Genomic DNA, 267,213 nt, shown 5'->3' on the forward strand with positions numbered 1-267,213 from the left:
TAACAAAACTAATTGTATCTGCTGAAAAATATTGGCAACTCTACTGGAAGGCTTAATCACTCCAGCCACTTCTAAAAGATTTACTGCATTTACCACATAACAGGAATCTGACACAATATTAAGGGGTTCTAAAAAGGTTTTTAAAACTTCTAAGACCACTAAACATTCTACCACTTGCGGTGAATTTTCATTATATTGTTTGGATACCACTTTACCATTAGCCACATAGGCACCTATGCCAGTTTTTGATCCATCAGTATATACCACAATCCCATTTTTAAGTGGGTTTCTTACTGTTATTTGTGGAAACACAACAGATTGATTTTGGGCAAACTGTAAGATTGGATGCTTTGGATAATGGTTATCTATTTTTCCTGAAAAGGAGGTAACTAAAACTGCCCAATCATTAGATGTGGCTGCCAAGGTTTGAACCTGTGCAGCGGTATAAGGTACAATTAAAAGATATGGACTTTGCCCAAAGTGGGTGATTGCTGCTTTTAGACCTTTAAGGGCAAGCTGTGCAATTGCATCAGGATACCAATCTATTATTTTAGCTGGGGATACGTTTGGATGGATCCACAACAATGGCCCATTCTGCCACAAAACTGCAGTTGGCAATTGTGCTGTCTTAAAGACACACAAACTGAAAGGCTGCGAATCCTCAATACGTTGTAATTGTGCATTCTGTAAGGCCTTTTCCACTTTTTGTAAGGCCTGGTTAGCAGCTAGAGTAAGAGTCCTAGGGGAGGAGATATGAGGATCTCCTTCTAAAATACTAAACAAAGGCCTTAACTCAGCGGAAGGAATCTTTAAAAAAGGTCTGAGCCAATTAATATCTCCCAACAGCTTTTGAAAATCATTTAAGGTATGGAGGTGATCTCTTCTTATCTAAACATGTAAATATTGATTTCTCTCAAAGGAGGAAATATGCGTGACATCCATCTGTCAGACCTGTAATGGCCTGACGCCACGAGGGTTTACCCCTACGTGAGTAGATAAAATTTGACAACAATCTAAAGGCATTATTAAGTAATCAGAATCACTTTCAGTAGAACCAATCCCTCTGGCAGCTCAAGGAATACCAGAAGAAGAAAAAACAGCCATGTAGGCTTGGCAAAATTATTATTAGTTGAGCTATTCTGTCCCTTTGTGATATAGAAAAGACAACTTGAGGACAAGAACAGAGAACCTGAAGTTCCCCTTTACAATTTTGATCTACAACTCCAGGGTAGACAATAAGACCTTGTAGGCTGCAAGAGCCTGCCTCTGTCATTATTGTCCAGTGGCTTCACCTGCTCGGGAGAGCGCCTTCCAGGCCCTAATAGCCTTTTCATTTGATTCAGAACTACTAAAAACTGGCTCCTTGAGCTCATCTAGTGATGAGTATAGGCTCCTTCTCTTAGAAGCCTCCGCTGATTGATCTTTTTTCTTTTCTTTTTCCTTCTCCTTCCTTCTAATCTCTCCCCAGGTATTCTTACCTGACCTAAACTTTTCCTCAGGTTCAAGACCCTTGGAAAGGCCTGTATACTTATTTTGTGTACCATATTTCCTCTTTGTTCCTACTCTCTCTCCCCGCTTTACTTCTGATAGCTTGTCCTGAATTTCCTCTAGAATTTTCAGCCCTATCTTAATCACTTGATAACATGTGAAAAGGAACAAAAGGGCTCCTAACACCAGAAAAAATTCAAGGCCAAATATACCTTGTAAAGCCATTTCCCACTTTACTTCTGATAGACTGTCTTGAATTTCGTTAGAAAGTTCAAGACCAGGCGTACCTTGTAAAGCTATTCCCCACTTTACTTCTGATAGACTGTCTTGAATTTCGTTAGAAAGTTCAAGGCCAGGCGTACCTCGTAAAGCTATACTTACTGGTATCCACCGTTCCCCAGCTGAAAAGTTCTGAATTCATACAGTTGAATCCTTCTTAACAGTCTGCTTTACGGGAACCTTTATTACCGCGACCCGCAGTTCTGGTTCTGGAATGAGGGATCTTCCTTGCGCCAGTCCCGAGTTTTTTCTCGTCCCGGATTTTCTCGTCCCGGAATTCGGCACCAATTGTTATTAGACGCGTTCTCACGACCGGCCAGGAAGAACACCACAGACCAGAATCTTCTGCGGCAAAACTTTATTCTTACATCTTCAGGAGCAAGCGTGTAAGAAGCAAGCGAGCAAGAAGCAAGAGAGAGAAAACGAAACCCCGTCCCTCTTAAGGAGCATTCTCCTTCGCCTCGGACGTGTCACTCCCTGATTGGCTGCAGCCCATCGGCCGAGTTGACGTCACGGGGAAGGCAGAGCACAAGTAGTCATAAGATACCCTTGGCACATGCGCAGATTATTTGTTTACCACTTAGAACACAGGATGTCAGCGCCATCTTGTAACGGCGAATGTGGGGGCGGCTCCCAACAGTACTCCTATACTTAGGATTACACACACACACACACACACACACACACACACACACACACAAAAGCACCCACAAGATGTGTGTATATTACAACAACTTAAGGAAAATATCATGACCTTGAAAGAAAGCAAGAAAGCAAGGTGAAGAGGCTCATGAGAGGATATGGAGGGAGGAAAGGGGGAGAAAACTGATGTAATTATGATTTCAAAATATAAACTAAATTACTTTTAAAAACCGTAAATGGTTCTACTATGAAGAATATTCATATTACATTTTTATACTGAACAAAAGATCTTTCTGTATCTTCAGTCTAACATGAATGTTCCTTTCAGAAAACAGGATATGGACATCAAACAAAGGAATGAACATAAAGGCTCTACCAGTGGCTCTCAGATAGTTCCTAGAGGAAAAATAACTAAGCCAATGTGTTCATCTAGCCCAAGATTATTTATTTATTCATTTTACCTAGAACTGGAATGATGTTTGCTTACCGTATCTCAGTGACTTCCTTCAGTTATCTACAACACACACGCACACACACACACACACACACACACACACATGCATGCACACACACACACATACTCGAACATTCTGGAGTGCCTGAATAAAATATACATAGACAGGCATTGTCTTTGTTAGTTTGTTGTTTTTTTTTTTTAACCAACTTTTTAACCTAAATAAAAAGCAACTGAATTGACTATTACCCTATCTTGAACATAAAACAGCTGACAATGTCTTTTTTTTTTTTTTTTAGTATTCTTCACTGTCTATTGATTTAGCTAGGTCTGTTTTTATCAATGATCCATTTAAATTCCAAAACCGAACTGGATATAACAACTGTTAACATTGATTGAAGACCTCTTCCGGTTGCATCTGCAGCACTCATTATTTGTGACCGTCCTAACAACTCAGCCGCTGGAAGTCATTATCATGGCCAGGTCAGAGAAGATTAGCACAGAGATTAGGTAAGCTCTCAAACCTGCCCTCAGTAAAACTGAGGATGACTCTGAAGCTCTCGCGGTTCTCACACCACCACAGTAAGTCAATGCCACCTGAGACCCTCCCTCGTCTCTCCCACCTCTGGATCTGCTCTGCACAAGTCCCCAGCCGTCTGCCTCATGTAGGGCCATCCTAATCTTGTGACTTTACCAGTTGACAATGTTGCAACTCCTTCGTATGAAAACACTCCCCCTTTACCCTTCTCAGCATCAAAACCCATCTGCACAGATCATTAATAAGTATGGTAGTCTAAATGAGAAGTCCTCCCCCCACCTCTCGCATAGCCACACATTTGAATATTTGGTGCCCAGGACATGGAACTGTTTGGGAAGGATTAGAAGGTGTGGCCTTGATGAAGAAGGTGTCAGACTTTAAGGTTTCAAAAGTCATCTGCCATTCCCTGTTAGCTCTCTCCATCTCCTACTTGTGGATCAAGATGTAAGCTCTCAACTACTGCTCTAGGGTCATGCCTACTGCTCTGCTCCTTGCCATGACAGTCACAAAATCTAACTCTCAGGAACTGTGAGCTCCAAATAAATTATTTATTTTATAAACTGCCTTGGTTATGGTGACTTATCACAGCAACAGAAAAGTAACTAAGACAGTAACAGACCAGGAAAAATCAAGAAATTCTCACAAGCTTAGTAAAGACATCCCAAAGAAGAAGAAGAAGAAGAAAAATCTAACCTCCAACCAAACTGCAGAGGACACTGCAGCCTGACACCACAGAACTGTGGCCCTGTGCTCATTAGAACACTGATCAACCAGGGGGCTCTGATATGTATGGCCCTTATTTGCATGGCCCTGATTTGCATGACCCTGATTTGTATGCCTTTAATTTGCATGGAAGGTACATAATCGGAAATTACACACAAGATGTTTGTGTTACCCCCCAGACCTGACAACCCTCAGTCACATGGTGCAAATTACATGTCAGGAAACTAACTCACGCTAATGGCACAAGTACTCCCCAAACCAAGACTACTTTCTATGTCAATGTCTCATGTTGCTATAGTATGCTGGAGAAACTTACCTTTCCCTAAGCAGTGAACTCTAGACATTCTTCAATCCTGTTTTCTACTTTTCTCTTTTCTCTTAGATTACTTTTCCGATTGCTTCCTGTGCCTGTCCAAATGTTGGAGGCCTGCAGAGATTTGTCCTAGCTACTTTTCCTGTTACTTATCCATTTTTTCACAGATTCAACAAAACTTTCTTGAACCACTACTATGAGTAAGCACTTATGTTTATGGCTCTGACTCTCCGCAAAGATACCAGCATTGAGCCATAACAGTAACGATGTAAGTACTTAGGAGAGAGATTGAAAAGAATTGACAGGATGCCTCAGCAGGGTGTGGCTGAGGTAAGTAAGGCACAACCTAGGATGGGGTGGCACAGGCTCCTTTTCCAGGGAATGCTTGAAAGATGCATGGGGGTTATCCATGGAAGAGAAAGAATTGTTCTGCCTGGTGTGTGTGTGTGTGTGTGTGTGTGTGAGAGAGAGAGAGAGAGAGAGAGAGAGAGAGAGAGAGAGAGAGAGACAGAGACAGAGACAGAAAGAGACAGAGACAGAGAAAGAGAGACAGAGAGAGACCCCAAGAAGCTAAAAGGAAGTCATTGCTGAGCTCAGGAAAAGGCCTGGCTAAGATAAGAAGCTCAAAAATCTAAAAAGAAAACCTCAGGGTGCCCAGCAGGCTGCAGAAGGATCGTCTGTCCTCAACAGTAGCAAAGACATTTACTGAAGGACAGGAAGTAGAGGGGTGACCTGATCTTGACTATGCTTTTACTGGAGTTATATCAGCTGAGGCAATGAATGTGCTGGGGATACAAGTGGAGAATCTAGATCATTCTTGCTCTGGCTTACTTCTGTAACCAATTGTTTAATTTTCTTTACTTTTATTATTGATGTTCTCTAACGCACCTGCCAATGTGACCTTTTTCTCTCCTTGATATTTTGCATGAGGGTTGGGTAATACGTGTTTATAGGATCATGTGCATGCATGTGTGGAAAAGTGTATGTGGAGGACAGGGATCAACGTCAGGTTTTCTATTACTTTTCTACATGTTATGCTAAGACACCATGGCCACGGCAACTTAGAAAAGTTTGTTGGAGGCTTACAGTTTTGGAGGGTTACAAACTGGGGACCAAGTGTTCAAATGTACCAGCCTATGGGGGCTACGCTCACTCAAACTACCAGGTGTTTCACTCTCCACAATACTTTTTAAGATGAGCTGTTCACTGAACCCAGAACTCCAAGGCAAATGGCCAGAAAGTTCCAGTGATCCCCCTGTTTCTGCCTTCCCTGCACTGGGAACACAGGAGTGTGCCATCTTGCCTGAATTTTCCCACGGGTGTTGGGGGAAGGGATCCAGATTCAAGCTCTCAGACTTGCTCAGCTCACACTTTACTGACAACGCCGTGCCCCATCCTCAGCATATCTAGAGATTCAAGAGTAACGTATAACTACATTTCGGGAACACTCTTGCATACCCACCTCTAACTCTCCACTGTGAGTAAGCACCTCTTCCCAGAAGTGAGTCTAGCTAGATTCTTTTTGCGTTTCTCAAGTCAGTGTACAAAACTAAACATGACATCCCAGGTGGGTGTGGACCATTTGTGTTTACAGGAGGAAGCTGTCTCATTTTACTTCCTATTGCTGTGATAAAACACAATGACCAAAAAACAAGCTGTGGAGAAAAAAGAGTCTGCTTGGCTTACAGGTTACAGGCCAGCATCAGGAGAAGACGAGGCAGGAACTGAAGCCGAGGTCACAAGGGGGACACTGTGATCTCTACCACCTTGCTCTTTATGGCTTACTCAGCCTGCTTCCTTTACTATTTGGGGCCCATGTGCCAAAGCTGGTACCACCCAAATGGGTTAGGCCCTCCCACATCAACCATTAATCAAGAAGATGCCCCCACAGGCTTGCCTACAAACAATCTAAATGAAGGCATTTTCTCCCCTGAGGCTCCCTCTTCCCAGATGCCCCTAGTGTGTGTCAAGTTAACAGGAAACTAACCAGCATGCTGTCCTAGATCCAAACCCGTCGTTCTAGTACTTAACACTAGCTGGTAGTGTTTTACTGAACCAACCATGGTAACTTTTGGTTGAATGGCTCCATATTTTGAAACCCCTGCATCAGTCTCCGTTGCTTAAACACAAGTCTAATATATAAAGTCCACAGCTGTTGCCAGCCTTGAAACAATGACTTGAGGAAGCTAGACTGCTGGCTGCCACAGGGGTGTGTAAAACTGCTGTTAAATAAGCCCACTGTCAGCCACTCTGCTGCGTCCAGCTGATCTTGTAATGGCTGTCCCTACATACTTGGAGCTGTGTGGCTGCAGGCTCAGAGGAGTCCTGAGAGCCCTCCTTCACTGTCCTGTCCCACACAACATACACCTCAACTTGCATTTCCAGACAGCCGTCAATCCCACACAAATAGTACAGGCCAGGGACATTTGGTAAGTAAATATGTGTTCGGTCAGAATTCATATCATGCATTCCCATCTGCCGTGAGTCTTCCGCTCCTGCTGGATTTCAGACGGCAGAAAGCAGTAGCCCAGTGCTGTGGTAGGATCGGCCAGCTGCTCTAATAGTTTCAGGACTTCCAATTCTCATGCCTCTCTGATGGAATGCAGCTTATTAAACCAATGGCATTTTCCCATGTGTGCGTGCGTGCGTGCGTGTGCGTGTGCGTGTGCGTGTGTGTTCAAATCTGGAGCCCGCACTAAGCTAAGTCCAGCCCAAGCCAGTGAAATATCTGCTGCCCCTGCTTCTTCTATTATTACAATATGAACCATCTAAGTGATTTCTAGAAAATAAAAAATGAAACACAGTACCGAGAGAAATTAAAAGAAAAACAATAACAAACTTAGCGGCACAGGTGAAGTTCTCGGTACTTCTGCCCCAGAGGAGAAAGTGGAGATGGCTATTAGCCCTGCAGACTCTGACAGATGCTTCGGGAAGAGCTTGGTCTATGGAGGTTTTAAGAAGCACTTTTATATTACTTTTTTTTTCATCCAAATTTTATATGAAAAAGTCACCTAAATTTTTAAATGGGGAAATAGATAACACTTCCCTCTGCGATTCTGAGGCGGTGTTCTCATTCTTTTTCTTTCATATCCTCAGACTTTCTGCCCAGTTTCTACTTGGCTGCTCTCAGTTCCCGGGGCTGTGAAATTTAATACCCTCTTAGGTGCCATATTATTCCCTCTCTTATCCCGTTGACTTATTATGCGTCCCCTTTACTACTGAATGGCTAAGGAATGACCAGCCCACAGGCTCCAAACTGGAACAAAGGAGAGTGTCAGAATCTATGGCAGGGACTGGTGAGGTAGCTCAGTTTGCAAAGTGCTTGCTGTGCACGCATAAGGACCCCAGTTCAATCCCCAGAACCCACATTAAAGAAAAAAATAATAATAAAGCTAGCACAGGGCTGTCAAGAATGCTCAGTGGACAATGAATGGTGCGTGCTGCCAATCCTTACAACCTGAGTCTGATACTCAGGCTCCACATGGTGAAAGGAGACAAGTGACCCCAAAGATTGTCCTCTGACCTCCACGTGTTTACAGTGACATGTGTGCCCCACTGTGGAGTGGCAAATAGCTGTAATAAGGTAAGGTTTTTTTTGTTTGGTTGGTTTTGTTTTTGTTTTTCAAGACAGGGTTTCTCTGTGTAGCCTTGGCTGTCCTGGAACTCATTTTGTAGACCAGGCTGGCCTTGAACTCAGAAATCTGCCTGCCTCTGCCTCCTAAATGCTGGGATTAAAGGTGTGCGCCACCACGCCCGGTAAGTTGTTTTATTCCAAGCATGGTAACATAGCACATGCTTGTAGACCCAGCATCAATGAGAGGGAGACAGGTGCATCTTTATGAGGTCAGTGGTCATACAACTTAGCCTGATAATCAGTGAGAGACCCTGTTTCAAAACCAAACAAAAACGGTGGCACCAGAACAGATGCAGGCACATGTACATAAATACTTATGTATGCACTCCTGTGTGCACGCGCACGCTCGCTCGCTCGCGCGCGCGCGCGCGAGCACACACACACACACACACACACACGCTCGCACACACACACACACACACACACACACACGCTCGCACACACACACGCTCGCACACACACACGCTCGCACGCACACACGCTCGCACACACACACGCTCGCACACACACACACACACACACAGGAACTCACCTTAGCCCCAGCACTCAGGAGGTAGACAGCTGGATCTCTGTGAGTTTGAAACCAGCTTGATCTACACAAGCAAGTTCCAGGCCAGCACAGTAGTGAGACACTGTTTCAAAAACAAAACAAAACAGAAAGCTATATGATGGTGGTGCTTGCCTGTAGTAATTATGGCCATCTATCTGCAGGTTGACAAACAACGGAATGTATATACTATTCTAAACCCAAAACGAATGCTTCCACTGCCTAGCAGACCTCTGGGCTCCACTGGTTCAACCCTATACATCCCCAAAATACATTCCTTGGTTTAGCTTTTGCCAGGTTGCTATCGAGATGGACTCCGGCAGCTTGTCCAGTAATACACAGCCACCATGTCTTGCCAGGGCTTGATAGCACATTTCTTTTCTAATACCAAATGGTATCTGCCTACATAGGCCACAGCTGTGCTCATTCATCCACTGACAGATGTCTTGGCTGTTTCCAATTTGGGACAATTATAAGCTGCTGAGACACCCACAAGCAGTTTTTTTGTTGTTGTTGTTGTTTTTTGTTTTGGTTTGGTTTGGTTTTTCAAGACAGTGTTTCTCTGTGTAGCCCTGGCTGTCCTGGAACTCACTTTGTAGACCAGGCTGGCCTCGAACTCAGAAATTCACCTGCCTCTGCCTCCCAAGTGCTGGGATTAAAGGTGTGTACCACCATGCCCGGCCACAAGCAGATTTTTTAATACATTTAATTTCTTTAAATATATATATATATTTACAGGGTAGCTCATTGCAGAGTATTTGTTTAGTCTTAGTTCAGTTCATAGCACTGAATAATAAAGTTACTCCCATAGATACTCAAGGATAATTATCAGCAACTATGTTATAGGCACCTATATTCAAAGGTCTGGGATACAGTCTCTCTCACAGTCCCTGCTAAAGCAGGAATTAACAAGTATGGGCCAGGGATCATACAGTAGCAGCCAGCAGCAGCCTCTCCTGAATGATGGGGTAGCTGGAGACATCCTTGTTTTCAGAGGCAAAGCCAAGCACGGCACCCCAGCAGCGGATCATTAAACATTTTCAATCGCAACACCTGTAAGTAACTATGCCCCAGGGTTGTTTTGTTTCTGGTTTCAGGGCACTATGCTCATTTTCCCACAATGGATATGTTTACCTAAGCTTCGGGGAAAGATTTGAGGTGATTTAGCTTGAAGTCAGCCTATGAGTGCAGAGAAATAACTTCTGTAGGCCTCAGAGAATTGTTACGAACAACCCTACTTTATAATCATGAATTCCTCTCTTCTCCATGAGGGACCTCTCCGTTTGGTACTCTGCTGAATCTGCAGGTCTCACTGGTCTGCCTGGGCCCTGGGAAGCGGGAAGTAAAACATCTCTGGGATCAAGAGAAGAGAGGGACTATACCAGAGGCCTGTGGAAACACGGAGGGAAACAGTCTTAAGTGATTACTGCTGAGAATAAGAGGTGGAAGCTTGCCCGGCAGTCTTAGGTCCAGGGACTCAAAATTGACCAGTTGTGATTCTTGTCCTTGGCGAGCAGCTGGAAATGCCCTGGGTTTCATCTGGCGAGCAGCTAGAAATGCAGAACGTGTTTGGGGGCTGGGGCTGGTTCCTGGTGTGATTTCTTCTTATCTTCTGTCCCAGCTAGAGCACACCTGCATGAAGGTTTGAGGTTGTGGCCCAGAGGCACATGTGGAGGCAAACTGGACTGGTCAGCTCATCTCTCCATGCCTACAAAAAGCTTCTGTAACTATCAACTAATGGCAACCCATTTCTGGACCATGCCTGCCAGGCATGATAGGAAATGTGCCGCCGCTTCCTATCTCTTAAACTCTCACCTGTAAACCTGCAATAAATTCCCTGCTCCTTACCTGTGAAATTCGTACCAGTTCAGACGATGAAGAATCAGGAATCCCTTGCCCATGGGGGCTTCAGTGGCTGTTAACTGTCCAGGACTCTGCCTATCTCAGGTGAGAAAAACGCTGTCCTTCTCAGGGGGCAACCTCACCATTTCTCCCTCATATCCTTACTCCCTCAGTTAACGCACATGTTTGTAGAAAGGCTAGAACTTCAGTAAAACCCATTCCCTGGCACTGTGCCATACAGCTTTTCATCTGTTCAGTACACACAAGGCTGAAGGTTTCCAATTGGATTTTATTTAGAACCAACCAGGAATAAAGATTATTTGTGGGCTACACATTTCTTAACTTTTAAGAGATATGGCTACTCAAGGTTAAAAACTTCCCTTGTGATAAATCCTTGCTCATCCTGTTTGAATTAAATTTAAAAAGAGAGAGAGCTCTAGGTGCTGGAGAGAGGCTCAGTGGGGTAAGAGAATGTGTTTTTGCAGAAGACCTGAGTTCAATTCCTGGTTCACAACTATCTGTAACCCCCATTCTAGGGGATCCAACAGCCTCTTCTAGCTTCTGAGGTGCATATACATATCTGAGGTGCACACACACACACACACACACACATATTCAAAACACTCATACACATAATTTTTTTAATTTAAAAAAAAGAGTACTACTGGGGCTGGAGAGATGGCTAAGAGCACTGACTGTTCTTCCAGAGGTCTTGAGTTCAGTTCCCAGCAACCACATTGTGGCTCAGAACCATCTGTAATGGGATATGATGCCCTGCTCACCCATTAAAATCAAGGCATAAAACTAAAACAATTCTTTATTTTTGTTCCAGTGAGCTCTCTGGCCTGTTACGTTTGTTTCCTTCTTGTTGATTTTACCCTTCTGGTTTTAAAAATCACCTTTGAGCTAGTCACTTATCTCAATTCATTTCAAAATACTTTGGTCTGGGTGAGTACAATCATACTTTCTATTCATGATCATGAAATAATATCATTTTACAACATAAAGCATGTATTTTTAATTATTTTGCTTGTGTGTTTGAGAGAGGGGTGGAGGGGTTGGGGGACGCCACCGAGTGCTTGTGGAGGACAGAAGGCAACTCCTCAGGTGCCAGTTCTCTCTTTCTACCTTCATGTGGATTCTGGGTACCAGAGTCAGGCTGGCAGCCTTGTGAAGCTGAGCCATCTCACCAGCCCCAATAAAATCTGTATTTTTTTTTTTAATTTAAGAGAATGGTGTTCTGCTATTATTATTAAAGTATCAGAATAGCATAGCACAGGCAGCATGTGTAGTATGAACGTTTTCTATTAGATTTAGTGTTCGTTACGTCTCTGCCCTCCCTCCTCCACTCTTCCTTTCTTTCTCTCCATTCTGTTTTATAGACAGTACACTTGCATGGTTGGTGCTGGCCTCTAAATCTGACGTTCAGGAGCTTCTGGAAACCCAGGTCTAGGCCCCGCTGTCTTCAGTGTCTGGGCCACACTGTTGAGAGTGCAGGTTTCTGGGGGAACTTCAGACTGTGGGGAGCCAGTGTTCCCCCTCTGATGCAGCGGACCCTTTAGACCCTTTTTATCTGACTTGTTTGCCAGGACTTCTTGGAGACTCGACTGCTGCTGATTCCTGCCTGCTGTCCAAATGCTGTCAGGGTGTTAAGAAGAAATCTCTGAAAGCTAACCTCCCGCTGAGCCCACGTGTGCGCCTCACAAAAGTCAATATTTTCAGCTTTCCCTCGGCCCCAGTGTGTTTAAAGGGCTTTCTAGTGTACATCCTTTGATTGTGGGTGAGTGTTCATAAGGAAAATGGCTTCCATCTTTTGTCTGCAGAGAGTGAAAAAGAAGCAGAGTCGCTCTAGTTTCGTCTTCACCGGATTCTTTCTTTAGATGAAGTTATTTTATCTAAAAATATTGTAAATGTAAGTACAAAAGAACTAGATTAGGGAATGTTAATGCAAAGTCAGATACACTTGCATTCATTAATATTAATAGCTTTTGTTCCTTCTGGGGGGTTATTTTATTGGATATATGTCAGTACTGGCCCAATGTACAGCAGAAAATGTGAATCAAATTTGAGCCATGCAGTTTATAACACTTTGTTGACACTTGGTTTGTTACTAGCGCTGCGTACCACACTAATGCCACGTGAAGACTGTGGATGACATACAGTTCTGTCCTTTCTGCTCAATATTTTTGCAAATTTAACACACTCTGAACATAAATATCTGTTTTTTTAATGACCTTTCTCCTAAGTCTTTCCCCACCTTGTTATATATGCATTGCACATGTGTTTTGTTTTAGTTCAGCTTTATGAGACAGGATTCTTCTCTAGCCCAGGCTTGCCACATCTCACTGTGTATCTGAGGTGACCTTGAACTCCTGATCCTCCCATCACTACCTCCCAAACCCTGGGATAATAGGTGTGGGATATCATATCTAGCTTCCCATCATTGCTGGCTGGCAGTACCTTGCGCACACCTTTAACCCTGGAACTCCAGAGGCAAAGGTGGCAGATCTGTGTGACTAGAAGGCCTACCTAGTTTACTCAGCAAATTTCAGACCAGCTAGAGCTAAATAATGAAACCTCTGAATCTGCCAAGAACCAGCCTCGGCTTGGAGAAGGGTTCTGAGGGAGGGGTGTCTGGAAGTGGCAAAAAGGAACCCTGGAAGTCAGACTGTGGGTTACAAGCTGATGGCCTATGTTCTGCTCAAGACAGCTTTCCAGACAGCTCTCTCTCCAGATAGCTCTCTCTCTCTCTCTCTCTCTCTCTCTCTCTCACACACACACACACACACACACACACACACACACAATTCCAAAAAACTCCCGGATAGCTCTTTTCTTGCAGACCAAAAGCCCTGTCTTTTATTTACATACCAATTCAGTCATTAACCCAGGTCCCCTTTTGATTATCCCATGAACCAGCATCCTATGACCCCAACCCCCTGATTCTTAGAAAGAGAGCAAACACATATTTCTTTTTAAAACTTTCTAAACTTCAAGGTTAAAATATCCACCCCTCACTGTATAGGGCAGCAAACACTATTAAAAAGAAAGAAAGGGAAAAAAAAAGTGTGTGTGTGTGGGGGGGGGGGGAAATCCCAGCCCTCCAGGTCATGGCCTTAGGTGAGTGAGGACCCTGGGAGGTGATTTGGCCCTGAGAGTAGAGGCCTCATAAATAGATGTCGTGTTTTTTATGAGTTGTTGGGGTTTTTATTTTTGGGATTTTGGGGGTGGGTTGTTGTGGGTTTTGCTATGTTTTGTTTTAATTGTATGTTATGTCTTTTTTTTTTTTTTTTTTTTTTTGAGTCAGGGTTTCTCTGTATAGCCCTGGCTGTCCTGGAACTCACTCTGTAGACCAGGCTGTCCTTGAACTCAGAAATCTGCCTGCCTCTGCCTCCTGGGATTAAAGGCGTGCACCACTGAGAATGTGCTTGTGTGACAGAATCCAGTAGAGGGCAACAGGTCTCCTGGAGTTATCAAGTGTCATTTGTGAAACAGAGACCAGCCTAGCCCAGACATCCAGTCTGTAGGCGCCTGTCCTTGGACTTCCAACCTATAGAACCTGAGAGACAAATTTCTACTGTTTACAAGCCACAGTTTATGGTCTTTTATTACTGCAGCCCTCATCAGAGTAAGAGACTGATGAATACATTCATTCATCCATTTGATTCTTGCTTGAATATCCCCAGGCCTGTGATGTTTAATCTTACCAACACGCTAAAGTTTAGAGCCACTGTTGAAACAAATCTCTGGGTGTTTCTGTGAAGAATTATCTAGATTATGAGGTATGAGGATCAGCCCTAAATATGGACAGCATCAGGCCACAGGCTAGGATGCCAGACTGAAAGAGACAGTCTCAGTGTCTCTCTCTCTCTCTCTCTCTCTCTCTCTCTCTCTCTCTCTCTCTCTCTCTCTCTCTCTGCTTCCTCCTGAGATAAAGTGTGACCAGCTACCTCACATGCTTGCCACCATGGCTTCCATGCCCAAATGGACTGTGCGCCTTTTACTGTGAGCCAAAGTAAACACCTCCTTCCTTAAGTTGCTTTTGTCTGGTATTTCTGTCAGAGCATCAAGACGAGCTACTGATGTGTACATAACTATGAAAGAATATCCAACTGGTTCCAGCCTCTGTGAGCGAGATTAGGGTCATATCAGCCAAAAATTATTAATTCTCTTTCTGACAGGTTATTCTTAATCTTTCCTTTTAAAACACACTTCAGGATTATAGGGTGTACTGGCTAGTTTTGTGTCAACTTGACACAGGCTGGAGTTATCACAAAGAAAGGAGCTTCAGTTGGGGAAATGCCTCCACGAGATCCAGCTGTAGGGCATTTTCTCAATTAGTGATCAAGGGAGGAGGTCCCCTTGTGGGTGGTGCCATCTCTTGGTTCTATAAGAGGGCAGGCTGAGCAAGCCAGGGGAAGCAAGCCAGTAAAGAACATCCCTCCATGGCCTTGCATCAGCTTCTGCTTTCCGACCTGCTTGAGTTCCAGTCCTGACTTCCTTTGGTGATGAACAGCAGTATGAAAGTGTAAGCTGAATAAACCCTTTCCTCCCCAACTTGCTTCTTGGTCATGATGTTTTGGACAGGAATAGAAACCCTGACTAAGACATAGGGAAAACACATAAATAGGGGAAAATATTCCCATAAGCCATTCATGGAGATCCACAATGTCTGCCACATGTCCTTCATTCTTTCTGATCTATCCTATATATTGCCATTTTTCAGTTGACTAAAAGCCCATTTTTCAAATGTGATTACAGGTTTGCCCATATGGGGCTAGCCGACTAGGCCAGCACTCTTTCTTTTTGGCTCAGGCTCACCAAGGGTTACTGAGGATGGCATAGGAAACTGTTAAAATGATGCTGGGGGGGCTGGTGAGATAGCTCAGTTGGTAAGAGCACCCGACTGTTCTTCCGAAGGTCTGAAGTTCAAATCCCAGCAACCACATGGTGGCTCACAACCATCCGTAATGAGATCTGACTCCCTCTTCTGGAGTGTCTGAAGACAGCTACAGTATACTTACATATAATAAAAAAAATAAATAAATCTTTAAAAAAAATGATGCTGGGAGTGAAACTCAAGTCCTCTGAGGGAAAGAGAGTGTATGTAGAGGGAGAAACTGTTTGACTGGAGTCCCTGGCTTCCTCCCCTCCCTGACGTGGTCCCTAAATTCCAGTTTTCTCTTCCTCTCCAACAATGGACCATTTGGAAAGCCTCGGAATAGAAAAAAATGGCAAAAACCTAGTCCCACATTCCTGACAGCTGTCCTAATCACCCCACCTCACCAGAAGTCACCAGCCACCCAAGCCCCTTACCCTAGATGACCATACCAGGGCATAAGCGTATGGCAGACATGTCATTTTCCTTCACCTACAATCTATTAAAAAAACCTTCTCCAGCCATAGTCTATTCTTGACATTTTCTTGTCTTGTCCTGAGCCTAGTGAACTTTCCCAGGAGCCCATTCCCAAATAAACCTACATTTTTTTTTTAAACTTCTTAATTTGGTTTGAATTGGCTTTTTTTTTTTTTTTTTTTTCTGGCAGAGAAAAACCTATTAGTAGTGATTCAACAAAAGATTCTGGGAGGCCCTTGCTTTGGACTAAGTTTGCACACCATGTCCATCCAGCAAAGCTGATCAAACCAAAGTGGAGTCAGTCATGCTGAGTGGCAGGGAATCTAAGTGAAAGGTTAGAGAACCCAAAGGGTCCCAACAGTAAGAGGAGATAAGATGCCGGTTCACCTAAGATAGCCAAATAAGGAAGTCTGAGAACCAAGCCATGGTTCTGATTCTGTGTTCCCTTCTCAGGAATCCTAGTCCTGCTCTTACTGCCTGTATAAAGTGAGAGCATACAGCCGAGGGGAGGGTTATTTAGATCGGAGGGAGAGTTCAGCCTGAGGCATCTGGAAAAGTCCACAGAAGGGAGAGAAAGCTCTCTATCGGACTTGGCCAGCAGGGTAGGTCAGGCCATGAGAGGAGTGGGCACTGGGAAGAAAGGTGGAAGAGAAGAGAGAAAAGCAAAAGAGAGGACAGAGGGTGGGGTAGGGAAAGGGGGAGGAGCAGGGGGAGGGGAGGGGGGAGAGAGAGAGGGTCAGTAGGACTAAGTACCAGCCTGAAATGGCGGGGTTATATAGGAATGAGAAGCTTGGGGAACTGAAGCCCAAGAGCTGGAGAAGTTTAGAGCAGGAGGTGGGTTGAGAAACGCTAAAAGGAGCCACAGGTACCACGTAAGCCTGGAGGCCAGCAGACACTGTGGTATGTTACTGGGCACCTTAAGCAGCCATTTTGTCTTGAGTTTCTCTTTGCACTGCCTAGTGAAAGCTCTCCCACTGTGTTAGTGAAGATGCTTCAATTCGTGAATTCCCATTAACAGCTCATCACTCGGAATTTGGCTTTTTAAAATTATATATATTATATATTTTAATATGTACATTTAAAATAATTTTGAAATATATATATATGTATATGTGTGTGTATATCTATATAAATTATCTTTTTTTTTTTTTTTTAAAGCCAAATTGCTGGGCCAGTCTGTAATCCTAGCTCTTGGGGAAGGCTGAGTCGGGAGAAGGGCTGAGTGTTGTGAGCTAGAAACCAAGGCCATCTCTCTAAACACCCAACCAGGAGCTAAGGAGATGGCTCAGTGGTTAAGAACATTTGCTCTAGCAGAGGACCCGAATTTGGTCCCTGGCTCCCTTATGGTGGCACATAACCATGTGTAATTGGATCTGACGCCCTCTAGTGACCTCCACTGGCACCAGGCACGCACGTGGTGCAAATATGTACAAGCAGGCAAAGTACTCACACGTGTAACAAATAAATACAAAACCCAAAACAACCTGTCTGTCCAAACCAGTTGGGTGGTTTTTTTGTTTTTGTTTTTAACGCCCGGCGCTTAAGGCGACGAAAGGATACTGTTATCTACAGAAGAGCAGGCACTCCCTGGCTTCCGTCCTCCCTAGGCGGCTCCGTCCTCCTCCCTCTCCCGGCAGCCCTTGCGCGGGGAGGCGGGCCCGCGTCCGACCCGCCCCCTCGCAGACTCGCGGGCGGGAGGTTTGAAGACCCAGAGGGCCCGCGGACGCTGCAGCAGTCCCGCTCGCGCTCCAGGGTGCAGGGCTGAGGCAGGGCCCACGGGTGGGTCCCCTCCCCGGTCACCGAGCGCTGCGCAACGAGGACGAGCGAACCCTGCGGGGACAAGCGACCGCGGCGCTGACCTGCGCCCTGAAGCCGCGGTGCGGCGGGCTGACTCCTGCCAGGTCGCCGGAGAGCTTCAGGGCCGCCCGTGAGCGATCAGGTCTCGGCTGTCGTGTGTCACTGAGCCGGGCGCTCTCGGCGAGGGAAGGGAACCCGGAGCCCTTGCGCACACACACACACACCCCTAAGCCTGACGCGGCGAGCCCAGGGGGCACGGCCTGCGCATGCGCACCCCTCTGCCTTCCTGCCGGCGCACGCTCGGTCCCGCAGCTTCAAGCTGGTCGGGTCATGGAGGCCTCGGGAGGCGTTGGGGGCGCCTTTCTGAAAGGTGAGGAGACACGCCCAGTAGGGAGGGGGCTGGGGTCTAGGCTCCCAGCGCCTGGTTGTCTTGCCTGGGCCGCCGGGATCGGCTCCCAGGCCAGGTCCCATCCCATCTCAGGGCTCCCTACGCCCGAGGTCCTCTCACATCCTAGGTTCCCTCACACCCGGAGTCCCCTCACTCAGGATCCCGACCACCTGTGTGGACACCCCACATACATTCACCCTGTGACCTTCATCGACCCCTATGTGTTCCCCAATCCCCCCACCCCACCCCGGTGCAGGCTGAGCCCTGGAGAGCTGGCGGGAGGATAGGCTCCTGTCTTAGCTTTCTGGGATCCTCTTGCCTCTATGGCCTCTGCAGTTGTGGGATCAGGAAAAGTAAGAATTTGGTAATAGTGTGATGGCCTCTGGAGGGTCCTACCTGAGTAGAGCTGCCTGACACTTGTGGAGCTCACCTTTTTTTTTGTTGTTGTTGTATTTTTGTCGTGCTAACACGTGCTCAGAACATGGGACCCTGGGTGAGGAGATTCCAAGTATAAATATATTTTATATATTTATATATTATATTTATTATAGCTATGTGTTTATTATATTTATATCATATATGTGTATATATATTTAAATTTTTATTTATTATTTTAGAAAGCAAGTTTGCCTCCAACTTGCTATGTAGCTGAGGCTGACTTATCTCTGTTTTTTAATTTGGTTTGGGGGTGTGGGGTGGGGGTGTGGGCTTGCTTGTGTAACAAAGTTTCTCTTGTGGCTCTAGCCTTCCTGGACCTGGAAACTCTGTCTCAGTCTGTAGACCAGGCTGACCTCAGAGATCTGCCTACCTCTGCCTCTCAAATACTGGTTTTAAAGGGATACACCACCACCACATGCTTTGGCGTAGAACTCTTGCCTCTACTTTATAATCACTATGTGCTAAGATACCCAACTTCATATAAATAATTTATTAGAACTGAACTGTATTAGCTTGACTATGCTATGGCCATAGAATCGTGTTATTGGAAGATAGTCTGGGCCAGAAAGCCTGGAATGATTACTATATCTGTTTCTTTACAGAAAGCATAATCCAGGATAATTATAAATCTTCCTGGATGAGGAAGATTTAAAATACTACCAAAATGGCAAGGATGATGTTTTGAATAGATTCGTAATAAGAAATCTTCACGTAATAGGAAACTTTCACTTTTTTTTCCCTAAAATAAACAGAACAAGAGAAGAATCTATTGTGGGAGGGGGTGTGCAATTCCTAGTGTGTGGTTCCTGCTAAGATCTTGCTTATTTTCAGATGTTGTGGCCTATGTTGAAGTATGGTCTTCCAAAGGGACAGAGAATTACTCAAGGACGTTTGCAAAGCAACTTGAGGATATGGGGGCAACGGTAAGAAATTAATATCAAAATGACTGATAACCTGGTGTTTTCTCGTTATGGGAGCTGTTCCTTAGAACACGAAGGACTTAGCAGTGGGTGAGTGGTAGGAGGCAGAACAAACCAACCAAATACAAGTTGGACAGCAGTGCTTACAGAGGAGATAGTCTTGGAGGCATTGTGTTAGGAGGAGTCTAGTGGGAGACTTGAGTCTGGCATTGGTTCAGTGAGGGCTGGTACTCGCAGTGGAGAGAGTAAAGATGCAGGAGAATGAGCAGGTTTCCAAGGGAAGATTGTGACCGTAGGCATATTGGAAACATCTCATAGGCATTTGATTACTCATGTCTGGAGCTTGAGGCAGTCAGATCTGTAGACTGATGTGGGGGTCAGCAGAGGATGGAACCTTACTCAGATCCTGAGGAGTCCTAAAGGAGGAGGAGGAGGAGTGTTTAAGGACCAGTGATGGCCTGACCACCAACCTGGGAACAAGAAAGGGAAAAAAAATTGTCAGGAGAATATCAAAAGCAAGTATGAAAGAATTTAAGAGGTGTGGATTCAGAACAGCAGAGCCTTAAGGAACGGTAAGATGTGCTTAAGGCTTGTCAGTTATGAGGCGATTGCTCTAGCTCACTTTCTTTTTAAAGGACAAAAGGGTTCAAGGTGAGTCTGAGATTCCTGACTTAGGAAGAAATGGAGATAGTAAACTCAGACTGCTCTGATAGGAAGCTATACTGGCTTGACACAAGCTGGAGTCATCACAGAGAAAGGAGTTTTGGGTGAGGAAATGCCTCCTTGAGATCCAGCTGTGAACGGAAGTCCAAGGATCTACCAGTGTTCAGTCCCACAAGACAAGCAGACAAAGAGAGTGAATCTTCCTTCTTCCAATGACCTTACCTAGGTCTCCAGCAGAAGGTGTGGCCCAGATTAAAGGTGTGTGCCACCAAGCCTTTAATCCCAGATGACCTTGAACTCAGAGATCTCCCTGTTTTAATCTGGAATTCATAAGCCACTATGCCTCAAGATCTCCATGCCAAGATCCAGGTCAGAAACTTGTATCTCCCAGCCTCCAGATTAGCATCACTGGTGAGCCTTCCAGTTCTGGATATAATCAGGTTGACAAGCAGGAAGCCACCGCAGACCCTTTGCTTGCTTACTGCCATTTGTGAGACTCCCTGACAGGCTGAGTGGATGAGCGAGAGACAGGATAACTCCTCACGTCAGGGTGGGGATTAGGGTGCAGTAAGGTGGTATTAGGGCAGTGCTGGCCTCCTCAAAATGAAACAGTCCGAAGTAAAACTGTGGTAAGACAGGGACTTTGTGTATACACATGCCTTTGTATACACAAAGGCATGTGTATACAGCATGCCTTGTTACACAAGCATGTGGCACACCAATTGGAGTTCGGGAGGGCCAACGTATAGGTCATGCCTCTGTCTAGACGCAGTTTGTGGCAGCTCAGTCCCAAGTGTGGGATTTTATCACATCCTCACCTAAGGCTTCTAGTAAGTATCCCACACCATTGTGAAAGACATCTCCAGGTGCCGCTTGTTGTCTGGTAACTTTGCTGAACACCTTGGGGAGAATGTCCCCGGTGCGCAGCTGGGCTCTTTTCTGGTGTCTTGAGAAAACCAGTTTACAAAAGTAACACCTGCGCATGCCTGAAACAGGTGCTCTACAGGGCTTTGAAACCTGTAATGAAACATGAGAGAAACCAGTTCACATCTGCTTTATACCCCTTTGGTGCAGAGATATGATTCCAGGCCTCACACACACTTAGACAAGTACGCTATCACTAAACTAGATTCCCGGACTCTTCTGTTTTTGAAAGGCAATTTAAAAACCGTGGGTGGAGAGCCAGAGAACCATGGCTTGTATGTGGAGGTCAGAAGACAACCTGAGCCATCTCCTACCATGCTGGGTCTTGACTGTTTTGAATTGTCTGATCTTACCACATGCCTTAATTAGGGTTTCATCGCTATGAATAAACACTATAACTAAGGCAACTGTTATAAAGACAAGCATTTAATTGGGGTTGACTTTCAGTTTCAGAGGTTCAGTCCATTATCATCATGGTGGGAAGCATCATGCAGGCAGACTTGGTACTGGAGGAGCCAAGAGTTCAACATCCTTTTTTTTTTTTTTTAAATTTTTTAAAAATCTTTTTATTATATATTTTCTTTATTTACATTTCAAATGTTATCCCCTTTCTTAGTTTTCCCTCCGAAAATCCCCATCCCTTTCCCCCTCCCCCTGCTCCTCAACCCACCCACTCCCATTCCTGGTCCTGGCATTTTCCTATTCTGAGGCATAGAGCCTTCATAGAGACCTAGGGCCTCTCCTCCCATTGATGACCAACTAGGCCATCCTCTGCTACATATACAGCTAAAGCCACAAGTTCCACAATGTGTTTTCTTTGATTGGTGGGTTAGTTCCAAGGAGCTCTGGGAGTACTGGTTAGTTCATATTGTTGTTCCTCCTATGGGGCTTCAGACCCCTTCAGCTCCTTGGATACTTTTTCTAGCTCCTTCATTGGAGACCTTGTGCTCCATCCAAGGAATGATTGTGAGCATCCACTTCTGTATTTGCCAGGCACTGGCAGAGTACATCAGGAGACAGGTATATTGGGCTCCTATCAGTAAGCTCTTGTTGGCATCTGCCATAGTGTCTGGGTTTGGTTGTCGTTTATGGGATGAATCCCCAAGTGGGGCAGTATCTGGATGGTTGTTCCTTCAGTCTCTGCTCCAAACTTTGTAACTCCTTCCATGGGTATTCCCCCCCCCCCCTCCCCGCCCCGTCTAAGAAGGATTCTGAGCTTCTGGGCTCAGAATCAGTGAGTGCATATCATGTGTGTTCTTTTGTGACTGGGTTTCCTCACTCAGGATGATATCCTCCAGATCCATCCATTTGTCTAAGAATTTCATAAATTCATTGTCTTTAATAGCTACGTAGTACTCCATTGTGTAAATGTACCACATTTTCTATATCTATCCCTCTGATGAGGGACATCTGGGTTCTTTGCAGCTTCTGGCTATTATAAATAAGACTGCTATGAACGTAGTGGAACATGTATCCTTATTACATGTTGGAGCATCTATTGGGTATATGTCCAGGAGTGGTATTGCTGGATCTTCAGGTAGAGCTATGTCCAATTTTCTGAGGAACCGCTAAAATGATTTCCAGAATGGTTGTACCAGCTTGAAATCCCACCAGCAATGGAGGAGTGTTCCTCTTTCTCCACATCCTCACCAGCATCTGCTGTCACCTGAGTTTTTGATCTCAGTCATTCTGGTTGGAGTGAGGTGGAATCTCAGGGTTTTTTTTGATTTGCATTTCCTGATGATTAAGGATGTTTAACATTTTTTTAAGTTCTTCTCAGCCATTCAGTATTCCTCGGTTGAGAATTCTTTGTTTAGCTCTGTACCCCATTTTTTAATAGGGTTGTTTGGTTTTCTGCAGTCCAACTTGTTGAGTTCTTTATATATATTGGATATTACCCTCATATCGGATTTAGGATTGGTAAAGATCTTTTCCCAATCTGTTGGTTTCCTTTTGGTCTTATTGACAGTGCCCTTTGCCTTACAGAAGCTTTGCAATTTTATGAGGTTCCATTTGTCAATTCTTTTGTTTTGTTTTGTTTTTTTTTTTGGTTTTGGTTTTTGTTTTTTGAGACAGGGTTTCTCTGTATAGCCCTGGCTGACCTGGAACTCACTTTGTAGACCAGGCTGGCCTCGAACTCGGAAATCCGCCTGCCTCTGCCTCCCGAGTGCTGGGATTAAAGGCGTGCGCCACCACACCTGGTTACGGTTCTTGATCTTACAGCACAAGCCATTGCTGTTCTGTTCAGGAATCTTTCCCCTGTGCCCTTATCTTCAAGGCTCTACCCCACTTTCTCCTCTATAAGCTTCAGTGTCTCTGGTTTTATGTGGAGTTCTTTGATCCACTTAGACTTGAGCTTTGTACAAGGACATAAGAATGAATCAATTCGCATTCTTCTACATGCTAACTGCCAGTTGAGCATGCTGTTGAAGATGCTGTCTTCTTTCCACTGGATGGTTTTAGCTCCTTTGTCAAAGATCAAGTGACCATAGGTATGTGGATTCATTTTTGGGTCTTCAATTCTGTTCCATTGATCTGTCTGTCACTGTACCAGTACCATGCAGTTTTTATCACAATTGCTCTGTAGTAAAACTTTAGGTTAGGCATGGTGATTCCACCAGGGGTTCTTTTATTGTTGAGAATAGTTTTTGCTATCCTTGGATATTTGTTATTCCAGATGAATTTGCCCTTTCAAAATTGCCCTTTCGAACTCGGTTAAGAATTGAGTTGGAATTTTGATGGGAATTGCATTAAATCTGGAGATTGCTTTCCGCAAGATGGCCATTTTGACTATATTAATCCTTCCAATCCATGAGAATGGAAGATCTTTCCATCTTCTGAGATCTTGGATTTCTTTCTTCAGAGACTTGATCATACAGATCTTTCACATCCTTAGTTAGAGTCACTCCAAGGTATTTTATATTATTTGTGACTATTGTGAAGGGTGTTGTTTCCCTAATTTCTTTCTTAGCCTGTTTATCCTTTGTGTAGAGAAAGGCCACTGATTTGTTTGAGTTAATTTTATATCCAGCTACTGCACTGAAGCTGTTTATCAGGTTTAGGAGTTCTCTGGTGAAATTTTTGGGGTCACTTATATATACTATCATATTATCTGCAAAAAGTGATATTTTGACTTCCTCCTTTCCAATTTGTATCCCCTTGATCTCCTTTTGTTAACTAATTGCTCTGGCTAGGACTTTAAGTACTATATTGAATAGGTAGGGAGAGAGTGGGCAGGCAGCCTTGTCTTGTCCCTGATTTTAGTGGGATTGCTTCAAGTTTCTCACCATTTACTTTGATATTGGCTACTGGTTTGCTGTAGATTGCTTTTATCATGTTTAGGCATGGGCCTTGAATTCCTGACCTTTCCAAGAAAGACTTTTATCATGAATGGGTGTTGGACTTTATCGAATGCTTTCTCATCATCTAATGAGATGATCATGTGGTTTTTGTCTTTGAGTTTGTTTATATAATGGATTATGTCGATGGATTTCCGTATATTGAACCATCCTTGCATCCATGGGATGAGGCCTACTTGATCATGATGAATGATTGTTTTGATGTGTTCTTGGATTTGGTTTGTGGGAATTTTATTAAGTATTTTTGCGTCAATGTTCATAAGGGAAATTGGTCTGAAGTTCTCTTTGCTGGTTCTTTGCGTGGTTTAGGTATCAGAGTAATTGTGGCTTCATAGAACGAATTGGGTAGAGTACCTTCTGTTTCTATTTTGTGGAATAATTTAAGGAGTATTGGAATTAGAACTTCTTTGAAGGCCTGATAGAACTCTGCACTAAACCAATCTGGTCCTGGGCCTTTTGGTTGGAAGACTCTTAATGATTGTTTCTATTTCTTTAGGGGATATGGGACTGTTTGGATGATTAATCTGATCCTAATTTAACTTTGGTACCTTGTATCTGTCTAGTAAGTTGTCCATTTCATCCAGGTTTTCCAGTTTTGTTGAGTATAGGCTTTTGTAGTAGGATCTGATGATTTTTTTTTTTGGATTTCCTCAGATTCTGTTGTTACATCTCCCTTTTTATTTCTGATTTTGTTAATTAGAATACTGTCCCTGTGCCCTCTAGTTAGTCTGGCTAAGGGTTTATCTATCTAGTTGATTTTCTCAAAGAACCAGCTCCTGGTTTGGTTGATTCTTTGTATAGTTCTTTTCGTTTCCACTTGGTTGATTTCACCCCTGAGTTTGATTATTTCCTGCCATCTACTCCTCTTGGGTGAATTTGCTTCCTTTTGTTCTAGAGCTTTTAGGTGTGTTGTTAAGCTGCTAGTGTATGTTCTCCCCAGTTTCTTTTTGGAGGCACTCAGAGCTATGAGTTTTCCTCTTAGGACTGCTTTCATTGTGTTACATAAGTTTGGGTATGGTGTGGCTTCATTTTTATTAAACTTTTAAGAAGTCTTCAATTTCTTTATTTCTTCCTAGATCAAGTTATCATTGATTAGAGTATTGTTCAGCTTCCACGTGTATGTGGACTTTCTATTATTTATGTTGTTATTGAATATCAGCCTTAGTCTGTGGTGATCTGATAGGGTGCATGGGATTATTTCAATCTTCTTTTATCTGTTGAGGCCTATTCGGTAACCGATTATATGGTCAGTTTTGGACAAGGTACCATGAGGTGCTGAGAAGAAGGTATATCCTTTTGTTTTAGGATGAAATGTTCTATAGGTATCTGTTAAATCCATTTGTTTCATAAGTTCTGTTGGTTTCACTGTGTCTCTGTTTAGTTTTTGTTTCCAGGATCTGTCCTGGAAAGTGGGTTGTTGAAGTCTCTCACTATTTATTGTATGAGCTGTAATGTGTACTTTGAGTTTTAGCAAAGTTTCTTTAATGAATGTGGATGCCTTTGCATTTGGAGCACAGATGTTCAGAATTGAGAGTTCATCTTGGTAAATTTTACCTTTGATGAGTCAGAAGTGTCCCTCCTTATCTTTCTTTGAGAACTTTAGGTTGAACGTTGATTTTTATTCGATATTAGAATGGCTACTCCAGCTTGTTTCTTCGGACCATTTGTTTGGAAAATTGTTTTCCAGCCTTTTACTCTAAGGTAGTGTCTGTCTTTGTCCCTGAGGTGGGTTTCCTGTATGTAGCAAAAAGTTGGGTCCTGTTTATGTAACCAGTCTGTTAGTCTATATCTTTTTATTGGGTAATTGAGTCCATTGATGATAAGAGATATTAAAGAATAGTGATTATTGCTTCCTGTTATTTTTGATGTTATTTTTATGTTTGTGTGGCTATCTTCTTTTGGGTTTATTGAGAGAAGATTACTTTCTTGCTTTTTCTAGGGGGTAGTTTCCCTCATTGTGTTGGTGATTTCTATCTATTATCCTTTGTAAGGCTGGATTTGTGGAAAATTATTGTATAAATCTGGTTTTGTCATGGAACATCTTGGTTTCTCCATCTCTGTTAATTGAGAGTTTTGCTGGGTATAGTAGCCTGGGCTGGCATTTGTGTTCTCTTAGGGTCTGTATGACATCTGCCCAGGATCTTCTGGCTTTCATAGTCTCTGGAGAGAAGTCTGGTGTAATTCTGATAGGTCTGCCTTTATATGTTACTTGACCTTTTCCTTTTACTGCTTTTAATATTCTTTCTTTGTTTAGTGCGTTAGGTGTTTTGATTATTATGTGACCAGAGGAATTTCTTTTCTGGTCCAAACCATTTGGAGTTCTGTGGGCTTCTTCTATGCTCGTGGGCATCTCTTTCTTTAGGTTAGGGAAGTTTTCTTCTATAATTTTTTTGAAGATATTTACTGACCCTTTAAATTGGAAATTGTCCTTCTCATCTATACCTATTATCCTTAGGTTTGGTTTTCTCATTGTGTCCTGGATTTCCTGGATGTTTTGGGTTAGGATCTTTTTGCATTTCACATTTTCTTTGACTGTTGTGTCCATGTTTTCTATGGTATCTTCTGTACCTGAGATTCTCTCTTCTATCTCTTGTATTCTGTTGGTTATGTGTGCATCAATGGCTCCTGACTTCTTTCCTAGGTTTTCTATTTCCAGAGTGGTGTCCCTTTGTGATTTCTTTATTGTTTCTACTTCCATTTTTAGATCCTAGATGGTTTTGTTCAATTCTTTCACCTGTTTGGATGAGTTTTCTTGCATTTCTTTAAGGGAGTTATTTATTTCTTTTTCTTTTTCTTTTTCTTTCTTTCTTTTTTTTGAGACAAGGTTTCTCTGTGTAGCCCTGGCTGTTCTGGAACTCACTCTGTAGACCAGGCTGGCCTCAAACTCGGAAATCCACCTGCCTCTGCCTCCCAAGTGCTGGGATCAAAGGCGTGCGCCACCACTGCCCGGCTATTTATTTCCTTCTTATATTCCTCCATCTCATCATGAGAAGTGACTTTAGATCCATATCTTGCTTTTCGTGTGTGATGGTTTATCCAGCGCTTGCTATGGTGGGAGAGTTCAGTTCTGATGATGCCAAGTGTATTGGCTAGTTTTGTGTCAATTTGACACAGCTGGAGTTATCACAGAGAAAGGAGCTTCAGTTGAGGAAATGCCTCCATGAAATACAACTGTTAGGTATTTTCTCAATTAGTGATCAAGATGGTCCCTTGTGGGTGGGACCATCTCTGAGCTGGTAGTCTTGGTTCTATAAGAGAGCAGGCTGAGCAAGCCAGGGGAAGCAAGCCAGTAAAGAACATCCCTCCATGGCCTCTGCATCAACTCCTGCTCCCTGACCTGCTTGAGTTCCAGTCCTGACTTCTTTCTGTGATGAAGAGCAATGTGGAAATGTAAGCTGAACAAACCCTTTCCTCCCCAACTTGCTTCTTGGTCATGACGTTTTGTCCAGGAATAGAAAGCCTGACTAAGATACCAAGTAACCTTGGTTTTTGTTGCTTCTGTTCTTATGCTTGCCTCCTGTCATCTGATTATCTCAAGTGCTCGATGCCCTCAATATATCTGATTGGAGCCTGTCCTTCTTGTAATCCTGCTTGAGTCAATATTTCTGATTGGAGCCTGTCCTTCCTCTAATCCCAGTTGAGTTAGAACTTCTCAGAGTCCAGCTTTCTCTGTAATCCTGTGATTCCAGGATTATGTGAACTTGAAATTTTGGGTTTGTCAGAGTAGTTGGCAGTCAAGCTTCCTCTGAGACCCTGAGATCCTGATGTGACCAAGCTCCTGGGGTCCTGGGATCTTAGAATCCTAAGATTCTGGGAGTGTTAGAGCACCTGGAAGTGGTACCTTCTCTGGGGACCTTGGGGCTTTCCACTGTGTTCAAAACCAAGGTAGACCAGCGCTGGCTGACCAGAAGGAACCCGAGTTGATGATAGGGCAGGGCTCCTGTGTCCCTGCTCCTGCTGGCCCCAGGCACTCCCAGTTGTATTAGAACAGATGTTGTGTTCCACTCACCAGTGATCATATGATCCTGGGCATGTTAGGGTGCCTGGTGCATGGAGAGTCTTCTGAGGACCGTGGAACCAACTGCCCAGTTCATACCCAAGGTGGCCTGGAGCCCAAGAGTTCTACATCTTGACCCTTAGGCAACTAGGAGGAGTGTCTGGATCACACTGGTCAAACATGAGCATATATATGAGACCTCAAAGACCTGCTTCCACAGTGACACACTTCCTCTAACAAAACTATGCCTCCTCCAGTAAGGTCACACCTCCTAATAGTGCCTTTCCTATGGCCCAAGCATTCAAATACAGGAGTCTATGAGGGCCAAACCTATTCAGACCACCACATCACATAAACATGTCATGTCAAAATACTGTTTTTAACTGTAATTAGATATGTGTTCTCTTTGATGTTTCTTTCCTTTGAATTATATTGTCTCTTTTTAATGTAGAGGGTTATTTATTTACTTAATGAGACAGGGTCTCATGTACTCAACCTGGTCTAGAGCTGGCTGTGTACAAGAAGATAGCCTTGAATGTATGATCCTCCTGTTCTTACCAAAGGACTAAGATTACAGGTACTTACAACCATTCCTAGTTTTTTTATGGTGCTGAGAATAAAGCCCAGTGCTTTGTGTGTGCTAGGCAAACAGTCTACCAACTGAGCTATGGCCACAACCCAACATAAGAAGTTTAAAAAAATTGTTTTTAAGGTTTTATTTATTCTTATGAGTTTTCATCTGTAAATAGGTAGTAGCTCCTCCTGTCAGTTCCTCTTTGCTCTCCTCAGGGTGCTCCCCCTGTTTGCTCTCTCCATTTCCCTTTGCACTGGAAGAACCCCGACTCAGTTCTATGCTTGGCAGCTTTGTTGTGGGGAGCAAAGGTGACTGGAGCACAAGCTTCCTGAGGAGAGGGGGTAAGGGTTACATGATCACTAATCCCCATTCTAACTGCAGCAGCTCTACTTGGTAGGGAGAGGTTGAAACAGGCTCTCACTGTGTAGTTCTAGCTGTCCTGGAAGCCTCCATGTAGACCAGGCTGACCTCAGACTCATGAAGGTCCTCCTGCTCCTGCTTCCCGAGGACGGTGTCTGGAATTAAAGTTGCATACCACCACACTATGCAGAAGCGGGTGTGTTTTTTCAAGCATCTTTCCACGTTCACCACAGTATTTTTCTGGTGTATTCCAAGAAGTGAAATTCTAATGTAAGGGTTTTTGATCATTTCATTTTGACAGATTTTAAATGGTCATCTTTTTAATAACTTTATTTAAGAAATTATGGGTAAATAACAGTAAGTATTTTGTTCTTTTCATTTTGTCCACAGGTTTCAAAAACCTTGAACAAGCAAGTGACCCATGTGATCTTCAAAGATGGATATCAGAGCACCTGGGACAAAGCCCAGAAGACCGGGGCGAAGCTGGTTTCCGTCCTCTGGGTTGAAAAGTAAGTAGTCACCGTGGAGACTGTGACAGCACTGTGTATGGTAGCACAGTGCTACGGAATGTTGTTGCTGTTAACAACATTCAGTAGACTTGCCGTGCAGGAACTTATTTTCTCATAGCTATGGAAGTTTCTTTTCATACATCATTGGCCTGAACGTGCCTATGCTCTCTTGACATTCCCTCTGTTTGTGTTTTTGTCCTCATTTCCCCTTAAATGGTCATGTCACTTCTTAAATATCCTCTCTCCAAATGCAGTGACTTTGAGGTTTGGGTAGGTCAGGGTACACAGTGTGGAGACTTGTGAGGGTGAAGTATGCCCATGTTGAGGTTTGTAACGTTGCTATGTATTGTAATGCTAAATTCTACACTGCAGGTCTGGGTCTTCTACGAGTGAATCCTCAGGTTTACCAGCTTCTGTGCAAACCTTGTTCCTAATAAAGATGCCTACAGCTTATAGCTGAGCAGAAGAGAGGTACTCGGGGCTTTGGTCTCAAACTTGGAGTCTTGAGGCAGGAGGATGCTTGAGGAACAGAGGAGAGAAGAGAGAGCAAGATGCCATGGGCGAGAACTGTCCATAAGGGCTAGCCAGTCTGAGTCAGAGCAGCCCAGGTAGAGCAGGGCAAGTTATAACTTGGGATTATTAATAGGCAAGTAGATACTAATAGCTTAGAGAGTAGATATCTGCCCAGTTCTAACGCTGTTAAGACTTATTATAAATATAAAAGTTTTATGCCTTTTCTTTGAGAACTAAATGATCCGAGGCGGAGTAAAAATGCCCAATTAATATTAATATTTACCACAAATGAATTGTGCTGGAAACTGAGGTTAGGGCGGAAGCTCATGGTGGCGGTGAGCTGTTGGATGTTCAGACCAGACCGGGATGATAGTGAGTAGTAATGACTGACTAGTTCAGGATTTTAAAAAGTCATGTGTGCATGTATATGTATAATTTTCTATATACATGGGTTGCTGAAAAAGGCTATGGTTCATTGTCTGACCTAGGCTGGAAACTGAGCCCAGAACTAGAAAGATGGTTTGGCCATTGGCTAAGTTGGAGAAGGCTTTAGAGACCTGGGGGTGGAAGCTAGAATGATACACATCAGAGTCAGGACTCTACTGAAATGTGCCAAATCCTATTTTGGATATTTCCTTAGACAATGCTCAGTGGAGGTGACAGGCAGGTGAGTGGGTAGACAAATTCAGGGGGAGATTGGCAACCAAGATATGGGAGCCATCTGTACTGGGGATCTGGAGCCTAGAGGATAACGAGTGTGCTACAAAGGGCATGGCTGGACAAGTGACCCAAGCCCTTGGAGGAGCCCAGAAGATAGTGAGTTGGATCCCAGACATTGAACGGTTGGAGATTGATTTTTGCTTTTGATTGTGATTGTGCCCTGATATTTTCCCTCTTGAAGGAAGAAACTGTTTTAGTGGAGCCCACAGTTAAGAGATTTTTAATTGTAAAAAGACTTTGGATTTTAAAAGAGATGGATATTTTAAAGAGATTGAAATTTTAAGAATATGTAAAGTTACATACTAGCAGTGAGCCTTGGTAAACAGGTGGAGGAGAAATAAAGTTGAGTGCTCCTGGGTCTGGAAGTCAGGCTAAGAAGGAATTGGGTTAGGGCACAAAGAATGAAGAATTTATATTTTGGAAAACACAGTTGAACTATCAGTATTCATAATATTTCTGACCTCAGATGTGTGTGGTCCTGTCCTCACTGGGAAAGTCTCCAGCTCAGTTGGCACAAGCAGGATGACTCAGTTGTGACACTGGGCTTTGGCTCAGATTCCACAGGTAGGAACTCAGTCCTTCAGGTCTGCTTTGACTTGAGATGGCAGTCATAAGTCCAGGCCTCTGCACTTCCGTTCCATCAGCTATAAACTGGGCTTCTATTACTCCCTCCTTGAGTTGATGGTTTGTTGGAATAGCTCAGTATTCAAGGAAGAACTTCTCCCCTCCCCTGGCCTTTTAGGGCTCCTAATCCTCCCCAGGTATGTTAGGTTGCTGTCCTCACTCCTCTAGTCTGGTGCCTGTCAGGAACAACTAAGTAGAAGAGCTGCACAGGGTGTTGGCCTGAAGCCCCATACCCTCTGCAGGGGCACTGCTTCTCTGGATTTATAAGATGTGAAGGCTCGTCAGCCAGCCTTGCTGGCTTATATGGGGTTGAATCTTCAGTGCTCACAGTTGGGGGATATGTGAGTGGGGTAGAAGTTTTAGCCTTGAATTCTCAGTTGATTCTTTGGGCTAGCTGAATTCCTGCCGTAAGTCAGCCACTGGCAGAAGCTCATCAAAACAGACCAGGATAAAGGATTAACACTGAGGAATCTTAGGGGAGAAAAGCTTCATTGCAGAAAGTGTGACAGTGGCCAGTTAGATCTCAGACTATAACATGCACGTCTGTTCTAGGCCACGTTTAGTTTTACACAGGATGCCTCAGGAAGTGTAACGCTGACACTTCCTCTCTCAGTGTCCCGTGGTCAGCCTCCTGCCCAAGACTGCTACATTCCTGCCAGGCTGTCCAGGAACCAGCACTCAAATGCTTTCTCATGCCTTACTATATTATATTCTTCACTGTTTTCATTTAGATTTCTCTTAGTTTTCTGAAATAGCAAGGTGACTCCTTTGTGCTGCATGATTCAGGAAACGCCCTATTCCAGAGTCCTTTACTGCTCAAGTTTCTCCTACTTTGGGTAGTTAGTTAAGGAGCTAGAATAGGGGGGATAGATGTGTTCTAGATGTTAAATACAAATCAAAGAGTGGCTCATGTAATCCCTGTCCTTGGGAGGCTACGGCAGGAGAAACACTGTGACTTCTGGGTTAGCATAAGATACAGAGTAAGACCTTGTTGAAGAACAAACAGCAAAGATTATAAAAAAAAAATTTAAACAGGCTCTAAAGAGAGGTTCTCTATGGTGTTTCTGAGTGACTGGAAGTGGAAGTTTTAGTGCTGGGAACTTCACACACGCATGGTTATCTCACATTCAGAATGCTAGCCACCATAAGTGTTCTCAGACTTGGAGATAATTTGCATCCGTTTATTAGATAATCATCTAAAATGTGTAAAGTCTGAAATCTAAAATGGTCAAATGTCCAGTTTTAAGGGCTGTGAATGTAGCTTGGTTGTGGAGTGTTTGCATGAAACCGTAAGCTAGTACATGAATGAACCAAGGGTGCGTATGCCCACCTGCAGGAGGAGCTGTAGGTTAAGTTCAGCCTTGGCTGCATAGGAAGTACAAAGCCAGCCTGCGATACACAAGACCCTGTGTGTTAGGGCGTTTGTGTATTGGTTTTCTTGTTAGCCCTGTCTCAAAGTGGAGAAGTAAAGAGAAGAAAAGAAGGAGTTTCAGGCTTCAGGTTCTTTCTTTCTTTTCCTTCCTTCCTTCCTTCCTTCCTTCCTTCCTTCCTTCCTTCCTCCCTCCCTCCCTCCCTCCCTCCCTCCCTCCCTCCCTCCCTTCCTTCCTTCCTTCCTTAAAAATATTTATTTATTTCTTTATTTTATGTATGTGAGTACACTGTAGCTGTACAGTTGGTTGTGAGCCTTCATGTGGTTGTTGGGGATTGAATTTTTAGGACCTCTGCTCGCTCCGGTCAACCACACTCGCTCCTCCGGTCCCTGTACGCTCTGGCCCAAAGATTTATTTATCATAATACATAAGTACACTGTAGCTGTCTTCAGACACACCAGAAGAGGGCATCATATTTCATTACAGGTGGTTGTGAGCCACCATGTGGTTGTTGGAATTTGAACTCAGGACGTTTGGAAGAGCAGTCAGTGCTCTTATCCACTGAGCCATCTCGCCAGCCCCAGAGTTTCAAAATAAGGCTGTTCAATCCTAAAATATTGAGCTGTAGTCATTGCATGTGTCTAATGACTCTTCCCACCTTTGTGTTGATATTATATGTATTATATCTACGTGTACCCTAACTTTTACAATATACTCATCATTTTTTTCCATTGGACAATTGCCTCTATGTTAAATATAGTTAGAAAGTGTCTCATTCACACGTGTAGATACAGATGCTATTCTTATTGATATTCATTCCTAAAGATCCAGGTTTCCTCCAATATTTTTCTTAATTTTTCATTAAATTTTTATATTCATTTATTACATATAGATATCATATCATAAATATAAATATTTTGTTATTTATTATTAACTGTTTAAACAATTTTTCACTGAGATAATAAAATCACACCTCACTCCCCGCCGCCTCCTGCCCCTGGCAGCTCTCAGTCTACCTTGTATAAGATAGGCAAGTACTCTAACCACAGGGCTACACTGAAGCCCACTTGTGAAGTTCTTCATTTGTTCTGGTGATAAGAATTTTATCATATATGTTATTCATAAACCTTGTTTTTCTCTCTTTATGCATTTTCTAATCACTTTTTTAGTTGTGTTTCTTTGACATAGAAACTTTTGTTTTTCTTTTGTTTCTTGTGCTTTAAATGTCACCTTTGAGAAACCATTGCCTCATCAAGAGCAAAAGCTTTCTATCTCTGCTTCCTTTTAAGGGTCTTGTTAGTTTATGTGGTGTACTTAACTCTGTCTATTCTGAGTGAGTGTTGTGTATGATAAGAGAGGATTCTACCTTTGCTTTTTTGCATATTGTAAGGTTGTTGCCCCAACACCACTGTTTGAAGAGATTGATGTTTTTGGAGCCATTGTTGAAAATTGGCTAGCATTATGGGCTTATATCCAGACTCTCAATTATACTTATTTGTACACAGAGGGGATGGGTGTGTGGGTATGCTTGCCACTGTTAATTTGTCTCGCTTTTGTTTTGTGTATTGGTTCTTCGTGAATTTCACATCATGTACCCCAGTCCCACTCATCTCCCGCTCCTCTCATACCCACCCTCCACCCTTGCCACTTCCTCCCCAACAGAGAAAAACCAAATCTTATTGTGGAAGCGGTAGTGTGTCACAGCATGTCCCATAGTACAGTCTATTGTTTGCACTTCTTTGCTTGCAAATATTCATTGCAAGGACTTGGTCTGGCACGAGGGAGGCCTCAGGCTTTTGCTACTCTGTCAGTACTGGAACCTCACTGGGACTCCCCTTGGATACCCTGTTGTTGCCCTGCCTTGTGGAGATCTGTGGTTTGGAATCAGTAGGACTAGTCCCTTCATGCACTAGTTGATGAGGTAGATGTTGGGGCGGGCCAATTCAAAGCCTTGGGTCATGGCCTGCCCACCAGTTCTCCCACTCACACGCCCTCAAGGCTAGCTTACCAGCATTACCAGCAACTCCCATCACACCAGGGCCAGCTATACGTCGATGTCCAGGTGAGGTACAGGCCTAACTATCTTGAGTGTTGTAGCCAATGAGAGACATGGCCAGTTCTCCTCTCATGACCCCAGGGCTGGCTCTCCTACCTGCCATAGATGACAAGGGACAAGGGAGTGGAGGAGGGCATCGTCCACACCACTGCCCAGCAGACAGGAGCCTGGACTGGCGCTCCATGCCTATCCCCTTGGGGCCGGCTCACCCGCAGCTACGTGCAGGGCTGTGCTGCCCAGTGAGGTGCAGGGCCTTCTCCTGAGTGCTGCGTGAGTGAGAGGCAGGGCCAACTCTCCCGCTCTGATGACCTTGGGGTCAGCTCTCTTGCCTGCTTTATTTGGCAAGGGGCATCTCTTCCTTACCTGTGTCACCACACTGCAGACAAGTGACAGGGCTAGCTCTTCTACATGTATGTCCTTGGGGTCAGTTCTCTCTCTCTCTCTCTCTCTCTCTCTCTCTCTCTCTTTCTCTCTCTCTCTCACACACACACACACACACACACACACACCAGGGTCAGCTCTACAGTGCTGCCCAGGTGAGATGCAGGGCCCACTCTCCTGAGTGCTGCGGCTAATGAGGGACTGAGGCAGCTCTCCTGTTCTTGTGACCTGGGGCTAGGTCTCCCACCTGTCTCAGGTGGTGAGGGGCGAAGCGGGAAGGAGGGTTTCCTCCCTCACCCATGCCACCACATGGAAGACAGTGGTAAGGGCAGCTCAACTGCAACGCCTACAAAGTGAGGGGCCAGTTCTGCACAGCCCTCAGACATAATATAGTCCAAAATGGCGTCCCAGACCTGGGATGTCCACCTGGCTTTAACAGACCCCTGCTGCTGCTGGGCCAAGGACTCAGATGTGGCCCCTGGTGGCAGCACAGACAAGGACCCCACGATGGTCCCAGAGTGTCACTAGCTACTCACGTCAGACTGTTCCTCACTACCCTCGAGTTTCTAGTTCTGCCTCTCTTCATTGTGACCACGTCCTTTTGCTTCTCTTTCTCTTCCATTTCTCCACTTGCTCCTCTTAGTGGTGGCCAGGGTCTCTGAGTGTCTGGAGTCATCTCAGGAGTGGTCTCAGGAGTGCTATGCCCCGCTTGTGCATCATGGCGCTGGGCAGGATTCAGCTCAGGCATGGTGTGTTCCCTAAGGCCCACATGGCACTGGACTGGGGGTCATCTTAGACTCATTCCTTACTAGGCCTGTCATCTTTGCAAGGGTCTTCAGTCTCGGGCTCACTCTACCCTGGCCCACAGTCTCTGGCACCAGACTGATAGGTGGTCATCTCAGACTTGCTTTTTTCCAGAAACGTTAGTCTGCTAATCATTCAGATGTTCACAGTTCAGAACACTGAGCATAGACATAGCCTCTCTCCTCAGTGCCACCTACTGATCCACATGTGACCCAGCCACACCTGCAATGTTTTTAGAGGCAAAATAATTGGCACTTTTAATTGGCTTATTGAGTTCAAGTGGCCAGATTTGGCTTGGGGCACAGGTTATGACCCCCAAGTTCAGGATTAAAGGCATGTACCATAGCCCCACTTTATGCTGTACTGTGTTCAATCCGGGGCTCTATACATTCTAGGTAAGTATTCTACCAATTAAGCCATCACCTCTGCCATATAAAGCATTATTTTATATTTATTAAACATCAGTGGAATGAGGCTGGAGCCATGACTCAATGTTAAGGGCACATGTTGTTCTTATAGAGGACCCAGGTTCAATTCCCAGCACCCGTATGGGAGCTGAAAACCATCCATAGCTCCAGTTTCAGGGGGTCATGGCCTCTTCTTACCTCTGTGGGTACTCTACACACATGGTGAACCTATATGCTCATACACATAAAAATAAATATGTGTAATAAAAATAAAATTTCAAAACTTATTTTTTAAAAATAAGACATATCTTTATGTAAAACATGTTAAATTGCTCTAGTATTATTTAAAGGTGTATACATGTTATTTAGAAGTAAAATCTATATGTAGACATAACAGAAATGCATAAAGGTGTTTTCATGTTTTGATATGATAGGTTTAGTAAGTGGTGTAAAAGATAAAGAAAATTGTGTGTCTCTGAGATGGCTCAGACTGTTAAGATACTTGACACCAAGCCTGATGGCCTGAATGTCATGACCAGAAGCCATTTGGTGGTGGAAAGCACAGATGCCTGCAAGTTGTCCTCAGATTTGCACACATGTAACATGAAATGAGCATACCCACAGAGCCACACACACACACACACACACACACACACACACACACACACACACACACAGAAATAGTAATAAAAATGAAACAAGGGTGAGGTTTCTCCTTTAACTGCTTAGGGTTACTCATCTTTTTTTAATTGGCAGTGGTCATGTGTGTGGCATCTAGGGTCACCAGATTTCCATTGTGTGGGGACTCAAGGCTTGAGACTATAAGTCTCTGATAAAAAGGCCCTTCTTTTAGAGAACAGAAAAATTTATATCTGAGAAAATAAACAATGAAGACAGAATAATTAGCCTGGCTCTCATCTCTCTGGTTTTCTGAAGAAAGTTAAAGTTTTAAAAAACTAGCACAAAAGCACTAAAATGTATCTTTTAGCTGTTGTCAGCCTGTTAAAGGAAGCTTTAAGACTGCTGCAGAGATAGGACCTAGGCCTGTGGAGGAGCATTCCTCAGGTGTCAGGACCTGTGAGGAGCAGTCCTCGGGGTCAGGTGGCTGGCAAGCAGGTGATGGCGACAGAGGAAGCCTGCAGTGGACATTCATCTCTTCAAAGTAGTTGGTGACCTAAGTAGTGATCAGCAGCAAGTATACTGCTTTAAGATTCTGCCTGTCTACCCTTCTTAAAGTCTCCCTGTGCTCTTAGTTTATGCACACTCTGGTTCATGCTGATCGTCCTCTTAGAAGAGGGGGCTGGATTGTAGGTGGTTTAGGCTTACAAAAGGTAAAAAAGCAATTTGGTGTCTAGTGTGGCATGAGGAGAATTGGTGCTGGCAATCTTTGGGTTATTATGTTATTTCCCCAAGTGCCTTCCCTTCCTTTGTATAGTTACATGGTCTTTTTTAGCACCTAGTTCAGTTACAGTCTCCTCCAAAAGGATTCTGAGAGCACAGTCTGTGTCCTGCAACAGTTCAGTCTCTTGAGCCAACCAGCCTGGGGAGACTGGTGGGCAACCAGTCTGCTTTGTTCTGACCCTCACTGGGTACAACGCGGTGTTCAGTACCTAAAACACAGGTCCCAATTCAGATACACTTGCGTTTTCTCTGTTCAGAGATCCCCTCAAATTCTCCTTCCTGTGTTCTTCCATGTATCTCAGAATATACCTGTTGGGATCACGTGCTAGCCCGCAGAATTTTCAGATATGTCTGTCCTTACCTGTTCAACCCACTCTGTCTAATGTGATAGATACATCTGTGTTGGAGAAGAATACGCTTGCTGCTTATATGACTCACTGACTGCTTTAGAGGGTGAAGGGCAACAGTTTGGTGGAGGTGAAGGAGTAACAGGGCTGGCCCAGCTGAGGACATGGGAAATGACAGGGGTCCAAGTGCCGCCTCCCTGGGCTCTGAAGTGGCTAGAGCTGGGTCTGTTGTCAGGGCTGCCTTGAAACATTTTTCCCTTAGCCACTAGATGGGGCACTAATGTTATGCATTTCTGAACTGTAGAAGTCTCTCTCATAGGAAGCAATTTCTGTTACTCATAGAGTGCTGGATAAATGTGAGGCTTTCTGCTATTAGTGCCGTTTGTTTTATCGCTGTTAATTATGTGTCTGTGTGGGTATGTGCACATGAGTTACCCAAGGAGGCCAGAACCATCATATCTCCTTGGAGTTGGATTTAAAGCTGGTCGTGACCTGCCTGACATACATTCCAGGAATTGAACTCAGTCCTCTGGAAAAACATTTAACTACTGAGCCTTCTCTTTAGCCTTGGGTTGTTTGTTTGTTTTTTGTTGCTTTTTGTTTTGTTTTGGGGTCTTTTTGCCTTGATTTTGAGACAAGGTCTCATATTATAGCCCGAGGCAACTTGCAACTCGCTATACAGATCATATTGGCCTGGAGCTCAAAGAGATCTACCTGCCTCTGCTTCCAACATGCTGAGATTAGAAATGTGTATAACCATGCCTAGCTCAGTATAAGTTTTTTTTTCTTAAAGATTTACTTATTTATTTTATGTATATGAGTTCTGTATCTGTCTTCAGACACATCAGAAGAGGGCATCTGATCCCATTACAGATGGTTGTGAGCCACCATGTGGGTGCTGAGAATTGAACTCAGAACCTCTGGAAGAGCAATCAGTGCTCTTAACCACTGAGCCATCTCTACAGCCCTCAGTGTGAGGTTTTATGGGTACTTCTTACCTGTTCGCCTGTGTGAACATGCAAGTTCCTTGCCTAAATATATGTTGCTGGCATCGTGTTTCCTTTCATGTGGGGACTAACACAATCCTGGATCTGAGCCTTTGTGTCCTGTCACTGATCAGTGAATTGTTAAGATGCTTGTTTTAAAGTGGGACAAAATGCGTCTTCTCTAACTAGTATGAACCAAGGCTTTCCCCAAACTCTTACCTACAAAAGATGATTGGTAATTTAATGAACTTGGGCTGATGGTCTGTGAGTTAAACAACTTTTGTAACCCAGAAGGAAGGTGGTAGTGCTTACACACCAGAACTGGTGCGGGCAGTCCATACTATCTGACCTTGTGCTTATGGTGGCTGGGATATTCTTAACGTGGTAATCGGGATCCTCAGATTCAGTCGTTCTCTGTTCAGATGAGTCCCAACCATCTCCTTTTGCTCTTCAGTAGAACAAGTTGGTACGAACTACTCTGTTAAACTCGTAACTGTGCTAGAAAAGAGGCACATACGATACACTTAACTCCTGCTCCTTTCTCACCGTTCTCACTGGGCTTTCTTGTTTTCTTTCTCCCTTTCTCTCCTATCATCTCCCACCTTCTCTCCTCTCACCATCTAACTGTATCTCAGGCTGGCCTTCAGCAGTCTTTGTGCCTCTGCCTCCCCAGTGTTGGGGTCGTCAGCGCGAGTCAGTGCATCCAGCTCTCCTGGTAGGACCATTCTGAAGCTGTGGGCTTCTGTAGGCTTAAATGTGGGCCTTTCTTAAAAGCAGCTTTGTAAAAGTGTGGCTTAAATCAAGTGTGGTGGCTCATGTCTGTAACACTAGGATCTGGGAGGCTGAGACAGGAGGATCACAGAGTTTAAGGCCAGCTTAGGCCTTCTGGCTTGTTCCAAACAACCTGGGGTACGATGCCAGACACTGTCTTTAAATGTCCCCTTTGAGTTTATAGATTGGTTTGTTATCTCATAATCACCAAAGTCAAAAGACTGGGGTTTTATATGCCAGAGTAACACCGCCCGCCCCTTTGAAGTCAGCACCTTTCTCCCCATCCTTCAGCCTGGAGCAGCCTGTGATCTGGATTCTGTAGGCAGTTCATTCCTTGATGTAGGATTTCAGGCAGATGGACTCTTCTCGCATGGACTGTTTGGCTTCCTCCACTTGAATGATAGTTTAGAGATTTCTTCATGTTTCATGCAGTAATAGTTTCCTTTGTCTAGCCAAGTAGTATCCATTGCATGTGCATACCACAGTGCATTTGCCAGTGGTGGAAATGTGAACGGTTTCCCATTTTTGGTTACTATGAATGAAGTTGTTATGGAGATTTGTGTTTGTGCCTTTCTGTGTTTTCATTTCTCGTGGTTTATCACCCAAACAAGGTGGCTGCATGGTTTTATGTTCCTCTAGCAGTGTGAGTGTTCTTTTGTTCCATGCCTTCACCCACACTTGGGATTTGTCCATCATCTGAATTTAGCAATTAAGAGTGGATACATAGCAGCCTTTCGTAAGTTCTAATTTACATACCATATAATTTTCTCAGTTAAACTATACAATTTACTGCTTTTAAACATACTCAAAGAGTTGTACAGCCATCTCCACAATTTTAAAGTATTTTGTACCTGGAGTTGAAGCCTGCACCCTTTAGCTCTCACTCCCACGTCTGAAGCCTCAGCAGCTGTTTATTCACTTCCTGCCTTTATAGTTTTCCAGTTCTGGGTATTTTTGTATAAATGCAGCTATATAGTTTGGCAATGCCTGAAGCTGCTTCTTAGCAAAATCTGTTCTGTTGTCCCTTTTATTTGCTTCCTTTTTCTGATCAAATAGTGCTTGATTGTATGAGAGTATATGCATGAGCACACAGGAACACACACAACACACGCACAAGCAAAATGCTTATTGGACTCACAATTCCAGGTTATAGCATCATGGCAGTCATGTCACTGCAGCAGGTGGATGAGAGAATTGGTTCTGTTCCATCCATGGTCAAGAGCAGGGAACATTGAATGTACATGTGTTAATAGTACTCAGCTCTGCTCCTCCCTGTTTTATGCAGTCCAGGATCTCTTTCTCAGTGAATGGTTTCATCCAAGGCAAGATATTCTTGCCTTACTCTAGACAGTCCTTTACAGACATGCCTAGGAGCCTGTCTCCTGGGTGCTGAGCTGTTAGTTCATAGTAACTATCACAGGGTAGAAGGTAGTCAGCCCATATATGTGTACCGTGTGCATACGGTGCCCACAGAGGCCAGAACAGTGCATCATCCCCGGAACTGTACAGTTACACTATAGATGATTATGAGTCACCCAGTGACTAATCCAGGTCTTTTGCAAGAGCAGCACTGCACTAACAGCCAGCCGTCTCTCCAGCCACAGGAAATTTGTCTTTAACCAGTCCCCCTCAGAGTACCCTGCTCCCACAGGCAACGTGTATGCATCTTTTGCTCACAAATGTTCTTTCTTTTTATACCACTGTACAAGCCAGTGGCTTCTGCTTGCAGTTCTGATAGGAAGTAGGTAGTTGGATCTTGTGTCCACCATGGATACAGTTCCTGTCACATAGAGCTTTTTCCCTTCCTCCTGTGCTGCCTGCCATCCCAATGTCCAAAGCTCTTGGCTTCTAGTTATCTCACATGGACATAAGAATTCCACCCTGGTGTTAGGAGAGTGGGTGTTTCTAGGCACCCATGTCCAGACATGCTCACCTGCTCCTCTCTCTTGTGCTCCCCACTCCCGCTGGGGAGGACCTGGAGTCCTTGACTTCTGCACCTCTGCTAGGCCTGGACTTCCTTTTGTTTGTTTGGTTGGTTACTTTCCAGTTCTGCAGGCAGCTCTTACCCACTCCTTGTTTTCATTAGTTTATGTCCCATTTGTTTTCTTTTACTGTTATTTTATTGGGATCTGGTGGACGAAGAGAAAATCGTGCACTTGTTCTGTCGTTTAACCCAGATGACAAAACCTGTTTTATTCCCTAAACATTGCTTAGTTATTATCTCAGGGCCCTGTTGTGCCTACTCTGTTACTGTCAATCTTCAGTGGTCCCTTGGGTACTCTCTTGCTCCTGAAACCTATTGTTTGGGTGACCTATTTGTGACACTTCCTTCAATACCTCTTTCCTTAGATAGAACCTGCAGGGGCAGGAGGTCAGCTCTTAAGCATAGCAAAATGTCCGCAGGGAGACCAGAACTCTGTGTGATGGTCTCTCATAACTGGGGTTGTCTGCCTGATCTTTCTCAAAGCATTGGTGGTATGTAGGAAAGTTACTTATTTGGTTTTTATGTTGATTTTGTATCTGTCACTTTGCTAACATGTTTATCAGGGCATTTATGCTGGAGGCTTTATGGTTCCTTAATAGATAATATCTTCTAGAAATAAGAACACTGACTTCTTCCTATGCTACTTGTATTCTTTTTATTTACCTCTCTTGTCTTATTGTTCTTTCTAAAAGTCCATTCCTCTTTTAAGGTAGGGTCTCATTACGTAACTCTGGCTGACCTGGAACTTGCTCTGTAGACCAGGTTGACTATGAACTCACTCTACCTCTGCCTGAGTGCTGGGATTAAAAGCGTGAAGCACCATGCCTGGATTTATAGTTTGTATTCTTTCACTTGAAATATATACATGCTCAAGTGGGACTGGTTTGTAGGAAGATGGAAGTGTCATTCCTTCCTAGTGGATTGTGAGTGTTGTGAACTATCTATAGACAGATGGCAGCAGCCACAACTGCCAGAGAGGCTTGCTGCAAACATTGTAATTTTGTAAATATTATTATTATTATTATTATTATTATTATTATTACAAGTCATTCCTGTAACTTCAGTAACTGTTTAGAGATGGTGAAGCTGAGGTAGGCTGTATATGTGGAGATTCTAAGGTGGACCATAAGGACAGGGAGATAGGCTGGTAGATGTGGAGACACTAAGGTGGGCCATAAGGGCTGGTAGGTGTAGAGACACTAAGGTGGGCCATAAGGACAGGGATGAGCTAGATCGACTGGGGAAGTAGTGAGTGAGATTAGATAGAAAGGATGGGCCTGTGTCCGTGAGGATCAACAGGATAGATTATAGCTACAGAGGGTCAGTTAAGAGGAGGAGGGTGTGGAGAAGAGAGGAAATGAGGTAGGAATGAGAGGAGAGACTGGGCTATGCACAGAATAATTATTATCGTACACTATCAAAGTCAAAGCAAGACCATGAAAACATATTTATGCAGGACGGAGAGATGGCTCAGAGCACTGGCTGTTCTTATAGGGGACCTGGGCTCAATTCCCAGTACCCACAAGGCTCTACTCATAGCTGTCTCAGGCCCTCTTCTGGTCTCTATGGATACAATGCAAACAAATGGTGCACAAAAAACCATGCAGACAAAACACTTGTACCCATAAGATGAAATAAAAATAAATGTAAAAAGACATTTGTGGAACTTGAAAAACAAAGACAGTGAAAATACTGTTAGAATTATCATATATGTCAGTCAATGTTTCTGCCCTGGAGGGATGGGTTTTGAGTCCCTCCCCTCCCTATGATGTCTCAGGTAGCAGCAGACTACTAATGAGAGAGGTGCTGCTTGTTGTTCTAGTTCATACTTTCAAACCCCATTTGTGAGGATGCAGTGTCCTAGAGAATTTAAAACCAAACCAAACCAAACAAAACAGTTACCTTTGGGACCAAGTTTCCGCCCTTTTGCCAGTAGGTGTCACACCCTCCTTGCATTTTCCCAGCCCTCTTCGCAGAATGGTGCTGTTGGGAAATTTCCCTGTCCTTGTTCCACGCGTGCGAGATGGTGACACTTCCCACTGGGTTGGCTGAATTTGAATATCAGCTACTGGTGTAAGCACGCCTGTGCAGTTGTATGCCTTGTTATCTGGGTATCCCCTTCATGCCTGGGCTCTGGCTGCCTGTTGCTGTGTGCTTCCATGTCCGCTTAGTTTTACATCTGGCCAGTGATTACTCACTTCTGAGCTGGGCAGAAATTTCCCATGACCAGGAGGTCAGTCACCTGTGGAGTTTGGAGGGTGCTTCCCTCCTGGAGAAGTACTTCCAGGATGCCCATGTACAGTCTCACTTCAGGCTTGCTCTGATGTGTGACACATCAGCCACTGTCTCCACAGCCTGTTGATCTTGAACCCATCAGCCTGGGTGGATATTCTAACCCCTGGTTGTGTCTCAGAAGCCTGCCCCACCTCTCTCCAGCTGGATGGTTCCTGCATCTCCGTGTAGGGAATGTAGGGGTGTGGGGAATGCTGATTCTGTCTTGGCAATGCTTGGGATTGAACCCAGTTTGTCACATGTGCTGTATAAACACCCCAACATGCTCTCAGTCACTGGGGAGATCCTTGAAATACATCCACCTTCCTCATTCCCCAAGTGCTTGGATTACAGGTGTGTACTAATATGCCTGGCTTTCTTCTGCTTTTGCATTGGACAGAGAAGACCATGTAAAGAAGACTTTGGGAAATCTAATATATACTAACTTATATTTTGCATGTACTATAGAAGTATATTAGCTTTGAACCTGCTGTCTGATAGATCCCCAGTTCTTAGGTTGCATGTGTATAGCAAAGACAGTTGCTCACTGGGCTACCTTGTCTTGGTTCTACAGATGCAGGATGGCTGGAGCACTTGTTGATGAGTCTTTGTTCCCTGCAGTGAATACCGATGAACATCTACCAAACTTAAGTAGAAAAAAAGTAAGTATGTGATTTCTTTGAGGACAGGGTGGTTTTGAATGTATGAACCCTTGTATTTTTATTCCTACAAATTATACTTGCACAAATATGTTCTGAGTATCTTAAGCATGCCAATGAGTTCATTGCTATTTTTGCATAAAATTTCTAGATAACTGTAGAGGATTTTTGTATTTTAGTTTTTTGTTCTTTTCTTTAGTTTATGAATGCTTTGGTGTAATCTATAGGAAATGGAAAAGATTGTAGTTAGCCTTGAGAAATTAAAATGTGCCCCAAGGCTAGGCAGCCTTTAGTTGCTTTGTTGTTTCTTTTCTTTTTTATTACATTTTTATTTTATGTGTTTGTGTGTTTTGCCTACTATATCTCTGTCCTTGCACTACATGCAAGCCTGACACCCATGGAGGACAGTAGAGGGCATTAGATCTCCAGGAGCTAGAGTTGCACATGGTTGTAGGCCACCAAGTGGGTGCTGAGAATTAAATGCAGGGCCTTCTCAAGAGCAATCAGTGCTCCCAACTGCGGAGCCATTTCTCCAGCCCCCTGGTGTTTCTTAAGTGTAGTGCACTAGGAAGTATCAAAGCACTTGGTTCTCACACAGGAACTGCTGTTAGATTTAATGACCTAATCAAGATTGAATCCAGTGGGTGAGAACTGCATACTTCTACAGAGTAAAAGCAGTATCTGCGGGCTCTCCTGTGCTTCTAGAAGATAGTGCATGACTTATATCCATCATGGTTACTGCAGTAAGCCAGGTGCCAGAACAGTGGTGACGCAGCAGCCCCATGGCTTCTCTTCTGATTCTGGGCAGTTCTTGACTGTGACATGCTGAAGTGAAAGACTTGGGAAAACGCATGCAGAGGACATGGTTTTTCTTTAAGATGCTTAGTAAGCTCAGGCCCAGCAGGCATCGCTGATGTTTCTTGCCTCTGATACTTCAGCTTGAGTAGTGACCTGGGTAAGAGCCCGCCGGCTTACTGCGTGTTAGCGCATGTACCTGCTGCTCACAGTGTCGCTCTGCTAAGCGAGCTCTTCACTTGGCCAGGCTGCCTTTTCTTCACCGTGTAATAGTGTGGTTTTGATAAGCTAATTTTATGTTGCACTTTGTGAGTGGACCTTTCCTGAATATACTCATAGGTAGTCAGTTTCTACAAAAGGGGTTACGTGTGAGATGTGCATTTACTACTTGTGCTCACAAACAAAATAAAGATGGAACTGTTGGCTCACTGTGCAAATAACCTTAAATTTTGTGATCTCATCAATAGTGTGCAAGGGCACCTCTATCTTATCCAGTGCCATTGTGCTATCTTTAATCTTTGTCTAGTCTGATGCACAAATAGTGACTGCCTGCATCTGACACTTAGCAATTCTGAAAGCCTTCCTTATTCCAAATGCAATTGCAAGTTAAACATGACTTGAGAAAAATCATTTTAGTGCTTGGTGGCGGGGGGGGGGGGGGAGGGGGAGACAATTTCTGCTGTCTCCCTCTCCTGCTGCCCTAGGCTCACCATGGCGTTCTGCTCAGGAAGGAGTTTAAACACATCATCATTTTATCTGTTCCCTTTGTCTGGATCATGCTCCCCTCAGGTCCATTCACCAGACTGCCCTCCCAGCGATCAGGTGACTCTGTGCAGATGTCACCTTGCTACAGTCCCTTCTAACCCTGTGCTGTGTAGAAGGTGTGCAGATGTCTTCTTGCCACAGTCCTCTCTAACCCTGTGCTGTAGTAGTAGGTCTTTCTGCTTGAGGCTGTTGTCCTGCTTCTGTCACCCTGTGACCTCAGTTTCCGTTCCAAGGCGCTTTATGGATTTGGAACCATTGCTGCTTTGAGATTCTGGGAATTTTTTTTTTTATTATTTTAAAGCAACTGAATCCTATTCTGACTGTAGGATAGAAAGAGACCCAGCACTAAAGGTACAGTGTGGAATGTCTATTCTCTGCTTCCCACATACCTATGGACTGGGCCTCATGGGATGCGTACTCCAGGCAAACTGCTAATCCTCCTAACAGAACAGTATGGCCAAGCTACACAAACTGTCCCGCTGTCCAAAGGCAGCACTGGTAACATCTCACCCTGCATCAGTGAGCCTGCTGAACTTAAGCCTCAGCTCCCAGCTTGTACCAGTTATCTGTTAAAGTTGTTCCCTGTCACTCTTCGCCCTTGTGCAAGCTCTCTATGCTGAGGCCCAGTGTCTGACACAAGAATGTGATAATGACCAAATGTTTACCTGACTAGAGTCAAGAACAAAACTGGAGCATGCGGCTGCCAGAAACAGTACAATTTCAAAATTAGCAGCAGCAGCTTAGACAAGGCAACGAGACTCCTTTCTTTAACTAGGATAATGGCTGGTGTGAGGCAAGCAGAGAACCAAGGCTTCTGCTGAGAGAGAATGCTGGCATGGTGAAAGAGTTCAGAACATGGTTACGTAGTATACAGCCTTTTACTTAATCTCTTAAGTTCTGTGCTGTTAGTAAAATAATGCCTCAGAAATAAATATTACCAATTCACATACAGTGTAATGAACAACTCATTAAGAAGTTCTTTTAATTTTTGATATCATTAAAGTTACCAAAACTGTATGGAAATGGCTTTCTCTCTTGTTTTAAAAACAGTCAGCAGTTGTAGGGACTGGAGAGATGGCTTGGCAGTCAGGGTCATTTCTCTTGCACAAGACCTTGCTGAGTTTCTTCGTGGCACCTACATGGTTTCGGGGAATCTGACACCCTCTTTTGGCCTCTCAGCACCAGCCATTCATGTGATGTATATGCATAAATGCAGGTCAACATTTACTCACATAACAACAAGTAAATCTTTTAAACAATAAAAGAAAACAATACACCCTCACTAATGTTTATAACCTTTTTGCCTAGCACAAATGTATGCAACCCAAAGATTTTATTCTTAAAACACCAGAAAATGACAAAAGACTTCAAAAGAAATTTGAGAAAATGGCTGAAGAGCTACAAAGGCAAAAGGCAGCTCTAGGTAAGCCACATCCCGTGTGCCTGACAGCTACAGGGAGGTGGGGAGGAAGGAGGCTCCAGCACATGCCTTCTCACTTGGAGTAGTCACGGGTAGAGCCTCTGGCAAGGGCCATCAGATAGTCCTCACGGCTCATCAAGTCAGTGGGATCCTGATCTGGGGAGGATTACAGGAGAAAAGCAATCTTGTTTCTTTCTTTTGGTTTTTTGTTTGTTTGTTTGTTTTAAGATTTATTTATTATTATACATAAGTACACTGTAGCTGACTTCAGATGCACCAAAAGAGGGCGTCAGATCTCATTGCAGGTGGTTGTGAGCCACCATGTGGTTGCTGGGATTTGAACTCAGGACCTTCAGAAGAACGGTCAGTGCTCTTACCTGCTGAGCCATCTTGCCAGCTCCAGCAATCTCATTTCTTAATTCTGTCTCTTTAATGAATGCCTCATCTATAATGACAATTTTGACATTTTGGTTTCTTTGAAAAACACAGAAATATTATAGGAATGTGTTTTTGTTTTAACCCCGGCTGTAGGATACGGGGCTGCTTCAGGTTATCCACAGCAGCTGACTGTGACTTGCCTTGTGCTCTAGGAGGTGTGTGATTTTGCCAGCTTCAGGATAGTTTCTGTGGTTGTATGTTTGGAATTCTGGGGATTTTTGAGAGGGTAGATAAATGCTGCCCCTAGAGGAAGGGTGAGTTGGTGGTTGGTTACTGGTTGCTCACCATTTCTTAAGTAGTCTTCTGCAGAGAAGTTAGATATTCTGGACTGAAAAGATCAAACTTACCCCAAGGAACTCAATGCCCCTAATTGGCGAAGTAGGTTAAAGATAACACTGTCCCATCTCCCTTTTCTTATCTAGTGTTAGGGTTTGAAAGGGTGGAGAAGGGTGGAAGAAAGAAGAACCCACAAAGTAGCAAATGGCAGCTACACAGATCTTCTTGTTTCATATCTAAAACAGACAAATCATAGACTTTGTTTGCTTTTAATGATGTAGGAAACACCTTGGGCTCACTTCCTGTGGTTAAGTTCACACGTGGGTGTGTGTGGAGGATGAGCAGTGTTCAGTAGGACCACGTCCTAAAACCTGGATATAAAACAAGTTTTAGGAGCCAACCCACACTCTGGCTTGCTGGCTTCTTGCTAATTGTATGGTGGTGTTCATGATATTGCCTTACCTGTGTCTCAATGACTACCTCTGTACATGAGGATGCTGACACCTGTCATCATGTAGGGCCTGGGTACAGCTTGGTGACTAATTTATGCCCTGAACTGAGCTCAGCAAGGGTCAGCTGGCAGCTAGCTGTACTGGCTGTGCCATGGTTCTTGGGGGGAGTAAGACTATCTGTGGGAAGAGAGACCAACACTGGAGGGAACAGAAATGTGGGGCTGGGGGTGGCTCTTCCAGGAACTGCTGGTAAGGTGTGACGGTGGAAGTTTGTTTTCAGATGATGACGTTCCTGTCCTCCTGTTTGAGTCCCCTCGCTCACTGGTGTACAGCTCCCCAGTGAATGTGATGAAGAGGAGACTGCAGGATATGAAGGAGAAGAGGGAGAACCTTTCCCCTACCTGTAAGTGGCTGCAGTGTAGAATGAAAAGGATGTCTGCTGGCGAACTACAGAAGAAAGGTTACTTGATCTCTACCCTAGGTGCTTGCTGTTTTTCCTTTCTGCAGTGCATGGGTCAAGGGATCACGCTGCACCCCCAGTCTCCTTACCTAGACATTTTGAGTGCTTCCTGAATTTAGTACTTAATTTCAGTGGAGACCTTTCTAGTGTTTTTTTCCAGAAGAAATGTGCTTTGTAAGGTTGAGTGTTCTTCAGTTCCCTTCTTGCAGCTCCTTCATCGTTTTCAGTATCTCTTTTCTTTTTCAAAAAAAGTAAGGAGCCGGAAAAATGGCTCAGAAGTTAGAGTGCTTGGTACCTTTGCAGAGGATTGGAGCCCAGTTCCCAGCACCACATTGGGTAACTCATAACTGTCTATGACTCCAGCTCCAAGGGAGCCAGTGCCTTCTTCTGGCCTGTGTGGGAACCTGCATACATGTGTAATTTAGACATGCATATACACATAAATAATAAAAAACATTTTTTACAGAATAAAATAATAAAAAACTAAGTTAGTCAGGTCTCTTTAAAAGGAGAATATTTTAATTACCTATGTAGTAGTAAGCACATTTTAATAAGATGATGAGCAATGCTGTGAATAAGCAAAGCCTTGCCTCCCCACTGCTTACACTCCTCTGCTGATGTATGTACAGTTGGAATGATACAGGTGTGCCTTCTGTGTGCGGCCGTAGTTTATTTCTTACTTAATTTAGATCATTAGAATATTCTTTTTTGTTTGTGGTTGTTGTTGAGACAGGATTTCTCTGTATAGCCCTAGCTGCCCTACAACTTGCTTTGTAGACAATGTGGTCTTGAACTCAGAGATCCAGCTGCCTCTGCCTCCCAAGTGCTGCGGTTAACTGTATGCACTACCATGCCAGCCACATCATACGCATTTTATTAAGCCTTTTCCTTCACTTGCTACCATTACAAACTACACTAGACTCATCTGCATCTCAGGTCCATGAGTATCAGCCATGGTAACAAGTAAGACTGAGATGAACTGTAGCTTTTACAGAGACACCATCATGGTTTTGTTGGCAGCTGAAGCAGGTATATAGCTCTGTCTCATGTGCATGTCCAAATTGATTCAACGCGTATATGAACTGAGTCAGAGATTTTTAAACCCCACAGCTGAAAGGCCACTGTGGTGAGTGCATGTCTGTAATTCAAATCCTAGTATTCAAAGCTGGAGGCAGGAGGAGCAGGAGCTCAAGAACAGCTTGTAAAGTCAGCCTGAATTAACTTGTTAAAATGAGCTTGTCCCTAAAAATAAAAATAAAAAATTTAAAGCCCCCAACACCCCCCCCCTCCACTTTGCTTCCAAAGTAACTGTACAAAGGCTAAGGCTATGTATTTCAGTTCTTGCCTAGTGTGCACAAAGCCCTGGGTTCAGTTCCCAGCATCAGAACAACTGAACAACCACAGTATCTGAGGACTTCTGACTGCCCATACCTTCTTTGTATATATGCCCTTGCTTTATAGTCACTTTATTAAGTTTTCTGAGGGAAACATCCTCTGATTTTCCTTTTGAAAAAACGACTTTTAGAGGATGCTTAAGTACTGTACTTCCAGAGGACACAAGAACAGTTCCCAGAAGAATGTTGGGTGGCTCAAAACATCTTGTGACTACAACTAGAAGGGATCCCAGTACCTCTTCTATACTCATGTCCCATACCCATACACAGAAACACATAAATACACATAATTTAAAATAAATTTTAAAAATCTTTGGATATGTTTGTTTTGTCTCTTGTATGGACAGCTTTTGAAGATAGCGCCTAGAGCCTCATTTATTGAATCATTGATGTTCTAGATATTTTCTTTAAAACTGGTTTCTTAACTGAAACACTGTTGACTTTTGGGGACAATTTGTTATTGTGTAGTCTTTCTAAACCAGTTGCCCCTGTCTGTGTCAGCACTGGACTTTTACTTACTTAGAAGTAAATATTAGAAACTTCAGTTCTCAAACCGAAAACATTCACTTAATTTGGTTTAAGCTTCATACAAGTTGGATTTTGAAAGTCCCATCTCATGTGATTGTGTGATCATGTTTGTGGGGCAGTGATTGATAGGGATTCATTTTGTCAGTCTTAAATCTACAGTATAACTGATATAGTTTTTGTTCTCGAATTATATTAAGCTTAGCCTAAAGGTAAGATTAATTTCCTGTGTATATGGGATCAGGAGCAGAATGGGTAGATATGCTCTTGTCCCTGTCCAGTAGGCAATTCTGCCATCCAGTTATTGAAACTTGTCATTGTGTTATCAGCCTCCCAGATGTTGGAGCAGTCTCAGCAGAATCCATGTGTCAGTCTGTTTGAAACATCCTTGAACATTTCTCACCAACCTTTGAGTTCAGGTAAAATTGTAATATGTATTTTGTTTTTGTAACAGACTTATGATTTGAAAAGTGTGTGTGTGTGTCTCCTCTCACACTGTACTTTTTGAGCTAGACTTTTTCTGTGGAGCTCTGGCTAGCATGGCACTTCAATAGATACCCAGCTAGCCTCCAACTAGAACCATGTCCTTGTCTCCTCGAGTACTGAGATTACAAAAATGCTCCACCATGCCAAGATGTCGTGTGGTCCGTTCTAACCACTCAAGCAGCTGAGTAGACCTAAGTTTCTCCATGAGATTTGGTCTTATGGTATTGGGGACCTCCTGCTTGAACTCTTATTAGTCCCTCCCTGGGGATTTGTTTGATTGTTTGCTTTGTTGTGGAAATCCTTGTGACTATATATGATTTAAATGCAGTGTAAATGTATATCTGAGCACAGTTAGCACTAAAGAGGAATTATTCGTGTTTAATTAAGCCATGAAGCATATTATTGAAAAGAGTCTGTGTTAAATAGTATAGGAGCCCTTGACCTTTTTTCAAGGCTATATAGCTGTCAGGTGTTGAGTTCTTTACACTTCCCTCACGTAAGTCCATGGGGGCCTAAGTGAAGTCTGTGGAAACCCTAAACAACTGTGTTCAAAAGGGCTTCAAACGCCACATGAGGAGATTCAGCTAGGTGTTCTTCCTGTCCGTGGGGTGTATTCTGGCAGTCTGTCCTGCATGTTCTGAGCTTGTTTACCCATTCATCTTTTCTTTGCTCAGTTATATCTCCCATAGATTGGAAGCAAATGGCGATAACAATGCTGGCTTACCTTTCCCTATACTGTTCTTGTGTCTCACTGTATCACACACACACCCCAAGTCTCCATGAGGTAGGCTGCATCCCCACTCCCATTTCACAGAAGAGAAAACCAGGAGGTCAAGTGGATTGTGCAAGATCCTGAGGTTGTGAGTGATACACCCAGGCTTCTGACATAAGTAGTCTAAGAATTTATGCTCTTAGTGATGTGCCACACTGAATCGTGGCTTATTGAAGAGTGATTAATGCATTCAGTTCCTAAGAGTAAATCTCAGTATCACTCCAACTGCTGTCTTGGAAGCACTTCAGCAGAGGCCCAGTATCAGCTGACCTTTGCTTTTGCCCCTCCCTTCCCAGAGCACAGCTTCAAGGACAGGATATCTCTGTTGCCACCACTCTGCTCTGAAAGCCGAGCTCGAGTTGTTTAAGTTAGAATCCCAGCACTGCCTCCAGATGGTGTCTTTTCTCTAAAAAAGGAAGCCTTCAGCTGGGCAGCACTGTACCAGTAGAACTGGGTCTGAGTAATGACCACAGGTTCAGGAAAGTGAGCAGAAAGTGCTGACTGCCCTCTAGTACTTCAGTATAATGAGAGGACAGTAGCATGCTGAGTCCCAGGAGGGGCTAGCACTGTGACCTGACAGGATCAGGAGAGTCACAGGTGACACTGACACTGAGCTGGTTTTGAAGGATGAGTTGTGTTTACCCACAGCAAAATGTGTCAGAAAGCTGGGGTCAGAGTGGGGAGCCTGCAGAGGTGATGGACAGCGTATCATTACTTCTGAGAGAAGTGCAGACTTCATGAGAGATCGGAATATTGAGAGCCCCACATGCTTCATTTGAAATATAAATAAAACATGAGGACTTGATGGAAGAACAGGGGACAGATATGAGGAGCCGTGTTCTGTTTATGAGGAGAAATGGCTTATAGAAGACCAAAGCCTAGCCAAGCATGGTGGCACATACCTTTAAACCAAGCCAGCATTCAGGAGGCAGGGACAGACTCTCTCTTGAGTTCCAAGCCAGCTAGAGTTACACAATGACCAGTGACACCCTGTCTGGTCACTTGCACATTTTAAAGGCGATTCTTTGTTGATCTCTGCAGATGAATCCTTTGCCAGTGGCTCCCACTCATCTTTCGGTGATTCCTGTGGAGATCAAGAAAGGAAACTGGGAAGATCTGCTAATGAGATGACCACGGTGACATGCCCTTCCTCACCTGTGTTGAGGGCAAGCAGTTTTTATGGCTCAGCATCACCCAACCATCTCAGGCAGCCACGTCCTCAGAAAGCTCCAGACAGTCCTTCAAAGGAGAGCATCAACTGTCAGAAGGATGCTACAGGTGCGGTAGCTGATTCCGAGAGAAAGCAAGCTGCAGGTGTATCTCAGGGGGTGCCTGATGAGAAGCTCTGTCTGTCTCCTACGATGTCCATCATAGAAGAACACCAAGTACGGTTGGGACCCAAGAATTCTTCTGCAAAGAGAAAAAGGGCAGCGGACTTGGGTTCATCTCCAAAAGGAAAACTGAAGAAGAGGTACAAGAGAAAGTCTGCTCTGGCAATACAGTTATTCAAGTCCGACCAGAGCCCGCCGTCCACAATCAGACTCATTCCGGGAACTCCTGACGTTGAGGCTTCTTCCTATGAGGACTATTTTTCCCCTGATAATCTCAAGGAGAGGAATTCGGAGAGACTTCCTCCTGAGGCTCAGCAACTAGCAAGCCCTTCTCTGTTCCACTGCAGAGGTCTCTCAAAGTGGGAGCGAAGAAACATGCTGGAAATGTGTGATTTTACCTGCATTGGTGAAAAGCACAGATCCATCAGCAGCATTAGTGACTTAATTTCAAAAAGTGCCTCTAGTCTTGAGAAACCTGTCAAGGAGGAAGTGAATACAGCTTCTACCTGCTTGCTTTTGGTGGAGACCTCTGCTAACGACAGCCCAGGGCTTTGCAGTCAGCCTGGCCCTCAGCTGAGGGATGACACAGGCCCAGAGGGAAGCAGCCACCCTGACACCCTGTCTAGTTCTGCCCACCACATCACACCCTTGAAAGGAAATAGTACAGAAACCAGAGACCCAGGTGATGGAAAAGGCTCCCCCAAAGAAGGTAGCACGCCTCCTGCATCAGCCTCTCCTGAAGATGAAGTACACATCTGTAATCTCAGTTTGGGAGAGGATTGTAATGTAGAAAAGTCTGTAGAAGAAAAGGAGAACATAGCCACAGGATATAGTGAAAGTATGTGAGCCTCATTTCCCAAGTATTGTTTGTTCTGCCAGTGTGTAATACTGTGCTCGTATTTTAAATCTGTCCTTAATCTTTATAATTTAAGTCCTTCCCCCTCTCCTTTTATTTTAAGGAATTGATATTTCCAATGATGCTCTTGAGGGATAGGTGGGAGGCCCTGACCTGAACTTTGTAGTCAAATGTGTCACCATGAAAATACCTCCCCAGGCTTTGTCCTAGTGGATTAAAAGAAACAGTAGTGCTTACTTTAAACTGTTGACCTGTATACCTTTCCTATATGCCTCTCTCACTCAGCATGACTGCACCAGAGACATAACTGATAGAGGAATTTCTTTTCTTTTTATTTTTAATTTGAGTTTATTTAGTAAGGGTTTTAATGTGAGGAATGCAGTAAAGAAACCGCCAAAAGACCGCTCCATAACTAGGAAGGTTTTTCTTATGAATAAGAAAGTATCCAGAAGCATCTGGAATAGTCCAACACAGAGAGAAAGAGAACCAGACTGGCTGTGGCCATGGCGATCTGCCAGAGAAGAGAGATGAGCAAGAGGTGAAGAGTGCAATTCAAGAGTGGTGGGGAGCAAGGGAGCAAGAGATGCAGGGGGTGGGGGAGGAAGGGAGGGAGGGAGAGAACAAGAGAGCGAGAGAGAGAGAGAGAGAGAGAGAGAGAGAGAGAGAGAGAGAGAGAGAGAGAGAGAGAGAGAAGCTGAGGCTAGCAGGAGTACCCAGGGCTGAGGGCTCTGAAGAGAGCTGGGATCTGAGGTTCAAAGGTTGCAGGTTGGAGGCTAGGGTGGAGGCTTGTATACTAAATGCTATCAATGAGGGAGCCTGGCGGCAGCATGGGCTTTGATACAGCCACAGATACATGTTAGTGTAGCCATATGTCCTTTCTGCTGCACATAAGAAAAGTGACTCCTTTTGGCTTGGGAACTATTTTCACAAGTTCCTGAGGAAGGCTGGCTTTTATCTATCCAGATTGAGTTGGGCGTAGACTCAATTTTGGGCCAAGTCAGAAGGCTTGCCCTGGTTGACGTAGGGAATGGGGTTGCCCGTTTGACCTGGCATGCTTCTACTGTAGAACTCTAGAGAGCATCAGCCATGATTTTGCTAACAGAAACTATGAAAAAGTTTTGAAATTTGTCATCACTGTTTACTTTGGGCACTGAAACTTTGGGCAATGTTAAATAAGAGCAAACATTAATTAAGACATTTTGCTCAATTAAAAATTTAGTTTTGGATCTCTCTCCAGCCCCCAAGTAACTCTGGTGTGGCTTTGATTTCTGCTTATTTTGTATCAAGACTACCATTCAAATAGGTTTGTTTATTCCAATCTGTAACTTAATTATAATTACTAAAGTGATTTATTTGTTGATCAACAAATAATAAGCTATATGATTATAGGGATTTAGGCAAAGATGGCAAAAATATCAACAGATTTTTGCAAAGTTGAACTCAGCCTTTGACCATTATTTAAGTTTGGCTAATATTAAATATGATCCAACTGACTCTTGATCAGTTCTACACTTGAGGTGGTTTCACCCACTGTGGCTAGGGCAGCTGTGTTGGGCTGAAATAATCACAGTTCTAGCTCTTTGAGAATAAACTCACCTAAATTGGCTCAGTACATCAATTAAATGATTTTTGGATTTTAAGCTGGTAAATAGCTTGGGTTTTGAATAATTTATATTATATTCATAATAGTATTGTTACATCTAGATTATTATGTGTTTTCAAAAATGTATAAAATTACATAGACTATAGTAAATATGAAAAAGTATAATGTTTTGACAGTTCAGAATATCCTGTCTTGTGTTTTGAGTTTTTATCTTTTTTACAAAGCACTTGAATATTATATGATATGTAAATATAATTTAAGTGGGGCAAACAGCCCGGCACACCCTAAACCCTAGCACTGCAGGTGTGCAGTCATTAGAAGAATGTGTGTTTCTTCATCCAGGGCTCAACCTTCCTGTCTTCAGTCCAGACCATTAGGCTTCAGAAACTGCATGAAGGGCATGGGCATTGGGTGGCACTCCAGTACTCAGAGGACACTGGGAAATGTGCTGATTGTGAAGTGGGCCGGCTTGCTGGGACACAGGCAGGGGTGGGTGTGACTAAGTTTGACTCTGATGGAAATATTCTGTAAATTATCACGTCACTACCACAAGACAACATGGGCTCCTAAGACATGAAAACCCCTCTCTAGCCTAAATCTAAGCACTTTTTTATACTTAGTAACATTAAGAAGACTCACGAATATTTTATATTGTCCACTATCAGCCCAATCTGGATTTGGGACAATCAACTCTTTGGAGATCCATCCTAGATACAACCATAAATCCTTGGGCTGAAACGGAAATTCCATACTTGCCCCAAATAGAGCCAGGAAGGCTGCTCTGAGCATCAGCTACACAGACCCTCTATCCTTCTTGTTGACATGAAGGGCTATTCAGTGCCATTCCACCCCACTTAAGCTTGCTGACTCTAAGATAGTGTGCAATGAGGCTTCTAAAGAAAGCAACCAAGAAGTCAGTGGCTGATCTTGAAACAGTGGGGTATAATCATTAACTCTTCACATTTTTATTCAATACTTTTATGAACAATTTAACAAGAAGTTTCCTTTGTTAGAAAGAATAAACCTTTCCACCTCAATTTCTCACTTTCTGCCTGTGTTAATTCTCGAATTCCTATTAAAGGATAGTGGTAGACATGCTGCGCCTCACATCTGTTTCTACTTCGTAAAAAGAGAGCTGAAGGAATCAGTATGCACCCCTGCCCCCAACAGGTTCTGAGGTCCTTGAAGAAGCCAGATGATAAAGGCAGATAGAACACGGCGTCAACTGGTGGGTGTATTTCAGGGAGCACAGGCGTGAGAGAGAACAGCCAGAGCTGGGGAAGAAGGAGAGTAGAAGTGAGAGATAATAGAATGAGAGACTAGGAAGAGAGTGTAAAAAGAGTCAGAGAGAGTAGTGAGACTAGCTGAGAAGGAGGAGTAAAACTCGGTTATAAAGAGGACCGATGTTATCTGGAAAAAGTGAAGCCCAGGGAAGGGTGAAGGTCTGTGGTGCTAGTGTGGACTTCAGAATGTCTAACTGGTGGCACTGAGGGAGCCTGGTGCCAGCACGGGCTTTTATGCAGCTGCAGGTACATGTCAGTGGAGCCATGTGTCCCTTCTGCCAGACAGAAGGGAAAAGATTCCTTTTGGCAGGTGAAACCAGTGTCAGAAGTTCCTGAGGAATTCCGGCTTTTATCCAACCCTCAGAAATCCTCTTGTAGTTCAGGCAGTGCTCATTTCTGACTAGATAGACTACCTTTTGGAGTTTGAGGAGTTGAAGCGTCCTTTGGTAAACAGTGATGCTGGAGAGTATAGGTGGCTCCACCAGGTACCCAGAAGGCTCCTCTGAGGAGGTTTTATGGACCTTAGGCCAGGTGAGAGGGTGTGCTTGTGTCTACTGGAGGTAAGTACAAATGGCCGAACATCCTGCAGGAAGGAGGAAGCCAGTGCAGCATCAAGCCATTGAGCCTGCGAGGTGAGGACAGTGACCACAGTGTGGCAGCAATCTGATCCTTGAGACCTTCCCTCCCCATCGAGACAGGGTGTTCCAGTTTGTTTTATAGTGTGATGAGAAGTTGCTGGGGATTCTGAGCTGGAGCAACGAAATCTGATTTGTTTTCACTGTAACCCTGGATACTCTGAAGAACAAACTGTGGCTTAGTGTGTTTGCTAGAAGCAATTACTGTCAACAACAGCCCTTCCAGATAACTATGGTGCATATAAACATGCAAATGAAATATATTTAAAGGGATTCTCTCATATGCATAGAACTGTATTATCCTGTTGCTTTAAATGGGTCTTTTAAAAACTCATAACAATATGTCAGATGCCCTGTTCATAGAAGATACTTGTTTCTTTTAGTATAATCTGTGTTGAAGATCAGTGGTATTTTCTGTAGTGGGTCAAAAGGATACAAATAGAGAGAAATATAGATAATTATAAAATACAGATAATTAGAGAAAAGACATTCTTGCAAAACTTTGATTGATAAAACACAAAATTGAGTATAGTCTTGGAATGCATGTCTGCTCTTGAGCAGATTTCTTGGGTGGGGAGAGAATGAGTGACCCTGTAATTTAACTGGAACTCCGACAGGTGAGTTCCCATCACCTAACCTGATTGCAAATAATTCTTTAAGGTTATTGTGGAAGGTGTTATGCATCTCACGCTTGAGGGCGCCTTTTCACAAACACTGGTCTTGTCCAAGTCTGATGCCAAGGGAATGATTTTCAGACTTATTGGGTCTTAAAGGTGGCATTTATGTAATTATAGGTTCCCTTGCCACAAGCATCTTCCAGCAGGTCCTGATCTTCTGCATGCATGACTTGGTGGTGAGAAGATAGGTGGGAGCTCTTGGATCATGCAGGGAAAGAGATCTTGCAGTTAGGCTATAGGTTTATTCTTTTATTAGGTCTGGGAAATGTTGTAGGAACTGTATGAAGTCTGAATTCAAAAAGAAATGTCTGCACCCAAGTTACGTGGAGATGGGTGGAGGTCTTGCTTTCTGTTTTAACGTATTTATTTTGGAAGCAAGATCTTACTGTGTAGCACACTTGGCCTCTACGCCGCTGTGACTGTGGGTATGTGGCAATACACCACGCTTCATTTATCTTTCGACGGTGCAAGGCAGGAGGTATGAGAAGCAGCTTGGTGAACATTGAGATGACACTCTTCCGCCTCTGCTCCTAACATGCAGTCCAGCTGAACCGCCCAGTAGATAAAGTTTGCCAGCCGTCCCGAGCACCGTGGTGTCTGATGCAGCTCCTACTGCCTGTCACTAGTGATGGTAACGCAGGAGCTCCGTATGTCTCATCTGAATACCAGCAGAGTTAGTACTTTCCGTGCTATACCCCACATCTGGCCAGATCAGATTCAATGCAGATCTGATCCTGTGCAGCGAGTGGTGGAATTTCACGTCAGCATTTTATACATGTGTGTTCAGTTACCTGCACATTTTGGCCACGTCCACTATTGGGTTCTTTTACAGTTACCAGCTGTTAGGAGTTGAATGATGGACCACTGTCCTTCCAGCAGATCTGGCTACCAGATCTTACAAAAGACAAATTGCAGATGCATACACATTTGTTGTTGAGCAAAATGGAGAAAGCCTTCCAAGTAGACAGATCTGCTGAAGACCTAGCCTGTGTCCCTTAACTTAGTTTCCTGTTTGGGGCAAGCCTCTATAAAAGTTAATGTGTGCCTCAGACTACCTAATATGTCTGTCTTTCATCATAGGTCATTTAGGATTCAAGATCTGGGCATCGTCCGCAGGGATACAAGCTTCAACTAATACCAGATGTTCATGCCCTGCTCTTGCATGGTTGTGGAGTGTTTTGTAATAATATTCCTGCCAACCCATTCTTGACTTCAAGAAGTTATCCAATGGGAAGCTTTCTGACAGCTTGAGGATATCAGTCACAGCTCATTTGCTTCATGCATCCTGGCTGGCAGTTAACAAGGCATTTCAAAACGGGCTTGTGCACTCACCTCCCAGGTGTAGCAGCTGGTAGCATAGGAGTGGATGACACCTGTGTTTTGATGGGGCCAAACATGTACCTTCTATGAGTCTATACTGAAGTATTCTAACAAAGAAACCGTCATTTCTGCCAAGTGTTTAATCCTAGTGTGTTAGTCTGATGGCAGTGACTGGAACTAGCTGGGCTGATCTTGGGAGGCTGGAGGGGTCACTGCCTGTAGCAGCTCTGGGCTTATCAGTACAATGAGGCTGTGACAGACAGGCCTTTCACGGGACCAGGGGCTCCTGTGATACAGGGAGTTAGTTACTGAGCCAGTAGGATATGCTGATAATGGTTGTATGGGAAGATCACAAGCTCAGGATCTTGTGGAATGTCTGTCTGTCTCTGCTCACACTTGTAACTTTTTGAGTTTTCTATCACTGTAAAAATGTTGGAGCTGGGGTTCTCACCTATGTGTTTTTGTTGAGACATCGTCTTGCTCTGCATCCTACCCTGACCTTGGAGCAGCTTTCCTACCTCAGCCTCTAAGGTGATGGAATTCTACTCCTGTCCCACAGTACCCTTCTGCTTGATCCTTTTTCTTTTTCTCTTTCTTCAGTTGCATTTGATTATTTTGTGGAAAGTAGGGCAACACAGCATGTATGCAGTGAGGCTAGCGAAAATGAGAGGCATCTAGGATTTACAGTGTGGATAGAACACTGTCTACCCCAACCAACCCCAACCCCAGGCCCCAACCCAGACCCTAGATGAGAGTGTTTGGAAATTGGGCCTTCGGAAGGAGGTTACATTCAGCTGAGATCTCAAGGCTGGGGACCTTATGATGTAACTGGTGTTTCATAAAGAGGGTAAGAAACACCAGGAATTCTAGTCTCCTTGCCTGTGTGAACAGGCCGGGGGTTGGGGAGAAGGCTCACCAGAAGCCAATTATCAGTGTCCAGTTAGGATCAACATCTTCGAAGTCTCTGGAACAAGAGATAAATCCTCCTTATCAAGAGACCCAGTTAAGTGTTTTAAGACATTCATCAGACTGTCGTATGGAGGAACAGCAGTTCACTGGAGCCCAACTGTGGGCAGGTGGCCAGGCTTCACCTAAGACACTCCAAATAGATACCTGTTAGTTGGTTGCATCTATCCATCCATAGACAGGGAAGGTACTTAGCAATGTAGGGATAGATGGTGTTATGGGACCTCATGGTGTCCGGGGTGGTGGGGCTGTTTGCACACTTGCAGCACAGATGTGACACTTGTGAAAGACAGGAGAGCCAGGGGAGGGTGCTGGGAGATGGGACCTGACTGGCCTTAGAGCAGCCTTGCATGGTAGAGCATGCGAGATGTGTTGAGAGCTATGTGCTTGCTTTATTCTGTGACTCGGGGGTCTTATGTCCCCTTATGAATATTCTATCCCTAAATCACTTCTAACCTCAGATCTGAAAGATGATTTAAAATGAGGCCTGTTAGAAGCAGAGAAGTTCTGTTTGTTTGTTTGTTTGTTTGTTTTTAAGATTGTTAAAAGCATTAGGAAGTAATTTAGAAAGTTGGTGTCACTTGCCAGGTGACAAAAACGTTTGCTACCTCTTAGAGTAGACTCTCACTAACCCTCTACCTGCTTGCTCCAGTCCATCATCCTCTTAAAGCCAACTGAGGGCTTCAGTGGGTGGGCAGTTATCTGAGATTGAGAGGGACATGACATTTAAAAGATGCCTGAAGAGGAAGGGGATTAATGTGTGGTTGGTTTGTCTCCAAAGGGATCCAGTTTAGACTTTTATAGGCAAAGAATGTTGACCTTAAAATGTTTATAGGGCCGAGGGTACAAATAACAGCTAGTTTGAATTCTGGAAAACACTTAACTATTATTCTGTGTTTTTTGAGTTCATGATTCATTTTTACACTTATTTATTGTGTACTGTGTGTATGCAAGGGTGTGTTGGGGGGGGGAGGCTGTGTCAGGACAAATCTTAGCAGTTCTCCCTGTACACCATGTACGGTTTGGGGGTAAGGCGCAGGATCCTCCACTCACTGAGCCATCTTGCTGACCCTGCTTTTATTTAGATACAATTCCGTTTTGAAGAAGTGTGACTCCTCAAACTTGGATCATTCTCAGCTTTATCACACTGCCCCACCATTTGCAAAGTAGACTTTCTCATGGTGTACACACTTTAGTTTCTGTAGGTGTTTTTATGATTTTGCCTTGGAGCATATTTATTTGCATGTCTAGCCACATACATTGAACCATCTGCAGCGGCACCCTCATGTCGTCCTCGCCAATATGTGAACCAGCATATAGGTGGGATATGCAGTTTAGTTGATGTAACCTTCCTCGGCTGTTGCCCTCCAACATCACAAATGTGGTCGTATATGTCTTGTGGTATTTTCTCCTTTAAAAGTCCAAGAAATCTTTAAAATAAGCAGTCACCTGGAGAATAACAGCAATTATGCAAGGCTACAGTGATAAAGGACAACTCACATACATACACACGCACACGCACAAACGCATCGTTCTATGCACCTGGAATATCTCGGAGCCACGTGGGATGCAGTGGAATCTCTTTACTTGTGTATCTATGGCAAGAAGTTGGTTTAATGTAAAGGTCTGGCAGAGAGCAATATCAAGTATGTGCAGATTAATACCTAAGCTTTGTACGGATGACCACTCACTCTACAGGATCTAAGCATAAAGCTGACATAATTGATTGCATCTAAGAAGTATCTTCTCCGACAGGCTGGCTTTTATTATTATTTCATAATTAAGAGTTGTTTTGAATGGTGCAAACATGCAGATGTGGTGAAGTGCTTTGGGCAATCATGAATATTTTCTTGGACAATTGAGGGAATTGCAGGGAGTTGCCTACTAGCTCGAACTACAGGTTTGGGGTTTTTTTTGGTTTGTTTTGTTTTTTGGGTTTTTTGTTTGTTTGTTTTTTTGAGATCATATATGTGTATGGTATCTATATATAGTCAATTGTGTTTATAGCACATACACGTGTCTGGTCCAAGGGTATGGCATTGCTCTCCATCTTCCTCTTTGAAGCATTGTCTCACCTAGGGGTGGTCAATAAGTTTGGGTCTGGTTAATGCCATGGTATGTGACGTTTTTATTTATTTGCAAGTCTTAACATTTAGTTTAAAAATAAAGAACACCACCACTGCAGTATGTCTGGCCTGGCTAGTCTAGCACTCAGACTTGTGCTGCAGTGCCTCATCTAACCAGTTCTCTCTCTCCAGTTCTTAAAAGGTCTCGGCAGGTTATGGTGGTGATTGACAGAGCCTGTGGTATTCTGTTCCTGCTAAGCAGAAACAGAATGCTTGGTTTTTGTTTAGCTTAGCCTACATTTGTGTTTGATCCACGTTGTTTCTAGCTAACGTCCACTCTACTTGTTCTTTAGGTGTTAAAAATGGACCAGGGCGGCCAGATCCTTCAGACAGCTCTTGCACAGGCCTTGTCAGACCTCAGCAGAAACCAAAGAAAAGTGAGAAAGAAGAAAAGGTCAGTGGGTAAAAATGTAATTGCAGACCTTCAGGCACTCAGATGTCGTAGCGTTCTACTCCGTATTTACGAAGCAAATTGTTCCACGCACTTTGCGTTTATTTAAGAATTTATTTACAGATGGATGTGAGGCAGTTGGACTATCGTTACACAGAGGTCTGAGGTCATTCAGGATGAAGTGTCAGCACTAACGATCCTAGACAAACCCAGCTTCCTCCAGTCGCTCTCGAGCACATCCCTGGCTGGGAACAAGGCTCCTGTAGCCCTCAGGCAGAGCGGGGCCCCAGGTATCCATCATCTGTGAACACATCGAGGCCTGCCCTAAAACCCTACTCTCAATAGTCACAAAGCTTACCTAGGGTCTTGGGAACCTGAAGTCAGCAGGGCAGACAGAGGCCACCCTTCCCGGTCAGAAACATAGCTGCGGGGAAGCTGGAGTCACTGAGAAAGGTAGAGGCATGGAGAGGTCAGTGGTGGCGCTTTTGACACTTGGTAAGTTTGAGGAAGAAAAGTAGGAATTTCTTGATACGAAATTTAGATTTTTAAAGTACAGCTTCCCAATGTGCCGATCTTCTATGTACGGTGGGGGCAGGAATTCATTTGCCATCTGGTATTGTTATGAGTCAACAAAAACTACTGAGTTCCGTTTGCTGATTTGAAAGCGGACCGTAGGATTATAGAATTACATTAGTAAATTAAGTACGGCTTCTTCTAGTGAACTTCACTTCCAGATTAGGCCAGTATCTGTCCTTCCCCCTATTCCTCCTATGGAAACTGAGGACTTTACCTGTCTGGTTTGATCCTTAGTAGGTTTTAAGATAGTCTGTTTCATCTGAAATTTGAGACTTTAACAGGGCCCTGGTTTTATGCATAGTGCAAATTAAAGGGTTCTATTTTATCAAGCACAGAGCTTGTTCTTTTCCTCTTTTTAAAATCTTATGATTGAAACAGAGATATAGCTCAGCAGTAAGCCTGCTAGGCATGTGCAAGGCCCTGGGTTTGATCTCCAGTGATGCAGCCCAGTGGCAGGCTTGCCTGTGAAGGGCAAGGCCCTGGGTTTGATCTCCAGTGCTGGGGAAAAAAAATGAAAACCTTGTTGACTAAATTCTAAATTGAAAAGGGGGTTTCATTTGCTAATTCTTAGGCTACATGTCCCTGTGAAATCGACAGTCCTGGTGATCATGGCAGAGTTTGAAACTCCATTGTTTCTCTGGGCCCTAATGAGCTTTCTCTCTAATTAAAGAGGCAAGGGTAGGTAATGTCCCATCCCAGCAGCCCTGCAGAGCAGGCCGGTCAGAGTAGATAATGCTGAATTTGAATTCGGTGTCACATGGAGATTCAGGGTGAAGTGTAGGGAGTCAGAGACTGGCAAGTGTGGGCCCCGAGAAAACAAAAATCTGTGTGTCTGCATAGATGAGGTTCCCTGTGACAGTCGCACAAACACAGGGCTGCGTTCGCTGCGAGCCTTCTTGACAGCCACTGGCCTTTGCTTCGTGTTTGATTTGTTCTGGGAAGTTCTCAGCTCTTGCTGCTTCTGCCCGCTTTCTCAACTCCAGCAGTTGGCACTGCAGTCCCGCGTGTTGTCCATCCATTGCCTCTGGGATGGATGTCTGCGGTGCTTCTTTCCTCTAGCATCTTCTTAAGCAGGATTTCACTCAGCCCTGGCTGGCCTGGAACTTGCTTTGTAGGCCCCAGGCTGGATTCAAATTCAGAGATGCCTCTTCCTCTTCCTCCTCCCCCTTCCCCCTCCCCCTTCCTCCTCCATGCTGGCATTAAAGATGTACAGAGCCAAGCCTGGATTCTCTTGTATCTTTGCTTTTTTTTTTTTCTTTTTAATAAATTTTGTTTCCATTCCCCCCTTTTGGTCACCCTTTATAAGTCCATTGTGATGCTAAACCAACACACTGAAGTCTGTCATCTGTTCATTGCTCTTTTAGGCCCTTGGAGTATTTATTATTCGAATTTATTTTATCATTTTTGGCCCTGTGCCATGCATGCTCATTTGGAAGTCTTTGCCAACACCTCTGCTCTCCCTTGCTTCTTTTCTTATTCTCTGCCGTTTCTCACAGTTCTCAGTCCTATATCCCACAGGCATCCAGTCAGGAGTGGGATGGTTCAGATCTGGGCCTCTGTCACTGGGAATCCAGCTGTTCTAGGGACTGTGAGCCTTAGATGCCGTGTGGCAGTTCCGGTCTCCCAGCTGATTGCCTGGGCAGCATTGCCACAGACACTGCTTGCCTGTTTGTATTTTGTATAGTTTTCTGGCTGATTGCAATTTGTTGGTTGATTCACAGGACTCAGTCTACCACTCTTGGGAACTATGCTGTGGCAATTTGTTTATGCTTGGCCCAGGGAATGGCTCTATTAGGAGGTGTAGCCTTGCTGGAGTAGGTGTGGCCTTTTTGGAGGAAGTGCGTCACTGTGGTGGGCTTTGAGCTTCCTCCTAGCTGATTGAAGATGCCAGTCTTTTTCTGGCTGCCTTCACATCAAGAGTTGGCACTCTCAGCTCCTTCTCCAGCACCATGTCCACTTGCATGCCACCATGCTTCCTGCCATGATATAGATGGAACCTCTGAACCTATAAGCCAGCCCCAATTAAATGTTGTCCTTTATAAGAGTTGCCGTGGTCATGGTGTCTCTTCATAGCAATGGAAACCCTAACTAAAACGGATGGGTTAATTTTTATGGTCTTTTTAAGAGAGAAGACTTAAAATGGTGGTATTTAAGAATGCATACACACACTCATACATACATACATATCCATATTCTTTTATCGATTGGTTAGTTGGTTGTGTGGGGTATAAAACTTTGTGTGTGCCCTTGCATGCACGTATAAGTCAATTTTGCTGCACACTTTATTTCCTGAGGCAGGAAGTGAACCTGGAACTCGGTGATTAGCTAGACTCTTAGTCATCAAGCTTCAGGGATACCCTGGTCTCCATCTCTCCTCTCCCCTCCCCCAAACTGACTTTTTTCAGGGACGTTGGAGATTTAAACCCCGGGCACTGTGCAAGCACTTCACCCCCAGCATCTCCCCATATGCATCTCTTTGTAGAAAGAGTAAGGAAAAATTAAGTCAGAAGAAAAAGTTTCTAAAACAATTATCCAGGAAAAATACATTAAACATCAAATTCATTTTTCTGGTTGTTTTACACTAGCTAGAGTTATCTGGGAAGAGGACCCTTAGCCAAGAAAATGGCTCCATCAGATGGCCTGTCCTCAAGTCTTGAATGCATTTCCTTAGTCAGTGGTTGAACTGAGAGAGGGCATGCACAGGGGCATTGGTGTCTGTGGGCAGGTGGGCCTGACTGTGTTAGAACGCAGGCTGAGCAAACCATGAGGAGCAAGCCAATAAGCAGCACCCCTCTCTGGCCTCTGCATCAGCTGCTGCCTCCAGGTTCCTGCCTCGACTTCCCTCAGTGATGGACTTACAAGCAGTAAAGTAGAATAAACCCTTTCTTCTCAAGTTGCTTTTGGTTGTGGTGTTTATCATAGCAATAGACACCCTGGCTAAGATAGTGATGTTGTTACCTCAGTTTCTCTTTAAGAGTGAACAAATAAAGTTCTGTGGAGTTTATAATCCCAAGACTTTAGCTTCTAATAGAATGTTCTTGGTTTGACGCCCACTTTCAATGGGAAAAGTCACTTTACAAATGAGTCTGAAATCAGCCCCTTTTAGATTGACAGTCCTAGACATTTGTAAGTTTATTTGCCATCTTTTTACCTTGAGGACTTGGTTAAATAGTTCATCACCTCTCCTCTCCTAGTTTATAGTATGTAGGGTAGAGGCAGTGATGACATTGTACGTCTTTCCAGGGAGGAAGGGAAATTGACCAAGTATAGAACTCGAGGAAACTCAGTGTGGGCTTCATGCTTGAACTCGGGAAAGTACATGAACTCTGGTCCTCCAGGGCTTTTTTTGTTTGCTCTGTTACTTCTGGGCTTGTTATTTGAAAGATTATTATCCCCAACAAAAACCTAACTGGAATCATCAACTGCATAGTTCTTGGTCAGTGGCAGAGTTTTTAAAAACCTCATTTTGGGGCTCTGCGTGGCAATCCAGGTTGTTCCACAGGAAGACAAGCTGTGGGTCAGAGCACAAAGGGTTTACAGATGGCTTTCATAGACGCAAAGCCTTGGGGAGAAAGAGGAGCAAACACACCGCACCTATTTTGACGAGGTCTTTGTTGTTCTTTTAAGGGAAACCAGACACGAGATAGAATGCTTACATTTGTTTGTTTTATGTATCATCATCATCATCATCAATTTGTTGTGCGCATGTTCACTTGTGTATGGGTATACATGTGTAAGTGTGCATGCATGTGTGAATATGCATGCAAGTGTGAGTATACACGTGTGAGCATGCATGCATGTGGAAGCCTGAGGCTAACACTGGCAGTCTCCTCCCTTGACTGCCTTTCCCGTTATTCACTGACTCAGGCATCTCAGTTGAGTCCAGAGCTCACCGATATGGCCGGGCTTCCTGTAGGGATCCTCTGTGTCCACCCTGAGAGCACTGGGCTTACAGGTTGGTTACCACACCCATCCTGTACATTTGTAGCTCTGAACTTCAGCCCTCACACTTACACAGCGCCATTTCCACTGAGCCATCCCCTAAGCCTCCCCTTTTACAGTTTCCTTTGTTTTACTCTGTGTGTGGACGTTTTACCTTCATGGATATCTGTGTACCATACTTTGCACTACACACAAAGACCAGACAAACAGGCATCAGATCTCTTCCGACTGGAGTTGTAGATTGTTCTGAGTTGCCTGCCATATGGGTGCTGGGAATCGAATGTGGGACCTCTGGAAGAACAGCCAGTGTTCATAACCACGAAAGCATCTCTCTTTCCCTTCTCTCTCTTTACCTCAAGGTGTTTTCAGTCTTTTGTTGCGCTCTCTGTCCCCACTCAACCCCCACTCTCCACTAGAATCATTGCCACATAGTGGGTGTGTTGGTTTTTCATAGCTGTTCCCCTCCTAGGCAGGTGGGTTTGCATCAGTAAGAAGTGGAGTCTCTCCTCAAGGTAGCGTGCTGCAGTACATCACTGGAGTTGACTCCCAATTTAAGTCCTGCTCTTTCCTCCAGGTAAGTGTCTTAATATCTATGATTGAGACAGTAACATTTTATGAATATGGTTTTCCAGTTTGCAGGAATTCCAGGAATTTGGCTGTGCCTTTAGATAGTCTGATAGAAGCTTTGATCTCAAACTTCACTTTCGAGTTTAAACAGCAGTGATTCACCCAAATGACAGTTGATATTTGTTTTTCTTCTTGAAAATTCAACATGAGTATTTGTTATTCGTCGAGTTGGGGAATTGTCACACTTCCTCTAAGATGACACACTTTATAAAATGTCCCCGTAAACAGTTTCCTGTTGTTTATTCCTGCTGGGTGTGCTGAGATAGGGTGGACCCCGTCACCGGACAGATGGGGTAGCAGACACTGAGCTTGGATTTATAACCCAGTTGTCTGCTGATCTGCAGTTACTTTGATAAAGCCTTCCTGGAAATCCAAAGCCAGGACTGGCAGAGGTGGGCTGTGCTCAGTGGTGGTGTGGGACTCAACAGCACATGCGGCTTTGTGAAGCCATTTAGAAACCAGCAGCAGTATATTGATGCCCACAGTGGCTGTCCACTCCCACGAGCATGCTCGTTTTGTTTTGTTTTGTTTTGTTTTTTCTTGTTATGTATGACAGAAAATATTTCCACAGAAAACATTTAATAAAATCTTCAAAGGGTTTTGGGTACATTGTGACATGTGTAACTCAGAAGTCACCAAATACAGCTGTGGTGGTGCGCGTGGCTGGAATCCCAGCATTCAAGAGGAGGGAGGCGGGAAGATCAGTGGAAACTCATCCCAGCTGTGCATGGAGTTCACAGAAGTGAGTCTCTGCCAGATAATCACTAACAAGAAGAACAGTGTGAATGGGGTTAGCCTGAGCTAAGTGAGTCCCTCTCTCAGAACCGCAGCAGGAGAGTGCCTGTTGGACAGATTCTCCTAGACCTCAGTGAGTCGTGGGCCCCACACTTGGAGGCCAGAGTGAGAGTGTACTCCGCCCCAAGAATCCTGGGCTGTGCAGCAGAGGGAGAAGCTGCTCCTGGAGTCTGGTGAGCTGGCTGGTAAGCCTGCACGACTCCGAGCAAGGCTCAGTCAGCAGGTCCCCTCTAATGCTTCATTACTTCTGGTTGAGTGACAGAATGCCTTAAAAGGCAACTTAAAGAAGGAAGGCTGTATGGTGGTGTGCACTGCATCACGGTGGGACGCCATGGCAGAAGACTGAGACAAGTGGTCTCATTGCATCTGCAGTCAGGAAGTAGCTGAACCTTGTACTCAGCTCAGCTGTTCCTCCTCAGTCAGTCAGGGCCCCGCCGCATGGGCTGGCGCCACTCACTCATTGCGTTCCTGTGGTGATTCTCTAAGTCTATCAGGATGCCAGTGAAGCATTACCACCCCATACATGTAGCTGCTGGTATCTAAGGCCTAGTTTATGAAATATATTGTTTGGGGGATGTTAGCCAAATGATAGTTAACCCTGGTAATCTGCTTAGATATATCCAATCTGCCAATCTGAAGTTTACCCTGGGAGTAAAGAAACTTCTTTTTTTTTTTTTTTTAAAGATTTATTTATTTATGTAAATACACTGTAGCTGTCTTCAGACACTCCAGAAGAGGGAGTCAGATCTCCTTACGGATGGTTGTGAGCCACCATGTGGTTGCTGGGATTTGAACTCTGGACCTTCGGAAGAGCAGTCGGGTGCTCTTACCCACTGAGCCATCTCACCAGCCCGTAAAGAAACTTCTTATGTGCGTTTCCGCTCAGCCCTGCACCCCCTCAAGCCACACTTGCCCTCCAGAAAGTCAGCACCATGCTGGTGACGAGACCACCAAAGCACCCCACACTGTGTCCCCCTGTGACTCAGCGAAGCTAACCGCACTCGTGTTGTTCTTACTAGTTCTTAGTTGGTGACTCACTTGTGTCCCATATAATGTGAGGGGAGTCTTACTGGGAAGTTTCTGGGACTAGTGTTCTCTCAAGGAAGATACCCCTGGGAAGAAGGGGTTGGCCTTGTCCCCTGGAACATCCACAGCTGGAGGTCAAAGCCAAGAGAGAATTAAGGAAAGGAAAGCATTGGCAAGGGTAGGCGGCAAGGCCTGCAAGCCTCACACGGTTTCCACAGAAATCAGATGGCCGTGTGCCTAAAGGCAGGGCTGCTCCAGTGAGGAACTGATCGGCATGTGGTCAAGGCAGAGGAGGTACGGCCAGGAGACTTGATGCTGTTTCCAGTATCCCTGGAGGGCTGTGGATCTAAGGGTGAGATGCTTCAGTTAGGAACCACGCACACCACGTACAGAAGCACATGCCCAGTGCCCCAAGCAGAGACCTCGCTGGAGACTGTCGCTTACCTCAGCCAGTCCACACTTCCTCCTCCTCTCCACGCCTGGCTTTTTATTCCTTTGTCTTTCCTTAATTCTCTTAACCTTTGGACCCTTTTAAATAGTATTGTTCTGTAAATAACTGGGACTATTACTTGTTAATTATTAATACAAGCTAATTTAGGGTTTATTTTGTTTTTTTTGGTTTTTTTTTTAAGAAAAGAGTTAGAGAATGACATATAAAAGCTGCCAATTACAAGCCAATGAGGCATTATCTCAGTTAAACTAAATAAGAGGCATTGCGAATAGACTTTTGGCATGCCTTTGTGGCTTTTGGATATGAGCAGAGATTCAGTTTATCTGTCGGTGTCGGTCCAACAAAATCTCATGTCTGTTGACTGTCAGATTAGAGCAATTGGGGATGAGGGACTTATCTTTAGCCTCAAATTTTCAACAAGCATGTTATTATAAATTATAGTGTTTTATTTTTTTTGGAATTATCCTGTTTTTCATTTTAGAATCTATTTGCTTCTTGATTCTGTTTTACATTGAAAAACTAAGTCTGTTTTAGTGTTAATAGAATTCTTTCTTTTTCTCTTTTTTTGTTTTTTTGTTTTTTTTTTTTTTTGGTTTTTTGTTTGTTTGTTTGTTTTCTTGAGTGGTTGCACTTCCTCCAATAAACTTTTTCTTTTTTTTTTTTTTAATTAAGTAAGTGTGTGCTTGTGCACACTTGGGTTAGTTCCCAATGAGGTCAAAGGGGGTTGGGTATGCTGGAGCCAGATTTAATTGGCAGTTGTGAACTTCCCAAACTTGAGTCCTCTGGAAGAGCATCAAGTGCTCTTCACCACTAAGGTATATCTCCAGCCCATTGTATTTTTTTTAGAATAAGATTTACTTGCTTTAATATTGTGTATACATAGTTTACCTGTGTGTACGTATGTGCACTATCTGTGTATAGTACCTGCAGTGCCCTTGGAAGCCAGAAGAGGTTATTGGATCTCCTGGAACTGAAGTCATGGGTGGTTGGCAGCCACCATGTGGTTGCTGAGAGCCAAATTTTGAGTCCCCTGTAAGAGCAGCAAGTACTTGAAACCATTGAGCCACATCTCTAGCCCCTCGTATGCCATTTTGAAAACAGTTTGGATAGCTTGCTTGGATATTGTCTTAGTCAAGGTTTCTATTCCTGCACAAAACATCATGACCAAGAAGCAAGTTGGGGAGGAAAGGGTTTATTCGGCTTACACTTCCATACTGCTGTTCATCATCAAAGGAAGTCAGGACTGGAACTCAAGCAGGGCAGGAAGCAGGAGCTGATGCAGAGGCCATGGAGGGATGTTCCTTACTGGCTTGCTTCCCTGGCTTGCTCAGCCTGCTCTCTTATAGAACCAAGACTACCAGCCCATAGATGGTTCCACCCACAAGGTGACCTCCCCTCCCCTCTTGATCACAAATTGAGAAAATGCCTTAAGCTGGATCTTGTGGAAGCAGTTCCTCAACTGAAGCTCCTTTCTCTGTGATAGCTCCAGCTGTGTCAAGTTGACACAAAACCAGCCAGTACAGATATACTATAAAATTATTCCTTTGGTGACTTTTTAGTTTAATTTTTGGTAGCTTCAGTGTAGTGTGCTGTGAACATATGTCTCTGTTTTTCCAACCCCCTTTCCATAATGTCCGTGGGTCTTGGAGGGATTGTTATAGATGCCACACTTAGGGATGAGTGCCCAACAGCCATTGGTTCTCAGCATTTTGTCCTGTCTATGTTAACTGTCTCACATCCCAAAAAGAAGTTTCTCTGACCACAAAGGATGGCTGCGCTAGCCTAAGGTATAAAACAGGAAAGAACGTTGGCTGCATCCACGGCGCCGATGCCACACACTTGGAATGCAGCTCTGTGTCAGTCCTTCCAATAGACCCCAGAAGGGAGGTGCTGACAGAGCTGCCGGGGTCTGCGTGTGGGACATCCCAGAGTGATTTTGAGGGGGTGTGTGTGTGTGTGTTGGGGTTTTGTTGTTGGATTTTGCAGCCTTTGTCCTTTGCCGTGGTTGATTTAGCCTTCTCATTTTCCATAGTCAGTGTTCTGTGAATCTGACAGTGCTCATGTATGTGGATTTATACCAGGAGTAAACAAGATAGGTCATATTTGAAAATACTTGAATGATTTCCTCAGTTTACCCATTTTTTCTTTCTTTCCTTCATTTTTCTTCTCTCTTTCTTCTCCTACTCCTCCTTTTCCTCCTCTTCCTCCTCTTCCTCATGTTTTGTTTTTCAAGGCAGGGTTCCTATGTGTAGTACTGGCTGTCCTGGAACTTTATCTGTGAGTTTGGCTGGCCTCAAACTCACAGAAATCTCCCTGCTTCTCCCTCCCAAGTGCTGAGATTAAAGGTATTCCCCCACCACCTGAGCAGTTTACGCATTTTGAAGGAAAAGTAGCTTTACTATCTATCTGAAAGTCGATATGTAAACCCAAACAATTTTACAGTGTTTTATTTCTGAAATATTACTCTTTCTCACTAATAAAATGAGTACATGTGTTTGGTTTGACCTACCTTTGATCTTACTAAAACAAAATCAATTACAGTTTTCCAATGTCATGCTCCCTCCTTCCAAACCTTCCCTTGTTTCCTTCCTCCCTCTGGACTCTCTGAAACTACTACTTTAGAAACTTCACAAAGGACTTTTGCTAAGGTCAAAAGCAGTGCTCACTGTGTGCACATAGCTATTAATGGGGTTCATTCTGGGGTTCCTGTTGACACTGTGTGAATATCTGGGCCTGGGACTGGTGCTTTTCTCTTCAGGACACAATCGTACCTGTTCCTTTGCCAGTGAATAACAATGTTCTAAACCAGTTTGCCTTTTCTTTCTATAGCATCATTCTGCAGTACATACCTTGCAGTATAAGAAGATGTGACTAAAATAGGACTTGGAAAACTGAATTTTAAATGAATAAATTGCAAATAATAACATGAAGGTTTCAGCTTTCCTTGAATCTGGCTACGGGAAGCAGTTCAGTGTACTGTTGGTGCATGTCTTGTGCGCATGTCTACCCATGGAGACCAGAAGGGTGTTGGATCCCCTGAAACCGGAGTTACATTCAGTTGGGAGCTGCCCTCTGTGTACTGGAAACTAAACTTAGTTCCCCTGCAAGAGCTGCCAGTGCTGAAAAGTGGTTGGTTATCTTGGGACATTCAGGCCACTTTTGCACCAGCAGGAACCCCTTGCCTGGCAGGTCAGTATTTCAGGAGTTGCAGTCCTCAGCCAACAAAGACCAATGGTTCCTTTCACGCCCGCAGCCTGAATAGTACCCTGTGGTACCACAAAGTCCACATGAACTCATGAGTGCCTCAGAGAAGCCCTTGTCATTCTGTTCCCCAAAGTGGTCTGCGAGTGAAGTACTTAGAAAGGTCTCACTCTTGCCTACAGGTTGTCATATGTGTGGAACTCCCTCTGCAGGGCAGTGAGGATCCCGGTCCGTTTGCTCAGCACTCTCCTGGAGCCTTCACTTGTCATGTGTTCCATATGTCCCTGACAGTCTCTCTGTTTCAGCCAGACGGATGTCTTTCCTTTGCCCTGGGATTGTATTTATATCTGATGGTAGCTGTAATCTAAGTGGATTCTGATTGTTCGTTAAAGTCCTTTGGCCCTTGATGGCAGTCAAGACCTCTTGTGTGTCTCTCCAGTCCCATTGTGTGCTTGCGTATTGTCCTTGTTCACTAAATATTCAGTTCCTAAAGGCTGCCTATCTGTAATATTTTTTTTCTCGGTGATTACATGTTTCTATTCATAAATAATCTTTATTGTTGTTTTTGTACTTTTTAAATGTATCTTATTTTTAAGATAATAATATAAATGATAACATTTCACCCTTCCCTTTCCTTCACCAACCCTCTCATATACTCCCTTCAAATTCATGGTCTCATATATTTGTATATCTATATATCCTAAATATAATCGCCTCATTCTGTAGAATGTTCCTTGTAGTTATGTTTTGTCAGCTGATCATTTGGTGTTTGATGGTTCTTCTCTGGAGACCATTTTTCCCGCTCTCAGTATTCCTTAGTTGCCTGTAGTTCTCGTGCAGGGCTGAGGCGTCCGTTTCAGCTCAGGCTTAGGTAGCCATGTTGATGAGAGTCTGAGTCTTCTGACATCACTAGGAGACATGATCTCCCAGAGAACTCCCAGTTCCTTTGGCTTCTACAAACCTCTCTACCCCCTTTCACAATGATCCTAAGTTTTAGATGCCACAGTATTTTGTAGATGTATCCATTGGGACTGGACTCCACAGCTCTGCATTTTGATTAGTTGTGGCTTTCTCCAATAGTCTCCATCGGTTGCAGAGAGAAGTTTTCTTGATAAGGGCAGAGGACTATATTGATCTGTGAGTAAAAGGACAACTATTTAGAATATAATTAGGAATTAGGCAGTTTCAGTAACATGGTGGTTGTAGGTTATTCCCCCAAGTCCATGACCTTACTAACCTTGGGCAGGTGGATCAGGGTCCATTTCCTAGCGTGGATTCTCTCTTGTTGAGTGGGTCCTAAGTCCAATTAGAGAGCTGCTGTTACCACCAAGTTGTGTGTGCCACTACTGCACCCCTAGGGTTGCCAGGTCAATGCTGGTCATGGTTGTGGTTCCTAGGTGTCATAGATGGATGAAACTGCTGTTGCTTCCCTCCTTTGAAAGCTAACACAGCACTTTCTGTACCAAGAAAGAGAGTTCTCAGGAAGAGGCATTTAGGTCAGTTCAGTTCAGAACCTCTGAACCCTGTACGTGAAGTGCATGGTGTCTTCAGCAATAAGGTGTGGGAAAACTCTGCTAATTAAGGCCTAATTAATCGGAGCCTCTGGACTTAGTGCAATATGGGTGACTCCCTTCATTAGCAGGGCTTCTCCTCTGATCTTGTCTGGGGAATTCTAAGCACACGCATACGCCTCTGCCTAAGGAATGTCGGGTAGCCTCAATTAGATTACAGGATCAATTTCATTTCTCCTGATACTACCCATTCAGTCAGCCCCTGAGGTTCCTAAAATGCTTCCCCATGTTAATAAGGCATTCCAGGTACCCAAAGGCCCCAGTCAGTGACCTTTGCTCATCCTGGATGTTCCTACCCTCAGTCCCCCAAATCATTATAAGCTTTGGATCATCCTAAGTAAAATTGATCTGCCCACTGACAGCTGGTCCCGGTGTGGAGTGTGGTTCATCACCATATACATATTCACAGGGTTTCTGACCCCTCCCCCTACCCTACATGTAGTCTCTGCTTCCAGGATAGAAACTTACCTTCCACTTTGTTGGGCAGGGGGTAACCAAGGGAACCTATTAACTATTCAAAGGTTTCCTTGTGGCTAATAAATTTTTACTCATAACTGACCATAGTTAACTTGGAGCTTGAAATTAGAGCACTTCAGAAAGCCTTTTTATTCAAATGCATGATTATCACAGTCATAGTGAAAGACCTGTTGAGCTAGTCTTGTCGTGGCTGTTCCCAGCCTTTATGGAAACCATCTTCCCAGGCATTTAAGGTAGCTGTGATAGGACACATGGGAGAACACCCCAGCCATTAGGCAGGTGGCTTTATTGAGAGTGAGGTGACACAGTGGACACACTGATAATGAGTGTCCAGAGGCCAGGAAGGGCTAGACCTCCCATTTCGTGAGACAGAAAAGCTACAGGAGCCTAGGAGAACTAAAACTTGGGCCAGCCCAACAAAGAGGATGAGAAAGTAGAGAGCTCGGCACTCTGATGTACTCTGTGCTCTTAGCCTGTTCCTGGGAGTTTGACACTCTGATGTACTCCTCTTAACCTGTCGCTGCAGGTTGGGAGAGAGATGGAAGACGGAGCATAGTCTGAGAATCAGACTCCTAAGAACTACACGCACAGCTTATCCCTATAAAACTGTATCTTTTTCAGATACCGTGCTTAATCAATGAAAGAAGGCCCATGACTGCTCTTAGGTATGGCAGGAGAGAGGGTTTATTGTAGATGTGAGGGAGAGTATAGCCAGACATATCTGGAGTGGTCCAGACTGAACCAGCCCATGAGAGGAGAGAAGAGGAGCAAGAAAGGGCGGGCGGGGAGGGGTTGGGGCATAAGAGTAGTACCTGGGAACCCAGAGACCAGGAAGCTAAAAAGACAGCTAGAAAAAATGGCTGAGGATATACAGGAATTAGGGAAGCCCAGCCCCTGGGCTGGAGAGTTTAAGGTAAGGGACAGGATTTGCCAGCCAGGATGACCCTGTAACTGGTAGGGACTCTGGGAGACTGGCCACTTTGATATGTTAAACAGGCAACCTCAGCCATTTGTGCTGAGGTTGAGACCTAACAGCAAACATCTCTATTTTGGGGCCTTAGGGGAACTTAAAGAATACCTGCTATAGTGAAAAGGAGAACTATTTACTAGTGGGACAGTTGTCTTAGAAGACAGTCTTACAGGATTGAGTTCCCAGGTGGACAGCCAGCTAGATCCAGGGAGGAAGAGAATGCTTTGAGTCACACAGTACAGTTCTAAGGTGATGTTGCCTGGAACTATTGATACAGCAGAAACATGGCCCAAGCATTGTGTGGCGCTATAGACAGTCCAAGGAGAGCCAAGCTCTCCTGGTTTGGCTTGGTTTGCTATGGTGCCCAGCTCTGCCAAGTCCACCTCCAGGTTGAACTTAGCTCCCAGGCAGATGGCTCATCTACCCTCAGCATTGCTGACACTGAGTCCGTGAGTGAAATCAGAGGATTTGTACCTAGGGTATTGAAGGGGGTGAGAATTTCCTGACTACTGGGGGTGCAGTGGATTCTGCTCATGAAGCAGGTAGGTGCAGGAGGAACTGGGAAGTGAAGTGTCTTAGTCTCCACCAAACAGTTTTGGTTTTTTTGTTTTTTGTTTTTTGTTTTTTTACTTTAGAAGTTCAGTTACCTTGGAATTTATTTAAACTAAAGAAAAAGTCATGTTTCATGCAATACATACTTGGTTCTTTAAATAACAATTGTGACAAACAGCAGAAAGAATTAGAGAATGCTGCACTTGTGATCCATACAAAACATCAACATCTTGGGCTGTATATAATTAAAGAAACATCTCACTTTTCGAAATACTGTAATAGCCAATATATAGAGGCATGCCTTTATGTGGGCATAGGAATGCAATTTAGAAAAGGAAAAAAAAAATCACACGGGAACTAGTCAGTTTCTTTAAAATCACTGAGCAAGAAAAGCAACATTGAACTTCCATACTGATTTTATGCAGCTTCTATACAGTACCTTGACTTGAAACCAAGAGCTAAGTTAAGACTCTCCTCTATTTTTGGTAAACAACATGGTAAACTTAGATGATGTTCCCTCTGGATTTTATCTGGGAGTGGCCTTTTTAATATTTATTTAAAAGAGGACAGGTTGGGGCTGGTGAGATGGCTCAGTGGGTAAGAGCACCCGACTGCTCTTCCGAAGGTCCAGAGTTCAAATCCCAGCAACCACATGGTGGCTCACAACCATCCGTAACGAGATCTGACTCCCTCTTCTGGAGTGTCTGAAGACAGCTACAATGTACTTACATATAATAAATAAATAAATCTTTATAAAAAAAAGATATAAAAGAGGACAGGTTTGGCACTTTTATACTGATGTCACCAATGTTACTATTTCTTGGGATCTCAGGAAGATTCATATTCTTTACAGCTGATACAGCACGGGCTGGAGCTCCTGCTAAACCAGCCTCAGATTTCTCCAGTTTATTTTGTGCATCAATTTGTGTGACAATCTCATTCATGTTGGTCTCCAATAACATTCCCCCCATCACCATTTCTGCAAGAATATTATGAACCTTGTCTACATGGAATATTAAATCCAGTTCACAAACATTTTCAGAACATTTGTCTAATGTTTCCACAAATACATAGGGCTGGTAGAACTTGGAGAGCCTCGGCTTCCCGTGGTTGTTGAAGATGAGGATGGCCTTGATCATGGCTGGGCCGGGGCCAACCCGGTGGGCGCTGGGGCCAGGGTGGGAGCGGGCTCGAGAGCCTCGCCTCCAAGTGCTTCGTGCCGCGGCTTCCACCAAACAGTTTTCACATATTAAAAATCAGAAATCACCCAGACAGTGGCAGGACTGGGAAAGGGGCTTCAGACACTACTTCATGCCTCACATACATTTTTTTTCCATAGCCCCTCATTCACCAAAAGCTGTCTCTTAGATTAGTCACAGACTACACTTGGCTTCATTAGATTGATTTGCATAGATGACAGAAACTAGAATGACACTTTGTCAATAGGACCTTACATTTGATTTATGGGTCTTGATAACAGTTTCTTTCTTTCTCTCTTTCTTCCTCTTTTATCTTTAGATTTATTTATGTGTATGAGTGTTTTGCTTACATGTATATTTGTATACTGTGTGTATGCCCAAGGTCAGAAGGCTAGGAGTCCTCTGGAATAGGATTTATGGATGGTTAGTAGGCATCGTCAAGTGGGTGCTCGGAATCAAGCCTTATCTCCAACCACTGGGGGCCTTTGTTGAAGAGTCCAGCGGCACGTTTAACAGCCTCTTGTGTCTGGAAGCTGAGCTAGACGGGGCTTGCTGCAGGTCGGCTAGAGCCTGTTATGTTTGGGAGACTTCCCTTACCTCCAAATGTCCTGCGGCTTCTGACATTTGGTGACAGGGTGACATTCCTCATTGACTTGAAGGCTGAAGACCCTTAAGCAGATCCACTCTTGTTTACCTGGAGAATATTGTAGACTCTGGGTCTCTAAAGCAAACATGGGTTCCTTAAATGTGTGGTGGCTACTGATTAAGGGAACATTATTCTCAAATGTGACATTGAAGAAAATGCTGCCATTGTAACCAGTGTTCAATTACTTCCCAATAACGGGGAAAACAAACTATTTTTAACCCTCTACAAAAAAAATTATATCACAATTTCTGAATTCTGGAAAGACCAAACAGGGAGAAAGAATAAGAATTCATCGTCAAATCCGTCTTTTATGTTTGTGAAAATATAGTAAGTATATCTTCAAGTCATTATGAGATCCAAATAGCATAAAGGGGAAGGGTCTCCTGTTTAACACACAGCACAGAACACAGATACATCAACCAACTAAAAACCTGGGTCACTCCCGCCCCCATAGCTCATTTAGGTACACTGGTTTCAGCAGTGATACACTGTTCTGGCTGGTTAGCACTCCCCAGGGTTAATCTTCTTTTCAGGGTTCTGGAAACCTCAGTTAAATCCCCCCAGGGGGCTGAGGGTCAGAACAAAGCAAAATACAAGATGGGTGGGAATAACTTAAATGCCCATTTTCAAATCACAAAAGATCTGATGAGAGTTAATTATAAAAGCCATAGCAATGGAGAGGTTAGGTTGAACTGGAGTACAAAGCACAAAGCTTAGGGAAGGCATCTGTAAATAATGACGAACCTTATCTTCCAAAAGGAGTAGGAAGTATACCTACTTATAAAGTTAGGAGCAGCCAACCAGATGGGCTAGTTGGTGAAGATGCTCACTGCAAACCTGACAGCCTGTTGTTATTCCCTGGGATCTGCATAATGAAAAGAGAGAACTGACCTCTGACCTCCATGTGCACTCCATGGCACGCGCATATATAGTAAGTAGTCTTACAGATAAAAGATCAGATGCAGCAAAATAGCTCTAAGACATATTTGTGGTCTGTCAAGCATAAAATTGGAGCAAGAATTCCAAAGAGGGTGAGTTGCTGGTCTAGAGTCAGCCCCACACATCTGCTCGTTGATCCACTCCATGACACAGACACCCAGGGAGGCAAACCATCTCTTTTTGACAGTTTGCTGTGTTCTGTCACCAATACAATCACATCGTGTGGACACAGCTATTTCCAGGTCCTGTATTCCTACAAAGTAGAACATACAAAATAGACATTGCCAGGAAATGGCACAGCTTTAGGGGCAAAATATTTTTAGTTTGATTTGGGAAAAGCAAAACCCCAGAAGTTGTCAGGAAATTTTGAATACCTGGTTAAAACAGTACCATAGTTACTAAGAAATACTAAATAGATATAATGTCCACATATTAGACCCATTAATCTAGGTAGCTTAAGGAAGAACACATATAAGGAGAATGAAATAAAATGTTTGCTAGTAATAGACAGGAAAGTTAGCTATCTCCCCCCAAAATAAAGTATTTTCCCAAAAATTTACCTAAGTATGTGAACCTGAATTATTTAAATGTTTGAATTTAGTAGAAGTGCTTCTCTCTCTCTCTCTCTCTCTCTCTCTCTCTCTCTCTCACACACACACACACACACACACACACACACACACACACACACTGTTGAAAGCATTTTATAGCATTCACTAACTTAACTTCTTAGGGCAAGGGTCTAGGGAATTTGTAGTTTCCCCTGTATCTCCAATCTGTGACGTATGGCCTCATTTGGTGGCATTTCTTCATGAGAGCCATCATACAGTGGAGGATAATGGCTGCTTGAGAATCCCAGGTGAACTGGGCTTCAACCAGAATGTTCTCATTGCTGCCCAGCAGAAGAGATGGTGGAGGCCTGGATGCCTGTGTGGCTATGGCGTGCCTCTCACAGGTGCTCCTTTGATCTTGAAAGCATGGCACCTAGTGTCTGACCTAGGACAGCTGTTTATACAAGCAAATAAGACTGTGCTCTTCAATGCACTCTGAGTTTATGCTACCACTCTGGCACTAGAAACTGCCTTTGAGTTAACCTTGACATCCCAAGAGTATCCCAGCTTGCAGTAGCCATGAGTCTTCAAATTGAAGGACAAAATTCAGTGTGCTACAATAAAGAATAACTTACTTAAAGATTAAATACAGAGAAACTAGGACTTCCTCCATCCCAGATTATGTATGGCAGGTTAGAAGAGTCAGGTGTGTGTGGTGGAGGTGGGCTTGATCCATGATCAAAGCCTTCACTTCCCAGATGTTTCCCTAGGGACTTCTATTAGAGAAAGATAGAGCAGATACAGGTTTCTTGAGGTTACACTGTCATCTAGAGGGGGTGTTGAACCAGGGTCAGACAGTCAGTGTAGGAAAGAAAGACACATCAGGATGCATCTTAGCAGGGTAGTCACCACAAGGAGGCTGTGTAAGACAGACGTCTTGAGCCCAAACTCAGATCCTAGGTGAGATTATAGAACTAGAAACAGGGATGGGGGGGGGGGTGGCAGTAGAGCCCTGTTTCTTTATTTAAAACAAAACAACCAAACTGTAAGAATAGATTCCAAGGCAATATGTAGTTTTAAATATTTCCCTTATGTAGGACAGTGGCATGCACACATGCAAAAAAAAAAAAAAAAAAAAAAAAAACAGAGTTAGAGTTTTGATTCCAAAATCTCTGTCATGGATCAGGCATGATTATGGTAGTACAAAACTGCATATCTACTTCTTAGTAGCATGAAATTTTTATTTGCTTCAAACTCAAAGCAGACAAGCCGAAAGATCTCTCAATCCAGACTCTCTGTTATTTTCACAGTGGAGACAAGATCTCTGTAAACATCCATCCATTTAGAGAGAGCACCACACGGTCAGAGCATGAAACCAACAGAAGCTGGCACCAGACTCAATAGAATTGAAATCAGGTTCCTACTGAGACACCATCACTCACAGGGTCAGTCCCTGGATTCTTTGGCACATCCCTATGTCTCCAGGGATGCACACAGGACTCCTGTGTTCCCTTTCCTAGATGTGGCAGCAAGGCCAGGTCCCTGTACCTACCCCAGGAGAGACAAAGCCACCATCCATCACTCTGTTCAGACTGGTGTAATGGGAGGATCCCCTCATGAAAACTGTAGGAAAGGGATAGAAGGAGCCAGGGTTTTAGAGAGCAGCCTATTAGTTTATCTCACAGGTATTATGAGGGCACATGGCAGTGGGCTTCTAGGTCACCAAAGAAGATGCAGAGGTGTATTATTTTTGACTCTGAGAGCAGGGAGTCTTGTCAGAACACGAAAGGTGTGGGGGGTGGAGGGGAGACTTAATTATCATTGTTATTTTTATGGTGGTACACGACTCTGGTAAAGTTTAGCTTTGTCATAGAGAATCGGCTCCCTATAAGATCAGAACAGGTATTATAGCCATCTATAATATTAGATGTGTCCTCCTGGTCCTTTCTCATAACACTGAGCAAAGTTTTCTGATTATAATTAGATCTTTGCATTATGACTGTTACCTTGCACCGTGGCTCTCATTTGGCAGCATCGGATTATTGTCATTGGAGAGAATCAAGCACCAAAACTCACTCAGCTTCTATGTCTGTTCTTGAAATCTCATACACAGACAAAGTTATATGGGCACGACTCAAATTCTTGTGGAGTTATACTGTGAAAATACGTATGAACACTTTAAATATTATTAACTTTGTAGCACCTGGGAATAATTCATTCAAGTGGCTCTCAGTTAAGACATCCATACAAAGAAAGGTCAGGTGGCCTGTCATTTGTGAAACGGGCACTGCAAAGCCCTCCTGGAGAGCCGTGTTCAGCTGTTTTCTTGTACTTCGTCATTGTGTGTAATTGACTCTGATGAGTTGTCCTATGAGTCTCCAGCCACGTCACCTAGAGAAGTTTCTGCTGCTCCCCCACAGAGCTTGCTGATGACCTACAAAGGTCAGGGGGCTTCTCCTGCCCTCAGAGCTTCCCATGAGTGAGCCTCCTTCCTGAGAGAAGCTGGCAGTGGGTAGATAGCAGGGAAAGAGCATGTGTGTTTGTTGAAGGGCCAGTACACAAGTGTCACACGTGATACGAAACTCAAACAGGTGTGGGGTTGTTGAAGCTCAGAGCACTGTGGCCGGAGGAAAGGAAACACTGGAGGAGGCAGGGCCATGCAAGGGCTTGGTCAGCCTCCCAGCTTGGCTTGAGGAAACTCTGAGCTCAGACTGGCTCTGCTGTCACCATGGTGATTGACTTACAAGGCACGGCGTCCATCAATTCAACCATTCTTTGTTCTTACGGAGCTAATACCATCTACAAATCGTGACCTTGTTTATTTTCTTTTAAATATTGATGGGCAGAGATTGAGGCAGGATGGTAGCTTTCAAACTCCTGTGGTTTTTCAGCTAAAATACTGAGTTCACCATGTTGCGGATAAAGCCTTGGACCCACCTTTCCAAGACACAGTCTCTCTGTGATGCTGAAGACTTTGGCCAAAGCCTGGGAAAGGTTCTAGAAACACCCACTAATTGGGGGCCCAGTTTTGGTCCTCAGCTTTTCTTCCCATCACTTAACTGAAGGAAGAAGTTGTAAGGACACAGAGGATGGGTAAGGGCAAAAGGAGATGCAGCTGGAGGTTATAGTCTACAAAACGGTTTCTGTTAGGGCTGAAGAGATGGCTCAGAAGTAAAGAGCACTGGCTGCTCCTCCAGAGGCTCCAGGTTCTATTCCCCTCACCCACATGGTGACTCATAACCATCTCAAACTATAGTTCCAGAAGATCTGACTGACACCCTTACCTGTCCCCTCTAAGGGTACAAGATGTACACATAAGGGACACAGCCATGCATGCAGGCAAAATACATACATGTTATATAAAGTGAAAGATATTTTTATTATCAAGTACAAGATTTTTATGTGGGGAAGAGAGGTGGCTCAGGAATGAACAGGACTTGCTGCCCACCAGAGGACAGTCCTTCAGGCAGCTCATAATGTAACTTCAGCGTCAGGGATCCAACATCCTGAGTGTTCGTGTGCGTACGCACATACACACACACACACACACACACACACACCCCTCTTTAAAGAAATAGTTTTGTTTATGCCTCCCAGAAAGGCATCCCACTGATTTTGAGGCATTTAAGGTCTCTCTGTAAAACACCCCATAAAGTGAGCAATTCTGCTTAGATGAGCTCTTTGCAGTGTGGCTCTGGCCACCTGTTCAGGGGGAGAGTTCACCTGTCTTTCCAGCGTCATAGTTCCAAGTCAGCGGCCTTCCAGCCTGTGGATTAGGATGAGCCTGCTGGTCCCCTTTCAAACCACTGCCCACCATGTGACCCAGGCCTTTTCTCTAAGTGGCTGAACTTCTAAGGCCTCTAATGGATCCCGCTTAGATAATCATGGGCTGTAATCCAGGCCTGGACCTTGTCCAGTCCAAACATTGCTCAAATAAACTCAAAGTACAAGCCTGTGGATCTTGAAACCAAGGAAGGACTACCCTGTGCCTCAGGAGCAAAGCTTAGCAGGTACAGTGGCCTAGAAGGTGCTCTCATATGATCACACAGTGGTTCAAACCGATAGATAAACTGAACCAAACTTAATCAAATTGCAGTTTCTAAGTTGGGCAGCCAGGTTCAGAAACCTGATCCAGGACTCAGCAGGCAACATCTGGGGCCAGAAGTCAGAAGAGACATCACCAGCCTGATGGGTCTAGTTTGGCATTTCCCTCATCTTAAAAAGGCCTGATCATCTGCCCGCCTGCCTGCCTGCCAATGACTGGAACCTGCCGCTGGGCCCAGCTGGGACTGTTTAATACAATATTATCACTAAAGCTTTTGCTGTGTTTAGACACTAAATTATAGTTTATAGTGTAAAGACTACAGGTACTGAGGCATCCTTAGACCTAATTTTCTATGACTTAACAGCTAATTTATTAACAAGCTAGTTCCTCTCCTCTTCCTCAGAAGAAACTAGGTCCCGTTTATATAGGGCATCAAATGACCAGACCAAACAGCCAGACTCCCGCACATTGCTTTCTCATCAAAGGCTAGTAGAGAACAAAATAGAAAATGAGAAAAATTCTTAGCAAAGTTTTAGAGACTTAGCCTAAAAAGCCAATGAAAGATGTGTCTTGGTCTGGGGTGCACTGCTCTGCTGTGGGGTTCACAGGCTTTGCCCTGAGCAGAGTAGGTCTGCTGGGCATTTCAGGAGACCCTTAAAACTGAAACAATTACTTTTTAAGGTACAGGAATGACTCTTGCACTGATATAAAATGAATATTCGGCATATTCATTTGTGAAGGAATCAGAAAGCCCTTATCTCCTATTCAAAGGAGAATAAACAGAGCGGGAAGGGAGAGGGAGGGAGGAGATAGAGATAGAATTAATGCCACCCCTAGGCCCTGGGCTGTAAGTCACCTGCTTAATTCAACCTTCCACTCCCCTTAGTCCCATAAAGCCGACCTGATGCCAGGAGAACACGCGTGACTTAGAGAAGAGCATGTCCTGTTTCTCTGCACACTGGAAGTGTGTGTGTGTGTGTGTGTGTGTGTGTGTGTGTGTGTGTGTGTGTGTGTGTGCGTGCAAGCCACATACCCTGGACTCGTGACCAATGGCCATAGTATACCCATGTTTTACCAAACTCTTTCCTTTCAGTCTGAGAAACCAAGTCCATTGGCCACAATAGAGTTCATGGCTTTCTTCTGGTGGCCACCCTGTCTTTGTCTGTGCACCTCTCACACTCTGTGGGCCTCAGCCTGCCTTTTAAGATGATTTTTAGATTGTCACGCATGTTGAAATGGGTTTGCTAGTAGTTTCCCCACTGGAGGAGTGTGCCAGTCAGCTTCAGTTAACTGTTACAGACTACCTGAGCTTGCTGTCTTATGAAGCTTGGGTCATCAGCTGGCCATGTTGCTTTGTCCTCTGGTGATGATGCATCATGGTAAGAGATTGCAGCAGAGCAAAACTGCTCATAATTTTGTGGCAGGGAAGCAGAACTCTTTTGTGGGGGAGGAGAACTCTTCTAGAACACACACACTCATACCACACACACAGAGGACCCCCTTTCCCCACTGTCCTAAAGACCAGGCCTGTGTCTTAAAGGTCCCATCACCTCCAACATCAGCATATATAAGGTTATCAGACCTTGAAGACTTAAATTATAGTGTCGCATAGATCAGTTGAAGCCCTACTGGGTGGACATCTCGTGCCCATAAACAGTCATCTTACATGTTATGTAATTGTTCCTTGTCCTGTTGCTATGACAAAACACAGAACAGAGCAATGTCAGGAAGGAAGAGTTCATCTGGGCTCCCAGTCTAAGGGTGCTGCCCATCACGCCGGGGTGCACAAGGCAGCAGGAGCATGAGGCAGCTGTGAGCATAGCATCTGCACTCTGGGCCAGAGAGCTATGAACGCTGGCGTGCCTTGCTTCCTCTTTATGCAGCCTGGCCTCCATCCCCTGGCATGGAGCTGCCTGCATTTAGGTCTTCCAGCCGAGGTTCACTTAACATAGGCAGTGCCTCACAGCCTAGTCCAAAGCTTGGCTCCATGGTGACTCTTAAGCCCTATCAAGCTGCCAATCAAGATCACCTGTTGCGTGTTACACTCAGATCTTACCTCCAGCTCTGAGTTTGGCAGCTGCCGACTTTGCGACCATGTTGGCTTTGTCACACAGCTGCCTGTCCTGCCATCCTTCAGCAGCTCCATCTCTTTAAATCACTTGTAGCAGTAACAGGTACCAATACCTGTCATGTTCTTAGGAGACCGACTGCTTGGTGAATGGGAGGAGTCACCCTGGATATATCTCCAAGTCTCTCTGTGTGCCATGACCTGTATAGCCAGATAAGTGGGTGTGCTGGCTTTCTTTGTAAGTCATTCTCTATCTTTGCTCATTATCTGGCTGTGGCATCTTTTAGGACAAACGCAAAATGTTCCCTAAATCTTAACCTTCCCACCAGCCACCAGTGGCAACTAAGCCTCCAGCTCCTTCACAGTCCCCTCAGGCTGGTTTTATACCGTGTGGGTTTTTAAACAGCTGATGGAGTAGGCATCACGTGTCATCTCAGTGGGACTTTAGTGGTGTTAACCCAGTCACTTGGATGTCTTAACATTCCTACTTGATGGCCGTCCCCTCCTTTTCTTTGGAGCCATGTCTCTCCAAGCTGCTTGCTTGCGTTTAAAATTGAGGCTTTGATTTTTTTATACACTTCTTTTTTTATATGTATCTTTGCCTGCATTTATTTCTGTGTACATACCACATGTGTGCCTGGGGCCTACAAGGTAAAAAAGGGCATAGGACCCCCTGGAACTGGAGTAGCAGAGAATCTGGGTTCCTGGAAAAGCAACTAGTGCTCTTAACCAAGGGGGCATCTCCCAGTCTTTTTTTTAACATTGGGTTGTCGGAGAGGCCAGAGATTGACATTAGGTGTCTTCCTTGACTCCTCTCTGCCTTGTATGTAGAGACAGGGTCTTTCATTTGTGCCTAGAGCTCAGTGATTCAGCTTATCTACCTACCAACTTGCTCTGGCCAGTACCTCTGGCTTCTGACCAATGGGGTTACAGATGGCCACCCAGTATTTGCTTGGTTTCCTGGAGATCTGAACTCTAACCCTCACATTTTCACAGGTGCTCTACCCTCTAAGCCGTCTCCCCTGCCCTTCAAAAGCATTTTGAATTTCCAGTGGACAATATTGTGCCACCCGTTGAATTTATTCTGTGTTGTTCTTTTCTATATTGCTGTCAGTGGGAACTGCTTTCTTAATATACTTTTCTGATCGTTCCCTACTAATTTGTAGAAGTATAACTGTTTTTGTGTGTTGATCTTATTTCTTGAAGCCTTCTTGAATTTATTTACTTCTCGTGGTTATTTTTATTGAAAAGCCAGAAAAAAAAAAAACAAAAAAAAACCAACCCTTGTAGAATCCGATCTGAGGGTGGAAGTGGTTTTACTATTTGCTTTCCAGTTTTAGTCTCTTTTATTTCTCTGTCTTAACTGTCTGGCTGGCGCAGTGGTTTAGTTTTTTAGCATAACAGTCCATCTGGGGGTTAGAAACTACCCCAAAAAGGACCCTGGGAATCGCCAGGCATATGCTGACGTGGCTGGTATGTAAACCCATGTGGCACTCTAGACAATGGAGTTTGTGACTGAAGAGAACCTGTGGTGGGCAGGCGGTAAGGAATATGGGGTGTGTGTGTTGGGGGCAGTGGGGAGGTGCCCAGCATCCAACAGGGTAGAGACAGCTTGTTCCCTGCTGCTGTGCCCTGGAGCAATGCTGTCCCTGGCCTGTGGCTCCCTGGACTGTCCCACCCCTGCTGTGTCAGAGATGACAGTAAAAGCCAGTGTAGGGTCAGCCAGAATCATGTTGGATGAGTGGAGTCTCCCATATCCATCCAGGCCTTGAATCTAGAACCAATCAGGACAGATGTTCTTTTACAGTTGCATCTGGGTTATCAGAAGTGCGGAAGGGGCTGGGCGGTGGTGGCGCACGCCTTTAATCCCAGCACTTGGAAGGCAGAGGCAGGCGGATTTCTAAGTTCGAGGCCAGCCTGGTCTACAAAGTGAGTTCCAGGACAGCCAGGGCTATACAGAGAAACCCTGTCTCAAAAACAATAACAACAACAAAAAAGTGCAGAAGGGGTTAACAGTAAAGTATTACAGGAGGTTAGCTAAAAGCATGGGAAAGTGGTTCTGTTAACGAGCATCCTTGGGGTTCTTCCTCTGCATATCTTTTAGATTTATCTTCCCTCTGTGTTCTTCAGTCTCCATCTTTCCCAAATGTACAGTGTCTAGTCTTCAATGTGTCCCCTTCGAGGAGTGTCCTGTCATCAGTGTGGTTTCTCCAGTCAAGAAACAATTGAGGAGCTAGAGAGATGGTTCAGTGGATAAGAGCACCAACTGCTCTTCCAGAGGTCCTGAGTTTAATTCCCAGCAACCACATGGTGGCTCACAACCATCTGTAATGAGATCTGATGCCCTTTTCCGTGTGTCTAAAGGCAGCTACAGTGTACTCACATACATAAAATAAATAAATCTTTTTAAAAAGGAAACAAAAAAGCAAATGAGACTCCTCACTTCAGTTACAAGGGTATTTTGTATAGTGTAAATTCATATTTTGTGTAATGCATAATGTAAATTCAAACACTCCCACGGAATACACACTGTCTGAAAGGCAGAAAATTCTGAGAAACTTGGAGTGCACTCGTGTATCTAAGCATATTTCCATAGCATTTACATTTTCTGTACATCGGATTTTCAGGGGTTGTTTTCCTGGGTTTTTAATAAAAATAACCAATAATTAATAACCAATAATTAATTAATAACAGAATAAATTCAACAAGGCTTCAAGAAATAAGATCAACACATAAAACCAGCTATGCTTGTACAGATAAGTCGTGAGCAGTCAGGAAAGGATACTAGGAAAGCAGTTGCAGGGACAGCACTTACACTCTGAAGTGGTGGGTATGTGCCTTTGTGTGCGCGAGTAGATGACTAGTTACTGTTCTTGTCCTGGGAGGAGCAAGGTTTATCTTGAGCCCCACTTTGAAGGACTGGAGCTGGGAAGTCAGGAGCTTGAGGAAACTCAGTGCTTTTGCTCTCAGGAAGCAGAAAGAGATGAGGGCTGGTACTCAGTTGGTTCTGGTCTGCTTATTCACCATCTAGGGAATCCCTCACAGATAGGCCCAGACATTAGCTTCCACGTTTCTTCCACAGTTTTGGAATCGACCACCCAAATTAAACATAACACTAACTAAAAATGTTGAAAATATCTTGTTAGGCAAGCTCTGGTAGTACCCATTAGTACTGATGAAGGAGAATTGTGAGTGCCAAGCCAGCCTGGGCTACATGGCCCCTTGAACCCTATATACTGACACCCTGTCTCAATAGCAACCACCACTACTAAGTCCATGCCATTTTCATAAAAGCAGATAGTAGTAGCCCAGGAATCCATACGATGTGTGACATTTGCTGGGTCCTCCTGACCACAAATAGTACCGTACAGGAGCGTGTCTGAAACGAGGACATGGTTGACCATAACTTAGGAAGAACAGACCAGTCTTTAGAGTGTCCTCTCACTTCTTCATAACTTTAAAGTGTGCACTTTGAGATTTCCTGTTGTTTTTTTTTTCCAAGCGCTATAAAGTTCTTGTGTGTTTATGCTTAAATGTTTGTGTTTAAGTGATGTAACTGTTCAAAAAACTTATTAAAGTTCATTTCCGTAGGAAAAATATTTCTTATATTTTGACTGTTTTTTGTTCCTCTCTTTTGAAATCTCTAGCCAACGAGAACATTGGTCATGACAAGCATGCCATCTGAGTAAGTACTTGTTGTTTTGATAATGATCGATTGCAAAATTTAGCCTTTTCTTGTATGTACTGTAGGTCTTTGTGCCTTTAGGCCATCCACAGAACTGGACTGGGTTACTTTTACTCAGTGTAACTGTTATGAGGTTAGAAGATCACTGGAAATTAAAAATGTAGTTAAGTGTGGGCAGTCGAGCAAAAAGCTTTTTGGGTCCTTTGTGTAGCATTAGGAGATTTTGTTTTTTGCTTTCCATTTTGCTTGCTTAATTCCTAATGGTTCTGTTTGTCTACCCCTCACCCTATGAATGTTCAATAAACTGAGCAGTGCGGGGTGAAACATTTCCTTACCGATCTTAAAGGAACACTGTGGTGGGAAGCTTTCTCCATCTGGTCTAAAGCAGCTATCTCTGCATCTTGTTGAAGGGTTAATGGCCTGCTGGCGTACTCTTATCATCTCCCTTAAACACTTAGCACAATAAAGAACATCCAACAAAAATATACAGTACTATATTCCTTGCAAAGGATTTTCAAATTTGTGTTTAAAGGGGAAAACCACATTATATATACATACATATCAATCATAGGACTTAAGGTTTTAAGACTCTCATCAAAACACTGGTACACTTCGGTGAAAACACCCTTGAGAAAGCATTCAAGGATAGAACATTTTCTGTGGTGGGCCTTTTTTCTTGCCCAAGGTATGGAAACAAAAGTGCCAGTGCTTTAAACACTGTCTATCATATATTGCAAAGGAGGACTCCTCTTACTTTTATTAATAACTTGTGATGTGCCACAGACACATTAGTCTACTCTAGAAATACTGAATATGAGCATAATAAAGTCCTTGATTATTCTGTAAGTTTAAAAAAAAATGATAGCCAGTTATTTTTCTCATTAAAGGATTGAAAAAGAAAAATTTTTGTTTTGGGTGCACAGCCCTCAGCTCCCTTCTCATCTTACACGTCTTGTGTATCTTAAGGAGACCTTGGACAGTCTGATTCCACATCTGATTAACAGGGCCATAAAAAAGCAGTTGTTCCCAATTAGCACATCCATGAGCTGCTGGTAGCTGCCAGGCTTGGAACAGAGAAGATCAGATATTCTGAAGTGAAGCTCTAAACTTAATCCTCTCTGAGATGCTAACAAGCACAGAGTCTCCAGGTTGGTTGAGGAGGGGCCATCTTGACCCACTCTGCAGAACCCTAAGATTAGACGTTGATGGAGGTCAGCCCTTCTCACAGGGAGGCTGAGTCCTTGAAGTGCTGTACGTGGGAGATAAGACACGGAGACAGTCCACAAACTTGGAGCTCAGCAGCCTGCCCACTGTGTGAGAGGAGAAAGGCTCTTGTCTCTGTGACACAGAGCATAGCACAGCCTAGGAGGCCTTGCTCATAGTTCCTGATTCACTGAGGATTTCCAAACTATTCTGGAGCAGGGGGCCATGGATATCAGCAAGCATACTGTAACAGGAAGGGAAGAAGCAACAGATTAGAACTAAAGGCCTGTGTAAGGATGCTAGAAGAACATTTTGAAAACCAAAAAAGTGTTCCTGCCGTTAAGAAAATGACAGGTTAAGGTGCTAGTGAGCTTTGGAAATTAAAGAGATAATTTGAGTCCTTTCTTTTTTTAATGGTTAAAAACTGCATCTGACAAGTGGGATTCTTGTAAGCAAAGGTTCTGCTGCAAGCCTAATGACCTGAGTTCCATCCCAGGAACGAACCCTTGTGGTAGAGAGAAGGAAACTACCATGACAGTTGTCCTTTGCCTGCCACACAAATGTCATGACACACATGCATACATGTACATGCGTACATACATACACACACACACAAAATAATATGTGTTTTAGAAGAGCATGCACACACTGGTCAAGTATGCACGAAGTACATAATCTGCTGTACAGACAGATGGTAGGAGCCTGGCACCCAGTGCCTGAGCTATTCCTACATAGCATGTGCCTGTGTGGACATCATCCGTAGGCGCTTAGACTTGAGGTGTGAAGTGCTCTTGTTTCCTCAAACCCCATGTTGCACTGCAACCAAAATGAAGCCAGACTTTGAGCCTCTGTTTCTCTGATGGGCATGCAGCATGGCGGCTGACTGTTGACTCTCTGGTCCACAGGAAGCAGACCCTCATCATCCAGGTGGTGAGCACACTGAAAGGCTTTTCATTCGCACCCGAGGTCTGCGAGACCACCACCCACGTGCTGGTAGGGAAGTCTGCCCGTACCCTGAACGTGCTGATGGGAATTGCCCGCGGCTGCTGGATTCTTTCTTACGAATGGGTAAGCCTTGCGGTTGTCGTTTGTTTTAAAATGAGGTGGTCGCTAGATACTTTTGACCCAAAGTGTTGATATGAACAGTGGTACCTACATACGTTTATGTGGACCAAAGTGCACCCTGTAGGCCCTTAGGTGTCCCTGAGAACTTGGGAAGTTATTCTTCCTGCAGCCACACTGAGAGTCCCTCAGAGAGGGACGAGCTAGAGAAAGGCAGAAACCCTTAGGATAAACTCTCAGCCTCCGGAGAAAATGAGATCAGAACAGACTTGGACTAAAAACACAAGCTGGATTTTCTCACACGCCAGCAAGTGCTGCTGTGTGTTTGACTAAGGAGCGATGTGAACTATGCTTGTGATGGCTCAGAAGCCCAAAAAAGAAAAAAGAAAACTCCTGAGATTGTTTGCACAGATGGATTTGCTTAGGAGGAAACATGTTCCTCTAATCCTGTTTGGACATGTTTCACCAAGCACACATGGGTCTGTAACATGATTTGCTCTGCATTTAAGGCAGTCCTTAAGGATGCAGCATCCTTTTCATAATTGATAAATGTTGCCGTGGTCTATCAGTCAGCGTGTTTGTCCTCTGATCCTGAGCCGAGGGGTCACTTGGAAGCCCACCAGCTCTCTGCTAATGGGAGCAACAGCGCTGCTTGCTTACTTGTGCTATGATGACGCGGCCCATGGTCCTTTCTCCTCACCCAAGAATGCACTACATTAATACTGGGTTAATTTAATCCTGTAGGATTATACTAAGAAAACAAGCTACAGATGTCCGCCTAAGGATGGCTCTAGTCTCTTTCCCGTGTCATAACCCACAGGTCTCTGTTACATAAAGGTTAACAGGGGTTGAGAAGAGGCGAGATTGCTAAAGTGCTTGCTGCACATGAAGACCTGGGTTCAAATCCCAGGGCCCCTCCCAAAACGCCTGGTCTGCTGGCACACAGGCTACAGGCAGGCAGATGACTGGGGCTGTCAACCAGCCAGCCTAGCATGATGGAAAGATAGATCCCAATTGAGGGATGGTGTCTCAGAAAACAAGGTGGATGGCTCCTGAGGAAGGGGTGAGGCTCAACCTCTGGTGTCCGCACACATGTGCACACACAGTGAAAAATGCAGAAAGGCTTATGAGATTTCTGTTTAAAATTATGACATGCAAAAGAATGAAAGTTATGTTCTGTTCTGTTCTGGTTTGGTTTGGTTTGGTTTGGTTTGGTTTGGTTTGGTTTGGTTTGGTTTGGTTTGGTTTGGTTTTTTTCAAGACAGGGTTTTTCTGTATAGGTAGGTCTGACTGTCCTAGAACTGTCCTAGAACCAGGCTGGCCTCAAACTCAGAGATCCGCCTGCTTCTGCCTCTGAGTGCTGGGATTACAGGCATGCACTACCATGCCTAGTTGCAATGAGTCTTAAAAGGTAGTGTTTTCAGAGGCCATGGTTGCTTTACCTAGTTACATCTGAACACTGCCTCTGCCTGTCTGTGAAATGCCACCTCATCACTAAGCTTCAGTAACTGGATTCCCTGTTTTGTTTCTAACTAAATATGTCTTCAGCACTTCATCCTTCAATCCCTCTTCCTTTCATGTTTCAAAAGGAAACATGTTTCTCTATAAACATACGTATCCATACTCACTGCTGTGCCAGTCTGTTCTCCTGGGCGTTGAGCTGCCAGGAGAGACCAGATGAGGGCTTGGGATACTTAATGTCTGCTTAGAGAAAGACACTTGTAGGTGAGGGGCACAGGAAAGGAACTGCTGGCATCCCCACTCCATGGCATAGTTACAGAAGAGTCCAGAGCAGAGAGAAAGAGGAGCCAACTGGACATGGCTAGGGGCTCTGTCCTTCAAGAGAAGGGAGAATAGGGGAAGAGGGAGAGAGAGAGTAGGGGAAGAAGGAGGAGGAAGAGCACAGAGAGGGAGCAAGAGGACAGCAAGAGATAGAGGGAGACTGTGGGAGTACTGAGAATACAGGATGAGTATCTAGAGCAGGAAGGAGCCTACGGCGTGGCTTTGAAATTTTAACACCCTACTTGGGAATAGGGACTAAAGGACCCTCAGTCTTTGCTCCATCTTTATCCCTTTAGAAGGTTAGCCCATGATCATTGTGGCAGGGAGCAGACAGGCATGGCACTGGGCCAGTAGCTGGGGGCTTATATTATGATTCCCAGATATCGGATGGAGAGAGAGAGAGAGAGAGAGAGACAGAGACAGACAGACACCGTGAGCCTGCCATGGGTGTTTGAAACCTCAATGCCTGCCCCTAGAGACACACCCACTCTAACAAGGCCACACCTCCTGCTTCTCACCCAGTTCCACTAATGGCACCAAGCATTCAAACACAGGATCCTCTGGGGCCATTCTCTTTCAAACTGCCGTTGTTGCTACCCGCCGGTCACCATAGTTTTATATAAGAGCAGTGCATAAAGTAAGTCATCATCATGGAACTCCTTCCCATCCTACAGCTCCCATAAGCTTTCCATCCTCTCTGCTGTGCTGGTCCCTGGGTCTTGCAGAGTGTGTTGTAGAAGCCCAGCACCCAAGTTTCTGTGTTAGCTATTGCCTTCCCTGTGCAAGGCAGACCAGTCCAAGGAGTCTTTAGAAGGTGATTTGACCTCACCCAGCTTAACACTGTTAGCAAATTCCTCACTAGAGCCTGTGACTTAACAGCTGTGGATTTCTGCCCTGGGTTACAGAACCAGATTTGAATTTCTTCTCATGGAGCAGGCCTCATATCCCATCCAATACTTGGGCTCTCTCAGAGCCTTCAACTACCGTGTCCCAGCAAGCAGTCCCTATTTGGTTTGAGAGCACTATTCTTGGGGGGGGGGGGCTGCATCTCACGCATGATGAAATTGATTGCTGTGCCAGCAGCCCCTAGCCCAGCACTGTGTAGCACAGTGTCTGCCACATCAAGCAGATGTCTGTCCCTGTAACTGACAGCTGCCAGGTCCTCTCCTTCTCTATCACGGCTGCAGCGTTCCTTAATGTTGAGGGAATGGGGGTTTGGTTTGGTTTTTTGTTTTTTTCCTTCTTTTTTAAATTATTTTTTAATTTTATGTTTATGAGTATGCTGTAGCTATCATCAGATACAACATAAGAGGGTATCAGATCCTATTACAGATGGTTGTGAGCCACCGTGTGGTTGCTCGGAATTGAACTCAGGACCTTTGTAAGTGCTGGTGCTCTTACTGCTGAGCCATCTCTCCAGCTCTTGAGGTTATACGTTTTTGTATTGGATCCTTGAGAGATGGCATGGACCTTGCTGTCAGAGGACCTCAAACTCTGCGGTCCTTCCTCTAACCCAATCTCTAGTGCAGTTGGGGGATTCTTAAAATATTCCCTTTGGCTAGTATGAGAAACTTAGCTCCAAGGAAAACATTTCTGAGAATGTTTTTATTTCAGGGTTTGTGTAGTGTTCTCGGGAAATCTCTGTGAAAGACCATTGTAGCAGTCCTTCAAAGTCAGATGGCTGCCTGTGGCCAGTCAGTCGCAAAAACTCTGATTTTGTAAACCACTTTGGTATGAATTTTTGCCTAATCTTTATTTCCCCATTTGAGCACATGGCTAGTGATGCCTGTGTGTTCACAGAGCACTAATTTCCCTGGTGTTCACTCTGATGTCTGGAAAGACAGTTATCCTTGTTTTTCTGACTTCATGACAGAACTGCCTGGCAGATAAGTAGGAGAGAAAGCCGTGCCTGGCCCTGCTCTACCTGGGAGACCCGGAGTACCACATCAGAAAACCAGCTGATCTGACAGAGACTCCATCTGGACTCAGGGTCTGTTAAACATACTGCTTGCTGTAGGAGTCATCAGACACCCGTCACCTTGTCGTGACTTGCTTAGTATGTCTCTTAGTCTCTGACTCCTCTGCAGCCTGGCTCTGCCTTTTCGTCACTTGTGGTCACTAAGAGGCTAGCAGAGCATCCTGTGACCCAGCCCCTCATCCAGCTCTGTCTCCAGTCAAAAACAGCCTGGCAGCCACAGAGAATTCAACCCCTTTTCATATTATACAGATGTCATCTCTAAACATCTCACAAACAAAGCTTGATAAAAGCCTTTTAAAAGTTAAATCTGCTGTAAATCCAAATATTTCTACAGGATCTTAAGGAGCTCACTATAAATAATCAAGTGCTTCCTGATTCAGGAAGAACAAAATGAGTTTCTGCCCTAGAATGATGTGGGCAAGCCCAGGCTTTCTCCCCTTGGCTCGCTGGTATCAAGAATGGCGTCAACTGTATAGAGCAGAGTATGTCACTCATGTATGCTCTGCACCACTTGCTTCCAAGTCCTTCCCAGTGCTCATCGTAGAGCCTAAGCCAGGTCCAGCCAGAACCAGATCTGCCTCCCGCTTGGTCAGTACCTTACACTCCCTTCCAAAGACTGCTCAGAAGTCAGCATCAAGAAACGACCTCTCGTTGTGAACCTTACATTAATAGATTCTAAGGATAACTTTTTAGGCAAATCACAGTTGCTCTATCACATTCACATCCAGACTTTCTGCTTTATCTCCTCCTGCTCCTCTGGTGGGCAGCTGTGTACAGTCTTGGGTTAGCTTGGCCATACCCGGCAAGTAGGGACATCAAACTCCCAGGGATCTGAGTGGCCTCAATCCAGAGAGATTTCATCCCTGCTATTGGTTATGGCATGAGAGCCTGCAGGCTACAGAGCACTTAATATGTGCCCACTCGCTGGTTTCTTCAGAGCACTTTGCAACATAGAAACTGCACTTCTAAACACATGTGCAGATGAGGATGCAGTGCTTGTCTGACTTGAACATGGGTCTTTGAGACACCCTTGGTCAAGGCATTGTCCCAAGGCAATGGCCACAATCAGTTAGTTATCTTACCATATCCCTGCCTTATAGATTCTTTCTACAGGGGTAGAACTGTAGAGTCTGTCTGGTTTTGTCCCTTGTGGTATACCCGAGAACTTTTTCCACAGGGAACTGGCTATGGACCACTACATAAGGATTCTGTCTGGAGCCCTTTCCTAATCCTCTGTCATCATTTTTGTCCCTCTGGCAAGATCCTAGAGTCCTTTTCCCACACTGGAGGCACAAACTGCCCCAAGAACATATTAAAAACACAACCACACGATTCCCTGGAAAATTCGGGCCTTGGCACTTACCTTGATGAGAACAGTGGGAAAACGTATCTGGGAGGGATGAGGGGGGGGCTCTGGAGTCAAGGCCGTTTTTTTCCCAGAGAGAAGACACCATGAGCCACCAGCACCACAGGCTTCACCATGGACAAAAAGCTCTGCTACCACTGTCTCTTTCTTTAAGGTGATCAAGGGCCAAGTGTAGCTTCAAGGTCACTATGAGAAAGGATGGGAAGCCGCTCAGACTAGGAGGTAGAAGGCTTTTGTCTTCCTGTCCTCCGCTACAAATGGGTTTCGGGGAGGCCAGAGCAGAAGCAGAGTAACCAGCAGCAGTGGGTAGGATAATCCAGAGAGAAACCCCCGTGGCCATGACAAGGGCTGCAATAGTGCGGGTAGGTTAGAGAGAGCTTGTCTGCAGCCTTTGGAACAGATTTCATAATGCGTGTTGTATGGGAGTAGAGGGAACAAGGTGACTCAGCCTACAGTTTTACTGGTGACAGCCATGCAGTTCTACATAGGAATAGTGAGGGAGAAAAGCATGGACGGGCCAAGGTCAGGTATTAAGGAGAGAGAGAGAGAGAGAGAGAGAGAGAGAGAGAGAGAGAGAGAGAGAGAGAGAGAGAGAGAGAGAGAGCACATGCATGCGCATGCATGTGTGAGTTGGGTATAATAAAGTGTCATGGGATGATTATGTAATGAAGATCAAGAATAAGAGTAGGCCTTAGGCTGGACCAACCCTAAGGAACCCAGAAAGATGGACAGGAGCAAGCAAGGATATGGTGTTGCACATTGTAAACACACTCACTTTTTCACACTAGGGAAAAAGTCCTGGATTACAGTTAGTTTTAAAGTATAAGTTTCTGTGTCAGGCAAATAGTTTCAAAGAATTAAAGCAAGAATCAGTAAATGGGGGCACTCAGCCTCACTCAGCTTGTCTGTGACATAATCGAGGGCTCAGGTGCCAACACTGTTTCTCCTTTGCCACTAAATCTGGATGCTGGATCAAATATCTCCTTATGAAGGAGAACTCTGGGACATCACCTCCACGTTCAAGTGGAACCCAAGTTCAGAGCTCACTTTTAGAAAATGTGTTAGTGAGCTAGAGATGGCTCAGCATTAGGAGCACAGGATGCTCTTGTAGAGGACACGGGTTAAGGTCCCAGCACCTACACAGTGGTTCCCAACCATCTGTGACTCCAGTTCCACGCAGTCCAGTGCCCTCTTCTTGTGTCTGCTGGCACCAGGTATGCACATGGCACACATATGTACATGTAGTGGATTACTTACAACACAAGAGATAACATTTCAGATAGCATCCTCACCTTCCTTTGTTGCTTCTTTGTTGCAAGTTCTCAAATAATTTCTTACTCCTGCTCCTGTCTCATTGTACCAGGATTTAACCTTGAGCCCCATGGTTGCCATGGAGTGCTCAGCTATATCCACAACCCAATCTCTGATGGCTTGATCAGTCTTACTGTTGGTAATAGCATGGAATATTTTATCCGTTGGCATGCGATGGAAAATTCATCCATAATTTGGCGTAATTGGAACTTTCCAACAGCTGTCTTTCGCCATCTGTCATTCAGATCCTTCCCAGTGATGCCGGGAGGCTGTCTGCTGTCCACACTTTCAGGGTTTCTGAACTTTATCCCCAAGCTAAAGCAGGCTGCCAGGGAGCATTGTACTTGAACTATGCTAGTCCGACCTGAAGTGCTGCTGCAGCGGAGGAGACTTGAGCGCCCACATCAGCTCCGGGGAAAGCTGATAGAGAAACACGTGGCTTTCAAAGGCATTTGTACTACTTTTCAAAACTATAGTTGACCACTTCACTCACTTTCCTGTGTGATACATTTCATGCCTGATTCTTACAGTGCATTCAGAGAAAATAAGTGTTATGAAAGAAAAAAATAATAATAACATCGGTCATCCTTTTGCTAGAGAAGAAGGAAGGGGCCCCATGTTAGCTTGTCCATGTAGTTAGAGCAGCCTGGAGTGTGCTTCTAGTAACCCTCTGCCTTTGCGCTTTCCAGCTGGCTTTGTTTTCTGCATGTCTCTGCTGCTGTGTTAACATTCACACCTAATAATTTATCAAGCTCTGGCCATCTACAGCCATATACAACTTTAGGGACCTTTGCTCCAGCACGCCTCTGCCAGGATGTGACCACCAGTCATGATGCTCAAGGTTACAGAGGCTACAGAGCTCTGTCCTCAGCATTGCCTCCTCTTCTGCCCAAACTGCCACAGAGTACCACCCCAAGCAAGCAACGACAGCATCGCCCCAATGTTCCAGGAGTCATTTTCCCTTGAGTTTTGTTGAGTAACAACAGAACAATAGAAAGAGCATACATACATGCAGTGGATTCCACTCATAGAGTTTTTAGTTTTTGAGCACTCCTGACTTTTTGGCAGTTGAAGCAAAATATTGACTTCAGTTGTGTAACTAAAACAGTATTTTGCTTCCTACCCTTTGCCATGCAACCATTCTCCCATTAAACCACACCCCTCAGGACCCTTAAAGCGAACTTTTGTTACATGACTTAGAGGTCCTCATACTCTTCTTGGCACCCAATCAGACATGGGGCCCAGTGCCTATTTTCTGAATGATTAAATGAAAAGATGCATGGCCTATTTCTTTTATAAATTGGAGAACTTTAGGTTCTGTCACACCCTAAGTTGCCAAACTACCTATGTAATTAGTATCTCTCTTATTTAAATTCAGTAAAGTATGTGCTAATTTTTAGAAAGTAGGATAAACTCCAGTGTTTCCCTTAGTAACTGTAGCTTTTAGATCGTTGCCTTGTTGGTCACAGTAACTTGTGCTTTGGTTTCATACTGTGAAGTGATGTTTCTGCTATTTATTTTAGTTACATTGGAATTTGTTATAGTTATTTCTTTGTTTTTATTCTGATAAGGAAAGTACGTGCTCATGCTATTTATAAAGATGTTTGGATTTGACATCCAAGTCCAGTGGTGAAATGCCGGGTCACCCTGGTCACTGCATAGCTTGTTTGAAAAGTGGCTATGACTGAGCAGTTTAGTCTCTGGCTCTCAGAGAAACTCATTTTTATTTTAGTGAAGTGGAAAGGACCAGGTCTAGCCCAAGTGCTCTATTCCATAGAGCTCAGCTCTTGTGAGACTGCTAAGGGATATGCAGGCATTTCCACATGTGGTTGGATACTCCTGGAATCCCAGCATGCAGGAGGCAAGAGGCAGAAAGGAGCCTGATTTGTGTGCAACTCAAACCATGTGAGGCCCTGTCTCAAAAAGTCACACACTCTGTCTGTACTAGCTAGTTTTATGTCAGCTTGACACTAGCTAGAGTTGTCTGAAAGGAGGGCACCTCAATTGAGAAAATGTTCCCTAAAATCTGTCTGTAGGGCATTTTCTTAATTAATTATTGATGCGGAAGGGCCCAGCTCATTGTGGGTGGTACTGCCACTGGAATGGTGGACCTGGACTCTCTAAGAAAACAATGAACAAACCATGAATAGCAAACCAGTGAGCAGCAGCCTTCCATGGCCTCTGTGTCATCTCCTGCCTCAAGGTTTTAGCCCTGGTTGGATTCCTGTCCTGACTTCCTTCAGTAGTAGACTGCAATGTAGAAGTATAAACCAGATAAACTTTTTTCTCCAACTTGCTTTTGATGATGGTGTTTTATCACAACAATAACAATATCACTAACTAAGAAACATGCAAAAAAAAAAAAAAAAAATATATATATATATATATGTCAGTATGGGAATTTATCTAGTGTCTCTCTCTCTCTCTCTCTCTCTCTCCCCATTAATATCTTCTTAAAAGGAGAGAATCACTTATTTTGGATAGTGTGTTGTATGTCTTCCGTGTCTTAAATATCACTAAACTTTTAATTTCCTCCTTTTTTTTTTTTTTTTTTTTTTGTAATAACAGTGTGGTGGTTTGAAAAAAAAATAATGGCCTCATAGACTTGTGTTTGAATACTGCATCCCTGGATGGTAGAACTGTTTGGGGAAGATTAGGAGGTGTGGTCTTTTTTGAGGAATCGTGCCACTGAGGGCAGGCTTTGAGGTTTCACAACACTTAACACCATTTCCAGCGGACCTCTCTCTGCTTCCTGTTTGTGGATCAGGATGTGAGCTCTCAGTTACTGCCTTAACACTATGGCTTCCTGCCACGCTGTCCGCGCTCCCACGACAATGATACACTTCCTCTGGGACTGCAAACCCCAAATAAAACTCCTTCTACAGATTGTCCTGGGTGTGGTTTTTATCACAGCAATTGAACAGTTTCTACCTGAAGTGGGGTGTTACCGTGACAGGCCCAATCATGCTGTTGTTTGGAGCGATACAGAAGACTTTGAGGGGAAAAATAGCTGGGTAGTGGCATGCATGCTTTTCGTCTCAGCACTCAGGAGGCAGAAGCATGCAGATCTCTGAATTCAAGGCCAGCCTGGTCTACAGGGTGAGTTCTAGGACAGCCAGGGTTATCCTGTCTTCAAAAAAAATAAAAAATAAAATTAAAATAAGGAAGAGGAGGAAGAAGATGATGATGACACAGATGATGGTGACATCTGAGGTGATAAGGATGACAACTACTTTGGGACTTTCAGAGTAGAAAATCAGTTGAACGCACAGTTCTCTTATGTAGTTCACCATCCATGCTGAGAGCAACACAGACTACCAAGGCTCCGCTCAAGTTGTTTCAGAGGGAACAGTCCTCTCCAACTGGGTTAGAGGTCATTCTTGCGATGCTTTGTGGTAAAGACTGTGGCTGGTTTCTGCCCTTGTCCTAAGAATCTGAGGCTTAGCTAAAAAGGACTAAGTTCTTTGGTGGAGGAGATTTCAAGTCAAGTGTGTGGACCTATTTGGGCAGGGTGGGAAGGCGTGGCCTCATTAGAGGAAGTATGTCACACGCCTGCCATTCCCAGGGATCTCTTTCTGCCTCTCACTGTGGATCAAGATGTGAGTTTCCAGATGCTGCAGGAGCTGCCTGACGTCATTCCTTTTTTCCATCTTCATGAACTTCTGACTCTGCAAGCTCACATGCACTCGAAGTCACCTTGTTCATGGAACAATAGCAATAGAAAAGTACCTGGTACAGACAGATGAGAAGGTGCTGCATGAAATCTAGGTTCTGATAAGGGTGACAGTGGTCTAGATTATCTCCACAGATACCCATATGCCCAGTGTCATGACTAGACATTGGATAGGAAGGCACTGGAAACCAATTAGGCATGCTGGGTCTGGAGAAGAGCTGTTTCCCAGTTGTGTCGGTGCCGTAGTTAGGGTTTCTATTGCTGCAGTGAAACACCATGACCAAAATGTTGCGGAAGAAAGGGTTTATTTGACTTACTTGCAGATCACAAACCAGCACTGTTAAGAAGTCAGGGCAGGAACCCAAGCAGGACTGGAACCTGGAAGCAGGAGCTGACTCAGAAGCCATGGAGGGGTGCTGCTTACTGGCTTACTTCCCATGGCTTGCTCAGCCTGCTTTCTTGTAAAACCCAAGACCACAGCTCAGGGATAGCACCACCCACAATGGGCTGAGCCCTACCCCTACCCCCATTGATCACTAATTGATAAAATGTCTTACAGCTGGATCTCATGGAGACATTTTCTCAACTAAGGCTCCTTGCTCTCTGATGACTCCAGCTAGTGTCGAGTTGATACACAAAGCCCGCCAGTATGCTCAGTTACCTGTTTCCCAGGTGATCTGCATCTGCCAGTTCTATTGGTCAGCACAAGCATCTGTGAGAATTGGTGGCCTGCAAACCTTTAATAAGTGGTTCATAGTCCAGGGGATTCATGCTCACAGTTTGTGAGTCTTGGGTTCAACACTTCCACAGTCTCTGACTCACATTAGTTCCAGAGGTGACCTAGGGGCTCATCTTTATTCTCAGAAAGGCTCCAACTTTCACATGATAGTCTGCAAATGGATGGGTTTCGTACTAACCTTATTCACAGCCACTGTGTCCTTGGGGAAGCAGTGACATTCCAAGCCCTGGCTTGCTAATCTATAGCAGGTCAAGACTATCTATATGGTGTCAGCAAATATTAGCATGTAGTGTTATCATGCAAAGAACCTTGACACTTTTCTGAAGCTTTATTAAAGTCATAATTGATAAAAACTCTAACAACCTTTCACAAGGTCACAGGCCAGATGATGTTTTAATGATATCTCCATCATAGACGACTCCATGGAGATGAAGTCTGGTCAGTCGTTGTCAGGATGGAGCTAGAGAGAAGACAGGGAAGACTTTGTGGGCATAGACAGGCTTTTGTCACAGTTTATGTTTTGATCGAGGCAAAGGCAGGCAGATCTCTGAGAATTCAAGGCCAGCCTGATCTGTATGTCAAATCACTGATACACAGTGAGACCCTGTCACCAGAAGGAAACAGGGAAGGAAGTGCTGGAGGGATGGCTCAGTGCTTAAGAGCACTGGCTACTTGACCAGCGGACTCAGGGTCGATTCCCAGCACCCACACTGACTCACACCCATCTCAAGCTCCTGTTCCACACGATCTCATACCTCCTTCTGGGTTGTCCTAAGATGCTGCACACACATGGTGCACAGACATGTAGGCAAAGCACTTATATGTACAAAATTTTAACATGAGTATTGAATATGTCTATATACAAGTTTTTTTCAGTAAGCTTTGAAACTAGAGTGGGGGTAACAGGACAGTGTGGGAGAACTGCATGCATTTGGAAATATTTGCTATTATTAAAAACTTGCATGTGAAAACCTGTTCCAATGTGGCAGGCACTGCATCTACTAAATGGTCTTACTTGTACCTTTTAAAACAACTTATGGAATTATAGAAAGCATTTCTTGGTGTTGTGAGATAGGGTGGAAATGCATAGGGATAGCTTACTTTGGAACTAATATTATTGCCTTGAAACTCTGCCAATTCAAGTTGGGCTCTTTGGAAGACCAGACCTCCTGTTTTCTGGCTCCAAAGTGCGTAGGACATAAGTAACCATTTACTTTGTCATTAGAATTAAACTGTTGGTCTGTCTCTCTGTGTCTCTATCCCCCTGTCTCCATCTTTTCCTCCTCCCTCCTCTCTCTCTCCCTCCCCACTTCCCTCTGTAATGACATGGGTACACTGTTCCACTAACTGCCTGGTTACTCTTCCATTGTTAGAAATGGGTGACACACATTATATATGTGAAGGATTAACTAGCTTGCCCTTTGTCCCAGGCTGTCTGCTTTCTCTGTGTTTAATCAGTTCTTTATACTGCCTATCTGGGGGAGAACCACAAACTTTATTCATTACCCTGAAACAGCTAAAATGATGTACATAGTCCAGTTTGTCCTAACTTTCATTGTTTGAGAAAAATCACCATAATCATTAAGACTGAGGCTCTATGAGATCTGATGGGGAGATATTTATAATTTGAAATTTATGGTTTTAACAAGTAACAATGTACTTTTATTGTTCTTGAAAATACTGTGCATGTTTCTGTACATTAAACCATAGTTGCTGGGGGAAGATATGTAGGTAGATGGTGGCAGAGACTGCCCTGCCACTGTTCTGGTCAAAGTAAATAAAAGACCATGTACGTCTCAGTCCTTGCTCTGTCTGTTGACAAAGTGGACATGAAGCAGACCTTGAATACTATAAAGTTAATTAGGTTCCAGTGGATTAAGTCTGTGACTCGAGTCTTCATTGGCTGTTTCATGCAGCTTATAAGAAACTCCCTCTTGCTCCTTTCTCCATAGGACTCTAAAGGAGCTCATAGTGCCATAGCAGCCCAGGCTGGCCTTCAGATCCTCTGTAGCTGGTGATGATCTTAGTCAACTTCTGATGCTCCTGCCTCCACCTCCCGCCACACATGTCGATGTTGTGCTAGGGACTGTCCCTAGACCTCCCTGAATGCTAGGCAACCACTCAACCAACTCAGGCTCCATCCTCAACCCGTAAAGTTGAATCTTTAACAGAAGAGCTGGATATCTGTTCTTCCCTAAACCAGCCCCAAAATAGAGGTCAGGGAGGCTGGTTATCTGAACTGTGAAATGAACTCAGTTTTTTTTATAGTACAGTTACAGTAAGTTTGGTCATCAAAATCTGTTCATAAATGTTTCAGCATGACCTACAGCAGTGCTGTCAAGTGAGTTGAATCGGCTTCACGTTGTATTTCATGTCAGCACTTAATCATTGCCGAGTGGAGCTTTTAGCTTTCTAAAGCCCAACTTGAAAAAGTCTGTCTTTCAGATTAGTTCTTACTGTCACACAGGCCGATCCACCATCACTTTCAATTAAAATAATTTGCTGTTGTTTTTTCTTTAAAAACGTTTCTTGAGAAGTTAGACATTAAGGAAGCTTTGCTTATGATCTCTGCTTGGGAGACACTTTTTGAGTAAAGATTGTTTGTCCTTGAGGTATTGTAAGGCGTTAAAGAAACAGAACTGGGAGCCATGAAAAGAGTTCCGTGAAAAAAAGTGCTTCCTGGTAAGTAAGCCTGGCCACCTGGGCTCAGTCCCCGGGATCCACCAGGTGTCCTCTAATCATGGTGTTTGCAGACTTGTGAGTGCATAAGTGTACAGGAATACACATGAACACCATTTGAAAATCGTGGCTCCTAAACTCTCTAATGTACTAAGATCCATAGAATTTCTGCAAGTTTCTTGATTTTCTTGAATTGATGATTTCAATTGTTAGCGTCCCTAACAGTCTTCACCAAGTTTCTATAGAAGCATCTAAACTAACATTCATCTTTCATATGTCTACACATCAGAGAGCCTTTAATTCCAGTGTCTTTGAGATGCTACTGTGACCTCCTTGGTTGCTCTGCCTCTCTCAGAACTCAGGCTCACAGGCAAATGTTTGATCCATGCGTCCCACTGCCATGTCACCAGAATTCCCTTTTTGTTTGTTTCGTCTGATTTCCCATACTGTGGCTGCTTTGCAGTTGGGGATGGGGGTGGGGCCGAGGATACAGCTATACCCAACACAGAAGGAACAGAATGTATTAATGTAGCCTGGCTGGAGTCCTGGGTCCCCTGTAAATGAAAAGGTGACAAAGGCCAAATCTCGGTATTCCCGTGCTTTTTTTTTCCTCGATAAGTGGCCCCAGAAAGACTGCCCAGTACCCACCCGAGGGCACTGTTCCTGTGTCCAGGGTGACATCTGTGTACAGGTTCCTTCCGAGCTCCGTTGCCCTTAGAAAAGCCGTGGCTTCACCCTCATCTTGCCTCAGCAAATGAGCTGCTCCTCCAGCCTGCCCTCTTCCTGCAAGTTGCCTTCACCCCACTTTCTGCAGCTTTTGGGAACCTGAAGAAGGATTTAAATATTCCATTCCGTCTCCAGACACTTGAGTTTCTGCCTTCCCCAGTTGGCCACCATTCTTCCATCTGCTCTGCATTTCCCATGCATTTAGTTCCGCTGTCTCTTCTGTGTACCGCTTCCCTCCTTCATTCCCCGGTGAAGCTAAATGTACGCTTAGTTTACTCTAACAGCCAGATTTCAGCTGCATTTCCTTCATGATATGTAATGGTCATCTTCACTTGCTTCTTCTTTTTTTGTCTTTTAATTTTTTTTATTGGGTATTTTCCTCATTTATATTTCCAATGCCATCCCAGAAGTCCTCCATACACTCCCCTACCCACCCACTCCCACTTCTTGGCCGTGGCATTCCCCTGTACTGAGGCATATAAAGTTTGCGCGACCAATGGGCCTCTCTTTCCACTGATGGCCGGCTAGGCCATCTTCTGATACATATGCAGCTAGAGACATGAGCTCCGGGGTACTGGTTAGTTCATATTGTTGTTCCACCTATAGGGTTGCAGATCCCTTGCTTCTAATAACAGCACCACTCTCTAGCTTCTCCGACTGCAGCCAAATTTCCTCACACTGCCCAAGAGAATTATAAAAATGTGTGCAACAAGAAGAGACTTGGAGGGTATGGAGGGATGACTCAGTGGTTAAGAGCACTGTCTGCTATTCCAGAGGACTGGGGTTTGACTCCCAGCACCCACATGGTAGCTTACAACCATCCATAACTATAGTCCCATATGATTCAGTGCCCTCTTCAGGTGTGCAGACGTACATGCAGACAAACACCCATATGTATGCATGTATATGTGTATGTGTATGTATATGTATAAATAAGTCTTTTGAAGAGAGAGGGAGAGAAAGAGACTTGGCTCGCTGATATAGCATGAACTACATAGCCTGTATGAAGAGACATCATCATCTTACTACATCTAAGAATAAAGCAAGAAAACTGTTCCTCTGATAGGTTCATCAGCAAAGTGCGGGTTTTAGGAGTGATGGTCACATGGCAACACTACCATTTCTGTTATCCAGTTTGTGTAATGCCTCTCCTGTGTTCAAGTCCTGTGCAGGGTGTTGTGCTTAAACTGAGGTGGGTCCTGGAGGTAACTTCCCCCACCAAGGCTCACATACACACAGGATGTAGTCCTCACTCACAACCCCATCCCTTGCTGGATTTAGTCTCTCAGCTGTTTTCGTCTTATGTAGTATTTTCTGGGAAATGTGTGTGGTTGGGTAAGATTATTTCACAAACCCACCTGAAATCCTAGAAAACAGACTTCCACTATTTTGAATATTGCACTGAGCTAAAGATGGGTTTGGCTAATGTAAGGGCTTGTGCCAGAAAACATTTGTAAACTCTAAAAGACCACCAAGGAGCCGATTTTGATACAATCTTTACTCAAGCTCAAGCTTGGGCCACACCACCTTCTCTGAGCCAGCAGAACAGGAGGGGGCTGAATACTTGGTTTCAGGCAAGCAGTGGGTATCTAGCTTGGTCCTTATCTGACTGGGGGACCAATATGGCCTTTAACATAATTAGCTGCTGTTGGGAGCCAAACCATAAACTTAACTTCTGCTTTCCTCCTAGTTGGTGCTTGTTAGGAAGCAAAGTGTCTAGGGGTGCAGATTTGTTGGGGAATAACCTTGAAACTGGTGCTAGACGTAGGTCTTGTTGGGGGGGGGGGGGGGCGGACCTAGAAACTGGTGTTAAGAACCAGCCTGTTAATTTGAGTTCAACCTTAGGTCAGGTTCTCTAAGATAGAGTCTGAACCCAAAAGATTTGGTTTCTCAGGCTAGAATACAAAGTTGTTTTTCTGTATTATTGAGTCTGTGATTTTAGTGAAATCAAATCTATGTTTTCTGCTACCTTTATGCAACATCTATTTTAAAGAAATTAAATGTATCCATTTGCTTAGCAAAATTGTACTGTAAGTGCCTTACAATTTTATTTTCTTAACATTTAAAAAGGAGCAAAGTCATGGAGCACGAATGTTCCCCACGAACTTGTTTAGGTTCAGTTGACATTTTAATGTGTACTGAATTGGAACTTGAGTGCCACACACATTTCTATGGCTGACTCCTGGCCTCTAGCTGGTGTGCCGAATTTCCCACCGCAGGATTCTACCATTGCTGCATGCTGACATGAACTTAATGTTGAAACCACATTTTATCTCCTGGGCTGATTATACAAGGTCGAGGAGACCCACATATCCACAGCGTTATCTCTAAAGGATAGATAGCACTGGGAGGCCGATAGCGGTAAGGGGAGGGAACACTGTGTAATATGGATGGCTTTAACCCACACAGTAATTGAACTTATTAAGATCTTTCTCCTTTCTCTCCTCCTTCCCTCCGCTTATCTTCCTCCCTCCAATGGCATTTGGGCAATAAAAGTTAGGAGAAAACAGAAAGACAGTTAGATGACAAAGCATCCGTGGCCACAGGAATCTAATTGAAACTGATGTTTTCTTTGAGTGGGGTTCCTGGGAGCATAACTTGCTGTTTCCCATGTTCTCCTCTACTCTCATGGACTGTCTTGAGCTCAACAGCCTCATAGATATGACTTCTGACTCTCAGGTCTTGTGCTTGTCCCCACCCCTCCCCTCTCTGGCCATCCCCCACAGTCCTACCCTACCACCACCTCTGCCAGCCCGGCACCAGAACCACAAATGCACCTCACCCACTTTTGACACAGGCTCTAGAGTTCACAGTCAGCTCCCTCTGCTTTCACAACTTGCACTTTACCAACTGAGCCATCTCCCCAGCCCTCGAGCCCTTCCTTCCTTCCTTCCTTCCTTCCTTCCTTCCTTCCTTCCTTCCTTCCTCTTTTTTTTTTAAGCTCGTAAAACTGTGGAATGTTCATGGAAGATTCTAAAGGGCAATTTAAAACTTAGATTTCTAGCACACAGCATGTCACATAAAAAGCAGGATAGTGTTTTAAGTATTTGATTTCATTAGGATGCTGTTAGAACTGTCAACTTGACAGGATGTGAAATTACCTACAAGCTTCCAGCTGCTGCCTTGATTTTCCAGCCTTGAACTGGGAGCCTCAGCAGCCTTCTCTGCTTCTTACATTGCTTCTGTTGGGTATCAGGTGTTGGGTATTGGTGGGTGAAGCCACCAAGCTGGGCACTGGCCTCCATTTCTAGCCACACTGGGGTGTTTTTCTTAAGATGTTTGCTAATGGCTGGAGCAGGCACTGTGAAGTGTCCCAAAGTGCTCTGGCTTTTGTGTGGCTGATTTCAGACCCTTGGAGCTCATCGATGCTAGGCTTTTAGGGGGGTTGCTTTTGCTCTGATCAAAAGTGACTCCAACCTACTCCCCAACAGTCTAATCAATCCGTGACTGATATTCTCTGTGTGCTATGTTTCTTTTAGGTACTGTTGTCTTTAGAGTTGGGCCACTGGATTTCTGAGGAGCCTTTTGAACTCTCTGAAACCTTCCCTGCAGCTCCGGTAAGTCAATGCTGTCCGACAGTGGTAAAAGCAACATGGTCGTCTAGGAAACTGTTAGGATCATAAACTTGGCACCATAGGTTAAGAGAGGTCTTATTCAGACAAAAAGGATGTTATCCCAAAAATGAATGGCATCTGTTTATTTATTTGTGACATCACAAGTGAAAACTTGAGGAAAACACTTGAAAAGTGCCGTGAGAAATGTCACCTTGAAGAGTGTCCCCTAAGCCAGGCAGTCCAGCACACAGGAAACAGAATTGGGTGGATTGCTGCAAGCTTGCTGCTGTCCCGGGCTGGAGAGTGAGACCTTTCCTCAAAAAAAGGATTTTTAAAACTAATTAATCATGAAAGCCTATAGGGCTGTGCCACTCTTAAGGCTAATGCTAATACAGATAAACCTGATAAATATAAAAGCTGTGGTCTGCCAGCATTGTGATGGGCTGTGCAGCTCTTAAGGTTAATGCTAATACAGATAAAACCAATAGGTATAAAAGCTGTGGCCTGCCAGGATTGTGATGTAGTCTTTATTTTGATATCTTTCCTATGCTCCACTTTATGAACTCTCAATTATTTTAAATATTTGCTAACTGAATTCTAACTTCTCAAATAATTAAGGTTTGACTGGCAGCAGGGGCTGTACAGAAGTCAGCTTTCATTTCCAAACATGTTGATTGGTTTGAGATAGTTAATCTGAAAAGATGAGTCTCTGAAAGACAGTGGTTGTTCTGGCTGTCCCCTGTGCTCTTGTGTAGCTGTCCAAGTGGGCCTGCACAGGGACCAGCAGGAAGCTGACCTCTGACCCCAGTCGCTCGCTCATCTAGCCCATCTCATTGTTTCTGTTTTCATTTCAAGATTACTGTTTTGATTTCCTTTCAGCTTTGTAAATGTTTTCTTAAGAACAGAAAAAAAAAATTCCTCCCAGTAATTCTGTTTATTTAAAATACTGTGTAAGGAGCTGAAGAGTAAAGTGGAAACCGTACTTCTTCCCGTTCTCTGAGCTAAGAGAGAAGGTGTAACTCTGAGCAGCGCTATTAGCCTCCATCTTCCTGCATCCACTGCTGCCTGCCCTTCCTGGGTGACCATCTTTGACCGTTTCCCACCTCAGCTCTTGCTGTTATGGTCAGTCTAGAAACATGCTGCTGCCTTCAAGCTCTGGATTGTTTGGGGTTTTGTTTTTTTTTTTTTTTTTGTTTTGTTTTTTTTGGTGTCACATATTTTAACTGGGTACAAAGCCATGTTGGCCCTGTCGACATTTCCTAAATGTAATAATAGAAACAGTGGTCAAAAGGCAGGGACAGAGTTCTTCACTCTGGAGTTAGCTGGCAGGAAGTGAACGTGGCAGAGGAGAAGAGCGCCTTGGCTACCCCGAGTCTGTGGATTGACCAGAGAACACACCAAGGCTGTGTGAAAGGAGATGGGTTAAGGCGTTGGTTCTCAGCCTGTGGGCAGAGACCTTTTGGGGTCACATATCAGCTATCCTGCAATCAGATACTTACATCACTATTCATAACAGTAGCAAACTTACGGGAGTGAAATAACTTTATGGCTGGGTGTCACTACAACATGAGGAACTGTGTTACAGTGTCTCAGCATACGAAGGTTGAGAACCTTTGCATTATAGAAATAAACTTAAAAAATAGCACCTAGAAAGGAAGGATGGACAGATGGATGGATGGATGGACAGACAGACAAGGAAGGCTACAGGAGAAATTGCACTAGTGCTCTGTACAAGTGTTCATTGCTGCAGAGGCCACTCTGCAGGCTTAGGAGGGTTAGAACAGAAGGAGTTAAGGTTTGACAATTCTAAGCATAAAGTTGTGTTCTGAAACTTTTTCTAGGGGTATCTGGTTACATTGTGAGCAGGACATTTTGGCTTTACAGTCTGAAACACTTTCAGCTTGTTAGTGGATATTAAAAATGTTACTGAGGCAAACTAATTTTTTCTAAAAGTTAATTCAGAGAATTATGGCTTTGTAGATGTCCCAGGTAGGGTGATTTTCCTCCACTATAAATTAAGTTTTAGCTTCATTTTCTAAAATATTATCTTGTTAAATTAGGGAGCACATCTCTAGGCTAGAGCACTTTGCTCAGTGGCGAAGTTCTTCTTCTTGAAACAGCATTTTCGTCATTAACAGCAGTCTTCCTTGTTACAAGACACGGGAGTGTGTGTGTCTGTGTGTGTGTGTCTGTGTGTGTGTGTGTCTGTGTGTGTGTATGTGAGACCAAAGAACAAAATCGTAAATATTATCGTAAAAATTAAACATAATCACCTCAACTAATAACTTATATTTAATTACTAAAAATACCTTCATATTTAACAGCCAGGAAGAAAACAAAATAGTACAGTCTCCGCATTCACCAACATGGCGCTTATTTGGTGGTTATTCCAGAGATGTGGGCATTTTTGCCATATAGTAAATAGTAGCCAGCCATTAAAAACTAAGCCATCAAGATAGGTAAATGTGTTGTTTTCAAATGAACATGTAAAGCACCCAAGAGGAAAACAATGAATGTGTGCTTCTCCAGATGATAACCTGTGCCCACCACTTAGAAGTCCCTGGATACTGGCTGCCACAGTGCGAGGACACGGCCTTGTCATTGTGACAGCCGAGCTGTGAATGTATTCACTCTAGAAACCGTGCTTAGAGGAATGTGGTCCCAAGATTTATCTGCACCATCTAAGTGTTCTGTTTTCCAGTTATTTACTGCTGAACTCCCACGGAACATTCTTCCCTGTGACAGAGTCTGCACGCTGTCCTTCTGATCCTCAGCCACAACCTTCCCAGAAGTGTTTCTCCAGACTGCAGTGCCTTTGGTTGGTTAGCGGTGCAGGCTTAAGTGATGCGCTTCAGTCTGGTACACACAGACCCTCCCCACCCCCAGGAGCACTTCCTGATGTGGAAAGGGGCTGCTATGCATTGGTGTCTCTCAGTGCCTTGGAGTTAATCTTTGGATGCAGCAAGTTCTTCTGGTAGTGTAGGCAGGCATTTAGAAATCTGCTGGCCGGATCATCATGGTTGTGGCCTTGAGCGAGTAGCCGGACCCCTTCCAGTAGTACCACTTGATACCGTTAAACTTATTTGTATTCTGTTTTTGTGGGTAGTACTGTCCATTCAAGTTGGAAGGACCACATGCGTCAAACCACCAGCCTGTGAAAGCGAAACACAGAAGCAATTAGGACTGGGTAGCTGCAGCTTGTCTGCAGGACTTAGCTGGGCACACACACACACACACCCCATGGTGTGGAAAGAGCCACATTGATTTGTTACTCCATAAACACAGACTGCACACCAGTGCAATCCCAGTACTGTGGTAGCATGAGTTCTTACACATGCCCTAGCTGCTTTGTGCAGAACCCTTGCTACATGAAGAAATGTCGGTCAGTGCTGTGTGAAAAGCTATCATCCACAGTGCATTGTGGGGTGAAGACATGGTGAGACTGCTGGCAGATGTGGGTAGAAGGTGGGCCAAGTGGTTCCCATCCCCCTCCATCATGTATATTTGTTTGGAACAGAAGCCAAGTGTGTCTAGCTCTCTGGGGAGCTAGGGAAAAAGGAACCTTAACACTACAAAGTGTGGTACTGAGGGAGAGTCAGGCAGCAGTAAGGATCTTTCCCGTTGTAGCTCCGGAGTCTACCCACAAATAGGAGCATGGCAGGCAGTGGGATTCACCATATGAAGGAGAAACCTAGACAATGTACTAATCTGAATTTATCTTTAAGCCTCAAGTGGGAGAGACACTGGTTGTATAGTATTTGTTTCTTTTTAAATCCAGAAAACAACAACGAGTAGACAGTAAAGAATGTGGGTGAAACACCAATTCTGAGGCCACCTGGGCACTACCACTTGGAGACACCCCTAGCTGTTGATTCTGAGAAATGGGAATGTATAAAAAGAGCCTGTGTTGTGTAAAACCCTAGGGCTGGAGAGAAATGTCAGTTACAGATCTGCCTTAGCCTTTGGGCACCATTGGAGTCATTGCTCCTGTGCACTTTTTCACGGGCCACCTTCCCTATGGGCCAGCCCATGGCTTGGAACTTGGCCTCTTACAAGCCAGACCTCCCCACTTTCCCTCCCCTGGCTGCTTGCCTCCTCCCAAGTCTCTCCCAGCTCCATTCTCAGCCCTTAAATCTTGAGCTGGGTAAATAAATGAATTGTGTCCTTGGTTGGGAAGCAGCTCTCCTGCTCTCTGGAATAGCAGCACACGGGTGGTCTGAGAACAGTCAGCCTCTCCAGAGAGGTCTAAGTGTGGGAACGAACAGCAAGCCGGCTCGGGATCAGGGGTGCTGTGGCCCCAGAACCTACCCCTACCCCGGCTGTTATGTGGCTTTAAAGACAGCTGTTACAGTGAGATGAGAGTCCAGCCCCCTTTACAGCAGTTCACTGGGGTTCTCTCCTTTGAATAATTACAGCTAATAGAGAAAACTCATGCCACCAAGTGGCCAATCTGCTACCCCAAGAATCCAGGATCTGCCAGAGAGTGGGACCTAATTCTTTCATGAAATCTCAATTTCTAAATTTCATTTCATGAATATATCCTCTTGTTACTGTTGCTGCACGAATTCTTTACTGAAGAGCAGGCATTGTTCAAGCTTAGATCTTTTACTTGTCTTAGAAGCTTTTATTCATATAATTTAATTAATTTTATTTATTTCTGGTGTGGAGATCAGAGAATTGCAAGGAGCAGTTCTCACATTTGGCCATGAGGAACCCAGGGATCAAACTCAGATGTCTGGCTTGACGGCAAGCATGTTTACCCACAGAGCCATCTCACAGGTTTGAGATAGAGTCTCATCAAACCTTGAACTCATGGATTCAGCTAGACTGACAGGCAAGCCAGCCCCAGCACTGGAATTGTTGCACACCACATATTCAACCTTTGTACAAGAGTGCTACAGACCTGAACATGCACATGGCAGGCACCTTACCCACTGAGCTGTCTTCCCCAGCCCACTTTCTTGCTATATGTAAGCATCATTGCATGAAAGAGACAGCTGAAAAGCCCTGGGCTGGATATTAAACAGAAACAAAGCAGTATGGAGCCAAACCCTTCTCTTTTCATCTGGTCAGTGAGCCACTTAATGTCCCCTCGCTCACTCCCAAGCATCCTGAGAGTACACTGTCACCCTTGTGACAATTCCAGCTCCATGCTGTGCTTTCATGTCACACTTGAACTAAAAGGAGGCCCAACCAATGAACTGGGAGGCAGATGGCTTGTGTTCTTACGGAAGTAAGGCTGTTCATTGTCAGGCATGCATTCCAGTCGGAGCTTACACTGCCAGTCGTCTATGCTAGGCAGCTGCTTCTTGCCAATTCAAATAGGAAGAGTCGCCTTACCTCCTGAGAGCATCTGGGAACACTTGCAGATGCATTTGTCATTGTCCGAATCCTTTGTGCTAAAATCACTTCCTGGTTGGCTGATGCTACTTATTTTGCCCGCGGTCCCCGTGAGTCCTGTAAGGTGAATCCTGGAACGTGCAAAGGAAAAAATAAAAATTGTAACTGGCTAGGATTGTTGATTGACTGTAGTGGAAAATTTCTCATGGTGAAGAATTCCATTCTACAGAGTGCACTGGGGCCAGTCAGTACACTCCAGTGCCCACTCCGTACAAAATACTTTGTACTGGTATAAACAGGAACCAACTTATCATCAAACCCTCTGACAAAGAGGGAGGGATGTTTTCATGACAACTTCAACACATATTGCCTGCACCAGCATCAGCAGACCTTAATGGGGCCTTGTAATTCATTATCCCTCTGCATTCAGATGAACAGAAGGCATCTGCAGAACAAAGGGGCTTCTCACAGACCCCCTCCCCGCCCCCAACCACCACAGTCCCTGGGGAATGGCTACTAGAGTGACCAGATACCCTGTCTATAGTCTGAAGGGGTAGAAGTTGGGGTGGAGAGGCTAGAAGGCAAGGAGTGGGTGAGGAGTTTGGGGTAGCCCCTATAGCTGCTTTGCCTTGATTCTGGACACTGGTATAATAAACCTGTCTGACCTCAGAAAGGAAGTAAATGTCAGTGCCCAGACCCCTGATCATGGACCACACTGTTAGACTGTTGCCAAAGTGTGGTCCTCAGCAGCCAACTGTGCCAACAAGGAGAATCTGAAGGTCAGGATAAGCATAATCGCTTTAATTACTATTTTATTTTGTTTTGTTTTTAAGGCAGGGTTATATACACTGTAGCTTAAGCTGGCCTGGAACTCACTAAGCAGCCTCGGTTGACCTTGAACTTGTGATAGTCCACCTGCCTCAGCCTCCCAAGTGCTGGGGTTACAGTCATGGATGGCCATGCCCAATCAGAACATATAATTCTCTAAAATGTCACAAACTGCCAGTGGTCAGATGTTTCGAGTCAGACCAGAGCTGGGTCTCACATAATAGGGTGACGTAAGGATGTCCTTTTGGTGTTTTGGCATGCCAGTAACCAGCTCTGGCAAACTATCATGCTGAATCCCCAAGAGCTCATGCAATGTAGATACAGGAGTCTCTGGAAATCCTACATGGTGACTACCAAGTGTCCTTTGAGCCCCCAAGTGTTCTCTTCTTTGTAAAGCTCTCTGTCCTTGCCATCCACCACCTTGGGAAGATTCACTTGTCAGTATCTCATGTGGGAACAGGCAGAGGAGAGGGCGAGACCACTGTCCCAGGCCCTGGCACATGTCTTTACAGTGAGTGCTCACGGCAGCCCTAGGACAGCAGCTGCAGTGTGTGGAGAACTAGTCCTTGTGTGCTTGGGAACCTGAAATAGTTTTCTTTCTGACATTTACCCCCCTTTACACCCCCTCCACCCCACCCCACCACACCCCACCCCACCCCACCCCTCCCCGCCAAGGTTTGTCTTCCTTTTCAGTCTCTTGTCTTCTTTGAAAGGTCAGTTCTCAGGGGACTCACTAAATGTCCTGCAAAGGCAAGTAATGTCAGAGAGAAATCTATTTTTATTAGTCTCTCTTTGAAAGGTTATTCAATCTTAGAGCCTTTTGGAGGCCTACCAGACAAAAGTACATGCTTTCAAATCTGTTATTAAGAACAGCCTTGAGTTGGCCATGTCATTGCTCATACCTACAATCCTAGCATTTGAGGGGTGGAGGCAGGAGGATCAGATGTTTGACGTCATCTTTGGCTACGTAGCAATTTCAAGACTCCCTCGGGCTACACGAGACCCTGTCTTGGGAATCAAGAGAAAGAAGGAGAATGGGGTGGCAGGGTGTGAGCAGGCAGGCAGGCAGACACATGTCTTCCTTGGTGCCCCTTTCTCATGCACTCCTTGGTTTCCTGCTTGTTCTTGGAGGGAAGCACGTCCCAATCTGAAGCTTGGCTTACTCGGCACTTACTCAGGCGTTACTTCCAGAGTACTTAGCCGTATTAGCATCCTCTTAATTAGTGTAGCAAGTTTTTATGGATTATTATTGTTTTACATTTCCAAGTAAACTAAGCCTCAAAAACCAGTGGGGATTTTTTTTGTTGTTGTTGTTTTTTCAAATAGCATCTTCAAAATATGTTTGCATTTCCAAAAGAACCTTAGCTTACACTATTTTTATAATGTCATTGTGGAAGGGTAAGGACCCATGTAGTAAAATCTCCTTATGTAAACAGGCTAATTCTTCATCTCTGTGTTTCTTTCTTTAAAAAAATTAATTCCTCTATTGTAGATTCCTAACTGCTGCCAGTTAAGAAAATATTTAGCTTGGAGATAGCACAATGGAGACCACTGTGCCTTGGGATCCATTGACTTCTGGACTCTGGAGTCCAGCAAGACCGTCTGGGTGCTGGGGTCCTGCTTGTCTTCCCATGCACCCCCTCCAGGGAATCCTGATCTTTCTAAAAGGTCACCGACCATTCCAGTGTCACAACAGGCTCTGTCTGCTTTGAAAACAGCTTCGGAGGAATCGACACCCACTGTCTGTGAAAAGCAGACTGTTCCTGGCAGCATGTCGCTCTCAGGTCAGACCCCAGGCTCTGAGCTGGCTTCCCTGTGCTGTCCACTGTGACCTCCCTAGGACACCAGCCCAGGATGTTATAGTCAAGCTTCTTCTCCACGGGGCCTGGGCGCCACTGAGATCGGGGTGGCACTGTGGGCCATGACTTTGTTTCTGGAGGGCCTGTTGTGCGTCATCTGTCCTCTGTGGCTTCTCGGGCCTGCTCTGTGCTCTGTGGACACAAGCAGTGGGTGCCCACATTGTTTGGATGCCTGCGTCCCGCTGGGCTCACACACCTGCTTCTTTGGTGCCACTGTCATGAGCTTCCTGACCAATGCTCCCGTGGGACCTGGATTTGAGTGTAGCACCGTGTAGAGAGATTCCAGCACCTCAGCCATGGCTTTCATTGTCCACACAGAAAGCCAAGTCCTTGGTGTTCTCCTCCCTTACAGCGCTTTCCAGCCAGCGGGTGAGTGTGCTGTCAGGCTCGCCCATGCGCTTGGAACATGTGAGATTACTGTCAGCAGCCAGATGGGGATGAGCTGACATCCAAGGAGGTGCTGTGACTCAGATGTGTGTTCTGCATCTTAATTTGGGACTGAGCACAACTGTTAGCTGTGTTTGACCTTCAAAACACGGGCTAACTTTTAATTTAATATCTTAGGTAAGAAGACAGTATGCCCCAGGTGTCTGTCTCTCCTTACATACCGTATCTATCAAACGGCTATCTCATTACACACGGCCTGTCGAGAAGCCTCTCCACTCAGAACACACACAGGAAAGCAACAGATGCAAAACTGCCCTCCCAGTTTTCTGCACATTGTCTAACCACAGGTAGAAAGCTATGATCTGCCTGTCTGTCTCAGTGATCTATCTGTTCATCTTTCAGTCCTAGGGACTGGTTTAGGGTCTTGACCATGCTAGGCAAGTGCTACTCCAGTGAGTTAACATCTCTAGCCAAAGCTAGGATTTTGAAACTAGAGGAACTGAGAGACGGTGATGCCCCCGAGAAGCAGCAGTTCCGTGTGACCCAGTCGTGGCTCCATGACAACTTGCTTACCTGTAGTTGGACTCTTCACCAGCGAGGTAGAAGTGATCATACAGCGAATGCGCCTCGTTGCCTTCCCAGTCCTTCAGCTGGATCTTAAGCACGTAGCGGTGCTGACCGGTCAGCTGGGAGACAAACTCATTGCCCAGCCAGTACTCTCCCAGAGGGCTCCCGAAGCCCTGCAACCGAGAGAGTAGAGTCAGTCAGCTGTTTGTTCTTGTGTTTGGAATCCATCACCTTAGTACCATCTTAGGTGAGAGGATGGTACTCCTAGCCCTGGGCTGTACAAATGCAAGGTCTTGCACACAGAAAAAGATTTTGTTTTTTTTTTATTTAATTTTGAGAGATAGAAGAGGAGTCGTAAATACATGCCACCATGGGCCTGCGATGTCACCAGCACCGTGGATGTTAGCTGTACTCTCTGCCTTATTTGGGGCAGGCTTCCCTTTCACCACTGTGTTATTCTAAGACCAGCTGGCCCACAGGGGTCTGGGGAGTCACTTGTCCTTGTCTCCCCTTGTCATAGGATTACAGATGAGAGCTAATGTGTTCAGCCTTATACGGGTTCTGGGGATTCGAAATCAAGTCCCCACACTTGCCCAGCAAGGATCTTATGCCAGCACAGGAAATAGATTTTCTTTAAGTCAGTTTTAAGGACCTGAGCTGTTCTTAGAAATATAACTGTTACATAGCTAAAGCTACTGGGATAACCATGAACAGAGATGCTGTTGTTGGGAACAGCCAGAACCAACCTGGGTACCATGAACCGTATCCATAGTAGTGACATTTATGCTGTGGAAGCCTGACAACAGAGCAGCTTACCCAGTGTGCTCTGTATTACGTTTCAGTTCCTTTGACTACGATGTTTTTTAAGAGAGAGAGAGAAACGGCTGGGCACAAAGAATCATATCATAAGTAACTTCTTCAGAAGCCATCGGTCAGTTCTGAATTTGTGTTAATTCAAAGTTCTGAAGAACTTGGGAAATTGGCTTTCCCAAAGGAAAGTACTTTCTTATCTTAGTGCATACTTCCTTACCTCTTTGTATTCTTTCCACGTCCTCTGGAAGTCCACACTGCCATCTTCTCGGTGTTGGATGACTGTCCACCCTCCTCCACCCACGTCCATGTCACAGTAGGCCTGCAGGAGAAGCACACAGTTACTGCAGGCTGAACATTGGTGACCCAGGCTGCTACAGCAGCGGTGTGTTCCCAGGGGGCTCTGTGGTAACCAGGGGAGTGAATCGTTGCTGTCAGGTCTTTAGAGTGATTTTAAAATGATGATGATTCACAAGCAGTCAGACCACATGAGTCACTGGTGAAAAGGAACTTCCTGCTCTGGCTGTAGAGTCCCACGCCATAATTGTTTTTGAGAGTGATTCCCTGTACCTGGGAAACTGGCAGATTCTCCTCAAATCCCATATCTTTAGAAAAACACAGACTTGTGTTCATAGCACTGACAACCCTCGATGCTGGCTACACCCTGTGTCCATTAGCTACAAGGTACCAAACTCCCGCCATGTTTTCCTGCTGTTGGGCTTCCTTTGTGCGCAGAGAAAGCCAGTTTCTCCTGCCTGTGAGGGCCTGGGGGGAGGGGTTTCTGCAGCGCCAGCACCATGTGACCCAGCTTGACCAGGCAGCTCTGACACTGGTTTGATTTCAGGCTTCTACATACTTCCTTTGTTGCCTGCGGCATTTTTCCCCAGTATTTCTGCTTTTAAACTGCCTCAGTGGTCTTTAAATTTTTTGCCTGGAACACAAAATTCTTTGGGCTTGAATGTTTAATTTCAACTCAGCTGGAGTTTTATTGTAAAAATTAAAACCCCCTGAAAATAAGATTATATAAATACTTTATGAGATTACAGTAGAACCAAAAGAAAAAAAGTTTTCCAGAAAATAAGATAATTTCCCTAAAGCATACATGGTAGAAATATTAGGCTTCCCAACCAGTTGTGAATATTCTTCCTTTGTTCGGTGCCATGGTCTTTGGAGACCTAGGAGGACCATTTTTGCAGGGTTAACTTTAATATAGCTGCTCTGTGTTTGTGATTTAGAGCTAAAAGAGCCACATGAGCCTCTCACCCTATTTCTTCATATTGCCTATAAGGAACTAAACCCAAAGGAATCCATACTGTCCTCCATGTTGTTGTCCTCTGTCGGACATGGTCCTTGAGACCATCAGTGGACTGCTTTACTGAGAGGCCTCTCTCCACCATTATTCTACCCCCACTCCAAAGGTCCTGGCCTCCTGTTTCCCTCCGCAGTGACTTGGGTTTAGAAAGGCCTGGTGGCATGAAATAGAATCACTGTGTCCTCGGTGTAACTATTCAAAAACACATGACAGACTTGCTGGAGTTCTGGTTATCACAGGACAGATTTGCTGAAGGAACCCCCAGTTGTCACAGTGTATAAAGGGCTGGTTTCTGTAGTTAACCAGTTTGACTCTCTTGTGCGCAACTTGTCAGATATCTCACACAAGTTACCTGCCATGTCACATCACTCTAGAGATGATTGATTTGACACAGGTTCATTTGGTCAGTCACAGGGCCAAAAGGTGAGAGGAATTTGAATATGGTCTCCTTGATTCCTGTGTCATATCTTTTCCATGGCAGCATGCTACTCAAAACAGAGAAATTTGAACCTTTTGATAGGCGGGCAGATTACCACTGAAGTCAGTTCATGAGGAATCCTTCATCTTATTTGCCTGTGATCAACCAGATGACCAGTGCTGCACCGTTTTACACAGTGTCTTATAAAAACCTCACGTGGGGCACTAGGGTAAGGACCCCATGGCTATGCAAACACATTAACTCCCCAGCATCCTGAGTGGCTTGTTGGTAAATGGGAAGAAATGTTTGTAGTGAGCCCACCCTCGTTCTAATATCTGATTCCTTAGTGTTAAAATCTTCACAGTGCACTTAGTTGCCTGATGGTATTTAAAGCAGGCTTTTTTCCTGCCTAGAGGATCATTTTATCTTGTGGGAGTCAAAAGCAAGAGTCCCAACGTTGAGGGTCACTGCTACTATATAAATAAATTACATGAACCATGTTTCTATTCTCTTTGAATCCATTAGGGACCATGACAAAGTTACTAGAACATTCTCAGAATACTTTGTCCAGCTTTTTAAGAAGTGGAGAACAAAGCATTTGTGAGAAACAGAGAATTATGGTTCACTGGGTTGTGAAATTTGCAAAAAGAGATAATATTCTTGTAGAGGATCCACACGGTCAGGAGATGCTCAGTAAAAATACTGACAAGGATCAGAACAAGATCTGAAAGGCAGCGGCAGCCAGGCCAGGGCACGGCCACTTCCATGACAGCAAACCTGGGGGCACTGAGTGCTTTTGATTTGCATGCCTGTGCTTGGCACAAGGACCCAAGGCCTTAAGCTGTTCAGCAAGTGACGCTTGAGTTAAGTGCTATGCTCCAGCTTCAGGCCTTGGAGAAATGAATAAATAACAGACGCCCATGGCACTGAGAGTCTTGTGCTGAGCAGTCTGGGGAGGGAAACAGTTGTGCTTCTAACTAGCAAAGCACATGCCTGTGCTGCTCACGGACGCCCTATGCAGTGTGTAGCCTGCGTACATATACAGAAACCTAATGTAAATGCCATGTTTACTGGATTATTAAACTGATCAAATGTAAAGCTGCCATACTGAAGCCTTTGATCTAATTCCTTAGAATTAGATGGCCATGCCCACTGTGACCTCTTGTGCAGGCTTCATGTATCATTATGCCAGGGCCATCTTTGGTACTGTCACACCCTGGAAGATGGGGTAATGGGCCAGTAACATAAAGATCACGCTGTCTTTTATAGAACCTCAAGTCTGGAGGGAAGTTTAGAAGTAACAATACAATACAGCCCAGTTATGTTAATTTTTAAATCTTTATTAGTGGGGTGGGGGGAGGTTAGGTCGAGTATGAGCATGCATGGGTGTGAAGGGGAAGCATGCAAGTAGGGGTCAGGACAATTCTTCCCTTCCACCTTGTGACCCAGGAGTCACACTGAGGTCACCGGGCTTACATGGCAATCACAGTCACCCACTAGGCTACCTCACCACGTGTAGACCAGGCATTTTAGAAAAGAACTCAAGGTTTTGAACGACTTACTATTCCTGGCCATGTAAATGGATTTCTTTTTACTGAGAATATCTAAAGGGATTATAAATCTTTCTATAACCGTGACCTAGACACATGATCCAGAGCACTGGATCTTTACATCTCCGTCAAACTGTGAGGGTACCATGATGTCTGGCAGGAAGAGCGTTCCCAGAGCAGTGTAACTATGTGACAGCATGGTCCCAGATCCACAGTGTTTGCAGCCTCTGCTCCTCCTGTCCCTGTTATCACCAGGCCAAGAACATGGCAGGCATCTAGTGACAGACACCATAATGCAAAGACCTGTCTGTGCTGGCAAGCTGCGTAGCAGACAGTGGAGACCCTCAGTCTGCGGTTGCTAGATTTCTGTCTGCAGCAAGCTGTACGGCTTCTCCCCTCCTCCCAGTGCTCTGCTTCTACGTAACCAGGGACATTAACTGATTGTCAAGGTTGGTTTAAAGCAGCATGAGTGAATTATATTTCTTTGGAAAATATTATTCTGAAGAGCACAATATTTGTTTTTAATTCATAATCAAAGTGTATGTTACTGTTTCAAATTCCACATCTTTAAACTCTAAAGCGCATGGACTTTTCTTTGATACCATGTTAAATTCTGGAGATAATACCGAGTTCAAAAAGATGCTACTTCCAGGAGCCTCTGGAAATTTCTACTTTGACACAGCTTCCCATGCATGTTTGGAGCTGGCGGCATCCTGGTGTAAAGCAGGATAGACACTAAAGGTCCTGGAGCTGCGTGCTCTGCTCAGCCCTCAGGCAGTTTAAAGAAAGAGTGGCCAGTAGGACCAAAGAAGTCCATCAGAGCAATAAAAGTATTCTTGCTTTGTGATTTTCTTAAAAAAAAAAAAAAAAAAAAAAAAAAAAGTTTCACTCTGCTAAGTATGTTTCTATCTACTATCTGCTAAGTACGTTCTAATCTACGTTTCTATGATGAAAAGGGAAATGTGTGCAGATCAGGGCCTCCTGAACAGTTGTGTTGGGTGTGGTCTCAGTGAGCTCTCTCCAAAATGAAGTATAACTGTTGCTTAGTAAAATGATCAAAAGACAAGCTCTGGTTAATCCAGCCTCAGTTTGGAGAAGATATATTCATTAAAATTAATGATATATCAGAAACTCGGGGGAAACACCTGAGTGTGTGCATCATTTCTACAGGACATGTGTGTTGGGGAAGTTAGAGCTGCAGACCATCTGCTCAGCATCTGTGTTCTGTACTCGGCAATGTCAGAGCCCTCAGTGTGAGCCTGGGAAGAGCACGAGGCATGGATGCTGAGGGGCTCCTTGGCCCATGCAGTGATACAGCAGAGCCCCCACAGCTGTCATGGGTCATCCTTACCTTGATCTCCTCTGTGGAGTTGGGGAAGGTCAGTGTGTAGATGCCACTGGTGGTGAGTCCTGACTTGAAGATTTCCGCACAGTCTCTGAAGGTGGTTTGCTCTTCTTTACGGATAGCAACCGAGCTCTTGGCTGTGTTTAAAAAGCAGCAGGCATTGAAATGGGGTTTTTGAGTAGAGAGAGATACCTGTTATTCAGGACATAGACATTTGTTCTCATGTAAGCAAGACAGACTCAATAATCTTGAAGCATGTTTGCTGTCAGTTTGGAAAATTAGTACAAATAGCTCTTGCTAACTCTGTGTGTGTGTGTGTGTGTGTGTGTGTGTGTGTGTGTGTGTGTGTGTGTACATGTGTATGTGTACACGTGTACCATGGTGTAGATGTGGCAGTTAGGGGACAATTTGCAGGAGTCAGTTCTCCTTACACCATGTTAGTCCTAGGGATTTAAACATTGAACATTGGTTTTTGGTTGCCAGCACCTTTATCCACTGAGCCATCTTGCCCGCATCTTACTCCCTTTTAAAACCAACCGTGTGTAACGTGAGTACTTCATAATGAGCTGCAATAAACCACTCCTTTAAAATATTTCCTTCTTGACTAGACTTGGGCAAACATTGTAAAAGAACAAAGGGAGACCCCTAATTCCCTCCACTATCACCCTAGGTCCCTTTGACGGTTTCCCACCGAAGTTGGAATGGACACATGGACATTCCTTGTATGTCTGAGGCTTAAGTCTTTAATCTTTTGTAGAGTATTAAATGAAGGTCTGAAAAGTGCGCTCGGTGTTAGGTCACAGTACTTGCTGAGCAAGCCTGAGGTCTAAAGTTTTTATGGTTAGCACCCATATAAAAATCTTCAATGTGGCAGCACACACCAGTAACCCTAGTGCTTGGGGCTAGGAGACAGGATTACTAGAGCTTGTTAGCTGTCAGCCCAGCTCTGGTTCAATGAGAGACTCAGAAGACACTAGGCATCTTCTCCTGGCCTCTGCCTGCATGCCCAGGCACACATACATCTCCACAGGCACCAGACTATACATAATCCAGTACCAAATGACAGACTTAGTGTTCTCTGGTGTTGAGTAGCTGTGACATGAGAGTCTGTACCTTTGTGGAAGCACAATACCTACTAATCTATATGTTTAAACTCTTTAAGTCTAGACAATAAATTCCCTCCAGATTCTAATTCTGCCGTTACTGTTTCAACTTCCTGTTCTTCCCACCGCCACCCAACCCACCCATCCCACACCTCTCAAGCACCAAATAAGGGGACATCGTGAAATAAACCACAGTAAGAATGAGGTCAAAGCCAGTTAGGAAAAATCCTACAGATAAACATCACAAAGTTAGTATTACATCTTTAATTAATGACTGAAAAATCTCATCTTCCCTCCTTCACCCCCCAGGAAGTAAAAGAAGCTAACAAGTCAAAATTGTGGTGAGGAAGGCTAAACATCTTTCAGGGTATGGCCAGCAATGGGAACTGGTGCCTCCTCGGTACCAACCATGGCCCAGACATGGGCAGTGGGGGCCTCTCACTTATGTGTCAAGCCTTCCCATGGACCCAGGGCAGTGTGCCCATTTGAAAGCCAAAGGCAGAAAGATTGACTATGGCTTCCTAACTTGTGGCTTCCATCTGAGTGATGAGGGAACTAACTCAAGATGAGAACTCTGCAGCCTTGAATCACCACTGTCCTTTGGGGTTGGGGACATAGCTGTCGGTACAAGGCTTACTCTGCAGTCTGAGTTCTAGAACTCACATCAAAAATACAAAGCCAGATATGGCCACGCAGCCCTATGTTCTCAGTGATCAGGATATGGAGATGAGCAGATCCGTGTGGCTCCTCATGGAGCTCTAGGACAGCAGTAGGAGGCTTTGTCTCTACAGCCAAAATGAATGGCACCTAAGGACAGACACCGGCCTCTAGACACACACGTTTATACATGTGCCTATGACCATGCACCCAAACTGGGTCAGTCCTTGGTGATAAGTATTTAGTATAATACATGGCCTTCCCTCTTCCCCCTTCCCCCGCCCCTTTCTCTTTGACCCCTCAGTGCTTGGGCCTCTGCTGAGACTCTTGTACTTCAGACGGAGCACCCAAGACAGGCCGTGTTGGAGTGTTGAGGTTTCCCTGACCGTAGTTCATCGGCAGGAGGAGCACTACTCACAGTTGGGTGATGACATCATGGTCAGCAAGCTGTTGACGGTCTCCATTAGGTCATGCTGCTGCTTCTGAAGGAGCGAGTTGTTGACCGTGGCTGTCACCAGCTTCTTCTCCAGCTCGTCAATGACAGAGCTCTGCTTGGACACCAGCACCTGGAGCTCGTCCTTCTGCTCCTTCATGGACTGTAGCTGCTCGCTGTGCTTGCCCTCCATGTCCAGAACTTTCTGTTCTAGGAAGCTTACGGGGGAAGGGGTTTGTAAGTGAAGGGCGCTCCGCATGAACGTCTCAAGCCAAGTGCATGATAAAATCTCACCCTTTCCAAAGCCAGTAAGTCCCTTTCTCTGTTCCCCGGACTTCTGTGGTGTTTGGTTAAAACACAGTATAAAGTGGGAAGATTTAGGGACTGGACACACTGGCTGCTCTAGTAGAAGACCTGGCTTCAGTTTCCAGTAGCCTTATGGTCTCTCACAACTACTTATAACTCCATGTTCTGATATATAGTGTTGAACGTAGCTACTTCCATAATCCCAGTTCTAGAGGATCCGATGCCCTGTTGCAACCTCTCCAGGAACCAAACACACACATGATGCTCATACCTATGTGCAAGCAAAAGCCTCTACACAGAAAGGAAGCTTTAAAACAAAGAAACAGCAAAGACAAACTTTTTGTAAGTAGGAAGATTTCTCATGGCCCAATGAAACCTTTCAGATTACCAAGGTGAGCTATTTAGGTCTGCTCGTGCAAGTGGGTAAACCTGACGGAGTATGCAGTGGGGCCTGTTCAGGAGTGCACTGGCCCTAGGCCATATACTGTGCCAGCCACAGCTTCTGGGGAGGTGGCATTATTCCAAGCCCCGCTTTCAGACTGCTTTTCTTGAGTATGAGCCGCGAGTTTGAAGTAGACCTTTGGGTTCTGTGTTACCTTTCTCCTAAAATATTTACATTTTAATATGAATCATCATAATGGCAACTACGCTCTCGATACCATGTGCCAGATATTATTCTATGATGGAGGTGCATGCAATCCTCTGGCTCTATGATATTAAGTGACTTACTCAGTTGTGTATTGGTTCCCTCATCTGTAAACTGGGTTAATATTATCCACTGCAAAAGGCTGGTCCAGGGAATAAGTGCATGTAAAAGTATAAACAGACTGGTGGTTGACAGCTAAGACGTATTATTTATTATCAGTATCAATATTACTGTCTCGCGTTCAAGGAAAAAAAATGAACAAAAATACAATTTAGACACAATAAATCACATGCCTACAGACACACCCAGGTATCTGGTGCCAGATCTTTCTTACTCTAAACTCCATGTTGTTTGTTTGTTTGTTTGTGGTTTTGGGTTTGGGTTTGGGTTTGGGTTGGTTTATTTGAATCCATTTTTTCCTCTGGGGAGTGTAGCCAGCCTGTCTCTTATAGTGGGTGCTCAATGCCTACAACCCGAGCAAGCCCCTTGAAAAGCTGATTAAATTTTTCTTGATAAAGTCATGCTATATAAGTACCAAAAAGTTTTATTAATGTTGTTATAGTTATTTCTAATCCTATGGTAAAGATTTATAAAGATGCATTACCACTCACAGATTCAGTTAAGAGTATCATGATTTTTAACTGGAAATTATTTCTGTATATTAAACTAGAGAAAACAATTCCAAGTGCATAGGATTACAGTAGTGTGAGGCGTTTAAGACTGTGAACTACTTCTAGGAACAGACTCCTGCAGTAAAGGCCTACGGCAGCTGCCCTTGTCCGTGGGATGAATGAAAGAGTGGAGAACCTGACTGTGAACCTTTCCTCTTGGTACATGCACAGAACTAGTGGCTGCTTCGTGCTTCATGGCCCTGGTACTGAGCCCAGCGTTTGTTAGTTATTTCTAAAAGGAAAGAGACTGATGAAATGAAGCGAGCACAGTAAACGTATCTTCAACCCGAGATTCTAAAGGTGCTGTAGTGTTGATTTGGAGGGAAATGTAGATCACAATAAATATTTGTGGTTTTGCTTGAATCTATAAAGAAAGCAATTTTACTTTGAAGAAATTTTGAATATTGTTGGAAAACCATCTGTGGAATGTGGAATGCCCCATATTTTTTCCCCAGTCATATTTTTAAAAATCTTGGACTGGTCAGAATTGAAGGCAGGAAACACCCATCAAGAGATCTAACGTCATCAAGGAACTTTCATGACATTTTTGACAAGGAAACCGTATTATTCCAGCCCATGTCTGTAACAAAAGAAAAGACAGTTTCTGCAGCTTGTAAGACTCTTGTTCCTTCCGTGTGGTTCTTGTGCTGATGGGTTTTTATGGCATCAAGCTTTGTGTACCCGTCCCCAGGAAGGCAGCTCCAACGAGCGGTGCCTCGGGGACATTTTCTTTTCTTTTAACAGTTCAGGTTGTTCAGCGCTGCTGATCCCGAGTTGTTAGATATGTGTGGCAAGGTGCTTTTATGGAGAAACTCCGGGATTTAATCATAAACTCAAAGTGACTGTAATTATTGAAAAGGCACATTACTTATTGATCCACGTCAGTTAAACTGGGAGAACTGTGAAGGACTTAAGAAAGGGGCGGAATGCCTGAATTACTAGAAACCATAGCAGGCTGGTTACACTGATTGGTAACACTAATCTCTATAGCAAAGCACCTTGCTTTACACAGCAATCGGGGCAAGTCTTGCGATGAATTTTAAAATGTAGCAGAAGGTCCTGTGTATTTCAAAGCAATTCCCTTGTGTAGCAAATTCAGTTTCTACCATGGGTATAAAATAAGGAGCACGAGTTGAACTTTTCTGGGGAAAAAGGCAAATACCAACAGTGGATATAGTTAACCCTTGACGGCCACTAGCTTTGCGTCTGTGGATATAATCATACTAGACTTAAAGTACTTGAGGAGTGCATCCATGCTAAACGTGTACCCTCTTTTTTGTTATTACTCCCTAGATAATACAGCAGAATTTTGAGCACAGTTGTTACGTCATCTTTTTATTATCTGTAAGCAACATAGAGGCAGTTTAAACTATAAGAAGGATTAAGTAAGCTATGGGGCCATACTGTCCCATCTTATATAAGGCACATAAGTATCCATGGACACTAGTCTCCAAAGTGGATTATAGATTCAAGCCCCTATGCATCCTGAATGATGGGAGAGTTTACAGAGAAGACATTGGGTGGCGTGGTAGGTATATTGACATGATTTCAAAGCCTCGGGAAGAAATGTGTTCAAAAAATGAGCCGTGCCTCGTTTCTGAGAGGCTGTAAGAGTTACCACCAGCATCCACAGGAGACCTGCCAAGTGGAGATAAGATTGTTTACATCTCAGTTACCATCTTGAGTTCTCATCTCTTACCGTGCAGAAGGGAAATTTAAAATAGGAAAGGAAACTGTTCAGATAAGAAAAAACAATCTATTTGCTTTTCCATCTCCTAAATAAAAGTGAGGGTAAACCTGAGGTTACCCAGAGAACACAAAGAATAATGCAGTTGAGTTGTTGATTAACTCTGAGGATGATGTGAGCCCATCTTCATCCCCTTTCTGGATAAAGAGAGAGGTGTGCTGTTTAGACCATTCTCCATGTCAGACGCAGTCTCGATTGAAAACAAGGAAAGAAGCCCCTGGTACATTGTAAAACTACTCTCCAGTGTCCCCTAGTAGAGTGAAGATGGGGGGAAAAAAGTTTGCACTTGTATAGATTATCTTGAAGGTTTTTAAATATTTAAATTTCAATGCAATTAAGTTTCACATAATTAACTTTTCCTTTTGGTTTATCATAAGCTTTTAAAGGTATTTACTGGTGCGTGCATGCAAGTGAGTGAATGTGGGAGGGGGTGGCAGGGATAGACACGTTCCACTGAGGCACGTGAAGGTCAGCGGGCAGTTTGGTGGAATTGGTTCTCTCCTTCCGAGTTTATGTGTGTTCTGGGAATTGAACTCAGGTTGTCAGGCTTGTCTGACCAGCACTTTTACCTGCTGAGCTGTCTCTCCAGGCCTCACCATAAGTTATAAAAAGGAAGTATGACCCAACAGAGAAGAGACTGTTCCCGCTTTCCTAGTGTGGTTCATCTCACAAGAGACAAGATCCCCACTAGGCGTGGTGGGTGTGCTTCTAATCCCAGCCCTAGAAATACAGAAGCAGGAATATCTCTTGAGTCCAAGGATAACCTGGTCTGTATAAGTTTCAGGCAAGCTGGCAGTCCACAGTGAGAGCCCCCAACCAAAGGCCAAGAAATATGATTGCAGGCAATGTTACTTCACAGCCCAGCTAGTATTTGGTGTAGATTAAACCTCATAATGTTGAGGCAATTTGGAAGATGCCTGACAGAGTCTTTTTTTTTTTTTTACTTGTGTTATCTTCTTTTTTTTAAATTTTTTATTAGGTATTTTCCTCATTTACATTTCCAATGCTATCCCAAAAGTCCCCCATACCCCCCCCACTCCCCTACCCACCCACTCCCACTTCTTCCCCTGTACTGAGGCATATAAAGTTTGCACGACCAAAGGGCCTCTCTTCCCACTGATGGCCAACTAGGCCATCTTCTGATACATATGCAGCTAGAGACACGAGCTCCGGGGGGTACTGGTTAGTTCATATTGTTATTCCACCTATAGGGTTAGCTCCTGGGTACTTTCTCTAGCTCCTCCATTGGGGGCCCTGTGATCCTGACAGAGTCTTTAAAGGCCTAGAATGAGAAACAAAATTCAGGACTAATCAGGAATTTGGGTTCTTTTGAGACATTCTCTCCAAATTCTCTCCTTGCCTCTTGTTCTCAGGGCTTCTGACCCATATATGCTCCAGGCAAATGGGTCATTCTAGGGAAACCAGCTTAGAGTCTAGTCACACGAGGTAAGCTGTGTGTCTGGAAAGGTGACAGCATTATTACCTGTTCTTATTTTGTAGCTTGTTTATTTCACTGGTCTGATCCAAAATCTGCTTTTCCAATTTGTTGGTAGAAATAGAATGTTGGAGAAGCTGCAGCTCGAGTCTTGTCGTCTGGTTTAGTACCTGCATATATAACAAACAGGATTACTGTCTGTCATCCTGAGTGGTGTGATGTAATCTTGGTTGGTGTGATGTAACGGTGTGATGTAATTTGATGAGTGTGACGTATGCCCTCACTCTTGATTCAGTCATCAAAGTGATCAGAAAACATATTACTCAGTAGCCCAACTGCCTTGTCTTGACGTGGTTTTTCTTATCTTATACCATAAAAATCATAATTCTCCCTCATAATTCTCCCTCATTTCCACCCCACCCCCCACTTCCTCCCCAAACACAGCCTCTTCCAACTCTTTTCTTCTAATATCCAGCCAGGTCCAAATAGTGCCACCCATTGGAGTACAGGTGTAGTGGCCGTGCACTGCAGTGTGGGTGATCTTACAGTGCCCACGCAGTTTAAAGAAAGAAAAGAAGGATCCTGTCTTCCCAGCAGCCAGCGGCTGCCAGAGCTCCTCAGTGAGGGAGGGGCCTAGAGAGCTTGGACATGGCAAGCTTTTTATGCCCATAAAAAAACACACCCAACTATGTTATCTTTTAAATCTCTTTACAGTCAATAGTAAATGAGAAAATCCTTTTGAAGTAAATAAGGTCGGGAAAACATAGTATCAAGACATACATTATGTTTCTCCTGTAATATTTTACTGTTTTATGTAATGTAACAGATGGGGATGTTAAATAAACATCTTATGAATCAAAAGTTATAGATAAATTTTAAAAATTGTCTCAGCCTGGCAAGATGGTTCTGCAAATACAAGCACTTGCCACCAAACCCGGTGACCTAAGTTCCCTCCCCAGAATAGAACCAGCTCCTGCAAATTGTCCTTTGACCTACACACACACACACACACACCATGTACATGTGCAAACCAAATAAACTTAATAATTTTTTAAGTTTGTGAAATAATTTTGTTTTGTTCAGAAATATCTTTCTGTCAGTGGACAAAGTGACAAAGTGACATGGGTCCTTGTGTGAAAGTAAAAGCTAAGAGCTAGCCTGTCATCTCCCAGCTGATACCCACTTGGTAAGCCTTTTCTTTCTTCTGATCTATTTTTCTTGTTCCCACTTTGAAAGCCCTTCTTGCCAATTAGGGGATAATGCAATGTCAATATCCAGTGGAAGCCAGTACTCCCCATTGTGTGGCTCTTTGGTGCCTGGCTGCCTCCCAGCAGGAAGAATCAGCTACTCACATCCTTGTGTGGTGTCACTCAGGATGTGATATCACCTGTTAATGGAAGTCTGACTCGTTGCCCAGCAACCAGGGACCTTGAAAAAGAATCATTGTTTGTGGGGGTCCTTGTCCTCAACACAGCCCTGGCCTGTCTCACCATGCAGGTGCCCAGCATGTCTGGTCCTTGTCAAGCCTGGCTGAGGTCATAGTAGAGCGCTTCTGGAAATGAGCAGAGGCCCCGAGAGCAAAGCCACCAGTACATCTTTGGCCCCTGCTTTCTCTCTTCAGACATTCAATTCCAGTTTATTCTTTAAAGAATGGGACGGCCTGGTGTCCTGAGAATCCATGAGAATTATAGGATGAGGACAGATTTGGAAAGAGGTAGAGAAAGATGCCAATGGAAACCCGCTTGGTTTAGGATCGATGTGTGTAAGTAAGAGGGGAGAGAGGGCGGTGTGTATGTGGAGGCACATGTGTGCTAGTCAGAGGGTACTGTTAGGACTTGGTTCTCTCTCTCTGTCTCATTGAGCAGGGTTTCTCTTCCTCTGCAGTGCTATCTGTTCTGGGCTAGCCGGCCTTCCCAGTCCTCTGGACAGCTCTGTCTCTGCCACCCAGCCTGTTTTACATGGGCTGGGGGCATCATGTTTGAGTGACCAGCGCTTTTACCTCTGAGCCATCTCACTGGCCTTCACGTGGCTTTTCTGAGGGATAAACCTTAGGGTTCTGTATGCTAACTTGTTCTGGTCAGGTAATGGCTGCAAGGTCTCAGACCTCCGGCTATGTATGGTGTCTAATAATGGCACCCTGACAGTCTAGACTTCTTTTGCATATGGCCAGAGGTGTTCATGTTCTAGTTTAAACCTATTCCATGTCATCCGTAAGTGAGCGGCGGTTGCCGTCACCTGGATTGCGAGCCTACGTCAGCCTCTCCGTGTCCTTCCTGGGGCTCACCCGTGTTGACCTGTTTATTTGGACCCTGCAGCTGTTTTCTCTCCATCCCTGGCCTGTTTTCCTGTTAGCCTCAGTCATAGGATGTCTAACTTCATAGTAGCACTTTTTAAATCCTGTGATCTTACACAGGATGTTACAAAGGTTTACATAGTTGTTCTGTGTCCTAACATTTTATTGCTTGTATCAGAAAAAAAACAAGAAATGCTGCATTGTCCTTACTGGATCTGTTGGAACAGCATGATAGCCAGTTATGTCAAAAGCTGTGGAATGTCACTTAACCATTACTACTTTATTTTATCACTTGGCTTGATACATGGATTGTTTTCTTTCTAACCTATTATATCCCTTCATGTTAACATTTTTTAACAAGGAGGATTAAATCTTGGTGCCTTGTGAACTGTGGAAAACGTGTTTCTTCATATTGTTCCTAAATGCCTGATGTTGTTGAAAGATGATAACCAAATAATTTCCTTACTCTGTTTTCCATGGCACGTTTTAATCTACTGTTTTCTCTATAAAATCAGGCTTTAGAGAGGCTCTGGAAGGTCGTTGTCACCATGCTGGCCTTGTCTCGGGCTTTAAAACCTGTGGTTTCATGTATACGAGACCTGTTGTCTTACGCTGAAATCTAGCACTTGGTCCTCTTAGCTAAAGCAGCTGATGCGGCGCTGAATACTGGGGTGGTTTACAGTGCGGACCCTCTTGTTTTTAAAGGATTAATATACCTCCGAGCACGATAATACTAACTTCTGAAGCTTCTACGAAGTATGATCTGATCAGGGCTCAGGAAGCCAACCTACAGGAAACTGAACACCTGACCAGATTCACTCTCCCTTGGGGCTCTTGGCTCTGGAGCATGCCCTGTCTGTGCCATTGCAGGCTGCCACCCTGCTCTGTCACTACTTCCGTTATGAATCCATTCCATAAACAGGAATCTAGGGTTAGATTTAAGAACAAAGTTTCCAGATCTCTGCTTCATGGTTTCTAGTTTTCAAATATAGAGAGCAGAACTTGGACATGAAGAATATTATCTAGAGTCTAGAAGAGGCCAATAAAGCAAAGGAAACTTTTCTTGGAGTATTAAGTTGTGGATAACATGCAAACAGATAGAAGGGCCCTGATAGAATAAATTAAACTTAGCCACAGCTGTGAAAATGAAAACCCGTTGGCTTCTCAAAGTCCTAACTGTTCTTTAACCCTGTGGTGCTGAAGCCAATCCCTTCCTCCACAGCCAGTGTCTGTAGCTTTCCATTGTCAGACTGTACAGCCAGCCACAGGCACATGGTGTGTTAGCTGCTGTACCCAGGGGTTTCGCCTCCCACTTACTTGGGCTTCCACATCAGTCAGTTTCCGAGTTTGTGCTGCTGTCTGGTTCAGCAAGCTGGTTCCAATCTCTATCATCACAGCTGTCTGGTTCTGCACCACATTCTGTTGGATCTCCACCATCTCCTTCTTCATGTTGTCCTGAATGTAATTCTCCAGCTAGGAAGGAGCACATGACGGTCATTAGTCATATGGCTAGAAGCCTGGTTCCTAAATATTTGTCATTTGCCTTCTTATCTAAAACATTATTTATTTACAGTTTAGTAAGGTGGCTCTGTGCCAGAGGCACTCGCTCTGTTGCTTGACCCTTGGCCTTTTGGACACTGATTTCCTTGAATGTAAGGTAGCAGCATTTCCAGGAGGTCAGTTGACGACCTCAAGGGGGAGGCCATGCCCCTGCACCATTGTGGATGCGCTACTCAGCGCTTAAATATTTGTTTTTCTTCTTAAAATGGTAATCCAGTAATGAAAGCTATTAATTGTCCCAAATTATAGCTCAAGAACAAAAATTGTCTTTATTCTTCCTGTAAACATATAGTGTTTTTACATTAAGCTGAATATGAGAGCTGTTTCTAGTGTCTTTCTTTATATTTGACAGTTTCTACAGAGGACCATTGTATTTACAGAGTCAGTCATCAAAGTTCCTCCTAAAACATTAACCGGTGATTCTATCGTCTGCCTTTAAGAGTTAAGGAAGTGGGGGCTGGAGAGATGGCTAAGATGGTTAAGAGCACCGATTGTTCAATTTCCAGCACCTACATGGCAGCTCACAACTGTTTGTAATTCCTGTTCCAGGGATCCAACACCCTCATACAAACATGTATGCAGGCAAAACACCAATGTACATAAGATAAAATAAATAATTTTTTAAAAATTCACCTAGTTGTTTGGTTTCTTGGGTTCTTTTTTGGTTTTTGGTTTTTTTTAAGTAGCAAAGTAGTTTAGGGGGAGGAGGGTTCTTCTCTGAGTGTTCAAGGGCTTCCTTGTGGGTGGGACCATATTTGTGTCCCATGACGGGTGCCATGCAGCCCATGGATTCTTAGTCTGAACTGTAATAAATTTGTGGTTCCCGCTGTGTGTTTGCTCTCGACATTGCCCTGTCCGTGGGCCTCCCACCCCCCACACAGTCTGTCTGGCTAGCTAGCACTCACTCCTTGCTGACCGATGTCCTTTGGTTATTGAGCAACTATTGACTCCAGCAGTGTGACACATTGTAACACTCTCTGGTCATTTATGAAAGCATGAAGGCGAAGCCTACACTACTGTAAAGCTGCAATAGCTGCATGCAGCAAGCGATCTGCCCTCGTGTGCTGGCCTCTGCTGACCCTCAGCAGGCCTGTCCCCAAATCTTAGTCTAGTGCCTTCCTAACAGATTCCTTTTCCCTCTGCTTTGGCTTTTGGTGAATTGGAATAGCCTGCCTATAGGATTGAGTGGGCAGCAGTTTACATGTATGAGACAGGGTCACAGCCAAGTCATCTAGAGCTTCATGCTTAGTTCCTGTCCACACCGAGCAAAGAGATGATTTACAGAGATGCATTCTAGGAGTCTCAAACTAGGAAGAGGCCGTGAACTGCAGTTTGCATCTATGCTCAGAAACAACAGTTTACAAGCCTAGTGTACACGAAGATCTCGGCTTCCCTCTTCTCATTCTAAAGCTAAGCTTGAAGACAAGAAATCCTAAGAGGTTAGAGATTGAGAGAGGAGGAGGGAGAGAGAGCCGTGGGCATGGATACCCTGCATGCAGTGCTAAGGTAACAAATGCTATTCCTTTTATGATACTCGAGCCTGTCAGTAACTTGAAATTTTCAGGGTGGAGAAAGTGACCCACAAACAGTAACATCATGTGACCCATTTTGCAAAGAGGGACTGAAATTAAAGTTCTGAGAAGCCATTGGCTGCGCTGCAGCAAGCCCCGCTGTAATGGTGAAGGTCTGTTTGTGGCGTGCCACATCTCGGCCACTCTCGTGTTTCCATGGGCTCTGAGTGACTGAGAGCTAGAGCACACAAGCCCAGTGTGAGCGCATCCCTGAGGCTCCTACGTATGCTCCAGCCAGAAGTGATAGAGCTCAGAGTTGGCTGGAGCCTTCTATGCCATCCTGGGTTTTGTGCTGCTTAAAAACAGACCGCCTCCACGCAGCTGATGGCCATTCTGAACAAGAAAGCCTACACTTAGGGCAGGGAGGCTAGTTTGGTAGGGAAGTGCTTGGCTAGCGTGTGCAAGGCCCCAAGTGCCATCCTCAGCACCTTAAAAAGAAAAGGAAGCCCAGAATCAAAAACGATCAACACCAGCCATGTCTCCAACAACTGTCATGACAAAAGACTCTGCCTTTCCTCGCCAAGACTAGTGCCGATTCTGAGATGGGAAGGCTGCGGTTGTTGATAGGACAATGTGAAGACAGACGTTTCCAAATGAAGGTAGCCTTTCTACAAATCATGACAATCGTTGAGAACCTGAGACTAACTCCAGACGTGAAACTCTGAGTTGGTCCACGTACACAGATAGACCTTGAAACCGGCCTGTCTCTGGACATGTGTAAATTCATTCTTTTCTAATTGGTCACCCTGGGATGTCTTTCTGGTCAGTGTTCCTTGTCTTTAACCCCTGTGACTGCAACCCAGGCATATAGTAATCTGCTCTGGGAGAGCCATCCTGGTATAAGAAGTCAGCCCAAAGGAAGAGGGAATAAATAGAGCTGTTCTTCCATGGGCGCCCTTTCTTGTCACCCTTACTTGGCTGCTCTTACCAACAACAGGCCCAGGACCCTGGCAGAGGGGCCTGGCTCTGATTCCACATGTAAGGCTTCACATACCCCTGCTTTGCTTGGACCTTTGGCATCCGCTTCCCGTGATCATGTAAGTGGCAACTGTGCTCTGTGGGCACAGTGTCTCTGGAACGTCCCTGTGTATGTGCGAGAGGCTAGTGTGTTCTGGCTGCATTCCCTGTGCACCTGAGAGAGGTCAGCCTGTGTTCCGATTTTCACTTCTAATGGTTAAACCACCTCAGGGCTGCTGGTCCTTCATCGCTCCAGTAGTTAGAGTGCAGAGGATCTCTGAGTATAACACTACGGCCTGTCACGATTCTGTAGCCGGCGAACAGTTTTGGTCAAAGTTGGATGTACTCCTAATACACTCAGTAAAGTCTGGCAACACAGCAGAGCCCAAGCTGTCAGACTAAAGTACATTAACACAGATTTGTGTGTGTGTAATATCAAATAGGTTCGCAGGTTTTTCATTACTCCCTCAGCCTTTTGAATAATGGGATTTGACAGAAAAATAAGTCCATTTGTGAGACTGGACCCGCAGGCTGATTGTATATCAACCTATCTCTCTGGCTAGCTTCTTTAATTATTTGACTGGAATAGAAAAACAAAAGGTGTCTTGCATTTTGCTAGAGGAAGGAAAACAGATGTAGCATACAGGAACTGCCACCAGCCTAGGGGTCTGATGTGGGTCCCTTGGCAATGGCAGATGCTAGCTGAAGATGTTAGGTAGAGCTGAGTGTCCCCATTCCCTTCCACTAGTGTGCTTCTGTGCATCTCAAGAATCCAATTTTCCTGGAAAATTAAAAATAATTTGAATACATTCTGGGTCGTCCTCTTCCTCTGTGAGCAAAATACTCCAAGTGCCCCAACAAGTAAGAGAGAAAGGAAAGAAAGGACATTTCTTTTGCCTTTGTTTTGTGACAGGGTCTCTTCTATCTAAGCTGGCCTAGAACTTCTGACCTACCTGTCTCAGCCTACCAAGTCTTAGATTGCTGGTAAGCCCTACCATGCCCAGTTAGTTCTTTCCTTTTTACTACCTCAGTCCCCCTCCCCCTTTCCCTTTTCCCTTCCCCTTCTTCTTTGGACCCCAAGGCAGCCTCTGCCTTCCCACCCACCACCCCAGCCTTCAGAATGAGGGAAACTAAATACAAATTTGATCCCTCTGTGGCTCACATTATTCCCTGATGTTGGCTGAATATGAATCGCCATTCTTTCACCTGGTAATAATCAGGATTGACAGTCTGCAATCTTTCCGACCTCTGTGTTAGTCTGGCTTTTGTTATTACTGACAGAGTACCAGAACTTGGGTACTTTGGAAAGAAAAAAAAGTGCAATTGGGTTCAGTGGAGTGGGTCGGCAGGAGAGCCTTGTCTAGCATGTGTAAGGCCCTGGGTTCAATTAGCTCCCAGATGGGGAACTCCAAGCCTAAAGAGCATGATTGACAGTTTCCCTGGCAACATCAGAGCACAGGCTATCACGGCAAGAGCTCATGTGATGGGGAAAGGTTAAATAGTAAGGAGGAACCAGAAAGACCAGGAGGGGACAGTCTTGCTCTTTCATAACAACACTCTTGGAAGGTCTAACCAGGGTCCCAGGAGAACTACTTTACTCCCTTCCTAGTGCAGTGACCCTCCCTTCCCCCAGTGACCTATGGCTAGACTCCCAAATGATGGGTCCCACAATTTCCCAAAAACTGTGACACAGGGGACAAAGCTTCCACCACACAACCCCTTGGGAGATATGTGCAAAGCTAACCCATACCAGAGCAGTCTCCAGCTTTGTGTGCGTGTGACCTCCCTGCTACGCCTTGTTTGCAGATTTTAGAGTAGCAATAGCAGCACATTGAGAAACTAACTCCTTCTGATCAAGAGAATGGAATCTCTGGGCCGGGTCAATCACCTGGCCAAAGTACTGCCCCTAGGAGAGCAGGCTCACCTGAGCCGTTCTAAAGAGACAGGAGAAGTAATTAGCCCTTTAAGGAGATGCTGTTTCTCTATCCCGAATCCCCATCCCCAATCACTCTCTTACAGCCATGCCACGCTGCTTCGGAAACCTGCCAGCTTTTCTGAATTACTCAGAAGACAGTACCTTTCTCTTTCCTCTCTTCACACTAATCATGTTTTCCCCAAGCTCGGGATCCCTTCTCTTTATAGCTCCACAGTGCTGCTGCTTGTCTCCCATGTACCTGACCTCCATCCTGGCTTCAATGGTGGAGCTTTTTCCCTTTGCTCCTCCACTCTCCCCTTCCAGGGAAATCACTGCTGAGATGTCTAGCTTGCCTGTACTGGAATGATTTTCTTTTAAGCTCTGTCTTTAAGCTTCCATTCGAGTCCATTCTTCATTTCTTCCGTTAATAAGACTAAGAGCCCCAAGAAGGGGCCCGGATCTATTCTGAGTTACAAGGCTGCTCAAAACCTCCCAACAATCAGTCCCTTGACCCACCCCCACCCCCACCCCCACCCCCACCCCCACTCCCACCCCAGTGCTCTTAAGGTCCTCCTCTGTGCTCCTGCAGCAAGGATGAATTCGAATTTAAAAAAAAAAAAAAAAGTGCCGGTTAATTTATTTTTAAATCCACCACTGGAAGTGAACATTCACGTTCCTTTTCGATACTAGACTTCTGCAACCATTTCCATATACACACTACAAATAACCCAGACATTTGTGCTTGAAAACTTGAGTTCAAAATTATTAAATCCAGGGATGCTGTGTGGGGAAGGCTTTTGACCTAATGTTCTCTAGTCTCTGTCCTGGGGAAATTCTGAGGCATCATTTGAGGTCTCCAGATAGAAACCCGGCAGGGCCTGGGCCCGCCCCCTCTGTAGCACAGCTTTGTTGGTTTTGGTTTTCAAGTCTCCAAGCTTTTGCTGCCTAAGCATCTGTGTTCTCAGCAGTGCTGCTGGGCGATGCTGAGATTAAAGGGGATGGGGCAGGAGGCTCATGCTTCAGAGAAACCTTTGCCTTCCATGTATTGGGGCGTGGAGGGAGGTCCCATCCACAAAGGCATATCACCATGGATTATATACAGGTCATGTTCTGGTGCCTCCAGAGCTGGGAAGCAAATGTCTTTCTGCTTACTCTGTTTGTAGACACCATTTACATTGTGGCTTAGGAACACACACATCAGGGCCAATTGCCCACCTCTGCTCCAAAGCTTTGCCTCCTTTGCATAACCAGTGTAAATCAGCTCAATGCGGGAGATAGACAGCAGTTGGCCATCCATGGCCATGGGACCCCAGCTCATGTAGGGCCTTCCAAGAGCACACTAATACTAATTGTTCTCTCTCTGTCAGTTTTACTTTTGGTCGGTTAATCTGAATGTCTTTCTGTTATCTGATGCAAGGTCTAGACAAACTAGTCGCTTTGCTCCCTTTATAAGTACAAAGAGACAGAATGTCATCATTCGTCTTGGTAACACCCCCCCCCCCACTCCAACCCCTGTACATCAAGATGCCTGCCACAGGTGGAATTGCAGGCCCTGGTTGACAGCCTTGTCCGCAGCTCCTGAGATGATACAGCTTAGCTGAGTCTGTGTGTTCCTGTGTAGTACACACTGTCAGGTCAGCCCTGCTTGTCGTTTAGTCTCTGTGACTGCTCCTTTACCAGGTTGTTGGGGTACCTTTACATAGGCCACACCCCTTTGCTGCTGTGTCTGTCCCATCATCGATTCCAAATCTAGAAAGGAAGTGTGCAGCTGCCCTTAAAGCCCCCCACCATCTCCTCCTGATACCGTGGCTCTCCCCTCAGCGGCTGCCGCTCTGAATGTAGGCAGGTTTCATGAAGCTTTATAGAGTGGGGTGGGTACTTTATTTAGCACGAGATATCATTCTATTAAAAGTGTCTTCTAGAGAGAGCTTGGGATATATATTTCTCCAGTACTTGTTAGAGCACAGGCCCATTGGACCTTACATAGATCATACATCATGGGATAACATGTGGTAGAGCTCCCCAGACCAGTCCACCATTTGCTAAGCATAGCAGGGTGATATTCTTAGCTCCCCTCCCCCCCTTTTTTTTTCCTCAGTGGATTCTCACATTCTTAGCTTGGGTTTCCCCGGGATCAGAGTCTGAGACCAAGGCAGGCATACAGGAAGTTTATTTAGGAAGTAGTCCCAGAGAGTAGCCAAGGATGGTCAAGGAAGGCAGCAAGGAGGGGCAGCCAGTTCAAACACGAGGACTCTGTTGGCTACCACACTGGTAGCTCATGAGATCTGCAGAAGACCTGGGGAGCCCTGAGAACTGTCCTTTAGTGAGCACTGGTGGCTTTGTAGGCACCCATGCCTTGGGCTGTAATCACCGAGAGGAGTCAGCCAGGGGTCTGGAAGAGGATCCACAACAAGGCCAGTCTCTGGAGTTGGCCCCAAGCATTGAAAGTGGTCCCCAGAAGTATGCCCTAAGATGGCAGGGTGGTACTATTGGGGCTCTTCAATAAGGGGAAACTGAGGCCCGGAAACCTTAAGTATCTCTTCCAGTGTCCCCCAGGCCAGAATATGTAAGCTGACAGAGCAATCTGGGTGGGGTTTTGAGCTGTGTCAAATGTGGCCTTTGATTATAGCCCCAGGCCAGCAATTTGTGTGGTGGCTGTGTGGGAGAGCAACTGCAAATCTGAAAATGACCATCGAAGAGGGTGAGAATGCAGACCGGAAATGCCAGCTGAAGTCCCTACAAGGAGACAGCAGACATGACCTTGCCAAAGCTGGAGCAGCCAAAGAACAGAGGAGACATTCCTTCTAACCTCAGCTTCCACAGGCGTCCTCCATGACTCTGTCACTATGGACATTAACTAGTTCATCCTACTTCTTATTAAAGGCGAGATGAGCCTGGGCATGCAGTTCGGCTTAGGAAGTCTTACAGTGCTCCCTGCTGTGTGCTGCCACTATGGACAGATGCCAGCCAAGCCCTCTGCTCCTTAATTTCCTCTTTCTAGGAGCAATTCAAAGATGCAAAGGATTCCAATGGAAAGACATTTGAGCTGATGTTGGAAGCTGCTAAAAATTGGACAGGGTTAGCTTACATGAAGTAGGTGCACTGGTGGCTTTGTAGATACCCATGGCTTGGGCTGTAATCACCGAGAGGAGTCAGCCAGGGGTCTGGAAGAGGATCCGCAACAAGACCAGTCTCTGGGGTCGGCCCCAAGCAATGAAGGTGGTTCTCAGAAATATGCCCTAAGATGGCAGGGTGGTACTATTGGGGCTCTTCAATAAGGGAAAAATAAGTAGTGCACCTGATATCCCTTTAACTATGAGGGTGTGTGCCTGCCATCCTTTGCCTTTGGTGATGTGCCCTTCATGTCCTTTCCCTATGGTGATGTGCCCTTTATGTCCTTTCCCTATGGTGATGTGCCCCTCATGTCCTATCCCTATGGTGATGTGCCCTTCATGTCCTTTTCCCTATGGTGATGTGCCCCTCATGTCTTTTCCCTATGGTGATGTGCCCTTCATGTCCTTTGCCTATGGTGATGTGCCCTTCATGTCCTTTGCCTATGGTGATGTGCCCTTTATGTCCTTTTCCCTATGGTGATGTGCCCTTCATGTCCTTTGCCTATGGTGATGTGCCCCTCATGTCCTTTGCCTATGGTGATGTGCCCCTCATGTCCTTTGCCTATGGTGATGTGCCCCTCATGTCCTTTGCCTATGGTGATGTGCCCCTGATGTCTTTTACCCTTAACACTGTAGCTTTGCCCCATCCTGAACTGGATGCCTTGGAAGGCATTTCCTCAGTGTGGATGGTGCCTTTCTCCTGGATAGTTTTCATTCTCGTGTGTGAGCGAGCATCCTTCTCTATGCTTTGCCCTTAGTTAGAAGGCGTGGATCCCCCTGTCAGGGACATATGTGTATGTGTCCCCTCTGCATTAATGTGTAGGTGCAGACCTGGAGAGACACTGCAGTGTGATGCCAGGAAGTCTAAGACCAGATCCTGCTCCTCATTTTGGCCACAGCTTTTTTCATTTAATGATTTCATTACAACAAAACTATGCTTTTTTGACCTAGTTAGGGGGGAAATCATCTTCTTCTATTTGATTAGATTATCTCTCCTTTAACCTCTGGTTCCGTTCCCACTCTTCCAAGTGTTTAAGACTACAGTTTTTTTCATATTTATTTTCATACTTGTAATCCCTTGTGTGCACATATTTCACAGGACCGCACATGTGCCTGTGTCTTGCTGAAGCTAAAAGTGACCAGTCTTTTTATAACTCACATTAGAAATACAAACTATTTCACAAAGCCCTGTTTCGTGCATCAATTTTTAAGGTTAAAATATGTCTTTAAACTTTTTAACAAACTCATCTTAAATCTTACTAGTAGGATTTTATTTTTTATTTTATTTTATTTTACGGAACCCAAGCTGACCTAGAACTTTAGAACATTTGGTAAACCTGGCCTTGAACTCATGACCCTCCTTCCTCAATCTACCTCCCAAATCTGGGATTGAAGGGAAGAGCCAACCATATCTGGATATGTGTGTATACTTAATTTTTAAAGAACTACTTCAGGAGCTGAGACTATGGCTCAGTTGACAAGAGCGATTGCCCCTCATTCAGGAAGCCCTGGCTTGATCCTCAACATTGCTTTAAAAACAGGCGTAGTGGGGCACACTTGTTATCCCAGGATGGAGTCAGGAGGACGAGGTCATACTCAGCTATGTAGCAAACTAAGGCAAGCCTGGACAACTGAGATTTAAGCAGCAGTCAGGGGAGGTGTGGCTGTACCCAACACTCACTCAGATAAGGAGACAAAGCTGTCGATGGTGTAACTTTTTTTCCTACCTGTAGTTTACCTTCCTTTCTTGGTCTGAGACTTGATAGGCAGCATATTAAGTACCTATCCGTGTGTTTACTCTGAGCCATTTAAATTTTGATTGTTAAACAGGGACCACGGCTCCCTCTGTGAGGCTGTTAAAAAGCCCTGAGCATGTTTTCACTCTGCCTGTGGCTTGTAGTCCATCAAAACTGCCCTGCAAACCACATGCCCCGAGTTCTGTGGATGGCTGTTGTTTGATTCCACTGAGAAGAGGCTCAACCGGAAACGGCAAATGGTGATTATGACTTCAGGCAAATCAGTGAGTGTCTAATTATGTCTCCTGACCCAAAATAAGCAAGTGTCTACCACAGAATACACACTGTGCCGAGCTTCTCATCACAGCATTTCTGCTTAGGGCTGCTGTGTTGCTGCTCACTCCTGTTCAGGGAGAGTTGGTCACATGTGTGCTGCGGGCTGTCATTCATGCTGGAGGAGAGAAGCTACTCTCCAAGTATCAACAGCAGAAAACAGTTGGCCATGAAGTGAAGGCATACTGTGCCAAACTGAACATATTTCTTCTTTTGATTTTTTTTTTGTGCATGCATATGTGGAGGGGGTGGGGGAAGGGGGGTGTGAGTGTGTGTATGCTTAGGCCAAAGGAGACAGCTTTGTGTATGCTTAAATAATCACATACATGTACACACACACAGGCACACACAAAGATTACAGACAGGATATTTCACATGTTGACCTAGGTATAAATTATCGGATGAATTCTCATTTTAAAGATAATATCAAACTGTGAGCTTGACGTTATCATGCCCTATGTATTCCCTGCATTTTCTGACTCAACCAGAAGAACGTTAAAGGACAAGATGTTTGAAAATGAAACCTTTAATGTATTTAGCTGTGATCGGGAGTATTTGCTTAACATGGGTGAGTTTGTACCTTTTACCTGGGACTACCTGCGTAACGCCTGGAGCATGAACTTGGGGATTCAAGTTCACTGGCCTTGAACTGTGGATGAAACTGTTCTAGCTGCCTGAGGACAGTTAAAGGATTCAGTTAGGTAAATTGTAATTTAGCATTCCGAAACATGACTCTTTCCGGATCAAGCATAAAAGGCATGTGCCCTTGGAAGCCCAAGAAAGAATTCATACAGTTCCCATTAGTCTAAAAATAAATAACAAATAAAGAAATGTCTGAGTCATGCATTGCATTTGATGGAGTCCAGTGGCAGAGAGAACTTAAGCTGTACTGTGGATGGTGGCTCTGCCCGGTGCTCGGTGGAGTGAGGCCGCAGCGCTCTGAGGAAGTGATACGAGCCAGCTGGGTGGATTTAATTCTGTCTTGGGTTCCTCCAGTGCACTAAGTGTGTCATGCTTTGAGTAGCAATGTGGAAGCCTGGCTGTGCCAGGACCGAGTGGCTAGGGAGGGACTTGCCACTGTCTTTGAAGCTCTCCTGCAGGCATCTCCACGGAGAGGCAAGTTGCAGCTCAGCTCCATAGGAGCTCCTGGGCCAGCTTGTTTAAGTTTTCCATTCCTCGTTGGGAAAAGTAACATAGAGATACTGAGGAGCTTGTCATATAAATGGCAAGTTGTAGTGCTCATTTATAGTGCTTACCTAGTGTGCATGAAGCTCTGGGGTCAGTCCCTAGCACCATATAAGCTAGTTTTGGTCACCAACACCTGTACTCCTGGGACTTAGGAGGTGGAGGCAGAGGGATCAAAGGTTTGTGGACATCCTCCACTATATAATGAGTTCAAGGATAGCCTGGGCTACATGAGGCCTTGCTCTGAATGGAAGAGGAGGAGGAGGAAGAGGAGGAGGAGGAGTCAAGTTGAACAAATTAGCACAGACTCCAAAGTCCACACTAAGGCATCCTGAGTGCCTGCAGTGAGCAGACAATACCATGGAGGGGAGTTTTAAAATGCTCAAGGAAAACTCACAGCATTCAACTCTGTCTACTGTTAGAGGAGCCAGAGGCTCAGAGCCCCCCAGTTGTAATGTCTGATCGTCCTTCTGTGAAGCTGAGTTTCTGGTGGCCGCTCTTGCAGAAAGCAAGCCTGGCAGGATAGAAGATGAACTAGAACTCACTGGGGCAGTGTCCACTTTGACTCCAAAGGAACATTGTGCTGCCTATAGGCTAAATCCACTCCATTCATACTTAAGAAACAACTCCATTCAGAAGGCTGAGGCAAACTGAAGGTCAGCCTGGACTACATAACAATACTTTGTCAAAAAAAAAAAAAGTAAACAAAGGGTCATTTATTTCTTGCAGTTTGTGTGCATTTATGTGTTGAAATGACTGCTAAGTGTTTAAATCATTTGGACCTAATGTACTAGTCAATTCATTTATTAAGTATTTGTTTCAACCTAGGGGTGCTATGAAAGAAGTAATAATTACTGAGACACTCTGGATACCAGGAACTAAGAAAAGTGGAAACACATTGGCCAGAGCCTTGCCCTCTGTGGGATTTCGATTGGAGACCCAGCCCTCCTCCTCCTTCCCTGCCTCCAGTCAAGACATTGCCTTTAGTTGCTATCTGTGTGCTTGTCAGCAAACTAGAAACATGAACAGAAGTGCAGAGTGTCTAAGACCTTAGCGGGGCCTTAGAAGAGGTCTTAGACTTGAGTGTTTTTCTAGCTTGTGATGCTTTGAGGCCCTATCCCCCTTCAGGTGAGCAGCTTTCCCAAGTACCTGATGGCATGTTCTCAGAGCAGCGTGTGGTGCCGTGGGACTCCGCCTGCCCCTGGCCAGTGCATTTTGTGGTAGGCAGAAGTGCAGAAGTGGGCATTGGCTTTCAAAGGGCGATCTTGCCAACTACTGCTTGCTCATGATTTACAGTGCGCCCATCCAGTCCTCACTTGTTCTTAGGTGAACAATTCTAGGACACTCAGTTATATAGGAAAGCCACATTGACTTGAGCGCCACAGCCGTCTCTGAGGGAAAGCCTCGGCGTGCCTCTCCAGAAGCTTGTGGTGAAAGTACAAGGGACCTGAGTCATTTTCCCATAATTAGATGCAGTTCGGAGGTCTGCCCCTCTCCCCAGCCCTCTTGCCTTGCATGCAGGGCTGTTCAGTTGGAAGCTAGTGGAAAATTCCTGTGCCCTTTCACCCTGCTGCCACAAGTTATAAAAAGCGTGCCATTCAGAACTGATTTTTCTCCTGCGTGCTTGGATTTTTACTCACAAAATAAAGGGGGACAGTGAGTTTTAAGAATTATATTCTACTTACCAGTGAGGCTAGGGGCTGTGGTACCACTTGGGATCACAGAGCAGCTGGCCCAGTCTGCTACTTCTTTGGGGGCTCATTAATGATATCACTGAGGCCATCTAAGTGGACCTCTTTTTTCAGAGCCACAATGACATTAGCCCCACAGTTCACTCAGAGTTTGCCCTGCTTGGCGTACTTTGTGGGAATGAGGGGCAAACACAGAAGACTGCAGTAGTAGAGTTTGGTTTTTGTTTTTTTCGTATTGTTAGATCTGTTTGTCTTAATCAAAATATGACTCATCCTGCCCCATTTTCAAGCCAAAGCTCACTGCGGTTATCCTGTGACTTGGCCTAAATCCCCATGATCTGCTTTAATTTGATCTCGACAGTTTCCTTCGGCTGTAGGAATTCAGTGTCAAGTTTACAAAGTGTGGGTGCCAGCTTTAATGTTGCATCTCTGTCACTTACTGAGTCCCCTGGTAGAAGGACCTGCCCTGGGGTTTTACTGCTTGTTGGGATCCACATTCTGAGTGTTTCGTTCCTCTGAATCTTGGCCCCCACCTGGGGTGACGTTCAAGGCCAAAGTTAGAGCTGAAGTGGAGAATTTGCTCCCAGTGCTTTGCTTCTGTTCCAGTATTTTCCAGCTGCGAGGTGCAGACCAACCAAGATCTTTCCCCATTCCTCAATCCTTCAGCCCCCAGCCTCTTTGATGACTCACATTGCCTTAGAGGGCAAAGTCCCTACTAAGGCAACAGCTGCCTTGGAAATACAATGGAAAAGCAGAAGTGAGGACCCGAATCCTCCCTACCCTTTATCCCCAGCAGCCAGGAGCCCCACGTGGGCCAGTTTCAGCCAAGGAACTCTGTTCTCCTGGTACCTTCCCTGCATGTCGAGTAGTCCTGGTAACTGCCCTGGCAGCAGGGGACAGCCGGCTCTCAGAGAGAAGTTCTGAGCCGTGTGAGCTGTGTGTAGTGAGCACACCTCACCTGTTGGAGGGCAGTGCTATCCAGGAAGACCTACGAAAGGAAGAAAGCTCTCAGAGTTCACAGGAGCAAGCTCTAGTTTGGGAAACTTGTATATGCCAGTCTTTCCCTACGCCTTGATGATGGGAAAGGTTGAAAACAGCGGCAAGGTAGCAACATCAGGCCTGAGTGAGAAGCTAGTGGACAGTCGAGCCCGTCCTTCCTCCCCCATCTCACTTTCCCATCACTCGGGCCTTCTGTTGTCTCCGTTCTAACCCTGACCATAACCTTGGGGAGATTCATTACGTGTTTGTCCAGGACTTCAACCCACTGAGGTGATCCCTCTCTTCAGAGCTCCCCCTTGACGCCTCCAGATTGAACAGCACGACCACCACTCAGCATGGGCCCTGAGTGGCCAATTTCATTAGGAAATAAGTTGATCTTGGACTTCACACCAGTCTGCTTTTAAGTCATTCTAACAATAGACTCCAAAGATAACAGTGTAAGGTATAGCACATGGGTTTGGCCAACAGAGAAGTATTGAAGTATTGACTTCCATAAAAGAGCATACGTCCACCTGAACTTACACATGGGTGTGAAAACCTGGCTGTATAACAAATCACTCCCCAGTGATGGCGGAAGCACATTTCAATGCATGCAACAGCGTGAATGAGCCATTGAAAAATAGAATCACCGAGCAGAAGTACAGGCTGCACTGCTCCAGTTATAGGAAATCTAAAACCTATCATGGGTAGCAAAATAAAGATTAGCCTTGAGCGGAAAAGAACCAGCCAGTGAGAGGAACCCAACCCCATCAGCTATGCTGGGCCCCCTCTGTATGCCGGGCTAGGGTGTCGTTACAGACATGTGAGAGTACATTCATCAAAGTGTGCACTTGGGATGAGTGGACTGCAGGCTGTGTAATTTACTCCTTGAAAAACTGAATTAAGTTTCACAATACAGCATAGCCCAGAGCCTAAAGCAGCTGACCCAGCAGTCTGAATGAGGAAAACTAGAGACCTCATCTAGTTGGTGAATGGGGAAATATGGGTGCGGGGGCAGGAGGACCTGATGTGCTCTTCCACAGCTGTTCAGCACTGCTCTGAGAGAATGGCCTTTCCACCTTGATAACTAACGTATTCAGAAGTCCTCCTCTAGCCCGGCAAACCTCACCTGTCCTCTTGTCTCCAGGATCTCGTTACATGTGGGTCTTCCGGCCTGGGGAACAGCTTGCGTCTGGGAAGCCTCGGGCTGCTACGTGGGAGTTAGATCCCGTGGTTCTCAGAGTTCCACATGCCTCAGTCTGGGCCATGTGAAAAGCAGAGCTTGAGGGAGGAGGAACAGCCCCTGGCTGCAGGGCTCCTCGTGCTCCCCATGGGAGGAGGAGGCAAGCCCTGCCTCGAAGCTCTTGTCTCCCCCTCAGCAGGCCCTTCATACCTCTGCGCTTGGAGCCAGTCTACCGACCTGGGTCCCAGCCTCTCCTCCCTTGAGTCTTGCTTATTCATCATGGCAGGTGCACTCTACACATGGCAGCTGTGTGCAGTGACACAGGCGCAGGTTTAGGGGACAAAGTGAAGTCTACTGTGTGTCCTGAGGACACAGGAAGAAGCATAGATCAGCTACTGGAGGCCACTGAAAATCTGCCCGGTCGTAGGAAGCTCTGGGATGAAAAAAGGAAGTGTCACCTGGCCACTTGGGCTGCCCCTGCCGGGGCCTCCCCAGCTGTGCCTCTTCTCCGAACGGGAAGGAGACCTAACTTGTAGTTAGAACCTGACAAATGGAGAAGCAGGTACAGATTTGCCATTGTTGCCTCCAAAGGGAGCCATGTTCAGTATGCTCTGAAGTCGCTTACACATTGTAGAGTGCACGGCTATTATCGAAGGTACTAGTTCTGATTAGTTTTTGTTTTTATCTAATTTTTTGTCCTAAATATAACCATGTTTTTAAAATATTTTTAATTAGGCATTTTCCTCATTTACATTTCCAATGCTATCCCAAAAGTCCCCCATACCCTCCCCCCCCACTCCCCTACCCACCCACTCCCACTTTTTGGCCCTGGCGTTCCCCTGTACTGGGGCATATAAAGTTTGCATGTCCAATGGGCCTCTCTTTCCACTGATGGCCGACTAGGCCATCTTTTGATACATATGCAGCTAGAGTCAAGAGCTCCGGGGTACTGGTTAGTTCATATTGTTGTTCCACCTATAGGGTTGCAGATCCCTTTAGCTCCTTGGATACTTTCTCTAGCTCCTCCATTGGGGCCCTGTGATCCATCCAATAGCTGACTGTGAGCATCCACTTCTGTGTTATATAACCATGTTTTAAAGAACACTTCATTTCACTGTACAATGTAGTTAAGATGATATTTGTCACAAGGCCCTGTTAACCCTTTAATAAGGTCAAATACGTGTTTTTTTTTTTTTAAGAAAAATTGAAACCATTCCTTTGTAGTTAAAAATAATAAGGAATTTCACACACATACCACAAATGTTAAACAGACAATTAGCTTGTGGTTGGAATCTGATGGTTTTATGTTATTCAGCAAAATGTAATGTATTCTCTTTAGCAGCAGTTTTGCACCAAGCTTTCCTGTTAAGGAGCCCAGTTTATTCAGGGAATTTTAAAGCTACATCTGTATCTAATGACGCCTCAAGATTCCAGAGACTAGATAGTCTAATAAAACCCAAGACTGCAGTTATCTTCAGACTAATATTTATCAGTATCTAGTAGATTCCCCAGAGATTGATATCATCTGTTGATACTAGAAATTTAATAGCATTAAAAAAAAATACTTTCAGAGACCCAGAGAGAAATCAGAGGAAACATTACTGAGTAAGGCCGCATCTTGTCCAGCCAGGCATGCAGGTTGACTGGCTAGCTGCCCAAGACCCCTGCCTAGAAGGTACTATGGGGCTGGCCTTTAACACTGATGTAGTTCTGACTTTGTTGAACAACAAAGCATCCTAAGACACTCCCTCCTTATTGTAGACAAACTACCAACATCTGAAGTGATTTTTTTTAAAAAGTGTTTAAAAGGAAGTAGCCATTTTAATGGGCTAGCCGTGCAACCTGTAAGCACTACAGGAGGTGAACAGATCAGGTGGGGGGAAAATGTCACATAGAGGACAATTGTCGGACACATGCAGCTCCAGAGAAGCCCTTCACCAGGTGATGTGCAGAATAAAGCCATTGCGTTTATGTGCTCGCTGTCATCAATGTCCTCCTGTTCAGTGCTGAGAGGTAATGAGGTCCTGGAAGAGCTGGGATATGCTCTGCCACCCCTACCTCAAACAGCACAGACGCTGGGTGGAACCAAAACCTCTCAGTCATGTGATCTCCAATACGGACCTTGATCAGTGTGGCTCTGCTCTGATAAAAGTATCACAACTGCCGTTTGCTGTCTGTACTTGCCTGAGGGTTCCTAGCACACTCCTGCTCCCGCTTGCTCAGTTGCTGGCAACACACGACTGTTCTGTGAGCTCACCACTGTTACCACAAGGAAGCCTGTTCTATTCCCAAAGGTACAGAGTCAGGTTTTAGCCAGTGAGCTCAGCTGAGAGAAGCAAGAAGTGACTAGGCTGGTACTGAGTGGCCGATCCTGCTCTTAAACAACCATTGGGTAAGCAGAGGGAGCTACTCTGAAGGACAGTGTTTGTAACTAGGTACATGGCATTCTGAGGCACACACCTAGAGGGCAGGAAGGGATTGGTGGTTGTGGGAGACTGGCAGGGTGGCTGGGGCACTGGAGATTTGTAGAGCACTGGAGACACTTTGTATGATATGCTAGAATGGCACCAAAATGTCACTACACAGTTGTCTAATGCCATGGAATGGACTCAAGCCTGCACCATGGCTGGTGTCTGATAAATACGACAGTGCTGATAGACTGCTTTTAACCCTTCCTCTCCAATGGGGAATATTGATAATGAGGAAGTCTGTGTAGGCAGCAGCTGGGGCATCTCTCCATCCTCTAAACTGTGAAACTGGAACTGACACACCACACAGAGAGACACAGACAGACAGACAGACACATACAGATACAGACACACATACATACATACACACACACACACACACGAACAAAAGACCATTGAAAAAGTTTTTGATTTTTTTTTTTTTGCAACTTCAGGTTATACCAGTAAAGTTGACCTGCTCCTGCCAACGTTTTCTTTTCTTTCTTTTGTTTATTATGCAATTTTCTTTTTTAAAATTTATTTATTTATTTTTATTAGATATTTTCTTTATATACATTTCAAATGCTATCCCAAAGTTCCCTATACCCTCCCTCTGCCCTGCTCCCCTACCCATCCACACCCGCTTCTTGGCCCTGGCATTCCCCTGTACTGGGGCATATAAAGTTTGCAATACCAAGGGGCCTCTCTTCCCTGTGATGGCCGACTAGGCCATCTTCTGCTACATATGCAGCTAGAGATACGAGCTCTGGGGGCACTGGTTAGTTCATATTGTTGTTCCACCTATAGGGTTGCAGACCCATTCAGCTCCTTGGGTGCTTTCTCTAGCTTCTACATTGGGGGCCCTGTGTTCTATCTTATAGATGACTGTGAGCATCCACTTCTGTATTTGCCAGGCACTGGCATAGCCTCATACGAGACAGCTATAACAGGGTCCCTTCAGCAAAATCTTTCTGCCAGAATTTTCTAATGGTTTGTTTTGTGGTTAAGTAAACGTGCAAACACTGACAAGCCAGGGAAGTAACCTCAAAGCAAACTGTATAATAGTAATAGCACGGACACAACTCAAAAGCTTCACGCACACACATCCAGACCACCTCTCTGGTATAGAATGTTTCTATTCGTGCTCTGGACAGACATCAAAGTGTTGTTTCCCCCACCCACCCCCTTACCTCCCATTGCTTGGGCTTGGCAAAATTCCTGAGGCTGGCTCTGGCCAGAAACAAATTATCTGAAACAATCTTAATGTTTTCACCTATTTTCCTTCTGGCTGGTGGTCTTGACAGCCCAGAGGCCCCCTCAGCCAGAGTGGGTGGGCAGCTTCCCAGCTCCCCAGACACATACACATCTTGGAACAGAACTTTGGACTTTATGCTAATGGCCTTTCAACATCCAATACAACCTGGCATGTTATGCTGAGAAGGGCGGCTTCCTTGCTGTAAATCCATGAGCAGACAATTTCATGACATTTTCCCCCCATTTTCCTGTTGAGTGTTATTCCCAAAATACTTTGTGGTCTGCCAAGTAGCCATCTTCCGTTTGGCTACTTGATAGTTCAATGGGATGCTGTTAATTGATGGTATAAAGAAGTGAGCCCAGGGTTGGAAGTGTGGCTCAGTGGTAGAGGACTTACCTAGCATTGCTAAGGCTCTGGGTCTCATTCCCAATACCAAGCCAACCAAGCAACAAGAAATGTAGCCAGACCCGTGAGTCTAGATCTAGGCTTAGCCTTTGTCTTATGAATTTGCAAGACCAGACATAGCAAAGGTGCAGATGTGTGTCCTAGGAGGCACAAAACTCCTCTTTGAACCAGTTGGTGACCAGAACAAGCTACCCCGTAAAAGTAAGCTGCTCCCATCAAACAAGAAAGAGCGTTAGGGGGTTCAGAAGAGGCGTCTACATGTGCCCAGTTGTTCTTGGTGGAATGTAACAACATAGATGGAGAGCCTGGGCATTTGCTTCCTCATAGAAACTGCTTCTTCTGTGAGACTTCATTAGCATGATAAAATAATATCTCCAAGGTATATGCCTTAGTATCTCATCCCTTAAGAATTCTATATTGTCTTTCTTTTTTAAAGAATTCTCCATTTTCCATAAAAATAGATATTTCTCTAAGACTGTATGTATACTTAATAATGAATTTTTTAAACTTTAGTTTCTGGTTGCATTTTTTTTAAAAACAGTGAATGTTGGTTTAGTACTTTCTAGTATTAACAAATTGATTCCAAAGCTTATTCTCGAGTGTGGAAGGTTGTTCAAAGGGAGGTTAGAGGCAGAGACACGACCCTCTGAAGACCCTGGTGGGGACAGGATGTTGGGGACACCCTCTAATTGGTTCTCCTTGGATTGCAGAGATAATAGTTCTTATTGTTGGAGGAGTGGCGCTGGAGGGAAGGATTGGACCCATTTTCCAGGTTCATGTGGCTTTTTGCCATTTGGTACAGGCTAGAAATAGGATGTGAAAGCTAAGTAACTTAATGGGGAACTATCTGCATCAAATATTCACTTAAAGACATCAAGCTGGGATGCCAGACCTAGGGTTTGGGTGGAGGAGGGCAAGTCCTGTCCCTTGTTTTCAGCCCACACGTGAGACACATTTTAATCCCATCAAACTGGTAAAACTTCTACAAGATTGCCCAAGTTTTAACTGTTTTTATTTTCGCCAGATGGCCTGGTTTTATACTTTTCTCATCTTAAACATGCATGCAGTACTGGTGCCTAGCTGTCTTTGGTCCTGCCCATGCTAAGGATGCTGGATGAGAAGTCTGTCCAAGTGACTTAACAAGTCAGCATGGGAGGGGAAGGGCACAGGATGCTTCCTCAGACTGTGTATCGTCAAGTCATTCGTGGTGGTGCACTGTGGAAGCTGGGGATCCATCCTGCATGTGCTTCCAGAAAGGGCCTGGGTCTGTGTGAAGTTGCCAAGAGTTTGCACGCATCCTTTCTCTTGGTTATTAGACACAGTCCTTGTTTTTACTGTCCAGACTATAAAGTAGAACTCCCTGCCACTGCTTAATGCAAAAAGTATTAATTACCCAGCGCCTTCTCCCCCTTTTAGTGGCCCTGCCGCCATCCTCACGTGGAGAGGAGGGGAGCTCCCCACTCCGCTGGTCCTGCTGAGGGAGACTTGCTTCTGTTCCGGGCTCTGGGTGTCGGCCAGGGTGCTGGGCTTTTCAGGTTCCTTCCTTCTCAAGGCTAACTAAGCTAAATTATTGTTGAGTCTGGCTACACATAAACATTATCCTTCATTCCGCATGCTTTAAAATACTTGTCTGTAGACATTTATTTATACATTGAAGTGTTTAATGGGCCATTTGAAGATTTGTCTCATATAGCCCGGGCCTGCCTCTGAACTGTGTATTGGCTATTTCAGAAACAGGTCCACTTAGAAATAGTCATGCTTTTCATTTTGTGGAGTTTCTTTGCAGTGACCAAAGGCTTTACGTACTGCCAACACTCCCTAGCCCAGGCCTGAGGGTCCCCTCTCCAAGGGTGTGTTCTGGGTGGTGCCAAGCTGACTTCACAAGTCCCTCCTGGCCACATTCTCAAGTAGTCTCCTCCCCCATCCACTTACCCCAGCATCCAGAATAAACACTTTCTGGACACTTGGAGCCCCTCCGTCAATATTTTCTGAGCAAATAAATGAACATGAATGACTCCAACGCTGAAGGAGAAACACCTCCAGATTGATGAAGGGTCTCATGGTATTCACTCGCTCAGGTCTGCAAACTTAGAAAAAAAACATGGCACTTCTGTCCAAATCCATATTCATATGCCCCTCTCAGCAGGGCCTGGCATCTTCCCAGCTGAGACAGGTTCCCCTGCGATCAGGGGAGGGCTACACACTCTTCCTCTCTCTGAGCTCCTCGTGCCCTCTGAACCACACACAGCACGGCGTTATCACACCGACGTAGAAGCTAGTTTACAAATATGTGTGGGAGATCATCTGCACAGTGCCTGGCTAGAGATAGCCAAGAGCTTTAAAGAGAACTTGTGCCAAGCATGTTGTCCCACCCCCTGTGCTAGCATTACCTGTACCTACTGCTTCAGAGGTAAAAGCCTGCGGGGAAGCTGAGTGGATTTCACAGAAGACTCTAGAATGTACAAGGTTCTTCAGGTCAGAAGACACAGTGTAGCAAAGGTGGCAGTGTCTAGCTCTGGCCTGTTCAAGTAGAGTGAGCTTTTCTGCTAACAAAGCCTATTTTTGAAGAATGTGTTCTACAGAGCTGATACAGTCAGGCACTTACACACACACACACACAGTGTCACAAAGGCAGAAGGTACTTTGTCATTATCATAAATTAATAGAAAAAAATCTTCAGATTTTGATCCATGATTTAGAAGTAGTCTGCTCACGGTCTATTGTCCCCAGTGTCTTGATCCCAGCTCAGGAAGTCCCCATGCTGTCCTGTTCTGTCCTCTTTTCATGGACAGTTATGGAAAGCTACAAAGTATCTCCATCAGTTCCTATGGAACTGTCAGCCCCTGTGCTCGCCCCCCTCCTCTTTCCTTTCCTGTCCTGCCTACCCCACCCTACCCCAACATTCCCTAGTCTTTAGTCCAGGTGCTCCCTTCGTCCTCTCCTGCCTTCATTCTGTCACAGGTGTTCTTCCTTCCCGCTCCTCCTCGTGTGCAAATGCACTGGGCTTTGACCCAGATGTTCCCTGACCTGGCTCCTCAGTTTTGTTCCTTTCCCCCATTTTTTTTCTTCCCGCCTCTTTTCTTGTCCCCTAGTAAACCAAGAGATATCCTGGCCATGCTATAATGCCAGTCTCTGTGATAAGAAGGAAAGCCACATATCTTTACAGTGACCACTGTAAACACCTCAAAGTACTGTCGTGGGGGGTGGGGGGGAGGAGGAGGAGGAAGAAGAGAAGGGCTTTCCTCCCCTTCTTCCATGTGCACAGTTTGACTTTTGATTTTTAGTTTTTCTTTTTTAAGAAAAAAACAAAAAACTAGTTTCTATTGTTGTTGTTGTTGTTGCTGCTGCTGTTGCTGTTGTTTTCAAACAAGTCTCACAATGTAGTCCTGGCCGTCATGGAATTCAGACCAGACTAGCATTGAACTCATAGGCATCTGCCTGCCTCTGCCTCCTTGAAAGCTAGCATTAAAAGCCTATACTTTGGAGTTTAACTTTGCCTATATCTTTCCTAATATTTGTATTTTTTAATTGTATATTCGGTGATAGGATTGGTTTTAACTATTGTTCTTTAAAATAGAAATAAAGAAAAAGTTTAGGATAGTTACTGTATGTATACACTTATGTATGTATGTAGTGATTGTATACACATGTGGAAGCCAGAGGCAAATGCTGGCATCTTTCTTAGTCTCTCTCCACTTATTTATGAATCAAAGTCTCTCGATGAGCCTGGATCTCACCAATTCAGCTGAAAGAGCTTGCCAGTGAACTCCAGAGACCTCTCTCTGTGTCTACACTTCCCGCCAAATACTGGAGTCCCAGATGCCTGATGCCATGCCCAGTGTTCACACGGGTCCCAGGATTTTTCATGTTTGTGTGGCAGATAGGTCACTAACTGGGCCATTTGTCCAGCCCCAGTTTTTCAGTTATTTTGTGTGTTAGAATAGAAGCAGCGTGGGCCTCAGTGCCCTAGCCAGCTTTCAGCTAAAGGGACTAGCAGGTAGATAAACTTCCAGATTGCAACCTGTTTGTTAACTCTGTAGACCCCTTCTAACTAAAGTCCACAGACCTTCCCGTGTCAGCATTGAGACCAAATGCTTGGTCTTCTTTCTCAAGAAGGGAGTCATTTCTTAGCCTCAAGCCCTGCAGGCTTGCTCCATGGGGAGATGTATAAGTAGTTAATCTAACATATCCTGCAAGCCTGTTTAATAGGCAGGGACCTCCTGACTACAGCATACAAATTACACTTCCATGTATAGAAAACAGGCATCCTTATGCACCATGAAGAGTTGGCATGCACTGTGCTTGGCATGCTCGCACTTTGGCTGCTCTAGTGAAAAGCTACACACGGTACCATACCTAACTCTTCAAACACACTATCCTCCCTACCCTAGGGCCCCTAGTCCCCCTCATGCCTCAAAATGATGATGCTAATATTTAATGGCCATAATCATATTTAATCATAGCAGTTGCCTCCCCAAGATCTTGGGTGTTTAATCATCTTATCTAAATGCAAATAAAATAAAAATGCTTCTAATACTAATCACATACATATTCCTCAACACAGCATTTAACTTCTGGGGGTTCAGCTTCTGTCCTCCAAGCTGCAAGGCAACACAATGACCATGGTGTCACAGGGGATGAGAACGCATCTTTCCATAATGAAGCAGGCTCTGTATTCTTTACTATACAGATAAAGAGTGCTTTGCATGCACGTGTGCACGTGCATATGCACAGGTGGGAAGGGCCTGCAGAGCCAAGCTCCTCTGCAAAGCCCTCGTCTTGTCACATGTGTTCCCAGTGGCAGCAACGACATGTTCAGGAGGAGTATGAGGGCTCTGTTCCTCTTCCCTCCGCTGATAAACTGCAGTTTCCAGACCTCTCTCCAAGGATATCTTATTATCGCTTTTAAAGAACGCAAGGATGGCTCTTCCTGGATTGTACTTGTGTTGTTTAAACACCAGCACCGAGGGGGCCAGTGGCAGAGGAAATGTTTACATCAAGCTACCACGCATTAGCTGTGTTTTTCAAGTCGTTCCGTCTTAAAGTGGCCGCGGGGTTCATAGCTGTTTATAAAATATACGGCATTCAGTGGCGTGAAATAGTTGTTTATTTCCTTTCCATGTTTCCTCTTGTTGCGGAAAAAAAAAGTATGTTTGACCTACCAAAATACAATTGTGTCGTTAAGCTGGGAGCCTGTGTAAAATGTGTTTGCAATGACTGGGACAGAGGTCTGTCCTAACATTTTGTTGATCACCTGGTAGGCTGGGATCTGGCCACCAGGAATTTATCTTATCCTTCCTTAACCACTCCATGGAGAGTGGGTCTTCCCCCGTATTGTTCATTCATGTGCTACACACACACACACACACACACACACACAAACTCTCATTCAGAAGGCTGATACTTCCTTTGCATGACAGATTAAAGGGGCAGTGTGGGCTCTTTTGATGATGTGTCCTAGGGGTTCTCTTAGGTTAAACTCCCGGGGCTCTTCTCAGCACTCAGAAACTGAAATACTATTCATCTGCCAAACTCACCAAAACCCTTATTCCCTCCCACACACACACCTCCAAGGGTTTTGTTTTTTCAAACTCCCAAAAGCTGGATGGTTCTTTGGTGAATTTTGTGCAGAGATGGGGGCAGGGGTGGCAAGGAAATAAGGAAACGTGTTTAAAAACAGCTGAAAGAAAACACGTTTGACAATGAAATCAACCCCTGCCTTTTTCTTTCTGTGATAATCTATAAATAGATGGTGCTCGCTGCTGCTGCTCTGTTAGCTACCCGGCTTATCTGCCGTTCCACTAGTCCTTATTTTCTTCCCGAAGAGAAAAGCAGTGTTTATTATTGCAGGTGCCAAAACACAGAGGACGAAAACAAGCAGAGGGATTTCATGCAATCATTCCGAGTGGGCTTCATATTTGCCTTTTGCTTTTGTTTCCGTGCCTGGAGCCCATAAACCCGGTGAATGAGCTGGCAAATTGCCTTGCTCAGGTGCGGCTCTCGCTCTCCCGGAGCTGGAGCAGGTGCTGATGGGAGCAGGTGCGGAGCTGATGACCAGATAAGCCCTGAGCCGCCCTGCCCCTCTGCTCTGCTCCGGCAGAGTTAGCTAAAAAGCCGAAAGAAGGGCTTTTGAGATACCACCCAGCTACTGTTCAAATATTGACCAAGAGACCCTGGGAAGGAGGAGATTGTGGCCACCTTACTTCCAGTTCCTCCTCCTGTCTCTAAGCTGCTTTGCAAAGCCCCGCAGGAGATGTGGTTTCCCTGCGCAGGAAAGCCAAGCCCAGGTATTGCCTAGCCTGGACTCTGCTGAGCTTGAGCCTAAGAAATGAGCAGCGTTGCCCTTGGCAAAACATTTTCCCCCCTGGTTTGGTGACTGTTTATCTTAGCAGAGGACTTGGCAGTTGGCAGATTAAAGTGTTTACTAGAAGGCTGTGCCTCTCCCTCTGCAGAGCTCTGCACCCCCCAACGCCACAGTAGATGTGGAAGGTCCCTGAATGTGTGCAAGACAGTTCCCAAAGAAGTCCAAAGAGACACGCAGATACCTGGGACCCCTCCCCACTCCAGGCCCTGGGACATGTCTCTTAACATTAAAGTTTAGTGTTCAGCTATCTGTGAGTTTTGCAAAGGAGAAAAACTGAGGAAATCACCCAGGAAAAAAATAGAAGAAAAAAAAAATTTTTGTGTGCCTGTAGTCCTGAGCAATCTTTGTTCTTTGATTTGAAAAATTCCCCCTCTCTCCACAAGATTAAGGCCAGTGACACTCATTCATTTAGACTCCGGGTTCCAGCAAAAGCTTGTCCACTTAAGAAAGTAGGGGTATTCGTGAGAAACATAGATTTGGGCCCCGGTTCTGTTCTCAGATTAAGGCAGGGCATCAAACCAAGAGATTCTGGTGACATCTGAGAAAAGCAAATTATGTCTTTCTGGGAAGACGTACTAAATGAAGTCCACAGGATTTTAAAAGATTTATATGACTTTAAACTATTTCCTTGTGAGCATGTGATGTCATTGTCACAATGTGTAACGATTCATCTACTATCTACATTCTTTGTTTAAACTTCCTGTGGAATACATATGGTTCACATAAAGAATACTCCGGGGTCATTTGAGGTTTTGTAGAAAACAATCATTTGTGAAAGCAAAACAGACCCTTTCAGTGTCTTATTTTGGTTACGGTCTATAAAAAGGCCATGAAACAGAGCAGTCGTCGCAGCCCCAAGAACAAACTGTCAGACCCTCTCAGCCCGCCCGGCGTGGCACGAGCATAGCAGTCCCACGTGGGGACAAGCTCAGAGCCTGTCTCTGGAACTGAACGGGGGTCTGCCTGCAGTGTCTCCGGGACACTTGGGAAACACGGTGCCATTTCCAGATGGCAGCCCCTTCACAGCGCAGCCCTGAGACTCTGAGAACACAAGGTTGGCTTTATTTAATTTCCTCTCTTTTACCAAGAGTCATAATCTATTTTCGTAAAGAAATTCAGGAAATTGGTAAAGCACTTGACTCCATCCGTTAAGTATCCGTAATTAACGTGATTGTCACGTTTTTCCTGGCTCCGTGCTGTCTTGTTCACAGCCTCCCTCACATGCCTACAACCCGCTGAGAAGATCCTGGTAATGGGTGTCACTTAGTCTCAGCTACTCAAACAAAACAGCACGCGCGATCTGCAGAGAAGCGCACTTCCTCTGCTTGGCTAGCAAAGATTCCTAAGTTCAGGGGGTTTTCTGACCAGATTCTGGCATTCTTTTCAGACAACCCCTCTGTGGCTCTTCTCTCTGTGACTGCTTTGCTGCAGGGCAGCACAAAAGAGGATGTTTGCAGCCCACCTCCGCAGCCCCAGTCCCTGATAAAGCCAGGGCTATTAGTTCTTGCTCACCAGAGCCAGCCCACCTTCCTACCTTCATCAGCCACTGTGTGTTGTTCTCTAGAATGTTCTCCAGCACCTGCAGCCTTTGCACTGAGTCGTCGTAGTCGAGGGGTGCATCCCTCTGCACGGCATTGGACATGTAGGGGCTGGAGGAAGATCGGCAGCTGTCGGTCTCCGGCAGCAGGAACGTGTAGCTGCAGGGTCCGTTCTGGACCTGGTACTGCCTTCTGCCTGTGCTGTCCACGCTCTTCCTAAAGTTACTGTAGGCTGAGGCCAAGACAAGATCCCAGCCAAAAGTTAGGAAAATGATCTGCCACATTCTCTCTCTCTTTTTGGGTTCTAAACTGTGAGTTCAGCAAACTTGCGTCCTGAGCTCTCAGCTGCTGTCTAAGGCACAGGGCTGTGCCGTGTGAATAAGTCCATCAGTGAGAGCCTTCTCCGTCCCGCAGCAGGCTCTTTCCCAGTGCCTGTCTCTTCTCTTCTCTTCTCCCCGGCACACTCGGAGCTGTCCTGAGAGGAAGGAGCAGCCCTGCTCACTCCAGAGGTCTGCACGGACTCTTTGTTTCTCCCCTGAGTCTACAGTGTCAGTATCCGAATCAATCACTTTCCTTCCCTTATATGATAAGTTGATAAGAGCAGCCAGACATGTGCAGCCAGCCGCTCCGCCCCCTGGCTCACCCACTATCTTCCTGTAGGGGGTCACTAGCCAGGCAACAGGAAAAATCAGAGCATAGTGCTTACTGCCCCAAAGGACTGTGTACTGCAGAAGCCTTCTGGGAACACAGACCAGCCACAAGACCCCTGGGCATGTCAGAGGCACCACCCTAATTATTTCCTAGAGAGTAGCTGGGGCTCTGTTGTCTGTCTGCTCGTTTGTAGGCTAAGCTTGCAGAGTATCTGAGGTAATCACTTTAATTTTAAAGCATAGTGAAAGTTTCTGTTCTTTTAGGAATAAAATTACAGCTATATCGGGACCTTGGTTTATTTTCTTTATTGTAAATATAAAGGCTAAGATCAGCCCTTGTAAATGTGCTTTTCCAAGGGGAAGTAAAGTCTTGTTGGTATTTGGTTTTTTTTTTAAGTTATGCACATTTTTTTTTATTTTAACCCAGTTTGATATTATTAAATCAAGTTACCAACATCAGTTTTCTCAGCACTCACATGTCTGTGCCTTAACACAAAATACTATACAAATAAAACTTAAAGTAGTTTGGCCTGATTAATTGTCTGTTAAGTAACAATAGATATTTGAGTGAAGTATGTCGAGAGGAAACAAACATACACCTTTTCCTTCACTGTATCAGGGTTTCCTCGGGCTCATCACTCTGTGGCATGTTCCTGATTAAATTAGTCCCAGTCAGTGGGCTCAGGCAAATCACTTTCCCCTTTTAATTAAGTTCAAAAGCCCCTGGCCATAAAAGCTGGGGGCTGCACTGACTTCTAAAACACTTCCAGCTCTGTGGCTCTGCTGGTCCAGAGTCACCACCCCTTCATGACTAGAAGTTAATGCTGCAGAGATCGGTACTGGGAAGACTCCAGCATCCCTGACTCAAAGGACCACGTCCGCCTCCAGAAACCCCAGGGCAACTCTGTGTTACACATCCTCGGCTTCTGGAGGCTAGGAGAGTCATGATTTTAGATCATAGGTGAATCTAGAATCTGCATGGGGAATGTTGTTTTTCACAGAGTCTGTTTGGAAGAGAACTAACTGAATCTTTTTTAAATGCATCCTGTAGCAGACTGGCTCCCGAGTTGGCAACAGAAGAGGGTTATGTTTTGGTTTTTTACCCCAAGATCTACAGGGTCCATGAACTTGGAAAAGAACATGTCTATATTTTTCACCAGGCAATAAGTGATATTTAGCTCTTCCTGTATCTCTGAGAACTGATGAACCATATTTTGCCATCAGTGAAGACACACCCTTCTTAAAGACACCATGAGCCTCCCACTCCATTGAAGGGACACATAGGCTCAGAGACTACTACCAAGTTCTGTGGCGCAGAAAGGCCACAGCTCATGCTCTGGACAATTAGCTGGGGGTGGGGAGCAGTCTGATTCCTGAGAGATGAAACAGGGCTCACGAGTGCTAACCCCCGCAGTCAGAACCCCTCAGAAAGAGCAGGCAGGCCTCAACTTCAGTCTGAGTGCTACGTGCAAAGCTTAGCTGCTCTCAGGGTTCCTACTTGGAAAATAGAAACCATTCCTTCTCTGTGGAATTTTCTGGATTAAGTTGCTATGTAATAGGCGCAATTTAAAAATACTAACTCCCTTTCCTTACAGCTTGCTTATTAAATGGAAATGAATTTGGTTACCATCACACAGTAGCTCCTGGGATAGTCAGGACAAGGCAGTAGCAATGGGTGCAAATCTTTTAGGTTTGTTTGTTTGTAAGAGCACATTTCAAGGCATTGATACATGGTTTAGATTGGAGCCATTCAGTTGTGTTCCAGGCAAATCAAGAAGAAACAAGGAAAAAGAGATACGCCACATACTAAGTCAAGTATTCTGCTGGGTATAGGGTGACTCACAGCAAGACTTCTGATCCACAGGGGGCCATGGGACTTAGAGGGAAAGAGACCATAGGCAGAGAACTATGAGAGTGCATAGAAGGTGACACCACCTCCTGGGGACAGCAGGCCTCATTCAGTTCCACAGAACACAGTAGAAGCTGTACTTCGTAGATTCTGACATGGAAATTATTAAAAGTGGGGTCAGCAAGTCTCCCTTTAGGAATGAGGTGGAGGATTCTGGCCTATGGGCTGCCCCCTCTTGTTGACTGTCTCAGCAGTCGTGACAGCCGCCGTGCAGCTCTTGGATTGCCAGAACAACTGGGTACCAATAATAAGGCTTTACTCATGAATACGGCCCTTTATGTCTTTTACTTTCACACCCATGACATAATCCTTTTTGTGTACTTTTCAATCATTTAGGAATGTACAGAGCAAGGCATAGTGGAACATGCCTGCAGTTCTAGCACCCAGGAGGCTATAGCAAAAAGATTGTTGCAGGTTTCAGGCTAGTCTGCACTTCCATATAGTGAGTTCTGTGCCAGCCTGGGCTACATAGAGGCTCTGTTTCAAACAAAGCAAAATACACTCACACGCACACTGCTGGTTCATTCACCCAAATAGGTTAGAAGTTTAGAGCAGGAGGGAGAGGAGTCGGCAGTTCATACCCTGGGGATGGGACATATTCAGTGAGACCAGGCAGTGTTCGCTGCGTATCCAGCATGAGAAGAAGGCCTTTACTTAACAGGGTGACATATGCCAGGGCAAGGGGCTAGTACAAAGCCCAAAGAACACTGACACTTTGAAGCCGGTTATAAGGTGCTCAGAACATGCCACCATTCCAGAGCAAAGAGTGGCACAGTGTAGCAGCCCCCAGGGCCACAGGAACTCAGAGGGGCTCACACAGTCAGAACTTCAGCTAGAGTGCTGAGAGGAGCCTCATAGGAGACCTGCACAGGGAAAAGAGCAGAGACCAAAAGAGCCCAGGTTTCCCTTCTGCCCTGGCTGAAAGTGCCACTAGCCAATGGACACTGATTGCCACTACGGCCTGGGGTGGCAACTAAATGTGCTCGGACCCCATCCGCCCTTTTTTTGTTCTTCTCCAAAGTGTTCCTTTTCCATAGAAAATCAGCCTCCCCCTGCTTACCTGCTGACAGTATTGCTAAAGTAGACAAAGATACAAACTGGGGGATATATTATCACCGGTTTCCCAAAAGTTGCCCTAAGCCTCCCTCAGCTCTGGGGAGCAGCTGTGGGTGGTGCTGTTTTCTTAAGTGAGTGTGTTTTCTGCCACGTTGCATGTCATTAGCTGAAATTTCAGAGCCCTGTTTATCCTCTCCAGGACTGTCCCCACTTCTCATTAAACCATTTGATGGCACCAGAAAGACATTTCCAGAAAGTAAGCCATCTGCAAAGACCTTAAAAAACAATAGTTTAATTAATTCTCTGGGAACTTCATATACTGTAGTTTGAACACATTCACACACTCATAACCATCCTGTCCACCCTCCCCCCCAACTTCTCGATGATGATAATGATAACAGTTTCTTTTGCTGCTTCTTCCTCCTCCTCTCTCTCCCTCCTTCAGTCTACCCAGTTCGTGTTGCCCTGATAATTTTGAGAGTGGGGCCTGCCCTGGTGTGTGGTCAAGCTAACAGGAGTCAAACATAATTAAAAAAAATAATAGTAATTGATTCTCCCTCTCTCACCAGCTGCCACATGCCAATAACTCTTCAGCTCATGGTGGGATTTCATGCCCACCCCCTCTCTGGGATTTCAGCTGGCTGTTGCCAGAACGGTCTCGTGTATGCCAGCCCTGTTGTGTCTGGAAGACACTATTTCCTTGATGTTGCTGACCATCTTGGGCTCTTCTGCATATTATTCCACAAAGGAACATGAGCCTTGTAGAGAGGAATGTGTCACAAAGACCTTTAAGCAGCACCCTGTGGTGTCATTGTACCCCATTCAGCTGAGGTAAAGGCTACAGGGCCTCCTGTAGGCTTTGGTTTTCCCAGATCCTTCAGGAATCTAATATCTCAGATCCCCTGCTGTCCGAATCTTGGGGTCAGAGTTGTCAGAGACGATAGGCAAGCTAGAGTCACCCAGCAGACCATTGGCCCTGCAACTGGTGTCCTAGAAAACTGGGTATTCCACACTTTTAAATCAGCACAAAGTGGGCAGCTCCCATGTGACCAGAGGGCATTTGTGAACAGCTCCCACGGCCTCCACAGTCACTGTGAACCAGTTTACAGAATGTCACCAAGAGTTTTGTCCTTGTCACATGAGTGGGTAGAGATATGTGGCCTCTCTCCTGACCTGGGAGAACCAGCACACAACAAGGGACATTTTACAAAAGCCTGTGTTGTGAAACAATCCACAGAGCTCAGATCCTGGACAGGACAGGCTCCCTGAACTTGGATAGGGATCACACTCATTCTCTGCAGAGCTAGGCAGCCCCTCTGAGCCAGTCCCCGTCTGTCCCCTCACCAGGAACAGCACAGTCCTCTGTCCATGTCATCACTGCCTACAGCCCTGGCGTGCTGACTGGCACAGGCACTGAGTTTTGGAAAGCGCCTTGGTCTATGAGGGACTCTCAGTGCTGAATTACCGTATGATGTGAAGCTGGGACACTGTGTCTTTGCAGTCAGATGGGTACACTCGGAACTCTCAGGCGTCTGGCATGCGAGAGAGCAGGGAGAGAACTGAGGGGCCACTTGGCCATCTCTCCCACTGCCCTTGGCATCTTTAAAATTATCACAATAGTTGATACATTTCAACATAACTCCTCGGCATTCATTTTCAGGGAAAAGCACTAGGTGCTCAATGGACATAAAACTTGTTGAAGTTTTCTACTACTCTGCAAATTGTCTGCAGTCATTAGGAAAAAGCAAGGAAGCAACTAAAATGTGTGTACGCACGTGCATGTGTGTGCGCGCACACATATGCACAAATGCACATGAATGGAATTAGGATGATGATACTATTTCAGCATCCCAATAGCTGTCCCCACACAGAAATACCTTGGCATCGCTCGTTTCTACTCTGTGTATGTTGACCTGCATCTGAACAGCACAGAAGCAGACTGTGGCCATCAGCACACACATCAGTCAGCACACCCACTGCCACCACTCCCACACGGAGCCCGGACTCTGCAGTGCTTGTTGTGGGTAATCCCCAGCTGCAGATTTGAGAGAAGCACCAAAGGAAAGCCCTTTGCTGTTACTCTGAGGACAGAAGAAAAGTTCTAAGAGGCACACAGATTGGTCCATATGGTCTTAGGTTTTTGTACCTGTTACAGAGAAGAGACCAAGGCTCACTGAGGTAAAAAGCAAAGACTCCTGTCAGCTAAATGCATCCATAGACCCTACTCTTTCACTGATGGTAATGGCATTGAACTTAAAGCCATGGTATGTATACGTGTGTGTGTGTGTGTGTGTGCATGCGTACATGCATGCATACGTGAGTGCGTACATTCGTGAGTCCTCATGCTTGCAGAGCAAATACTGGTACTCACTGAGCTGTATCCTCAGCCCCTAGAGCAGTGATTTGTTTTTTCTCTCCAAGTTTAACAACTCCTTGGAAAAGATTGAGACTTCCTGTTTAGTGCTGGCTGTCACCCAGTATGGCACTGATAGGCATCCTAATGACAGAGTCCACAGCATGACCCAAAACTGAGCTTCTGGTTGCTGTGTAAAAGTAGAAGCTTGTGTGAAGAGTGCAGACCTGTGTGAGGGAGCAGCCGTGTGTGAGCACAGAAACCCAGTGAATCAGTGTGTCAGTGCCCTGGCTAGGGGGATCCATGCGGCCCCCACATTGTCTAGCTTTTACAACTCCTTCCCGGTCTCTCTCTTGAGCTTTATCCTGTATTCCCAGCTAAAAGATTCTGATGGCCTATGAAGTAAAATAGGGTGCCACTTGGAGCATGATTGCTGGTCTCACTGGAAGTATATGTTTGTGTGTATATTTATGTATGTTTTCTGTATGCACATTGGCCTTTGACATAAAATAGCTGGCCCAGAATATTTAGAGCATAATTAAGTCATTGGCTTAGAATCAGGCAGTGAGTCCGTGGAATTCACCTTTGTGAGAGGTGAGGAAGTGAATATTTTGTTAAAATCATTCTCTAACTGCCAAAGGAGGGAAGGGCTGCCTGCCAGATGTGTTTTCAGGCCACTTCCTTTCCTGGGAAACAGCCATTTCCGCCCACCGCCGGCATGTTTTCATCCACAAGTCGATGGTGACAGGTGCAGAAAAGGAGCACAGGATTTGCAGGACAGGCCTGTCACCCCACAGTCACCATCTTCATCCCAGCTGTGTAGCTTGTATTTGATAAAGAACTACAGCCCTGGCATGCTGTGACTGCGCAGGGCAGGGTGAGAGGCTATAGAAAGGTCACGTGATCTCCTGATACCTGCCATTCCCTTTAAAGTTACCAGGTACTCAGCACTCCAACTTATGAGTGTTTACTATGAAGTCATGTCTGAATGACAGTTAGATACAGTAGATTTTTGTTGTTGTTGTTTTAAAGAAACTTAAAAGATTCTCATTGTTTACACTTTGTACCAGCAGGATGCAGCAGAGTATCCTGTTAAAGTACGTTCATATCTGATAGCCACACTGTGTGTCTTCTCAAGCCCACAGACTCTAAAAGGGGGAGCTTTTTATTTATTAAAAACTTGGGAAATATGCAAGTAAATATTTTTTTAAGATTACACCACAAATTCCTCAAATTTTTAGGAAGATTTCAGTTTATATAATTATTCTGTTGTATAAAGTTATCTCAAACACTGTTTGATTTTTAAATATTTTCATTCTAATATTTTTGTGGAATATTTTATCTCTCCATCTGAAACAAGAAATGTCAAAAGGGTCCATATACGAGTGAGTCACAGGTTTGGGAAGACAGTTAGTGCCGTTCTCCAGAGTGAGTGAGGGCCGACCTGACATTTCTGCTCTTTCTCTCTGGTGGGAAAACGGTAAACATTCTATGTAAAGGACTCGTGTGCTAGAGGTAGTTACTTCACTCGTGACTTCAGGTAAATCTTTTCCTTGACTCAGCACTTGGTATTTGAAGTAGGTTTGTTAGCTAAGATTTTACATTGCCCCTTCCTAAATCCATTCTGACACACTTTCAAGAGTTTGTAACCTACTGTGAAATGTGTCCAGCCTCCCTCCACAGCCATTCTAATGAACTGTCTGCATCTCTCACAGACGAGTTTTCCTTTGGAAGTGGCCTACTGCCATCTAGATTAATCTTCTTTGAATATAAATTTATAAATGTTTATCTTAATTATTGAGAAACTTTTTTAAAAGGAGATAAAAATGTCGTGAGTATTCCCATTTAGATATATTATCTCTCTTGGTTATAAGTTAACATAAATAAATGGCTTATGTCAAGGTTATTTTTTTTTAAATGCACATGACCCTCATTTTGTATTCCCATCCATCTGGCTAAGTTAATACGAAAACTCTGTCTGTGGGAACTTACATTCCATTATGGACTTACATGGACAAAAGTCGTTTTTGAAAAACTTGAGCACAACCATGATAAATAGTTGAGCATAAAAGTTATAGCCAAGCTTATGAGCAGTTATGATGCTCCCCGTTAGGTGTGGAAAAGACCCTCCGCTGTCCTTGTCCCAGCATGGATCCATTTGTCTCTCGATGGCCAGGTTTCCCTGGTTATTTTCCTGTGTACTCTGCCTTTCTTTCAAACTCTGCCTTAAGGCCCTCATCTGGCACCCACTACCACATCCACCAAAGGTTCCTGCTCCAGGAAAGGGCACAAGTCAAGGAAAAGCTGACACAAAATAAAGAGAAAATAAAAGGAAACAAACTGGACAGAGACCACAAAGAGGGCGCAGTTGCAACAGTATTAAGATACCACGCTGCTCACATCTGCTTCCCTCAAGGGGAACAAAATATGCAATAATGCTTTTAAAGCCTAAAGTACTAGTCTAATAGAATATTTACAGGAAAAGAAATTGTATACTTTCCTCAAAAAAATCATTATGCCTTTAAATGACCTTACATTTTTTTTTTAGCCTGTATGCCAAAAAGTCTTGTTTGACTACAATAAAAAATTAAGCGCACAGAACCCTGAAAGCAAGAGAAGGTACTCTCAAACGCTCTGTTAATACTCACCTGCTCCCTCTGCTGGTCTCCTAAGAAGTGACCGACAGAAGTGTCATTAAGGTCATTAATAGAAACGCTGAGCAGTTTAAGCATCAACTGGTAAGTAACCTGGATGCTGTTAGTCATATTGCAAAATGGCACAGCATAGACAAAGCCTTCACATCCGTGCACGCAGGCACATGCGTGTAGTGCACACGGTACACACAGCAGTACAGTTACTGCCCAGAGGACACAGAAGTCTGTGCTGCCAATCCTCTGGGGCCCAACTGCCTGAAGCAAGACCCCACTCTAGTGAACCTGAGTGGTACTGTGACAAAGGCATTGCTTTGTGGCACCAATGGTGAACTTCATGCCCCCAGAAACGTCCCCAAAGCAGGTAAAGGCTAAGTGAACTGCCGGAATGTCTCCAATGTTGATTTTGATCCCAACTATTAACTTAGTCAAAAAGAAACCATCTTGCCAACCCCAACTTGCCCCATAGAGCAACCTAAACTGAGAGAAACTACATTCCACACTGAGGAAGTTGGTTGCATAATTTAACAATGAAAAAAGGCACAAAACGTGATGGGCATTCAGAGAACCCAACTGCAGCTTAAGAAAGGGATGGTGAAGGAATAAACTCACTCCACAGCCAGCTCAGCCATCAGAGCCTACCCACCCTTGGAGAACTCGAGGCAGTGGAGTAGCCCACTATGATCCGGAGAGTCCTCTGGATGAGGTATGGAAAAGGGGTAAGAGGGGTAGAGTCAGAGAGGCCAAAGACACCACTGCGGTCCCTCAGGGCAGACATGGTGGCCTGAGCTTCTGGTGTTAATTTGGGGACATGCAAGAGGAAGAAGCATCAGTGTGACTGGCTGCTGTGAGGAGTGCAGAGATTGGGACTGGGGACTTCTCTGTCACCTGAAACCATTATCGATGCTGGTTAGGAGGCGTAAGCCCTCGCTAAGTGCTTGCCTAAGGCGAGCAAAGCCCTGAGTTGCATCCCAGCAGCACAGCGCACGGCTGTTGGGGAGAATGGGGAATAAGAGGGAAACAACTTTAGGTGCTGGAATTATTTCCATAGCCTGAGCACCATAATAAGACAATAAAAAAAACCACCAGGCTTATCTAGTACTGTGGAGGGTGGGAGCACAACCATGATAAATTTTTCTGAAGGCATCCTGTACTGGCGATATGAATTCTCCCCCACCTTTCTCCACCTTCACCAGACAGAAACAATAAGAACACAAGCCATCCTTTGCTAAGCAGAAGCCAGCAGATAGAAGAAGTAAGCAGGCTAGCAAAGCCTTCACAAGAGGGAACTCATAGATGTCTTTCTACCCCAGCTCTGTCATCTTGCTAGATCAGTTCCTTCGGGTACTGTTAAGAGGTACCACAGTCTCAGATTTCCGAGTCATTGCTAGCCTCCTTAAACAGCCTTTGCTGACATCCTTATGTGACATGGATAAAAAGAAGCTGCCCCTTACTCAAAGTGCCGTGGCTGGCATTTCTTAGGCATAGTACTGAAATTAATCCAATCAATAGTCCTTCACCGAAGGCTCACCGGGGCAGGCTCTGTGGCTTCTGGCGTGCTACCCCTTGCCATAGTTTCTGTTCTGGGAGAAACAGGCAATGAATAAAATAAAGAGGAGCCAGTCCAATTAGTAAAAAGGTATAAAGAGCCCAAGGGGGTTGCTTATGACTCAAAGAAGAGGTGAGACCTCATATGCCGGATACATTGTATAGCTTTATACCTTTGCATTAATTTGTCATTTGAGGTCCCCTGTTAAGGGTTGGATTGTGCTAACCCTAAGTCCAAGTTGAAATCCTTTCTTCAAGGGCCTCAGAATGCTACCTTATTTGCAGCTGTAACCATTCAGGTATATTGATTTAAACTGGAGTAATACTGAAATAGTGAGGGCCTCTCTCTATTCAATATGGCTGATATCTTTTTAAAAGATGTTCATGGGAAGACACAGACATCCTCTAAAGATGCTATGTGACCCTGGAGACAGAGACCAGGTGATAGTACCCTCAGACAGCCATCAGCCTCCAGAAACCGGGAGAGGCCAGAACAGGTACCATCATAGGTCATCCTATGGGGCCATCCTATCAACAGCTCGGCCTTGGACACTCTGGCCTGCAACGCCATGTGGGCATGAATTTCTGTTCCTTAAGGCCCTCAGTTTTGTGGCAGTTGTGATTGACCTGTTGAACTAATACAGCGTCAAAAACAATTCACATTAGGAAGAAGATTACCATGTGCTTCCGCCAAACTAGCCACCTGATTCCTCATGCTTCCTGTTTAACCTGGGGGCAGTGGGCAGAGGGGATCCAGGCAGCTCTTGGTTTGTAATGATGGCAATACCCATGCCCAGTTCTTGCAACACCTTCCTGGGAAGACTACTGATCTGCAATTGCAGCCAGCCTCTAAAGGTCTGGGCCACATAGCCATGCCCCTTGGAAGCTCTCCTTGTCTTTCTACATGTCAACTCAGGGTCACTGCACTTGAGGTACTGGCTGGCTGGCAATAGCTCACTACCTCCACTATGTGGTTGCATCCTAAACTGAGGACTTAGAAGACTGCTGCTGCTAAGTGACTGGTCCATATTTATCTGCTGCCCCTGCAAGGATCTATAGAGTGAAGGCATGCAGGTGTAGGGCTCCTGCAATTCTGCCAGTGTTTGTCACTGCTGCCTGTGTGACAAGAGCCCCTTTCTATCCAGCCTGCAAGTTCTGCTACTTGAGTGGCCTTCTGAAGAAAGCCAAGGTGAAGTTCTCAGTCCCAGCCATCTCAGGCTTCTGCTGCAGCAGAGGAGGACAGGGTGCTGATTGGTTGTCATGAGCCCTTGGTTGGGAAGTTTTACTCTAGACATCCAGGATCCCTTTGCTCAAACTCTGCAGCAGCTGGTAGCTCATCTCCCCTCCTGGGGCCTCAACCCTTTAAGCTGTGGTGCTGTGGAGCTCTGTAATGGAGTCTCCATCTTGTCGTCATTCTATGCAGTCTACGATTATTGCTTTCATTGTAATAAAACCAATAAGCATACAGAGGTCGGCGGCTCTGAGCCAAACTCAACCATCAGATGCACGGCACCTGACATGGAATAAATTGATCCTAGGTAAACACATTCAGGGATTCCATGTGTGCAAATGATCTTCTAGTGGCTATGCTAGACCTTACATTTAAAAGTCTTATCCTTCAACATTATTTTCACATGTATAACTCTGCCCTTATTCCACGACTTTTAGAACTTTGGGGCCTATGTTGAAAGCCAAGCACCTTGTATTTGAAATGCCATGATTGGTGGCAAATCTTCCCCAGTTAAGGGCTGAGAAGTTTGAGTACTACAAAGTTAGCTTACTGTGCGGCTCAGCAGCCTAGACTGTTAGCCCTTTTGGGCTTCAGTGGGCTTCCCTTGTAGTAGTCCTGAAGAGAGACTAGGCAAGGATAGAAAGAGCTCTAGAAAGTAGGGTCACATGTTCCTTCACCTCCAGACAAGAGTTCTAGAACCTCCCACCTGCCTGCAAAGTTGCTCTAAGGAAAGTAAAAACATTATTATATGGTGGGTGGTGGGAGCCAGGTCTTCCCCAGCCTCCTGTGGTGCACTGCATCTCCTTCCTGCATCTCATTTGGACGTTGGCGTCCCCTGCTCTCTTTGGGGAGAGCTTCAGCCCTAAGGGCCCATCCACAGTAGGCTTTGCTGTCTCTGCCTGCTACAAATAGCTCACTGACCTTGTCTCCCATGCATTCAGTTGCCTCGGGAAGTGTGAGGACCATGACCTTTGAGCAGAATTAAGCTTGAGGATGGCTTGTGGGAGAAGGAAGCCGTGGAAATTCTTTCCGAAGCGGGTATTTCTAGGAAAATCTCAGCCAGAACATACACTCATTCACTACCCAGTATCAATCCCACGCACCTGTTCCCTACCCAGGATCAGCTAATCAGCATTGTTAGTCGGCAAAGGGAAAGCGCCAAACAAAGCCACCTAAAACTTTGGGAAGCCCCTTTGCATAACGTGCTTATTTAGGGCTTAGAAATATGCCTGGTTTCAGAACACCATAAGCAAAGCCCCGCTTTGCACCTGTGCTTCGGAATGTATTTTAAATGTCTGAACGACAGGGAAATTTTTGAATTTTTTTTCTAAATATAACCTTAAATTTACTGTACAGTTGTTTTCTCCCTCTTTTGAGAATAAGACAGTCCTGCTCTGTGACTACCAAAATGTCAGTAATTCAGAGGAAACAGACTAGATTCAGATGGGAGGCATGGGAGGCAGAGGCAGCTGGATCTCTGTGAGTTCCAGGCCAGCCTGGACTACATGATGTTTCCAGGACTCCAAAAGGAGACCTTGTTTCCAAAAAATCAAATTTACAGCACCACCTGATAAACCCTGTGTTTGTTTATATTACAGCAGTGATTCTCGACCGTCCTAATGCTGTAACCCTTTAATACAGTTCCTCACATTGTGGTGACCCCAGCCATAAGATTATTTTCACTGCTACTTCATAGCTGTAAATTTTCTGCTGTTGTGAATTGTCAGGTAACTATCTATGTATTCCAATGGTCTCAGGCAACCACTGTGAAAGGGTCGTTTGATCCCCAGGTTGAGAGCTATTATAGCAGTAATTAAACTCAAGCTCCTAGCAGTCACCCTGCCTGCCTCAGCCTCCCGAGCGCCCATGCCCAACATGGTTGACACTTTCAGATCTGCTGAGACACACAGAAGAGTGAAGGCTTCAGGGTTCTTTAGTTGCCTCAGGACAAGCATGGGCTCATTAAGGGTCTGGGCAGTCTTGCCCAGCTTGAGACGGAAGAGCTGACCTATACCATATAGTGCTCCATTCTCCTGCATCTGACAAAGCACTAAAGAAGAATTCCCTGCACAACTGAAATGGGTCCGGTCTGTTCACTTAGGAATGATGACCAGAGTGCATTCTCTCCTCCGCAGAGACTGAAAACCACATCTGTGTTCAGAGCTGGACTGCCCCGAGATCTTCTAATTAACTCCTATGTTCCTTAGGACAGTGTTTTCCTGGAACATTTTTTATGAGAGGCACTTGAGCAACTGTTTTGTTACACAGATGAGCTAAGCATGCCTGACGTACAGCTTAGGCTATTGTCCATGCATCTATTGTTGCACCAAACCTGATGTTAGCATCTTAAAGCAGGGCTGAAGGTATGTGCAGAGTGTCTTGCATCTTATCCTGAGAAAAGATCTTAGGAAAAACAAATATGCAAAGGGCAGCCAACAGCAGTTCCTTCAACCCCAAAGCTCGTGTCTCCAGGAGTCGCTGGATTTAGTAGTTATAAGGGAAGATACTTACCGATGCCCTCTAATATATACATACCAGTACACCAGCCCTGGCCAAAAGCTAAAGGCCCTATGTACTGTTGTCTGACTGGCACATGCTGTACTAAGGACACTATATACCGTTGTCTGAGAGGTGGATGCTGCCCCTCCCTCCTTTGGACTCTCAGTCCTGTGTGATGAGTCTGTCTCTGTGTAAATGGCTATGCACTCCCAGTCTGCTCCACACATTGGGAAACAGGCAGTTGCCAAATGGAAGCTGGCCCTCAAATGCCAACCAAGGGAGTAAGATCCATAGGTATCACAAACACAGTCTGACCTACAAACTGATGCCCCTATGGCTGCTAGCTGCCTTAAACTGGAATCATCTGAGAGTCAGGAAGAGATTTTGGAGCCTTCATGTTGCTCATGACCCTGTAAGACAAAATGCCTTCCCCGGGAGACAGGGTATCACTGGATCAAGGTTCCTGACTCCTGTTCTATAGGTAATCGCACATGGTGTTAATGTTATAGACTCAGAGTCAATAACTACATTACTATTTTAATAGATGAGAGGTTTATTACTCAGTGTGGATTGTTCCCCCTACAAGTCTCTAAACCCTTCCAGTAGCCCTGTTACTTGGAAACTCCAGCTCACCCTCAGATTTTATGTTGAATTTGCAATTTAAAAAAAAAATCCCAGATTGATTTCATGGTCCAGACACACTTTCAAAACAGTACTACACATGGCGAAGCTGGGGACAAATGGACTCAAAAGCTCCTCTGCTCAGCCCCGTCAGAGACATTGATCCATCCTCTACCCAAAATGTTTACATTCATATCAAATCTAGGGTTTAGTGAACCATAAAAGTTAGAGGTTAATGGAAACAAGAATTGACCTCAAAACATATTTCAACTGATTTTAAAGGAGACAAAGCAGATGTAATTACGGAGGAGAAAAGTGTCACTGCACCATGCCTGCCCCAGTGTAATCTCTGTCCAGCCATCCTGTTAGCTACACGCACGCATACATTCCAAGTACACAGTGACATTGCCAGAGCACAATTGAGGGCAACCCCGTCTCTTCAGACCATTAGAACTGAGAGAGGAAAGGCATAAAGAAGGCTTATCTCCTGAAGCACTTTCTTTCTCAGCTACAGCTTCACTTGAGATCTTGACAGCAAGCAAAACAATTTAGTAATGTCTTCTTAAAGTGGCTCAGGAGGAGGGGGTAGGAAGATGGCTCTGTGGGGAAACGGCTTGCTCTGCAAGCCAAAGGGCTTGCTTTGGAATCCTCACCACCCACATAAGGAGCCATGTGTGGCAGCATATATCTTATCCCAGCACTGGGGGTAAGGGACAAGAGGGCCCCAGGAGCTGGGAAACCAGTGAAGGTCCAGTGAGGGACCCTGCTCACTAGACAACTGACACCATCCTCTAGCCTCCACACTCGTGCACATGCCTGTGAGCACAGGTTTATCAAAACATGCATGTGCACACTCCCACACAGCTTTACAACAAAGTGATTCTTTCCTGATTGTGGTCTCCACAGTCAGATTCTGATGAGACGTAGCTATTGCTGGAAATGCTTGCTTACACAGCTCTTGAGCTAAACAGGTAGGGGCTCACCATGTCCCCTGGCCCCGCAATGACTCCACATGTAAATCACAGATTGCAGTGCTCAGGATCCTAAAAGTCCAAATATAATATAGGAGCTGCATTACATTATCAGGGTTCAGTGAATAAACAGGCAACCCCACCTCTACCCCAGTGCGATAGGAATTTAGCTTCAATTGAGAGAAAAACTGTATTTTTCTAATTTTTTGAAACTACTCTCAGTATCTGTATTTCCTGATGTATATGTATTGGTTGTTGGGTGCCAATAAAAGGGTTGTCAGGAATGAAAACAGTTTTTTCTCTTGGAGTCTACACAGAGGAGGTATGGCCTTGGCTGGTAATGCACACAGCTGAGGTAAAACGGATTGACATTCCATGCGGTGCTGGGTCTACCGACAGCAACTGTCCTACAAGCTTCCTGTTGAAATGAGACCGTTTGGGTGGCCACTACAGGGAAGCGGTCTGTGTCGTCAGCACAGCGGGGAGTGTGGCGGGACATGACGGGATGCTTCCGTGTGTCCCAGCTGTCTGGAAGCTCTTTCCTGGACAGGGTTGCTCTCCTGGGCTGCAGGGCAGCTGGAGCTGGGTGCTACTCCTCTTGCTTGCCTTCACTTCCTAAAGCCTGAAGCTCGGGTGCTGAGGATAGACCAACATCCCTATCTCTAGGTCTCCCTTTTGAGATGTCACAAAGAATACTATATATGTAGTCTCTATTAAAATGCATCCTACTGCCTCTGCAGCCCAAGTACTAGGGTTAAAGGTGTGTATCACCACACCTGGCCTCCTTCTCTACTTTTTAAAATGTGGCCATGAATGTGTGTCATCTCATGATGTCATAAAAATGTGGCCTGTTATTTCCTGCCTTATAGCCAGTCAGTCATGCCAACAGACTGCAGGGCAGACTTTAAAACACAAAAGCTGGCCCCCAACACAGTGATGGTGTGCAGTGTTCTACTTCCTGTTTGACTGTTAGCTGAAGTTCACTCATTGCTCTAACTACAGAGTTTTCTCAAACCAAAGAAGCAGCCCTCCCTTAGCATAGAACCAGCTAAAGTTCTCCAATAGCTCTGAGGTTTGCTAGAGGAAGCCGACCCCCTGCCAACTTACTACGGTGAGAGATGAATCCTAGAGGGAGGCTCCAGCTGCTTTGCAGGCCCCTGTGCTTCTCACCGTAAGCTCTCTCCATGGCAGGGTATACACATTGGCTCCTCTCCTTATCAGCCATTTCTGTCAGCCAGTGGGGCTTAGAGATGCTCCTTTGAGGGGAATTCTAGCTATGTAAACTCCAAATAAATGCATATAGAAGAGGCAGGCGGGGTGGAAAAACAACTGTGAGTGTATCAGAGGGAGTCGGTTAGAGGCAGAGCTGGCAGAGGAAGTACTGGTACTGAGCACAGTGGGGTAGGAAGTGCTGCTACTAAGCACAGTGGCGCTTATACTGTGAACACGGGGTCTTTGAAGCCTGGGAGTGAGTTGTGGTGAGACTGGTCTGTTTGTGTAGCTCAAGATGAAAAGAAGGGAAAAGAGTCATGTCACGGCCCCCCCATCTCAGTCTAAAGTCACATAGTCCTCCCTACATAGGTCATCACTGTGATAATTCCTGTCAGGAAAATCCTCTTGCCACAGGCTGTGGGTGGGAGACCGCTTGGTGTCCCGAAAGTGAGCAGTGGCGCTTCTGTGTACTCTGAACTGTTCATTCAAGCCAAAGCCAGGGTTCTTTCCCACTTCTCCGTGCTATAAGCAGCTGTTTGCTTTAATGGTGGATGGTGTGTTCCCACCTGACATGAGTGCCTCTAGACTATCTCAGGTCTGTGAATTGCATAGCCCTAGAGTGTGGCCATCACAGGGACCCTTCTCCATATGAGGTTCACCTGGATGTCCTTCGGCCTAGATTCTGTTTTCTTCGTCCTGGAATGTTTCCCGGCTTTATTCGTTCAATGTCATCTCTACATAGAAGGAGTTCCCCCGCATTCCATGTGTGGTTTGATGCTCTGGGAGACTGTTTGCACAGCAGATGCGTGGTGGATCTGTTCCTCAGCCTGCCGAGTGGTTTCCAGCTTTCAACTGCTGTGAATTTGATAAGTGTTCTGGCAGAGATGTGTATGTATACATAAATCACTTGATAAGTTTTCAGGAAAATAGCTGCCCTGGGGCCTGGAGAGGTGAGTGTGGTTTAGAATGCTCCTGATGACAAGGGTGTCGCCCAGGGCAACTTTATATGAATGAATGAAGTCCTTCCTGCTTGCAGGCAAACTGAGGTGATGAGAAAGACAGTGTATCCTTAGAGAGACTGCCACCAAGGCAAAGAAAAGGACAGATAATGGCAGCCAAAGCCCAGGGGTGGCAAAGGCCCTGTCTCTGCTGCTATTGAGATCATTTGCATCTGAGCGCCCCAAGAGTGAGTGTCCTCTGGCAGCGGTGTTGTGGAACAACCCCTCACTTGGAAGAGCCCAGAAAGGACTCAAGCAAGCTTCAGTCTAAACCATCATCTTCACCTTTGCAAAGTTAGCTCTGCCAGTTAATTCTGCCAGGTTACAATATGCTCAGGCCTAGGGCAAGACATATATATGAGTTGTGTGCTTTAAAGGTAGCAACCAAAGGAAAACTCTCTTAAGATTATTGGAGAACAGATTTGTGCCTTGGAAAAGTTCTTTGAGAGGAAGCTGGACGCCCTGGGTTTTTAGATGAAATACGCCACAAAGTCACACGGGACAATATAAAGACTCTTCTGTGTTCTCTCATGACCTCCTGCATGCTTCACCCTCCAGCCTTTGCCTGTCTCCTGGGTAGAGTGAGCGATGGTGCTCTGGTCAGATGTAGCTACTGCACTATTAAACCCCTGACCCAGCTAAGTCTCATTACTCCATGTTAGTCTTTCCAGGATGAGCCTGTATCCCCTGAAATCCATGGTGTTCTGCAGGCCGCCAGCTGTACTAAGGACAGGCTAGAGTCCCAGCCACAGAGAGGAAGACCCATGGGGATGCATTGATTATTATGTAGCTGTCACTTACAGGCCACTAGGGAGAAATGGTCAACAGGTAGAAGGGCAGAAGTCACACTGTTAGAAGATGGCCACTGAAAACATTCCTTTACAAATTGGCCTTTCTGAACTAAGAACTAGAGTTTAAGACTGTCAGCATACCTAGATGATAAACTGGCAACAGGATCTTCTTTATTTGGGGGGCTAGCCATGTTTGTTGGGCAGTGATTCAGAACACAGAAGCATAGGAACAAAGGGATTGCTTTATGTAGCTCAGACTTATGATGGCCTTTTCCCATACTGGAATAAGTCCTTCTGTTCCCCTTTCTCGAGCTGCCTATACCTTAACTAATGAGGCATTCTCTCAGTACAAATTGGGAGTAAAGAATATTTATATATTCTACTTCCTCTTTCCTCATATTTTTACTGAGGATATTGACATGAAAACAGGATCTTTGTGGCAAATGAGTTCATCCACGGCTGCTTCCCACCAGAAATTCCCAGCTTTGTGACATCAGTGAGGTAGCTGTGGGTGTCACTTCAAGAGCAGGCATCTGGGCATGATGGAACCTTGAACAACAAAGTTGTTTTCAAGAGAACGAGCTGGAGAAGGGGAAGGAAGCTGAACTTCCCTGGGTTCCTGCTATGCTCATGTCATCGTCATCTTAAGGCACATGCAGACAGCACCCTGCCAGGCAATCCCTGCCCAAGCTAACAAACCTCGTGCCGGAGCTAAGCGATTCTCAGGCACCTGTCTCCTTTACACCATGGCACAGCCGCTTAGATGCCTTTCACCTGGCAGAAGGTTGGCAGTCTGAGCAGATGTGACGGTGTCTTCTAGAAAAGTCTGTGCTTGTTGCAATGAAAATGTCAACACGAGGTTACTTTTCTCTAAATACCTGAAAAAAAAAAAAGTCTAAAAACCATCTCCAGAGTGTTCCGCCCTATTGTATCCAAATGCTACATGCTATAGCTCAGGCTGGCCTTGAACTACCAGTGCTCCAAAGTGCTGAGGTTACAGGCAGGTGAAGGCTGAGTGTTCTTTATGATAGCAAAAGAGGGACAGGGGCAATTCAGACAAGGATGTCTAAGAAGATTAGAAATGATGAGAGATTACTGCTCAGGGCCAGGGAGTAAGTGAATCAGGAGCAGAACAACAACAAAAAGCAAAGAGGGTCCAACTGTGCAGTCATTATTCAGGGGGTCAGCAGGAAGGCTACCACATTAGCTGTGTGACAGGGGAAAGAGGGAAAGCCACAGAAAACCCAGCCACGATCAGGAAACGAGACAGGTGTGAGGCGGGAAACAGAGTATCTCAGTGGGTCTTCAAGCTCAGGTCTGTTTGCCCCTCTGTTAGAGATCTGCTGGTCTCTGGTTCAGACTGACCAACCCCCTAATCTGGAGCCTGACCCTACTGCCATTGTTTCCCGCCTGGCCTGTGAGAGTCCAGTGCATACAGAGACACTGTTACAAGCAGTGGCCTGCCAAAACATAAGTACATTTTTATATATAATAAAATTGCAACATAAACAACACAGGTTGGGGGAGGAGGGTGTAGCCCCAGGTTTAATTGCATTTAATAAGCCAAACATGAAGTCTTTAAAACTTTGTAAACATGTGTTTACTCCCTTCTGTATTTATTTTATGTGGAGGCTAGAGGACAACAGTTGAAAATTGGTCCTTTCTCTGTACCAAGTGGGCTTGAGGGATGGAACTCAGGTTGTCAGACAAGCTTAGCGGAAAACACCTTCACACTGAGCTATCTCGCAGGTCACCCTGTTCTCAGTACTACAGGTAGATGCCTCTGGAGTCTTGGTAGTTAAAATCACTTCCGTTGGCCATGTGCCTGCTTTATGTAGCAACTGAGCTCAGCGGGATTGGTGACATCACAGCTGAACTCTGGGGCTGATCTTTGTGAAGGCCTTGCTCTCACGTGGTGTTTGCAAACAGTCAAATGGTGAGTGATAGACAGGCTGTGGTAACGTGATGGCCATGAAGTCAGAGCGCATAAATCATTGATATTTCCCTGTAAATTTCCCTAGTATGGGATGAATGGTGAGGGAAATGTATTGTCTTTCCTTGCCTCCTCTGTAGCCTCAGGGACTTCTTTGCAGGCTCTGTCCTGTCATGCTTTGCAGGGTGATGAGCTATGGATATCCACTCTCTCTGGCATGTTTGACCCTTAGAAAAGCAAGTAATTCAGTCACTTCGTGTGTCAGCGATATTGCTGAAGTTTAGGGGCTGAACTTTGTAGAAGTGGCATCAAGAGACACTGAAATACTACTGCATGGGATTTGAAGAGAAGCATAGTCAACTTCTCCTTGGAACAATGGTACCCAACAGATTCCTCATTGTGATCTGTAGCACAGAAGAGTAGAAAGTGATCCTGTGTGTGCCACAGTATCTGGGTAGGACTCGTCCCAACACATGAGTACGTGTCACAATAAATTTCAGCTTGAATGTACGTTTAGAATCCTTGAGAGTGAAATGCTGGGGAATCCCTGGGGTAGAATCAGGGAAAATTCCATAGCGCAAACAATGGAAAATAGTGAGGCTCCATCAGTAATAGCCCTGTTCCTTTATGCCAAACTTCATGAAGCCATCCAAGCACACAGAGATCTACGGAACTGTCTGATACCCATATCTGCCACACAGTTTGTCAAATCCTAATATTTTAGTATATTTATTTCCGTCTTTGGTCTTGGTGAGTTTCTTTAGTGGTTAGAAAGGCTTGCCCGGTTATGAAATAAAGCTTCCTTTTTCTTCATCCAGAGAGGTCACTGTGTCTGCAAGCATGCCTGTACAGTTGAACATACATGTGAATCTCAAGATCGCCCCAAGGTTGCCCTGTGGCTTGTGAGGAGGGTGGCCGTTCTCGCTGGTGAAAGGTCCCCTGCTTCCAGCTTCTGGCTGGGCAGAAGGTGGCCTTCAGCGCTTGCTAGGAAACAAGGTTGTTTTCTGCCTCGGTTTCTTCCTAAGTTACATGGCAATAGTAGTTGTGACCCAGGAACATTGCTGAGAGGTTAAATGACAATTAAGAGTACCTTTCTTAGCTTCTAGCAGATGAGCTAGGATGATCAGCCAGTGACAGCAGGGGCTAAAGGTATAGGCAGCTTGAGTCCTTTATGAAGGAGTCGATTGCATGCGAGTGTGAGTCTTTGGTTTTGTTTTTAAGATTGACTTTAATACACATACTATTTATGTGTATTAGTGTTTTACCTACATGTGTGTCTGTACACCATGTGTGTTCAGTGCCTGCAGGGGTCAGAAGAGGATGTAGGATCCCCTGGAAAAGCAGTTACAGACAGATTTTAGCTACTTTGTGGGTGCTGGGCTTTGAATCCTGATCCCCTGGAAAAGCAGTCAGTGCTCTTAACTGTTAACCCATCTCATCAGCTTGAGACTGTGAATCTTGACTATTTTTAAATCCCAGAGGGAGCCAACTTAGCAGCAGTCCCTAGCTGTCAGCAGCTCAGAGGGCCTCCAGAGACATACCCCATTGCCAGGCAAGCAGCAGAGGAGACACCTGGCAGGGGACCCAGTCAGCTCCAGGACACACTTGTTATCTATAAAGGCCATTTAGTAATTCAGACATGTGATGGACAAATCAAAGTCCATTTCTCTTTTCCTTTTTTAAATCAAGTTCACTCTAATATTTGAGCTAGTTTTCTTTTTTTTAAAGTGTCTGGGTTATTTCTCTCTCTGTACATGGTTTGGGTGTTTTTTTAGAGAACAGAGATCCATGCTCGCCTTCTTGGTGAGCTTGTAACCTGGAGCCCTGATTATTGAGAGGAGTGCCTTCGCTGGGTGAGGGCTTATCGTGGGTTCCTTTGCTACCCCAGGTTTGATTTGAACGTGACCTCGGTGTTTCTGTTGTGGTAAAGCTGAGGTTAGTTCATAGAGCTATGCAAGGGGAGGTTAGTGTTCTTGTGTGAAACCATTCCATTAAAGCACACCTCTGGTCCTCACCATCTTTTGTGACTGTGTGTTGTGAAAGGAACTCGAGCCACCACTGCACTCTGCAAATAGCCAGAGCTTCTAGGACAGTTCTGTTTGTAGTTCTCCCAGAGAGTTCACAGGCACACTTTTCCCTTCCTTCAGTGCCTCCATGACTAGCTGGCTAGGTGTGGTGATGACAGTGCCCAGAGGGGCTGAGCACTTGGCTTCCCCCAACTGCTCATCTGGGATATCATCTACACAGGCTCCTGTAGCGTTCTTAGTTAAAGATCCTCTTTTTAAAGAAATAACTCTATGGGGAGATGGGATCAGTAGTTCAAAGCCAGCTCACGCTCCCAAGCCTCAGCTACATGATGAGTTTGAAGCCACCCTGGGTTTTGTAAAACCCTGTTTCAAAAATAAAAAAAAAAAAAAAAAGCCTCCCCACATCACCATGGGAGTCGCTATGGAATTTTACCCTAGTGCTCTTTGCCCTCGGGTCCTGGGAGAGGACACAGAGGGCTTCCACTCTGTGGGACCATGCTAATTTTTCCAAAAGACCCACTTCTTGCCTTCATGGAAGATCCCAGACCATAACTAAGATGCAAACTGTCAATCCTACCCAAGTGCTGAACCCATTAATAAGCATAGAAGCTCCTCCCTCAGCAAAAGACTTCCGGATGTCCTGAGCTGTAGGATCGGACCAGGTCTGCTCCCAAGCATAGGGAAGAGTAAGGCTGGGGACAGGAGATAGCTGGGCTCTGCTGTGACCAAGAGATGGGGGCCACACAAATCTGAGTGAGGTGAGTCAGGGGACCCAGGTCTTCAGAGAATTATTGCAGCTGCTGTGTTGACTCAGAGACTGTCAAGAGGAGGCTGCCAGGGACGAGAGCCAATGTGGACAGTAAGAGATGTGGTCCGGGGAGGGGGTGGGGTGTTTATTTCCTCCACAGAAAAGATTCCCAAGAAAGCGTATGAAAGTCAAGTGAAGGATGTCAATGATAAGGGATAGCGCGGACTTGAGAACATTTAGCTAACCCAGTCATGTTTCAGCGTTCTGCATCCTCACGTGCACACCATACACATACACAGACATCTCTCCTGGCTCCATGGACCACGGTGAGCTCTAACATTCACGTCCATCTGGGAGGCTATTGGAAGATGTTCTGATCTTTTCTTCAGGCTTCAAGCCCAGCATGGCCTCAAACAAACTGTGCCTTTAACTCTGCACTCTGTGCCTCTCGGTTAGAGGTCTCAGTTCAGCCTCAGCTTCCCCTGAAGCTCAGCCAGCTGCTGGATGTCCATAGCCCCTGTCCTCCTTCCTAGTCAAGGCTATAGACAGACAAGTAACTGAGCAGTTGGTCTGTTGGGATACCCAGCACCTCTTAGCTGGCCCTACCACCAAAGCATAATGATTCAGTTTCCATGCCAGGCTAAGGGAGTCTAACAGCTAAAATAGTGGGAGGTGAACACCCATACATGATGGCCAAGGAAGCCAGAAGCCTAGAGCATTGTGGAGAGTGGTAGTATGTATGCTAGCCCCTGGACGTGGATGAGGTTATCCCTGGTCCCCAGGAGAAAGCTTTGTGACACTTGACTGTATTCCTACCATGTGGTACCCAGCTCAGAAGGAAATAGCTGCCAGCAAACTGTGGCACTAGTTGAATCCAACTGAAAGGCAAGCTCTCTTGTGCTGGGACTACTGGCCTACTTCCAAGACAATATATTAGCAGTGGACACATAAAATGACTAAGACTCAGCTGCCAAGTTGCAGAAGGACAAACAGTAAAGAAAGAAAACTCCTGTGTAGATGCGCTGGCAAGAATTAGCAATTAATTGGTTTGCAAAGAACCTAGGCAAAGCTATAGTTTACTGTAGGGGGTCAGCACGGGAACACGTATGCTGCCTCCCTTGTGGTTTCTGGTAACTCCTCCTTGAGACTCAGTATGAGCCCGATACCAGCTGCTGCAAAGGAAAATGTGTCCACACTGCGTGTGCAGAGCACCTGGTCCTCAGAAGGCTCCCTCCATGTCACCTTTATATCATCCCTGTCAACACTGAAAGAAAAACCTGTCAGGCAGAGTTCCCAGGACTCCCATACCCATCTTATCACCAGATACATGGATATTCTATTCACTGTGGCCACAGATAACAAATGTGTCTCATGAGGGCCTTGTGCCAGCCAGATCCTGCTCTGCCTCGAAACACTGGTGGTGGTGCAAGGATGGAAAGTGGCCAACAGCCTGGAGTGCTGGAGTTCCCCACTAGACCCAAACAGCTACTCCCCCTGAGCATTCCTGAACTTCTCCTGGGGCCTGTTACTGCTTCAGTCAGAGCCAACAAGCTGAGAGCTGGTTCCGGGAAAGACCTGGGCAGAGAGAGCCCTTTGGCTTTCCTGGTTTGTTCCTCTCTAGCAGCATTTGCCTCAGGGAAGTCTTGACACCTCAGCCTCTGCCACCATCAAGCCACTTCTGAATACAGTTCCTTCCTTAAAGTGCATACCATCAATAATGTGACCACCCAAAGTCTCTTTCCGGAGAAGCCCCTCTTAGGCCCCTTCTTGCACCTGTCTCTCTAAACTGTAAGCCCCTGGGAAACAAAAAGCAAACTCTTGGGTTTTGGACTCTGCACTCTCCTACTCCGGCAACACACATGATGTAGAGCCATCTCCTAATCAGTGTGCATTGAGTTAGGTAGCCTCTTTCCAGAATGATCTCATCCTTTTAAATCAACATTATCTCAGTATTTCAGAGCCCCCTCAATGAAGGGAGGATCCCCCACATGCACCATAAACACAACTATGAGGAATGGACATAAGAGTGACCAACATGAGGCCCAGTCAAGACCCTCAGTGGGACCCTTCCCAAGACAAAGCTTTCCAAAGGTCCACTTGATGAGCCGGGGTTGGGAAAGGGTGTCTGTAGTGTAGCTCTTGGAAGGGACAGCAGCAGAGCCCCAGTACAGAACAAGAGTGTCAGAGCTGAGGGCCCAGGAAGAGTGTGGACCAGCTCCTGCACCCCCACCCTGTGCCTCCATTCCTCCCCCTGACTCTTGCCAGGAGAATGGCCGATAGCTGTAAGGTGAATGTCCCTGGAGAGCGCCCTTGACAGTGTAAAGCAGAGTTCTCCCTTGAGTGAGGAAGCCTCTGGAAGACCATTTCAGCTTCCCATGCAAGAGAAGAAGATGAAACCTCATCTCTTGCTATTCAGCTGAAGACATTGGGGCATGTAGGTGAAACATGGCTTGTCAGTGACCTCAGGACAGCAGTAGTATCAGCCACCATAATCCATCATCTGAGAAGCATGTGAGAGTGTGACCTTACTGTGGGTGCCCCTCTGCTCTGTAGAACTAAGAGGTAACCAGCACTTGGAGAATGTGGTCAGACTCCTTAGAGACAGCCCCAGCTGTGGCTTACCCATCAAATGTGATTTAGCTTGTGACTTTGCAAAATACAGTGTGTTGTACAAACTCTGCCTGGGGAGATGTGAACAGAAACATATTTATCTCCCAGACAGGCCACCAATCAGGCCCAAGTGATGAGAGGATACCACTCAAGTCCAGCTTGGAGGACCAATAGAATGACTGCCCTTGCTTAAAAGAAATGTGGGTAACCCCAAGTCAGCTACATCCCCAGAAAGTCTCAGTCTAGCATGGATGCTCCATATGGATGACATGTAGCTGCATAGACACATGTGTGGAGCTCTCATACACTCACTTAGCCCTCTGTGTATGCTAGCTACCACTTCCGAAGACCAGGAGACCATGTGCAGCCGGGGCAGAATTAAACAGGCTGGGAGCTAGACACCAGAGGGACAAGTGGAACTCTCAGGTACGGGTCCCATAACCCTTCCCACTGCTTCCTTCTTGTTGGTAATGTCAATGCTAGAACCTTGAGGTTCTCTTGTGAGTGGTCACAATCTCTCTGGTTAAAATAGCTGTTATGCTTGGAGGACAGCATCGCACAGCACGGTGCTTTATGACCGAAAAGCAAAATGCACAATTGCCCCTGCTTAGCTGGGGACAGAGAGAATGGGGTACAGTGCTGCTGGCTTCTAGCTACTTAAGCTATGTATTTTATACCCCACCCCACCCCTGGCCCTATTTAGATGATATTGCGCCACCACGCCCGGCTGATATTTCTCAAAGTAAATACAAGTGGGGCTTTTAAAGGTCTTCATAAAAGCGAAAATGTAAAGAGCTCCTGGGAAATGAGGCTGTCCTTTCAACTTGGCTTCCAACCCACTTCCGCAGTCATATAAATAGGAAGGCCTCTTCCTCGTTTCAATATCTTAAAAAGAAACCTTGATGTTACGTGTTGACCTAAGAGGAATGCCTTCCTCCTAGGGCAGACGGAAGGATATTCTTCAGGAATGCGAAGCTTGTGACAGGAATTATTGATACCTTTGGAATTTTTTCCCAAGTGACTCAGGGCTTCTTCAAACCATTACCTAGGAATTAGTCAGGGACTGCGTGTCGCCGTCCCCAACTGTTTTAAAGCAGAGCTGAGCACAGCGTAAGCGAGAAAGGCGCGAATGTGCCTTTGCGTGGTCTTCCCGCGCTGGGTGACTCTTGTTTTCCTGCACACTTTAATTAGAATGTTTCTACATTTGCCAAAGAAAATGTTGGAATGGAGACAAAACCGTGAAATTATAGGAACAGGGCTTGATGTAATAGCTTATTTGTGAAGGAAGCACAACTTGTTTGGTATTTTATTGAAGCAGGAAGTTCGGAGCCTCAGAACACACAAGCACAACAAATTCTCAGGTGCCGCTTGAGTCATCTGCTGTTGGCAGCGCCACTGGTAGCTTTCCCTGCGCTGACTTTTATCTTCTGGTTTGTTTTTTCTTTTTTGCAGAGTCACGAGGGTCAGGTGGGGTAGGAAATGACACAGAGCTTTAAAAAGATTGTGTAATTTTTTAAAAAAATGTACAGGTTGTGTACATTTTTTAAAGATAAGCTATGAGGATTAAACAGAGCAGGTCGGGCAGCCTCCCCTTAACCATATTGATACTTTTTTTGTACTTATCAACTTACAAAACAAGGAAACGTGAAATAAAATGAGAATCTGCCTGAAATGGTAACTGTCGCTCTGGGGAATCAGGGAATCGTATAGAGACAATCAAGATGAGAAGCGCTGTGGTTTGTTTCTCTGTTTTCTATTGGCTTTTGGCCACGGGAACTGAATGATAGACCCACAGCATTAAAAAGTTTGAGAAATATCTCGGGCTGACTGACACCGTTTTGTTTCATATGCAGAAATCATTGAGTTTCTGTCTTGTTTTTTGTTTCTGTCTGAAAACTCGGGTCTAGATGGTGCTTTGAGATGTGTAAAAATCTCCAGCCACCCTGGCACCACATGGTGGGTGTATTAAATACCTGTGAGTTTTCTGTCAAGTGACTGCTCCTGGTAGCACTTGAGTGAAGTGCTGGGATGGGATCCGATGGAGAGGAGGGAGGGAGGGCGGGGGGGCGGGGATAAGGGAAGGCAGGACCCAGGTCCTATCTGAATTGCTGTGTATCCTGCAGGATGTGAGGCTGGTGACCAGTTCACGGCTAGTAACCAAGCCTGTGTGGAGACAGGTGACAAGGCAGAGTCGTGCCTCAGGAAGGAGCATGCGCAGATCCCACAGATCAGGCATTAACTAACTGCCTAAGGGCTAAGAGCCAGCGCCAGCAGGGTGGGGCTTCATTCACTACCTGGCATGAGGGCACCTTCCTGGTGATACTTGAGAGATTATCTCTCTGCAGGTGAAATGAGCCAATTCAAAGCAAAGTAGGTTATATTAAATGCAGATTTATTGAGACTCTGCTCTCTCATAAAGATAGGTGAGTTCACTGGCCCCCAAGATCTAAGGCCAGGAAAGTCACTATGGAGAAACAGAGGGGGCGGAGCATACACACAGAGAGAGAAGTGGAGAAGAGAGAGGCACCAAATATCCTTTATCTATATAAGATATTATATGCTAATTAGGTATGCTAATTATGTATGCTAATTAGGGACTGAGGGATGCCAGGCAACCTTGGGGCCAGGTCTGCTTTGGTATGTAAAATATGCACCTCAGTCCCTTGTCAGAGTCCAAAACCTTTGTTCTTCATGTATATCCCATTATATATGAGGATCACTGCCTTTTGCTTTCTGTATGCCTGACTCTGCTTTTATTGGTCCTTTAAATGTGTCTTAGAAAACAGACACCATCAAATTCCACCCTGCTGCTAAATTTCCTCTTGTTGGCAGGTTCAAGGTCATGCCAGAGTATGTGGCATTTGAAGTGCTTTCTGACCCTGCTCTCTGCCAGTTACAGCTCTTCCCTTCTTTCTCCCTACCCACACTAGAGCCAGCCTGCCCTCCCACAAACCATAGCTTCTTAGTCTCTATCGTGAACCTTGCCCTGCCTGTCCCTCTGTACATGTGCATGCCTATCATACACACATGCATGCACATATCCCCTCAGCATGTGCATCTCCGTTGTACTGCTAGTCCCGAGTTGCGCTGGAGAAGAACCACTCCCACCATTTGAGGCCAGATTTGAAGCAAGCTTTATTAAATATTAAATACTGACCAAGAGATGGATGTCAGTCAGGACCACTCCCTGGAATTTCCCAGCTGGGAAATTAATAACCCTCTGAGGGGTTTATAAAGACAAACCCATAAACTACCATACTTTCCCATGAGGCTTTTGTTATAGTCCAGGAACTCCAACTCGAAGCATCCCAGGAGATTACGCCCCGGGCAGGTGGGGCTTATAGGTTAGTATTCGATACCTCACTTGTGTGTGCTCACACATACACACACACACACACACACACACACACACACACACGCACGCACACAACCACAGGACAAGCATTCCCCACACCCTCAGAAGGAGGATGTGAATATTTCCCAGATGTGTTGTATGTTGACATTTATATGAAGAGACTGGCCTCCCTGACCCCATTGAGTGTTTCTATGTGCCTCCTGCTAGATTGTGTGCTCCTACAAGCAAAAATATATATGTTTCCCCTCTCCTTTTAAATTCCCTACATTATAGATTGGGCACATCCTGTAACTCTTTTTGAGTTAAATTTGAATCTGACAGGAGGTAGCAAGATTGCAAATACAATGTGGTAATTAAGGATAATCAGAGTCCTTGTACAGGGTGACTAAGAACAGTTCTCACTTGGGGGACAGGAGGTCAAACACCCGAAGCCTTCTGCTTTATATGTCGGAATTTGGAACAGCTACCTCTAGTGAGGACTTCCATAGCAACCAGGTGCTGGCAGATAAAGACAGACCTGATGGAGGCGGTCCCCCAAGCAGAGGTACCCTGAGATGCTGAGCCACAGTAGTGGCCATGGAAACAGAAGGAACTGGGTTTGACACTAAGGGAAGTCCAGGGACCTGGAGGGATGGCGCCAGCTCTGCCCTCCCACTCCAGCCCCAAAGTGGGAAGGCTCCTGCTTTGCAGGTCATTTCCTCTCCCTAATGTGCAGTGAATTCCTGGGCAGCCTTTGTTGTTGGCTGGCTTGGTTTGTCGTTTTCCTTGTTGTTTACAACCTCCAGGTATTTGTAGACAGATCTTATCTCCTTCCCCCTTAGTCACCTCTTGGCCCAACTCTGTGTATTTTATTCTTTTAAACTCTGCTCCTGGCTTGACCTTTCCACACTCTCTGAAGCATGTTTGTTTTGTGTTTTCAGAAGTTGTTCTACTGGGACTATTTTAAGAGATGCAATAAACTAAATAAAATAAGGCCTGGCCCAGATAAGAATGATGGGGGGGGGGATATTGAAATGTGTTTGTATGATGTATACACATTAATATCTATAAACACGCATGTGGTTATGTGTGTTGTATTTCTGTATGCAAGCATATGAATATATCTGCGTGTGTGTGTGTGTGTGTGTGTGTGTGTGTGTGTGTGTGCCCGCGCACACACGCACTGGTGCCCAGCCAGTCTGCTATGAATACAGTGTACCACTCCTGAGAGCTGCACCCCACTTTTCCACTGAGCATTGCTATAGCCTGAATTCTCCAATCTTCCCAGGAATTGGCCCATACTAAATTGTATGACAGACAAGACATTGATACCCATGTACCCATGGCTCCACTATAGAATGCGTCCATCTCCCTCTGTGAGGCTGTGGTACCCATAAGAGTGGACATGAATATGGTGTTCCAGTGGACCAGCTCTGTTTTGTCTTGGGCTCTCTCATCACCAGCAGCTTCAGGGGTTGAGATGGAGAGGGACTGCAAAGGGACATGAATGCTGTCTCTAGGATGGAATGGTCTGTTTTACTTGAAAGCTGTTCTTCCTTTTGTGAGAATCTTCACACTCTGATACCTTTAAATAGTGAGTTTTGTGGTTTTTTTGTGTTTTGGGTTTTTTTTGGGGGGGGGGGCTGTTTTCAAGACAGGGTTTCTCTGTGTAGCCCTGGCTGTCCTGGAACTCACTCTGTAGACCAGGCTGGCCCGGAACTCAGAAATCCACCTGCCTCTGCCTCCTAAGTGCTGGGATTAAAGGCGTGCACCACCACTGCCCGGCTAATTAGTGGGGCTTAATGCCTGTGTATTACCTCAGCTAAGCTCATTCTAACAGTTAAGCATACAGAAACAGACATGTCACTTCAGAATAGTGCTTCTGTTCTTCACCTGTATTCATGTAGGCAGTTCATTCCCTCAATAACTGTGACCCTTGCCAGAGACCCCAAGATTGGGCTTCTTGATTTTGCTGTTTCTTTCATAGCAGGTAGAGAGGGTCACTGGAGCCTCACCTGATTCCTGCCCCTCCCTCCTGAACCTCTAGGTGCAGTGAAATGTCCTCCTAAGTTGGAGTTGATCCTCTGCCTTGTTGCCTCCAAAGAGCCCTGGCCCTGGCTCAGGTGAGCTTCATCACCACTGTGGACAGAAGCAGAAACCAGGACATTCAGGCTGTCTCCAGTGCCCTCTCTGTTTAGGTGCAAATATAACAGAACATGATGTGACTGTCTGAATTCTCCGCTGTGCTCTAGTAATACAGTCAAAGGTTGGTGGCACACGCCTTTAATCCCAGCACTTGGGGAGCAGAGGCAGGTGGATTTCTGAGTTCTGGGCCAGCCTGGTCTACAGAATGATTTCCAGGACAGCCAGGGCTACACAGAGAAACCCTGTCTCGAAAAAAAAAAAAAAAAAAAAAGTTTTTTTGGGTTTTTTGAGTTGTCAATAGAAGCTTTTGAAATAACTGGGAACAAACAAGTCATTGGATAGACAGGAATGAGAGAAGCGGTCATGAAGGAACATCAAACCCAGCCATTAAAATAGAATAAAAGCCAGAAACCCATCCCATGGCCTCTTCGATTCACAGGTGGAGTGCTAGGGACTGGAGGAATGGGGTCACACCACCAGTGCAGTGTGTATGCCTCTCCTGATGTCACTGTGTCTGTGTCCCTGCTCCCATGGCTGCAAGCCAGTGGAGATGCAGAAAGGGCCAGACTCCCCTCACAGTCCCCCCCACCCCCATAGGTCTCAGGTGTAGGAGCAGTGTGTATTCCTTCCTCCAGATGTTGGTGTCCAGTCAGGAGCTCTCCTCACCAGGGCTCCCTGGCTGCTCAGTTGCTCCCCCTCCTCCCATGCTCCTCCCTAGCTTTCAGCGGCTGGCAGCAGAGGCACATGTTCACCCTGAGGGAGCATTCCGAAAGGTGGCAAATAAATCGTGGAAATGAACTGCAGAGCAGCCCTGAGGCGTGCAGCACCGGCTCCTCAGGAAGACAACAGCCCTGCTGTGAATGGCTGGACAGATGCCACCATGCTCTGCCCTGCAAGCTTAGATTACCACCCAGGTGACAGTTGTGGCCACTGGCCTGCATCCCAGCTCAAATTTGAAAAAAAAAAAAAATCACAGCAGGTCGCCTTTGTATTAAAATCTTAAAAAGTGTAGTAGTCACTGAGCATTCCAGAAAGGTGAAGAAGCGGGAAGGATCGGGCCATGCCTCTCTCTCTTCTCCCGGAGACATGTCTCGTGACTACCTCAAGGTGTGACCTCTACACCTCAGTGGAAGGAACATTAGCTCATGCCTGCCTTATCCACACTTATGCATGACTATGCACGTGCCATTAAAACTAAGCATGCAATGTATCCTGAAGCAGGAGGAAAAATCTCTCACATCTCCACACGGCCCAGCATGCACTTGGCAGTAGGCATCCAGATCACTGATAGAAAAGAGGAGACCAGACTAACCACTCAAAGTCAGGTCGTGTTTGGTCCCAAGGAAGCAGAGAGGGACCATGGCTCTTGCAGGGGACAGAGGACTCACCCACCACAAGGTTAACCAGATCCCAAAGCAGGACTCTGACATCAACATAACTGGCTGGCAAGCCAGGAAGAATAAGCAGGCTGTGGCCATTATGCCAGGAATGAGAGCAGCTCATCACCTGTGAGCAGTCATCCATCCCACCCCAGTGCCCACAGGCCAGAGCTCACTGTTCAGGGCAGCAGGGCTGTCTAAGTATCAGAGATAACCCAGAAAACACAGGCAGGGACAACAAGGGTGTGGAGCCGCATTATTTACCGGGGTGGCTGATGTGCCTGGGCCTGAGGTGGGCTGTCTTTGTGGATGTTCCCTCCTGACTCAAGCTCCTCCCTGAGAAAGCACCTTTACCCCTGGAAGGTGATCCAGTGCAGCCGTGGCTTCGTGATAAGGTGCTTAGACAGGATCCTCAAGCTCACTGTTGAGCTATAAAATAGACCTGTCCACAGTCTAGAGCCAGCCTGGCTCGTCTGACTCCAGTTATTCTAATCTGGGCCTTCTATGGCTATAGAATAAGTGGGAGATTTTGGTAAGGCCTGCTGCTGGGTTCTTAGCTCCTTTCATCACATCAGAGGGGCTAGGATACAAGTACTTCTGAAATCTCCTGGTTCACAAACTTCATCTGCCTGAGCAGCCTACTCAACTCAGCTGGGGAACAATGTCTAATCTTACCCACACAATAATCTGACTTCCTTGGTGTAGAGTGGGCCTACAGCATAGTTCTGAGGCAGTTCTAATAGCCACTTAGAATGAGAACCACTCTATAGATCCCTATGGGACTGTTGCACGACAGCATTTTTTTTTTTTTGCTCAGAACTCCTTCCTAACTTTATGTGTACTCCCAGGTCCACCTATGTGAGGGGAAGGTATACCAGCATATACATGTACACACACGTGAAGGTCAAAGGTCAGTGTCCTTCCGGTGTCATTCCTCGGGAGCCATCCATCTTGGTGCTTTGAGACAAAGTCTCTCACTGGCGCCTGAACTGGTCAGTTGGACTAGGCTGGCTGTCCGGTGGGTCTCAGGTGTCTCCCTGTCTCCTCTCCCTAGCACTGGGCTTACAAGTGCAAGCTACCATACTCAACATTTTTATGTACATTCCAAGGGATCAAAACTAAGTCCTCATGCTTCAGGGGAAAGCACTTTAACTGAGCCCTCTTCCCGACACCCAGAACTCCAGACTGACTTCCTAATATCCCATGTACATGCCTGGGGCTTTTAACTGATCTACGGGGCTCTTACTGTGTACCAGACAATTATTCACTTACTTCAGTGAGGCAAACGTACACCACATGCAGTGTGCTTCTGGAGGTCAAAGGACACCTCGGAGAGGTTGGTTCTCTCTTTGTACCACGTGGGTCTTGGAGATGAGGCTTGGCAGCAAGTGCCTTTGCCCCCTGAGCCATCCGCCGACGGCCATACCAGACAATTTTTGAGGGCTCAAATAAAGATTCTGTAAACCCAAAGAGTGATATCCATATGTGTTAAGATTTCTAAAAATGAGAATTTAAACACAAGGTTATATAGAGTTCCACGCCACAGAATAGTTCACATTAGTACTGAACTAATGTATGGAGAAGGGAGCTTCAGACCCCTGAAGGGGAGACCCTGGCAGGTTTCTGGCGAAGGATAGAAGCTGGCACACATTTGGAATCATAACACGTAGGGTACTGAGTCCAGGGAGGGTTGGGGCAAGTTCCAGGCCAGGCTGTAGCGTGAGACTCTTATAAAAAAAAAAAAGAAAGAGAGAGAGAGAGAGAGAGAGAGAGAGAGAGGGAGGGGGAGAGGATAGGGAGGGGAGAGGAGAGGAGAGGAGAGGAGAGGAGAGGAGAGGAGAGGAGAGGAGAGGAGAGGAGAGGAGAGGAGAGGAGAGGAGAGGAGAGGAGAGGAGAGGAGAGGAGAAGAAGAGGAGAGGAGAAGAAGAGAAAGAAAGAGAAGAGGGGAGGGGAGGGGAGAAGACCTACCTAACAAGTTCAAATTCTGACATACTTCTTGCAGTTGCTGAACACTCCAAGACATGAACTGCAGATTTATGACTTTTTGAAAGTTATTCGTGGATTCCCCAGACAGCTATGTTCCCATCACTTATGCAGCCCTTAAAACTCAAATGATGCTTTAAAAACCCAAGTCTGGCACACACCAAACCCTGACGTTGACCGTTTTGAGTAGCATTCGGTGAAAGTCAGGAAGACACTTCTGCCTTGGCCAACTTGGTCATCATCACGGACAACCGCAAGTGTCATTTGTTCATGACTCTTAAAAACGATGTGCCAGAGACCCCTCCCTCCCCCTTCCCCCTTCAGCACCTTACTATGCCTCTTTTTCATAAAGTGGCAGTTTTCAGTCAGTTCTGTCAGTGAGTAACAGCCCTTTTGTCTTCCTCCACAGTACATAGACTCTGTTCACTGGGACTTTCCTCAGTGAAGTAATGCCACCCACACACCCCAGGTAGCCCTGGACTGACACGGGTTCCAGGGCGTTTTACTCCCCAACACGCCTCCTCTGTCCTCACCCCATATTTTTTTCTTAGTATGCTCATTGGATTTTTTTTTATCCCTTTTTATTTCAAGCTAAAACCAAGGAAGATTATATAAACTGTACCCTCAGACTCAGCAACACGTGCTCGGCCTGAGACCATGGCTGCCAAGGACATTAAGGCCCTCTAAATCATTCACACTATTGTCGCTGGCCTTCACGTCTCCCCGCCTTGACAGGCTCTCATCTCCCAGTCATCAGCCTGTTAAATGTCCCCGAGTCCAGCCCTCTTAACCAGATACAGATGTTCAAGGCTGTGTTGCTACTGCATTAGAGGCAAACTCCCCTCCCATCCCTCCTTGGAGCTCAGATTTCAGGACATAGCCTAAGCTGCTGCATTGTGTTGTATCCGGAGTTCGCGTTGTTATCAGCTTATCGCCTTGGGAATTCTTTATGGATCACCATCTGAATGTTGCACACACATACACTTTTGACTCATCTAGGTACCACAGTCTTGCTATCAACCAGTATATTACTCTTCCTAATTCAGAGCACTGAATTGAGTTGATCCACGACTTGGCACACATTCTCAAAGGATTCAGCGGTGTTAGGCAGACATCAGACGACAAGACTAGCAGGATTAAGGATGTTCTCCCCCACGACTCTGGGAGGACATCACCTGCATCTTGGCATACACAAAGTGAAGCGGTCTCACGGCCTGAGTGTGGAAGAGCAAAGCCACCATATGAATTGTCCATGTGTTTAAGTCCCAAATTAATGAGGTCAAGCTTAAAGCTTGACATGGAAGTATAATGAATTTAGACCTTTTGGAAGATTTTGTTTGTGGATATAGAATAAGGGGCTCAAATATCTCAGACACCGTCAAAAAACTTATGGCTAGAAAGACTATCATGCTAGCAGACCAGACAATGCTAATGGCTCCTGGTAGAGCAACCATGTCTTTAAGGCACTGTGCTGTGTAGCCAAGGCATGGGCTCTACTTACCCAGTAAGACAGGCATGGTTTGAGTACCTCCTACCCCATTATCAATATGCCACCTTGGTCAGGATGCCTTAGACTTCAGTCTTATTAACTGGTAAATGCTGTGGGTAACCATTTTTTTTCTTCTTCTGGAAGTTTATAACAGCTGGGCATTCTGTTAAACCTAGAGTGGTTTAGCAGGTACACAGAGTGCAAATATTACATGAATGTAAATGAGTGGAAGACTGTGATAATAAGACCACTGGCATTTCTTGAGTGTCTGCATTTCCAGTTTTGCGTCTTCAAAAGTAGGGAGTCAGGAGAGCTGAGCGCTCACCAAAGGCCACACACAGTGACAGCTGAGATTTAAGCCTGTGCCCTTCCTGGAGCCCAGGCCTACCCTCTCTCTCATCACTCAGCTTCTGAGGACAAGAGAGATGCTGAAGAGATAATAGTGGGCATTCTTAATGATTTCTCAATGGAAGTTTCAAGGTGGCCACAGGAAAGAAGATCAGATAAGAAACAAGACAAATTCGAAGAGACCATGGCGACAGACTTCAGGCATCTTTAGACATGTCCAACAGAAGCCAAAGGCGTGTGGAGCTGAATGAGCAGAGCGTGTGCTAGCTTCATAGGTTGGCCTTCCATGGAAATTACTTACACACGTGCACACGCTGGCACAAAGAAAGAGGCTGGAGTGGGTGGGAAGTGCCAGTGTTTTATTGGCTGGTCCTCCTCTGTGCCACATGCTGGGTGCAGCCTCTAGGGTGAGGGAGAACTACTCCGTAGAGGTCCCTAGTCCCTGTTGGAGAAGAGGCTTGGTTTTATTCACTCTGTGACTTAGTGCCCTTCATGTTCCTAGGCCTGGAAAGGCCTGTCAGCAGACTACTATAATCCCTTGGAGTAGAGCATTCTGTTCCAAATGCTGAAAGCTCTGAAAAATGCTTTTCATTGTCACTCTGACTACTTTTAAGCTTGTGTGGTTGTGGTTACTTGCTAAGTAATTTATGGTAGTTGTTAAATAAGCATTTTATAGCCCAGAGCCTAGAGAGGAGCTGTGAGTCCTTACTGAGATTTGTGCAGAAAGCCCAGGGCACTGTACCTTCACATTCAGGAGCCTTTAGCCTTGAGGCCACTGCTTTCCTGGGCTTCCTACTGTGCCCTTGGCAGCAGACCACCCTTTAGAACTCTCCCTCCTCCTCCCCTTGCCACCTTTCTAGCTTGGGGTCAGCTCTGGTTGTCTGCTGGTGTCTCTGGCCTGGTTAAGCCAGTCAGTCCTTTGGCTCCTGGCAGCTGAAGGGGAAGAGCTGACCTGGCTCAGGGCTCCCTGCTGAGAAGTCCTTTCACTAGTGAGAAATCACAGCATCACCTCAGTACACCTCCAACTAAAGGAAAGGTTTCAAGTTCACCTCCAACTAAAGGGAAGGTTTCAAGTTCACCTGCTTTGCTGTAGCCCATGGCCTTCTTGGCCAGGACAGAACTGGTGTGAGTTTGTGTGTCTGTTGGGGGTAGTGGGGAGTACTAGCCCATTTACCCCAGCTAAGACTATAAGACATGGGTTTTTTTTTTTTTTTTTCACCTTTGTAATTCTTTCAAAAATGCCTATGTGCAATGTTTCAAATTAAAGACTTAAAACTTGTTTTGTTTGTTTGTTTTGTTTTGGGGGTTTTTTGTTTGTTTGTTTTTTGGGGTTTTTTGTTTGTTTGTTTTGGTTTTGGTTTTTTTGAGACAGGGTTTCTCTGTGTAGCCTTGGCTGTCCTGGAACTCACTTTGTAGACCAGGCTGGCCTGGAACTTAGAAATCCGCCTGCTTCTGCCTCCCGAGTGCTGGGATTAAAGGCGTGCACCACCACGCCCGGCTTTAAAACTTGTTTTAAGTGCCAGGTTAGAAATGATGGTGTCTTACTATCAGTGTTGTCTCCTATGCACAGATGAGCCAGAGGCCTGCTGCCCAGCTGTGAGCTGCCCCCAGAGCATACCTGTGGGTCATGACCCCTTTGGGGCTGGAACCATCCTTCCACAGGGGTCGCCTAAGACCATCCCATTGGCAAGCACAGATATTAACATGGTGATTCATAACAGTAGCAAAATTATAGTTATGAAGTAGTAATGAAAATAGTTTTTGGGTTGGGGATCAGCACAGCATGAGGAACCATGTTAAAGGGTCACGGCACTAGGAAGGTTGAGAATCACTGGTCTAAACTCACAGACTCCGTGCATATAGCACAACAGCACTGACCTCTCTGTGGACACTAGCTGGGTGTTCCGACATTCAGTCCACTTCTGCCACTGTCAGCCTGGAGTTAAAGACAGGCCGGCTCCCCCTGTGTGTCAGTCGTCCTCTGACTGAGCAGCTGAAAATCCTCTCCTAGGATTTGCTAGCCTGCTCAGACAGCTGAGAAATCAGTGAGACGCTGGATTACATTCTTCAGTTTTCTACAAACGTAATTAGAGGTACAATTGAAGAGCCTAAAGAGGAGATGCCAGAGGCAAGGCCTGGGACAGAAACACGGGGTGTGTGTGACCATTCTCTGCCCTCTCTGCCGTGTTCACCCACCTGGAACTCTATAGACCCACAGGCTAGAACGTCTGCAAAGCTGCCTCCCGTAGCCTGGATAGTGGCTGACAGCTGCAGCATCCCGGTGAACACACCGACACGGGTAACCTCATTGATGGGTTTAGGATCACCATGGAAACACAAAGCTGAGCGTGTCTGCAAAGGGATTGCTAGATTAAGTTAAGTAGGGTGGGGAAACCCACTCTGACTGTGGGCAAGCCCTGGGCTGGCGCCCAGGATTGAGTGAAAAGAACCGCAATCTGGGGCGCTGCTTTCAATTCCCTGCTTCCCGACTGCATTCAGTACAAGCAGTGCGAGCAGTGTGAACAGGCTCCTGCCTCTGCAACCAGGCCTGTCCCTCTGAATGGGAAGCAGATTAGATGCCTCTATTCTTAAGTGGGTACTTGTCGCAGCACTGAGTAAAGTCATTAGTACAATATCTAAAGCATTCCACCCTACCCCATGGCCTGCCAGCTGTCCCCCAGCAAGCAGCCTCTTCAGGCCAGCTACCTCCCCTGCCTCTGGCTGGAGAGAGCTCCCCTGCCTTCTCTCCTCACTGCCTCTGGTTCTTTGCTGTTAATGTTCCCCAAGATCGTCTCCTCCTTTCCCCACGCAGACCCTCGCCCTTCCCTACCCATCCATCACCGCAATTCACGCTTTGATGCCTCGCTTCATCTGCCATAGCCGTCTCTCCTCATGCCTGCACTGAGGTACCCCTAAAGTGGTATGTTTTGCTTCAAAGCTGGAGATTTCTTGAAATCAGATCCCAGGTTTCCCACAGTTACCCAAGAAATCCATTAACTGTGCAAATGTAGCTGTGCACCACAGCATGCCAGGTGTTGCTGGACGTGCTCCATCCACCAGTGAGCAATGTAGCCATTTCTTGCCTTTGGTTCCAGCAGGAGAAATGAGAAATAGCACCCCCGCCCCAAATAAATTATCTGTTACATTTTAGAAATTTCGACAGAAGGAAAAGTAGACCAGGCTTAGGGAAGAGCTTTCTGGGAGCCCAGGGGCACCCTCAGTGCTTAGAGGGCAGGCCTTGAGGACAGTGAGAGCTGAGTGACCAGCATGGTCATCTAGGTAGGGAAGGAGGACATCTGAAGCAGAGAGGGTACAGTGCAGGAGCATGGTGCAGATCCGGGAGGAGTACGGCTGCCTGAGAGGCCTGAGCAGCGAGTGTAGGTCCCTAGGGGCAAGGGCCCTGCTGCTGCCCAGTGTGGGGGCTTCAGCTTTTGCTCTGCTGAAGTGATACACCATCATTCCGAACAGAACAGCTTACGATTCTGAAATCCCCACCGCAGCAAGAAGAGCTGCTAGGAAGCGGGCTAGCGGCAAAGAGACCAGACATGGTGACATTAGAACAAGCCAGGCGGGCACTAGGGTTGTGCTGAGCCGCCCGTGCAAGGCACTAACAAAGACCTAAGTGGTATTTTGATGAGGAAGCCTGTCAGACCCTGGACAAGTGACATAGGAAATAAGAAAAGGAGTGAGGCAGGCAGTAAGCCTGACTGTAGGGTTTGGGCTTCAGCCTCAGGAGGTGTAGGGTTCCCCTTAACTAAGATGGAAAGCTGCAGAGCCAGCAGATCTTGAGGAGCAAGATGGCAAGTTGTGGTCAGGACAGAGAAGTGTATCAGACAGTCACACACAAGGGGAATAGAGCAGCAGGTTGGATGGGTTTGTGCTGGACAGGTCTGTGCTAGACGCAGAACCTAGACATCAGCAGAATACAAAGGCCCCAAGAGGTGATAGTATCACCCACTGCTCTCATGGCTGGTTGGTTGTTTAGCTGGTTTTAGTTTGGGTTTGATTTGGGTTGGAGTTTGTTTGTTCTTTTTGAGAAGAGTCTCACCCTATAGTCTGGCCTGGAATTTATTGTGTAATGAGTTTGTTGATGGCTGTGTTAACTACAGTCCTCCCAGTGCACAGTCACGTTGGCCTGGTGCCTGCTTACGTAGGCTCATCACTTGACCACTCCTTAATCACTCTAAAAGAGTTATCTTTTCTTATTACCCACACGTGCCCTCCTGTACATCCACACTCCAGTGATCCTGGACTATGTGTTGGAACATCCGTGCCAAGCTCTAGACACCTGTCACCTGAAGTGCCCTGGCTTGCGCTCCCTGCTCTGTCTCCCCTACGACCAGCTCTTCTCTGCCCTTCCTAGCCTACTCAGTCTCTGTTCTCCCTTGAATGAAACATTTTAAGGTACTCTCACTTGAGAAACAAAGTGGACGGACTACCTTCCCATTCTTGTGCTCTCAAATATAGCCTGTTACTCTACTGAATGAATGGTAGAATGAATGATTGATCAACCAGTGACTAGCATGAGAATGAGGAGCAGGCTGTGCCACTGCCAGTGGCACCAGCTGCCTCTAAGATATGTCAAGTGAATGTAGTGCCTGTTAGGCAAGGCTCTGCAGAGGAAGAGGTACGCTGTCCTTGAAGGAAATATGGGACATAAAGTGTAACTCTGGACAGGCACAATCATACCGTTTAAATTAACATGCAGGGAACTGACATTTTTCATATTCAGTTCTATGAGTGTGGCACTGACGGTCCTCAGCAGGGAACTGAAAAGGCCATGCGCATTGGTAGAAAGCTTGAGGGACACACTTGTTGGCCAGTGTGCATGTGAGTGTATTAGTACACACCCACCCCCAGCCCCAGGCTACAGGGAGAAAGCAGGTCACTAATGAAGAACCCATGTGGGGTCAGAAGGCCTGACCCAAGAAGGTGGCACCAAGTAACCTGTCCTACGATTGCACACCCATGTGAATATTCTAGAGACCCACCCCAGTGTAAGCAGAGCTGACAGCAGCAGCTCCTTATCAGTTAGGGAGATGTAAAGGGCCCTTGTTCCAGATCTCAGATTACACCTGATTACATTACATTCTAGTCAGAAGAATCAGCATGCAATCCTTATACTGTGGAAGGCTACCGTGGAAACGCAGGTGTGGCCTTATCTCACTTGACCTGGATATGTGTGTCTGTCTCCTTGCTACTGGTGAGAAGCAGAGTTGGGAAAGGCCAGCACTGTGGGGCCCAAGCCCTTTGATTCAAAGCCTGATTGTCCTTTGTCTAGCAAATGGTGTCAGGCATCCTCCTGGACCTTTGGCCCTTTATACTGTTTACCACAAGGATTGGGCCACTGAGAATTTAGTCGCCACAGGTCTGTACCTCCTCTCCCAAGTGTGGCTCATCAGGGACCTGAATATCCCTCCCATCAGTGAGCCACTCAGCAGGTGAGCTCTCACGCCAAGTGAAATCCAAGGCCCTGGCTATAGTGACTGAACCATCATCCCCTGCCAAGTTTTGTTTCTTGATCATGGATAAATAGCTGGGATTCCTCAGAGCTAGAAGCCAGGGCATTCTGTTCCGCTCCAACGGTAGTCTGCCATGACTGACTTCTGGGTAAACAGATTGGAAGGGTCTGAGCTAAACCCTGGTGAATCAGTAGCCTCCCTGATGAGGGCAAACACGCAGCCACAGGGACTGAGCTCTCTAAAGCACAGCTGATGGCCTCTGCTAGCCCCGAACTGTCGCTAACCTCCACCAGCCGCGTGGACTGAAGAGCTCAGAGAACGAAGCACCTACTTTGTGGCCATTGCTCCTTCACTTATATGCCCATGTAAGAGTATATAGATATATGACAAGTAAAATGTCATTGCATCACCATCTGCAGAGAACATCAGGAACTCTACTGAGAACCCGGAGCTCACCCTCTGCACTTTGCCTGTCCTGTTTATTTTAGAGCCCACTGTGTCAGTGAACTCCATTAGGTGCTGTTTCTTCCAAGTCTTTTTTACAGAGTATCTCTCTGTAACTAAGGCCTTACCCAGACTCCTGATTGCTGGGATGACAGATGCGTATCATCACACCCATCCTTTATCCCTGACTTCTGAGGAAATGGGTAGATTCTGCTAAACTGTACTCTGTAATTTGTCCGTGCCCTTCTTAAGCATCTGATTCTGGCTCTGGTAGCCTCTGAGACACTTTGGGATTCCATAATTGGTAAGAACTGCTGGACCTTCAAACACTGTCTGTTGAGATGAAATTGTGTGGAAGAGGACACTTCCCCTCCCAGCAAGAAAGCCAGTTGAGTCCGGGCCAACATTCCTAATCCGCATGTGTCCTGCAGTCATCCTCTCGCAGATTTCAGCGAGACACAGTCATGCCGGCTTGGTGTACAGGCTGGGAGTTTTTTTTTTAACCTTTGTCCTTCATGTTCTTCACACGTGGGGTGTGTACACGGAGGCCAGAGGTTGACATCGGTTGTCTTCTTCACTCATTTCCAAGCTTACCAAGGCAGGGGCTAATGCTGAAGCCCACGCTCACTACTCTCCTCATCCCAACGATGCTCCCACCCTGCCCCAGCTCTCTGTTTGCTGGGGTTCAGGTTCTTCACCGTCCCAAAAGGTTTTTACGTGAGTGATGGAGATCTAAGCTCTGGTCCTCAGAATTGCACAACAAACTATCTGTCCACTGAGCAGTCTCCTCAGAAAAAGTTTAGGTCAGTGTTCAGTAATCTCTGAGGCCCTTGTTGAGGTGTCAGCAGAAATAACATCACAGTGATCACCCAGCCATCTGCTCGCCAATTCACCCTCATCCCGACTGACCCCACTCCCGTCATCACCTGATACCCTCATGCCTGTCCAGCATCTTCTCTTGGGTGTGTGTGTGTGTGTGTGTGTGTGTGTGTGTGTGTAACACGTGTGAAGTTTGCAGTGAAATTGGAGGTTAAGGAAGTTGCCTTGAATTGTGGCAACAAAAGAGATTAAGATGGCTTTGCAAATGATCGGCTGGAGAGATGGCTAAGTGGTTAATAGCACTGACTGCTCTTCCAGAGGTTTTGAGTTCAAATCCCAGTAACCACATGGTGGCTCACATCCATCTGTAATGAGATCTGATGCCCTTTTCTGGTGTGTCTGAAGACAGCTACAGTGTAATTATATATAATAAGTAAATAAAATTTAAAAAAAAAAAAGGAAAGAAAGAAAATGATCAACACAAGATCACTTGGGATGTGAGCTTCCTCTCCCTCTAAAGGGATGGGGAGGCTAGAGGAGCACAGCAAGGGAGCACTCCCTATCAGTGGCTTGGTTTCCCTTTTGTGCAGTGTGTGGCCTTAATGTTCTCACAGAACTTGAAAAATGCACCAGTTGGGGCAATGGTGCCTTGCTAGAAAGGAAGGTGAATGAGCCAAGGCCAGGGTCCCATGGCTGTGCCGATGACCACATGCACTCAAAGACATGGGGTGCATCTAAGGGTCTGGATGCACAGGTCCCTGTCCTTGCAGGCCATGTTGCAGTTTACTGAAAAAAAGTCTCAGAGGCTGGGAAGAGTTATAAGGGCCCTGAGAAGCACCTGTTCCTACGCCTTCCGTGCAGGAAGGATTTTACCAGAGCTTAGCAGTGAGCACAGTGCCAGCCATCAAGGTTTCTGTGGCAATGAGCTCCTTGTACATGCACGCCCTAATTTTAGTTAGGTTTGGACAGAGGGGCTTAGTTACTCTCCTCATTACTTTGACCAAATACTTATGTTTGCTGGGACTCGCTGTTCAAGGGGATCACTCCATCATGGTGGGGAAGGCATGGTAGCAGGAGTTGGAAGGCCTGCTGGTCACATCGCACTGGCACAGGAGAAGCAGAGAGTGAACAGGAGATGATGTCCGGCTGTAACCCCTCAGAGCCCACAGCCAGTAACCTGCTTCTTCCAGGAAGGCTCCACCTCCTACAGGTTCCACAACCTTCCCAAGCAGTGTGGTCAACCTTGGACCATGAGTCTGTGGGGGACTCATCACATTCCGGCCACAGCAAAAAGGCAAAGCACATGCAGGCTCAATGGCTTTGAATTTGTAAAACAGGCTGAGTAAATAAAGAGTCCTAATCAGTTGACTTTAGTATAGGAACCCTGTCTCCCATCATTCACCAGCACCCCAAATAAGCAGCATGGCAAATGTACATGCTTGGTGAGGAAAGAATACCTAACCAAAGAAAGTAGCAACTAACGCCACATTCTAAGACTGCAGGGGCTCAGTTCTCTAGGTAAAACCAGGCCGCCTACTGACTACAATGTTGCAAGACAGTGAACTTGACTGCATGGTTTTTTTGTTTGTTTCTTGTTTGAAACAAGGTTGCACATAACAAAGCAGGCTTGAACTCACCGTATAGCTGAGGCTGGCCTTGAATTCCTGGTCTTCCTCTCTCCTCCTTCAAAGTGTCCAGATTACATATGTATGCCAGCCAACCCAGATCACTTGTTGTGGTTGCTTAAAAGTAATTGTATCCTAAGTGTGTATATGCTCATTGTATTGGCATTTTAGAGTGGGTTAATATAAACACAGCAAATCCTTAATAGCTGTTGAGTGAGATCATTCAGATGGTTTGGTATCTTATACACTCATAATTGGTTTTCTAGTATACGGTGAAGGATGTGTCTCCGTTTGGTTAGTCCAGAACTTAGGTTTGAGATTCTAGACTTGCCATCTTCCCATTCAGCCATTTTACCATGTTCCAAGGGCTCAATGACTGCATGTGACCCACATAGACATGACCATCTGGCTCAAAGGTGATTTTAGCTATAACAGGAAAGGAAACTCTCCCCAAATCTCACCTATTCTTATAAGCTAGGAGTATGTCATCTGCAGAGGAAATGAGGTTGCTTGGATTGTCTTGATTCCATCCCATCTTCCACGGGGCTGTAAATGCCCTGCATACCTCCATAGCGTCCATGTTTCCTACGTGCCATTTTGTAAGAAAAGACGCTACTGAATTAATACACAACAACATCTAATGTACAAAAAGTCACACTTTACTTGGTGTCTGTCAGCTGCAGTCAACAATCACAGTAATAATTATGTATTTCAATACAGCTTGGCTCAGCAGCAAAACACCTTGGTAGACAGTGGTGACCCTGGTTTCTTTGCGTTTGATTCATGGTGTAGATGGAGCAAATAGAAGCCTGCTGCCAGTTGCCAGTCAGTGGCACACTGCTGATGCCCAGTATTATAAAACTCAAAGGAAAAGAAGAGAAAAGAAAATTCATGGCCGAATTGAAGTATATTGAGTGGGCCCTACTGATAGTGAAGCTACAGTTTCGGAGCCGGGCCCTCTTTTTACATTAGGGTTAGATGTGGTCATGCTTACATAATCCCAGCACTCAGGAGATAGACACAGCAGACAGACAGAGGTCAGTGGGAATATGAAAAGAGTTCCAGGCCTCTCTAACTGACATAGCAAGCCTTGTCTCTGAAACAAAACACACCGCCACTGTGGTGTGCAAAGTGAGTGGGAAACCATCTGGAAGTGTAAACTAAGCAACTTAGTGTCCACGGCTTGCCTGGGTTTTCACCCTCTGAGCAGAGCCCGAGCGTGGACTTGCTCTTTTTAAAAGAGTTCCTTTCTCTTACACTTGACATCAAAACCCCTAATCTCCCTGAGCTACTGACCGCAGACACTGGAAAAACAGGCTAAAACATTCAAAATACATAACTCCCAGTAGCCCCTAGATTATTTCTACTTTAGAAAAAAAAATCTTTATCAATCTGTTATTAGTAAAATGTATTTTAAAATAATGCGCCTTCCCACTGTCCCTTAGGTCAACCAGATGACACAACAACTGTTTCAGACAGTAAGGGGGCTCTGGTTCATGTGTCTATTTCTCAAATACTTTGCATTGTCTGTGACACTTGTTCTCAAATGCTGTCTCAAGCACCCTTCAGGCCATGTTCAGAATGACTCCTTCAGACATTTTCTAGGGCCCCCCCTCCCCCCAATCAGGACATACATACCTGCTCTCTCTGAGGAACATCGTCCTTGGAAATTCTCCCTTTCCTTTTGCTATCTCACCTGATATTTAATCTGAAGCAGTCCCAGAGTCTGCTAGTCACTTGCGAAAGAGCCCTGGAGCCCCCTAAGTTGAGTGATGGGTGGCAAAGGAAACACCAGCAGCAAATATTCCCCCTTACCCACACAGTCCTCCAAGTTACTTAAATAGTGCTCATTAGATGTACTTAGTCTGTTTGTCGGTTGGCTAATCTTTAATACATTGTTTTTTAAATTGTGATCATTCAAAAGTATATTTTATTACTAGACTTTTATCCATCTCCACTTTGAAGAATATCTTTCACATCATTGTCTTCTTGCGTGTTGGGAATATAAAATTGGACAAAGACTGGATTGCCCATGCAGTTTGAGAAGTGGTTAGATCAGAAAGGTGTTAACATCACCACAGAATTAATCTATGCATGAGTTCATGACTGAATGGACGTTAGGAGTTAGAGCCTAGCTGGAAACGGGTCACTGGAGTGTGCCTTTCCCCCAGCCCTTGTTCTGCAGTCTTGTTTCCCAGCAGCCATGGGCTGACCCCTATGAAACCATGAGCCAAGAGAAAGCTCTGGTGGTATTTAACTCACATACATTGTCATACTGACAGAAATTGACCATTATAGCTACCTTACCTTGAGTCTGTATTTTGAAAAGAGAAGCAAGCTTCACTATTGACCTGATCTCCACCCAGAGTGAGTTCTGCCCCCACTGATTTCCTTTCATCTGCCCACAGATCTGCCGACTTGAACGCCATTTATCTACCCAGCAATACCAAGGAACCCTCTTTGCTAATCAGCCGAAGATGTTCATAGCGCCAGCCAGCAGCCCTCCCAGAGCCAAACTGTGTGAACTGGTACTCCTGTGTGGTGGCCAAGTCAGCCCAGCCCCTCAGCTGGCCAGCCTCATCATTGGTCCCTACAAGGGCAAGAAGAAAGCAAGGATCCAGTACCTGTCAGAGAAATGGGTCTTAGGTAGGAATCCAGATGGTGGAATATAAGCAGGAGGGATAGGGAAGGGTCTTGCTGATCACATGGCTATCAGGAGCTCAAAGAGAATACTGCCTTGAGGTTCTGGGAGTAAGGACAGGACTTGGGAAAAGACAGGTGGTGCCCATGTGGCCTGGACCTGAGATTAATAGCTGAGCCTCCGGGCATCTTCTTTAACAGTCATAGACACACTTGCCCTTACTGCCAGCTGAAGAACCATTCACGAGGCGAGGCAATAAGAGCGGGCCTTATCTCACTCTTAGCGTGTTAAGGTTACCTCAGCCTCAAGTCGCAAGCACAGGATCACCAGGGTACACTAGCTGGCTTGGGTTCTGCAGGCACCTGTATCATGTGCTACCCAAGAGTCCCTGGGAAGAAGAGATACTAAACTAGACACCCAGGCATAGGAAGCTATTCACATGCATGATGGTGCTAGGTGGCCTTCACCAGTTATTCCACTTGGAGGACTACAGGACTCTCAAGAAGGGCCATGTAGCCAGGGGTTGGCATTCTCCTGCCAACTCCTCCTCCTCTGCCTCCCCTCCTTCCTCCCTTCTTCTCCTCTCTGTTCCTTCGCTCCTTTAATGCTGGGCTCAAAGCCCCACAATAGACTCATCCCAGACAGGATGAACTCTGGGCTTAGCTCTGAGGATAAAGTTAAATCTTCATCCCTGAGATTTTGACAGTTGTATTGGTGTGGTGGGATTAAGTCCTGCCGACCATTTTCTCACCATTATGGAAGGCCAAGGGCAAGACTGGATCAGGCAGCTCTCCTGTGGCTTCCCCCTGGACCTGCAGGCCACATCCCTTCCCTGTGTGGCTTCCTTTTTTGAGTCCACACTTCCTCCTTAAGTGAGGACTGGTTCAACCCCACCTGGGTCCAATCTCCAAATACATCCACGTGCTCAGGTGCTGGAGATTGGGATGAGATGTCGGAATTCTGGGCGGACTCGGCTCCAGCCTAACAGCGGATTACCCTATTTGCAGATCCTGACCTGGTCCTTCAGTGCCATCCCCCCCCCCCACCGCCACCCCCCCCCCCCGCCCTGCCCCCCTGTCGTGTGCTTCTCCTTTCTGCCTTTCCTCTCCGTTACCCCGTCCTCCTCCCTCCCCTCCCCTCCCCTCCCCTCCCCTCCCCGTGTGCTCCTCTCCTCCATCCCTCCTTAGACTTCTCTGCCTGTCCCAGTTTTCCAGTTCTTCTCTATCCTGTTTTCCCCTGAGGCTGAGGTCCCTGCTGGGCCCTTTAGAACTGCCCCCTCCCCATATGTATCCATCTCTCTTCCTCTTTCTCTCCCTCTCTCCCTCTCTCCCTTCTAGCTTCCCCTTCCTACTAGGTTTCTTATTCAGCCCCCCTTCCCCACCTCCCCCTCATCTCTCGACCATCATCTCGAGTCCTGGCTTCTCTCACTCTCCTTTCTCCTTGAATAGATAAATAAATAACCTTGTTCTCCAAAGTTATATTCACACAAAAACTCATGTGTTTTTTGAGTAGCTTTTAAATGATTGATGATTGTCCCTGTACATTTTCGAATAAGGCAATCAAAAGTACGTTTTACTCTCTGCTACAGAGCAGTTTGTCTTTGCTTAGAAAGCATTTAAAAAAAGAAAAAACATCTACCCTTTAGTTCCCGTCCCAAAGCCAAGCCTCTGTTTATTCTCCTGAATGCCAAGAATAGAACCTTCGGACATCCCATGTTCTAAAGCCGGGTTCTTGTTTGGCTTCTTGGAAAAGTGAATCAAATTGACCGCCACTGCAGACCAGAACTGAGCTTTGAAAACACGCCTGTGTATGACTGGTATCAGCAGTCCAAAACAACACCTAATAGTTCCCAAGTTCGGGAATTGTGGCTGCTGAGGGTGGGGGTTGTGGGGGCGGCCTGAGCCTGAGGTCCTGCTATTTCCAGGCTGGGTGGCTGACAGCCTTCCTGTTGCCCCAGCGTCCTGTGCAGTCCCTGTCTCAGCCAGGCTGAGTTCTTCCGGTTGTTTTGTTGGTTGGCTCCGGCTGGGATTTTAGGGGATGACTGCCTACCTGCTGTGTCTACCCCAAGGCCCCCTGCAACATTCTCTGCATGCCAGGGCTGGCTCAGAGACCCCAGTTTGTGCTTCTTTCCTCCCCCTAATTGACGTCCGGTTGCTGACCTGTCATTGATTACACCAGCTGCTATGCCCTTGGCAGTATCCGGGCATTGTGTGCACTCGAGGCCTGCCTGTGTAAGATGAGTCCCCATGGCTTCTGGGTACCCCCAGAATACACCAATTCTTCCAGCCTGAACCATTCATCTATCTTTCAAACACCAGTTAACTCAGTTAATGGTCTCTCTGAACTGAATTCTAGCCCTGGTATTGCCTCCACATCTGTCCATGGAGCACAGATCAACACGCACAGCGTAGTCCTATGTTTGGTGTTCCCTCCAGACTCTGCACTGGCTTGATCTGTTCCTATCCCTCTTGTACACTGGCCAAGGGAGACACAAGAACATGTGACATGGTATATGCTGTGCTTGGCCTTCCCAGGATTTCTGCATTTATGCATCTCTTCATGCATAAACTATCACCCCGGTGCCATGACAAAGTGACTGTGTCTCCTTTAAACATTCTTATTCCCCAGACTTCTATTATTATAAACATTTCTCTATAAACATGTTATTTTCAGGCTGGTGAGTGAGGCTAAGTAATGGAATGTTTGCCTACCAATGCAGGATCCTAGATCATTCTACAGAGGGAAAGGAGGAGGGAAAAGAAAGAAAGGAGATGCCGCATGCTCAGAACATACTAAGAGAAGCTTCGGGTAGTGCACTTATCTAAGCATGTATGAAGAAACCTCAAACCTATTCTAAAAAAATGAATGAATTTTTTTAAAAAATAGAAAAAAATACTAAGATTAACAAAAACTTTTAAGGCATGGATTTGTGAGGGGAATTATTTTGTAATAAGCTATGAAAGGCAATATTCAGTATTTATCAATTAAATTTACTCCAACTGGAATAGGCAGTATGAGTTTGGGCCAGGGAGAGTCTTAAGAGCAGTTTGGATTAAATATTTAAAAATGTTAAAAGCATCTTTTTAAATCCACTTTCAAGTTTGCAAGTTGACATCCAAGGCTGAGTGGTGCATTTGGTTGGTCCATAGCTTAATGTCTAGTCTTACAGCCAATGAGTTTCCTGAAAGGCTGCTGAGAAGCACCTCAGAGAAACTGAACGATCCTTAGGAGGATTTCTCAGCGCCTCCAGTCTGAGTTAGCACCGTGCATCCTGCCTTCCTGGCTATTGTGTGCTGCTCACATAGGACATGAGTGGGTACAGAATGTCACCCTGTGGAATTCAACAGAAGGCATTTAATCCTTGTCTTACTCATGTGCCCCACATGGTGCAAGCCGCCACACTGCCTTCCTTACAAGGAGTCCCTGTTCCCCATTCACTCCCTAGAGCCCATTTTCCCTGAAACTTCCCTGTACTCAGGCCAGCACTGTCCATGAATCATTCAAGCAGAAGGAGAAATGGGGATTTTTGAGCAAGAACACCCTTGTGGGCACTTGAATATGCACAAAAATCAACAAGAAAACAAGCATCAAATTCCCAGTAGCAACGATCAGGTACTACTTGTCCTAATGTCAGTAATGTGGATGTTACTTAAGACTGTCTTCCAATCGTCAGATTCTCCTCGTCACTCCCAAGAAAGGGTAGTTCCCATGTCACATTCTCAAAGGTCACAGGTTCTGAGAACTTTGCCTGGTCGGAATTGACAGGCCGAGCTGTCAAGCCGTGTGGCTGGGTGCTGTGCTCATTCTTGGTCACGCCGGTCCCTCCCCTTGATGTTATCAAATAATATGGGTTTGGCCCTTCTCGTGAGACTAGTCCAGTCTCAGCCTCCCCTTAATTGTCTGGGATACATTCAAGAGATAAGACCTACATTTATGCTATTGTGGGGAAAACATTTATACTATTGTGGGGAGATAGTGAAATATCCTCCACAGAGCTGCCAGAAAAAGTTTAGCCTTGACATGACTTCTGCATACCTTAAAAAAAGCATTTTACTTGACTATTTCCCATGTCAGAACTTTCAGGACAAAGGGTCCCTGATAGCTTGTGGGCCTTCCCATGCTGGCCTATTCACCAGCTATGTTCATTAACTGGCTTTCCACGGAACAAAGGCTACTCTGGAGACCGTGGACCTTGGGGCTTCATAATTATATGGACACATGAGGCTTAGTCAAGCTCACCTTGTTCCTTATTTCCATTGCTTAGATAAGAACTAGTCAATTGGCTGCTGAAGTTGTAGTTTAGCTTCGGTTAGGGAAATAGATGGGAAGAATGAACTTGAGAAATATCCCTAAGCTCTCCCAACAGTCCAGGTAATTGTCCTTGAATTTTCCTGGCCGGGCAGTGGTGGCGCACGCCTTTAATCCCAGCACTTGCGCAGCAGAGGCAGGTGGATTTCTGGGTTCGAGGCCAGCCTGGTCTACAAAGTGAGTTCCAGGACAGCTAGGGCTACACAGAGAAACCCTGTCTCAAAAAAACCAGGCTACCCTTGGTCAACTCAAGTCAGTTCCTTCAGACTCCCTCAGCACAAAATGCCACCTCAAAACAACCAAAAAAAAAAAGTCATCTGTGACTCTAGCTCAGGGCAGAAATGAGGAGAGCTCAACAATGGTTTGTATCCATTAGAAGAAATGTGTGTGCTGGTTTGGGTTTGGGAAGTCTCAGCATTTTTGTGCCTGGTACGTGTGATGTGACGTGCGCTCTATAAAACTTGCTGGTAAGATTGATTAGAGGTTCACCAAGCCCTGCAGCAGCCCCACTCCTAAGCAAGGCCCCCATGTAACAGCTGCCCCATGGCACCCAAAAGGAAGTTAACATAAAAGGAACTTCAAAGTGTGACCTCCTAATGGCATGGTACTGATCACTTAGCCTGTCTGTGCTCACTGGCTTGGTTAATTGATGCTCTTGCTTATGACTGGAATGTAGTTCTTATGTGACTTCCAAGTACCTGAGGCTTTGGCTCCTTTTCTGTTGCTGTTGCCTGCTAGACGTTAAGGTTAAACACCCTAGACCCTCAAGTGATGAAGGTTCAAGTGTTTGTGGTAAAGTCCGCAGGGAACTTGGAATGTGACTGTATTTGGAGATAAGACCTTGAAAGAGGGCAAAAGGTTAAGTACTCATAAAAGTAGGATGTTAATCCAACTGGATGGTTTCTCTTCTCAGAAAAGGAAGTGGGATGTCATACTGTTAGTGCAATTTTCTTTCAATTGAAAGATTGCAAACTGGTAGATTTCAAATTGCGTAGTGCAGAGTCCAGTGTTCTGCAAACATGGCTGAGACTGAGGTGCCCCACCCGGAGCAAATGCAGTAGGCCTCCCCTATCTTCGAAGCAGAGCAACGGTAGTTGGATGGAATTATGCTATTTTAATTTTCAGTCAGTTTTTCTTAAACAACGATGCTTGAAGATTAGTGACAGCAAGATAATCTTGCAGCACAAAAAAGGGGAGAAAACCGTAGTGACGTCATCAGTGTTCATGGTCCAAAGCTGAGAAGAACACAAGGGTGGACGATACTGAAGCTTGGCTGTCTAAATAGTGAAAAATGCAGGCAGGACTGAGAAAGGGAGGCAAAGCAACAACTGCACACAGTAGGAATGCACAATAGGGATGTCTGAGAGACAACTGCACACAGTAGGGATGCACAGTAGAGATGTCTGAAAATCAAGGCAGTAGGATGAGCAGCTTTGTGTTGGTAAATCTGTAGATGAGAAGCCAAAACTGAATGAGGTTACAGAAAACATGAACATGAGCGGTCATGAAAAGTGAAAAGGAGCCAGGAAAGCATCTCTCACTGCAGGAGTGCGGGGCCACGCCCACCATCAGAGCCCTGGTCCTGGACCCAAGGACCCCATCTGTCACAAAAGTGAAAGAAACTAAGAAAGGCCAATCTGACCCTCGTGGGATATCCACACAGCCTTTAGAGGATTCTGCAAGAGGGATCCTCACACCATCTCACAGACCATGGAGATTGGACAGGAAAGGAGTGGGCACACCATCAACCCTGAAGGGAGGCAGCAGAAGTCAAAGCAGGCGGATGAGCGCCTGTCACAGCAGACTTCTATGAAGAATGCAGAAAACTCCATGACTCAAAAGCTAATAGTAAGAAATGGAACAAAGAATATAAAAAGAACTTCCAGAAAACATACAAATGTACAATCAGCCCATGAAAAAGCACTCAATAACACTAACCACTGGAGAAATGTGAATCAGAACCCTACACCCATTATGATGGCAAGATCCCCTCCTCCCCCAAAAAAGTGTTGAAGAAAATGTGAGCAATTTGAGCCCTTGTCTGCTGCTAAGGGAAATATAAGCATTGTAACCACTAAGGAAAACATTGTTGAGATACGAGTGACCCAGCAGCTCCACTACTGCGCATATTTACCCTGCCCCAAATGTGAAAGACAAGTGTGAGTGAGTGTGTGTGTGTGTGTGTCTGTAATTACAGCAGCATCATTGACAGCGGTGAACGGTGGAAGCAACCTGAGTATCAGTCAACAGATGACAGCAAAGCAAATACTGCATGCCCACACGGTGTACTGTCTCCTGACTGCAAAGGGGGATCCTGGTACCCTCTCCACACAATGGAGACATCGTGCCCAGTGCAATAAGCCAGGCATGCGATATCCCCAGGACAGACAAAGTCACAGGGATGGAACATGTGCCCAGGGTTTCCTGAAGCAACTGTGAGGAGCACAAGAGTGGGAAGTCACTGTTCAGAGAAGGATACAGAAATTTGGTTTGGGGTCCTGAGAAAGTGCTTGAAATTCATAGGTGCTGGTAGTTTCACAGCACTGTGAACATACTTTTATTGAAACATGCAGTTGAAATAGCTAAAATGGTAAATTTATACTTTGTATATCTTGTAAAAATGGCATCTCCTCTATATAATTTTAGTACTAGGATTTGCCAAAAATAGCAGATTATTGCAGGACGATACAAAGAGGGGAGTTATACACCCCATTTTTCAAGGCTTCTGATCTTAATCTAATCACTCATTTTGTCAGCATGGATATTGAAAGTCTAAAGTGAAGCATTAGTGAATCAAATTTAGTAGTTTGCTAAAAGTAAAGTGTGCATAACCACGTATCAGGCTACGAATCTGAGAATAGTGAGTGACAGGATTGGTCACTCTGTCTGTTACTTTTTCCAGTGGTGTTAAAGACCATGAAAGATGCTTCCACCCATGGCAAACATGCCTCGAGAACCAGGAAGACCTTCGATTGTTTTGTTTTTTTTTATTTTATGTATATTAGTACACTGTAGCTGTACAGATGGTTGTGAGCCTTCATGTGGTTGTTAGGAATTGAATTTTTAGGACCTATGCTCACTCCAGTTGGCCCCACTCATTCCAGTCAATCCCACTCCCTGCTCGATCCAGCCCAAAGATTTATTTATTATTAAACATAAAGTACAATGTAGCTGTCTTCAGATGCACCAGGAGGGGGCGTCAGATCTCATTACAGTGGTTGTGAGCCACCATGTGGTTGCTGGGATTTGAACTCAGGACCTTCGGAAGAGCAGTCAGTGCTCTTACCCGCTAAGCCATCTCTCCAGCCCGCAGGAATACCTTCTTAACCTGCCTGTGTTATGTGCTAAGAAGTAGCTATGGTAAATTACTTAATAGTGAAAATCTCAGTGTAAGCTTCAAGTCAAGTACAAAAAGCACAACGCTGCTCCCCTTTTCAACAGTATTCCGGAGCAGCCAGTCAGGGGACAGAATGGGGAGCAGGGGTAGCCTTAAAGGCTGAGAGAAACCATCCTTCCCTGGTGTAATTGTCTATACAGACACATCCAGTAGGAACAAAAAGAATGCCACAACTAAGTCCGCTGAGTTGAATGTCCCAGAATCCACCACAGAGATGGATATCAGACCCTGTGATTTTATAATAGAGAAAATAGTAGGTGGTGCTGGAATGGCCTTGTGCTAAGTCACTTTATTTCCATGTCCGGGACAGCAAAGAGTTCCATGAGTGACAGTCCAGGGCAAACTGTCGTGCCCATGGCTAACTCCTCAGTGCACCCTCAGAGAGGTGCCATGTTAAGGGTGACTGACCCTGGGCAGTACCAGAGCTGAAAGGAATGTTAGAAGCTGCCTTAGACCGAGCTTTTTCCACAAGAATACTAGATTAGTTACCTGTCTCTTTGCTCAGACAAAATATACAGTGGCGGCTTAAGAAAGGGAGGGAGGGAGGGGATGAGGGAGGAAGGAAGGGTGGGTTATTCTGGCTCACAGTTTAGAATTCGGTCTGTCATGGTGGGAAGTCACAGAGGCAGGAGCATGAGGCGACTGCTCACATTTCATCCCTTCAGGAGCAGAGGGCTGAGGTCTTGTTCTCAGCTCCCTTGCTCCTTTCTGTTCAGTCTAGGCCTTGAACCCAAGGAATGGTGCCTTTCACACTCAGAGTGACTCTTCCTACTTCAGTTAACCCACACTACAAACTTCCTCACAGATACATCAAGAATTTGTCAAGAGGTTGTCTCCTAGATGGTTATCAACCTGTCAAGTTGTCAGTCAGTGTTAGCTAACAGACGTGCACACACATACACAAGACATTGAGCTTAATTTATCGTACAGGAAAAAGATAGCTTATTTTGTACTGCTCATGTGCTAAGCATCTTGCATATTCTCGGATGCTACATGTATAATATTTAACAAGAAAGAAGACTGAAAGCAGGTCTAAGCAACAGTTGTGATAGATAGTATGAAGAAGATGGAGTGCAGGAATGAATGGGATGAGGGAGGTCCTTGCTGAGAGTGGCTTTGGAGCCACAGACTGAGTAAGAAAGAGGAGCTGGACAGACCTGTGCCCTGGCCTGGTAGAGCAAGGCTTCAGTCAGGAGAAGCAGTCAGCTCAGGATGGCCTAAAGGAAGAATAGAGGATTAAGGGAGGGGAGTGAGGCCAAGGAAAGCTGCTGCCTAGAAGTATGGGTGTTATGAAGTGCAAGTAGGAAAGAGCTCTGTAGGGGAGAGGGGCTGCAATCCACATGTTAAGTGATGCTGGCTCCTAGGTACTTGGCTGACCACCAAGGGAGTTGAGGGATGCTAGGAGTTTACGGTGGAATCATGTGGTGTCTGATTTTAATTGACATTTCAGTAGCTCATGCTGCTGGATACAGGAGAAATGAAGAATGGTGGTTACCCCCTGGACTTGGTTTCTGAGCATCTAAGACAACCATGAGTAGAGTCTTAAAAAGACTAGGGGAGAGGTACTGAAAGAGCAAAGTTCGGCTCAGCCTGTGGAAGGAAGCCTGTGGGATGACCAGAGACAGCGGGAGAGACCAGCTCCATCAGCTGCAGATAGAACTAAGGTCAACCTGTGAAAGTTATCCAGGGGCAGTGCTGGGTTCATCACTGGAGACTGCGTTGGGATTGTGCTGGCTAGCTTTCATGTCAACCTGACACAAGCTAGAGTCATCTAAGGTGAGGAATCCCCATTCACAAAATGCCTTCATAAGATGGGGCGGTAGCCAAGCCCACTGGGCATTTTCTTAATTAGTGATTGACAGAGAAAGCACAGGCCATTGTGGGCAGTGCCAGCCTGGGCTGGTGGTGCTGGGCACTAGAAGAAAGCAGCTGAGAAAGCCAGGAAAAGCAAGCCAATAAGCAGCATCTTTCCATGGCTGCTTCATCTGCTCCTGCTTCTAGGTTCCGGTCATATTTGAGTTCCTATCCTAACTTCATTTATTAATGGACAGTGATGTGGAAATGTAAGCCAAATAAATCCTTTCCTTCTCATGGTGCTTTAGTGGTGGTATTTCATCACCAAGATGAGATATCCATAACCGGAGCCTCTGTTGCTGAGGGCTGAAGTTCTTGCCATCAATCTCCCCCAGAGGCTGGGCGTGGTGCCGCACGCCTTTAATCCCAGCACTCAGGAGGCAGAGGCAGGCGGACTTCTGAGTTCAAGGCCAGCCTGGTCTACAGAGTGAGTTCCAGGACAGCCAGGGCTACACAGAGAAACCCTGTCTCAAACCCCCCCTCCCCACCAAAAAAAAATATCCTCCAGAGGCTGGTTGATACTCATCCCACAGTGAAGTATTGGAGATGCCTGAGTGAGTCGGTGAACGTGGTCACTGAACTTTCTTCTGGCCTTTTGACGAGCAAAGAGAAGGCCTAGTCCGCAGTCTGCAGTCCGCAGTGCTCTTGATTTGGCACAGTGTCATCTGCTACTAGCTACCAAGTTTTAGTTAAACCTAGTGATTTTTCCTCCACACCATAAAACATTAATGTTAGCAGCATGTTGGTCCCCCGTACACCAACCATAAGACCACACAGAAGTGAGGTTAGAAAACTGTGGCTCACCCTAGATTCATGCCAAGTCCTATTAAAGAGCATGGCAGGGCAGGGGGTTAGAGTTTTTGTTTTTGTTCTAAGAAAGAAAGAACTAAGGAGGGCAGGAAAGAGACAGTGGGAGGGGGGAAAGGCTTTGGCCTCGATTTCAAGGGCATCTCCAGCATCTTTCCTGCTTGAAATTCTTAGCAGTGTAGATGGAATCCCAGCAGTCAAGAAGAGGAGCCAGGGGGATCAATAGTTTATGTGCACCCTGGGCTACATGAAAGCCTATCTCAAAAAGGTGAATAATAATAGCGTTCATAACGGTAGCTACTTATTCTTATTGTCTGGGGCAGTACTCTGTCTGCAGTTTAATCTCTGTGTGACAAAACTGGGGAAAGAGATCGTGTCATTTGTCTGCCGTGTGGGTTCTGCTGATGTGCAGTGCCTCCTTTCACTCTCTTCTTGCATACGGGCTCATTTCCCTGCAGCGTCGTGTTTGTTCTGGGCAAACCTCAGTGCTGTAATTCCAACAATTCAGTCATTTTTATCTCCTGCTTTCTGTGATGGAGTCTCTATGTTAATGTTCTTTTATGGTAAAACTTGGAATTTGGGGATTATATTGAATTATCAGATTAAGTAGAAAAAGGCTTTCTTTCAGTGGGTTGTTTGTTTTGTTTTGTTTTCTGACTCTATAAAATGATCCGGTCAGAAATCCATGTGAAAAACTGGGGTCTAAAGAGCTCTTACAACCTGGGTGAAAATACGGCTGAATGACTTTATAGACCAGGTACAGAGAGCAGCAGATTGTCATCTGTGCATCAAAACCCAGGTACAGTGAAACAAAGCGTCAACCCGGTGTGAACACATAAAGAAGACAATAGCTTTTACATGGCAAAAGCTCATACAAGACAAAGGGCAAAAGACATAGCATCCTGCAGCGCGCATTGCAGGGAAGGTATGAAGCATGGGGCCTACTGCAACATTGCAGACAGCCCATCCTGACAAGAGTTGTCTTGATATACAGTGCTGTGGGTGTAGTTAGTGTGCTTCCCTCTTCTGACGTCCCCCAGGGAACCCCTCTCCAGCTCACACTCTTATATGGAAGCATATCTATACAGGAAGGCAGCAGTGACATTCTGGAACAGTTCCTTAAGCCAAAACTAAGATGAGCTTTTCTATTTCTTCTACTGCCCATTTATTTTCTATTTTTTATTTCTAGAATGAACCAGTCTTTCTCCTCCCTTGTTCCACTCAGCCACCATAGAGGTCCATCTTCCAATAGGCTTCCCTCTTCAAGGCCCTTCAGATATTATTGTCTAACTGATTATATAGCTGTCTCATGGGAGATGGCCTGTAATCATTGTAATTAAGCTTGTCACCACCAGGCAGCCGTGTTCCTTTTCTGTTTTTGTAGTAAGACAGTTATGTGTAGTAAGCATCTTAGTATTGACAAATGATAGTGTATTAGTCACAATTTTTGTTCTTGTGACAAAATTCCTGAGAAAAATGACACAAGAGGAAGGATATGTTGTGGCCCAATGCATGGTTGGCTGGTTCTACTGTCTTGGGGGCATAGGCAGACAGAACCTCAAGATTGGGGGGTTGTACACAGCAGAGCTTATACAGCTTATAGCAGCTATGAAACTTAGGGAGTGAGAAGAAAGAGCCAGGGCAGGACCCAAACAAAGGACTCAGCCACCCACTTCTGCTTGGCTTTACCCCTAAAGTTTCCAGCACTTCCCAAAGTAGCCATGCCAGCTGGGGACTGAGCTTTCAACATAAGTCTGTGGAACATTACACATCCCACTACTCTGACCAGCTGACTAGCTCACCAGCTTTCCCTGGGACCAGATAGTTTCATAAAGCAATGAAGCTTCAAACTGCAAGACTCTAGCATTCCCCCATTCCAACCTCATCCATTGAGCCACAAACTGGGTTTTAGGAACTGTGCCTACCTTTGTATTCATCATGGAATCCCTAGCGGGTAGACAGCCTGGCACAGTCTAGATATCATAATTAATATAATTAAAATTAAATATTTATAATCTGCCTTCTAACAGTGGGTATTGAAGTAGCTCACTGAGATTAGAGCTCAGGTATCGTTAAAGACAGCTGTCCCAGCTCCGTCCAACAGAATATCTGCCCTGGTAGGAATGTCCTCACTGTGATACAACCTAATAGGACAAGGGACTGTCAACTGGATTAATCAGGGGCCGGTGTGACTGGTATTACTTTGTTTTACTTTATTTCATTTTATTTTTAAAATCGAGAGTACTATAAGAACAACTGAGACTATGGAGAGCTCTGAAACATTTAAGATGTTTAAACTATCATCTTGTGAAGCATACAATAAAGGATCATAACAGAGCAGTGGTGGTGCACACCTTTAATCCCAGCACTTGGGAGGAGAGGCAGGTATCCACAGGGGAGTCAGTAGAGGCAGAGTGGTAGACATTCGCAAGGTCGAATTGAGGTCAGCCCGGTCTACAAAGTGATTTCCAGGGCTATACTGACAAGGGAGGGTCGGGGGTGGGGGAAGTGGATTTCCTGTGTTGCAACTAGCTATCTTAACTGTCAAGCTGATTTTTCTTTCTCTAGATTCCATCACCCAACACAAGATCTGTGACTTTAACAACTACCAACTGCTACAGTGAGACATCTACAATGAGGCTGCTATCCTCAACACTCAAGAAGAACAACTCTGGAGAAAAGGAACCAGCAGACACCTTAGGGCTTGAAGTCACATGTCACTTTGTGTGCTATGGTTTTTATCTTCAGAGGGTATGTGGTGTGTGTGTGTGTGTGTGTGTGTGTGTGTGTGTGTGTGTGTGTGTGTGTGTGTCTAGGTGTCTAGAGATTAAATCCAAGGCTTGCTAAGTAAGCACTGTACTGTGGAACTACATCTCCAGCTTTTATCCTTAAAACTCTTTATGTAACTTATTCATGACTCATTGTATTTCAGAGAAGTCTTGACCAGCACCAGTTGGGTACTTTATACAATACTAATAATGATCATGATGGAAAGGTCACAGAACCTTTGTCCTTGAGATACTTGTTCCCAATTATAGAATGGAAGTTGATTTAAATTGCTGTAGTCCTAAACAATCAAATAGCTCCCTAACTCTTCTGACTTAGACGCTGAGATCTTTATTAGCATGTTGTGTCTAGATAGGAAGGACAATCATGCATTATTAAGATTGCAATTATGTCCCTTGAGATGCCCCTCAGAACAACTAAGGAAGACAGGTATGAACGTTTTATTCACCGACCTTGCGAATGTCTACCACTCTGCCTCTACTGACTCCCCTGAGGTTCCCTAAGGAAAGTCAGCTTCTGGGGTAGAGTTCTGTCAAAGGTGTCCAACCCATGACCCATGTATCAAACTTGTTTAAGGGTACCTAGAATGTAGCTCATATAAAATTATAAACATATTTAAAAGTATTAAGAGATTTGTGTGTACATATATTTCCCCCAACCCCAGCGGGGTTGTAACTCAATTGCACAATTCTTCCGGGTGAACTCTAGATGACCACGTTGTATTACACTGTGAAAAGGCTGGACGTGCCATCATCAGGTCAATCACTCTTCAGTGTGTCGACACGGGAGACTGGCCTGGGGCTTGCAGACCTCCTCTTGTTGGTGTCCCCAGTGTTGGGCTGTAGTCTAGTGCCACCACATGTCATGCTGCTCCGTCACCTAACAGACACTGAGTCCCAGTGAGCTTAAAAGCAGTGCTCAGCTCACTGTAGTTTTCTGTGTTACGACTCATGTCAGCTGCTGTTTCCATCTCAGGAAGCCTCAACACCACTTCCAAAACCTTGTCATCTCCGAGATAAGCAATTAAAGCGTACAGTTTGTGACTCTGGCATTGGCCTTGTTCCCTGTACAATTAATGCTCTGATGGTTCATTCATGTCATGTGTGTCAGCACGTAATTTCTTTTTGTTGCCAAACACTATCCTATGGCATGGATGCTCTACAGACTTGCTCCTCGCCCCATGAGCAGAGTGCAGGTGTAAAGCCCAGTGGGAAAGCAGTTGATGATGTCACGTTGCGTTGGGTGATAGTTGATGATGTCATGTTGTTCTGGGTGATGGTTGATGATGTCATGTGTTGCTGGATGATAGTTGATGATGTCACGTTGTGCTGGGTGATGATAGTTGATGATGTCAGGTTGTGCTTGGTGATCAGTAGTCCAGGCTCCGTGGAAGAAGAGGATCAGATGAGGGTGTGAGAGACCCCACTCATCACCCTCCTCATCTTCTGTAATCTGAGTAATTCTGTTTCCCCTCACAAATCCATAGCTTGAAGCCATCACTTGAAGCCAGAATAATGGTGTTTAAAAAGTGGGGTTTGGGAGAAATAAAAGAGATGCCCAGCAAAGAGAAGCAATAATTTTAATTATTAGAAATCAGTCTGGTGAAATGTCAAGCTGCACTTATAATTATGGAAAACACTACAATGGAAAAAATACTTACAATATGATTTAAAACTACCAACTTATTATACAATTCTATAGTCAGCCATGCCAAGTGTATATGCACAGTACAGTGACGTAAGTGATTTAAGTAAACCACAGTTGATTTTTATGGTTCTTGTTAATGCTACAATGCTTGTCTGGTAATTTCAAAATGCAAAATTCAGGCACCTGCAGTCAAGACCAAAGCTCCTGGGCTCCAGGGGGGTGAAAAGGAACTGAAATAAGATGTCAGCAGAGCTGATTCCCCTGAGAACCCTAGGGAGAAGCCATTCACCTGCATGTTTTCTGCATGAGAGTCTCCCACCCCTCCCCTCTGGCGTTTCTTTCACCTTAGTCACGTTGAAGTAGTGTCTTGCCTATTCACTCCACTATGATTCTTTTTCCCAGTGTACCCATTATCTTCAATTGAGGGATAATCACATGGACTAGCCATATAATCTAGGATTTGTCTTTATTCTACAGTCAGTTGAGTACCCCACTTTCCCATATACCTCTGCAAAGCACAGTTGTGGGGGCTCCAGGTCAGGACATGGATGTCTTGACAAGGCTTTGATTCTGTGTCCTGCACTGCTCCTCGTCTCCCCACACTGAAATCAGAGGTTTGCCAAACAGCTATTTTCTGATAGGTCATCCCCTGTCCTTTCAACCGATGAAATCATCATTGCACCTGCCCTGATGTCTGACATCCCAGGGTACAAGTTTAGGAGACATACCCTCATGGAAAAGGGAGCCAGGGCTCTGAGGTCTGTATTATGCTGAGTTATCTCCACCCAAAACAACTCGTGAGTATTCCTAGCACAGATGAGAAAAATGTCTACTACACAGCCCAGAGTCCAGACAATGGAGACAGTAGATAATTATTTTCAGTTATTATGTGCTCAGCAATAATTGGATTTAATTAATATCAGGCTGCAAAGTCTATCTTAGAGTATCTGCGGCTGCAGAGTGTTGTGGTCTCTGCTCTCAATGTCACTTTCTTCTCCTAATTTAAAGCTGTGAAAGTTTTATGTGTGCCAAGAAGACAGTATCGACTTTTCTCCCTCCCATATCTAAACTGTTAGCTGAAAGACAGTAATTAAAATGATTGACCTGAAACTAAACCAAGAGCACACACATATTCCATGGGCTAAACTAATATTTTATTTGGTACAAGTTCCCAGCTTAGGCGTTCCTGTTTTCCCAAAGCCTTAAGACCTTCCAGGGGTGAAGCTCCACCTAGAATTCTAAGATGCTGGCAGCTGCTGCTTCATTAATCTGGTTTCAATTTTTTAAGTATTTGGATTCACGGCTTATCTATGGGAACAAATGATTGTTCTATCTTGAAGAGTCCAGAGGGAAGATTTACGGAGAAAGTTAACTTCATATCCCCTTCTGTGGGCCAGCCAATGTGATCCCAGCCAAAGCTAAGGAGAGAGGACTGGCAGGGAAAAACTCCCTCGAGGGCTGGGCCAGCACCCACAGGGGAGAGGAGAGGGCTCTATCAGTCAGCAGACTGGGCCAGGAAGAGCTAAAGAAGAAGAGGCTGCCAGACCTCAGGGCTCAACACCAAGAGCACCCTATCAGCTAGAGGGGGCGTTCAGCCAGTGATGTGAAACCCAATCATTAAATGATTGGGAGCCAGTTAGGGGAGGAAGGAGGAGGACTGTCTGTCCTGAGAGTGTGAAGCTGTGGGTGGCAGGAGCCATGCAAGGGTTCTGACTCAGGAGACCACAAGCCTCCTTCCAAAAGTAGAACGAGGATGCTATGTGGGACAGGGCCAGTAGCACAGAAGGAGCTATAAGGCCCAAGATAGATCTCCTTTCTCAGGGTGATGAAAAGCTGTCACCTTGGCTTGTGGCCAAAGACTTAGAAGGGACTCTACAACAGCCTTCCACCATAATCAGATCTTAACAGAAGAATTTGAATTCTATCAATTTTCATGAGAAATCCTACCACAGCCCTAGTTAGGGATTATTGGATACAGGGCCCACCTTATATCCTTTGAGCCCAAATTAGACCTTAACTCTTAGCATAGTCGTGAACAGGTGTTCTTGCCTTCTTATGGATATCTAAGGTTGGTTCACACCAAACAAATAGGGACATTTACATTTATTCTGTATCACTCACATGCACCAAGCCCCAAAGGTCAGCAGTACCTAGGACCACACTGCTGTCAGAGGGCTGATGGCCTCTTACTATGGCACTGCCCGTAGGGTGATGGCCTTGAAGGGGCTGAATACATCTGAGATGGTGTGTAGCAAGTTGAGTGAAGACCAGGAGAAGGTGCAAGCTAGTTCTATAGCGGAAGGGGTGGGTTTAGAAAATGCTTCCAGTAAAGATGGGGATCTGCTTGTTTTTAAAAGCATAGGACTGCAGAGGGACCAGGGAGAAGCTGGGCACCGGGAGTGACTGGTGAATACAGAGGGCTTTAGCATGGCTGGAGAGTCAAGGAGCCTATGGAGAGGAATCAGGAAGACACCAGACTTCCGTAGAGTTTGTAGAAAAGGGGGAAAGCAGTAGGTTTGCTTTAGCTTGGCTGGTATGTCAAGGATGGAATGTCCTCCAATAGGTGAAAATAGAGGAAGCTTTTAGAGCCTTGTGGTGTACCACTGAGGGAGCCAGATGCTACATATGAATGCTTTTAAAAGAAAAAAAAAATCATAAACAAAACCAGGCATGCTGCCTCCTACCTGCCATGTCAGTACTGGAGAGGCTGAAGCAAGGAGTGCCATCAGATTGAGGTGAGCCTGGCATACATAGTGAGAAACTATCTCCAAAAGCCCAAATTGATTATTCACACAAAGAAAGAAATTGCAAAGATTTAAAGCAGTAACAATTGAAGGTAGGCAAAGGAGATGCAACTCTGGGGGACTGAGGGTAACAAAGAAAAAAATACTAAAAACTATAACTCCAGAATATTTTACTGAATTACCAAAGATTTGAGACTCTACATTTAAAAAATATGTCTTGTACCTGAGAAGATCAACTCAAAACAATGAGATTCCTAAGATTTAAAAATAAATAAATAAATATCCTTGGGCCATTGAGCTAGCCGGGGCTGCAGTAGCAAGGCATCTGCCTGGTGGATTAAATGACAATAGCCCTTTCCTTTCCTGCAGTTGTTGAGCTGGAGGTGTAAAACCCAGGTGTTGGCTTGGTTTCTAGAGAGCCTCTGTCCTAGGGTGGTCTCCTCCCTGTATATGAAAGCTTGGTGTCCACCTCCTCTTCTCAGGACAGCAGTCATAATGGACTAGGGCTCCACCCTCCAGACCTCCTATGTCTCTAGTCACCTGTTACATCTCTTCTAGTAGTGACTCGCTTGGCAGGCCTAAAAACCTAGAAGCAGTTTTGAGGCAGAGTCTCAAGGAAACTCAGCCTCTTAGAACTTTGACATTCTCATAGCTAGAATGTCTCAGATTTGTCCCTGTAATATTGTGGAGTGTCTTACATGTTTTCTTATAGTATTTTACTGGATAAGAGTTAGAAATCTCGCCGGGCATGGTGATGCACACCTTTAATCCCAGCACTCAGGAAGCAGAGGCAGGCGGATTTCTGAGGACAGCCTGGTCTACAGAGTGAATTCCAGGACAGCCAGGGCTATACAGAGAAACCCTGTCTCGAAAAAACAAAAAACCAAAAAAACAAAACAAAACAAAAAAAAAACAAACAACAACAAAAAAAACAGAGAAATCTCAGGGCAAGCTTAGCAAAGTATATTTAGAATCTTTATTACAGCCAGTTATAGCAGACAACATTGTATATTAGAAGCAAGTTGGTGAATTCTCTTGACAAATGGAGATTCCCCACAGATACTTAAAAGAACAGCCAAGTTACTCTCATATGCAAGAATTTACCAAGGCCTAGGAAATAGGGGGGTTGTGGTATTGCATTATTCATGAGAAGGTCTGCTAGAGCAGAACCCCCTGGTGCTAGCTTTCACAAGACTCAAAGGAGTAACACAAATTGTGACTAGGGTGTGAAATCCTTACCTGTCATTAGGTGACCCTAGGCAGGGCTGTTTTATCTTTACTGTAAATGTTACCTGGTTCCTGTAAGTTCCTTTTGAAGTCATTCCTTTGTTTTGTGTCAGGTAACTTCAATGTACTTTGCCTGCTGTGACATCCTACCCCTTTGTTTTCTGTATCATATAAGACTAGTGTTCACTTTGTGACATTACTTTGTCATTCGCCCACCTGCAACCAGAGACCCATTCCTAGCAGATAGCAGATCCAAAAAAGGAGATAGTCTGCAACAGTCACCACCTTAAAGACCCTGTCTCCAGAATCAGTCAAGTTCAACGTCTGGACTTTGACATTGACTTAGTGTGTATATATAAGTTTATATAACATTATAAACACATGCATGTATATATATACAGTTAATAGACATGCATTATGCATACATAGTAAGAAGCAAATGGCATATAAGAACTAAATTTTTTCATAACAATGTATAAGAAAGTGAATAATGTTATTTAAGATCTTCAAAAGAACACATGACTTAAAATTTTATATTTAAAAGCTAACTCTTAAGCAAATATGACATGGCAAACTCATAACTGAATGCCAGGACCCAGGACTGTTATTGCCATGGTCTTGGAGGAAGAGTCCACTGGGAGGCAAAGTCTAAACAAGCAAGATGAGGAGTCAGTGAGGCTGTGGTGGTTAGGTATGGAAATAGAGGTATACAAATAGAGATAAGCAAATAGGCAGAGAGATAAAACCAATGCCTAGGACTGAAAGGAGTGGTAGAGTGGGTGGGGGCTAGAAGCTCTGATAGAGGAAGACTTAGATATGTACACAGCAATAAAACATTTTCAGTGTTCACAATGGCAGCAGTACGAGTGTGATTTTTCTTAACATTCCACACGCGCGCGCACACACACACAACAGTCAAGGAAATTCTTCATTATCTCCTGTATCTGAGAATTAGAATCTCAAGTGTGGAGGAGAGAAGTCCCAATATGATGAAGAGGACAAGTTTTATAAACCAAACTCATGGCACATGTACAGCATATGTGTATAAACTGTTACACCTATATATAACAAGAAACACATGTAATACCTAGCTTTGTCCACACAGTGAATGTTCCTCAGTGCCCAGGTTATAGTCCTAAAGCAGTATTTCTAAACAAAACTATAGCAAGACTTCTCTACATGGCTAATTTTACACAGACTACTGGGTGATAGCTAGAAAATTCACAGACATGCTGAAAGAGGCTCTTACCAGGTAAGGTGAAGCATCTCGTGCTTCATGATAACTGTAGTATTTTCCAGCTCCTTCAATAGTGTTTCTTGGTGGCGCACTCGCCTAGTATGTACAAGAACCAAGGTGCAATCACCCACAAGGGGCTGGGAGAGGTCCAGTATCAAAGACTGCAGAAATCCCGACAAAAGCAAAGAAGCAGACAGCATGCTTCCAAGAGTCTTGACAATGGTTTAAGTCTGAATATGATCTCAAGCATCAATTTCCAGAAAACGCAGAAAACCAACAATGATCCTGAAGAATATTTAAAATGTCACCCAATTAATGACACATCTTCCTAGAATTCAGAAATCGCTATATTATACCAAGCAAGATAATAAAAAGTTAATTCACATATAGCTATCTTTTAGTCATATATCATCAAAGGCAAAGTGAAAAAACACCAGAATTAGGCTGATTGTATTCTTCTAATGGCATGTGAACAGAGAGAAAATGGATCTCTTCAATGTCCTAGTCAATATTCATAAATCTGGAATTTTAAATTTAATGTTAGTAACTTCTAAACATGAGATCAAAAAGACATTTTCAGGTAAATGAAAGATCATCATTAACTTTTTGTGTATACATGTGTACACACCCTTGCAGCCATACATGTACATGCATATATGAGGATGCATAAGCCTGCACCCCTGTATGCCTGTGCAGATGGAAGCCAGGCATTGATCTTGGGTCTCCCTCAATTGTTCTCTGCCTTATTTTCTGAGACCTGAACCTGGAGCTCACCAATCAGTGTGACTGTCCTGCAAGCCCCTGGGAGGATCCACCTGTTTCCACGTTGTCAGTTTCAAGATATCTCCCTGGCACATAACTTTAAACTGTGAAGTAGATATAAAGGAATCTAAAGAAATATGACATATATCTTCAAACCTTGTAAGTAAAGATAAATGAAGGAAACACAAAAGCAGATCAATGGTTATTCAGTGTGGTCCTGAAGCAAGGAAAGATATGAGATCCATTGAAGTTTTCCCTGTGGGCACTGTACTACAAAGAAGAGCAAGTGATTAGTGGTTTGCTAGTTTCATTTGGAGAGGAAAAAAAAAAAAAGATAATTCTTCAGACTGGAGCACGTGTGTGTACGTGTGTGTTCCCTTCAGCTCTTTCTCTGCTCTAATTTTGGCAAACAACTTGTTTTTACCTCCTGGACAGTGAGCTTCACCAGAGGATCCTATTTCTCTGGCTCCAGTGAGCAGCCACAAGGCGTCACCATGAATGCTGGAATCTTCTGGCGGGTTGGATGCCACAGTTGCTGACAGACCACCTCTAGACTCTCTGAGTAGAGCAATGGGGGCGGGGCTGGGGGGAGACTAACTCACATCTCAACTAGTTAAAAAAAATACCAACGATCCCCAAATTATAGTGTGCTATATAGGTTTATGAAGCAGGCATTGGGAAGTCTACAAGAACCCTATCAAAGCTGGTATTTGCTTTCTGAACTGACCATTATATAACTTACTATCCATTGTATAATTGAGATATAGTAAAGAATGCTCTAGGTTACCCATGTTTTTAAACATTTTCAGAGCAGACCTAGACCACAGGGTGCTTGCCAATCCACCTAGACTTTAAGATCCATACCCTCCATTTGCTAAATCACTGAGACGTTGTCCTGAGCCAGCCCCTGGCTGGAGTGAGGGCATGGGAATGAGGAGTTAAGCTCCACTTTGTGGAGGGGAGGAGGTCCCCAAGGCCACTGCCCAGGAAGCATACCTATCTCTGCAGCACTCTAACCTTTAGAGGGTTAAAAAAAAAAAAAAGAGGCCAAGGAACAGGGTAGCTGGCTGGCATGTAGGCCAGCCATCCAAAGGGCAATGATGGAGCCCCGGAGGGTCAGATGCTTATGTATTGAAGGAGGAGGGCCCATGACCCATACAGGACAGCCCACTGGTGCTAGAGCCCTGAAGATTGTGAGGTACTGATATTTCCACCTATTCCATCACTCATCATCTACCATGGGTTCAAATTTCCAATAAAATATTTCATTTTTAGCTTAGTTCTCAAGGCCGATCCTATTCTGGCTGTGGAGAGAAGAAAACCCGTAAGTAATGGACCTGAGGAAGAATCTGGCTCCCAAAGGGGGCGCAGCTCAGGATCTGGCGCCTGAAGGTCAGGGGAGAGGATGTGGACAAGAAGGCTATCTGCTAGCCGGGCAGTGGTGGAGCACGCCTTTAATCCCAGCACTTGGGAGGTAGAGACAAGCGGAATTCTGAGTTTGAGACCAGCCTGGTCTACAGAGTAAGTTCCAGGACAGCCAGGGCTACACAGAGAAACTCTGTCTTGAAAAACCAAAAAAAATAAATAAATAAAAAAGGAAGAGGAAGAAGAAGGAGGAGGAGGAGGAGGAGGAGGCTGTCTGCTAAAGAGCCACAGGCTCTAGGCATCAGGTCTTCTCCATAATATCTAGGAAGTTCTCATAGCTTTTGACATGCTAGATTCGAAGTGACAGACTCATTTTCTGCTCTCCATCCCCTCCACAGAGGTATAGAGTAATTCTATACATCTGAGTTGTGCTGAGTCACTGGCTCAGGGGAGCTCCAGAACTGTGTCTAGGGAGGCTAGCAGCCATGACACAGTGTCCTGCACTGAAGGTGCCAGCCAGTGCCCTCCACAGAGGAAAAGAAGGGGATCTGTGGAATGGATGTTTGTAACAGTGGGCCCAAGCATCCTGCACTGGGGTGTCCACTGTATATGGCAAATCAACCAGTCAAGAAGGCATTGTGACCTCAGGCCATCTCAGCTCACCCATCACCAGAGCTGTAGTCACTGTGGATAGAGACAGGAAAGATGAGCCTCCTGCTACAGAAGACGACTTTAAGGGAATCGCTATACTACTACAGCAGAGCTGCATTGGGAACCAGTCCAAGTGCTTTAGTCTGAGCCTCTGTCCTCTTCTCTATGTATGCGTACAGTCCTAGCCTTGAGATTTCACCCAACTTGCTAATCTCTGTGGAGTCTAAGGTAGTGGTAAGATGCCACACATCACCCCAGAGGTTGGCTTCTTTGTTTCAAGGCATCAGTGAGTAAAAGGTTGAGTAGAAGCATCTGTGTCTCCCTGCAGCATCATTACCGTGCCCAGCAGCAGCACCTGTCAGTGGCACAAGAGTGTTCTCTGTTGTCCCAAAAGGCAACACAGAGATCCAATGGCTTGACTTTCACTGGTTTCAGTTATCCACCACCAGCCATGATCTAAAAATATTAAGGGAGTTTTCTAGAAATCACAAGTTTTAAATTCCATACTATTCTAAGCATTATACCGAAACCTCCCATCATCCCACGCTGTCTCAACCGGGGTAAGAATTATGCTCTTAGACCAGTGTATCTTCTTTGTATATACCTCCCGCCTGTCAATCACCCAGTAGCTCTCAATTATGAGCTCTACTCCTGTGATTCAATAGTGCTGTGTTCAAAGGATCCTTGTACAGTAGGCTAATGCTATATCGTTTGCCTTATGTAAGTATTTCCTCATCTCACATCCTCGTAAGAAGGATGAATACAGTGTGTGAATACACTACAGGAGGAGCCAGTGAGATGCCTCAGTTGGTGAAGGTGCTTACTGCCTAACCCGCCATCCTTTCCATTGCTGGACCCACATGGTGAGAGGGGAGAACCAACTCCCAAAGCTGTTCTCTTGGAAGCTCGGTAGATGACTCAAAAGCATTTCTTGCTCTTGTAGAGAACCCAGGTTTGGTTCCCAGCACCCACATGGCAGTTTACAACTATCTGTGACTTGGGTTCCAGAGGACATGACACCCTCTTATGTCTTCCATGGGCACCAAGGCATTCATTCACATGTCATACATAAATACAAGCAGTCAAAAACTCATACACATAAGGTTAAAAACAAGTCCTTTTTTGAGAAAGTTGTTCTCTGACCTGTACACACACACACATACACATACACATAAAGGTTTTTCAAAATATATTTGAGATTATGTGACTTAAAGCATGTTGTTATACTTATTCTAGTTTATCATTAATCTCTTCTGGGCACAGTAGATGTTCTCATGGATGTATGTGTATAGTTAAAGGTGGTGAGTGAAGGTTGCAGACTGTGGTATTGGTCACCCAGTGAGCTCTCAGGCTTGGAGATGAAGAGGGTACGAAGGCCATCAGTGATGGGAGAAGCAGCTTTCAGCTCACTTTTACTCCCCTCCTTGCCCTCCTTGGAAGAAAGGTAACATTTGGATCAAGAACATCCAGCTAGAGAAAGGACAGGGCTTTCCCTCCCTCCCATGCTAGGTCTTACACTAACTTGTCCCTTTGAAGAGCCATCCAGTAAAAAATGGCAAAGCCAGCTTTGTGTCTCAGGTACCCTCCCAGCTCTATGCAAGCCTCTTCTTCTGCCTTCCCCTGTTGCAACCACCACATTCTGCCTCATGTCTCTTCCCTGTTCAGGCTGTTTTGGGAGAGTACAGATCTGTTCCTAGGTCAGAGCTCCATTCCTTGGCCATCTTCATTACTGTTCTGGGGCAATAGTTCACCTGATGGTAGACCATCTTTTTAGAATAGTTCCATAGATGGAAGGATTTGGGGTGCTCCATGATGAGGGAGTTCCTTCACCCCCTTGAGCCCACAGATCTAAAGGTCTAGAACAAACCCAGGTCTGCTCTTTGGGTTGATAACTTGCCCAAAGATCATCTCCTTCTCAGTGACAGAGGAGAGATTCTAATTCCAAAGTCCATGTTCTTTCCAGACATGCTTCTGAAAGGCTTTCCATTGGCCAGTTCCTGCTGCTCCACAGTGTCCTGCCTCCTGCCCAAATGCCCCATCCTCAATGAAACCAATGTGTAGACTGTGTTGCAGCCACCCACCCTTCCCCATCACCCCAGGGATATCTCTGTGACAGTACCCATGTGCAGGAGGGGACATGCCTTGGCACCAAAACTACACCCTCATAAATCCAAAGTATTCCAGCCCCAAGCGGTCCCTGCATCTAGAATGCAATTTCCTTTTCAAAATACCTCCTGAAGAAGCTTGCCAGCAGGCAACAGTTAAACCTCAGTAACTAATAGAGACTGGGGAGAGAGAGAGAGCCAAGCAGATTTAGCCCAATTCAATACATTTACATTTTACCATGTGAGTCTCCAAATGAAATGCTAACTCCGAGGTTGCATAGAATTAGCAAGTAACAAATGCTTATTCTGCCTAACAAGATAAGCTGCCCCTTGGGGACAAACATAATAAATGAATTGAACACTATGGCTGCATACTTTAAATGAAATAGACAAAAATTTTTCCAAGCCAGGAATAGAGGCAAATAAATGTTAATAGAGGGTAGACTTCAGAAAAGTTAAAGTTGTGTCAAGGACTCCACATCCCATCTAAATTGGATTGTGCTAATACAATCAGAGGTGCAGGAACAGAGAGGGGGTGCAGTGGTTCACAGTGGGAGCTCCTCAGCCTGCAAGGAGCATGCCCCTGTGTTTATTACATTCCCACTTAAAGCTTTGGCTCAGCAACACAGCCAGCGACAGGACCAGCGGAGTTCTCAGGATTCCACTGTTAATGTGGTCAACCAGAAACACTTTAGTAAATACAATGTACCAAGAAGAGGATCCTCCGAGATGAACAGCCGTCAGCTTCATCGGAACAGCTGTAACCCCGTTCTCATGAATCCCCCAAGTTTGGGCTTGCCCATTGTCCAAGAAAGGAGTAGAGAGTTTTTGGACCCTCTGCACTTCCCAGACATTTGCATGAAATTGTGTCCCAATCACACATGGCCTCATTCTCTCTGGGTGCTGGCATGTATGTACAGGCTGTGGGAGGGTAACTAAAAGATGAAGTCCATCTCTGCACCCCATGGCTATCCATCGTTATCCATGCTGGGACTTCCTGGTACCACAGCTGCTTTGGGACCACCCACGATCCTGTAAGTAATCCCTCACTCACGCTCTGTAAATAAGCCCAATACACTCTTTAGTCCCTCAAGTTGTACTCTAGGGGGAACAGCACTTTGGTGTGTTGTTTGTGCTCTATGAGAAGGGGGTAGACCTTTGCCTATCTCCACAGTGGATCTTCTCAGCTTCCTGCCCCAGCCACCTGCTGCCCGACTACCCTGCAATCACGACTCCTAATCTTCTGGAATTATAAGCCAAAGTAAATTCCCCCTTAGGTTGTTTTAGTCTTGGTGCTTTATCGCAGCAGCAGTAAAGTTAACTGCAAATGCAAGGGGCAATGGGACTGACTCGCTGTCGGGCCTGGATTAGAGGGAAAGCCGATGGAGAGGATTAGTTTTACCTTCCTAAATAGGAAGAAGAGACTAGGAGGCTGGGGAGACAGATCATCGTGGATTTAGCTAGACATGGTGGTACTTGCCCATAACAGCAGCACTTAGATGTGGAGGCAGGATGATTATAAATTCAGAGAAAACATGGGCTGCATGGAGAGTTCAAGGACATCCTGGGCTACACAGTGAGACCTTGTCTTTAAATATATATATAATCTGGACATGCCACATCTTTTCTTGCACGCGCCTCCTGCATATGCAAGGCCCTGGCTTTGCTTGGTAGCACTGGGAGGGAGCGAAAGGGAAAGGAGGAAATCATGAGTTAGAATTTGCACTGGACACATCTTCTGATCCTGCCGGAGTCCTAAACAGATCTCCAGTGGGGATGGGGCAGAATGTTGTGAAAGGAACTTCATGCCAGGTAAATGACAAGCGTTGTGGCAAAAGTGTGCGACCTTCAAGGAAATTCGAAAAGTGCAAGATCCACATGCCTCGCCTAGAAACCTGAAGGTATTACTGGGCTCTACCTGATGAAAGCCTCAGTTTCCCCAGGACGTCAAAGCTCACTGGGCTTCTGCCTCAAGGTCATTCACAGGAATCCACGAAACCGTTTTCCTTCCTGGGAAATGACTCCTCCCGCCCCAGGCGTGGCAGCACCGCACTTGTCTTCCTTAGCAGAGAACTTCATGTTTCTATGAAGAATAATATGCCATGGGAGTTGTGACCTGAGCATCACGGACACTGTGATTCTATCGTTCTGTCTTTGTGTGCAGTCAAGAGTTAGTTCTTGTGGGTCTCCAAATACTCAGCTCCATTCCAGCTCCTTCTGTGGAATGGAAACCAGCTCCTTCTGGCTTCCTGGAAACCACGTGGCTTCAACAAGACAAGGCAAGACTGCTGGGAACATACCAGGGTGGCCACAGGAAACAAGTGCTTTATAAAGGAAGGGCAATGGCGTCAGAGGTGACATAAGATAGCATGTAACTGAGGTCACTAGGAGACAAACAGGACTGATGCTACTGGTGCTCTCAGGGAGACAGTAAAGAAGCTACCCCAGCTTCAAAGGGTGTGACGGTGACAGGTTCAGGAAGAGGCTGGCATGTTCTTATGTGATGCCACCCAGGCAGAAGAAAAGGGAGTTGTAGCTGAAAGATGCATTTGTATACTCAGGGTCTGACCTTACTGTCTAACCCGGGCAGAAAGAAGCTGACTAGATTGTGAAAGCCCTATTTGATTGGCACAAGTAATGGTCATAAGTGGACACTTGTAAGGACCCAGCTGTTACCAGCAACGTGATATCTGGCTCTGTTCTCATGGCTGCACTGACCCATTCTTATTCATCTCAAGATTTTTCTGTTCCATCCACGTCTACATTGCCATTGACGTTTGCGTTTTCCTTTGTTTAGAACATCATTCATTCTTAGCATGTTAATATCTCAAGGAAGCCACTGATCCTGGCTGGAAAGACATCCCCCACCTCATTTCATTACTGTCCTTACCCGGGAATGTCAGGTACTCTAGCAGTGACCTTTGACCTGGTCTTTGTTCCCCTCGCAGCAACATATTAAGAAACAAGCACACAAATTCCTCAGGTCCAGTGATTATAGAGTTTGTACAAATCCTATGCTGTGCATTTAGGGTCTCAGCTGAGCTTGCTGTTATGGCCTGGGGGGATGTTAGAAACGTGTTAAGACTCGGAGGAAGGTTTGAGAGGACTGGAGAGAGAACTCTATTGGTAAAGGATTTGCCATGCAAGTGTGCAGACCCAGAGTCTCAATCTCCATACAAAGTCAGGTACAGTAACACATATCTAAAACCCCAGAACAAGAGAGATGAAGACGAGCCACCCAGGCTGGCTGAGTCTGTGAGGGCCAGGCTCTATGAGACTCTGTTGCAAAGATAGGATATGAAGAAGCACCCAAACTCAACCTGTCCTACACACCATATACACATGTGCACACAGCCACACACCACATATGTACCACACATACAAAACAAACAAACACAGCACACACACACATGTGCATGCAGGTGTACACCACACACACACACACACATATTAACATAGATATACACAACATACACAATGCACAGAGTACACATACAACAAGCATGCATACACATGCATACGTATCACACACAGAGTCATGTTTGGAGGGCTTTTTTTCCCAGCCTTCCTTCTATCCAGATGAGGGACCAGTGTCGGAAACTCACTGCTGGTATCTGGTTTCATAAACCCAGTCTCATTCCCTCGTGTTAGAAGTCGCACACATCACAGACCGACTCCAATTCAAAGGCAGCCTGCAAACTTAAGACACTCAAGTAATAATCCCGTAATCAGAGAAAGTTGCTCTTTTGATTGAACAAACCTATGTTTTTAGCTCAAGATGTATGTGTTGCCTCTTCCAGAGTCGCTCCAGCCAGTCTCTGGTTATCACAGCCACAGAGAGACAGCTGATCAGTCTTCAGTGTGGGGTAAAAGCAGCGGCATTTTCAAGATTTCTGGTTTCACCCTTTTAACCCAAAGACTAGCTATAAATAGACGCGAAGTCTGGGGTTTCCATGGCTGAGTGCTGCTATAAATAGCTTTAGACATTTTCCCACTTCATGCTTTCTAAAAGAACATTCTCTACTTCCCTTCTTGGATAACCTTTGGGAATAGAGCAAGACCACATTCAGAAGTTTATTACGGGACCCTGACAGAATGGCTAATGAGCCTTCCAGCAACCGTGAGTGTCCCGCAGATATTAGAAACAAACCTGAGAATAAAAGGATTTCATAAGTGTATGCAGTTAAACTCTTACATGTAAACATATTTCTGAAAGAGACATTTTCAAAGGAAGCAGGCTGTTAATATTTTGCCCACTTTCTCATGTCCCTGGGAATGTTCTTCTAAAACACAAAATTAAGCCTAAATTAACCATTCATCAGTTCTGAAGTGAAACAAATGTACTCTTCTTTCCTTCTCTTGTCAGGCCACTGTGGGGGTGTGAAGAAATGCATTGCCTTCATCTCCCTCACAACACCTCCTAGAGAAAGAGGTGCTGGCCCAGCTACCGGGAGTTCAAAAAGTCTGTCTTCTGCATTGAGAATGCGCATGGGACCTTCTTGTAAGGACCTCGGGTAAGATCCTACACTGAAGTGCTCTCTGCTGGTGCTGCTGGCTTGTGGAAGCCGGAGCAGAGTCCCACAGAAAGGCCTCTGAGCATGTCCAATGCCTGCCTGCTAGCAACCTCTGCTGGTGGTTATTTTCAACAGAGAAGGAAGGGAACCAGCAGCTAAGTAAGCAGAGGAAAGGGAAGGTTCATACGGCCCCAAATCAGGTTCTGGGTTTGCTGTGTTTTGTTTAAAGGTGGACAAAAGAAGATCAGTAAGAGACGCTCAAGATACTGGTGATTTTTGAAGCAGAGTATTTGAGCACTTTTAGCGCTACAGAAAATATTGAGCAAAATATTGGACAAAATTGAAAAAACATTGAACAACAACAACAGAAAGAAAAAAAAAAACAAATAATGTTCCTAGCACTGTCAGTTTCCTCTGTTCTTAATGTAGCAAGATTGTGGGTTGTATTGGTTACAGTTCTAATATGTTGATTAAAATTAGCCCACAGTTTAAATTAAGGGTCACTGCTTGTGTTGGGCACTCCACAGGTTTGGGCAAGTAGAAAATGACACAAGCCACATCTTAAATGTTTTACAAATGAATAGATTTCTCTCTGCCCCAATCTCCCGACTCTCCACCTACTCATCTTCCTCCCCCCGAAACCCCTGTCAACTATTCATAAATGGTGGCCTCTGTGGTTCTTGTCTTTCCCAAGAAACTACCAGACTCTCCTCCACGAGGGCTATTTCGGAATATATTCCAATCAGCAACAAGGGAGTGTTTCTATTGCTGCCCAACAGCATCTGGGGGGCATCAGTGTTCTGTGCATGGCTCTTCTCATGGATGTGCAGTTCATGCCAAGGCTGGGGGGCATCAGTGTTCTGTGCATGGCTCTTCTCATGGATGTGCAGTTCATGCCAAGGCTGGGGGGCATCAGTGTTCTGTGCTTGGCTGTTCTCATACATGTGCAGGGGATGCCAGAGCTGGGGGCATCTGTGTGCTCTTTTCATAAGTGTTCAGTGAATGCCATGGCTGCATTTAATTTATAGTTCCTGGTACACATTGATAAGTGCCTTCTGGATGCTTATTCACCTCTGTGTATTTTCTATGATGAAATATATTAGGATATTTTCTCCATTTTTAAGTTGCCTATTTTTTTTTGTATTAAGTTCTGTCTGTATATTTACCTGAAGTGTTTTGCAAAACAAACATCCATTGCACAACTCATTTTTTCTTCTCTTCATCATTGAACAGCATTTGTCATGGAACCTCAGAGACATTTAAACTAAGAATTCAGCATAATGGATTCTTACTTTTTTTTTTTTTAAGTTAAAAAAGTGTGTGTGTGTGTGTGTGTGTGTGTGTGTGTGTGTGTGTGTGTGTGTGGTGCATGTGCATGTGCATGTGCCCGTGCACATGCACTCTGCTTGTAATGGTGCCTGCAGGGGTCAGAAGAAGGCACCGAATCATCTGGGTGAAGCTGTACTTATAGGCAATTGAGCCCCCTGCCTGGGTGCTGGAAACCAAGCTCTGGTCCTCTGAGGGAGGAGCAAGTATTCTTCATCATGGTGCCATCTCTCCAGGCCCACTTCTGATTTTTAAGAAGACCATAATACAAGGAGGAAGGTCATATAGTTGTAAACCAGATACAAGTATTTCACCCACTCAAGGGCATTCAACTAAATGAAGCAAGCCACTTACAAACAGACAAATACATGTAGTTAGTCATCTCCAGGGGCCAGACCACAGTAACACAAGGTGGAAGACAGCAGTCAGGGCTGCTTGGTGAGTACGGTTTCAGGTTTGCGGAATGCAGCTATCTGGAGAAAGCACTCATAGCTCTATGAATTTTCTTGGTACTGCTGGCACAGACATTTCCAATGAGCTAAGGAGGAGAGCTTCAAGTTATTGAAGTGGACGAAGTGCTTGGGAAGCCAGGCAAACGAGTGAAGAGATTGCTGTCTGGTGTGCTGATCCTCTAAACAAGCCTGTAGTTTCACACATTCGTTCTATTCTTTGGAAGCTTTTTTCGCCTGAGCATGGAAGTTATTCGATAGAATGCCAGGAGCATGCGCGAAGCCCTGGGTTCACTCCTCAGCATCATCTTCAAAATAGAACACATCAGCACTTGGGAAAATTGAGGCACCAGAGCTAAAAATGCAATGTCAGCCTCAGTCTCTGGTATGGTACAAAGTGAGTTCAAGGCCGGGCTACATCAAAATGTGTTTTACGTAATTTTTTGAAGGAACGCAAAAGTTGAGACACGGTGAATGACATGCAGGAGTCTAAAATAGGGACAGAGGCACAAATGCAATTCAACAGTGTACTTTGAAGACGTAGAAACCTTCCCACAAGCAAGCCTTGGGACAGAGCAAAGGGTCAGTGGGACAAGCCAATATCCAAAGGAACACAGTTGCTGAGGAAGAGGAAAACTTTAAGATAATAAGCCAGGCTTGGTGGTTCACACCTTTGATGCCAGCACTCAGGAGGAAAAGGCAAGTGGAGCTCTGTGAGTTCAAAGCTAACCTGGTCTACATAGTGAATTCCAGGGAAGCTAGGGTTACACAGAAATACTGTGTCTCAAGCAACGACAGAAAACATTAAACAACTCACAGAACCCATAGAGGCCTTACTGAAAGGAAGGTCGTCCACAAAACCCAGCCCCATAGCAGAACTGGTACAGGACATACCCAGATACCCAATTCTTAACACAAAGGAGATTTGTTACCCTAGAGGGACAAGTGGGGCAGGAACAGGGGCAAAGGGGCAGCAGCAAGAGCAAGGAAGCAAGAAAAGCTGAACAGCAAGAGAGAGCATCTTTGTAGGAGTGGGCTTTTAAGGAGAAAGGGGGTGTCCGTTCTGGGGTGAGTTGGTAATTCTGTTTGGACATGGTAGACAATGAGTTTTGATTGTTGGATCTTGGTGCTTCATCTCAGGAGCAAGTCAGTGGCCAACTAAGGCAACAGATGTTGGGGGCTAGCTTTAGAAATGTAACATTTTTAGCAAGGGGCAGGGAAGCGGGTAAAGAGGCCACATCTGTGTCCAGTGTTTGCCATACTGAGGCCTGCTAGAGCCTCTTCACTTACTGTGGGAGTCAGCTCACGCACAGCAGGCCACTGAAGTCAGTTATCCAGACAGAAGCCATAAGCTTATGAGGGAGCAATAAATGGACATTAAGAGGCTAGTGATAGTGCAAGATAAATTTGGTTCTAGTTATGGATATCCCTAGTTACAGGAAAGTCTCCTTGTAGGATCGGATGAAGGTAAGGCTAAGTAGGAAGACGTCTTGGTGGGAAGAGGGAGAGTCTCCAGATCTTGTAACATTATTAATCCTCTTAATCTGGTTAATAAGAGTATTATCCCAGTGTTAAAATTCTCAAGACCTCATTGTGACCTAAAGAAGTAAAGATGGGAAAGAAAGGAAACAGGCATTTTAACCAAACAAGAACCAAAATCAAACTATTTTCTGCAAAGCTGATGGAAATAGCTGGTGAAATAGCTTCATGCAAAAAGACACTGGCTACCCAGGGTGATGACCACAGGTCATCCACAGGTTGATCCACAGGTAGAAATATAGAATTGGCCTGCAGGAGTTGTCCTCTGATTCCACATGAGCTTCATGGGATATGTGGTATAATAATAAATAATAAAAGAAAGTAACAAATAATAAAATAATAAAAGAAAAAATAAATACAAGTGGCAGAGAAACATTGTCAAATGCTCAGCATCTCTAGCCACCAGAGAAATGCAAGTTTACATTACCTTGAAATTCCATCTCACCCAAGTCAGAAAACAAAATCATATTGAGAAAACAAAAGGAAGCAAATGCTGGTGAGGAATTCTGGGAAAGACTGAAGTCTCACTGTTGGATGGAATGTAAATTATTAATGTCTTTTGCCCCATTTTTCTCTCATGTCATAACCCTAAAGACAGACTTGGGGTCACTGGACTTTTCTCTTTGCCCTACCCCCAACACACCCACATGGGTTCAATATCTTTTTCTTTTTTCTTTTTTTTTAATTGGGTGTTTATTTCATTTACATTTCCAATGCTATCCCAAAAGTCCCCCATATGCTCCCCCACCCACTCCCACTTCTTGGCCCTGGCGTTCCCCTTTACTGAGGTAGATAAAGTTTGTAAGACCAAACTTTATCTCTCTTTCCACTGATGGCCGACTAGGACATCTTCTGATTCATATACAGCTAGAGACACGAGCTCCGGGGGGTACTGGTTAGTTCATATTGTTGTTCCACCTATAGGATTGCAGATCCCTTCAGCTCCTTGGGTACTTTCTCTAGCTCCTCCATTGGGGGCCCTGTGATCCATCCAATAGCTGACTGTGAGCATCCACTTCTGTGTTTGCCAGGCCCCGGCATAGTCCCACAAGAGACAGCCATATCTGGGTCCTTTCAGCAAAATCTTGCTAGTGTATGCAGTGGTGTCAGTGTTTGGAAGCTGATTATGGGATGGATCCCCGGACATGGCAGTCTCTTTATAGTCCATCCTTTCGTCTAAGCTCCAAACTTTGTCTCTGTAACTCCTTCCATGGGTGTTTTGTTCCCAATTCTAAGAAGGGGCAAAGTGTCCACACTTTGGCCTTCGTTCTTCTTGAGTTTCATGTGTTTAGCAAATTGTATCTTATATCTTGGGTATTCTAAATTTCTGGGTTAATATCCACTTATCAGTGAGTACATATTGTGCAAGTTCTTTTGTGATTAGGTTACCTCACTCAGGATGATGCCCTCCAGGTCCATCCATTTGCCTAGGAATTTCATAAATTCATTCTTTTTAATAGCTGAGTAGTACTCCATTGTGTAGATGTACCACATTTTCTGTATCCATTCCTCTGTTGAGGGGCATCTGGGTTCTTTCCAGCTTCTGGATATTATAAATAAGGCTGCTATGAACATAGTGGAGCATGTGTCCTTCTTAGCGGTTGGAACATCTTCTAGATATAGGCCCAGAAGAGGTATTGCTGGATCCTCCGGTAGTACTATGTCCAATTTTTTGAGGAACTGCCAGACTGATTTCCAGAGTGGTAGTACAAGCCTGCAATCCCACCAACAATGGAAGAGTGTTCCTCTTTCTCCACATCATAGCCAGCATCTGCTGTCACCTGAATTTTTGATCTTAGCCATTCTGCCTGGAGTGAGGTGGAATCTCAGGGTTGTTTTGATTTGCATTTCCCTGATGATTAAGAATGTTGAACATTTTTTCAGGTGCTTCTCAGCCATTCGGTATTCCTCGGGTGAGAATTCTTTGTTTAGCTCTGAGCCCCATTTTTTAATGGGGTTATTTGATTTTCTGGAGTACACCTTCAATATCTTTTTCTTAAGCCCTGCCATTATTCTGTCTTTTTAATTGGCATATTGGCCAGACAGCTATGTCTGTCTAACCTGTTGGATTGCATGAGCCAGGACTTTTGCCCAAAACTCTGGATACACACTGAACTAAGGAGAATATCTGTTCTAATTTTACACCTTTGATTTATATGAGCAGTAACTTAGTAGCATGTAAACAGTATACAAATAAACAAGCCAGGGAATACACGTTGATGTGTAGTCACACTTAAAACAGACCAAAAGGCAGTGTTATGGTTGACATCATTTAGCCTTATGATTTGCAAGTTTCAAAAATATTCTTTATGCGACAAACATGCATATATACCATATCTTGATCATATCTGCCCTGGCTCCCTCTTTGGAGATTTTACAGTTCCATAACTGACCATTCTTCCCTAGCACTAAGGATTGATTGGCTTCAGTACGAGGACAGCTTTGACTACATAGTGAGTTCCAGGCCAGACTGGCTGGACTGAGACAGACCCTGGTTGGTTTGTTTGTTTTGGTGTTTTGTTTTTGTTTTTTGTTTTTTTATGTTTTTTTTTTGTTTTGTGTTTGTTTTGTTGTTTTATTTTTGTTTTTTGTTTTTTTCGAGACAGGGTTTCTCTGTATAACCCTGGCTGTCCTGGAACTCACTTTGTAGACCAGGCTGGCCTCGAACTTAGAAATCCGCCTGCCTCTGCCTCCTGAGTGCTGGGATTAAAGGCGTGCGCAACCACCCCCGGCCTGAGACCCTGTTTTAACAAACCAGTATTAAAAGGCATTAGAATTGGGTCACTATGTTCCCACTGTCTTGGAGATGGGATGTCTTCAGAGCATCTATGGCATTGGGTATTTGGCTTTGGCTTCTGTGACTTCCAGTCAGAACTGCACTCGGCCTTATTTCTGATGGACTCTTTCTTTCCCTTGCAGTGCTGAGCTTCCTGCCCCTGGTCTCATCATGGTTACAGGACCTGAAGGACATAGAATTTGATGCACATAGAATGCTGGGAAGATAGGAAGTTGGTTTTTGTTTTGTTTGTTTGCTTGTTTGTTTGCTTGCTTGCTTGCTTTTTGAGGGGTGAGCTTCAGGGGACTGGCTAGCTTTCATGCTTTTGTTTTTGCATTTTTCTTTTTGAGAAAAAAACTTCAGATCCTTTTTTTCTGATATTATGCAATTGGTTGTTTGGATCTGACCTTTCTTATTCTCTTCCATTTTTCCCATGGTCCTTTGCTTCTGTGGTCTCTTCTGTGGTTCCAGTTGTTGAGCCTCTGGTTGAGGTTAAGTCAGGGTTATGTTTTCCTCAATTTGTTAAGTTCTGAGCTTGGCACTTCTCAAATAACGTTTCTGTGCTCAGCTATCTCTCTACTCCTGTACTGATGTACAAGCCCTGTTGGCTTTGCCTCAAGACCATTAAATTCCCTTTTTTCTCTGCACTTCCATGTTGGATAAATTCTAGACCTTTTCCTAGGGTCTCTCTGGCATTCCCATCTGCGGCTGAGCCAACCGGTAAACTTAGCTTTCCCAGGGTATGCTGTGTCTTTCAATCCTGGGATAATTACGTTCCTCTTTTTCAGCTTTCTGTTCTCTGGTGAAGTCTATTCCTAGGGCTGAGGATGTGTGTAGCTCGGTGGTAGAGGAGCTGCCTGGCGTATGTGATAAACCCAGTTTTATGCCCTGTGTCACAAAACAAAATGGAATATAATCGCATCTCTTCCTTTCTTTCAGATGTGGTTATAGCAGATGTCTTAGACTGTCGGCTAACATCAGCATCTGAACCATCTCATGCTTGCCATGTACAACTATCATGTTGTTTGTTTCATCAGGTGATTCTGCACTGTAGCTTGGGAAAATTGAGCCTCACCTTATGAGACTCTTGGAGCTGTGACATAAAGCTGCCTGTGGTTTGTTTCTCCAGACTGAGATTGCCACCTCTACGGGCCACTCGTCCAGTTTTCCAAATATTTTCTATCCTCCTCTGGGCCTATTCTGTGCTTTCCAACTCCAGATGATCATTTTCTAGGGGATATAGAGGCACAATAAGAGGGGCCCTTCCCTCTGAAATCTCCCACATTGCTGATTCCCAAGACTCTTTCCAGGGTCCTTTGGTCAATAACAATAATTTTCCATTGGAGTTTTGGCTTTCTGTGTCTCTGCTGCAGTTGTGTAGATCTTCTAGTTGGGGTGGTTAGGAGAGGAGAAAATGGAAGGGGGGAAAAGGAAGAGTCAAGGAGGAGAGGAAAAGAGAAGAAAAGGAACAGGGAAGTGGGAGAGAAGAGAGGGAGAGGAGACATCGGGGAAATGGGAGAGGAAGAGGCTGGGAGAGGAAAGAAGGGGGTCAGAACAAGGGGGAAGTGGGGAGAAGCTAGTTACTCCCAGTTGTCTGCTCACAGCAAACTTTGTATAGACACACACGTATTGCATATACATACACCCATACATAAAACAAAAATACTAATCGCAGGGTCTAGTCATTTTTTTAAAGGTGGTAGATTCTATGGTATGTGTGTAGTGTGTATGAGGATACGAATCCAGGCAAGGGTGTACCAAGCATGCATGTGTAGGTCAGAAGGTGATCTTTCAGGAGTCTGTCCTTTCTTTCCAGCTCATGACAAGCCTGTCTCTCCTGTTCTTTCTGCTTCTTCATCACTTCCTCCAGGCTAGCTGGCCTGTGAGCCACTGGGCAAATTCTCCTGCTTCTCCCTCCCGTCTCTTACTCAGCATTCTACGATTTCAAATGAGAGCCACTGCACCCAGCTTTTTGAGTGGATCGCAGGGATCAGACCCAGGACATCCAGCTTGTACAGCAAGTGCCTTCATTCGGTAAGCCATCACCCCAAGCCCTGTTTTTGAAAAATACTTTTACAGATTTATGCATTTTATGTATATATGTATTTTTTCTGCATGTAGATCTGCACACAGGAAGGCATTGGACTACAGTTGTAACGGTTGTGAGTTGCCATGTGGGTGCTGGGAATTGAAGTCAGGGCCTCTGGAAAAGCAGCCAGTGCTCTTAACTGAGGAGCCATCTCTCTAGCCCCTGTTTTTGAAATTTTTTATCACTCTTATCTGCCTATTTCTCTCATGAAGTCTTCTTGTACTTGCTGCTAAACTCTGTTACTTGTAATCACTGAGCCTGTTAAGTAGTAACATGTTGCTTGAAAAACCAAGGAGGAGAAGACTGAAGTGTGAACACTATGCCCCTCCTTAGAAGAGGGAACAAAACACCCTTGGAAGGAGTTACAGAGACAAAGTTTGGAGCTGAGATAAAAGGATGGACCATGTAGACACTAGCATATCCGGGGATCCATCCCATAATCAGCTTCCAAATGCTGACACCATTGCATACACTAGCAAGATTATGCTGAAAGGACCCTGATATAGCTGTCTCTTGTCAGAGTATGCCTGGGCCTAGCAAACATAGAAGTGGATGCTCACAGTCGGCTATTGGATGGATCACATGGCCCCCAATGAAGGAGCTAGAGAAAGTACCAAAGAAGCTAAAGGGATCTGCAACCCTATAGGTGGAACAACATTATGAACTAACCAGTACCCCGGAGCTCTTGACTCTAGCTGCATGTGCATCAAAAGATGGCCTAGTCGGCCATCACTGGAAAGAGAGGCCCATTGGACACGCAAACTTTATATGCCCCAGTACAGGGGAACGCCAGGGCCATAAAAGGGGAGTGGGTGGGTAGGGGAGAGGGGGTGGGTGGCTATGGGGGACTTTTGGTATAGCATTGCAAATGTAAATGAGCGAAATAAAAAAAAAAAAAAAAAAAAAAAGAAAAACCAAGGAGGTGCTGGATCTCTGAAGGTGAGGACCTCTCTCTTCTCCACCATGACTCTGACACTCTCTGCACCCTGGTAACATAAAAACAAACAAACAAATAAATAGATAAATAAATGTCGGATTTCATTGGCAAAGGGAAAATGAACAACGAAATGTGAAAGTGATTAAAAAACAGACTTTAACTCTACACATGCAGCGAGTCTGGATGAGAGATGGTCCTTGGAGAGTGGTGGATCTTTTGCCAGAGACTTCAGGTTGACAGCTAGAACCCGTGGGTACGTTTAGGGTGTGAAAGATTTAAGGAACAAGCGTTTTCCAACTATACTATTAACTAATATATAAGGCTCTTGTTAGAGCAGAAAAATCTGGAAAGAATATACTGTTCAAGAGAGAGGGAGAGAGGGAGGGGAGGGGAGGGGAGGGGAGGGCTTGGGTTTCAAGAGAACAAAATTCATTACAAAAACAACAAAAAACTATGTTCAGTTTTAAGTTTTGGGGACACAAAATCACTGTGTGTGGTGTGTACAATAGCAGCTGAAGGAAGCCTCCTGTCCCTCTAAATGACACACAGCAAAGGCTAGAGATGATGGAGTCTAACTTTGAGCTATCAGGTCTGCTCTGATGACGCCATCAAAAAGCACCCAGGGCGAAAAAAACAAAAAAACAAAAAAAACCTGAGACACATCAGGGGCACATGCGCAGGGAATGGCACATCAGGGGCACATGCGCAGGGAAATTGCACCAGACAGGGCAACTACTGGCCTCACTTGGCCGAGAGCCGGTTTAGCACAGGGTTCTCCCAAAGGTGACTCCCAAAGAGTCTGTCCCAGGGGCCACTTCTCATGCAAATGTCCCCAGGGGAGTTCCTTACAGAAAGGAAAGGCTTGGGAAGGACAGTACACAAACAGGCCCCTTTTCACAGAATAGTTTAAAGACTGGGAATTATTAGATTGCAGATCAGAGAAACAGTATTATTCAAATTATCCAGAAGTTTAATAGTAACTTGTAAGTCATAAAACACTAAATTGACAAACCTGTCTAGAATTAAAAATCATACTAAAAAGATATCAAGGGGATACCTCAGTGCGCAAAGCACTTGCTGCTCAAGCCAGATGACCGGGTTCAATCCCCCAGAACACACCTCAAGGAGGACGTGGAGAGAACAGACTCCACCACATTCTCTTCTGACCGCCGCATGTGGTACACATCACACACACAACAACAATGACCACCAAATAATAATACTGAGGGTGTCCAAAGCTACAGTAAAGTGAAAATGGGAAAATACTTGATTATGGTTTTAAAGGGCTTGAGAGAGATTCACTTAGGGTGATGTTATTAGGACTGGATGCTGGACCATTCCTTGGAAATGCTATGAAGCCTTATGGGAGGGCATGGTGGCTTTGGCCTACAGCATCAGCACAAGTTAGGACTGACAAAGTATGTGGTGCTCCCGCAGAAAGTGGGGATGTTCTATACAAAGGGGAGCAGGTCGGGGGTTTATGATGTGATCATAGTGAAATTACAGCTTCATAAACTGTGGTTGGCATCAGGGAAAGGTTTCTAAATCAGATGACTGAAAATTAACTTGAAATCAAATGTGTAGTGAGCCCAGGACATCTTTTACAACACCGGCTGTTTGTATCATACAGATTTCAGGGCAGGCTTCTTCCAGAACAAATATGTACCCTCCTTACTACACATGCTGGCCACACAATGCAAGAAACAAGGCCGGCCTGCAGCAGCTTGGCTCAGGCTCAAGCCTGTTGCCTGTGATGAACTACAGTGCCTTCTTTCACTGTGCATGTAAAGTTTTCTGCCCTTATAGAAACATACTGATTTAATTACAAAAAACAAAGGCCTTTCATCTTTCTGACCATCATTCCTTAGCATGTATCAAATTAGTATGTCTTTGACTGGATTGTGTTAGAACTTTTGTTTGAAAAATGGATGTTTGAATTGCTGACTTGAGTTTAATAAAATATTGTTAAATGAATTTTGGCTTGGGGAGTAGGACAGAATTTTCAACACTTTCTGAAATGGCCCTCAACATATTTCTGCTATTTTGGACTATGTGTTTATGTGAAGTGATAACTTCAGCACTGATTATAAAATCAAAATATGGATAAACTTGAGAAAACACTGAAGATAATGCTTTAATTATACAGTGCCAAATATTCAGCCAAGATTTGATTCTTTTTGTTAAAATAAACATATTTCTTTACATCTTTAATCAGCGACAAAATTAAACACATACCAAAGAATTGTTTTAAAAGGTGTAGAGTTGTAGCCAATGAAATAACACAGCAGGTTAAAAAAAGATGCCTGCCACTGTGACTGACCACCTGAGTTTGATTCCCAAGATCTGCAAGATGGAAGAAGAGAACTGACTTTTGCAAGCTGTCCTCTGACCTCCACACGCATGCCAGGGCATCTGTGTGTCCCACCACCACAACACACATTGAAAGCTTAATACAATCCGAAGAATGACCAGAGTCCAAAGAATTGCTCTAAAGTAAAATCCGTTATTACGTATATCAGTAAAAATTTGATTTGTGAACCTGTTTTATATGTTTATTGTTTTAGTTAGGGTTTCTGTTGCTATGATGAAACACCATGAAATCAAAAGTAGACTAGAGGGTAAAGGGTTGTTTTGACTTACACTTCCATATCACTGTTCATCATTTGAAGAAAGAAGGTCAAGCAGGGTAGGAACCCGGAGGCAGGAGCTGAAGCAGAGGCCATGGAGGAGCTCTGCTTGCTGGTTTTCTCAGTGTATTATCTTACAGAATCAGGGTCCGCCAGCCCCAGAGTGGCCTCACTCACAATGGGATGGGCTCTCCTCCATCAATCACTAATTAAGAAATGCCCCACAGGCTTGCCTACAACCAGATTTTTTTTAATTCCCCCTTTAAAACATACTTTTTATTGATTATTCAGGAAATTCACATCATGCCTCCTGAGCACACCATCCTCCCACTCCTTCCGGAGCCATCTCCCACCCTTGTGCCCCCCCCCCCCACACACACACACAGAGCACACATACAAAAGAAGAGGAAAAAGTAGTCCCATTTGCATTTGCCATATACTTACTGGAGCATGGTCAAACTCCCTCCTAGTGGCCAGCCCCTTAAAGAAAACTGAATCTTCCCTGCTCGCACCTCCCACCAAAACCAATCAATTGCTGGGTGTGGTGGCACACGCCTTTAATCCCAGCACTCAAGAGGCAGAGTGTAGCCTCCCAATTCACCAGCAAGAAGGACGCCACAACAGGATTCTTCTGCACACGTTTATTGGGAGAGCTTGATAGCGAAAGACCCCGAGCCCAAAAACCAGTGCTGCTTATATAGGCCTAGGATAGGCATGTCTACACCTGATTGGTTATGCTTTCAGTACCTCATTTACATGCCTCGGGCCAGGCAGTGACTCAGCAAAAAACTCTACTGCACATGCACACATTGGTTGTTTACCCATATTCATGGGCTTATTGAAACCAGCGCCATCTTGTAATGGCGTTTATTGGCTTCGCACATCTCCCCTTTTTTATTTAATAGAAAAGGCCTAATCCGACGATCTAGTCTCGCACTTGCTCAGCACAAAACGATCAAGAAGGATTTAGAAGGGCAAATCATGATCACCCTACCTCGTGCAATGAGGAAACCTCAGCAGTGTGCAAGGGCTGATCAATGATTGTTGAGTCTCTCTCATCCCAGTGCAATGGATCCATAGATCCATGAGGTGCAAGAGCAGAGAACTCAGATACCAACTAATTCTTGAGCATAGATAACCAAACTTCAGGGGAGGCACCATTTTCAGTGGCTAAAAGTGCTTGAGTTATAATCACCTTGTCACGTTTTTGTTGGGTTCTGAATTTGCAAACCAACCAAAGCATGAATACCAGTCCACAGCATATGGCAGTACCAAACAAAATCACTTCCACCCATTCCTTAAAGTAAGAAAATGCAGAGGTAAGCCAAGAGGTAAAGTCTCCAAGGGTCACTGGTTCCACTCTGGTTCCATTAAGGTTCAGGATCTGTATCTGCAGCTTTGTCTGCAACCTTTCCAGCTCCTGCGACCAGTTCCCCTTCAGATAATTCGATAAATCTGTACTTTTAATAAAAGAATCATTAATATACCTAATGGGAGTAATGCACACATGTAGGGTTGATGCCACACAACTCATTTGTATGACATCCATCATCTGTTCCATGTTACGTTGTAAACCATCCACTCTTTGATTCACTAACAATAACCCTGAGGCGATATGAGAATCCACCCTTTGCAGGGTAAGCAATGCCTCAGACATTTTTTCTGCTACCTGATTTATGGTGTCAGCAGCATTAACTTGATTGGCCATAGCAATTCCTGTGGTAACCGCTGACGCCTTGGACACCACAATGGCAGTAACAATGGCAGCTGTGATTCCAAAATCTCTCTTTTGCTGAACAAGACTCATGATTGGGAACTTCTCTGGATCTGCCTCAACAGGCACAGGGACAAAGGTTGGTAGATGTACCACTAAAGCTAAGAAATTGGTCCCATTCCAGCATTGCGTCAAAAAACAAGTGACATTTGTACAATCTAACCATTCTGTATTATTTTGAAATTCAGCCAATATAAAGAAAAATGGAGGATTGACACAAACTTCTAGTGGAGAAGTAGTCATATTTCTGATAACTCTATTAGATGTCACATTATCTAAATGAGCAGAGGTATTGGAACGTGTGGCAGAAACATTCAATATCTCATGAAAGGTTCCAGTCAGCAATGCAAAGGCTGACAGACTGGTACTAACACCTGCCTCATTGCTTAAAATCCATTGGTAATATGGCCAAATATTTTCTTTCCCTGTAGCATCTCCTTTATCGGTCATTACAGCAAAATCCAATGGAGGTGACAAAACAAAACCCTGTGCTATTTCTTTCCGAGGAAAAATTTTTGATTGACAAGGTGAAAAAACTATAGGAAATGCATGGTCCGGATGACACCAGGGCACACTGCGTTTAATTGTAGCATTACCAACAGGCCATCGTGATCTTTTGGGAATAGTCACATTTCCCTTTATCATAATAGTGGTGATGTTTATAGGTGAAGTTACATTATTTCTAACATCACTTGAGCCTGATTGTGCTCCTTGAACAACTTGCGTTAAAGCATTAAATAACACTCCAGAGCTCACTTTATTTTGGTTAATGGGATCTGCCCAATTAGAGATAATCTTTTTCTTTAAAAACATACAGGGTGTAAAAGGTTTATCCACATTATGCACAAAGCATAGTGTATAATTTAAATGAAAACTCATACTATTATACACCTGTGGCTCTTGAGGAGTTTGTCGTGCACAAGGCACATCCAAAAAACATTCAGTTGCAAGAAACAATGGCAAGATAGAAGAATTGGATACAAATAGCTCCACTGGATCTGATTAATATGGGATCCGGGCCATACCATTCATTATCAAGGACATTTTTCCATTTGACCATTTCATTGGGCAGTTTAGGCCATTGTCCGTCCATGCCTTTCGGCTGGTGATCTCCTAGCATTATCCAATTTTTAAAAATTAAGGGTAAATATTGTAAGAGATAGAGCCATCTTTGGCGTCATAGCCTCTATTCCCCCTTTTTGTTTTTGCAAATATTGTTTCAATGTATGATGGGCTCTTTCAATGATCCCTTGGCCCCGTGGATTATAGGGCAACCCAGTAATATGTTTCACTTGCATTTGTTTGCAAAATTGACTAAATTTAGAAGAGGTATATGCAGGACCATTATCTGTCTTTAGCACCATGGGCTTGCCCCATGCAGCCCAAGCCTCTAAACAGTGGGATATGATATGAACTGCTTTTTCCCCTGTCAAGGGAGAGGCATGTAGGACACCAGAACTGGTATCGATGGACACATGTACATATTGTAATTTACCAAAATTACACATGTAATTTATATGCATGACGTCCATCTGCCAAACATCTAGGGGTCGCAATCCGCGAGGATTAACACCCACGGAAGGTGCATTAATAAATTCTACACATTTACCACACTGTAGGACAATATCTCGGGCTTCTGTTCGTGTGAGCTTAAATTTTTGTCGTAATGTAGAAGCAGGGACATGATAAAGCTGATGAAAATTCTTAGCACTGTCTATAGAGCTTTGTGATAGGAAAACCATGTCTCTGGTGGCTGAGTCAGAAATTGCATTTCCCTTAACCATAGGTCCAGGTAATGATGTATGTGCTCTAATATGTTGAATATAAAAGGGGTGTTCACGCATCAAAATACAATCTTGTATTTTCATCAAAATCTCAGATACTGGATTAGACTACTTAAAATTTCTGGGGGTCTCTAATGCTAATACAGCATTAACCACATAAACAGAATCAGAGATAATATTTATGGGCATAAGGAATCTTTTAAAAACTTCTAAAACCACCAAACATTCTACCAATTGAGGGGCACCTGGTGTAAATTGCAACCGTATAGCCTTTTCATTAATCACATAACTTCCAATTCCTGTTTTGGATCCATCTGTATAAATATCAATGGCTCCCTTTATAGGGGTATTAGCCGTCACCTTTGGAAATATCACTGGATGCAAAAATGCCTGGTACTTTCTTTTCAAGCCTACTATTTTTACCCTTTAAACACTATTTTTGCATATGACCTGTTTGTCCACAATTATAGCAAGTTATTCCTTTTGTTTGCACCATCAAAACTGCGGCAGCCAGCCCTGCATTTGAAAGGGGTCCTCCTATTTCTCTACAGGCTTTCATCCATGCCTGTAGTCCTTTCCCTTTCCAAGGTGTGATAGCATCTCTGCATTTTTTGGTACATTGCTAATAAACTAATTGTTCAATTAACGGCATTGCGGCCTCAGAATCACCAAATATGTGTCCGGCTGCTTCCATCATGCGGGCCACAAAGTCAGAGAACGGCTTATTAGCTCCCTGAATAATTTTTGTCAGATTACCAGATACCTCTCCTCAATTAGGCAATCCTTTCCAAGCTTTCACTGCTGCCTGATTGATTTGATCATAGACCTGCACTGGGTATCCTAATTGATTGTTTGTCCATATACCCTGACCTGTAAGCATTTCAAAGCTCCATGCTGGTTGCCCTGCAGCAGCATTAGCACGGGCCTGACTCAAACACAGATCATGCCGTATAGACTTCCAGTCTAGATACTGTCCCATAGTAAGACATGCCTTTACCACAATCATCCAATCAAAAGGAGTCATGGCATGGTGAGCCAGTCTTATCAATTTGGGACTGAGTAAAAGAGGCATTGACTCCATAGGTCCTTACTGACTCTGCTAAATCTTTCAGTTGTTAATGCGATATTGGCTCATAATATCACTGTTGAGCTTGATCCTGAAAAACAGGAAAAGCCTGACATATTTTACACAACCCTCTAGGAGGGCAAAAAGAGTGGCCATTGCCAATTGTTTTCTTTTCTGTATAAGGCAGAGGTGGTGGGGGAGCACTGAGACTCCTCCCTATTGGACCATATCTTTCTGCCTCATACTCTGTAGCAGCCTCCTCCAAATCTTCCTCCTCCCCTGCTGATAATTCCGAGTCCTCCGAGCTAGATAATTCTAACAACTCAAAGTCCTCAAGAGGAGGGTAAATTGACTTAATTTTTTTATCTTCATTCTTTATATCATCTTTTGAATCTTTATATTTTGGTTTCTTTTCCTTTTCTCTTTTTATATCTCTTCCTTTACTTATTTTTCTGCACGCTCCTTCCTTTTCATTTCTCTCTATTTCTGACATGCTTTCCTGGTGCTCCTGCAAAAGTCACTGCCCTTCCTTGACAGCCGGTTCACATTTCTTGTCCTGGATACAAGCCTTAACTTCCATAGCAGTTTCGTTCCTACTTTCACTTTCCCTTCAGCTTCCTCTCTTGCTATATCTCTCCCTAACTTTTCCGAACTAGGTAGCATCAGCGACCCAGTGGGGGCAAACCAAGGAGCGAGTCTGTCTATCTCTTTTAAGAACCCTCTCACTGTACTTTCGGAAATCTTTAAACCTCGTTCTTTGAGCAAGGCTTGCACTGGCCCTACTAACGGCGTAGACTGGCCAGTACCCATGATTGTCCTGGACTAAAGTGTTATCTACGTGAGATTATTCCCAGCAGATACACTCGTGTCCAGGGCAGTGAAAATTAAGACAATAACATACTATCAGGACAAGAAAGAAAACAAGCAACACAACTCCAGCAACAGTCACAGGATCTATTCCGGAAGAAAGCATACCTCTCAGAGACTTACCTTAATTCTCCCACGAAATGCAGTTCTGAATCCTCCCTTTCTTGGGGGGGGGGGGTCCTCGCTCGTGCCTTAAGGTGTCTTGTTCCCGGGTTTCGGCACCACTTGTAGATGCCCGACTCGCCAGCAAGAAGGACGCCACAACAGGATTCTTCTGCACACGTTTATTGGGAGAGCTTGATAGTGAAATCGAAAGACCCTGAGCCCAAAAGCCAGTGCTGCTTATATAGGCCTAGGATAGGCATGTCTACACCCGATTGGTTATGCTTTCAGTACCTCATTTACATGCCTCAGGCCAGGCAGTGACTCAGCAAAAAACTCTACTGCACATGCGCACATTGGTTGTTTACCCATATTCATGGGCGTCGGCTTATTGAAACCAGTGCCATCTTGTAATGGCGTTTATTGGCTTCCCACAGCAGAGGCAGGAGGATTTCTGAGTTCAAGGCCAGCCTGGTCTACAAAGTGAGTTCCAGGACAGCCAGGGCTATACAGAGAAACCCTGTCTCAAAAAACAAACAAACAAACAAAAATCCAAAAAAACAAAACAAAACAAAAAAAACCCCAATCAATTACAGAGAACTGTACTTGAGTATCCTTGTCACAATTTTTACAAGTTCTCTTTGATGGCTTTCCGTGGAGGCTGGTACTTTGTGGGGGTAGGGTGGGAGTAAGAGTTGTCACAGAAGCCTTCTCTGTCCCTCTTTCTCATGTGTAGGTTGGCAGTCATTGACACTGCTGAACAAGAAGCTTTGAATTTTACACTCAGTGGGAACATGGATCAGATCATGGGCATCTATGTGGGTTTTGGTGACAGCATGGACCATGGACATCCAGACATGGCCTCCAGCGTCAGCACGTGCCCTGGACCTCAGCATGTTAGCAGTATAGATCACCGACATCAACAAGGTCCTCTGCCACAGCACAGACCACAGATACTATCATAGTACTCGGTGGAAACACGGGCCAGTGACATTAACACGACAGGACCAGGGACCCCCAACATGGTCTCAGGTGGCCACACAGGCCACTCATATCAAAGTGGTTCCTGGTGGCAGCACAGACCATAGACATCCTTATGGTCTTTTGTGGTAACATGGACATCAATGTGGCCCCCAGCTCAGTAGGACCAACCCAGACCTGGCGCTCCACTGTAGCATGAGCGATAGTTACCAATATGGCTTCAGGTGGAAGCTCAGGCCCCTCCCATCCACATGTACAGCCCTATCTTATTGAACTGTGTCAAGTTGACACATAAGTGGCCAGCACACCAATGAAGACGGTAGTGTATAAACTGGAGGAAGCTAGCTGAGCACTAACTAACCAGCTTATACCCATTGCTCTTCTGCTCAGTGGACATAATCTGTCCGGCTGCTTCAAGTTCCTGATGCCTTGCCTCCCCAGCTGTTGTGGACTGGATCTTGCACTGTAAGCTATGGTGAACCCCTTCTCCCCTAAGTTGTTGTTGATAGGGTATTTTACTGCAGCAGTGTGTAAAAATTCCCTACGCAGGCATAAAGGGGTCATGAGTGAAAGGTTTAATAAGCTCTGAGTTAGGCCACCAGTATCTCAACCCAAGTGGGAGGAAGTAGAAAGTTAGGTTAAGCCTGGTGCCACAGCTGCAGAAGATGGGCAAGATAAACACAGCTCTGTCGAAAGGAGCTGGTAGCCCCTGACAGCCACCGGATTCTTGTGTAAGATGGGACAGAGAAGGTTTTAGTCTTTTTTAAACTTTTTTTTTTTTAACCTATGGGTGCTATGCCTGCGTGTATGTCTGTTTAACACATGTGTGCTCAGAGACCTCAGAGGCCAGAAGACATCCTGGAACTCCAGTTACACACAGTTGTGAGCTGGCATGTGGGTGCTCAGAAGTGAACCTGAGTCTGCTGGAAGAACAGCCAGTGTTTTGTACCTCTGAGCTGACTCTACAGCTCCAGGGAAGTTTTTAGTTAGTTAGTTAGTTAGTTTGTTTGTTTGTTTGTTTGTTTTTTAAAGCCCCAAACAAGGGGTTGAGGAGAAGAAGTGTGGTACAAGGTCTAGGTAATAGTGTGCATTCTGCTAAAAACATTAACAGCTCTCTTAAAATGCCCAGGCTTGGATGTCCTGGATGAAAACTTCTTTTATACATGTTAGCAACTCAAGAAAACTAATTTGTATATCAGACAGTCAGCATTAGTTATCAGAGGGAAAAAAGTCCATACCTAAAAATTAGATTCAGGCAAAAACACCAGAGTGGCAGGTGTGGCTTCTTAGAATTGTCACAGCTTTTCCTCAGTTGCAGCCAGGTCTGACCAGTGGAGAAACCCCACAGCATTATGAAAGGAGAGGCTGCTGCCTGAGGAATCAGGGCAGACAAGCCTTGCAAAGAAGAAAAATAGTGTGAAGGCATCCTGTACTGAGCTAGAAAGGAAGCGCTTGACAGCATCAATTGATGAACCAGCTGGCCTCCATCTTGGACTTGAAAGTCATCTTATAGTGAAGACAAACTAGGTTCATTCCTGCTTATGATTAAACCCTCTTCTTCTCTTCTCTTCTCTTCTCTTCTCTTCTCTTCTCTTCTCTTCTCTTCTCTTCTCTTCTCTTCTCTTCTCTTCTCTTCTCTTCTCTCCTCTCCTCTCCTCTCCTCTCCTCTCCTCTCCTCTCCTCTCCTCTCCTCTCCTCTCCTCTCCTCTCCTCTCCTCCCCTCCCCTCCCCTCCCCTCCCCTCCCCTCCCCTCCCCTTCCCTCCCCTCCTCTTCTCTCTCTACCTTTCTTTCTTTCTTTTCTTTTTTCTCTTTTCCAAGACAGGGCTTCTCTGTGTAGCCCTGGCTGTCCTGGAACTCACTCTGTAGACCAGGCTGGCCTCGAACTCAGAAATCCACCTGCCTCTGCCTCCCGAGTGCTAAACCCATTTCTTAAGAATTACACTATGTGGCTAGAGAGGTGGCTCAGTGGTTAAGAGCACTGACTGCTCTTCCAGAGGTCCAGAGTTCAATTCCCAGCAACCACATGGTGGCTCACAACCATCTGTAATGGGATCCAATGCCCTCTTCTCGTATGATCTGAAGACAGCTGCAGTGTACACATATACAGAAAAATAAATAAATAAATATTTTTTTTTTTTTTTTTGGTTTTTCGAGACAGGGTTTCTCTGTGTGTAGCCCTGGCTGTCCTGGCACTCACTTTGTAGACCAAGCTGGCCTCAAACTCAGAAATCCGCCTGCCTCTGCCTCCCGAGTGCTGGGATTAAAGGCGTGCGCCACCACGCCCGGCTTATAATTCTTTAAAAATAATAGAATTAGGCTATGCCCCACTGGTAACAGGAACTACAAATAGTTCAGACTCCTGTTCCAGGAGATGCCAATCATGGCTTTGCTTCAAAAGATTGTTATGACAGTGCTGTTATGACCACTTTGCAACCATGCCTTTGCTTCAGGAAGTTGTTGTAAGCATGTTATGCTTATCTTCTGCTTCTGTGACCCCTGCTATTTGCCTGCCAAATCCCCTATTTGGGAACTTCTGTATTTTCTATATTATATTAGCTATATATTGAAGCAGAAAGATCTTAAGGCCACTCTAGTACACCAGGAAGAAGGTCACATCTTAGGAAGAATCAGGAGCTGTCATGGAACATTGTTGCTGGCAATCAGCAAGATACCACAGAGTAGCTGGCTTTATCCTTCCTTCCTTCCTTCCTGTCAGGTATACAGGCTGTGTCTGTTTCGTTCTCTCCAAACTCATCTGTTCTGGTCTTCCACAGCATTTGTGGCCTGGGTTTGCATGGCACTGTTTATGACTTGGAGTCTATGTCACTACTGAGATCCAGTGCTTAGTTGTGTGTGGCTACCCATGGTGTCTCAGCTGGCCCAGGACTTAATCACCTTCTATCCAGTTACCAGGGATGGAGGCTGACTGTGGTGCTGCCTCACTTGGCAGTGCCTGTAGAATGCCTTCCAGAGAAGGCCCAGGGACAGAGAAAACACTCCATAAATATCTCACAAGTGTGGTGTGGATTAGCATCTTAGGTGTGCAGCCACTAACCTATCAGACTGAGTCAACTTCTGCCAGGAACTTCATTCCCAGAAGATAAAGCTGCTTGCCAAGAAGCTTAAGTATCTCCTGGGGAATGCTCGTCTTCCTTGAGTGCAGATTTTCTCTTCTGTTAAGTCAATGAGGTTTTTAAGGCTTACTTGCTATGCTTTGGTCCTGGCTGTAGAAAAAGCAAAAACAAAATAAAACTCTTCCCTAGGCTCCTCATTGTAGCTATCATGTCACATGGAAAAATAATGCAGTAAGGCAGGGGCAGAATACAGGAGTTTATAAAGCTACTAGGTTTGACTGCAGCAAAGTAAAACTCAGAATAGATTTAAACAAGGTTAAAAAAAAAACACTTTTTTTTTAAGCTTCAAGAATCAAAAAGGTATAGAGATGGTACCCTGCTTCTCAAATTCCAGTTCTAGGCTAGAAAGATGGCTCAGCAGATAGCAGTTCATGACACCAGAGTGAAGATGGTAGAGAACTGACCCCATAAAGCTGTCCTCTGACTTGCAGACTCACCCACTGTGGTACCTGTGCCCCAACGCCTCCCACGCATGCGCTGCTGACACCTTGATCTTCCTGGGGAGCAAACTCCTGGGACGAACATTAAAGTTTAGGAGGTGTCTCATTCCTGAATGATTGGATGCTGTGCACCTGAGAGTCTGAAAGACACAGGCCCATGTAGCTGGAAAGGTGATTCAGAATTCAGCATCGCAGACTGGAGGCAGAACTTTTGAGATTTTACGGAGTCAGAAGTATTTCCATGAGAGAAGTAATGAGGATCCATGTGTCCTTTACGCTGAGTCACAAAGCACCACGTCCTGGGGCTCCAACAACAGAGGTCTACTGTCTCCATCCTGAGAGTAGAGGATGGAGAGTGAGACTCAGGCAGGATAGTTCTGAGGACTGTCAGGGGAGGGCTTGTTCCTGTTTTCTCTCCTTGGCTTACAGATGGCTTTGTTCTTTGTGTCTACATGAGACCACCAGCTTTGAGAGTCTGTATCCCAAAGTTTTATTGTTAAAATGAGCAGTTTCTCCTCAGATCACCTCCTTTAGCTTGTCTACCTCTATGAAGATCTTCCATATGATAAGGCCACTTCTCAAGGTGCAGAAGGGAGGATTTGACACGAACTTTGGGAGTGCACAGTTTAGCCCCCACCTGCTACTATGTGCAAAAGGCATATGGGTGAACCCAGGGAGACTAGTTCAGAGGTAGTTATAATTACACAGATAAGGAGCAACTCCTAACTCGTGTCTGAGAAGTGTGCTCACTGATGGATGTAGGGTGTATGGTGATGTTGAAACCAGTAGAGCTTGCTAAGAGGCTGGGCTGGAGAGTTGCGCATGCTGCTCACTGAATTCCTTCCCTCCTGGAGACTTCAGTACGTGCAGATCCCTCAGTTGAGAGTGCAGGTCTTCCATCTTGGCATGACTACCACATCATTCCTAACTTCAGTGTCCTATCCTGAGCATCCTTCGGTACTACAGTTTAAAAAGACACCCCTAACTCACTCTACTGTTCACACTATTGCTTTAAATCGCTGGCTCTGACAAGTTTCAGCTCTTTGCCTCTTATTGACATGATGCTATACCAAGCAGACCTTATCCACTTTGTTTCCTAGGGTTCTGTTACCAGACTGAATCAATATCAGGCAGGTAAGGTAAGAACTCAGTCATTCTCTCTAGTGCCTGCTTGTGTATCACCACCTGGTAAGGGATCAGGGGAATACACAGAGTAATCTGGAGGCTCTAACATGAAGGACAGGATGGGTGATAATACATAATCCTACCTCAGAGATTAGTAACTCTTAAGGTCTAAATCTGAAGATTGTGACAGGGTCACGGTTGCAATGCCTGTCAGCTGGTGTTGCTATTCTTGGAGGCTATTGAATCTTTTGGTAGAAGTCTACTAAATTCAGACAGGTCTTTGAAGACTATATAGCCTTGCTCCTGTTTTTGGCCTTGGTCTCTGCTTCCTAGGATGTGAACAGCCTCAGTCTTCCCTATCACCACCGACTGAAATCCTGGGAAACCAGAAACCAAAACAAAACTTGACTCCCTTGTTAGCATCTGGTGTTTTGTCAGGCGTTGATACAAAGTTAACAAATACCATAGTCAACCTTGTTGTTTTTGTTTCTGTAGCTGGGTGGGTTCCATAGTTGACTTGATGTAGTAGCCTTGTTCCTTGTGTTGTTAGGGTCCTGCCAGGAACTATAGACTTGAGAACTGCATCAAAGGTTTCTTGTGTCTACCCTTTGTCTTGAGTTTTTGATGCCAACTTCATTAAAAAAAAAAAAAAAAACCCAATCAAACAAACAAACAAAAGACTTCCTGATCCAGACACACTAGCCCATGCCTGGGGCACTATTTGAGCGTGAGCCCGGCCTGGGAACCACAGTGAGAGTCCCTTAAAAGAAGACAACCTCCAAAATGGCTTCTTCCATCATGCCATTTATTGATTCCTTTAGAAATACTAATAAATCATTTAAAATTTAAATAGCTTTTATATATTAAAACACATATTTTTAAACAACAATAAGTTAGTAAGAAGAATAGTCTTGTTTGTTTTTATTCCTGCCTATCTCCTTGTTGTCAGGTGTAAATAAAAGACACTGTGTGTCCATATCTATCACTGTAGTTAGCCTGCGGCCGAGTTGATGTTTGGTTTGTGAGCTGAGACTGGGAGGTGAACACACTTACATTAAGCATCCTACTGGGCCGATAGACTGATTAGACCTTATCTGAACTGTGGAGAACGGAATGCTGCAGATCAGGAGCCTGATTATCTTGAACTATCCTTAGCTCTCTAAACAGCCATTTACTGCTCATCTCTGTGAGTGACTTAACATCCTTATATTAGGTCAATGCTTTTGCAATCTACAAACAAGGCTTACAGCTACCATACTGCAAAGCCTAAGAATGTCATCAGATAACACCTGGAGCCTTATGGCAGAGACTTATCTACCTCCCAGTAGCCTGACTACTTGATGCATCAACCAACGTATCTGAAAAGCAACTTGACTGATCACTTTTGGTTGAGTTACTGTAAAAACAGGAAACTGTTACCATGTTGGTATTTGGTGGTAACCCAAATCTGTGTCCCCTGCCATGGCCACTTGGATTTGGCACCAGAACAAATGAGCTGTTACTAATTTTGCAGAGAGGGCTGTGTATTTTGCATCAGCTGGTTGAAGTCAAAAAAAAAAAAAAAATCTGGCCTCATTTAGATGTGTAGAGTAAAGGTGAGCAGTTTAGTGTCCTTTTCAAATAACGCCTTCCATATTACACCAAGAAGTCAGAGGCTCAGAGCTTCTTCAGAATGAGGTAGTTTTCATATTGTTACACTTACAAATATAAGAACCATGTACCCTCTAGGCTTGGGATATTTAGAAACTATTCACTGAGTTAGGCAATTGAATGTTGAAACATTTCATTATACAACATTGGAAAGCCCCAAAGGTTGTGATGACAAGTGTTGGTGATAAGGGATGCTAAGAAGTGAGAAGGGGGACCAAAAAGGCCACTGGCAGTTACCTGTGTCCCAGATCCATTGGGGACATAGTGCATAAAGCTGTGTGTGAGCTTCCTCTAGTCCATGTGGCATGCTCTATCTACATCCTTTTTCATACTGACAGCAGGTGCCTTCCAGGTCTGGAGACCCATTTGGGACCTAGACGTGAAAGTGAGGTAATGACAACAGCATGGTTGGTGGTCACTAAACCCCTTCACAAAGGGTCCATGGTTGATAACATATTTGACAAAGACAGCAGGAGCTCCCCTTGGCCAGGAAAAAGCTCGAGACCTCCTGTGATAACTAGACAATTCTTGGGAAGACATCCTGAAGACAGACGGACCATGAAGCACCTCATATGACAAGTACTTAGGCCTCACAAACCCTTCCCTCAACCTGCCACTGGAAACTGTAACATTCCCTTGTATTTCATTTGCTAAAAGCCTGGGGTTTTCTTGACCCCCCTAATCCAGAAATCATCTTCGGTTTGCCTACATTTTTTCTCTCCAACTCTAATTGTTCTTGAGTTTCCTCCTTGGGTACATTTTGAAATACTCTGCTCCTCAATGATAACAGGAAGGTGTTATTCTCACATTAACAAATACAGTTACCCGGTTAGTAATGGGGAAGCAGACACAGCTCCTCACTTGAAAAACTGAGTTAGATAAACTCCCTGGTAGGTGGGCGGGGAAAGGGCCAAAGACTAGGGATTAAAGGTGGAGAATATTGGAAGATGGATGGCTTCTTCCAGGTCCTCCAGACTTGAGACAATAGCTTGGCAGATTAAAACAAAGGTCTTGTTGACTTTTGTCTCCCCACCAGCGGGCCCCCTGCTGATGGACTGGTTCAACCAGTTCAAAGCTTGATGAAGACTTGTCAGACAACAGTCTGAGCCAATCTCCTGTCCTATATTTCTTCAAACTGACCAACCCTAATTAATTAATTAATTAGGGGAGGAAGACTCTTCAGAGGCTTAGAACATTCAGCCTTTGAAAAGACACTGGATGTTTTTGGCCGAGTCTCTGCTCTGCAGTGTATTTCTTTCTTTTTCTTTCTGTACATCTGCTGTCTCCCATGTGTTTCCTCAATCCCTAATAAACACCTTTCTTCAACTGCTGATTCTGTCTGTGAGGTGTTTGAGATTTCTCTGGTGCCTTAAGGGGGAAAAAAAACTGATCAAGATCTCTAGATTTTATCATCTTCAAGCCTCACCTTGGTTTTTGTTCCTGAAGACTATCACACTGTCATCCTCGGCAGCCAGAGGAGTTCCCCTGGATTTTAGGGACTTCAGCTCGGGCTAAACCAGGATTAGTGGATTTGATGTTGAAAAGAATTTATAGTGAAACATAGCTGGGAATTTTATTACAGGTATTTTAATGTAAGCTTAAGCATAAAGGGTTTTTGTTTTTTTTTTTTTTTTTTTGGTTAAAAAAAACACACAGGCTCACATTGTTAGTATTATCCAGATAAGCTATAGTGGTTCTCAGATTGTGCATCTAAGAGTCACCAGAACACCTTCCTATTTGTCTAGTTTTACAGCTATCTGTGTGTATGGGTGCATGCCATGGACACCTGTAGAGGTCACAGGACAATCTCCAATTCACTTTCTCCTTCCACCACATGGGCTCTGTAATCACTAAGGTTTGTCAATCCTGAGTACAGATGTTCAGAACCATCTTACTGTCTCCTCTCTTCTGATAAAACATGAGGTGGCCCCAGAGACGTTTTAGACAGGGTTATAATCTGATAAGGGAAAAGCCACATGTCCTTTCCTTACAAATGTAATTTCTACAGACATTCCTAGAAAATTGAAACTTTATGGTTGGGAAAGGAGAGGGGGCCCTCAGGTACCTTGTTTTTCTGTTGACAAAAGTTGACTCTTAACATTGTCAAGTAAATGCTCCCACAAATGGATCATCTGACTATTTGCAGAATGTCATAGGCCAACAGAGAGAGAACCCCTGAATTTCCAGAGACCTTCAGGTTGGCTCAGTCCCTTCTTTTTTGATGTGTACCTCAATTCCTGTCTTCCTGAACTCTTGTTTGCCAATCTGAATCTACAGTCTATCTGTCAAACAATTCCTTTGTCTGGACTGGTCTGCTGAACT

General features: G+C 45.0%; 2 protein-coding genes, 1 non-coding gene and 1 pseudogene across 18 annotated transcripts; 1 reads left to right on the plus strand and 3 right to left on the minus strand.

Annotated features, from left to right (window-relative positions):
- The first annotated feature begins 17,463 nt into the window (after nt 1–17,463).
- Nucleotides 17,464–230,437, plus strand: Mcph1 (microcephaly, primary autosomal recessive 1). 16 transcript variants are annotated; one of them, XM_011242056.3, is made up of 15 exons: nt 17,464–17,983; nt 19,271–19,362; nt 29,627–29,745; nt 44,955–45,042; nt 47,908–48,022; nt 49,466–49,666; nt 51,894–51,983; nt 53,864–54,991; nt 63,913–64,013; nt 68,998–69,102; nt 91,294–91,331; nt 93,440–93,602; nt 111,330–111,407; nt 210,587–210,824; nt 223,754–230,437. In XM_011242056.3, the coding sequence occupies exons 1-15, from the start codon at nt 17,944–17,946 to the stop codon at nt 223,807–223,809; spliced, it is 2,652 nt and encodes an 883-aa protein (XP_011240358.1). In that variant the 5' UTR covers nt 17,464–17,943; the 3' UTR covers nt 223,810–230,437. The 16 variants fall into 16 exon arrangements, with proteins under 16 accessions (XP_011240358.1, XP_017168277.1, XP_006508849.1 ...); XM_017312788.2 differs by having other exon boundaries at nt 49,466–49,645; XM_006508786.3 differs by having other exon boundaries at nt 49,466–49,588.
- Nucleotides 36,329–36,457, minus strand: Gm25763. The gene has a single exon (XR_003947705.1). It is a non-coding gene; the product is annotated as a small nucleolar RNA SNORA17 (small nucleolar RNA).
- Gm17149 lies at nt 78,328–79,379 on the minus strand (annotated as a pseudogene).
- Angpt2 (angiopoietin 2) lies at nt 112,611–163,910 on the minus strand. The gene is made up of 9 exons (NM_007426.4): nt 163,339–163,910; nt 136,429–136,584; nt 132,867–132,988; nt 127,999–128,231; nt 125,827–125,957; nt 121,416–121,517; nt 120,392–120,558; nt 116,745–116,875; nt 112,611–114,556 (listed from the first exon to the last, which is right to left on the minus strand). Exons 1-9 carry the CDS (start codon nt 163,624–163,626, stop codon nt 114,396–114,398), a joined length of 1,491 nt encoding a protein of 496 aa, NP_031452.2. The 5' UTR covers nt 163,627–163,910; the 3' UTR covers nt 112,611–114,395.
- Nucleotides 230,438–267,213: the final 36,776 nt, after the last annotated feature.

Source organism: Mus musculus, chromosome 8 (assembly GCF_000001635.26).
Source record: "Mus musculus strain C57BL/6J chromosome 8, GRCm38.p6 C57BL/6J".
Classification (NCBI taxonomy): domain Eukaryota; kingdom Metazoa; phylum Chordata; class Mammalia; order Rodentia; family Muridae; genus Mus; species Mus musculus.

Coding starts and splice junctions, on each gene's coding strand:
- Mcph1 (XM_011242056.3), top strand. CDS start 17,944: ATGGAGGCCTCGGGAGGCGTTGGGGGCGCCTTTCTGAAAG. Junction 51,984..53,863: donor TCACCAACCTTTGAGTTCAG/GTAAAATTGTAA, acceptor TGATCTCTGCAG/ATGAATCCTTTGCCAGTGGC. Junction 64,014..68,997: donor AAAGTGAGAAAGAAGAAAAG/GTCAGTGGGTAA, acceptor TTCCCCTCCTAG/GCAGGTGGGTTTGCATCAGT.
- Angpt2 (NM_007426.4), bottom strand. CDS start 163,626: ATGTGGCAGATCATTTTCCTAACTTTTGGCTGGGATCTTGTCTTGGCC. Junction 121,518..125,826: donor ACTCCACAGAGGAGATCAAG/GTAAGGATGACC, acceptor CTTCTCCTGCAG/GCCTACTGTGACATGGACGT. Junction 120,559..121,415: donor CGTGGAAAGAATACAAAGAG/GTAAGGAAGTAT, acceptor TCTCGGTTGCAG/GGCTTCGGGAGCCCTCTGGG.